Source organism: Gopherus flavomarginatus, chromosome 21 (genome assembly GCF_025201925.1).
Source record: "Gopherus flavomarginatus isolate rGopFla2 chromosome 21, rGopFla2.mat.asm, whole genome shotgun sequence".
NCBI classification, from domain to species: Eukaryota; Metazoa; Chordata; order Testudines; family Testudinidae; genus Gopherus; species Gopherus flavomarginatus.
Window position 1 is genome coordinate 21,881,898 of NC_066637.1, and position 284,044 is coordinate 22,165,941.

The 284,044-nt window shown below is 54.6% G+C and overlaps 1 protein-coding gene across 2 annotated transcripts; it reads left to right on the forward strand.

Annotated features, from left to right (window-relative positions):
• The first annotated feature begins 48,931 nt into the window (after positions 1 to 48,931).
• Positions 48,932 to 216,123, forward strand: RAP1GAP (RAP1 GTPase activating protein). 2 transcript variants are annotated; one of them, XM_050931225.1, is made up of 25 exons: positions 48,932 to 49,034; positions 58,921 to 58,956; positions 135,305 to 135,383; positions 160,137 to 160,172; positions 161,267 to 161,314; positions 162,483 to 162,521; positions 164,269 to 164,454; positions 167,363 to 167,466; positions 167,613 to 167,691; positions 180,788 to 180,841; positions 182,534 to 182,617; positions 183,543 to 183,643; positions 183,860 to 183,989; positions 185,141 to 185,296; positions 186,318 to 186,389; positions 187,774 to 187,860; positions 188,380 to 188,520; positions 199,354 to 199,485; positions 202,177 to 202,254; positions 204,122 to 204,231; positions 204,865 to 204,978; positions 209,577 to 209,697; positions 209,995 to 210,094; positions 211,534 to 211,637; positions 214,040 to 216,123. In XM_050931225.1, exons 1-25 carry the CDS (start codon positions 48,991 to 48,993, stop codon positions 214,166 to 214,168), a joined length of 2,364 nt encoding a protein of 787 aa, XP_050787182.1. In that variant the 5' UTR covers positions 48,932 to 48,990; the 3' UTR covers positions 214,169 to 216,123. The 2 variants fall into 2 exon arrangements, with proteins under 2 accessions (XP_050787182.1, XP_050787181.1); XM_050931224.1 differs by lacking the exons at positions 48,932 to 49,034; positions 58,921 to 58,956; positions 135,305 to 135,383; ... (4 more) ...; positions 167,363 to 167,466; positions 167,613 to 167,691 and adding an exon at positions 212,686 to 212,732 and having other exon boundaries at positions 180,740 to 180,841; positions 214,040 to 214,127.
• Positions 216,124 to 284,044: the final 67,921 nt, after the last annotated feature.

The following is a 284,044-nucleotide window of genomic DNA, read 5'->3' on the forward strand; positions in this document are numbered from 1 at the left end:
AGGGCAGGGAGCCCGGGTCGATAGCGGATGCCTTCCTTATTCAGTGGTCGACCCACCTATACTATGCGTTTCCCCCGTTCCCTCTGGTCCACAGGGTCCTTCTGAAGGTGCGCAGGGACAGGGCTCTCGTGATCATGGTAGCCCCGGCATGGCCCAGACAGCACTGGTACCCCATGCTGCTGGACCTGACCATAGCCGACCCAGTTCCCCTGCCCCTTCACCCGGACCTGATTACCCAGGAGCACGGGACCCTCTGTCACCCGGACCTGCAGTCGCTGCACCTGGCGGCGTGGCTCCTGCGTGGCTGACTGGTTCCGAGCTGCGCTGCTCCACGCCAGTGAGGGAGGTGCTTTTGGGCAGCAGGAAGCCTTCCACGAGAGCGACATATTCGGCCAAGTGGAAGCGTTTCTCCTGTTGGTGCGCGGAAAGAAATCTCCGCCCTACGGAAGTTTCGGTAGCCGACATCTTAGACTACGTTTGGTCCCTCAAACTGCAAGGTCTGGCCATATCGTCGTTGCGAGTTCACCTAGCAGCTATCTCCACCTTTCACCCGGGTGCGGATGGTCGCTCTGTTTTTTCTCACCCAACGGTGTCTAGATTCCTTAAGGGGCTGGAACGTTTATACCCTAACGTCCGTCCCCCTGCTCCAACCTGGGATCTTAACCTGATGTTGTCCCGACTCATGGGACCCCCCTTTGAACCGTTAGCCACTTGCTCCCTGCTTTACCTCTCTTGGAAGACTGCCTTTCTAGTAGCTATCACCTCAGCTAGACGGGTGTCGGAACTTCGGGCTCTTGTGGTAGACCCCCCATATACGGTCTTCCACAAAGATAAGGTGCAGCTGAGACCACACCTGGCCTTTCTCCCCAAGGTAGTCTCAGCCTTCCACGTCAACCAAGAGATTTTCCTCCCGGTTTTTTTCCCGAAACCTCACTCCTCAGGCAGGGAGCAGCAGCTCCACTCGCTTGATGTCCGTAGGGCTCTCGCGTTCTACATGGAGAGGACTAAGCCCTTCCGCAAATCCCCCCAGCTTTTCGTGGCGGTAGCGGACCACATGAAAGGGCTTCCTATCTCCTCCCAGAGGTTATCTTCTTGGGTAACGTCCTGCATCAGGACCTGCTATGACTTGGCCCATGTCCCTACGGGCCGTGTGACTGCGCATTCTACCAGGGCGCAGGCGTCGTCGCTGGCTTTCCTCGCCCGTGTGCCCATCCAGGAAATCTGTCGGGCAGCGACCTGGTCATCGGTCCACACCTTTGCTTCCCACTACGCCCTGGTCCAGCAGTCAAGAGAGGATGCGGCCTTCGGATCTGCAGTGCTCCATGCCGCTACTTCTCACTCTGACCCCACCGCCTAGGTATGGCTTGGGATTCACCTAACTGGAATGGATGTGAGCAATCACTCGAAGAAGAAAAGACAGTTACTCACCTTTGTAACTGTTGTTCTTCGAGATGTGTTGCTCACATCCATTCCACACCCGCCCTCCTTCCCCACTGTCGGAGTAGCCGGCAAGAAGGAACTGAGGAGCGGGTGGGCCGGCAGGGATATATATTGGGCGCCATGGCGGCGCCACTCCAGGGGGCGACCCGCCGGCCCACTGGAGTTGCTAGGGTAAAAAGTTTCCGACGAACGTGCACGCGCGGCGCGCACACCTAACTGGAATGGATGTGAGCAACACATCTCGAAGAACAACAGTTACAAAGGTGAGTAACCGTCTTTTCCTCCAGTTCCGCCACCCTGGCCTCCAAAGTTCGTACATGGTCTCTGAGGGCCAGAAGCTCCTTGCACCAGCTGCACACATATGCCACCCGCCCACAGGGCAGGTAATCATACATGCTAAACTCAGTGTAACAAACTGGATAGCCACCACTCTGCAGCTGGGCTTCTGCCTGCATTGTCTCCTATTAATGAAGGGTTGTTTAAAGCGAGAAGTTTTGAATGGAGTTTAGTTTATAGGTTTTAAGGGGAATAAAGGGGCACAGATAAAACTGACAAGGGACCCCTGCTCCCTTCCCACTCCCTTGCAAAAAAGACGGTTACTCACCTTTGTAACTGTTGTTCTTCGAGATGTGTTGCTCATATCCATTCCAGTTAGGTGTGCGCCGCGCGTGCACATTCGTCGGAAAACTTTTACCCTAGCAACTCAGTGGGCCGACAGGTCGCCCCCTAGAGTGGCGCCATCATGGCGCCCGATATATACCCCTGCCGGCCCACCCGCTCCTCAGTTCCTTCTTGCCGGCTACTCCGACAGTGGGGAAGGAGGGCGGGTGTGGAATGGATATGAGCAACACATCTCGAAGAACAACAGTTACAAAGGTGAGTAACCGTCTTTTCTTCTTCGAGTGATTGCTCATATCCATTCCAGTTAGGTGAATCCCAAGCCTTACGTAGGCGGTGGGGTCGGAGTGAAATGTGGCAGAATGAAAACTGCTGAGCCAGAGGCTACAGCATCTCTTGACTGTTGAACCAGGGCATACTGCGAAGCAAAGGTATGGACCGAGGACCAATGGAGCTGCGCGACAGATCTCGTGGGTAGGAACACGAGCCAGCAAGGCGGCAGATGAAGCCTGAGCCCTGGTAGACTGTACGATGATGTGGCTTGGGGAAATATGAGCCAAATCATAACAAGTGCGGAAGTCCGCCATCACCCAAGATGAGATCCTCTGAGAGGAAAACAAGCAAGCCCTCCCTTTGGCCCGCTACCGTGACAGAGCTGGGGCACCTTACGAAATGGTTCTGGCAGCGCAATATAAATGCGAGCACTCCACAGATGTCCAAGGAGTGCAATGGTTGTGCCCATTGCGTTGAGCTGTGGGTAACATGAAAGGCCGAAACCACCTTAGGGAGGAAAGCCGGGTGCGGTCATAACTGCACCTTGTCTTTGTGAAACCTAGTGTACGGCGGAACCACCGTAAGAGCTCTGAGCTTGGAGACCCGTCTGGCCGATGTAACAGCTACGAGGAAAGTTGTCGTCCAAGACAGGTATAGCAGAGGGCCAGTCGTGAACGGCTCGACTGGGGGAGACATAAGTCTGGTTAAAACTAGGTTGAGGTCCCAGGTTGGGGCTGGGCGGCGCACCCGAGGGTGCAAGCTCTCCAAGCCCTTGAGGGATCTCGAACCCATAGAGCGTGAGAACACGGAACGTCCACCTTAGCCTGGCTGGAAGGTAGAGATGGCTGCTGAGTGTATCCTCAGCGATGATACCGCCAGGTCCTTCCGCTGAAGGCCAGAGGCAGGCCAAATAGAGGGGATCGAGACCTCAGCAGGAGCAAGATCGAGCGTATTGCAGCTGTAGAAGAAACGCTTCCACCTGGCCCGGTACGTTGACCAGGTGGAAGGCTTCCTGTCACCCCGGCTCAGTTACGCAGCAGCCACACCGTGAGGCGAAGAGGCTGCAGGTCCGAGTGACGAAACCTGTCGTTGCCCTGAGTGATGAGGTCTGGGTGGGGTGGCAGGGTAATTGGGTCTGTTATTGACAGGCCGAGCAACGTGGTATATCAGTGCTGCCTGGACCACTCTGGAGTGATCATGATGATGCGCGCTCTGCCCCTGCGGAGTTTGAGCAGGACCCAATGAACCAGTGGGAACAGTGGGAAGGCATAATGGAGTTGACCTTTCCACGGCATCAGGAATGCGTCCAAGATCGATCCCGAGGAGAGACCTTGGAAGGAGCAGAACATCTGGCATTTTCTGCTCTCGCGGTGAGCGAACAGGTCTATGTGAGGAAACATCTCCGCTTCTGGAAAGCGGAACGCCTCACATGGGGCAGAGTGATCACTCGTAAGACAGGAAAGACCTTCTGAGTCAAAGTGCCAAGACGTTCCGAATGCCTGGGAGAAAGGACGTCACCAGCTCCATCGAGTGGGCCATGCAAAAGTCCCGGAAATGGATGGCCTCCTGACAAAAGGGGGGAGGACCATGTCCCTCCCTGGATATTTATGAAGCACATGGCCGCTGTGTTGGCTGTAAACACCGAGATACAACGGCCTCGCAGCTGCCGCTGGAACCCCTGGCACGCCAGGCGGACTACTCTCATTTTTGGGGCATTGATGTGGAATGCCAGCTCCCGAGAAGACCAAAGGCCTTAAGCTCGGAGGTGACCATGAGCACTTGAGCAGAGAGATGACGCGTCCGTTGTCAGGGGCAGTGAGGGCTGGGGCGGATGAAACCGCATCCCTGCCCACACCAGGGAGGGAGTTAGCCACCACTCTAGGGAACCTAAGGTGCTCGAGGGAACGGTGACTACCATGACCATTGGCTCCCTGTCCGGGTGGTACGCCGAGGTGAGCCGGACTTGGAGAGGACGGAGGCGGAGCTTGGCGTGTTTGGTTACAAACTTGCAGGCAACCATGGACCCAGGAGACTGAGACAAGTACGAGCCGAGGTCGTTGGGAAAGCCTGCAGACCTCAGATGATTGTTGCCATCGCCTAAAACCGCAGTTGTGATAAGCAGGCTCCGGCTAGGTAGGAGACCAGGATAGCCCCTAGGAAGTCCAACCTCTGCGTGGGAACCAGAGTGGATTGCTCTATAGTAATCATCAGGCCTTGACCTGTGAATAAGACCGTGACGATGCCCACGCGCTGAGTGGTTTGTGTCTCAGAGTCTCCTCGGATAAGCGAATTGTCCAGATACGGAAAAATGCATATCCGACATCAGCGAAGGTAGGCGGCGACTATGGCCGTAAACCAGAAGTACTGACAGTTGGCTAGAAAGCGGAGGTATCTCCTGTGCGGAGGGAAGATGGCGTTACGAAAGTACGCGTCTTCATATCCAGGGCGGCATAGTAGCCCCCAGGAGGCAAGGATGGAATAATGGTTCCCAGGGATACCGTGCGGAACTTCAACCTTATCCTAAACCGGTTGAGTCCGTGCAGGACTAGGAAGGTCTGAGACCTGCGTTCGAGTGGGGGACTAGGGCATAACGGGAGTAAAACCCCTTGCCCCTTTCGTCCATCGGCGTCTGCACCTCTTGTACGAGGAATTGCTCGTGAGAGGGGTCCCTGAAGGGGGACAGGGCTGGAACAAATTAGAGGTGGTACCTATGCTCCACCGTGCGCAGGATCCAGCGATCTGAAATTAACTGGGGCCACGCCAGGAGAAAGCGGGATTGGGATCGCGGCCTGTGACTGGTACACCGCCCTCAAGCGTACCTTGGAAGGTTCGTCTTTGGTCCCAGTGGTAATTGCGAGGGACCTTGACCTTGGCTCTTTAGGGGTCCTGACGTTCGTCTGCGACCACCTTGGCCTCGCCGTTTGCCAAAGTCCTGTCTCTGGCTAGGCACAGAGTATGGCGGCTAGGGACAGAAAGGCCTGCGTTTGGTCGCTGGCATATGCATGCTGAGAGAGCGCATTAGGACCCTATTGTCCATCAGGCTTGGCAGCCTGGGGCTGTCTTTGCCGCGAAAGGCCTTTACCAACAAAGGGTAAATCCTGAATGGCATACTGCAGCTCCGGCCGGAGGTTTGAAACCTGAAGCCATGAGATGCACCTCATGGCGACACCAAAGGCCAGAGTCCTGGCTGCAGAGTCTGCTGCGTCCAATGAGGCCTGGAGGGATGCTCTGGGTACTTTTTTTCCCCCGTCCTCCAAGACGGCAGCGAACTCTTGGCGGGAGCCTTGAGGGAGAAACTCCATAAACTAAACTCACTCAGGTGCTATAATTATCGCAGCTAAGCAAGGCTTGTTGCTTTGCTACCCAGAGCTGCAGGGCCTCTGCAGAGTACACCTGGTGGCCAAACAGGTTCATTCGCCAAGCCTCTTTCGGTTTCGGGGCTGGTGCCCGCTGGCCATCGCATCAGAATCGTGGTCCTGAGCATAAGATCTGCGCATGTGGGATGACACGGATGCGTGTCCGGATGGCCATGGAGGTACTAAAAGAAGGCACAGGCAGAGTCTCTGACTCTGTCGGACCCTGCCCAACTCGGCACCGGGAACCGGCACCGGGAGGCGTACCGGTACCTGGAACGAGATCCAGACCCGCAACCAGAATGGTGCCTGGCGGTCGACCGAGATCTCGAGGCTCGGGGAGAGGCTACAGGAGTCAAGGTACCTGTCGCGGTGCCGGGAATCGGAACGGTGCCGATAGCGGGTCGGCGAACGGGATACCGACCGGTGCAGCGAGTGCGACCAGTACCGATGAGGAAAACAGCACCGGGACTGCAAGTGGTGTCGGGCGTGCCGACAGGATCTGGAGTGTCTGCGGGACCGTGATCATGAACGGTGCCGCTCTGCTGTGCTGACAGAGGACGGTCACATGAAGAGACTGTATTACCCGCACCGGCGGTGCCGGGGTCAGGCAGCATCGACTCTGTCATGGCAATGAGATCCCTCGCCGTTGGTAATGTCTCCGGCATGGAGGGAACAGCAGGCTCAACCACAGTGCATACTGGGGAGCTGTCAGGCACCGGATTCGACGGCCCTCGTGGGACCGGGATCGACGGTACCGAGGTCGTCAGAGCTTCGGTAGGTGTTGGTGCCGGGCGATCCGAGTTAGATGAGCTGTCTGGCTGCGGTGCCGTCGGCACGGAAGCAGCAGGAGCAATAAGCTCGATCACGGCGCGCGCCGGGGAGCCGTCAGGCACTGGATTCTACGGCCCTTGTGGGACTGGAATCGACGGTGCCGACGTTGTCGGTGCCTCAGAGGTGTCGGTGCCGGGCAATCCGACTTAGACGAGCTCTCTGGCTGCGGTGCCGTTGGCACGGAAGCAGCAGGAGCAGTAGCTCAACCACGGTGCGTGCCGGGGAGCCGTCAGGCACCAGATTCTACGGCCCTTGTGGGACCGGGATCGACGGTGCCGACGTTGTCGGTGCCGCAGCAGGTGTCGGTGCCGGGCGATCCGACTTAGACGAGCTCTCTGGCTGCGGTACCGTTGGCACGGAAGCAGCAGGAGCAGTAGCTCAACCACGGCGCGTGCCGGGGAGCCGTCAGGCACCGGATTCTACGGCCCTTGTGGGACCGGGATCGACGGTGCCGACGTCGTCGGTGCCTCAGCAGGTGTCGGTGCCAGGCGATCCGACTTAGACGAGCTCTCTGGCTGCGGTACCGTTGGCACGGAAGCAGCAGGAGCAGTAGCTCAACCACGGCGCGTGCCGGGGAGCCGTCAGGCACCGGATTCTACGGCCCTTGTGGGACCGGGATCGACGGTGCCGACGTTGTCGGTGCCGCAGCAGGTGTCGGTGCCAGGCGATCCGACTTAGACGAGCTCTCTGGCTGCGGTGCCATTGGCACGGAAGCAGCAGGAGCAGTAGCTCAACCACGGCGCGTACCGGGGAGCCGTCAGGCACCGGATTCTACGGCTCTTGTGGGACCGGGATCGACGGTGCCGACGTCGTCGGTGCCTCAGCAGGTGTCGGTGCCGGGCGATCCGACTTAGACGAGCTCTCTGGCTGCGGTGCCGTTGGCACGGAAGCAGCAGGAGCAGTAGCTCAACCACGGCGCGTGCCGGGGAGCTGTCAGGCACCGGATTCAATGGCCCTGGGGGACTGGAATCGACGGTGCCGATGTCATCGGTGCCTCTGCAGGTGTCGGTGCTGGGCGATCCGACTTAGTCGAGCTCTCTGGCTGCGATGCAGGTGGCACGGAAGCAGCAGGAGCAGGGGGCTTAACCACGGCGCGTGCCGGGGAGCCGTCAGGCACCAGCAGGAATTGCAGGCTCTCTCGACCTCGGAGGAAGGGAGCGGTGCCGAGTCGACTTCGGTGCCGGCGATGGCCGGTGTCAAAAGGCCTTGGCAGTACCGGCGGGGTCCGGTGCCGAGGAGGCGCTTCTGCCAGCCGCTTGATCATCGCTCGGCGCCAAAGGTGGAGGGGTAAGTGAAAGTCCCGCTCCTTTTTGTTCTCGGCTTAAAAGCCTTGCAAATGGGGCACTTAGCTGTCAAGTGTGATTCCCTCAGGCACTTCAAACAGGAGTCGTGTGGATCTCCCTTCGGCATCGGCTTCTGGCAGGCCGAGCCCATTTTAAAACCCGGTGAGCCGTGCATGGGCTCCGGCACCGGGTTCATGGAAGGGGCTACTTCCTGAACCCTGCTAACAATTACTAAACTAACTATGTTAGCAGAGAAAAAACGTATAACTATACAAATATATATATAAAAGGATTATAACTGCATAACTATATACGAGAACTACGAGTAGCTAGGGACGTGGAGGACAGCTATGCCGCGCTCCACAGTTCCAACGACCGACACGGCGGTAAGAAGGAACTGAGGAGCGGGTGGGCCGGCAGGGATATATATCGAGCGCCATGGCGGCGCCACTCCAGGGGGCGACCTGCCGGCCCACTGAGTTGCTAGGGTAAAAGTTTCCGACGAACGTGCACGCGCGGCGCGCACACCTAACTGGAATGGATGTGAGCAATCACTCGAAGAAGAACTCCCTGTTAGCAAAGCTCCCTGGTCGCTTGTGTGTGGCTTTATAAAGCCCTGGCCTCTGTGAATGCCCCGCCCACTGATTAAGGCTCAGCCAATTACCAGAGGCTTCTAGCTTTCAAACTTTCCTTTGAAGCTCACAGCCTCCAACTGCCAGCCACAGCACAGGGTCCTGCAAACAACCAAACAAACACACTGACAAACACAAGCTCAGCACACAGCAAGTAACCCCCAAACACAAACAAACACAGTCACGTACCCCACAGATGCTGTATTTGTTCCTCCTTCACCTAGAGAACTCTCTTGCGAAACTCCCTGTTAGCAGCCCCTGTTCACCTGAGATGCTCCACCCTGCCCCCACGAGCAGCCATTACGCACATGTCTCTCTCCTGGTTCCTGCTGTTTCACAAGCTGGCCCCACTTCCTGCCTGGGCCCCCAGCTGGCCCCCAACTTCCAGACAGCCTGGGGCCTGGCACAGTCAGGTGCCATCTACCTTTCTCCTGTGGGGCTGCTCTGCCAGCCGGCTAAGTGACACAGCTTCCCTGCCAGCCAGAGGCAAACGTCTTCCCAACAAGCTCCCCTTAGCGACCCACCTGGGTGCCTGGCATCTTTAGGGCACGTTTCACCCTGGGTGCTGATACACCATGTCATTGGCAGCATTCCCCATAACTGTATGGCAGGATTCCCTGCAGCAGCCAAGGGGTGCACTCCAGCCCCACTAAGATGAGGGGAGGGACTCCAGCTCTCCTGCTGTCAGCTCACCTGGCTGCTGCATGCAGTTGGCACTAGGTGTTGGCACAGGCAGCAGCTGCCACCCTGTCATCTTTGCGATCCCCACTCACACCAAGGTGATGAGTCCATTCACACTCCCCACGGCTGGGCTGGGCGGGCGTCAGACCAATGGTCCATCTAGCCCAGGATCCTGCCTTTCAACAGCATCTTCACTGCTGGCAGGGGGGGCTCCTGCTTTGGAGCAACTTGCTGGAGCGCGGTGTCCATACAGAGATGCCCGCTGGCATCAGACCTATCCATGCCTCCCCAGTGAGTGCATGAAGCAGTCCTTCCCCGGCCTCTCCAGGGCCGGAGACTCACCCCCACCAGCTGGAGAAGGGCACAGCTGGAATGAGCTGGCTGGTTGTCCCCTCCCACGACTGCTCTCCCAGAATCACCATAGGCTGGGCCAGGGCAGAGTGACTGGCAGGCTCCGGGCACCACGCCAGCTTCAGAACTGGGTGGACAGAGCGCCAGTCTAGGCAGGCATAAGTATCTGTGGTTCCCCCAGAGTTGGTGAGTCACATGTGGGTGATAGTCATTTTTGGGGTGTGAGCAGCAAGGCCGGGCACCATGTACCAGCTTTGCCCTCAGTGGATGGACAGGCATGGGCACCGCGAGAGGGTGGGACCCAGGAGAGGCAGTGCTGGGCCTAGCAAGAGCTCAGTGCAGAGGCTGGAGTAGCTTATTACTCACAACGCCCGGCACTGGTGTGAGGGGGAGAGCTGGCCAAGCAAAGGTGAAAGCTCCTGGCAGACTAGTGGTGCGTGAAATGCTGTGTCAGGGTCCCCGGGCTCAGGGGGCTGCATGTGGGGATGAGCTGTGAGCTGCTCTCCCCCGTGCTGCACTGCTGTGAGAAGGGCAGGGTGTGGGAAGGAGGCTAGAGAGTCGCTCCCCAACTCTGGGGACTCCCTCTATGTGATGCTCTGTAACTCAGGGAACACCCAGCACCTCCATGTTCAGCCTTGTGAAATGATTGTGTGGTGTCCAGTGCAAAGTTTCTCATGTCGGTGTCTTCAGAAGGCTCATAATGCACTGAGCATGGTTGTTATAGTGATGTTATAGTAATGTTGTAGGTTATAATTTCATGTATATAGTTATGAGGCTGAAAATGTGTCCTCATGGCTTAAAACAAGCCCAAGAAAAAACTCTCCAAGAGCAGAGAGGCAGTTCACACCTCATCAAGGCATGTATGGGACAAACCCAGCCCAGCCTCACAGGAACAAAGGACACTGGCCTAGGCAGCAACAAAGGATTTTTGACTCTGGTGTGAGTCACCCCCGTTCCTTTCCTCAGTTTGGGACTGCGATGAGGTAATGCTAACCTGAGCCTGAAGGGGGGGGCAAAGCCAAGATGGAAGAAAGAACATGATAAAAGGGAGAGACATCTCTCTCTCTTCCACCTCCATCTGCAGACACCACCACCCAGTGACTGAAGTGCTGCTCAAAGGGGAGAGCCTGGCTGAAGGGCAACCAGCCAGTCTGTGGTGAGAAGCAGCCAAGTTTGTAAGGACACTGAAAGTGTTAAGAGCAGCTTAGAACGTGTTTTGCTTTTATTTCACTTGACCAAATCCAACTTGTTATGCTTTGATTTATAATCACTTAAAAGCTGACTTTGTAGTTAATAAATGTGTTTGTTTATTCTCCCTGAAGCAGTGTGTTTGGTATGAAGCGTGCCCCCTTGGGATAACAAGCCTGGCACATATCAAGTTCTTCGTTAAATTGACGAACTCATATAAATTTTCAGCGTCCAGTGGGCGTAACTGGACACGGCAAGACGGAGGATCCTAGGGTTGTGTCTGGGACCGGAGATATTGGCTAGTGCCATTCGGTTGCACAATCCAAGGAGCAGGTTCCATGCCAGAGGCTGTGTGTGACCTGCCCAGGAGTGGGGGTTTCACAGCAGAGCAGGGTCAGGCTGGCTCCCAGAGTCGAGGATTGGGGTGATTTAGCAGATCACTGGTCCGGATAACACCAGAGGAATGTCACACACTCCAGGCTGGCAATGACTGTTTCTCACCTGGAGGTCTGTAGCCCCCAGCACACCAGGATCCTGGGGGGCAGGCAGTGCTCCCTCAAGGTAAGGGACAGGAAGGGGCTGTGCCAATTCCCATGCAGCACTGCCGGCTGGTGTGGCCATGCCAAGGCAGCAGGTGTCCTGGAGAGGGACTGCATAGTGATCAGCTGGGACATGCCCCCCAAGCCAGGCTGGCACCTCCAGGGCTGCTAAACAAGCTGGTCCCACCCCATTCCCCTGGCACACGCAGCACTGGCACCAGCTACCAGGCGCATGCTCAGAAGAAACCCCCCACCAGTTATGAAATATCCCCACCCACTCACTGCTGATGGGGGGCAATGGGACCCTCTGGGGCTGCTGCCCAGGATGCTATGGGGAAGCCAGATGGAGCTGCTGGCCTGAAAAGTAGGTGCCAGGGGGCTCAGGAATAAAATAATCCAATGGTGGGTGCTTGCCCCCTGCCCCAGGGAGGCACCAGCCAGGAGGGGCCAACAGCCCCAGCCCCCCTCCTTGCCTTGTTTGGCCCTGTCCCGTGGGAAAGGGCTGCTTGGCTCTTGCCTGGGCCTGGGGCCAAGGCCTGATGAGCCCTTTGGAGCAGCTGTATTAGCTCTGGCTCCCCCAGATGGGCTGGTGGGGGGCAGGGGGCTCCGACTACCCACCCTCCATCTTCTCTGTCCTGGATACATGCAGGACCGGCGCTAGGGGTTTGAGCGCCCTAGGCGGACGGCAATTTTGCTGCCCGGCGTGCTGGTCCAGTGGCTCCGCTGGGGCTGCCGCAGTGGTGCCTGCGGAGGGTCCGGTGCTCCGTGGCAACTGCCGCAGTGGTGCCTGCTGGAGCTCCACTGGAGCCGCGCGAGCAGCCGACCGTCGGCAGGCACGACTGCGGCAGCTCCACCGGAGTCGCCTGCCGCCCCCTCCGGCAAAACGGCGCCCACCATTTATTCTGGCACCCTAGGCGATTGCCTAGGCTGCCTAAACGGTAGCGCCGGCCCTGGATACCTGGCTCCGAAGAGTTTCCAGCCATTCTGGATGCTGCCCTGAGAGTCCTAAAACGAGGGCAGCTCCTGAGGCTGAGTCTGGAACAAAGCAGGGGAGGGGGTGAGAGTGGGCCCTCACGATAGACCCCGGCCAGGGGATGGGGGGGGTCTGTCTCCAGCTGGCTGCAATTAGGCAGCTCCTTTGCTGATTGGGGTCGTTCTCTGATTGCGGGATGGGGCAGCTGGTGCCCATTGTCTGCCCAGGTGCCTGGGAGCGTTGAAAGGAGCTGCGCACAATAGCAGCTCCTGGAGGAGGTGGGGGCTGGGATTGGGATGAGGACTGGGGCGGGATGCAGATGAGTCACTGCTCATGTTCTTGCTCTAAACACACAGTTAGGGTTTAAGGAGCCTCCCCAAATCAAGATCCCAGTTCCTGATGCCAGACCAGGCCTTGGAGGGGAGGCTGTTAGTCTAGGGGGAACCTGAGGAGAGCAGAGCTGTGGTGGAGGGGGGGAACCCAGGGCCGGGAGCAGGGGCTGCAGGCCGGGAGTGAGGGGCACAGGGAGAGCTGTGTGTGGGGAACCCAGGGCTGGGAGCAGGGGCTGTGGGTCAGGATTGAGGGGCACTGTCAGAGCTGTGTGTGGGGAATCCAGGGCTGGGAGCAGGGGCTGTGGGTCGGGATGAGGGGCACCGGCAGAGCTGTGTGGGGGGAACCCAGGGCCGGGAGCAGGGGCTGTGGATCGGGAGTGAGGGGCACCAGGAGAGCTGTGTGTGGGGAGCCCAGGGCTGGGAGCAGGGGCTGTGGGTCAGGATTGAGGGGCACCGGCAGAGCTGTGTGGGGGGAACCCAGGGCCGGGAGCAGGGGCTGTGGATCGGGAGTGAGGGGCACCAGGAGAGCTGTGTGTGGGGAGCCCAGGGCTGGGAGCAGGAGCTGTGGGTCAGGATTGAGGGGCACCGGCTGAGATGTGTGTGGGGAACCCAGGGCTGGGAGCAGGGGCTGTGGGTCAGGATTGAGGGGCACCGGCTGAGATGTGTGTGGGGAACCCAGGGCCGGGAACAGGGGCTGCGGGTCAGGATTGAGGGGCACCGGCTGAGATGTGTGTGGGGAACCCAGGGCCGGGAGCAGGGGCTGCGGGTCGGGATTGAGGGGCACCAGCTGAGATGTGTGTGGGGAACCCAGGGCCAGGAGCAGGGGCTGTGGGTCAGGATTGAGGGGCACCGGCAGAGCTGTGTGTGGGGAACCCAGGGCCGGTAGCAGGGGCTGCGGGTCGGGAGTGAGGGGCACCGGCAGAGCCGTGAAGGGGACTCATGCCTGAGGCAGATGACCCACCCGAGGAATTACCATAGAGGAAAATGCTGTTCTTGTGCAGGCAGCTGGAGGCGATGACCCAGCCCTGCGCCGGCCTGGCAGCAGCAGCTGGATCCTGGTCCCTCAGTGACTTGCTAGCTACTGGCCCTGGCTGGTTTGGTTCCTGCCCCACTCTCCTGCCCCAGCTGGGCAGCGTTCAGTTTCTGCTGCACCCCACCTCCTGGCATCCTGCTCCCTGCCCTACTGTCACGGGGGTCACTCGCCGCTGGGGCACCTTGATGTGGCCATGTCTGGGGATTAGCTCCTGTCAGTTCTGATGACTCCTCCCCTGCCCCACCCCACATTGCTCACACTGTGTCGTCCCCCTGCTGCCCCCCCCCCCCGGCTCTCTAGGGCTTGTGGTGCTGCCTCTCTGTGACTCAGCCCTTCACCCAGGTCATTGTACAGTCCTGCCCTTCAGGGTATCAAAGTCCCACTGGATCTGCAGGCTGCATGTCATTCCAGAAGGTCTTCTGGCCCAAGGCCAGGTCCTGTGCCACCTTCTAAGTGGCTGGTAGGGAAACCTGGGTCCGCCCACTACTCCAGGTTCCAGCCAGGGCTGCCCGGGGGCGGGGGGGGGGAGGGCAAATGGGGCAATTTGCCCTGAGCCCTGCAGAGGCCCCACAAGCCCTGGCCAAGAATCCTTTCCCTGGCTAGAGGAGCCTTTTTAATTTTTACTCACCTGGTGGCAGTCCGGGTCTTCAGCGGCTTTTCGGTGGCGGGCCCTACACTCACTCCGGGTCCTCGGCAGCTCTTTGGTGGTGGGCCCTGCACTCACTCTGGGTCTTCGACGGCTCTTCGGTGGCAGCTTCTTCAGTGCTGCCGCAGACGCAGAGCGAGTGAAGGACCCGCCGCAGACTTGGAGCGAGTGAGGGACCCGCCGCGGACTTGGAGCGAGTGAGGGACCCGCCGAAGACGCGGAGCGCCGCCCGGTGAGTACAAGCACCACAGCGGGTGGTGCCTTTCTTTATGTCCACTCCCCTGCTTTGCCCCAGGCCCTCTGAACCTTCTGTCCGGCCCTGATTCCAGCCCAGAGATCCACAGTCAGCTCCCAGATCCTGTTGCTATCCCTGGCCTCCTTGCCATTTCCCCTCTCCATCTTCTTGCCCCACTTCTGGGTTTAGGGGTCTGAACTCCCTCCCCCAGGGAGTGACCGCCAACAACTTCCCTTGCAGCTCCCCTCTTCTTCTTTGTTTCCAGGTCACTGCATGGCGCAGTAGCCTCAGACGCGAAACCACGACCGCCACCCACCACAGCTTTCACATTCGCAAAAATCTGTATCCTCTTACTCAGCCCTACATCCTTAAACAAGCCCAGGGATGCTTTTTTACTGCTATCCACTTCCCTGGTCCTCAGACAATGCTTTGTTGCCTTGAGGCATCTCAGAGCTTCATAAAGAATCTTTCTTTCTGTCTCATTCTCTCTGCATTGCCCCAGCAGATACTCAGCTCTTTCTTGGCCTTTGCATGTGTCACACAATGGCTCTGTGGGCTTGTTTAGTCAATGTGAATTCCCATTTCAGTCACTGTGACCTGGTAGCCCTCTAAATACAGCGACTGCCCCTCTTCTACCATAGTATTCAGCATGCCATTAGCCTCGCGTTGAGGGCATTGTTCATTCTCTTTGGCCCATGGTTCTTGCTATTCCTTCTTAAGTTCTCTCTTAACCAAACTTCTGGAGTCCTGTTTACTCAGATGGGTGTCTAGACCAACCTTCTCCTTTGGAAGGCATTTTTTGCTGTTTTATCTGCCATTTCATTGCCCGATATCCCAACGTTCGCTGGGATCCACACTAGGACTTTATGGACACCTAGTGGTATTAGCTCCTTAGCTGAGACCAATATTCCATTGATAAAGTCAATCCTGCATTCCGAGGCTCCTTTTCTGATCCGCAGTGTATATGATAACGCGTCAGACAGGACAGCAGTCAGAGCTGGGTGTGCAGTCCTTAGCCAGGTTAGTGCCAACCGTTTGCCCATCAGTTTGGCCATTATAATGACCACACAATTGGATAGTCTCCAAATTCAGAGCTACAAAAGGCTGTTCCCTCTCTACCCATGTTGCCATCTCTAGAGCTTTCGATAACGACTTGGCCACGCTGGCCCCAATTGCCACGTACAAACTCCAAAAACGTAGTCATCACATTGGATGGTCCTGCTTTTCCCTTTCTTTGATCTCACAATTCCAAATCCTCAGCTGGAGAGGCAGCCGTTGAGCTATGGCTTGATTTCCCATGACTAAAGATTTCACTTTCTTCCAGTTCTTCCTTTTCACCCAAATCTTTTATCATTTTTTGACCCTGTTGGCACATAGGTGTTTCTAGTGCCCAGATACTTCTTGTCTGCTTAATTCCCAACAGTCTTTGTATATTTGTTCAGTGCTCATACTGTTCCATTAACCTTTGCCCAGATGGTTACCTTTAAGTTTCACCCTTAACTGTACAGGCACTTCTCCGGCTGCTACCTGCAGCCCACACGACGGAGTTGGAATACTCGCACCACATGTGAGTCGAGAGCTTGGGCTGGGCTTGAGTCTCATTTTGTAAGTGTTGACCTAGAAGCTGAACGAAGGCTTGAAATCCCTAATCTACAGCTGGTATTAGTGCCCTCCACAGCACCCTCAACCTGTTCTCACCCGCACCCAGCAACACCTTAAAGCAGATTCATCCTATCTTTACACTGTCTTGATATTCTCCTTACATAACTCCCAGGAATGTACCTCAGTGAACTGCCTGGGCTCTTCCTGCACAGGGAGAGGTTCCATTCTGCCCCAAGCCTCCTGTGGGTGAATAGCATTTCCGCTGTTTTAGTGAGTGAGAACTGAAATCCCCAAATATCTCTCCATTCTGATCTCCTCTGAGCACCTCACTGCATCTCTCCACAGCTATCTTCTCTGTGGGATACCATGTAACCCCTCTGCCTGTCTGAGTGGGCAGCAGCAAGGACTGGGTTCAGTGTCTAGGGGTTCCACATCCATAACACAATGCAAAACCCACTCAAGCCCCAAGTGAATCTGGCAGGATCCTTTTCCCCTCAGGGTCTTAAGTCCAGCAACCCAAAAATCACCCAAAAGTCCAACAACCCAACAACCTCTCTCAGGGCAGCCCCAGAGTTCAAAAGTTTATCTGCAGAGTTTTACCACCCCCAGCCTGGGTGGAAATGGGAGGGAGGGGCACGCGAGGCATTAAGAGGCACCTTACATGGTCCGACACCAACTGCCCCACCTCTCCATGGGGCTCTGCTGCAGCCTTCCCCATGAGCTGCTCCACTCCGCCCCACTCGCCGTCCCGTGGGCCACTCCAACCGTCCCACAAACTGCTCAGCTCTGCTCCTCTCGCTGTCCCATGGGCCGCTCCAACTGTCCTACAAACTGCTCAGCTCTGCCCTGCTAGCCACTTAGCAACATATCTTCAGGCTCCCCCACTAGATAACACAGCACTCAGTGATCTCAGCTGTTAGTAATTTTAGCTCTTCAGTGTTTTCAGCTCATAGTAGGGAAGCCCCAGTGCTGGTGCACCATTGGCCCAAAGCAAATTCAGCACACCAGCCTATAACTAGACTCTTAATAAAATCAAAATTAATGCTGCTATTTAACAGTGGAGTGAAGGTGCAATTGGTGTTTCAGACCCTCAAAGGGTGGGGCCCATCCCCTCAGGTACAAATGCCTATCCTCAGCCTGTCTCCATTCACTGGGGTGGGGGGGGGCGGCGTTTGGAACCCACGTCCCTTGTCTAGTGAGTGCTACTAAGTTGATGGTGAAATTCTCTGTCATAAAACAGGTTCATAGTCCCTCATTCACATAATCAGGGTAACACCACTTTATTCTTCCTGCCCCAATAACAGAGAAACTGGGGATCCCACAGCAGCCAAAGTGACTGTTTGGGCAGCTGTGGGCTCATGCTAGACGGGGTGGGTGTGCCTATGCAAACAAGACCAGCCCCTGAAGTTCTTTTCCACAACTCACCACAATTTACCACCAGATGTCAGGGTAGAGCTCATCCTGACTCTGCTTACATCATATATCACAGCCTCCGCAAATAGGGTAATACCGGTTTCTGCCTGTGTGCTGTCAGACGGATAGCTAATCGTACTGTTAGAAGGCTGGGCCGATAACACTCCCAGGGGCAATGCCATTAGTAAGTGTATAAATATTCAACAAAGCTACCCTCACCCTCACTTCTAGGTGCTGGAACGACGGGTGTGTGTGGGCTGCCGCACCCCCTGGCTTGAAGTGGTTTCCATCATACCCAGGGTTTACAGTTTGGTTCAATGGTTCTCAGCACCCCCACTACACACTTTGTTCCAGCACGCCGGCCCTCACTTGCTGGGTTCTGTCACTTCAGATGTCTCTTATCCACCAGAACATTCTTCCTCTAATTCCAGTACAGCTAGTTTATACAGCAAGCCTTCCCTCCACAGCATGGCAGATGCTTTTTCAGGGTCCAAAAAGACAGCTGTCAAAAACTCTGTTCCTGCTGGTTTTGTATTTCTGTTTCTAATCTTGTAATGTGATCAGCTCTGCATCACCCTTTCCTGAGTCCACTTTGTACACAGCTGATAATTTCATTTTTTTTCCAAGTATGGTACTAATTTCTCATTCTTTCCACACATGATTGGAGGGCTCTAGATCTGTATGCATCAAGTCTTGTGCATAATTTGCTAGGTTTTCCTGTCAGTAAAACTACTGCTTGCTTCCATTCTGCCCGTAGTATTTCTTTCCGCCATATGTTACATAATTTCAATAAAATTCTTAAACTCCCTCCTGGCAGGTACTTAAGCATTGCACTGCACATGCTATATTTACCTGGGGCTGTATTTTTACTCCTGTCTGTAGCTTTTCTGAGTTCCTGTATGCTGACATATTAGTTAGGTGTCATCTTTATATTCTACCCAGCCATGTAAGAGACCACCATCTTCTTCAGCAAACATTCCTTTTTGTTCACAAAACTTTTAACTTTGATTTGTATCACTACTAACTTTTTGGAACTTTTTTGCTAAAATGTCCACTTTTCCTAGGTTACAACTTTCACCTTTATCATTTACCATAAGTCCAGGTATAAATTTGGTTTTATTCATTCTTTCACTCATTCATTCTTTTGGTTATGTAGCTTTGAAATCTTGGGATCTTTGTCATTCCTGACAATGCTTTTTCCAGCTTTCTCTCTTTGCCTTTTTCATAACTCTTTGTGCCACTGCTTTATCTCTTGTAGTTCATAAAGTCTTTGCTATTCATTGTAGTTTTTGTTTGTATGTACATAGGCATGCCTGCATGCCTTCCTGCTTTCTTCAACTGCTGCTTTACAGTCTTCGTTCCACCAGGGAACTGGATTTCTGAGTTTGTGGCATTCAGTGTCCGACAGATAGCTAGGCTGGCTGCTGCTACAACTCCCTTTATTCTATTATCATGAAATGCCTCTGGATTATCACTTATACAATTAGTACTTCGACACTCAGCACACTTACTCTTAAAGAGTCCCCAGTTTGCTTTTCAAAGGCTCCTGGTAGGAATTCCTTCAGTGTTTTCAACATTACCTTGGCCATGATATGCAATTAGCACAGGGAAGTGATCACTTCCCATTCTATCTTTATAGATTTCCACGGTGCATTTATTTGCTATCCTCCTTGTTGCAATTCCCAGACAGTGGCGTAGCCAGGTGGAGGGAACAGGGGGAGCAATAAAAAAAAAAGGCGCCACCCGCTGCAGCCCTTTTACTCACCCGGCGGTGCTCCGGGTCTTCAGAACAAGCAGGCCCTTCATTCGCCCCTGGTGTCTTCAGAGGAACTGAAGGTCCCACCACCGAAGACCCGGAGCGAGTGAAGGTCCCGCCGCCGAAGTGCCGCCAAAGACCCGGAGCGAGTGAAGGTCCCGCCACCAGAGACCTGATGCTGCCGGGTGAGTAAAATAAAATAAAAGCGCCACAGCGGGTGGTTTCTTATTTTTTTTTTATTGCTCCCCCGGGTGAGTACAAAGGCACCAGGAAATTGACAAGGCGCCGATTGTCCTCAGTGGGGGAGCAGCCACTCCCCCTGCTTCCCCCAGCTACGCTGCTGTTCCCAGATCTAAATATGCAAAGTTTCCAGCCTCCAAATTAACCATAGCAGGTGCTCTAGAACTGAGCAACAAACTGTTCCACGCATTTGCCATTTTAATCAGCTTCCCCAGAATTCATTATGGCTATTACGGTCTCCAATAATAATATCCAGGCCTTTGACACCCAACTCCTCCCCTTCAGGATTGTCTAGTGTTTTATATCAATTGTAAACAGTACAGATTCATAGAAAGGTGCTAGTATTTTGCAGAGGACTCTCAACAGGTTTGTACTTAAAATGTAAGTTCTGTTCATCTATATCTACAGATCACTCCTCTTGTTACTTCTCTGTCACATCTGATTACATCAGATCCTGGAAATCTAAACAATGTTTCCTGTATGTATATCACATCAGGTTTGCTGTCCATTTCAGAACCAGCTTGCCATGTGTTATTACACTACGTGTGTTCCAGCAAAAAGCCAATTAGAACCATGTTGTTTAAACTACATTGTCCTCCTTTAAACTTGCAGGATGCAGTCTTTCGAGAGATTACCTACATGCAAATACGATTCTGCCATTTTTATGATGTTTATTCTTTCAATCTTCTTCCCTGTCTGTAAAGTGCAATTAATCACTTCTGTCATAAATGCTACAAATTCCTCTGTGCCTACAAGCAGCACCTCTCCATTTATTCCCCTGATATTCACTCTACTGCCCTGAACTGAAGATTGTTGTACCAGCAGCTTTTCCCCCTCACTGGCATTTTCCACCTTCTCCACACTTGGCTGTGAATATTTTTTGGTAGCTTCTGCATAAGATACATTATGGGTCATTTTAATTTTCTGTCTCTCTCTGGTTTGACAGACCCTTTGTCTGCTGCACTGCGCGTATCCCACAACTGCTGCATTTTCGTTCTGTTTCTTCTTTGTAGACAGTTCTCAGCCGAGTGTTCTCCGCATTCCCATCTCGTCTTCCCCTCCCAGACAGCTGCCACATGCCCAAACCTGGGACACTTACAACAGGATAGATGGTTTAACTCAAGAGTTGACACCCTCTATTAACCCTTTTGGTACCATATGTTACTCGAATGGCTCTGGTTGGTTTTTGTTCTCCCCTCTCCTGCTAATCAGTCACTTAACAAGCAGCACTTGGTCTTCACCTGGACCCCATTTAAATTTCAGTCTCTGTCACATCTAGTGAGATCCCTGACGTTACCCCTCTTGCTTCTGCCATGAAAAGGTAATTGGCAAATTACTTTTACTTTCCCTAAAACTGTCATTTAAAGAACTTTGTCAGCCTGTTCTTATGTCTCCTTTTAGTAATAAATCTCCACTTGCATTCTGAATATATCCTCCATGTGACAGGTTGGATCACAGAAACCCCCTTGGGGCTGCCAACTGATGTGCCAACTTGGGACTCCAGCACCCTGCCTTGTTGAGCCAGACATGCCCGTCTGCTCCAACACAGACCCAGGGTCTGAACCACACGCCCTAAAGCTGCAGACTTCACTGAAAGCAACTTAAGTGCTCCTGTCTTTAACACTCAGATACTCAACTCCCAATGGGATCCAAACCCCAAATAAATCCGTTTTACCCTATAGCTCATAAATTATTTGCCCTCTATAACACTGATAGAGATGCACAGCTATTTCCCCTCCCCCTCCGTATTAATACATACTCTGGGTTAATTAATAAGTAAACAGTGATTTTATTAAATATAGAAAGTAGGAGTTAAGTGGTTCCAAGTAATAGCAGACAGAACAAAGTGAATTACCAAGCAAAATAAAACAAAACACACAAGTCTAAGCCTAATACAGTAATAAAACTGAATACAGATAAAATCTCACCCTCAAAGATGTTTCCATATTTTTCTTTCACAGACTGGATGCCATCCTAGTCTGGGCCCAATCCTTTCCCCTGGTACAGCCCTTGTTCCAGCTCAGGTGGTAGCTAGGGGATTTCCCCCTTTTTTCTGTTCCACCCACTAATATCTCTTTGGCACAAGGCAGGAATCCTCTGTCCCTCTCTGGGTTCCCACCTCTCCTTCTCAATGGAAAAGCACCAGGTTAAAGATGGATTCCAGCTCAGGTCACATGATCATATGTCACTGCAAGACATCACTGCCCACTTGCCAGGAAGACTTACAAGCAGGGCCAGCTCCAGGCACCAGCTTATCAAGCAGGTGCTTGGGGCGGCCACTCCGGAGAGGTGCGGCAGGTCCAGGTATTCGGCGGCAATTCAGCAAAGGGTCCCTCGCTCCCGCTCGAGCGAAGGGCCTCCCACTGAATTGCGCAGATTGCAATCGCGGCTTTTTGTTTTTGGCTGCTTAGGGCAGCAAAACCCCTGGAGCTGGCTCTGCTTACAAGTAAAACAGCCACTTACAGTCAGTTGTCCTGGTTGATGGGAGCCATCAAAATCCCAAACCACCATGAATGGCCCACACTTTGCATAATTACAATAGGCCCTCAGAGTTATATTTCATATTTCTAGTTTCAGATACAGGAATGATACATTTATACAAATAGGATGACCACACTCAGTAGATTATAAGCTGTGTAATGATACCTTCCAAGAGACCTTTTGCATGAAGCATATTCCAGTTACATTATATTCACACTCATTAGCATATTTTCATAAAATCCTATAGAGCGCAATGTCACACCCACCTCCTGAACTTACTGCCAGAGACTTGGACACTGACCATCGTGGCGGCAGCATACTTAAAATTCGTTTTTGGGTTCCTCTCTGGGGACAACACTCCAGGAAAGAGACCCTCATCCAGCTATAGGCTCACAGCTACCAGCTGTGACAGACCTTTCACTGGCCAGCAAAATCCCCGCCCTCCCTTCACTCAGGTTGGCCTTGCTTCCAGCTACAGAATCCCTGTTCCCCCACAGCAGTCACCAGGACCCCAACTTCCAGCTCCAGATACACGTCTCTGTGCACCTCTTCCACTCCATTACAGCCAGTTTGTGCTTCTGGGTCTCAATTTGCTTTGTCTTTTAAGTCCAGGGTTTGCTGGTGGGCAGCCTTTTCTTTTTCCAGGGTAGCCTTTTCGTGGGAAAACTGTACATCAATTTCATTTGTCTTCCCTTGAGACTGCCACTCGATGAGCTGGGATACCACAGAGAATCCCCACCTGCCAGAACAGCACCTCTCCACTTGCTAAGTTAGACACTCCAGTCAGCTTCAGCACAGACACGGAGGTTGGGCCACACCTGTCTGCAGTTCACTGACACTGGGATGCCCTCAGCTCAGGGGCTTCTTAGTTAACAGAGACTTTCCCAGTGCCCAGGGTTCAGCCCTTCTGGGCAATTTGCAGCTTGTGCAGTTCTAGCTTCTTCTGATTTTCATTCTTACTTATTTTGCTTCCTTTTCTGTCCCTGTTGCCCTTACCCAAAACAGAAAAGCAAACAGAAAATAACAAACCAGTAACCACTTTGTCTGTTCTCCAGTCACCACACTTAAAACTCACTTAAAATCACCACCAGTATCTCAAAGCAATCAGCTGTGCCCAGATCCTGCCGACTACGCCACTCTGACAGGTTGGATCACAAAAACCCCCTTGGGGCTGGCAACTGATGTGCCAAGACTACTTCTTAACCTGCTTTCAATTAAGCCTACAACTGTTTGGGGTTGTGGTTCAGACCCTGGGTCTGGGTTTGCAGCAGGCTAGTGGGTCTGGCTCAAACCAGGCAGGGCACTGAAGTCCCAACCTGGGAAAGCAGGGACAGTAGTCTTGGCACATCAGTTGGCAGCCCCACAGGGATTTCTGAGATCCAGCCCATCACACCCCACTTCACAGTGGTTTGAGCATTGGCCTGCTAAACCCAGGGTTGGGAGTTCAACCTTTGAGGGGGCCACTTAGGGATCTGGGGCAAAATCAGTACTTGGCCCTGCTAGTGAAGGCAGGGGCTGGACTTGATGACCTTTCAAGGTCCCTTTCAGTTCTAGGAGAGCTCCATTCATTAAAAAAAAAATTAACTTTCAAGGGAATAACAGCTTTAGCAAGGGATTGGATAATTACCCATCCACTCCCTTGCCAGCCCTGCCTGCTCCCTCGTCAGAGACAGATATTTCTAGTCTGTGTTTCTTCTTCTTAATATGCAGCCGTTCCTCATCCCTTGGAGCTTGTCACCGTAACTTCCAGCCGGTATTTCCAGCCGCCTGAGACACCCTGAGTTCCAGGCCCAGCGCTGGCCCCCTCTGGTCTCAGCTTCATCCCTTTCTACAGGCCCAACCTGCTTCTTCCTTCATCTTCCACAGGGCTCCCTTGAGCCCAGGCTCTCCTCCAGGTTAATTGACTAACTGCCTTGTGATAGAATCACTGACAGCCCTGCCTCCTGCATCAGCCTCTCCAAGCCCCTGTGCTCCATGGGGCACGCTGAGCAGCTCCCTCACCCCGAACCACCCTGCCTCCCCAGCTGGCCGGCCTATTTCCCCTAGATGGACCCAGTGCTTGGCCCTTTCCAGCTCCTGTTTCTCCAAATACTTGGAGCTCTCAGGGGTGTGTGGCCTCAATCAGAAGGGGCAGAGCCTCTCAAGATTTAAAGATCCTGGGGCACAGCTGTGTCTGGGAGCCCCAGGGCCTTTAAATCAACCCAGGGCTTCCAACCAAAGAGGTGGTTGGGAGCCCCTGGGGCTCCGGCCGCCGCGGAGCTCCAGGCCCTTTAAATCCCCACCACAGCTCCAGCTGTCGGAGCCTCGGGCAGGATTTAAAGGGCTCTGGGCTGCCTGCAGCTGGGGGAACCCTGAGCCCTTTAAATCCGGCCCCAGCGCAGCCGCCTGAGCCGCGGGCGGGATTCAAAGGGCTCTGGGCTCCCTGCTGCGGCGGGGAGCCCAGAGCCCTTTAAATCCCCACTGCAGAAGCTGGTGCGGTCCGGCACAGTGTACTGGCTCTTGCCGGTACACCATACTGGTTGGTACTGGCTTACTTTCACCTCTGGCTGCCTCCCACACCACGTGGGGCTGGCATCTCTGCTCCCCCCCCCACGTTCCTCTACACCTCACCCCACTTTTTCACAAAAGTGGGCATTTGTCCCATTTCCTCTTGCCAACTGATCAAGCCAGATGGCTGGGACAGGGCTTAAACAGCGACTGTCCTGGTAGGGCGACCAGATGTCCCAGTTTTATAGGCACAATCCCGATTTTTGGCTCTTTTTCTTATAGAGGCTCCTATTACCCCCCCCACCCCTGTCCCGATTTTTCACACTTGCTGTCTGGTCACCCTATGTCCTGGCCTAAATGGAATGTCTGGTCACCCAACCCATGCCCGATACCAAAAGCCACGTGCCCTGGGCTGCCTGTACTAGTTAGGGTGGGTCCTGATCAGGGCGTGGATGGGGGACTTCCAAGGGAAACCCAGCCTCTGCAGGATGGTGCTGGGTTTTCAGTAGGGGGCCCTCTCCCCACACAGTCATGGCTGACCCCAGGCCCCCGGAGGGTTCATCAGATACAGGCCGGCCCCTTTCCCTCTCTCCCGCCTGCCTTTGAAATGGCTGGTGCAAGGCTGAGTCTTCACAGGATGTTACTTTGCAACTTGTAGACGGCTTCGAAGCACCTGCCCTGGTGGAGGGCTTCGGGGCCCTGAGCACCCTACTCTGGAGTCCTTAGCAATGCAGATATTTCACCCACCATAGCTCTGCTGATGCCTTTGATCCCAATCTGCAGCTTCCCGCTCTCCCAGTTCTGTTTACATGCTGCTTTTCAAGCATATTCCCTACAATTAGCCCTTCCTTTCTTATCCTCTGGATGGAAGCTAGACCCCTCTGAGCATCCCCCCCCAGCACCCTGTTGCTCTTCTCGATGCCGCACCCCCACTGCCATTTCTGCCCCGCTCTCACTGCCATCGCTGTGGCACCCGCAGCCAGCCTACAGCTCCTTTCCCTGCCTCCAACAGGCCCCCGAGTGGAGCTCTCCTTTGGCCCAATGCTGATACTGGAGACTAATTGAGGCTGGCAGCCCCTTCCCTGCCCCCATCCCTTGAGGGGAGGGGGTTGGAGCCTGCCCTGTGCAGAGCAGCCTAGCAGAGGTCGAGCACACCAGCCGCTGGGGGGAGGGGAGGTTGCAAGCTCAGCATCTCGGAGACTCAGCATAGGTGACATGATTTGCCCAAGGTCACCCAGAGCAGGGACCTGAGCCGGGGTCTGCTGAGACGGGCCAGGGCCTTTCTCTTTCCATTCTGGAGCCTCCCCATCATGCCTGGTGCTCAGCGCCCTCCCCCTGTTGATGGCAGTGGTTGCTGAGGGTGCTGAGCACCTCACAGGATCAGGGCCCTTCTCCCTGCCCCGATGTTGCTCTCTCTGAGGGCCAGAGTGTGAGCCCCCTCTCCGGCATTGCAGCTGCCTCTGGGTGAGAGCAGCGATGTGGGCGCTGTGCGCAGCTGAGCGCACCGGGGATTGAGGGGCGGGGGCTGGCCCGGATGACAGGGGAAGTGCCCAGGGCCTGCACCCTGCTCCGCACAGCTCCCGGGGCAGGCTGGCCCGTGCCGCCGGCTGCACCCGGCGCTCGGCCCGGGGGCCGGGGCCAGGGGCCAATGGCAGCGCCGCGCCGGGCCGGGCTGGGCTGGGCTGGCTCACGTGACGCGCCGGGCTCTGCCTCGCTCGGCTCAGAGCCGCAGCGGCTGCGCCGGGGAGCGCACGGCACGGCACGGCTCGGCTCGGCTCGGCTCGGCATCGCCGGCTGCGGTAAGAGACCCCCCGCTGGACTCCTGGGTCCCCTTTCTCGGCTCGACCAACCCCGGTTTCGGGCAAGTCGCCTCCCCTCCGCTCCCGTCAGATTCCCGTCTTTGCCCGCACGGACGGTGCGGCTCGCCCGCCGGGCTGACGCGCCCCGAGATGGGCAGAGGCCGGGGCTTGGATTTGGGGGTGTTCGCCGGCCCCGTTCTCTGAGCTGGGCTGTGGGTGGAGCTGCCTCCCCCCCTCCCCCGCGCTCCCCACACGGCTGGCAGCTCCTGAAGCCAGGGGGGCGTGGAGCTCCCCAGGGGACCCATGTTACCACCCCCCTCGCAATGCGCAGGGGAAGCGAAGCCCCCTCCCGGGGTGTCCCACCCACCGCAGCCCTGGGTGCAGGCTGGGAAGGGCTTGTTGCCTTAGGGACAGGAATCCAGCTGTGCTGCGGGTGCTGGCGCGTTGGCACCAGCTGCTCCTGCTGGTACTGCCTGTGCCAAGGCTCACTCTGCCCCAGTGCCTCCTGCTGCCTCAGCAAGGTGAGTCCTGGCGCCGGCCAGAGCGACCCTGCTTCCCTGGGGCCTTGCTCCAGCTGGACAGGGCAGCCCAGCCCAGCCTCCCTGGGCTAGTGGGGCGTGAGAACCAGCAGCTCTGTGTGTAGTCCATGGGCCAGAGGGGGCGCTGCAGCACCCTTCAGGCAGAGCTGGGGATCGCTTTGCTGGTCCTGACTAGCCAGCTGTGCCCACCCTGCCAGGCATGCACGGCTGCCATGCCACCCTTGGCGCGCACAGGATGAGGGTTCCTAGCGTGGGCACATGCAGACCGCGTGGCAGCTCGCACAAGGCCCCCATGGCAGGTACTTTAGCTACTGATCTCTCCACCAGGACATGGGTCCCAGACAGCATCTCTGAGCCCAGGGGGACCCAAACAGAGCCAGCAGGGTAATAATGCTCAGGACATTCTGCAGGGCCCAGGTGAGTCCCAAACCTATGGCCCGTTCACTCCTTGGCAGCTCTGGATCCGCTGAAGCGAGAGTTCCCCAATTCACTTCACCCCGGGGAAGCTCTGTGGCTACAATTCTGGACAGGACTCAGACTGGTGACCTAGAGGTGAAAGGACTTGCTTCCCCTCTGATTCCGTGAGCTGGCCAGGAGCCACCTCCTTCCTGCACAACAAGCAGGGCAAATGCCCAGTGAAATCTGGCCTGCTGCAGATCGGAGCACTTGGCTTCCCATTGTGTGTCAGGCCAGGGCTGGCTTCCCTTGTCCAGCCCCCAGTGGTGCCTGCTGAAGTGCATACAGCTGTTCTGGGCTGGTGGAGCTGGGCTTGGCAGGGGGAACGTGACAGAGGAGAGAGATTTCCAGGGTGTGAGAATGGGCTGAAATGTTCTGCCAGGCCTTTCCTTGTCCTCCAGAGGCTGCAGTGTGCCCAGCTGGGCTCCCACAGCTGGCAAGAGTTACGGGGGAATGTGGCACATGGAACACTGGGGAAAGGAGCCTTTGAAACCTCCTTGTCTCCGCGTGGTGTGGCTCCTTGATGGGCGTGCGTGCTGGGTTTCCGACCTGATTGTGACCTTGATCTGTGTGCTGGTTACCATCAAGAGGAGCCCTGCGTTAGGCTGCGTAGGGTTGAGTTACTGGATGGGTTCCCGCAGGGCATTAGGACAGCTGGTGCCTGCCAGGTGAAGGAGGGAGGAAGACGCTGTGGCTGGTGCCCAGCGATCCCTTCCCAATCTGCATCCCAGAATCACTTCCGCTTTTGCGAGGGTAGCGCTGCTTTCTCCCAGTTAGGGGAAGCTCCAGGCTGCCTGCCCCTGTTCTCTGAGGATCTCAAAGCTCTTTGCCCAGGTGGGTTGGTATTTTCAGTCCCTGTTGACAGAGGGGGAAGGTGACTGGTCCCCGGGCATTCAGGGAATCAATATTAGAGCTTTGAATAGAACCGAGGTGTCCTGGATCCTAGACTGCAGCTCAGCGTGGTATTTCTGTGCTATCTGACAATGGAAGGTGCTAGGTGCACAAGATTCGCATAAAGGTGGGAGCCTGGCTCTTCGCTTGTGTCAGGCAATACCCACCAGCAGGCTAGGGACTGCTGGGGTCGAGAAGGCTCTTTGTCACGTGCTGCATTGCACAAGCCGGCCTGGGCCGGGGTCGCAGCCTGCTCTGGGATGAGAGCTACTGCTCTCAGTGCTTTATGGGTGCTGGTGGCAATGGTGGGATTGGGCAGCATCAGGGAGAGTGGTGCTAAATGGGCTCGTTCAGACCAGCAAGCCCCCACCCTCAGGCCAGGGCTGATCCTTTGTGCTTGGTTAGATCAGCCTCTGGCCAGCATGTGCTGTTGCAGGGAGTCGGGATTGAGGGGCACTGGCAGAACTGTGGGGGGGATGGCTAGATGTGTAGGGGGCTGTGGGTTGAGATTTGGGGTGCTGGAAGGGGCAGGGCTGGACAAGCCGGGGGCTGCGGGTCAGGATTGAGGGGTGCTGGCACAGCTGGAGGGGACAGGGCTGGATGAGAAGGGGGCTGCGGGTCAGGATTGAGGGGCATTGGCAGAGCTAGGGGGGACAGGGCTGGATGAGGAGGGGGCTGTGGGTTGGGATTGAGGGGCACTGGCAGAGCTGGGGGGGACAGGGCTGGATGAGGAGGGGGCTGCGGGTTGGGATTGAGGGGCACTGGCAGAGCTGGGGGGGACAGGGCTGGATGAGGAGGGGGTTGTGGGTTGGGATTGAGGGGCACTGGCAGAGCTGGGGGGGACAGGGCTGGATGAGGAGGGGGCTGCAGGTCGGGACTGAGGGGCGCTGGCAGAGCTGGGGGGACAGGGCTGGATGAGGGAGGGGCTGCGGGTCTGGACTGAGAGGCAGTGACAGAGCTGGGGGGACAGGGCTGGATGAGGAGGGGGCTGCGGGTCGGGATTGAGGGGCACTGGCAGAGCTGGGGGGGACAGAGCTGGATGAGGAGGGGGCTGCGGGTCGGGATTGAGGGGCACTGGCAGAGCTGGGGGGGACAGGGCTGGATGAGGAGGGGGCTGCGGGTCGGGATGGAGGGGCACTGGCAGAGCTGGCGGGGACAGGGCTGGATGAGGAGGGGGCTGTAGGTCGGGATTGAGGGGCACTGGCAGAGCTGGCAGGGACAGAGCTGGATGAGGAGGGGGCTGCGGGTCGGGATTGAGGGGCACTGGCAGAGCTGGCGGGGACAGAGCTGGATGAGGAGGGGGTTGTGGGTCGGGATTGAGGGGCACTGGCAGAGCTGGGGAGGACAGGGCTGGATGAGGAGGGGGCTGCGGGTCGGGATTGAGGGGCGCTGGCAGAGCTGGGGGGGACAGGGCTGGATGAGGAGGGGGCTGCGGGTTGGGATTGAGGGGCACTGGCAGAGCTGGCAGGGACAGAGCTCGATGAGGAGGGGGCTGCGGGTCTGGATCTGGACTGAGGGGCAGTGACAGAGCTGGGGGGACAGGGCTGAATGAGGAGGGGGCTGCGGGTCAGGATTGAGGGGCACTGGCAGAGCTGGGGGGGGCAGAGCTGGATGAGGAGGGGGCTGCGGGTCGGGATTGAGGGGCACTGGCAGAGCTGGGGGGCACAGGGCTGGATGAGGAGGGGGCTGTGGGTCGGGATTGAGGGGCACTGGCAGAGCTGGGGGGGACAGGGCTGGATGAGGAGGGGGCTGCGGGTCGGGATGGAGGTGCACTGGCAGAGCTGGCGGGGACAGGGCTGGATGAGGGGGCTGTGGGTCGGGATTGAGGGGCACTGGCAGAGCTATGGTGAGACTTTCTTTGGGCTGCTGCTGCCGAACTTGCCTGGGTGCAAACTGCCCCTTCCCCCTGCTCTTTACCTTCTTTCTCACTGCCCTTCTCTCCCCCCCGCCCCCCAAGAGACCATACAGCAGGGACCATACAGGGACCATACGCAGGGACCATATAGCAATCGGCCGGCGCAAGCTGCATGGCCTGGCTCTGTCTCATTCACTCACTCAGCCAGGCTGTGGGCACGCGGACTCTCAGGGTACAGCCGTGTGCAGCGTGCTTCCGCCCGCACCCAGCGCCTAGCACATGCACTGCACGCCCATGCTGTCTGCACACGCTGCATGCACTGAGCCTGACCTGCCAGCCATGTGTGCACGTGCACTCGCACACCAGTGCGCCCGGGCTGCTCACACGCTGACTCTCCATTCACACTCCTCTCTCCCACAGTGCCATTCTTTGCACTTCCATCTCACCGTCTGCCCAAGTGTCTCTGTCTTGCACCCCGAGCCAAGCCGTGGGAGGCTGCTGCAGTGTCTCCCGTTGCCGTGGGGCTCAGTTCCCTGCTGGCTGTCTCGGTGTTTGCTTGGCACTGTGTTCCTCTGCCCCTCTTGCTGGGCTGCTTTGCATTAATTTGTTACATCGGCACTCCCGCCCCCATTTCAAGCCTTAGGGGGGCCTTTGCCCCTTGGCACCTGTCTCTCAGTGACCAGGTGGGAGGCCCTGTGAGTGCCTGTTCCATACAAACCTGGTGCACTTGGCCTCGGCCATTGCAGGGCCAGTCGCATGGACAGCTTTTCCGGAGTCCTTCCTCTCTGCTGCTTGCCAGAGCTCTCGGGCCTTGCTGGTTTTCTGTCCCCAGGCTCCCCGCACCCGAGTTTTCTAGCGGAGCTGGTGTAGTCTGTGGCATTGGCTCCTTCGTTTGTGCAGCTGCAGCTCTGCAGCTGGCACCGCTCTGGAAGGAATGTGCGATGAGCATCGGGAGGGCGGAAAGGGTCAGAGCGCAGGCCTTGATTTTTGGACACATTTGTGCATGCAATTGTATGAGGGGTTGCTTGGATGGTGGGGGGCAGCGCTCAGCAGCCTGCTGCTCACCTCTGGTTTACATCTTTATCTTCTAACACTCATGCTTCAGGGTTTCAATTGGCGTTGGCAGGGGTCAGGAAGGAATTCTCTCTCCCCCCCCCAGTATATTCTGGGAGGATTTTTTCAGTCTCCGTCCTCTGAAGCATCAGGGCTAGCGCTGGGATGCTGGGTGAGGTGGGCCAGGGGTCTGAGGTGGCACTGCGCATTCTTTCTCTCAGGGACTTGGCTGGTTTTTTTCATGTGATCAGGGCCTACTGGGTCAGCCTGGGTGCTGGCGGGAGGAGATTGGCAGGGCCCTTGGGGGAGTTTTGCTTCCTCTGCAGCGTGTGGGTCCCTTGCCAGGACTATCGCGGGACATCTCCCTGACCCACTGCCCTGCCATTGGCACTGATCCCCAGGCTCCCGTGGGCTGGGAGACTGCTGCGTTCTCTGATGGGCTCCGTGTGCAGGGCCAGGGCCGGGCAGTGCTCAGCGGAGACAATCTGGTTGCTCTCACCTAGAGATGGACCTGTTCTCTAGCTGCAGGCAGGGCCAGGCCAGTCGCTCTGTAACCAGGACAAGCAGCCACCTGCACAGCCAGACAAAGGGGAAGCTGCAGGGTGGGCGAGGTGCTTGTGATCTCCCTCCCCAGAGAAATCTCCCCATTGATGTTTCCCAGAGCCATGCTCGCACCCCATCCTGGGGATGGTGCACTGGTGTCTCCTGCCGCCACCCCCCCAGTGCTGCCAGGTGCAGGGACAGGATGGGGGCTTTGAGGCTGGAGCATTTCTCCATCCGTCCCCTGCTGCTCTCCAGGGGCCAGACCTGCTTCTGGAGTGGAGCTGTGCTGCAGCCAGGAGAGCTCTGCTGGCTTGTGGCACTGGGTGGGGCGGGGGTCCGGCGCTGTGTCTCCAGCCCAGAGCCAGGGTTTCCCAAGCACTACGTACCAGCCGCTCCCACCGAGAGGCTCGGGGACAGCTGTCCAGCTGCTCCATGCCAGCACCTGGGGTGGGTTTGCCAAAGGAGCCTCTCCTGGTGTGCCAAGCTCTCTGGAGGATCTGCCCCTAGGGGCAGCCAGACGTAAACCCCAGCTCATCCCTTCCCTTCCACCCAGGCCTGGGGCCCATCTCCAGAGAGCTCATGGACTGGCCTGAATCCACTGGGCTGGGTCTCGAGCACCTGGGAAGCCCTGGGACCAGAGAAGCCAGGGGTGGTGCTAATGGGGGGTGTCAGGGTGTGGCTGGAGGGAGGGTGGGGTGGGTCCCCGTGCTGAGCTGGAGTAGTGGTTTGCTGGGTGTTGAGCTGGGTGTGCAGGTGCATAGCGGGAGGTGTGTGCGTATGTACGGGGTGCATGTGTGTTTAGGGGTGTGTGTGTGTGTGATCGTACGGGGATGTGTGTGTGCACATATAGGAGGTGCATGCGTTAGCGTGTGTGTGTGAGTGCATGTACAGGGTGTGGGTGTGTGTACACATACAGGATGTGTGTGTGTGCATGCATGGGTGTGCACATACAGGGGGTGTGCGTGCACACGTGTGCATGCATGAGTGTGCGCGTGCGTATGCCTGCATGGGTGTGCACATGGTGTGCGTGTGTGTGTGCATGTGTGCAAATACTGGGAGTGTGTGTGTACATGTACAGGGTGTGTGTGTGCACGTACAGGGGGTGCGTGTGTGCACATGCACAGCATGTGTGCGTATGCCCTTCTGACGAGTGGATTGGGGGGGCCGTGCAGTCAGCTCTTGCTGGGTCTTGTAGGGTTTTCATAGAATCATAGAATATCAGGGTTGGAAGGGACCTCAGGAGGTATCTGGTCCAACCCCCTGTTCAAAGCAGGACTGATCCTCAACTAAATCATCCCAGCCAGGGCTTTGTCAAGCCTGACCTTAAAAACCTCTAAGGAAGGAGATTCCACCACCTCTCTAGGTAACCCATTCCAGTGCTTCACCACTCTCTGAGTGAAAAAGTTTTTCCTAATATCCAACCTAAACCTCCCCCACTGCAACTTGAGACCATTGCTCCTTGTTCTGACATCTGCCACCACTGAGAACAGCCGAGCCCAGGGGTAGGCAGCCTATGGCATGGGGGCCGAAGGCGGCACACGAGCTGATTTTCAGTAGCACCCACACTGCCCAGGTCCTGGCCACCGGCCCAGGGGGCTCTGCATTTTAATTTAATTTTAAATGAAGCTTCTTAAACATTTTAAAAACCTTATTTACTTTACATACAACAATAGTTTAGTTATATATTATAGACATATAGAAAGAGACCTTCTAAGAACGTTAAAATGTATCACTGGCACATGCAGACTAAACAATCCCAGTTCCCTCAGCCTCTCCTCATAAGTCATGTGCTCCAGCCCCCTGATCATTTTTGTTGCTCTCCGCTGGACTCTTTCCAGTTTTTCCACATCCTCCTTGTAGTGTGGGGCCCAAAACTGGACACAGTACTCCAGATGAGGCCTCACCAATGTTGAATAGAGGGGAATGATCACGTCCCTCGATCTGCTCTCAGTGCTCCTACTTATACAGCCCAAAATGCCGTTAGCCTTCTTGGCAACAAGGGCACACTGTCAACTCATATCTAGCTTCTCATCTACTGTAATCTCCAGGTCCTTTTCTGCAGAACTGCTGCCTAGCCACTTGGTCCCTAGTCTGTAACAGTGAATGGGATTCTTCCTTCCTAAGCGCAGGACTCTGCATTTGTCCTTGTTGAACCTCATGTCACGGAGTCCCTGGGCGATGCTCTGGAACTGCTCCCCAAAAAGCCAGGCAGGACTTTGGGGAGCCTCCTCTCCATCAGAGCAGACTGTCTCCAGGGCAAGAAGCTCTCACAGCTTCACCTCCTGGGTGTCTCCTAGGAGCATTCAGCGTGTGCCCTTCCATGCGCTTCCCACAGTGAGTCCGCCCAGGTGGGGTCCTGGGGAAGCCACAGGGTCCTGCACCCCCGCTTCGCAGTCAGACGTGACTCTCAGCCAGCCAGTAACACAGAAGGTTTATTTAGATGACAGGAACACAGTCCAAAACAGGTCTTGCTGGTACAGACAACAGGACCCCCTTAAATCAGGTCCATCTGGAGCCCCAGGGAGGCCACAGCCCCGTTGAGAGGCCTAAGCCCCGTGGGGTGGAGGTCTCCATTTCCCAGCCAGCTTCCAAGCTGAAAAACTCCCCCCAGCCTCTCACTCAGCCTTTGTTCAGTTTCCCAGGCAAAGGTGTCACCTGGCCTCTAACCCCTTCCTGGGTTCTCACGTTACATGCTCAGGTCTCCTCCCTCCGGCCAGTCTCCCATCCCCCAATGCAGACCGTCCTCCCAGGCCAACACCCCCAACTCAGCATTCAAAGACCACAGTAAGAACAGTCCCAGGTCGTCGCACCTCGTCAGATTTCTTTTGGCCCAATCCTCTTAATTTATCTAGGTCCCTCCATATCCTATCCCTACCCTCCAGCATATCTACCTCTCCCTCCATTTTAGTGTAATCTGCAAACTTGCTGAGGGTGCAGTCCACGCCATCCTCCAGATCATTAATGAAGATATTGAACAAAACCGGCCCCAGGACCGACCCTTGGGGCACTCCGCTTGAAACCGGCTGCCAACTAGACATTGAGACATTGATACTTACTCGTTGAGCCCGACGATCTATCCAGCTTTCTGTCCACCTTATAGTCCATTCATCCTGCCCATACTTCTTTAACTTGCCAGCAAGAATACTGTGGGAGACCGTATCAAAAGCTTTGCTAAAATCAAGGAATAACACATCCACTGCTTTCCCCTCATCCCCAGGGCCAGTTATCTCCTCATAGAAGGCAATTAGGTTAGTCAGGCATGACTTGCCTTTGGTGAATCCATGCTGACTGTTCCTGATCACTTTCCTCTCCTCTAAGTGCTTCAGAAAGTCTCGCAGTTTTTGGTTTCTCTTCCAGCCCTAGCTCTAGGAGTCAGGTCCTGGGGTGAGACTCTTGCTTTAGTTTTTAAAAAAAGTTCCTGGTGCTGGGCAGCTTGAAATCAGCGTGCAGGGGCAGAGCACTCAGGGTGAGGGAAATGAAGAGAGATTTTAAACCTCATGATTTGAAGCCAATTCCTGATTTTGTGGAGATCTTGTCACATGTGTATTGTACGCTGAGGCTGGCAGTGCTGTGTGTGTGTGTGTGGGCGGGGATGACAGGTTGGCGGAGGACAGGGGTGCGTTGGAAGAAGAGGATGTTGGCATGGGAGGGGTGCACTGGAAGGAGGGTTGTGTGCACAGGTTATATATAGTTGTGGTGTTTCTCCTGGGAGCTGTTGTCTCCCCGGTAACTTACACTCACACTGGGGGAGTGTGGTAGGGTGCTCTGCAGGGGCTGGGGCGCATGCAGGGCTGTGCTATCTTTCAGTTTAACATTCTGCCTTCATCCAAGCCTGGGGGGGGCTCTGGGTCAGTCACACCTTCTCTCCCAGAAGGGCAAGGGCTGAGCTCCCTAAGTGCCCTGCTGCCCCACCTGACTGGGCCGTGGGGCCTGTCGGTGCGAACCGAAAATTGGAGAACACCAGGGGGAAGGAGCTTTTAATGCTGCTAACAATTGTGTTTCCTCCACACCAGGCGCTGCCCCTGCCCGGCCCCGCTCTGCCCGTGCTGGAGTGAGCTAACTGCAGGTGGAGGGCAGGGCAAGATGGCGTCTCGCCGTGGGGCTGGGGTTAAGGCCAAAGGACATGGGTAGGAGAGGCCTGGTGACACTCGTGTCAGTGCACAGCAGCCTCTCGTCTGGAAGGAGATGCACAAAGGTCTGTGCAGAGCTGGCCCGGCTGGGAGGGGTGCCCCGGGCACCCGTCTGGATCTCTTGGAGCAGGTACTCATGGCACAGTGGTGTCAAATCTCATTCTGTGCCATCCTCTCCTGGCACCGCCCAGCCCTGCAGCAGGGCACCCTGCCAGGCCTGATGATACAGTGGTGCGTGCCTGCCTGGCATGGTTGCATACCCCCTGGGGTCTCTCTGGGTGACTCATTCCCCTCTTGGCACTGCTGTTCTGTCACTCGCACCCACGCTGCTCTCGCTGAGCTGCTGCGTGGCCCTGCCCACGCCCCACAGTGCTGGCTCAGGGCCCCAAGGGCCTTCCCTGCGAGCTCTGCCTGCTGGTTTCCTGGGTGTGGCGCTGCAGGAGTGTGGGAGGAGGGGGCTGTTCTGGCGCTGGGTTCTCTGCTGTGTGCGTGACTCTGGCTGGGCAGTGGCTCCCAAGTGTGTGCCAGGCTGCTGGCATGGCCCCAGGCCCAGCGAGCAGGATAGGCTGGCAAGGGACTTGCTGACCGCAGTGGTGCTGCATGTGATCACGTTAGACCTTGCGCAGCTTCTTGATCCACATGCAATGGATTTGCTGGGTGGGCTGCTGAATGGAGGCCCCCTGGTTATGCCCCCGGTGCCTGAGCCAAGTTGGCTAGGGTTGGACTCACCCCTGCTGAGCCATTGGGTCTGTGGCAGGTGAGGCTGCGCTCCCAGGAATCCCCATCCGTTGGAGCAGGGGTCTGTCTGTGCGAGACACGCAGGGCACCTCGGACCCTAACGCTGCAGACACAATGAGCTGCCTCAGGAGTCCTCACCAGGCGCCTGCTGGTGAAGAACCTCCAAGGTCAGCTCTGAATCCATTGCAAAGAAAACCCCTTCCTAGCCCTGGCTGCTTGGGCCAAACCTCTCCTGGGTGTCAAGCCCCTGGAGACACAGGCTCCTTTGGGGACAAATTGGGCCCAGCATGGCTTGCCCACTGCAGCCTGAATCCAGCTCCCCCGAAGTCAGCGTCTTTGCTTGCCTGACTCCCTTCCCAGGGTGACACTCCAGGCTGCCTGCCCTTGGCCAGAATCCCTCCTGCTGCTGCAGCAGCAGACACGTGCCACTTCGCAGCCAGAGAGGAGCCGAGAGCAGCTGCAGCGAACAGCTGGTTTCAGAGCCACGGACCCTCTTCCCCCAGGGCTGGGAGCCCAAGGAGGACACTGGAGGGATGCCCGCTGAGTGCAGCACCTGCTCCGGCTGGTCCTGGCAGTCATACCCATCTAGCAGGGAAGAGCAGTCAGTGCCCACATTGCCTTGGGGTGCCACAGCAATGGCTTCGTTAGCTCTCCCAGTGCTGCTCTGCAGAGCGTACGCCCCCTCCCCTGAGTGTCACTGCCCAGTCGGGCTGCATGCTGAGGAAAGGATTTAACGCCTGGAGTGCTGGCTCCTGGCTCAGCCCAGAGCCCAAGCCACGATCCCAGCAGACACCTCATGAGCGGCTTTTCACCTCCTGCCCCCCGGGCGTGGCACTCAGCAGTGCCAGCATCTCCCACCAAGGGCCTCTCTCTGGCCTGTTAAACGCAGCCCCCTGGGGACTGGTTGGGCAAAGGGCCTTGTCTTCTCTAGGCTAGTCTGGCCAGCAGGGAGAAGGTGCCATATCCACTGGGACCCCTAATTGCTTGGCTCTGGCTGTAGAGGGCACCCGTCTGCCCTTCCACCCCACAGCTGGCTTTGAAGGGCCATGACACCTAAATGTTGATCACACCACGGGTCCATCACCAGCCATGGCTCCCTCCCAGGCAGGCACTGATGGAATTTGAACTGGCCGCTGTTCAGATGGGGGCAGCACCATGCCCTGGCTTGCAAACACACCCACAGTTATAGCCGTCCTCGTTGTGCTCCACCCCAGAGGCAACCGCTGCCTCCCCAGCCAAGCTCTGTGGGATCAGAGCTGTGCTTAGAGCTGTGGGTGGGGGCTCCTCTGATCACCTGCTGCTTAGCAGACGGCACATGGCAGGTCATCTGGGGGCTACCTACACAAGGCAGCAGTGTTGGTGCTCCTGGAGTGCCCAGCTCCTGCACTGCCCCTCATGGCTGCACATAGCAGCCCCACATGCAGCACTTGGAGCAGTTGGTTGCAAAACTTTGGACTCTTTTAGGCCTGGCTGGGCTGGTGCCAGTAGCAGGGATGGGAAATGCGAGGCTGTGGCCGCCCCTGCTCAGCCGTTCCTGCCCTTCGCTGTGGGACATTGTCACGTCTGCACTTTGGCCCAGTGTATTCCACCTGCTCCCCTCCCATGAGAGACAAGCCCTTTGACCTGGCTGGCTGGTGAACGTCCCGGACTGGGCCGGTGGGCCCTGGTGGCTTGATGTCACGGAGTCCCTGGGCGATGCTCTGGAACTGCTCCACACAAAGCCAGGCAGGACTTTGGGGAGCCTCCTCTCCCTTGGAGCAGACTGTCTGCAGGGCAAGAAGCTCACACGGCTTCACCTCCTGGGTCTGACCTTGGAGCATTCAGCATCCTCTGCCCCTCCGTGCGCTTCCCACAGCGAGTCCGCCCAGGCAGAGTCCTGGGGAAGCCACCGGGTTCTGCACCCCCACTTCACAGTCAGACGTGACTCTCAGCCAGCGAGTAAAATAGAGGTTTATTCGATGACAGGAACACAGTCCAAAACAGGTCTTGCTGGTACAGACAACAGGACCTCCCTTAGTTAGGTCCATCTGGAGCCCCAGGGATGCCACAGCCCCGCTGGGAGGCCCGAGTCCCGTTGGGCTCCCCTCCATTTCCCAGCCAGCTTCCAAACCCCCCCACCCACCTCCAGCCCCTCCTTTCTGTGCCGTGTCTCTTTCCCGGGCCAGGAGGTCACCTGATCTCTTTGTTCTCCCACACCTTTAGCATCCCCTTGCGGGGGGGAGGGCCTGGCCATTAGTTGCCAGGAGACAGAGTGTCGGCCAGAGCTGAGGCCACCCCACAGTATTCAGAGGGAACATTAAAACCAGTCCCACTGTCACCCCTGCACTCTGCGATCCCGACGGGGTGGCTTGCCAGTGCTTGTTGCAGGCTGGTGACCTGCCCGCAGGCTCTCGATGCGAGCGCAGCTGGCTCCTGAGGCTGGGGACGGCTGGGACGTGGTTTGGCCAGTGGCTGTCGCTTGGTGGGTGTGCAGGGAGGGATTCACTGTGGCCGTAGGCTCGGATTCACGCTGAACCTGGTTTGGGGGCGGTGGCTTGGCGTTGGGCAGCAGTGTGTGATCTGAATTCCTTTCCAGTGGCCCAGGGAGAGGGTAAAGTGGTCGCATGGGCCCAGCTCTGTCCACTCAGTGGAAAATCCCCCTCGAAAACTCCATCTCTGCCCCAAGCATCTCCATGCTGATCTGCAGCGGCAGGCAGCTTCGCCTGCCCAGCTCTCCACTGCCGCTAGGGAAGAGAAGAGCCAGAGCTGGGCTGCCTGGTTCCCCTGCAGTGGAGCTAGCAGGGCACAGCTTGTTTCAGGAGCGATTCTCTTCTGGGCCCCTATGCAAAGGGACAGCTGAGCCCAGGGCATTCCTCATCTGCATTGTGTGTGTCAGCTGGGAGTCGTGCCGCAGGCCCCAGTGTGCTAGGTGCTGTACAAATGCGGAACAGAGTCAGGGCCCAAGGGAGCTGGCGATGTAAGTAAGACGGGAGCACAAGGAGACATTGCTGTCAGCAGGCCAGGCAGTGCCCTTGGCAGCCCCCTGCCCAACCATCCTTTGGGCTTGTTAAGGTGGGATCTGCAGGTGGGCAGTGAGAGCTGGGTGGAAGTTTACGTGGCGCCTGCTGGGCTCGAGGGGCAGCGTGGGAGAAACCCCCAAAGTCAGGGGTGGCCAACCTGTGGCTCTGGAGCCACGTGCAGCTCTGCAGAGGTTAATATGCGGCTCCTTGTCTAAGCATCAACTCGGGCTGGAGCTACAGGGGCCAACTTCCCAGTGTTCCGGGGGGGGGGGGTGCTCCCTGCTCAACCCCTGGCTCTGCCACAGGCCCTGCCCCACTCCACCTCTTCCCCCCACCCCGACCCAGCCGTGCCTTTGCTTCTCCCCCGTCCTCCCAGACCCTTCCGCACTCTAGGAAACAGCTGATCAGGAGATGCAGGAAGGGAGGGGGAGGCGCTGATCGTGGGGCTGCTGGTGGGTGGGAGGTGCTGGGGGTGGGGGTGGGGGAGCTGATCGAGGGGCTGCTGGTGGGTGGGAGGGGGTGGGGGTGGGGGAGCTGATCGTGGGGCTGCTGGTGGGTGGGAGGTGCTGGGGTGGGGGTGGGGGAGCTGATCATGGGGCTGCTGGTGGGTGGGAGGTGCTGGGGTGGGGGTTGGGGAGCTGATCGTGGGGCTGCTGGTGGGTGGGAGGTGCTGGGGGTGGGGGTGGGGGAGCTGATCGTGGGGCTGCTGGTGGGTGGGAGGTGCTGGGGGTGGGGGAGCTGATCGTGGGGCTGCTGGTGGGTGGGAGGGGGTGGGGGTGGGAGAGCTGATGGAGGGCTGCTGACGTGTTACTGTGGCTCTTTGGCAATGTACTTTGGTAAATTCTGGCTCCTTCTCAGGCTCAGGTTGGCCCCCCCTGCCCAAAGTGCTTGTTTGACTGTCTGCCCCCGCAGGCACAGGCTCCGGTGTCTCAATCGTGTCCCATCCCCCCCAGTCTGATGGAGCCAGCCCGCCCTGCAGACAGCAGTGTGGGGTTGCTGCAGAGACCCTTCGGTTACACCACAGCCCTGACTGACCCAGGGAGCTGAGGCAGGGGGCAGCTGAGGGGAAATGCAGGAGAGGAGGAGATCAAAGCAAGGGTGGAGAGGAGAAGCTGGGAAAGAGCCTGGTTTGAGCTGAGATCTGGGGATCCCCCCCCCCCCCCCGACTGTCTGCTCAGGGACCCCAGGGGTGGATTCCTCTCCACTCTTCAGCTTCACGGTCAGTTCCAGCCCAGTACGTGGCACGTGGCTGGCCGTTAATGGAGACACTGGCCCCTGTGCGCTTGCCCTTCCATGCAGGACACCGTGCAGTGGCCTTGTACTATGGACAGCAGGTGACCAAGGGGAACGGGGCCTCAGGAAATCCTGGCTCTGCACGGAAACATGGAGGGCTGGGCACGAGCTGGAGTCCCCCTCTCCCATGCTTCCCCGGGCAGCTTGGTGCTGTCCAGGGTGCTGGCAAAGCCCTCGCTGCTCCCAGCTCTCGTTCGCAGGCTGTGCAGCAGAGGGTGCCCTTGGCCAGCCTGCAGCACTGCCTTGGGATGGGAGAAGGGGCTGTTCTGCTGACACCTCATTGTCCTTATGGGGTGGCGAAGCCTGGCCCAACAGTGGTGCTGAGATGGAGAGGGGGGCCCTGGCCACGGTGCCTGTGCCTGCCCATGCTTGCATTGTGCAGCGTGGCTGCATGTGCATTGGGGTTGTGATGAAGTGGGACTGTTCTTAATGTTTCCTCTAAATACTGTGTGGGTGCCTCAGTTTCCCCTATGCATTTCTTAAGTCTCCAGCGTGCATAAATTGCCAGCGCTCTGTATGCTAACACCAAATGGCTGGGACCCTTCACCCTGCAAGGGAATAGCTGAAGGTGAACAAAGAGATCAGGTGGCCTCCTGACCCGGGAAAGAGATAAAGGCCAGAAAGGAGGGGCTGGAGGGGGTTTTTCAGTTGGGAGCTGGCTGGGGACAGGAAGTGAGGGCAGACGTGGATGTCTGGCTCGCTGGGCCCCAGAATGGACCTGGCCGAGGGGTCCCGTTCTCTGTACCTACAAGCTCTGTTTTAGACCGTGTTCCTGCCATTGAATAAGCCTCTGTGTTACTGGCTGGCTGAGAGTCACGTCTGACTGCAAAGTGAGGGGGCAGGACCCTGTGGCTTCCCCAGGGCCTCACCTGGGCGAACTCACTGTGGGAAGTGCACGGAGGGGCAGAGGATGCTGAATGCTCCTAGGAGAGACCCAGGAGGTGAAGCCGTGTGAGCTTCTTGCCCTGGAGACAGTCTGCTCCAAGGGAGAGGAGGTTCCTCAAAGTCCTTCCTGGCTTTGTGGGGAGCAGTTCCAGAGCATCGCCCGGGGACTCCGTGACAGGGGTGTCTGTGTCTGTCTGTTTATGGGAGGGGGTATGAGAGCCATGTGTTATCCATTGATGGGCATATGCCCATGTCTGCGGGTGGATGTCGCTGAGGCCCAGCTTGCTCTGTACCCACAACTTAGGGTGACCTAGCTGCATCAGTCAGGGATGTGAGAACCAGTGCTCCCCTGCATACACACTGCAAGGCTGAGCTAGCTGCTGCCTCTAGGGGAGGTGGGCTAATGACCAAGGAGCCCCTTCCCTCGACACCCTCAGCGTGGGGGCAGGGGGGCATGCCCGTGTTTGTACGATTGTACTCATTTGCTTGTATACGTGCGTGTGAGCTAGTGCCTGGCTGTGAGTGTGAGTGTGGAATGTTCTCTGTGTGTGTGTGTGTGTGTGCGCGCGCACACAAGCCTGAATGTGCTGCGCTACCAGCGAGACGTAGGCGGCGAGTTGTATTCTTTTTGTGGTGCCCGGGCTCCAGGAATATTCAGGGCCAGTGGCTCCGCTCTACCAGTATTTGGAGCTGGGTCTCTCCCCCGGCCCTGCCTGGAGCGGGCCCTGGCCCCCACCTGCCGCCCCTCCCCCTGCTCATCCCCCCCCCCCCGCCCTGCCGTGCCCTGCCTGAAAGAAAGCGGCGCATGCCTCTCCCGTGCCCGCTTGTGCTGCCAGGGTAGCACATTCCTACGTGGAGCGGTATCCTACACTACACCGGCTCCCAGCATCAACTGCGTCTGCTGCCCCCGGGTCCTAGTACCCCCCAGTCACTAATGGCAAGGCAGACTGCCCTTCCGCCCTAGCCCTGAGCCTCTCCAATGCCCCAAACCGTCATCCTCAGCCCCAGCCAGAGCCCTCACCCCCAGCACCCTAATCCTCTGCCCCAGCCCTGAGCCGCCTCCTGCATCATGAACCCCTCATCCTCAGTCCCACAGCCCTCACCCCTGCACCCCCACCCCCAAACTCCCTCCCAGAGCATGCACCCCCTCTCCCTTCCCACACACCCCCTGCCCCCAAACTCCCTCCCAGAGCCTGCACCCTCATCCCTTTCTACGCCCTCACCCCCAGGCCAGAGCTTGCACCCAAACTCTGTCCCAGAGCCTGCACCCCTCAGTATCTCCTGCACACTCATCCCTGCCTGCACCCAGCACCCAAACTCCATCCCAGATCCTGGACCCCAGACCCCCACCCAAACTCCATCCCAGAGCCTGGACCCCTCCTGTGCCCTAATCCCCAGGCCAGGATCTGCACCCCAGACCTCCTTCCCCAACCCAAGCTCCCTCCCAGAGCCTTAGGCAGGTGGGGGGCGGAGTTGTGGGGGACGGGTTCTGGGCCCCACCAAAATTTCTACAAACCTGCCACCCATGCAGAGGGATGCTCTGTCTGGGTTCACACCCCTTCCTGGCACCCTGGGTTATCTAGCCAGTTCCAGGGTTATTTATTGTGGGCCATTACGGTCTCTGCTGCGCCACTTGCTCGCTGCATTTGCGTCTCAGAGGAGCCCTATTGATCGCTGCTGCTTTTTCAAGTGGCTGTGCCAGAACATGCTGGAGGGGAGGCTGGCTCTGCTTTCAAAGGCTTTGGGGGGAGTGGTTGGGGGGGGTCAGAATGCACTCGCTTCCCCCTCCCCTGCCACGCTGCCTCTGTGCAACAGAAAGACCATCCCTACCACCCCACAGCTGAGAGGTAGCCTCAGAGAGTGAGCTCCTGGGGGTAGGGGTGGGTTTCAAAACCTTTATTGGCTTTGGGGGAGGGCTAGCTCAGTGGTTTGAGCATTGGCCTGATCAACCCAGGGTTGTGAGTTCAATCCTTGAGGGGGCCATTTGGGGACTGGTCCTGCTTTGAGCAGGGGGTTGGACAAGATGATCTCCTGAGGTCCATTCCAGCCCTGATATTCGGTGATTTAGATCAGGGGTCAGCAGCCTTTCAGAAGTGGTGTGCCAAGTCTTCATTAGTTCACTCTAATTTAAGGTTTCGCATGCCAGTGATACATTTTAACGTTCTTAGAAGGTCTCTTTCTATAAGTCTATAATATATAACTAAACTATTGTTGTATGTAAACTAAATAAGGTTTTAAAAATGTTTAAGAAGCTTCATTTAAAATTAAATAAAATGCAGAGCCCCCCAGAGCAGAGGCCAGGACCCGGGCAGCGTGAGTGCCACTGAAAATCAGCTCGTGTGCCGCCTTCGGCAGCCGTGCCATAGGTTGCCTACCCCTGATTTAGATCCAGTTGTTGCGCAGCTGTCCACTCCCATGTGACCAGGCCCCTCCCCCCTTCTCATTGCAGCATCATCATTAAGGTGCTAAAATCCACCTTCTCCAGCAGAAAGGCCCCAGGGAGAGGCTGGCCTGGGTGGTTCCTTCCCCTCCTGCAGCACTCTGCTTTCGGTGGTTCCTGGGGCTGCCTGGCCTTGCCCTTAGTGGGCCCAAGACTGGTTTGCTCCTGCTTTTCAGGGAGGCAGGTGAGGAGAACGGGCACCTGGCCTCCTTCACACTGGAGTCGGGGGCCCTAGGAGCACCAGGCCTGAACAGAGGCTCCGCTGGTGGCCCCATCTCCCAGAGGCAGCAGCAGCGATTGGGTACAGTGACAGCAAGGCGCCATGGGGGCTGAGATGTCTCCGGTGCTGCCCCTGCCATGGGAGGACTGGCAGGGTCTGGCAGGGAAGGGCAAAGCAGCCACAGGTGTGAGCCTGCCCCCTGGAGTGTTAGCCGGTGGCACTGCTCCCCTCGCTGGGCTGAGCATCCCGCCCAGGCTGGAGAGCCGTGCCCCCAGTCTTAGGAACCGTGGCTCGTTAATAATCCCTGGCTTCTGAGCAGTGCCCCCTGGAGCTGCCCTCCGGGAGGCCCAGTGCCCCAGCAGCAGGCACGCTGGCATGGCAGGCTGCTGGGTGTGGAGAGGGGAAGAGATGGGTTTGGCACAGGGGTACTTACTCAACACGTGTAACGTACAAGGGGGGTTCTCGCCTGGGTGGATAGAGCCTGAGATGTCAGGGGCCAGACTCATTGGGGGGCAGGGGGTCATGCCTGAGCCCATGGCAGCAGGGCAGGGATATACTGAGCATGGCTGTCTCGGAGTTCAGGCCAGTCCCTTTGCCCAGCCCTGAGCTATTCCTGTGTGTCGGGGGGTGGGAGTGAGGGTGTGTCTTGGAGCTGCATGAGTCTCATGAGTGTTAATGGGGATTCCTCCAGGACAGAAGGAGCTTCTGCCTTCCCAGCTACTGAGGTGCAGCCACTGCTGGGGTGCTGTTTAACAGCTCATGACAACATCACTGAGCAACTGTGACTCCCCATCTCGCTGCTGCTGCTGCTGGGGTTGTTTTGGAGGGGTGGACAGGGACATCCCCACAGCCAGGATTTGGGCAGGAGGCCAGGGCTGGCTCTGAATGCGAAGGGGCAATGAGACGTCCAGTGACAGGGTGGGCCGGGTCATGGTGTGATGTCTCACGCAGCAGCTCCCAGTGCTCTGTGCGCAGTCGGGGTATTGCTAGCGCTGTGCCCAGGCATGGACAAGGCCAGCCCAGCCTTGCCCTGCTCAGCATGTGAGGCTGGACACAGCCACAGCCAGGCTGTGGGGGCTGCTGGGGCCCCTTTGCCTGGCTGCAGGAGGGCAGAGCCAGGAGGTGCTGGCGGGGGGGGAGCTCAGGGAGGGTGCGGGGGGGGAGGGCAGAGCAGGAATCAGGGTGCCCAGCGATGAGGTGGCTGGTATGGGCTGTGGTGTGCTGCTCTGTGAAAAGCCAGGAGCAGTGGGTATGTGCGTGTGTGTGTGTGGTGAGGGGGTTGTGCTGGAAGGGTATGGTGCGAGTGCAGGGGGTATAGGGGATTGGTCCTGCTTTGAGCAGGGGTTGGACTAGATGACCTCCTGAGGTCCCTTCCAACCCTGAGATTCTATGAAAGAGTGTGAGAGTGTGATGGGGGGTATAGTGTGGCGGGTTGTGCTGGGGTGTATTGTGAAAGTATTGTGTGTGTAGTGTGGGAGAGGTTGTGCAAGAGATATAGTGGGGGGCATGCAGGGGGACAGTGTGTGTTGTGCAGGGGGTGTAGTGTGTTTAGATTGTGCTGTATGGTGTGTGTATGTATAGGTTCTGCAGGGGGGATAGTGTGTGTGTAGGTGGGTTGTGCAGAGGGTAAAGTGTGGGTTGTATGTGTGCAGAGGGCAGAGTATGTGTGTCGGTTGTGCTGGGGGGTATACTGTGTGGATGGGATATTGTGCAGGGGGCTCTAGTGTGTTTATGGAGGGGCGTTCTGCAGGGAGGTGTGCACAGGGTAGTGTTTGTATAGGTTGTGCCAGAGGGTATTGTGCAAATTTTGCAGGGGTATAGTGTGTGTGTGATGGGCTTGTGCAGGGGTTATATTGTGTATTCAGAGTTGTACAGTGTGGGTGGAGGAGTTTTGCGGGGGGTATAGTGTGTGTTTGTGGGGGGGTTGTGTGGGGTGCATAATGTGTGGGGGATTGTGCTGGAGTGTAGTGTGTGTGTAGGTGGGTTGTGAAGGAGGGTACAGTGGGGGGTTGTGTAGGGTGTATAGGGTTGTGCAGGGGTATTGTGTGTGTCTGTAGGAGTATAGAATGGTGCAGAGGGTATAATGTGTGTAGGATTGTGCAGAGTGCATACTATGTGCATCTAGGATGGTGCAGAAGGTGTAGTGTGTGTGTCTGTGCGTAGGGTTGTGCAGAGGGTATATTCTGTATGTATACGGTTGTGCAGGGGGTATTGTTTGGGGGATGTAAGATTGCACAAGGGAAAGTGTGTATGTTGAGTATACTGTTTGTGTGTTGCGCTGGAGGGTATAACGTGGGGGGCTGTGCAAGGGGTATCGTGGGTTGTAAAGGAGTGTACAGTGGATGGTAGGGTGTATAGTGTGTGTGTATATAGGATTGTGCAGCGGTATTGTGTGGGTCTGTGTAGGAGCGTTGTGCAGGGGGTATAATGTGTGTGTTTATAGGATGATGCAGAGGATATAGTGTGTGTGTGTATAGGGTTGTGCAGAGTACATACAGTGTGTGTGTCTTGGATGATGCAGAAGATATAGTGTGTGTGTTTGTGGGTGTGTAGGGGGTATAGTGTGTGGAGCAGGCTTGTGCAGCTGTGTGTGCAGAAAGTAGTGTGTGAGTCTATGCAGGGGTGTACAGTGTGTGTGTGGAGGGTCATGGACGGAGTACATTGTGTGTCTCTATGTAAGATTGTGCAGTGGGTACAGTGTGTGTGAATAGCATGCAGGGGATATACTGTGTGTGTGTAGAAAGGTGCAAAGGGTATAGTGTGTATGTGTGTGTAGGGTTGTGCAGGGGGTATAGTGTGTGTGTGTGTAGGGTTGGATAGGGAGTACAGTGTGTTTGTGCATGTGTAGGAATATAATGTGTGTGTGGGTTGTGCAGGGGTGTATAGTTGGGGGCTGGGCGGGCGATGGGGGTCGGTGCTTGGCAGCCACATAACCCGATACTTTGCCCCCACCCCAACTGATTTTCCGGCTGGGCCCATCCTGGCCCTGCGACCATGAATTCCTCCCAGTCCCCTCCCCCGCAGCCTGGCAGGCGCCCCAGGAGCCAAGCTGGGCTGAGTGGGCGCTGCCCTGGGGCACAGAACAAGGGCTGCCAGTGTCCCTTCCCTCCCCCCACTGCTGAGCGACCTGCCCTCCTGGTCACCCACCTTCCCCTGGGAACAATCCACAGGCTTGTTGGGCTCATGCTGCCTGGGGGTTGTGGTTGGTGGCCCCCAAACACTCCCAGCCCCCCTCCTGTTCTGTGCGGGTCCCAAACACGCCCAGCCCCCCTCCTGTTCTGTGCGGGTCCCAAACACGCCCAGCCCCCCTCCTGTTCTGTGCGGGTCCCAAACACGCCCAGCTCCCCTCCTGGTCTATGAAGCCCCCCTAAACATGCCCAGGCTCTCCCACATTTTGTGTAGCCCCCCCAAACATGCCCACTACCCCCATTTTTACAGCTCCCTCTCTCCAGTTCGATGCTGTGATGCCCAGTGTGTAGGTTTGTGATGCTGCTGTGAGCTTCTGTGACGAAGTGGGACTTTCTTAATGTTTCCTCTGAATACTGTGTGGGTGCCCCAGTTTCCCCTATGCATTTCTTAAGTCTCTAGGTGGTGGGATAAAGGCCAGTGTGTGTAAATCACCGACACTCTGTCTCCTGGCAGCTAAGTGCCGGGGCCCTTCCCCCTGCAAGGTGATGGCTAAAGGTGAACAGAGAGATCAGGTGACCTCCTGGCCCGGGAAAGAGACAAAGGCCAGAAAGGAGGGGCTGGAGGGGGTTTTCAGTTAGGAGCTGGCTGGGGACAGGAAGTGAGGGCAGACGGGGGTGTCTGGCTCGCTGGGCCCCAGAACGGACCAGGCTGAGGGGTCCCGTTCTCTGTACCTACAAGCTCTGTTTTAGACCATGTTCCTGTCATCGAATAAACCTCTGTGTTACTGGCTGGCTGAGAGTCACGTCTGACTGCGAAGTGGGGGTGCAGGACCCTGTGGCTTCCCCAGGACCCCGCTGGGGTGGACTCGCTGTGGGAAGCGCACGGAGGGGCAGAGGATGCTGAATGCTCCACCGTCAGACCCAGAAGGTGAAGACGTGTGAGCTTCTTGCCCTGCAGACAGCCTGCTCCAAGGGAGAGGAGGCTCCCCAAAGTCCTGCCTGGCTTTGTGGGGAGCAGTTCCAGAGCATCGCCCGGGGACTCCGGTGCGGCTTCCCCATGGCAGTGCTGGGTTGGGGACCAGCTGTGGCCTAGAGGAGAGCGCCCCCGGCTTGTGGCTCCTTGTGCGGATGATGCTAACCCTCCAGGAGCGGTGTGGCTGGGGCCCAGGCCGAGGCCCCGGCGGTGATGGTGTGCCGGGGGCTGGGGTCTCTGTTCCCATCAGACAGATGGCTGGTGCTGATGAGGCTCCTGTGGGTGAATGGCTGGCACCAGCCCCACTCAGCTAATGGGCTCCCTGGTGCCCAGCGGAGACGTGGAGTTAATGGCTCCCTGGGCAGCTCCTTGCCAGCTGCTCCAGGTGGTTCCCTGTTTCAGGGGCCCTGCGAGGCACAGCTGGGTTGCCAGGCGACACTTGCCTATTGGCAGAGCCAGGGCCTGCCCTGTCTGTGCTGGCTGGAGCCGGGCAGAGTTTGGGCGGGACAGAAGCTGGAGCGGGCGGGGAGGGGGCGGGGGAGGCAGCGAGACGAGGCCGGTAGCGTAACTGGCTCTGCAGCTGCAGCAGCCGGGGATCGGGACAGGCTGTCACTGGCGTCCCCGGCTCCAACAGCTGGGCCTGCCCGTGCCTGCCAGCATGAGCTCCAGGAAGCGGAGCTTCACCTTCGGGGCCTATGGAGGGTAGGTGTCCCCGCGCAGCCCCCGGCATCTGTGGGCAGGGAGGGGTCCGTGAGCCCCGCACACATGAGAGCAACGGAGCTGGGCAGAATGGACGGGGGCTGGGCAAAGTTGCTCATGCAGCTCTGTCAGTGTCCCTCACTCCCGACTTGCAGCCCCCTGCTACTCCAGATCTGGATTCCCCCCAGCACATCTCTGCACGTGCCCCTCACTCCCAACCCACATCCCCCTGCTACCCCAGACTTGGGCTCCCCCCAGACAGTGCCCTTCACTTCCGACCCGCAGCCCCCTTCTAACCCAGATCTGGGCTCCCCCAATATCTCTGCCAGTGCCCCTCACTCCCAACCCACATCCCCCTGCTACCCCTGGGCTCCCCCCAGACAGTGCCCTTGACTTCTGACCCACAGCCCCCTGCTACTCCAGATCTGGATTGCCCCCAACACATCTCTGCCAGTGCCCCTCACTCCCAACCCACATCCCCCTGCTACCACAGACCTGGGCTCCCCCCAGACAGTGTCCCCTACTCCCGACCTGCAGCCCCCTGCTACTCCAGATCTGGATTCCCCCCAATATCTCTGCCAGTGCCCCTCACTCCCAACCCACATCCCCCTGCTACCCCTGGGCTCCCCCCAGACAGTGCCCTTCACTTCTGACCCGCGGCCCCTTCTAACCCAGATCTGGGCTCCCCCAATATCTCTGCCAGTGCCCATTCACTCCCAACCCACATCCCCCTGCTACCCCAGACCTGGGGTCCCCCTAGACAGTGCCCTTGACTTCTGACCCACAGCCCCCTGCTACTCCAGATCTGGATTGCCCCCAACACATCTCTGCCAGTGCCCCTCACTCCCAACCCACATCCCCCTGCGACCCTTGGGCTCCCCCCAGACAGTGCCCTTCACTTCTGACCCGCAGCCCCTTTCTTACCCAGACCTGGGCTCCCCCAATATCTCTGCCAGTGCCCCTCACTCCCAGCCCAGATCCCCCTGCTACCCCAGACCTGGGCTCCCCACAGACAGTGTCCCTTACTCCTGACCTGCAGCCCCCTGCTACTCCAGATCTGGATTCCCCCCAGCACATCTCTGCATATGCCCCTCACTCCCAACCCACATCCCACTGCGACCCTTGGGCTCCCCCCAGACAGTGCCCTTCACTTCTGACCCGCAGCCCCTTTCTAACCCAGATCTGGGCTCCCCCCAATATCTCTGCCAGTGCCCCTCACTCCCAACCCACATCCCCCTGCTACCCCAGACCTGGGCTCACCCCAGACAGTGCCCTTACCTTCTGACCCGCGGCCCCCTTCTAACCCAGATCTGGGCTCCCCCCAATATCTCTGCCAGTGCCCCTCACACCCAACCCACATCCCCCTGCTACCCCAGACCTAGGCTCCCCCCAGACAGTGCCCTTCACTTCCGACCCACAGCCCCCTGCTACTCCAGATCTGGATTCCCCCCAGCACATCTCTGCACATGCCCTTTATTCCCAACCCACATCCCCCTGCTACCCCTGGGCTCCCCCCAGACAGTGCCCTTCACTTCCGACCCGCAGCCCCCTTCTAACCCAGATCTGGGCTCCCCTCAATATCTCTGCACGTGCCCCTCACTCCCAACCCACATCTCCTTGCTACCCCAGACCTGGGCTCCCCCCAGACAGTGCCCTTCACTTCCGACCCACAGCCCCCTGCTACTCCAGATCTGGATTCCCCCCAGCACATCTCTGCACATGCCCTTTATTCCCAACCCACATCCCCCTGCTACCCCTGGGCTCCCCCCAGACAGTGCCCTTCACTTCCGACCCGCAGCCCCCTTCTAACCCAGATCTGGGCTCCCCCCAACACATCTTTGCATGTGCCCCTCACTCCCAACCCACATCCCCCTGCCTACCCCTGGACTCCCCCCAGACAGTGCCCTTCACTTCTGACCCACAGCCCCCTTCTAACCCAGATCTGGATTCCCCCCAGCACATCTCTGCATGTGCCCCTTAATCCTGACCTGCACCCCCCTTCCTAGCCCAGCCCTTGGCTCCCCACACACAGCTCTGCTGGCCCTCCTTAATCTTGACCTGCAGCCCTCGGCTCCCCACCACACCTAGCTCTGTGAGTCCTGATCTGCAGCCTATTTCCTGCCTGCTTTACTAGTCCAGTTCTGGCAACCCTTCCCCTGGTTCTGTGATCTCCCCATGCTGCTGCCCTGTGGCAGTACCTGCTAGTCCAGTTCTGCCCCTGCACTGTTGGTTGGGTCCGTAGCTGTGAGCGGGGCTGGCGGCCAGTGTCAGAATGTGGGTCCCAGCAGCGGGCTAGGACCTGGCCCTGCAGAGTCAGCTGGGGGCAGACTCCCGGCTCAGAGTGCTCCGTAGTGCACTGAAGTTGGAGGGGCTGGTAGACTTGCACTGAGCCAATAATCATGATGGCACTGGGTGCTCAGAGCCTGCTGCACCCATCACAGTGCCAGCCAGACACGGATTAACCCCCTGCCCTCATGAGCCATTAACCATCACTGCCCAGGCCAATCAGCATGGAACAGTAAGAGGGGCCCTGGCAGAGCTGGGAGGGCAGGGCGGGGATAGCACGGGGTGGGGATGGAGGGACCCTGGCAGAGCTGGGGGGCAGGATGGGGCTGTGGGCAGGGGATGGAGGGGCCATGGCAGAGCTGGGAGGGCAGGGCGGGGATAGCATGGGGTGGAGATGGAGGGGCCCTGGCAGAGCTGGGGGGCAGGATGGGGCTGTGGGCAGGGGATGGAGGTGCCATGGCAGAGCTGGGGGGGAGGGTGAGGATAGCACAGGGTGGGGATGGAGGGGCCCTGGCAGAGCTGAGGGGGCAGGGTGGGGCTGTGGGCAGGGGATGGAGGGGCCCTGGCAGAGCTGGTGGGGCAGGGTGGGGCTGTGGGTGGGGGATGGAGGGGCCCTGGCAGAGCTGGGGGGGAAGGGCGGGGATAGCAGGGGGTAGGGAAGGAGGGAAGGGCCCCGGCAGAGCTGGGAGAGGGGCAAGGGGGACTGTGGGCAGGGGATGGAGGGGCCCTGGCACAGCTGGTGGGGCAGGGTGGGGCTGTGGGCGGGGGATGGAGGGGCCCTGGCAGTGCTGGGGGGACAGGGTGGGACTGTGGGCGGGGGATGGAGGGGCCCTGGCAGAGCTGAGGAGACAGGGTGGTACTGTGGGTGGGGGATGGAGGGGCCCTGGCAGAGCTGGGGGGACAGGGTGGGGCTGTGGGCGTGGGATGGAGGGGCCCTGGCAGTGCTGAGGGGGACAGGGTGGGACTGGGGCATGGGATGGAGCGGCCCTGGCAGAGCTGGGGGGACAGGGTGGGATTGTGGGTGGGGGATGGAGGGGCCCTGGCAGAGCTGGGGGGACAGGGTGGGGCTGTGGGCAGGGGATGGAGGGGCCCTGGCAGTGCTGGGGGGGACAGGGTGGGACTGTGGGTGGGGGATGGAGGGGCCCTGGCAGTGCTGGGGGGGACAGGGTGGGACTGTGGGCGGGGGATGGAGGGGCCCTGGCAGTGCTGGGGGGGACAGGGTGGGACTGTGGGTGGGGGATGGAGGGGCCCTGGCAGTGCTGGGGGGGACAGGGTGGGACTGTGGGCGGGGGATGGAGGGGCCCTGGCAGTGCTGGGGGGGACAGGGTGGGACTGTGGGTGGGGGATGGAGGGGCCCTGGCAGAGCTGGGGGGGCACAGGACGGGGCTGGCCGGGGGCTGCAGGTCAGCACTGGCCGAGCTGCATGGTGCATGTGATTCACGCAGCACTTGCCTGCCCCGGCTCAGGGGGCCGCCTGCCCCGATGCTGTTTGCAGTGGTTTCCCCCTGCTGAATCGTGGCTCTCGGCCCCTTGAGAGGACTCAGCACATGAGCCCTGGCAGGGAGCCAGGACGGGGCTGCCCCAGGGGCTGGACAATGGGCCTGCTGCCTCCAGGCTGAGGGCCTTGGGCCCAGCGTTACGGGGGAGTCACCTCCAAGCCCTGTGACACCTGGACCAGGAGTTCGGTGCCTCCTGGGGCTGGACCCAGCCTGGGAGCCAGGGGGCAGGTGTCTGATGGGAGCCCCAGGGGGCTGGAGGATACTCATCAGGCAGCCTGGGGAGATTTGGCTGGAGGAGGCCAGTGTGTGCAGGGCAGTGGGAGGGAGAAGGGGCCCTGTGCTGTGGCGGGTCTGTGCTCTGGAGGAATGTGGGGGAAGTGCTGGGATGGGGAGCTGTGTTGTGCTTGGGGGGGAGGTGCTGTGCTGTGGGATGGGGGGCTATGCTGTGCTGTGCTAAGGAGATGGGGAGGCTGTGCTGCTGGGGAGGTGCTGGGGGATGGGGGGCTGTGCTGGGAGAAGGGTCTGTGCTGTGGGTCTGTGCTGGGGAAAGGTGCTGTGTTGGGGAGCTGGGGGATGAAGGACTGGGCTGGGGGGCTACCTGGGGATGGGAGCTGCAGCGTTTCACCTCTGTGTTGCTTTGAGCCCTGCCCTGGTCAGCAGAGAGCCCTGGGAGGGCCCAGGCGTGTCTGACCACAGCTGAGATGCCATGAGTTGTTTGGGGGTCAGACTGGCTTTATCGGTGCAGTCACTACTCGGTCCCTTGATCACCTTGGCTGAGGGGTGCAAGCTGAGTGGACAGCCCCGGCCTGGCTTCCTGGCCCTGTCTCGCCTGCCGGGCTCAGCCCCCGCCATGGCACCCTCCCTTGGGCAGGCACCCCATTGCACAAAGGTGGCTAGAAATCCCGTCTCTTGGGGTGGAGGTGGGACGGATTCTACTCTGGGAGTGGCTCTGAGCTTGCCCCCACCGTAGAGCTGGTGTTACAAGGGCTGGGGAATGGCAAGAGACACAGGCCTGGGACTGGCTTCCTGGGAGCTCCCCAGCCAGTGCTCCGATCTACCCCTGCTGTGCCTCTGCTGAGAGATGTTGGAGCTAGACTGGGGGTGACGCTGACTCCATTGTCTACGACACCCCTTAGCTACCAGGCCAGAGACCTGCCCCCAGTAATCCCCAGGGCAGAGCTTTGAGAATGGTCAGAGATGGAGAATCCATCATGACCCCAGTGAATTGGCCCAATGGTTAATTACTGTCACTGGTAAAAATGTTCGCCTTAGTCTGAACGTGTCCAGCCTCAGCTTCCTGCCACTGGGTCGGGTCAGAGCTGTCGCTGTCAGACTGACAAGCCCCTTATGAAATATTTGTTCCCCACGTAAGTACTTACAGGCTGGGATCAAGTCACCCTTGAGCCTTCTCTTTGTTAGGCTAAATGGATGGAGTTCTGTGAGTCAGTCTCTATACGGCAGGTTTTCTAATCCAGTTTAATCATCTCCCTGGCTCTCCTCTGATCCCTCTCCAGTTCATCAGCATCCTCCTTGAGCTGTGGCTGGAGCCAGGAGCAGGTGCCCCAGTGCCAGGCACAGAGGTAAATTAACCTCTCTGCTCCTCCTTGAGATACTTGAATGCATAACTCAGGTACCTGATTACCCTTTTGGCCAGGGTGTTGCCCTAGGAGCTTGTGTTCAGCTGATCATTCTCCATGACCCCTAGTCTTGTTCTGAAGGGCTGGGGATGGAGCCAGGCTGGGCTGGGGGAGAAATGACAATTCACCCTCATCTGGCTGGAATGTGTTTACTGCTCTGGGGCCGGGCTCACAGTGCATTAGTTGCCAGGATACCCTGTTCCCTCAGTACATCCTCAGGGCTCAGGCAGGTTAGCACGTACCTGCCTCTCCAGGGCACCTTGCCTTGCAAATAGCACCAGAAGGGCTCCTCCACGCACCAGGTGGGGTGCGCACTGTTGCCTAGGCAACTGCTGAGCACAGCTGCACAGTGCCTCACACCAAGGCGACCCCCTCCCACACGTGTGCACCTTGGCACTTGTGGGCACAGCCCCACACGCTGAGCTCCCTGGAGCTAGCTCTAGGGCACTGCTGGGGGGTGATGTGCATTTTAGTCACTGCCTGGTGCCAGCTGGTGCACTGCAACTGCCCAGCCCAAGGGGCTCTCCCAGTTTATCCAGCTCCCCTGGGCTGAGGGAAGAACCTAGGGCTGTCTACGCCGGCGGTTATGTTGGCTTCACTGCATCACTCGGGGTGGATTGGTCACACTCCTGTGCGATGTCGCTGTGTCAGCCGCACTTAGATCTGGGGCTAGACCCCAGAGCTCCTGCCTGCCAATTTTGGTCACTGCCAGCTCCTTGCTCTTTGTACAGTGTCTCCAGCCCCAGCCCCGCCCAGCACATGCTGCACCAGGGCCAGCTCCAGGGGTTTTCTGCCCCAAGCAGCAAAAAGGAAAAGAGAAAAAGCCGTGATCGCGATCTTCAGTTCTGCCGCCGCTTCAGTCTTTGGTGGCAGTTCGCTGGCTGGTCCTTCGCTCCGAGAGGGAGTGAGGGACCCACTGCCGAAGATCCGGACGTGCCCCCCTCACCGTTGGCTGCCCCAAGCAACTGCTTGCTGGGCTGGTGCTGGAGCCGGCCCTGCGCTGCACTGCCCACACAGTGCTAATGACAGAGGAATTGGCGCACCCGTAACACCCTCCTTTGCCCATCTTGCTGCCTGACCGAGTGTCCACGGCACTTGCGGGACTGGGAAACGTTGCCAAGTTTCTGTTCGCTGAGCTCAGCTGGCATTATTGTGACCTGCTCCCAGTTCAGCGTCAGTCTCTTCAGTCGGGAGTGAGACCAGCAGCGACATGATCCCTCTGCCACCTTTCAGCTGGGGGCATTTGCTTTTCACCTGGAGGGCTGAGGCCTGATGCGTATGAGGAGAGCTGCCCCAGTTTAACTGCACTGAGCTAGTTAAATGGAGAAATCTCTTCCCCAGCTGGGCTCAGTATCTGCAGAGGGCCCGAGTCTGTTACAACCGCACTAGAGAGCTGCAGCAGCTCCTGCTTTTAGCTTTGGAGTTCCTGATTGATTCTCAGCGTCAGCCACTCACGCATGCACTGAACCTGGTTTAACCCTTGTATAAATCAGTTTACCTTATGATGCAAGCTGAAGTGCCGTCAGCCATGGTTAAGCCAGTTTAAGTGCATTGGCATTAAGGAGTTTGCCCCAGTTTCAGTGCATTGATTTAGTTAAATTGTTGTCTCTTTGCTCAGATAGACCAGGCCGAAGCTTCCAGTCCTGAGTCAAGAGCCCTGCATGGGAAAGAGAAGGGCCTCCTCCCAGGAGGCAGCCAGCAGTCCCCAGAGACCCAGACCAAAGAGGTTAGGAAGAGCTTAGTTACCTTAAAACAAAACTCTGATTTGGGATTTGACCCTTCCTCTCTGGACGTTCAGCCCCCAGAGCCCTACAGGACAACCTGGAAGTGAAACTACTAGAAACAGACTGGGAAACTCACTAGTCTGGCTATTGACTGAGACCAGGAAGATGCAGCCAGAGGGCATGGAGAAGAGTAAATGAGGGGCCAGATCTTCAGCTGGTGAGAATTGGCTGTAACACAAGTGAAGTCAGTGGTCGTGAACCCCAGCTGCTGTGAATTGCTGCTGCTCCATTGAAGTCAATGGCACTGTCATAAACAGATGGTTAAGGGTTAATGCCTCTTTTACCTGTAAAGGGTTAAGAAGCTCAGTAAACCTGGCTGACACCTGACCAGAGGACCAATGGGGGACAAGATACTTTCAAATCTTGGTGGAGAGAAGTCTTTGTTTGTGCTCTTTGTTTTGGGTGTTGTTCGCTCTTGGGACTAAGAGGGACCAGTCTCTCATGTTTCAAAATTGTAAGTAACAGCCAGGCAAGGCGGATTAGTTTTATTTTTGTTTTCTCAACCTGTAAATGTCCCTCTTTTGCTGAGAGGATTTTACCTCTGCTTGCTGTAACTTTGAACCTAAGGCTAGAGGGGGTTCCTCTGGGCTATAGGAATCTGATTACCCTGTAAAGTATTCTCCATCCTGATTTTACAGAGATGATTTTTTTTACTTTTCTTTCTTTAATTAAAAGCTTTCTTTTTAAGAACCTGATTGATGTTTCCTTGTTTTAATATCCAAGGGGATTGGATCTGGACTCACCAGGGATTGGTGGGGGGAAAGAAGGAGGGATGGTTAATTTCTCCTTGTTTTAAGATCCAAGGGGTTTGGATCTGTTTTCACCAGGGAATTGGTGAAGTCCCTCAAGGCAACCCAGGGAGGGGAAAGTTTTGGGGGGGGACAGAAAGTGCTCCAGACACTGAAATTTCTGGATGGTGGCAGAGTTACCAGATCTAAGCTAGTAATTAAGCTTAGAAGTGTCCATGCAGTTCCCCACATTTGTACCCTAAAGTTCAGAGTGGGGAAGGAACCTTGACAGGCACAATGCTGATTTCTACCAGCTAAATATCTGGTCCTCCAAGTTTAAAATTCTCCCCATTTTAATGAAGGCCCAGGCCAGGCTGTCTTGGGGGCTGTTCCAAGCCCCTTTGGTCTCTGCATAATCAGAGGGGTTTGCCTTGGCTCAGCATGTCACTCCCCTGCTGTGTTTTGCAGCACCTGGCTGCTGTGCCGCCCTAGGGTGACCAGACAGCAAGTGTGAAAAATCGGGACAGGGTGAAGGGTAATAAGAATCTGTATAAGAAAAAGACCCCAAAATCGGGACATCTGGTCACTCTAGCTGTGCCTCATGCCAGAGGTGGCTGCATTTCATGCAGTTTGTGTCTCAGTGATTGGGTGAGGGTGGGGGGCCTCCCAGGTGAAATAGCCGCTGGAGATGAGGTTGCTGCTGGGGGAAGCAGTGTCCATGGTGTGTTTCCAGACAGTGTCTAGTTTAAACCGGACCCAGGGCTGTGCAGGAAGCTGCCTGATGCCTGAGCTGGCCGGACAGGTTCCAGGACTCAAGACTTGTTTTTATCCCTGCTCTGAGGACAGATTGGGCTGCAAGTGGTAGAATGGGGGAGGGGCAGGGACTGGCTTTTTGTTGGGTTTGCACAGCACCAAACAGTGGGGGCCTGGATCATGATTGTGGCCTTTATGCGCCCCCTCAGCATACCCAGTAATAACGGCTCACCAGGCTCTCCGGACTGAATGAGACTGGGCCAGGATCCCGCCCAGCACCATTCTGCCCAGCTTCCTGCCCCTGCCTCTCCCCTGCTGCTGCCCACAGCTCCAGGGCATTTGAGAGGTTCCCCCCAGATGGTGGGAAGTTCTTGGGGAAGGGAGCAAGGTAGAGTGGGGGCTGTGAAGGGCCTGCATGAATGGTGGCTAATAATAGCAGGCCTGGCTATTCAGCCCTTTCTCCAAGATGGTCCCAAGCACCAGCCACAATTCAGTAGGGTCCAGTCCTGGGAGTGTTCCCTGCAGTCAGTGGGCGTGAAGGGAGGGGGTAGGGAGCGTGGAGTTGGCCTGGAGGGGTCCCAGCACCTCAAGTTGTGGGGTCATGGGGGAGAATGCTTGGCCTTTCCAAAGCCCTCTAGCCCTACTGAGCTGAGTCCTGCCCGATGCCAGGGCCTGGGAGCTGGCTCTCTGGGCCTGCTTCTCCCTGGTGCTAGTGCCCTCTCTGCCTGGGTTCGTGGCTTCTCTCTGCCAGCTTGGCTGATTGGGCCTGAGGTTTGTTCCCTCCAGGTCATCGCCTCCTCTGCTCAGCTCAGCTCCACCACAGGGTCAGCTGGCTACAGGCCTGGCATGGATCACTCCTCTTCCTGCCTGGTTTCCGCTGCCTGCAAGGCACTCTCCCCTGTGGCTCCCTGTGTCCCATTCACCCCCTGGTGCTGCCCTGCATGGCTAGTCCTGACTGCCCACCCCCTCACATGCAAACAAGAGGGCATTCTCCTCTGCAGCTGCTCCATCCAGAGCAGTCTGCCCCTCCCTGCCTACTCTCCAGGTCTCCGGACACAGCTCCCCTTCCTCGCAGCCCCGATGTCCCCCTGGAGGCAGGTGGTCACCAAGGGATGGATGAGGGAGCCCTGCATGCTGGAGGGGCCCTTGTCCCCTAGGGCCGTGGCCAACCGTCTAACTAGCTTCTCCATCTTGTTTTTCAGGGTGGACAAGTCATTCATCTATCACAGAAGCCTCCGGTGAGTAGGTGACTGGCCCTGTGGTCCTTGCTCCATCCTGGAGGAGACCAGGGTGGAGTGGGAACAGACAGGGCTCTCCGAGGCATGGGGTGCCAAGGGGCTCAGGCTGTTGGGGGTGGGGAGAGGCTGTAAATGTTCTGGCTCTCAGGGCAGTTTCTGGAGCCCCCACTTGGAAGGACAGAGAAATATTAGCAGGAGGCCTAGCCCCCTGAGGGTTGTGGGGCACAGAGATGGGGTGGTCTCAGAGCCACGCGTGGGGGGCTGCAGGGAGCTGGGATGGGCTCAGAGGCAGCTGCCAGGGATGCAGGGAGGGGCTGGGACTAGTTGGAACCTGACTATCCAGGACACTGCGTGAGGAGCTGGGTTGGCTCTAGAATGGCCGAGCTGAAGGATTCCAATCACCATTGTTCTGCCCATGGCTAGTGGGAGCTGCAGTAGAGCAGGCATCCTGAGGCTGAGGGTCTGGGGTTATGCCAGGGGGCCCTGAGGATCCCGTGGGATCCTGGGTCTTAGGGCCACTGTCTGTGCTGAATGAGCAGGAGTCGGGTTTTCAAGCATGCAGTCGGCACTCAGGGATCAGTGAGAGGTGCTTGCCTGGCTCAGCGCCCACAGCAACCTGCCTGTGGCAGTGTGTGGGGCAGGGCCGGAGTGAAGGGAGGGGCAGGACGGGGATTTCTGGGACCAAGTTTGTAGCTGGAATCTGGACATGAGGGCCAGGAGCACATCCCCTGCAGGGATCCTGCAACGGGGCCAAAGCAGCCTGAGAGCCGACAATGGGCACCTCTCAGACACTCTGGGTGCATTGGTGGTGCCAAGCTGAAAGGGGCATTGTCCCTGTGAGAGAGATGCTGCCACTTGGCTGAGTCTGGCATTGGTGCAGGCCTGAGGGTCATTGGCCACATTGGGTCCTGGCAGGTTCCTGTGGCATGTGCTGTACAGGGCAGGAGGTGTCCTCCAGAGAGCAGGGCTCGGCTGGGGGCCTGGGTGCACGGTGACCCGCACCAGCTGTGTGTCAGCCCCTGAGCCTAGCATTGCATCGGCCCGGGGGGGGCTGGGCCAGGCAGCCATTAGATGGCACCGTAGAGCTGGAGTGTCAATGTCGCTGAGCCAAGGGGCAGCTGCTCTGGGTTTTTAACCCCATAGTACCATCCTCCCCTGCAGCGCACGGGGGAGGCTTAGCTTGTCTCCTGCCTTGGAACGGGAGCTGCAGACTCCAGGCTCCCTGAAGCACCACAAAGCCACTCAGAGGGGAGAAAGCACTACCCAGTGGCCAGGGCACTAGCTAAGACCTGGGAAATCCTCAGCACTGCCACAACCTTCCTGTGTGTCCTCAGGCCTGTCCCTTAGCCTCTCTGCTGCAGTTGCCATCTGTACAGTGGGAGTAACAGCTGTGCCCTGCTCACCAGGTGCAAGGTGACAGCTATTATTGAGGCGCTCGGATACCACGATCCCGGTGCTGGATAAGTACTTGCACTAGGAAGAGATTCTCCACCCCCCGCCTCCCCTCCCCACCAGCAATGGCATCAGCTGGGCCTGGAGCTCCGCTGGATCAGGGCGCTGGGCTCTTGAACTCAGAGTGCTTTGAATGGGTGGAGGGTGTAGATTGGTGTTATCTGACCCCCATTTCCTAGCTGGAGGAGGCAAGACACAGGGACAGACACAGGTGGGCCTGATCCCACAGGCAGTCAGTGAGTCACCAGGACCACATGGGATTCACCCAAGAGTTCTGAAGGAACTCAAATGTGAAATTGCAGAACTACTGACTGTGGTTTGTAACCTATCATTTAAATCAGCTTCTGGAGGATAGCTAATGTGGCGCCAATTTTTAAAAAGGGCTCCAGAGGTGACCCCGGCAATTACAGGCCTGACTTCAGTACTGGGCAAACTGGTTGAAACTAGAACAAAATTATCAGACAGTTAGATGAACATAATTTGTTGGGGAAGAGTCAACATGGTTTTTGTAAAGGGAAATCATGCCTCACCAGTCTACTAGAATTCCTTGAGGGGGTCAACAAGCATGTGGACAAGGGGGATCCAGTGGATACAGTGTGCTTAGATTTTCAGAAAGCCTTTGGCAAAGTCCTTCACCAAAGGCTCTTAAGCAAAGTAAGCTGTCATGGCATAAGAGGGAAGGTGCTCTCATGGATCGGTAACTGGTTAAAAGATAGGAAACAAAGGGTAGGAATAAATGGTCAGTTTTCAGACTGGAGAGAGGTAAATAATGGTGTCCCCCAGGGGGTCTGTACAGGGACCCGTCCTATTCAACATATTCTTAAATGATCTGGAAAAAGGGGTAACAGTGAGGTGGCAAAATTTGCAGATGATACAAAACTACTCAAGATAGTTAAGTCCCAGTGTCCTGCATCCCAGGCCCTTACACTACCTGCTGTTTTATGCTGCCCCCTTCTGAAGAGGGTTTGCCCTCACTGGGGTGGTGGCTGGTGGGAATTCTTCCATCTGAGAGAAGAGATCAAACCAGGGGCTGGCCTGGGCTGGCCTAGGCTGAGATGCATTAGAAGTTGTAATTGGGGATGAAGAATTGGGCAGAGCCCTGTGATCTGTTCCCCGCTCTTCCACTGACCTACTAGGTGTCTTTGGGAAGCTCCCCTCCCAGTGCCTCAGTTTCACCATCTGTACTAACGGTGCTGGTGCTGTGTGGATAAAATACACACATCTGTGAGGCGTTGAAGCCACCTCACACTTTCCTTATTGTGGTTTTTGGGGCCAATATAGTTTCCCAGCCACACTGCAGCCAATCCAGTCGTGTGAGCTCAGATCCTGAGTTCACAGAGCTAACAAGGCTGGGGCCATCCGTGGGTGTGCTGAGCATGACTCTCTAGTGACCCCTTCTAGCATGGTCTGAGCCAGGAGAATGATGCTTGTGGCAGAGGGCTGGAGCACTGATGTCCATCTGGGGCGCTATGAGGCAGGCATTTCCTCAGGAATCACTAGGGAGGCTGAGCCCCAGCCATGTATGTTGGTTTTGGGAGGGCAGGAAATGCAGCCTCTGGTCTCACTTGAGAAGTTTCCATCCCCAGGAGAGAGCACTAGCCCCGTGGGACAGAGGGCAGCTGGAACCATCCCGCATTGCAGCTGTCTGGCCAGGGTTGGCACATGGCTCTCTGTGCTCCTGGCAGGGCACTGCCAGTTTTCTGCTGGAAATCGCAGGAGGAGCTGTGCCCAGGGATTGAGGGACTTCCCCTGTGAGCAGATTGGTATATCTCCAATTATTATTATTATTGGTATAACCCAGTAAAGGATGAATGGGAACCAATCTCCTAGAGCTGGAAGGGACCTTGAAAGGTCATTGAGTCCAGCCCCCTGCCTTCACTAGCAGGACCAATTTTTGCCCCAGATCCCTAAGTGGCTACCTCAAGTTTTGAACTCACAACCCTGGGTTTAGCAGGTCAATGCTCAAACCACTGAGCTATCCCTCCCCCCTCACATCATCCTCTGAAGCATCTGGTTTGTGCCCGTGGAAGAGATGGGAGGCTGGCCTAGATGGGCTCTTGTCTGATCCACTGCAGCAGGAGGCAGGAGACTGGCCTGGGGTGTCAGAGAGGCTGGGTTGGAGGGGCCCATTGCTCTGGCATGCGCGAGAAGGGGCGTGCCGTGCTGGCCTCGCTCTGTGCTCCCTGGCGGCTGGGTGTGTCAGGGCGATTGCACTAATAGGCATCAGCCAAGCCCATGCTGCAGCTTGGAGAGCGGAGTCCCTGGGGGACTCCGCCAGCTTCTTCCCTCCCCCGTCCCCCCATTTCACTCTTTCTGTAGCCATAGCAACCAGCAACAATCCTGCAGCGCCTGTTGTCGCCTCCTCTCAGGCACAGGCAGAGAGAGCAGGGAGCTGCAGCCCCTGGCTCCAGCCCATCGACAGGGCCAGAGCCTGTGCTGGCTCCTAGGGGAAAGACTGAGACCTGCTCCGTACAGTGCATGGAGGGAGCAGGGCGGGAGGGGTGACAGGGAGGGAGGGCTTAGGGGCCCTGGAAGGAGCATGCTGGGGGCCCTGATGTGCTGCCGCAGCCCCATTGATGTGGGAAAGAATGTGCCCGTGGCCTCTGCAGTCATCTGAGCCCCAAGCAGCCCCACAGGGTGTGGGGCTGGCACCTGTGGAAACCCACATCTGCCACCCTGGGCACCAACACCCTGCCCTGGCATAGAAAGGGGCATGTATGCACCCAGGGCCAGGCAGCAGGGCACCAGGATGGTTCCATCCTCTGTGACTGGCTGGAGGGAGAACCCTCCGGGAGGAGCAGTGGGACCCAGTGCAAGGGGAAAGACCTCATCCCCCACCAGCAAGGAGCCCCTGACCAAGAGCTTCATCCCTCCAGACAGAGGTGTGGGCAGCAGCCCCCCAGAAGTGCCCCCATCTGTCTCCCTCCCCTCATCACCCCTTTACATTGAATTGAAAGTCCAGCAGATAGAGATGTAGAGCAGGAGCTGTGAACTCTGATTCCAGCGACTCCACTGTCCTGAGCTCTGGCAAATCACTTCCCCTTCCAGCAAGTATCTTGTTTATTTTGAGGTGAAGCTCTTTGAGGCAGGGACTGGCTCTCACTAGGAGTCTGAGCAGCACCTGGCATGGGGGCCCCCTGATCTCAGCAGGATCCAGCCGGCGCCTGGCAGGGCGGGCCCCCGATCTCAGCTGAGACCTCTAGATGCTAACCCAATATACGTAATAGTAACTAACAAGAGGAAAGGAATGGGGCAGCAATGCCAGAGTGGGTGCTGAGCGGTGGTTCTATGCTTGGGAGGGGCGGGGGAGGGCGTTCTGCTCTGTCCATGGGACTGGGGCCCTGCTATGGGTTTCCAACAGAGCATCATCCATTTGTAAAGCTCCTAGGAGCAGACCCCTGTGTCACGGAGTCCCTGAGCGATGCTCTGGAACTGCTCCCCACAAAGCCAGGCAGGACTTTGGGGAGCCTCCTCTCCCTTGGAGCAGACTGTCTCCAGGGCAAGAAGCTCACACGACTTCACCTCCTGGGTCTGACCTTGGAGCATTCAGCATCCTCTGCCCCTCCGTGCGCTTCCCACAGTGAGTCCGCCCAGGTGGGGTCCTGGGGAAGCCACAGGGTCCTTCACCCCCGCTTCGCAGTCAGACGTGACTCTCAGCCAGCCAGTAACACAGAGGTTTATTCGATGACAGGAACAGGGTCTAAAACAGAGCTTGTAGGTACAGAGAACCGGACCCCTCAGCCTGGTCCGTTCTGGGGCCCAGCGAGCCAGACACCCCCGTCTGCCCTCACTTCCTGTCCCCAGCCAGCTCCTAACTGAAAAACCCCCTCCAGCCCCTCCTTTCTGGCCTTTGTCTCTTTCCCGGGCCAGGAGGTCACCTGATCTCTCTGTTCACCTTTAGCCATCACCTTGCAGGGGGAAGGGCCCCGGCCCTTAGCTGCCAGGAGACAGAGTGTCGGTGATTTATACACACTGGCCTTTATCCCATCACCTAGAGACTTAAGAAATGCATAGGGGAAACTGGGGCACCCACACAGTATTCAGAGGAAACATTAAGAACAGTCCCACTTAGTCACATCTCTCCCCACTTCGAGACCGAACTGAGCGAGGTCACTTTAGCCGGTGACCTGGGGAAGTTCGAACCCACCAACGTTCTCATGGATGCCCCATCATCTCTCCCATTCCTTAGTGGGAGTTACACCAGGCCCTTCCAGTTTCAGGCCCTCCTGTGGGTCTGTTGTGCTTGATGGCGCTTGCAGGCTGCATGTGGGAAGGTTTATACAGCCTGTGCCCTTTTGCCACCCCAATACCTCTGGGGTTTAAACTAGGATTGGGTCTTTTCCCAGTGCTCCAGTTTGAAGGGCTGCAATTTGGGCTCTCTTGGTTACGAGCCGCCATCTTGACCTTGGCCACCCTCTGAACAGGTGTCTCTGTCCCTAGCAGCTCAGCATCAGCCCCTTGCATTTGACAACCCAGGGTTGAGAGTTCAATCCTTGAGGGGGCCATTTAGGGAACTGGGGTAAAAATCTGTCTGGGGATTGATCCTGTTTTGAGCAGGGGGTTGGACTAGATACTTCCTGAGGTCCCTTCCAACCCTGGTATTCTATGAGTCTATGAGACGCCGCCACGTCGGAGGAGAGTGGTCAGTATACACAGTAAAGCGCCACCCAAATAGATACATCTGCAGCTTTCTAAGGGCCTGCACCATGGCCAGGTATTTCTTCTCTGAGGCCACAGAGTTCTGCTCCCAGGGCTGCAGTTTCTTGCTCAGGTAGCCGATGGGGTGTCTCCCCCCGCTCAGCACCGGCTTGCATCAGCGCTGTGCCCAGCCCTGCATCTGAGGCGTCGGTGAACACTGCAAAGGGCTTGGCAAAGTCTGGATTTACCAGATTTACCGGGCCCAGGATTAGAGCCTCCTTCAGTATACAGAGAGCCCTCTGGCACTGCTCAGTCCAAACCACCTCGTCTGGCTTCCCCCTCTCACATAGCTCAGGTATGGGGCAGCTAGGGGGCTAACGTGGGATACCAACCTCCGGTAGCACCCCGCCATCTTGATAAAGGCCTGGACCTACTTCTTGGTCTGGGAAATGGACCAATCTCTGATCATCTCCACCTTGCACTTTTCAGCTTTTACCGTCAGTCCTGCCTCCTTGAGGCAGCCCAGCACCCTCTTCACCTGGGACACCTGTTTCTCCCAGGTCTGGCTAAAGACACACATGTCATTGATGTACACCAGGGCCACGTTCTCCATCCCCCTCAGCTTGTCTAGAATCTCCCCAGGCCTAGGGTAGGCATCGCACACCGGGATGGCTTTAAGCTTCCAATAGTTCCCCCTGAACCAGATCATTCCATCTCCCTTGGGGACCAGCCCCACTGGTGAGGCCCATGGGCTGTTGAACGTCTGGATCCCATCTAAAGCCACCAGGAAAAGGCAGGTCTACGTGATTGGAGACTCCTTACTGAGAAGAATAGACAGGCCTGTAACTAGAGCTGACCAGGAGAACAGAAGGGTGTGCTGTCTTCCAGGTGCTAAGATACAGGATGTGGACCTGAGGCTGAAAAGGATCCTAGCGGGAGTGGGAAAGAATCCATTGATTGTCCTTCATGTGGGAACGAATGATACGGCTAGATTCTCGCTGGAATGTATCAAGGGAGACTATGCCAGACTGGGGAAGACGCTTAAGGAAATCAAGGCTCAGGTGATCTTCAGTGGGATTCTGCCGGTTCCTAGAGAAGGGCAACAAAGGTGTGACAAGATTATGGCAATCAACGGATGGCTCAGGCAGTGGTTCTATCAGGAGGGCTTTGGGATGTACGGTCATTGGGAAGAATTTATGGACAGAGGACTGTTCTCTCGGGATGGACTTCATCTGAGTAAGGAGGGAAATAGACTTCTAGGATGGAGGCTTGCCCAACTGATTAAGAGAGCTTTAAACTAGGAATTTGAGGGAGATGGTTGGGAGACGTCCAGGTGATCTCCACGCCGGAATTTAACCTTGAGAGGGAAGAAAACAAAGTAAGAGAGGATACAGCCGTGGACAGAAGAATTGACATAAGGAGGAAGGGTAGTGTAGATACCAGTCTAACAGGTGATGCTGGTGGTAGAATGTCTGTGCCTAACCGGGTAGAGAATGTCAGTGAAGCCAAGCGGCAAAAATTAAGATGTCTGTACACTAATGCGAGGGCTCAGATTTTTCTGGATGTGATAGCAGATGGATTTCTTCACCAAGTAGTTGAAGAACCAACAAGAGGGGATGCCATTTTAGATTTGGTTTTGGTGAGCAGTGAGGACCTCATAGAAGAAATGGTTGTAGGGGAAGGAGAAAGTAGGAGAAGGGAGAAAGTAGTTAAGGACCTTGAGGTCAATGGTAATTGGGACAAATTACAACATGGTTTTACTAAAGGTAGATCGTGCCAAACCAACTTGATCTCCTTCTTTGAGAAGGTGACAGATTATTTAGACAAAGGAAATGCAGTAGATCTAATTTACCTCGATTTCAGTAAGGCATGTGACACGGTTCCACATGGGGAATTATTAGTCAAATTGGAAAAGATGGGGATCAATATGAAAATTGAAAGGTGGATAAGGAACTAGTTAAAGAGGAGACTCCAACGGGTCGTACTGAAGGGTGAACTGTCAGGCTGCAAGGAGGTTACTAGTGGAGTTCCTCAAGGATCAGTTTTGGGATAAATCTTATTTAACCTTTTTATTACTGACCTTGGCACAAAAAGCGGGAATGTGCTAATAAAGTTTGTGGATGACACAAAGCTGGGAGGTATTGCTAACACAGAGAAGGACCAGGATATCCTACAGGAAGATCTGGATGACCTTGTAAACTGGAGTAATAGTAATAGGATGAAATTTAATAGTGAAAAGTGCAAGGTCATGCACTTAGGGATTAATAATAAGAATTTTAGATATACATTGAGGACACATCAATTGGAAGCAACAGAGGAGGAGAAGGACCTTGGAGTATTGGCTGATCACAGGATGACTATGAGCCGCCAATGTGATATGGCCGTTAAAAAAGCTAATGCGGTTTTAGGATGCATCAGGCGAGGTATTTCCAGCAAAGATAAGGAGGTGTTAGTACCGTTATATAAGGCACTGGTGAGACCTCATCTGGAATACTGTGTGCAGTTCTGGTCTCCCATGTTTAAGAAGGATGAATTCAGACTGGAACAGGTTCAGAGACAGGCTACTAGGATGATCCGAGGAATGGAAAACCTGCCTTATGAAAGGAGACTCAAAGAGCTTGGCTTGTTTAGCCTAGCCAAAAGAAGACTGAGGGGGGATGTGCTTGCTCTTTATAAATATATCAGAGGGATTAATATTAGAGAGGGAGAGGAATTATTTAAGCTTAGTACCAATGTAGACACAAGAACAAATGAGTATAAACTGGACACTAGGAAGTTTAGACTTGAAATTAGACGAAGGTTTCTAACCATTAGAGGAGTGAAGTTCTGGAACAGCCTTCCAAGGGGAGTAGTGGGGGCAAAAGACATACCTGGCTTTAAGACTAAGCTTGATAAGTTTATGGAAGGGATGGTATGATGGGATAGCTTAATTTTGGCAACTGATCTTTGATTATCAGCAGATAAGTATGCCCAGTGGTCTGTGATGGGATGTTGGATGGGATGAGATCTGAGTTACTGCAGAGAATTCTTTCTTGAGTGCTGGCTGGTGAGTCTCCACATGCTCAGGGTTTAGCTGATCACCATATTTGGAGGCGGGAAGGAATTTTCCTCCAGGGCAGATTGGCAGAGGCCCTGGTGGTTTTTCGCCTTCCTCTGCAGCGTGGGGCATGGGTCCCTTGCTGGTGGATTCTCTGCAGCTTGAGGTCTTGAAACCACAATTTGAAGACTTCAATAACTCGGACATAGGTTAGGGGTTTGTTATAGAAGTGGATGGGTAGGGTTCCGTGGCCTGCTTTGTGCAGGAGGTCAGACTAGATGATCATATTGGTCCCTTCTGACCCTAAAGTCTATGAGTCTGAGGTCCTTGACCTCTCTCTCCAGGTTCTGGGCTGCTTTCCCAGTGACTGAATGGGGAACGCCTGATGGGGAGATTGGCTCCCACCTCAGGGAAGAGATCCACCAGGGGGTCTTCCCCCTTCTCCTCTCAATTCTCCCCTTCCACTCTCCTCCCATCCAGCAACTTGAGAGGGAAGAACCCTGTGGATTCCTGGGGCACCACCAGCTGCCTCCTGATTCCCCCCAGTTCTACTTTCCCTTGGGGAGCCCATTCCTGGGACAGGAATCCCTTCTCCCGCAGGACTCTGTCCCTGCAGCCTTCCCCAAAGGAGTTTGCAGCGCTGTGGCCAGCAAGTTCCCTCAGCTTCTCCAAGGAGGGATCCTTCTGCTGTTTGGTCTGGAATTCAGCTGCTGGGGAAGGGAGTGGGACCTGCTCCCTCTCGCTGGCTGGGCCTGAGGTCACAGCCCCCCTGAGCCCTGTCCCTGGTAGCTCCCTCCCTGCTGTGTAATCAGTTCCCAGCAGCATGTCTGGACCAGGCAAACCTGGCTGGCAGCCGACCTGCCCTGCCTGTGCGTCCCCCAACTCAGCTGGGGTCTCAGCTCCCCCCGTGCTCAGTGCTGCCCTTGCTGTCCCAGTGCAGACGGGCCACAAGCTCTCTGCTCTGGTCCCAGCATCAGAGCCAGCGTGAGCCCGCTCTCCAGTGTGCATCTCTCCCTCCCACTCAGCCCCAGGGGTCTGGTTATAGGTAGGCAGGTATCCTGAGCCCAGCAGCCCCTCCCCCCTGCCAGCCAGGTCATTTGCATTTTCACTGACCATTTCCATCTTAACCAATTAGTTCCCTGGCTTCAAATTCAAATCCTCGGCCATTACAGGAGCAGGGCCTGGATCCTGTCCCAAGGGGAGACAGTCAGCCCCCAACAGGACCTCACAGCCGATATCCTGGAGAACCCCAACGACCAGCCAGCCTGGCTCCTCCTGAGTCTGCACAGGGATCCAGGTCATAGGCAGGGCGAGGGGCTTCACCCCGGGGACCTTCACCCAGGTCACCCAGCCCCTCAGCATCTGCGGCTGCACCACCCAGGGCCTGACAACAGTTCTCTCTGCCCCAGGGTCTCGCCATCCCAGGCAGGTCTCCCCATTGACCACCACCTTCCTCTCCCGCTGGGGGACTGAGGGGCCTGAAACCAGGAGACTCCATGTAGACATATAGGCCCAGGCCAGGAGTGGGAGTCTGTCCATCACCCCACCCATCTGGCTGACAGCATCTGTGGCCTTGACAGCCAGCAAGGGAGCTAGATACCGGGGCCTTTCCGCAGGGTCCCTCTGATTCAAATCACCAGCCTGCTCAAAGGCAGTACGGTGGGCATCCACATCCCCCGCTTCTTAACCAGGGGCAGCAATTTAGTGTCAAACTTCCCTGCGGAACTGGCAGCCCAAGGTATATCCCCACTCACCCCTGGGGAGCCCTCTATGCCTCTCCGCTCCACCATCGCTGGTCCATGCTGCTGCTGCTTCTCCTGCAGCTTTTCCTTGGGGTCTTGCTCTCTTTCATGGTCCTCTCGCTCTCTGACTCAACTCCAGTCCCATCCATCTCCGGTCCCCCCGATGGGGAACCTGATTGTGAAGACCCCTATCTGGTTGGGGACCAGACTCTTGGGGATGCCTGGCTACTGCTCTTGCTGCTTCCAGTTCCTTTTGTAGCCCCATATCGGTCAGGAATCTGCTCCTTAAAGCGGTCCTCCTCGTCCAACTGCACGATTAACTGGGCCTTGGTGAACTTCCCAATGCATAACCCTCTCTTTGTGCACAGGATCACAATGTCCTTCTTAAGGAGATGGTGATAGGCCATCACTCCTCTGTTACCAAGTTACTTTGGACTCAGAGGCCTGTGTGCTCTCAGCTCCCCCATGGTTTCCAGGAAGAACCCCTGGTGTGCCAGCCCTTCTCGTGATCACCACCTCTTTGCCAGGGTCAAGCTGCAGACTTCTCCGCCCCTGGGACTGCTCACTGCAATCCCCCGGGGAACCCTGCTACTGCAAAAATCCTTCTCTCTCCCAGGGTTGAGCAGCAAGCTCCTCCGCCCCGAGACTGCTCCCCGCAGTCCTCAGAGGAACCTCGTTACTCCAACAGTCCTTCTCGCAGGTCACACACTCCCAGAGGTTAACTGCCCCCTGAAACCGTCCGTCTCTGAGCCTTCAGCACGCCTGGTCCTCATTATCCCTCTTTTGTTTTACTGCTCCCCAGTCACTTACTGCAAGCAGCGCCATTCACGGGGTGCAGTACATCCCACTGCTACCACCAGTTGTCATGGAGTCCCTGCGCAATGCTCTGGAACTGCTCCCCACCAAGCCAGTCAGGACTTTGGGGAGCCTCCTCTCCCTTGGAGAAGACTGTCTGCAGGGCAGGAAGCTCAAACGGCTTCACCTGCTGGCTCTGAGCTTGGAGCATTCAGCATATCCCCCTCCCTGTGCTTCCCGCAGCAAGTCTGCCCAGGATCCTCCAGCCCCTCCTTCTCTGCTGAGTTCCTTTCCCGGGCCAGGAGGTCACCTGACCTCTTTGTTCACCTTTAGCTATTCCCTTGCAGGATGAAGGGCCCTGGCCATTTGTTTCCAGGAGACAGAGTGTTGGCCATTTTATACACACTGGAGACTTAAGAAATGCATAGGGGAAACTGAGGCACCCACACAGTATTCAGAGGAAACATTAAGAACAGTCCCACTTCGTCACAGCTGCCCCAGTCTGAAAGCTCCTCCTTTGGAGGGGAATGCCAGCAACTGCTCGGTTTGGGATGGTAAAGAGGCTGCAGCCAGTCCCTTTGTGTCTCAGAGAGGTCACATTTCAGAAGTGCATGCTGTGGTTTTGGCAGAGCAGTGAAGCCCTCAGGGATTGCACAGCCATTGTGGGGCCTTCACATTCCCACCAGGTCGTATGGCACGGGGGAGAAGGCTGGAGGTGAATCTCCTTGTCTAACTGGTGCCATGGCACATCAGCCAGCTAGCCTCTCCCAGATCCTCTCACTGCACCTTCTGATGCGGATTTGAATAGGAAAAACCCCGTCCTGATCCTGCTGCCAAGCAGTTCCCCCTCCCCAGTAGTGTCACAGTGGGTCTTATAGTGCTCAGGATGCAAACAGCAGCAAGCCGCAAGGTGCACAGTGACAAATGTCCTGAGCGTCAGTTACTCTGCAGCATATTGCTGGCAGCTGAGGGACCAGACAAAGACTCAGGGAAATGGCTCCATGATTTTTATTTCAATTTGACCAGAAACATACTTTTCAAAACAACCTCCCCCTGCAGCAGCACTCAGAATCCCCTCTTCCCATGTCCTGCTTTTATTTTTCATAAGAAGCAGTGCCAAGAGGCAGGGGCTGTGATTAAGGCTGTGACAGTCACCAGAAAAAAGGGTGTATGCATCAGAGCGTCTGGTGCAGAGAGGATAAGAGAGCTGCTCCTAATGTCACCCCAGGAAGTTCTCCTCTAGCTCAAGTGGTGGAGGCCTGTGTTCTTGGAGCTGATTGTTAGGGCGCTAGGTCTGGCTCTGCAGGACATGCATGGCTCTGGCCCAGCAGTTGTCAGTAGCACAGGGATTCATTGCAGGCGGTTATCCTCAGGCTGGTCCATGCTGTGGCTGTAATGGAGGTGCCCCATTATAGATGAGCTAGATAGGCTCCCTCCATGCCCTGTGGGATGCCCTGGGTGCCAGGCCTCTCCTGCTGTCACAGCCCTGCCAGGGGAGTTCAGCCCTCATTAGGGGATGTTAATTAATTGAATCATAGAATATCAGCGTTGGAAGGGACCTCAGGAGGTCATCTAGTCCCACGCCCTGCTCGAAGCAGGACCAACACCAACTAAATCATCCCAGCCAGGGCTTTGTCAACCTGACCTTAAAAACCTCTAAGGAAGGAGATTCCACCACCTCCCTAGGGAACCCATTCCAGTGCTTCACCACCCTCCTAGTGAAATTGTGTTTCCTAATATCCAACCTAGACCTGCCCCACTGCAACTTGAGACCATTGCTCCTTGTTCTGTCATCTGCCACCACTGAGAATAGGCGAGCTCCAGCCTCTTTGGAACCCCCCTTCAGGTAGTTGAAAGCAGCTATCAAATCCCCCCTCATTCTTCTCTTTTGCAGACTAAACAATCCCAGTTCCCTCAGCCTCTCCTCATAGGTCATGTGCTCCGGCCCCCTAATAATTTTTGTTGCCCTCCGCTGGACTCTTTACAATTTTTCCACTTCCCGAGTCACAGACATGTCCTGGGTTGCACCCCCTAGGCAGCCAGGGCATTAGGTGTTTGCAGAGATGCAGCCAGCAATGTTCTGCGCATTTTATTGTTCCTTGAGAAGATGCAGCCTGGGGTGAAAGCTGCCACCTTCCCTTTAATTATCCAAAATGAGATCTAATTTCTTGGCAGTTTCGCTCTTTTCCCCTTATCAACATATAACAGTTTGGCTGCTCACTCTCTCCCTGTGTTTTAAGTAACTCAGTGAATTCTATGCAGGGCGGCAATCTGGGACATGCACGCAGCCACAGCTAATGATTGTTTAATGCAGCAGAACTCCTTGGATTTTCCTAGGAACAAGAGAGATTCAATCAGGGGAGAGCAGAGGAATCCCCTTGCTCACCATCCAGACATATTCCTGAAGGGGTAAGAGGAAGCTCTGCAGATCATCTAGAAGGCTGGGCAGGGTCACAACACTGTAGCCCTTCTGATCAGCATGGGATGGATGGAATTGACAGTAGATGGGAACTAGCTGAGTCAGGGGCTTGGCAATTAGCTTTTGAGCCTTTCACCTCTAGACTGTTAGTGGGAAGAAGGAGAATATCAGCAACCATGTGCGAGTGAGTGGGTTTGGGGTGTGACTGGCTCGGGACTTCACTTTGCAGTCAGTCTGGGTATGTGTGAGCAGCATGGGGTGACAGCAGCTGCATGCTCAGCACAAGCTCCAGTGCAACAATTAGCATTGCAGATACTTAACGTGGGCATTTATGAGTAATGTGTGTGCATTCCCTGGGCGCTGCATGTTCTCTGGGTATTGTGGGTAATGTATGTGCATTCCCTGGGCATTGTGGGTAACGGGTAGTCCCTGAATTGTCTTGGATAATGTGCATCTCCAGGGACTGTGGGTCATGTGCGTATCCTTGGGCATTGCGGGTAATGGGGGAGCATCTTTGTGCCTAGCAGCGGTGCCCAGACTGCAGATTTGGGGACCACATCAGTGCCTGTCTCTGCATAGTTCAGGGCGAGAGCCATGTCTGGCTTTGGCATGCAGAGCTGCATTGTTTGTTTCAATCATTCCCACAGCAGAGGAGACCAGCTGCCTTGTAACTGACAATCCAGGGGCATGTGGGGAAATCAATGTGGGTTTCACAGCAGCAATGACCCACCTGTTGCAGGAGCCCAGATAACATGAAAACCCATGGTGGAAATGTCTGCCTGGCAGAGACCAGCAGCCCCCTGGGGCCGTATCCTGGCTCCTGCCTCCTCCAGGATTTAGACTGCATGAATCCTCTTCAGGTTTCAGTGGTTGGGTCTCCCAAGAGGCTCCCATGGCACTTTTGGGAACATCAGGATCGGTAATCCTGGTGTCCTGGTCAAATTCCAACATGGGTCATTACTTCCTGCCTTCCTACATTTCCTATGCAGTTTCAACTGGAGCAAGGATTCTTCACTTCCTGTCCTCAGCTGTTGTGTGGTTCCCCACACCAGAGGTGGCTGCATTTCAGTGGTGGTGGCTGACGCAGTGTTCACCATATGTACCATCCATAACTCATATCAAGATCCTGTAGGTTGGAAGGGGCTATCGAAATATAAACCGTTAATGCCTTTCATTTGAGGATGACGATTTGAGTGGAAAGAGCAGGAGTACTTGTGACACCTTAGAGACTAACAAATTTATTTGGGCATAAGCTTTCGTGGGCTACAGCCCACTTCATGGGATGCATGTAGTGGAAAATACAGAAGGAAGATATATATACACAGAGAACATGAAACAATGGGTGTTACCGTACACACACTAATGAGAGTGATCAGTTAAGGTGAGCTATTACCAGCAGGAGAGAAAAAGACTGTTTGTAGTGGCAGGACCGGCTCTACAGTTTTCGCCACCCTAAGCAACGCACCGAATTGCCGCCGCGGGCAGCGGGGGCAGTCCATGTGCCCTTAGGGTGGCCGGCACGTTTCCGCGGCAGCGGCAATTCGGCGGCAGCTCCTACGTTTAGCTGAAGCTGCCGCGAACAGCTAAATATAGAAGCTGCCGCTGAATTGCCGCCACCACAGAAGCGCACGTGCCGCCTTAAGGGCACACGCACTGCCCCCGCCATCCACGGCAGCAATTCAGTGTGCTGCTGGGGGCAAAACAACAGGGATTGCCGCCCCAAGCACCAGCTTGGAATGGTGGTGCCTGGAGCTGGCCCTGTGTAGTGGTAATGAAAATGGTCCATTTGCAGTAGACAGGAAGGTGTGAGGAACAGTGGTGGAGGGGAGGAATAAACATGGGGAAATAGTTTGACTTTGTATAATGACGCATCCACTCCTAGTCTTTATTCAAGCCTAATTTAATGGTGTCCAGTTTGCAAATTAATTCCAATTCAGCAGTCTCTTGTTGGAGTCTGTTTTTGAAGTTTTTTTGTTGTAATATTGCAACTTTTAGGTCTGTAATCGAGTGACCAAGGAGGTTGAAGTGTTCTCCGTCTGGTTTTTGAACATTATAATTCTTGACGTCTGATTTGTGTCCATTTATTCTTTTACATAGAGACTGTTTGGTTTGGCCAATGTACATGGCAGAGGGGCATTGCTGGCACATGATGATGTATATCACATTGGTAGATGTGCAGGTTAACGAGCCTCTGATAGTGTGGCTGATGTGATTAGGTCCTGTGATGGTGTCCCCGAATAGATATGTGGACAGAGTTGGCAACGGGCTTTGTTGCAAGGATAGATTCCTGGGTTAGTGTTTTTGTTGTGTGATCTGTGGTGCTGGTGAGTGTTTGCTTCAGGTTGGGGGGCTGTCTGTAAGCAAGGACTGGCCTGCCTCCCAAGATCTGTGAGAGTGAGGGATCATCCTTCAGGATAGGTTGTAGATCCTTGATGCGCTGGAGAGGTTTTAGTTGGAGCTGAAGGTGATGGCTGGTGGGTTCTGAGGGGAGTGAGGCTGTTGGCACAGGAGGAGTGGGAGGGAGACGACACTGACAGCTGTAGGTACCAGTGAGGGCAGAGGGTATCGGGATGGAGGTCATGACCACCAGGAGCGTTGTGAATATGGGGTGGGGTGGCAACCATCCTGCCCCTCCCAGATCGTTACATGGTGCGGGGGGAGCTGGATCCTAGCTAGCCAAAAAGGGAGTCATGGGGCCATCCCAGTATGGAAGAAGGTGTCACAGACAGTATAGAAAAGATTGCAAACTACTGGGCAGAATTGGCTGATCTCATCAGACAACTGGCTCATCTCGTGGGGATTCCTCGTCAGGGAGTGATCATCATGGACTGCTCAAGGGGCAATGTCCCCAAATCCTAGGACCCCCCCTTCTGCAGGGTGGTGGGGCCCCTTGGAGAGATCTCTCCACCATCAGGTGGGGGCCTGCATGTCTCTGGCGTGCCTGTGTGGCCCCAGTACATGCCCACCAGGCAGTGCCCACAGGTAACAGTGAACCTCCCAGCAGAGGGGCCTGGGTGCTCTGGAGGCACCTGGCGCAGTGGGGGAAGGTTTGCAATCAGCTTGGTGGGGGCAGGGATTCTGCCTGCCCACGTCACTTGAGTAGGGGTTAGGTTTTGGGGAGGGGAAAAGAGATCAAGGCAGCGACTCTGGGGAGGATTCCTTTATCATTTTGTCCCAGGTGCCTCTTCTGGGATTGAGGTCCCCCTCCCCCACCCCCACGCCATGGTCTGCGCAGCACCCCGCAGGAGGAGACACGGTGTCATCACTCGCTGCCTCAGCTGCTGCTGTCCAGCCCTGGGACTGGCCCCTTGCTCGGAAGCAGAGGCCCCTGCCACACCAACTAGCGGAGCTCCCTGACAGCCGCCTGTGCTTCTCTGTGGGCCTGCCACTAGGGGGCGATCCAACGCGCCGCTTGGCCAGCCAGCAAAACAGAAGGTTTATTTAGCCGACAGGACCCCAGTCCAAGACAGGTCTTGCAGCTGCAGACAACAGGACCCCTCAGTTAGGTCCTTCTTGGGGGGAGGGAGCCCAAGGAGGCCAGAGCCCCATCTGGGCTCCCCTCCATCTTCCCAGCCAGCTCCAAACTGAAAACTCTCTGGCCTTTGTCTCTTTCCCGGGCCAGGAGGTCACCTGATCTCATTGTTCTCCAACACCTTTGGTTGGCTTCGCAGAGGAGGGGCCCAGGCCATCAGTTGCCAGGAGACAGGGTGTCAGCCATTCTCTGTGCAGTGAGGATCAAACTGCCCCCCTAGGGCTCTGCAACAATCACACACCCCTAGACACTCAAGAAATGCATAGGGGAAACTGAGGCACCCACACAGCACTCAGAGAAAACATTAAGAACATTCCCACTTTGTCACACCTGCCACTATGGGTGACTCGCCCACAGAGCCAGAGCAGTATCCTGGAGCAGCCTGGAGGGGGCATCCTGGGGGTGCTGCTCTAGCATCAGGCCCTGAAGCACAGTGCCGGGTGAGGCTGGCTGGAATTGGGAGACAGAATGGGGCTGGAGGAGCAGCCTGGGGAAGGGACAAAGCCATGGGGACTTGAGGACAGGAGTTGGCTGAGAGCAGGTATCAGCAGAGCAGCACAGCACAGAACAGCCTCCTGCAGCCACTGGGGCCAGCTCACCCAGCCCCTCTCCTGTATCCCAGGGCAGGAGGCTTGGAGGGTGTGGGGGGGAGGGGCTGAGCTTGAAGGAGTCAGTCTTGAATTCCTCCCCCACAGCTGATGGATCTTCCCTAAAAGCTGACTGGCCTCGGGCCAGGGCCCTGGCTTCCCAGGCACTATGAGTGCCAGGTTTACAATGGCTCCAGTGGTGCTCAGAAGTGGCCCCGGCCTGCTCCGCTTGCACTGCGCCCCGAGACCCCACTGGCTCCACCCGCCCACTGCTTGCTCCTCTCGTCCTGCTCGCTGAGGGCTCCTTTCTGCCCTGGCCAGATCCCGGTGTGCAGCCGGTTTAGGAAGAAATCACTTGAGAGCAGACAGCAGACAGCTAACAAAACTACCATTTATTTACAGAGACAGAGCTCGCCTAACCAGCCCAGCCAGATTCAGCCATCCCCTAATAATCTAATTCAGTTGCCATAGGAACAAAAACCATGACAACCAAATACACAACATATTCCCTCCCCCCAATAAGAACATCCCCTAAATAAAACACATACTAGACTAGAGAAGGAGGGTAGACTGCCTCCATTCCCAGCTAAACCCTGGGGATTATTTTGCCCCATAACTGTGGGTTCGCCCTAGCTAAAAATCCAGCCGATGAGGAGGCCTTCTGTCTCTAGGTGGATTACAGCGAACTTCTGGTGTTGTTGCACCCAAAAGTACCATGGGCTCAGAGTCTGCAGCACGAACAGGTGAGGAGGTGGTATCAGCTCGTGCTGGGCAAAGGGGTATCTCAGTAATGGAGGAGAACAGTCAGGAACAGGTGATTCGTGATTCGGTGTCTCACCAGAAGAGGTGAAGTCAGACCACTCAACTGCAGATGTGTCCTGAGGACTAGCATGACCTGGCAACAGCTGATCTACATGTCGCCGCCAGGTAAGATTCTCTGCAGTCCAGAATGTGTAGGAAACAGGTCCTGTTTGAGTGATGATCGTGGCAGGAACCCATTTAGCTCTGGAAGTATAATTCCGAGCCAAAACTGGCTGTCCCAGGCTACAGGTTCGGTCTTTTGCTCTGGGTGCCCGTCTGATGACTTGATATTGCTGCTAATGTTGCACAATTTGTCGAGATTCAGAAGGTTTCAGCAGATCAAAGCAAGTGCGCAGCTGTTGTCCCATCATTAGAAAGGCCGGGGACGCCTGGGTCGTAGCATGAGGTGTGTTTCTGTAGGAAAGTAAGAAGGTATCCAGATGCTTTTGAATGGAGTGTTGTCCCCTTGCTGATTTCAAAGCGTGTTTCATTGTCTGCACAAATCTTTCGGCTAATCCGTTGGTGGATGGATGATATAGTGCTGACGTGATGTGGTGTATCCCGTTTGCCTTCATAAAATTTTGAAACTCCTGAGAGACGAACTGCAGTCCGTTATCGCTCACAAGTTGTTCTGGCAGACCGAAACGACTAAAGAGTCCCCGTAGTTTTTGGATAGTGCTCTCTGCAGTAGTGGACTGCATTGTAGAGACTTCTAGCCATTTAGAATGGGCATCTACTGCCACCAAGAACATGCTTCCTTCAAAGGGGCTAGCGAAGTCAATGTGAATATGTTGCCATGGGTTTTCAGGCCAGTCCCATGGGTGTAGGGGTGCCCACTGGGGTGCATTCCTCACACCCTGACATGACATACAAGCTTTTGTGTCCTCTTCAATAGCACTGTCCAATCCAGGCCACCAAAAATAGTTTCGTGCAATTTCCTTCGTGCGCACTATTCCACAGTGATCGGAATGTAGCTGTTCTAACATCTATGATCTCAGTGGTGGTGGAATAATGACACGTCTCCCCCACAACAAACCACCAGATTGGACTGATAACTCCATCCTCCTGGACATGTAGGTAACAAGGTTGGGTGAGACCGGAGAGGTTTGTCGAGATTTTCCATGCATCACCAGGTCCATAACTTGGGACAATACTGAGTCAATGCGAGTTGCCTTCTTTATCTGAGTAGCAGTGATGGGTGTATTCTCTACCTGTTCAAAGTAGAAGATTTCCTTTTGGGCACTATCTTGATGTTTGACCGGCAAAGGCAACCTTGAGAGGCCATCTGCATTGCCGTGCAGAATGGATTTCCGATATTTGATTTCATATGTGTGTGCTGAAAGTAACAATGCCCAATGTTGCATATGACTAGCAGCTAATGGGGGGATGCCTGTGTAGGGTCCAAAAATTGACGTCAGAGGTCGATGGTCTGTGAGAAGAGTAAACTTTCGCCCAAACAGGTACTGATGAAACTTCCAAATTCCAAAAACAATTCCTAATGCCTCACGTTCGATTTGGGCGTAGTAGTTTCTGCTTTACTTAGATCAGAGGGTAGCTGTGTTAGTCTGGATCTGTAAAAGCAGCAAAGAATCCTATGGCACCTTATAGACTAACAGACGTTTTGGAGCATGAGCTTTCGTGGGTGAATACCCACTTCCTCAGATGCATGTAATGGAAATATCCAGGGGCAGGTATATATATGTGTGCTAGAAAGCAAGCTAGAGATAATGAGGTCAGTTCAATCAGGGAGGATGAGGCCCTGTTCTAGCAGTTGAGGTGTGAAAACCAAGAGAGGAGAAACTGGTTCTGTACTTGGCAAGCCATTCACAGTCTTTGTTCAATCCTGAGCTGATGGTGTCAAATTTGCAGATGAACTGAAGCTCAGCAGTTTCTCTTTGAAGTCTGGTCCTGAAGTTTTTTTTGCTGCAGGATGGCCACCTTAAGGTCTGCTATAGTGTGGCCAGGGAGGTTGAAGTGCTCTCCTACAGGTTTTTGTATATTGCCATTCCTAATGTCTGATTTGTGTAACTGCACACCACACCATAATAACTCTAGCTCAGGAACCAATCCATGCAACAAACCTCGATGCCAACTCTGCCCACATATCTACACCAGCGACACCATCACAGGACCTAACCAGATCAGCCACACCATCACTGGTTCATTCACCTGCACATCCACCAATGTAATATACGCCATCATATGCCAGCAATGCCCCTCTGCTATGTACATCGGCCAAACTGGACAGTCTCTACGGAAAAGGATAAATGGACACAAATCAGACATTAGGAATGGCAATATACAAAAACCTGTAGGAGAGCACTTCAACCTCCCTGGCCACACTATAGCAGACCTTAAGGTGGCCATCCTGCAGCAAAAAAACTTCAGGACCAGACTTCAAAGAGAAACTGCTGAGCTTCAGTTCATCTGCAAATTTGACACCATCAGCTCAGGATTGAACAAAGACTGTGAATGGCTTGCCAAGTACAGAACCAGTTTCTCCTCTCTTGGTTTTCACACCTCAACTGCTAGAACAGGGCCTCATCCTCCCTGATTGAACTGACCTCGTTATCTCTAGCTTGCTTGCTAGCACACATATATATACCTGCCCCTGGATATTTCCATTACATGCATCTGAGGAAGTGGGTATTCACCCACGAAAGCTCATGCTCCAAAACGTCTGTTAGTCTGTAAGGTGCCTCAGGATTCTTTGCTACTTTACTTAGAGTACGTGAAACAAAAGCAATAGGTCTCTCTTCTCCCAAAGGCATAATGTGTGACACGACTGCTCCCACTCCATAAGGGGAGGCATCGCAGGCCAATTGTAGGGGTAAGGATGGATCAAAGTGCGTTAGAACTTCAGAATTTAGCAATGCATCCTTAGCTTTGTTAAATGCAACATCACAGGCTTCAGTCCACTTCCAGGCCTTGTTCTGCCCCAAGAGCTCATGAAGTGGTTTTAGCAGTGTGGCTAACTGTGAGATGAACTTTCCATAATAGTTCAGTAGTCCTAGAAACGAGCGCAGCTGGCTTACATTTCGAGGTGGGGGAGCCTCCACAATAGTTTTAACTTTTGCAGGGGCCTTATGAAGACCTGCAGAATCAATGATGTGTCCCAAATATTCAACAGAAGGCTTGAAGAATTCACACTTGTCTTTGCGAACTCGTAGGCCATACTCTTCCAGTCTTTGTAGGGTAGCCCCTAAATTCTTTAAGTGATCCTCTTCATTCCTTCCAGTGACCAGAATATCATCCAGATAGCACTGAACTCCTGACAAGCCACACAAGATCTGGTCCATAGCCCTCTGGAACAGAGTGGGAGCAGACGTTATTCCGAAGGGTAGGCGACAGTATCGATAAAGCCCCTTATGAGTCACAATAGTCAACAGCTCTTGGGACTTTTCATCGATGTGCATCTGTAAATATGCTTGACTCAGATCAATCTTACTGAACTTTTGTCCCCCAGCCAGGCCTGCAAAGAGGTCATCGATGCAGGGAAGCGGGTATTGCTCTGCACACAACACTGGGTTGACAGTGACTTTAAAATCACCGCAAATCCGGAGAGAGCCATCTTTCTTCACTATAGGAATGATAGGAGTGGCCCATGAGCTATCGGTAACTAGTGTTAGGACTCCCTTGGTGACCAGACGCTCCAGGTCTGCTTCAACTTTTGGCCTGATGGCATATGGCACAGTTCGGGCTTTCAGATATTTTGGTGGACTGTCAGGTTTAATGTTCAGTGTCACAGTGATTCCCTTCATACTTCCCAAATCCTCTCCAAAAACAGCAGCATGTTTCCTTAGTATAGGGGTTAGACTGGTTTCTTCTTTAGTCATCCGGTGCACTTCTGCCCAGTTCAGCTGAATCTTCTCAAGCCAAGACCTACCCATTAAGGCTGGGTAGTTACCTCTCACCACAAACAGTGGCAATTTAGCAGCCTGTCCATTGAGCTTGTCATGGTATAATTCCCCACTCTGAACCTTAGCGTCCAAAAGATGGGGTACCAGCATGAATTCCTCTAAGCTCAATTACCAGCTTAGTACTTGTAGCGCTGCCACCAACCAGGAATTCCAGTGCCTAGTACACTCTGGTCCCCCCAAAACCTTGCCTGGGGACCCCCAAGACCCAGTCCCTCTGGATCTTAACACAAGGAAAGTAAACTCTTTCCCTCACCGTTGCCTCTCTCAGGCTTCCCCTCCCTGCGTTACCCTGGAAGATTACTGTGAGTCAAACTCCTTGAATCTCAAAACAGAGAGGAAAATCCACCTTCCCTCCTCCTTCTCTCTCCCACTCCCAGACTCTCCCTGAGAGAGAAAGTAATCCTGACCCAGAGAGAAATTAACCTTTCTCTCCCCCTTCCCTCCTTTCTCCCCACCAATTCTCTGGTGGATCCAGACCCAGTCCCCTGGGGTCTCACCAGAATACAAAAAAACAATCAGGTTCTTAAACAAGAAAAGCTTTTAATTAAAGAAAGAAAAACAGTAAAAATTATCTTTGTAAATTTAAAATGGAATATATTACAGGGTCTTTCAGCTATAGACACTGGGAATACCCTCCCAGCCTAAGTATACAAGTACAAATTAAAATCCTTTCAGCAAAATACAAATTTGAACTCCTTCCAGCCAAATACACATTTGCAAATAAAGAAAACAAACATAAACCTAACTTGCCTTATCTACCTAGTACTCACTATTCTGGACATATAAGAGACTGTATCAGAGAGATTGGAGAGAAACCTGGTTGCACGTCTGGTCACTCTCAGAACCCAGAGAGAACAACAACCAAACACTAGCAGCACAGCACAAACTTCCCTCCCTCAAGATTTGAAAGTATCCTGTCCCCTGATTGGTCCTCTGGTCAGGTGACAGCCAGGCTCACTGATCTTGTTAACCCTTTACAGGCAAAAGAGATATGAAGTACTTCTGTTCTATTAACTCTTACTTATCTGTTTATGACAGAGCTCCACCTTAACATCAATAGTGCCCAACATGGGCACAGCTTCTCCCGTATACGTCTTCAGAACAGTTTTTGTTGCCTTAAGCGGAAGATGCTGTAGCTTTTCTTTATACACAGTCTCGGAGACCAGCGAGACAGCTGCACCGGTGTCAGTTCCATGCGTATAGGTTTGCCATCCAACAACGGGGTTACCCAGTATTCATGTGAGCCCACGGCCAAAGACAAAACGTGCCGTGGCACTTCGTCTTGCAATGAAGTGTCACCTTGATCATCCTGGGTCTGCTCTAGGGTATGCAGGTTCCTCTTTTTGTCGGCCAGACCACAGGCCTCTTTTTCTTTTGTTTACAGGCACACTCAATGTGTCCCTTTTTGCCACAGTGTCGACACACCAGGTCCTTACACCAGCATTCTGATGCCTGGTGACCCGGCTCACCACAGTGGTAACATTCCTGACTCTGCACAGTTTTGTGGGTCGGTTCTTGTGACACTTTTTGCACCCTAGGGGATGCACCGATGTATTGCACCTCCCTTGCAGCCAGTTCCATGGAGACTGGAATATCAACAGCCTTCTGTAATGTAAGCTGAGCCTCTGTCAGTAGGCACTTCCGTATAGCTTCACTGTAGAGGCCACACGCTAACCTGTCACGCAGGGCATCATGTAACATCTCTTTAAATTCACAGTGTTCTGCTAGCTTTTTTAAAAGTGCTACAAATTGTACAACTGTTTCGTCTCCTTTTTGGTCTCTTTTGTGGAACCGATATCTTTCAGCAATTACCAGTGGTTTGGGGGAAAAATGGGACCCCTGGATTTCCACGATGTCACTGTAAGATTTAGTCTCAGGCTTAACAGGGTGGAGTAAGCTGCGTAGCAGGGAGTAGGTTTTAGCCCCTACAACACTTAAGAATATTGGCACCTTCTTCGCTTCTGTAATGTCATTTGCAATAACAAAAACGCTCCGTATACACAGGCCGTTGCTCTATATTCTCATCGAAAGGTTCCAGTGGCCTGGTCAGAGTAGCCATGATTTTTCGTTTCACAGTCAGTGCAAACAAGCAGTTTTTTTTTGTTTGTTTGTTCTTTACCTTGACTTCTACTTCCTTCTGTTACTGGAGCAGCACTGGAATCCCATCCATCGTCGCCACTTGTTATATCCTTGAGGGCAGCCGGTTTAGGAAGAAATCACTTGAGGCCAGACAGCAGACAGCTAACAAAACTAACATTTATTTACACACACAGAGCTCCCCTAACCGCTGAAACTGGTTGGGCTATCCCCTAATAATCTAACTCAGTTGCCATAGGAACAAAACCCATGACAACCAAATACACAACATGGTGCACCTCCGTCTCCGGGCAGTCTCTGCTTAGAATAGAATGGATCATAGAATAGATTATTAGGGTTAGAAGGGACCTCTGGAGATCATCTAGTCCAACCCCCTGCTCAAAGCAGCACCAATCCCCAAATGGACCCCTCAAGGATTGAACTCACAACCCTGGGTTTAGCACCACCTTTGGGGCCCCACCTGTCTCACTAGAGCTGAGCCACCTGGGACTGGTGCAGAAGCCTGGCCAGACTCCAGGCAAGTGCGTCTTGAGGGACCCTGGCCGAGGCAGGTCCTGGCCTGGCTGATCGCGCCACTCCTGAGGGGCTGGAGTTGTGGTGGGGCTGTGGGCAGGGTTGGTGTTGTGCAGGGTGCTGTGCATTTGTGGGTGGGTCTGGGGCTCCTCTGGTCATAGGGAGTTGGGCAGGGTGGGACCGTGTGGTGTGGCCCCGAGGGAAAGGGACATGTTGGCAGCACAGGGCCGGGCAGGCCACTGTGCATCTGGCAATTGTCAGTTTGTAAATAGTGCCCTCGCATTGGGCAGAGCAGGGCTGCCCCTGCCATGCCCCATTGCGTCTGGCTGGCCCCTTGCGCTAGGGACTGACCTCCCCACGCCATGCTCCATTGCCTCCATGGGGGCCCACAAATACGTTTGGTGCCACGCCAGGCCCACAAAAGGTTAATCTGGCTCTGACTAGGGTGTCTAGAGCATCAGTCGCTCTCAGAATCTCGTCAGCCTTGCTCGTCTGAAATGGAGAGGAAATCGATCATGCTCCAACCTGCCTGCAGCACGCTCAGAGGCACTTCCTTTGGCTCCCATGTCAGCCTTCTGACACACATTCCTGGGGCTGTGTCCCTGATAGAGAGGAGCTTTGCACCAAAGCTCTCATGTCTTCATAAAATCCAATAAGCTGAGCCCCTGGAGGGGGACCCTGTTCTCCCCCTCTCTGCGCCCTCCCAAGGGCTTCCCAAGAGCTGCTGTCACTCCTTCCAGGACTCAGTGAGTCTCTCCGGGTTCTTTTGGATCTCTCTTCCCCATCTCACTCTGCACTACCTTTGCCCTGCCCTGTAAGGGTGGGAGCTCACAGGCAATCCCCTGTTCACATGGGCTCCTGGGGCTCTCTGGAATGCTTAATGAGGAGCTGAGCAGGACAGAGATTAATGAGCGGGTTATGTCATGGGAATGCAACAAGAAAGGAAGACACCAGCTAATTAGTGGTGTGGGGGCTGTGAAATACCAGCCAGCCTAGCAGGGCCATGCCTGCTGTTGTGGTTCTTCAATTATACATGTTGCTGACAGTTCCGTTCTTAACGGGGGACATTTGCCAAGGACTCTTCTCACTCCATTATTCCACTGAATTAATTATCCAAAGTGCTAGAGGCCGTGGATACTGATATCCCAGCCCAAGGACTGAGACTTCAGGTGGCGATTAAGCCCAGGGAACAGATGAGCTCTTCCATGCCAGAGACCCCTGCTCCCGCGCAGCTGCACCTTAGCAATCAGAGAAGTCCAGATGCACAGGCGACGGCTGCAGATTTGCTTTCTAGGAGGCTTTTTTTCAGAAGTGTCTTTAGCAAATGGTGCCCCAGGAACCTACCTGGACCAGTAGCGGATTTACCATGGAGCCGGGCCCGCACTCCAGGTGGGCCCTGGCCAGGGCCACTCTTCTCCAGCCCCTCGCTCTCTCCTGTGGGGGGCAGAAGCTTGGTGCTCCTGGCACTGAGGCTCCTGCTGCAGTAGAGCAGCCAAACTCCCCCTCCCCCCCGCCTCCTCTCCCAGCTTGCTCCCTGCTGCCGATCAGCTGTTTGCCAGCAGGCGGGTTGGTGGGGGAGGAGCACCGCGCAGCATGCTCACCTGGGGAGAGGAGGCAGAGAAGAGGCGGGGCGGGGCCTTGGGGAGGGAGGTGGAAGGAGCACACCTACCCTGACACGGTCAGGCTGAAAAAAGAAGGGGCTGCTCAGCTCCCGGGACTTTGCAGCCGGACACTACCTTCTGGGTCCTAGTGCTGGCTGAGCTCCCTTCCGTGCGCTGGGAGCCATCCTTCATCTTGTACAACAGTGAGTGCCCATGGTGGGGCAGGCAGGGCGGGGGGACAGAGGCAGTGGGGAAGGAAGGGGGTGGGATGGGGAGGAGATGGAGTGGTGAGAAAGGGGCATGGGATGGGGAAGAGAAGGGGATCGGCAACCTTGGGCCCGTGGCCCACGGCCCGCTAGGGTAAGCCCCCTGGTGGGCCGGGCCAGTTTGTTTACCTGCCGCGTCCGCAGGTTTGGCCAATCGTGGCTCCAGGCAAATGGGGGCTGCAGGACGAGGGATGTGCTGGCTGCAGCTTCTCGCAGCTCCCTTTGGCCTGAAGCAGCAAACCACAGCCAGTGGGAGCCGCAATCGGCTGAACCTGTGGATTCGGCAAGTAAACAAACCAGCCTGGCCCACCAGGGGGCTTACCCTGGTGGACCACGTGCTGAAGGTTAACGGGGGCCCAGCATGCGGATCCCCTTGGCAGCAGCCGGGGCTCCCCTGTTAAGCAGGCCCATCAAACCTTCACCCTGGAAAGCCCCACCTCCCCTGTATCTTTACCACCCCAATGAACCCCCCCAGACACCCTCCCCATTGAGCCCCAACCACCTACATCTAGACCCCAACCCAAAGGAACCCTGTAGATAAATCTCTGTATTAAGCATCTTTACATAACATCCATATGACTTTGTGTTATGCCTCTTCATATAACCCTGTATTAAGCTATTTTCATACAACTTTGTATCAAGTCCTTTGATATAGGAACTTTGTATCAGATCCCTATGTAGAAAAACTTTGTGTTAAGCCCTTGGTATAACGTTATAGCCCCCCAGGATAGTTAAAGTAGAAGAAAAATGTCTTTTTGCTTGGAGTAGAATAAGATTCCCCCTCCCCATACTCCCTTAATCAGTTGCTGTGTTGAATGAATGAGGTGTGAATGAGCAAAGGAGGAAGGCAGCACCTCCAGACAGCTAGCTGGAGAGGGGATGGAAACCAGTCCCAAGGACAATCAAACTTGTCAAGTGCGCTCACTAAAGAAGAGCAGACATGTTGATGGCCTGGGGAGGGGCGGGGGGTAGAATCAAGCACCTTCTTTTGGAAACACCCTCTTTGAACAGTATTGGGGCAACACCCAGAAGGAAGCAGCACAAAGAATTTTGAATCTGGCACAGATTTGCATGAGATGAAAGTTGCTATAAATGTGAGGTGTCTTGCAGTGGACCCTGGGTCTTGTCAACAGTGAAGTTAAGGGGAGCAACTAGTTGGTAGCAACAACAAGAGGGAGTGTGGTTGTGTGTGTATGTGACTGTAATATAGATCATATGCGTGTGATACAGTGTTGATCGATGCATGTATTACCAGTGAATGTGGCATTTTCCCCCTGAAAAGATCCTGTGCAGTACTTTTAAGTACAACAACCCCACCTCCCCTGCACCCAGACCCCTTCAACCACTTTCACTTGGTCCCCCCTGCAGACTCCCATTGCCCCTGCACCTGGCACCTCCCTGTGCATCCAGATCCCCCACTGAGCTGACTGCACCCAGACTGTCCCCCACAGAACCCTCTTACCCCCCTCTGGATACCCCCACACTAAGTCCCTTCTGCATGTGGATCCTGCTGCCGGGCTGAATCTCCCTGCCCACATCTGGTGTGCCTGGCACAAAAGGGGCAGGGCCCCAGGGTGTTTCTATGACAGGCCTGGCCCTTGTGTTGTATCAGGGTCAGGTTCAGTCTCACTGCCAAGTCCCTGTTCCTGGGGGAGTGGAAGAGGCTGTAGGGTATTCTCCCCCCTCCATGCAGCCAGTGGCCTGTGCTCCCCACTGCCATGGTGGAGCTTCCACATTTATTTATTATAACAAAAAAATCAGAATTTTAAAATATGCACAGAACTTGAGGCAGAATTCCCTCAGGAATATGGGGCACTGTACAGCTGTGATGGTGGGACTGTGAAGGGGGTGCTGGACAGTAGGGGATCTGTGGGTGGGGCAGCTGGGCAGGGAGTATGGTGTGCAGGGTGCTGTGTAGTGGTGGTGGGAGGTCAGTGGGAGGAGTCTCTAGGCAGGAGGTGCTGGACATAGGGATCTGTGGGGGAAGTCTCTGGGTGAGGGGCGCTGGCATAAGGGCAGGGCACTGGGCAGGGGGGAAGTGTGGAAGGGGCATGCTGGCAGCACAGGGCTGGGCAGGCCAGTGTGCATCTAGCAGTTTGGGGTTTGTAAACAGCGCCCTTGTGCTGGGCTGAGTGGGGCCACTCCTGCTGTGCTGCGTCTCATTGCCCCCAACCAGCCCCTCGCTCTGCAGACTGCCCTCCATCACATGCCCTGTTTCCCCAGTGGGGGCCCACAAATATGTTTGGCGCCAGGCCCACAAAAAGTTAATCCGGCTGTGCCCTGGACAGCAGTTTCTTGCCCACTGTGTCTCTGACTAATGGGACTGTCCAAACACGAAAATGGCGTTTTGAAAAAACATTCAAAATTTGAAATTTTTCCTGAAAAAGAAGAGCGACTGAGCCCCAACTAGCCAGCTGTTTAGGGCAGTCTGGGAGGTGCCAGGGGGCTCCTGTACAAGTCCTCGGTCAGCCTGATTCAGAGCAGAAACATGAATCTCCCTCAGGAGAGTGTCCTGCCGCCTGGCTATCAGCTCGTTGGGAGTCATGCCCTCTTTATTTGGACCAGAAATTCCAGCTAGGCCTAGGAAACTTTCCTGATGCCATTTGTATTGGAGCTGATACATTTCCGTGAAAAGTTTGGGTTTTGATGATTCAGCATTCTCTAGGGGCAAAGGGGAAGACCCACATTTGGTCGAAAAATTCCCAACAAGCCATGTTGAAGAAGGGATATGGCCCAGGCTTGGCAGCGGGTGCAGGTCTCAAGGACATCCCTGGAACTTGGATGTTTGAGACTGGATGAACTGTGTAAGGTGTGGCCCACTCAGAAAGGGCCGATCAGGCTCTGCTGAGGAGTCACTTGAGACGGTTGATGCCTGTCTGTCCCTGAATCCTTGGGCTAGATCCATCCTCAGCTTCATGTGTCTGACTGAAAGCGAGCTGCCTGCTACTGGAACAAAAGCCGTGCTTGTAAAGCAGTGTTCCTTCTGGGAGGGAGTGTGGTTTAATGGTCAGAGCACGTCTGGGTCCTGTTTCTAGCTCTGCTACTGACTTGTTGTGGAACCTTCAGCCAGTCAGTGCCCCTGTACCTCAGTTTCCTCATCTGTAGAATAGATCCCTCACCTGCCTCCTGGTTACTTTCAGAGACTAGGATGAAGGCCAAGGAGAGTTCCCATTGTCCCCCTGCATGGCTAGCTGGGTGTGAAGAGCGGCCTGTGACTAGGAGGCAATCTCCGATATGAGTTGCTAAGGCAGCACTGTTGGGATTAGCCCTTCGGTTGTTCACATCTGACCATGGCTCAGTGGTGCGTATGAAATGAGCTTGTGAGTCTCAGCCTCACCACCATTGGCACTAACTGGGGCAAGCTCACTGGAGAGCTGAGAAGTGACCGAGTCCTGGTGACGGACACCTGGGTGGGGCTGAGGGGACAGCATCTGGACACCTGTGCCCACGCTGCCCATGGGCAATGCTTCATGGCTCTTCAGCACCAGCTCTACCAGCACCACATGTGGGTTAAGCCAAAGATAAAGAATTGGAATAGGATCCCAATGCACCCTCCTGGCACTGTCCCTGTCAGGGAGCAGGGTCCTAGTGGCCCCATTCTCACAGTGTGGGGAGCAGCACTCAGCATTGCCATTGGCAAGCCAGATTCAGAGGCCCAGGAGACTGGGCTGTGCCCTGCCTTGGTATGTCGCAGAGAACAGTGCCCCCAGAGGTTGGGCTGGTAACCGCTGCCAGCTGAAGGCGCTCTCTATTAGCATCAAGGGTAAAAGGCTGTTTCTGGGGTGCTGAAGGCATGGGGGTTCTGGTCCCAGCCCGCCCTCCCTCCCCGGGGCAGGAGATTTAGCTTGCAACTGTGCCTCCAGCTGCTCTGGGAGTGGGCTTGGGTACTAAGACCGCAGCTGCCGCAGGGCCCAGAGACATTACAGAGAATTCTTTCCCAGGTGTCTGCCTGGTGGGTCTTGCCCACGTGCTCAGGGTCTAACTGGTTGCTATATTCGAGTTGGGGAAGGAATTTCCTCCAGGTCAGATCGGCAGAGACCCTGGGTTTTTTTCGCTTCCTCTGCAGCATGGGGCATGGTCACTTGCTGGTTTAATCTAGAATAAATGGTTAGGGGTCTGTTACAGGAGTGGGTGGGGTTCTGTGGCCTGTGATGTGCAGGGGGTCAGATTAGATGACTATGATGGTCCCTTCTGGCCATATGAGTCTGTCACCCAAGCCCAACCAGGCCAAGGCTGACCATAGGCCTGAGGCTGGATAGGGCTGGGCCATGTGCAGTGGGCAGGTGTGACGAACTGGGAATATTCTTGATGTGTTCTTTAAATACTGAGTGGGGAGTATTGACCTGGGAAGGTTGCAAGGGAGTTTGGCTCGGACTGGGAGACTTGCCTTGGAGGAGGATACCTGAGCACGTAACATGAGAACCCAGGAAGGGGGTTGGAGGCCAGGTGGCACCTCTGCCTGGGAAACTGGACAAAGGCTGGGGGAGGCTGAGTGAGACGACTGGAGGGAGTTTCAGTTTGGAGCTGGCTGGGAAACGGAAGGGAGCCCAGACAGGGCTCTGGCCTCCCTGGCCCCCCAAAATGGACCTAACTGAAGGGACCCTGTTGTCTGTACCTGCAAGACCTGTCTTGGACTGTGTTCCTGCCGTCTAAATAACCCTTCTGCTTTACTGGCTGGCTGAGTCACGGTGGATCGCAGGAAGCCGGGGGTGCAGGGCCTTGTTTCCCCCCCGCTCCGTGACAGCAGCGCTGGGCATGCCCATCTGTGGTCGTGAGGGCCAAGGGCTGGGTGTAGTGGGCAGAGCCCAGGACCAGGCAGGCCTGTCTGTGGCAGGCAAAACCCAGTGCTGAGCAGGCCCGTCTGTGGCAGGCAGGGTGTAGGGCTGGGCAGGCTCGTCTGTAGCACATGGGCCAGGACCAGGCAGGGCTGCATGCAGCAGGCAGGGCTGAGAGCCGGGCAGGGCTGTGTGCGGTGGGCAGGGCCCAGAGCCAGGGCCGGGCAGGGCTGTGTGCGGTGGGCAGGGCCCAGAGCCAGGGCCGGGCAGGGCCGCGTGAGGTGGGCAGGGCCCGGGCAGGGCTGCATGCAGTGGGCAGGTCCCAGAATCGGCCGGGCAAGGCTGTGTGCGGTGGGCAGGGCCCGGGGCCGGGCAGGGCTGCGTGCGGTGGGCAGGGCCCGGAGCCGGGCAGGGCTGCGTGCGGTGGGCAGGGCCCAGAGCCAGGGCCGGGCAGAGCTGCGTGCGGTGGGCAGGGCCCAGAGCCAGGGCCGGGCAGGGCTGCGTGCGGTGGGCAGGGCCCAGAGCCAGGGCCGGGCAGGGCTGCGTGCGGTGGGCAGGGCCCAGAGCCAGGGCCGGGCAGGGCTGCGTGCGGTGGGCAGGTCCCAGAACCAGGGCCGGGCAAGGCTGCATGCAGTGGGCAGGGCCCGGGGCCGGGCAGGGCTGCGTGAGGTGCAGGGCCGTCCTTAGGATTTATGGTGCCCTAGGCGGGATTATTAAACTGGTGCCCCTGTGCCTGTCTTGCTCTTAGCAACACAAACATAAGCTTATACTATTGGAAAACTTGCCACATGCATGTTATTAAAACCAGTTTAACTTAATTAAGCACACTGTAACGCTGATGGACTAGCACTAAAGAGGAGGCATTATAGAAAAAATTCTGATTTGACAGAATGATGCAAATAATATAATTTTGTTCATTTGTTAACATTTTATTGGAAATTTCTATGAAGAGGTATTGAAACAAGGATTTGTTTTTAATTAAAAGCAATCTTTCTGGCTTTTTTGGCTGCAAAATCAGTAATAATGTCATCCTATGACAAAGACAAAGTGTTGTCTTGTTTGATTGCAAGAATAGCAAGACCAATCAAGTGTTCTTGGCTCCTTGTAGAGCGGAGATAGTTTTTAATGAGCTTTAATTTTGAGAAACTCCGTTCTCCTGATGCTGCTGTTACAGGAATTGTCAGTAGAATACGAGTGGCAATGGACACATTAGGATATATGTCAACAAGTTTGCTGGTATGAGTAAACTGTACAATGTCCATCATCGATTTTGCATGTGGCAACATTGATGACAGTGTACTCAATTCTTCATAAAGTTCATGTCCATTTAAATCAAAATGATCGCCGTGCTTCAAGAGGCTGTCTAGGTCAGGGGTCCCCAACGCATTGCCTGAGGGTGCCATGGCGCCCGCAGGGGCCTCTTAGTGCACCCGCGTACTGGCCGGTGGACAAGCATCCGCCGAAATTCAGCAGCATTTCTGCAGCAACGCCTCTGGATGACGCCGCTTGCCGCCAACAAGCAGCGTCATCCAGAGGCATTGCAGCTGAAATGCTGCCGAATTCGGCGGCATTTTGGCGGATGCTCATCCATTGCCATGGTCCTTCATCTAGCGCCCCCCAGACGAAAAAGGTTGGGGACCACTGCTCTAGGTTCTTGCACTTTGTCATTAGTTGCTCTTGTTTTCCTATTTTGTTGAATTTAGTCCCACTCGGCCTGCTGCCAGCTGAGTGAATGGAACCCCAGGCCGACAGCGGGTTGAGTGGCTCAGCCAGGGTCTCAGCCACCGGCCTGCTCAGCCCGCTGCCAGCCTGGGGTTCCTTGGGGGTGTCCAGGCCAGCAGCGGGTGCCGAGTGGGGCTGGCAGCTGGGACCCCAGGTGGCAATGGGGCAGCAGCCGGAACCCCAGAGCAGCGGCGGGCTGAGCCGCTCAGCCCACCACTGCATGCCATCAAAAATCAGCTCGTGTGCCACCTTTGGCACATGTGCTGTAGGTTGCTGACCCCTGCTCTATACATTAGTAAGGAGATGAGCATATTACAGTTGTTGGAGGGCTCTATTTAGCAGTAACAGGGCTATAGGAAAGTCAGTCAACATTTTTTGTTTCTCTGATGAAAACTGGCCCACTCCCTTCCGCATATCAAACTTGTCACAGATAATTGTCAACAACTTAATTTTCTGTTTTTGGCTAAGATACTGATTTAAAAAAAAATTGAAATTGAATTCAGGATTGTTAGGAAGCATTTTTGGCGAACAAATTTGTTAAATGGCAACACAGTACTGCTTTCATGCTTGACTCGCCCCCCAGCCTCCTGGTCCAACAGCTGCAGTAGAGGAGGAGATAGGTGGAAAACTGCAGGACCCCAAAATCCACCTCTTGGGGTGTAGAGTGGCAAGAGCAGCAGCAAACCCTCAAGTCCGATCACATGCCAATGGGCACCACCGCCAGCCCAACAGACCATGGTGAAGTTAGCACAGCATCTGATCTCAGGGACAAGGCACCCATGGAGCCATCCTGTGCAGCTCCCCCCAGATGAGATGGATCGCTGCCAGCCCTGGGAGAGACGCGCTCCCCAGCTAGGGTGACCAGATCCAGATGTCCTGATTTTATAGGGCCAGTCCTGATATTTGGGGCTTTGTCTTATATAGATACCAATTACCCCCAGCTAGGCCGACCAGACAGCAAGTGTGAAAAATCGGGATGGGGTTGGGGGGAATAGGAGCCTATGTAAGAAAAAGATCCAAAAAACGAGACTGTCCCTATAAAATCGGGACATCTGGTCACGCTACAGGTGAGTTCCTTCCCCAACACCTTCCCAGAGACCCCAGCAGCCTCCCTCAGACTGTGCTGCATTCATCTCTCTCTAGGACCCAGCTGCCCTGCTCTTACATGCTCCACTGCTTCCCATCTGTTGGGGCTCCCAGCAGAGTGGTGCCCCCAGACCTAGTGGTACTCTAGGTGGCTGCCTATTCTGCCTATGGCTAAGGATGGCCCTGGTGAGGTGGGCAGGGCTGCGTGAGGTGGGCAGGGCTGCGTGCAGGAATCCATGCTGTTGCTGCACTGAGCTATAAGATGTTCACACAGCCTGTCACTGGTGAGCATTCTAGCTGGTGTGACAGGCCCAGGACAGTGGGGTGCAGGAGTCTGGTAGAGGGCAAATATACTGGTCACTGGATGAGTAGTTTTCTGTTCTCTGAGTGACCAGAGCCGGGGCTGCACTGGAGTAATCAGGAACCTGCTAGAACCAATTAAGGCAGACAGGCTGATTAGAACACCTGCAGCCAATCAAGGCAGGCTAATCAGAGCACCTGGGTTTAAAAAGGAGCTCACTCCAGTCAGGCAGGGGGGAGCTAGAGGAGAGGAAGTGCATGTGAGGAGCTGGGAGCAAGAGGTGCAAGGAGCTGAGAGGGAGAGGGAGAAGGAGAGGGAGAGGGAGAGCTGCTGGAGGACTAAGCAGTACAAGCGTTATCAGACACCAGGAGGAAGGTCCTGTGGTGAGGATAAAGAAGGTGTTTGGAGGAGGCCATGGGGAAGTAGCCCAGGGCGTTGTAACTGTCATGCAGCTGTTACAAGAGGCACTATAGACAGCTGCAATCCAGAGGGCCCTGGGCTGGAACCCAGAGTAGAGGGCGGGCCCGGGTTCCCCCCAAACCTCACAACTCCTGATTAGACACAGGAGGAGTTGACTCAGACTGTGGGGAAGATCACTGAGGTGAGCAAACCCTGCCAATAAGCACAGGACCCACCAAGGCAGAGGAGAAGCCTTGTCCCAGTAGTAACTGCAGTCAGCTTCCAGCCCCAGTGGGATCTGACGGTTCTTCTTCGAGTGATTGCTCACATCCATTCCAGTTAGGTGTGTGCGCCGCGCGTGCACGTTCGTCGGAAACTTTTTACCCTAGCAACTCCAGTGGGCCGGCAGGTCGCCCCCTAGAGTGGCGCCGCCATGGCACCCGATATATACCCTTGCCGGCCCACCCGCTCCTCAGTTCCTTCTTACCGCCGTGTCGGTCGTTGGAACTGTGGAGCGCGGCATAGCTGTCCTCCACGTCCCTAGCTCTCCTTGTTCTACGGTTAATAGTTAGTAGTTAAGTGTAGTTAGTTATATAGTTAATAGTGTAAATAATATTGTAGATAGTCGTTAGCCGGTTTGGGCCGTAGCCCTTTCTGGCACCCGGCACCGGGCTCATGCCTGGTTCGCCGGGCTTCAAGCAATGTGCGGCCTGTAAGAAGCCGATGCCGACCAGCGACCCTCACGACGCGTGTCTAAAGTGCCTGGGGGAATCGCGCAAGTCGGACAAGTGCCGCATTTGCAAGGCTTTTAAGCTTAGAACAAAGAAGGAGAGAGACCAGAGACTTAGGACTCTCCTCATGGAAGCGGCACTCGACCCGGCAGCTTCGCAGGCCGTCATCTCGACACCGGCACCGGATCGCGCCGGCACCGGAAAGACTCCCCGGCACCGACCTTCCCCGGCACCGTGTGCAGAAGCAAGACCCTCGAAGTCTGCAACTCCATCCAGGCAGACTCGAGTGGAGCGCCCGGCATCGACATCTGCCGCAGCGCTACCGGCACCGTCGACTCCGGGCCCGGTGGGTCCGTCGAGTCCGGTCCCGCCGAGCTCCCCCATAAGATCTGGGGTTGAGCTATTGGTCCCATCGACTCCAGAGACCTTCGCCTCGGCACGGGACCTCATTGCCCTGACTGAGACAACTCAGCCTCCACCCCCGGTCCCTCCGGTGCGGGTGGCGTCCAGGGGCAAACCCATGATGACGGCGCCGTCTCGGGACTCACGCTCGCGGTCGAGGTCCCGACACCATGGTCGCTCAAGATCCCGCCGCCGCTCGCAGTCCCGGCACCGCTCCCCTCGGCGGTACCGGTCGTACTCGCGGCACCGATCGGCCTCCAGACGGTCACGGTCTGGTTCCAGCCGCCGATACCGGCACCGGGACTCTAGGAGCCAGTCCCGCCGTCGATCAGCGCACCGGTCGACCTCCCGGCATCGAGCTGGTGGCAGGTCCCGGTCCCGGTCGACCTCCCGACACCGCGTCGGTGGCAGGTCCCGGTCCCGATCCCGGCACCGAGGCAGCGGCCAATACCGGTCCCGATCCCGGCACCGAGTCCAAGACAGAACCCGGTCCCGATCCCGGCACCGGTATGACTCCCGGTACCGGTCCCCGGCACCGAGAACATCTTCGGTGCCAGAACGCGGAGACTCTTACCAGCCGCGGTCGGCCCCTCCATGGCCTTCCAGACAGCCGTCAGTGTCATTGCAGGCAGACAGCGTATACGCGCTGGGCACTGACAGACAAGCGGCTCTTTTCCAAGACCCTCCGCAACAGGACCAGGGTCCGCAGCAGTGGGGGTTCTGGACACCCTGGGCGTACCATCAAGCCCAGGGCCCCCAACAGCTTCCTCCTAGGCCTGCAACGGCAGAGCACAGGGCGCCGGAGGCGTCGTTGTCTCGCCCCCCTCCCTCCCCGGACGGGGAGGACGGGTCGAAGCAACAGGACCCTGATCTCCCTCCTGAGCCAGAGGCGAGGGCTGAGGCGGACCCCCCGCTGGACACTTTCTTGCCAGGGGTCTCCTCATCCTCTTCTCCTGATGAGGCGGTGGCTGGCACTTCCTCTAATAGCCCTCCTCTGCTAGATCTCAGGGCACATCAGGACCTCCTCAGGCGCGTAGCACAGAATCTGAGCCTGCAAGCTGAGGAGGTCTCTGAGATCGAGGACCCCGTCGTCAGCATCCTCTCCTCCGATGCTCCCACCAGGGTCGCCCTACCCTTCATTAGGACGATCCAGGCCAACGCCAATACGATCTGGCAATCGCCGGCCTCCATCCCCCCTACTGCAAGGGGCGTCGAAAGGAAGTACATGGCCCCCTCCAAGGGCTATGAGTACCTCCATATTCACCCGACACCATGTTCCCTGGTGGTACAGTCGGTGAACGAGAGGGAGCGTCACGGACAGGAAGCCCCAGCCCCCAAATCCAAGGAGGCCAGGTGTATGGACCTCCTCGGCCGCAAGGTTTATTCGGCTGGGGCCCTTCAGCTCAGGGTTTCCAATCAACAAGCCCTTCTTAGCCGCTACGCATTTAACTCTTGGTGGCAGCGGACAAGTTCAAAGAGCTTCTGCCACAAGAGGCGCTTCAAGAATTTGCGGCGATTCTTGACGAGGGCAAGAAGGTTGCACGAACCTCGTTGCAGGCCTCCTTGGACGCTGCAGACTCGGCTGCCCGTACCCTCACCTCGGGGGTGACGATGCACCGCATCTTCTGGCTTCAGGTTTCTGGCCTTCCACCGGAGCTCCAATACACCATCCAGGACCTCCCGTTCGAAGGCCGGGGCCTGTTCTCGGAAAAGACAGACCCCAGACTGAAAAGTCTTAAGGACAATCGGGTCATTATGCGCTCCCTTGGGATGCACACGCCTGGGACGCAATGCAGACCCTTCCGACCGCAGCAGCAGCAGCAGCGTCGGCCATACCCCCAGTTCCACCAGCGGCAGGACCTTAATAGGCGCCGCGGCAGAAATGGCAGGCGCAGGCCGTCGGGCAATCAAGGGGGGCAAAACCAAAGCTCCTCTAAAGCCCCACCTGGACCCAAACCTTCGTTTTGAAGGTGCGCCCGAGGGCGTAATACCGGTATCCCACATGGATCCTTCCCCCCCGTTTTCCAACCGCCTTTCGTTTTTTCTCCAGGCGTGGTCCCGGATAACATCCGACCGCTGGGTCTTACGCACGGTGCAGACGGGATACCGTCTGCAGTTTGTATCATTTCCTCCCTCCCGCCCCCCTTCCTCGTCCCTCTTCAGGGACCCCTCTCACGAGCAATTCCTTCGGCAGGAGGTACAGGCGCTCCTCAACAAAGGAGCTATAGAGGCGGTTCTGGAAAACGAGAAGGGCAAGGGGTTTTATTCCCGCTACTTTCTGATCCCCAAGGCCAAGGGAGGCCTCAGGCCTATCCTCGACCTGCGAGAGCTCAACAAATACCTGGTGAAGTTGAAGTTCCGCATGGTATCCCTGGGGACCATTATTCCATCCCTGGATCCTGGAGACTGGTATGCCGCCCTCGACATGCAGGATGCTTATTTTCATATTGCCATATGGCCACACCACAGACGTTTCCTTCGATTCGTGGTTGGCCACCTTCACTACCAATTTGCAGTCCTCCCATTTGGCCTTTCTACGGCTCCGAGGTTATTCACAAAATGCATGGCCGTCGTTGTGGCACATCTTCGGCGCAGTCGCATTCACGTGTTCCCTTACCTCGACGATTGGTTAATTCGGGGCACGTCGGAGCTGCAGGTCTGCAGCCACGTCCGCAGGATCACCGGCCTGTTTGCTACCTTGGGCCTCATGATCAACGTGGACAAGTCCACCCTGCTCCCCTCGCAGAGGGTGGAGTTCATTGGGGCCGTCCTGGACTCCACCGTGGCCAGGGCCCTTCTGCTGTTGCCAAGGTTCCAGGCGTTGTCGGCGATCGTTCAGCGCTTGCTGGCAGCCCCCTTGACATCGATACGGACATGTCTAACCCTGTTAGGCCATATGGCAGCCTGCACATTTGTGACCGGGTACGCACGGCTCCGCATGAGGCCCCTCCAGTCTTGGCTCATTGCACATTACCGGCCGGCAAGGCAATCACTAGACATGCTGATCACAATCCCCCAGGGGGTGTTGGATTCTCTCAGCTGGTGGCTAAACCAGTCCGTCGTGTGTGCGGGGCTCCCATTCCACCCGCCCCAGCCCTCGGTGTCCCTAACGACGGATGCCTCAGATCTCGGCTGGGGGGCCCACCTGGGAACCCTGAGAACACAGGGCCTGTGGTCCCCACAGGAGGTGAAGCTACACATCAACATGCGGGAGTTGAGAGCGGTCCACCTGGCTTGTCAAACGTTCTGTCACCAGCTTCGGGGTCGTTGTGTCGCGGTATTTACCGACAACACGACGACCATGTACTATATCAACAAGCAGGGCGGCACCAGATCCTCTCCCCTATGTCACGAGGCGATGCGACTCTGGGACTTTTGTATAGCCCACTCCATTCACCTCACGGCTTCCTTCCTCCCCGGAGTACGGAACACGCTGGCGGACCGCCTGAGCAGATCCTTCCTCTCGCACGAGTGGTCCCTTCGCCCGGACGTCGCCCTCTCGATCTTCCAGAGGTGGGGTTGTCCCCGCGTGGACCTCTTCGCGTCCAGGGGGAACAGGAAATGCCAGGCGTTCTACTCCTTTCAGGGCCGGGAACCCGGGTCTATAGCGGACGCTTTCCTTATTCTGTGGACGACCCACTTGTTCTACGCGTTCCCCCCGTTCCCGCTGGTCCACAGGGTCCTTCTGAAGGTGCGCAGGGACAGGGCCCGCGTGATCATGGTAGCCTCGGCGTGGCCCAGACAGCATTGGTACCCCATGTTGCTGGACCTGGCCATAGCCGACCCAGTTCCCCTGCCCCTTCACCCGGACCTGATCACCCAGGACCACGGAACTCTCTGTCACCCGGACCTCCAGTCGCTGCACCTAGCAGCGTGGCTCCTGCGTGGCTGACCAGTTCTGAGTTGCGCTGCTCCACCCCAGTACGTGAGGTACTCTTGGGCAGCAGGAAGCCTTCCACTAGAGCGACATACTCGGCCAAGTGGAAGCGTTTCTCCTGTTGGTGCGTGGAGAAGGGTCTCCTCCCGACGGAAATTTCGGTGGCCAATATTTTGGACTATATTTGGTCCCTCAAACAACAGGGCCTGGCGATATCGTCCCTGCGGGTCCACCTGGCGGCTATCTCCACCTTTCACCCGGGTGGGGATGGCCGCTCCGTTTTCTCTCACCCGACGGTGACTAGATTCCTTAAGGGGCTGGAACGTCTATACCCTAACGTCCGACCCCCTACCCCTACCTGGGATCTTAACCTGGTGTTGTCTCGGCTCATGGGGTCCCCCTTTGAGCCATTAGCTACTTGCTCCCTGCTCTATCTTTCTTGGACGACTGCCTTTCTAGTAGCTATTACCTCAGCTAGACGGGTGTCGGAACTCCGGGCTCTCACGGTAGATCCCCCGTATACAGTCTTCCATAAAGATAAGGTGCAGCTGAGACCGCACCCTGCCTTTCTCCCCAAGGTGGTCTCAGCCTTCCACGTCAACCAGGAGATCTTCCTCCCAGTTTTTTTCCCGAAACCTCATTCTTCACGCAGGGAGCAACAACTCCACTCGCTTGATGTCCGTCGGGCTCTCGCGTTTTATGTGGAGAGGACCAAACCGTTCCGCAAATCCCCCCAGCTTTTCGTGGCAGTAGCGGACCGCATGAAGGGGCTTCCTATCTCCTCGCAGAGGTTATCCTCGTGGGTAACGTCCTGTATCAGGACCTGCTATGACTTGGCTCACGTTCCTACGGGCCGTGTGACTGCGCACTCTACCAGGGCGCAGGCGTTGTCGCTGGCTTTCCTCGCCCGTGTGCCCATCCAGGAAATCTGTCGGGCAGCGACCTGGTCATCGGTCTACACCTTTGCTTCCCACTACACCCTGGTCCAGCAGTCCAGAGAGGACGCGACGCGGCCTTTGGATCTGCAGTGCTCCATGCCGCTACTTCTCACTCCGACCCCACCGCCTAGGTATGGCTTGGGATTCACCTAACTGGAATGGATGTGAGCAATCACTCGAAGAAGAAAAGACGGTTACTCACCTTTGTAACTGTTGTTCTTCGAGATGTGTTGCTCACATCCATTCCACACCCGCCCTCCTTCCCCACTGTCGGAGTAGCTGGCAAGAAGGAACTGAGGAGCGGGTGGGCCGGCAGGGGTATATATCGGGTGCCATGGCGGCGCCACTCCAGGGGGCGACCTGCCGGCCCACTGGAGTTGCTAGGGTAAAAAGTTTCCGACGAGCGTGCACGCACGGCGCGCACACCTAACTGGAATGGATGTGAGCAACACATGTCGAAGAACAACAGTTACAAAGGTGAGTAACCGACTTTTCTAGGATCAGCTCCTCCTCGTGCCTTGACCCCTGCATGGGGCTGAGATGTGTCATTCATTTGCTTCAGTGCTCCCTGGACGGACAGACCCGATCTAGTTAAGCCCCAGAGTCTGGTGCCGGGAGAGGAGGTGCCAGGAGTTCAGCACCCAAGGGGAGATGCCTCAATCTCTGCTGAGCTGTGGGATCTCGCTGCTCCCCAGGGCATTCAGGCTGATGTGGCATCTGCAGGAAGCAGGCTGCAGCTCAACAGCCCTTTCTCCCGAGGACCGTGGCTCATCACCTCTGGCCACCTCAGAACCTAGCTGCTCCCTGGAGACCACGCAGCCCCAGCTGTGTGTGGGATGCAGGCTCCCTAAGGATGGGTCTGAAAGCCTGTTTGGAGACGCTGGTTTGTCAGCTCCATCCCCTGGGGCTTGCACAGCGAGCACCCTGCAGGCACTGCCACTTGAGGCCAGCGTGACCCTGGTTCTGGGAGCCCCAAGGCAACAATTGCTCTAGGAAACCTGGCTGCACCAAGCCCCCACCATCAATTGTCCTTCCTGCTGTGCACTTCCCTTCCGTTGTACTGACACGGCCTCTACCTAAATGTCGACAGAAGGGTATTGCTGCTGCCGCCAGCGCAGTCTTCTGTTCCTGGCCCCACCTTTGGCCGTGGGGCTGACCTGCCCCCAGTGCAGTCTTTGCTTAGCCCCATGTCAGGCACTAGGATAGTGTGAGCCCTGGGGCACTAGTGGGGAGTTCCAGGAGCACCCAATGGCCCACTGGTGGTCATGGCCCCATTGTGCCAGGTGCTGAACAGACCCAGGGGGACCTCCGATGAGATCGCAATCCAAAGAGTGGGGGCGCGGGGGAACAGGGACACAAGAAGGGGAAGAGACTTGCCCAAATTTGCATGATAGCTCAGCTGCAGAGAACACAGGAGTCCAACCTGATGTTCTCTGTGCTAGCTACTAGACAACACTCCCTTCCTGGAGCGTGTGTTCAGTGCTGTGATGCTCTCCACAGACAGCCAAAGAACAACCAGGTTGGGAGCCAGAAGATCAGGGCTCTGTTCCCTCTCAGCTGCTGACCAGCTGTGTGGGCACTTTGTGCCTCAGTTTCCCTCTTTGTACAATGGCAATAAAACAAGTGACCCACCATTCCTGGGGGTTGGGAGCTGCGATCCAGTAACATTTGGCGGGAGCTTTGGCTTGAAAGTGACAGCAGCTGGGGGCTCGGATTCTGTGTCTGGGAGGGGGCTGCTGAGTGTGGATTGCTCCTGTGCTTCCATTGCATTCCCAGAGGTGGGTTCGTGGGGCTTGTGCTGTGCACACTGAGTTTGTACGGTTCGGCCTATAGGGGTAACTGGAGCAGTGGCAGGGTGAGGCTGCCCCAGTGAAGTGCTTGGATCATTTTATGGGGCCCCTTGCTAGTATCCCTCTTAGCCCGTGACCCAACCTGGCCCCCCACTCTTCCTGATCCTGCCCCTCATCGCAGTGCTGTGGGACTTCCTCACCAGCGACCCCTTACCAACCCCCTTCTCATTTTGCAAGGCTGCCCATGCCTAGCCAGATCCAAGCCCAGCCTCTGGAGCAGAGCCTCCCACAGACTCCCCCCCCCGGCCCCCAGCACTGAACTGCACAGCCGGCAGCTCAGCACAGCATCTGCTCCCAGCCAGCACTAGCTGCTCAGTGCTGGAGACTGTTTAACCTCCTCTAGCAGAACGAGCCTCCAGCTGGGCCCAGGATGGCATGAGGCAAGGTGGGGCAGGGTGGGGGTGGTGGGGCCTGATGTGTGGTGCAGTGAACCCAGAGTGGGCTTTTTCCGGCATAGCGCAGCCTGATTGCATGTGGCGAGCAGCTGGGAGCGGATGATGGCGAGGGGGTGGTTTCCACGCACTTTCTTCTGTGGCAGTCCAGCTCCAGGGTCATCAAGCCCCAGAGAGACAGCTGGGCAGTGTTAATGGAGACTCCCTTACCTCCCACAGCTGCAGGGAGGGGGCTGGGGTCTCCTGGTGGCTTGCAGTTTGCAGAGCAGGAGCTCTCCAGAGGAGCAGGTGCGCTCACCTGGCAGATGCTAAAGCAGAAGAGGGAGACCTTCCCCTTGTGTCTCTCTGCTCACCCGGATCTCTGCAGCAGCCACGCAGGCTGGGGTGGGAAAGGGAAGTTCACCAACCTGCACGGAGAGGAAATTTGCCAGAGTTTCAGAACAGGCACATCTAAGCAACCAGTCAGTTGGTGGGTCACTGCACAGGGAGATCTGCTTCTGCCGACGCTTTCTGCTTGGGCAGTCTCTCCTGAGGTGGGAAAGAAGGGAAGGGTCTGAGGATGGTTCCACGCCCAGGGCTGCCGAGAGCAGGTTTGGGCCCCGGTGAAAACATTTTTTTGGGCCCCCCAGCAAGGGCGGACCAGCTAAACAGGGCCGACAAAGTGGATCACAAACTGAATATGAGTCAACAATGTGCTATGGTTGTGAAAAAGACTAATATCATTGTGAGGGGTTTTAATAGGACTGTGAGACATGAGAGGTAATTGTCCCGCTCTGCTCGACACTTGTGAGGCCTCTGCTGGAGTGCTGTGTCTGGTTCTGGGCATCGCACTTTAGGAAAGATGTGGACAAATGGGAGGGAGTCCAGAGGAGAGCATGAAAATGGAGAAAAGGATTCGAAAACCTGACCTAAGAGGAACCGTTAAAAAACCCTGAGTATGTTTAGCCTTGAGAAAAGAAAACTAAGGGGGGAACTCGGTGCAGGGGCTGTTGCCTACCCTTTGTGCAGTGCCTGGCACACTAGGACCTGAGCTTGGTTGATGCCTGTGGGTGCTAATGTCATACAAATGTACTATGACTATCAGCTGGAAGCTGGTCAGTGGCTGATGTGAAATGAGTTGCTGGCTCTCAGTTTGGTTCCTAATGGACAGGACCCCAAAGCACAGGCAGTCTCCACAGGGCCCAGAGAGGTCAAGGACTGAGTGTTGAATGGATTGACTGCCTGTCACCCTGGGTTTGGACCTGCAGTAGTGGGCAGGAGAGGGGGTGCTTGCACTGTTGCTAAATGAGCAGGGTCTGTTCTGTGACTTGAAGATTCCCCAGGTATGTCAATGTGCCTCTTCTCCCAAGCCCTGAGTTCAACCCAACCCAAAGTGACAGGAGATGGGCAATAAATCAGGGCTAAACGGGCTTTGGACCCTCTTTTCCTTTTTTAGGCTTGCAAAGAAGCCTGAAAAAGAGATGTTTGTACTGTGGGGTTTTCCTGCTTGAGCTGTACCTTCCAAAGGTCAGGACTGGCAAGTCAGGCTTTGCTGGGTGCTCCTACCTTATGTGAGAGGGGGAGAACATGGGGGATTGGCTGATATCAGACAAAGAACTCCTTTCTCCACCATTTTCATTAGGCATTGGAGTTAAATCTGTTTTGACCAAAAGCAAAGCAGGTTTCTCAGTCTGAGTCGCTGGCAGCAGGGCTCAAACCTGGGGATCTAGCATCGGAAAGCATGAGCCTCTGGGGCCTGAGCTTAGTGACATAGCCCTGCATGCACCACCTGTCTCTTTGGAGACCTAACACTCCCCAGTGCTCCATCCATGTCCCAGCTGCAGGGACACAGGTAACCTCCCTCTGTGCAGTCATACTGGGGGATGGCTGCTCTTAGCAATTAGCAGAGGAGTGGGTGGGAGGTTTGGACTGTGATGGGCAAATGCTGTACCTCCCTGCTGCAGCATGGAGAGAACCCCCTCCCCCTCGCATGGACATTTCACCCATTTTCTTCCTTGTGTTGCAAAGGGGCTGCCAAAAGTAACTTGCACCCTGATCGGGGACCTTGTCCCTGAAGGAGTGGGCAGCAGAGGCTGAAATCCCACAAGGCATGCAGAAGTGTCCAGGAATAGATCAGAGAGGAGGGAAAAAAGGAAAACCAGAGAAAATGAGAGCGAAAACAGTAAGGAGAGAAGGAAAGAGAGCTGAGACTGGCCATTAACTTGCTGCTGGAGCTGAGACAGCCCAGGTTCCCGCCCTCAACAGACAGGCTGGGGAGCACGCTCAGGAGCTGGATTCTGGCTGTGCCGCCAGGGAGCAGCAGCCCCAGAAGAGGCAGGACAGATTTGGCTCCCAGCACTCATTCTGGGTGTTACCATGCAGATTGTCATGCTGAGCCCCTCTCCTCTCCACACCCTGGCCAGGACACACAACAGGGACTGTTTTCACACTGGGGCCAAGCTGCCCACGCAGGAATGTGTGTCGCATTGTACTGGCTCTACAGCCCACCAGTAAGAGTCAGAAGTAGCTTTCCCTGCAAGCAGCCTTCGCGCCCTGTTCCTCTGGGCACTGGCAGATCTCATCAGGTTCACCCACTATGAGGCCTCTGCTTTCATATCAGAGCCAGGATTGTTTTGCCAGCAAATCAGCTGTTGATTGCACTGGTCCTTGCTAGTTGTTTTGATGGCTGCTCAAGTATGTTCTAAGGGGATGCCTACATTACGAAGTAAGGTTGAATTTATAGAAGTCGGTTTTTCAGACATCGTTTTTATACAGTCGATTGTGCGTGTCCCCACACAAAATGCTCTAAGTGCATAAAGGCGGTGGACTCAGTCCACAGTACTGAGGCTAGCATTGCCTTCCGGAGCATTGTGCAGTGGGTAGCTATCCCACAGTCCCTGCAGTGTCCGCTGCCCATTGGAATTCTGGGTTGAGATCCCAATGCCTGATGGGGCAAAAACAGTGTAGCGGGTGGTTCTGGGTACTTGTCATCAGGCCCCACTCTCCCTCCCTCCCTCCGTGAAAGCAACGGCAGACAATCATTTCACGCCTTTTTTCCTGGGTTACCTGAACAGACACCATACCACAGCAAGCATGGAGCTCGCTCAGCTCACCGTCACCGTCCGTCTCCTGGGTGCTGGCAGATGTGGGACTGCATTGCTACACAGCAGTAACTCATTGCATTTGGCAGCAGAGGGTGCATTACGATTGGTAGCCATCGTCGTCATATTCCTCGGTGCACTTTTAGCCAACCTCAGTGAGGGCGGTCAGGGGCACCTGAGCAGACATGGGCGTGACTCAGCCACGCATTCCCATTTTCTGCCGAGCACCCAGGAGATGATGATGGCTGGCAGTCAAACTGCACTGTCTGCTGCCAGCATAAGATGTTAAAGATAGATGGAGTGGATCAAAACAAGAAATTGACCCGATTAGTTTTGTGAAATCAACTTCCTGCTAAACCCAGAGTTTTGAGTTCAATCCTTGAGGGGGCCATTCTGTGTGACAGTTGTTTGTGTTTCTCCTTGACGCAAGGCCACCCCTTTAGTTGATTTTAATTCCATGTAAGCCATGTCATCAGTCGCCCCTCCCTCTGTCAGAGCAACGACAGACAATTGTTTCATGCAAAACCAGGCGAAGAGGCGACGGCAGCGCGGTGATGAGAGGGACATGGTCATAGACTTCTCACAAAGTACGGGCCAGGCAATTTGCCCCGGCAATGTGCACATCATGCTGATGAGCTCTGCGTGGTCACCTGTGCTGATCAGCTCTCCATGCTGGCCAAACGGGAAATGAAATTCAAAAGTTCACGGGGCTTTTCCTGTCTACCTGGCCAGTGCATCTGAGTTGAGAGCGCTGTCCAGAGCGGTCACAATGGAGCACTCTGGGATAGCTCCTGGAGGCCAATACCATCGAATTGCGTCCACGCTACCCCAAATTCGACCCAGCAAGGCCGATTTCTGCGCTAATCCCCTTGTCGGGGAGGAGTACAGAAATCGATTTAAAGAGCCCTTTAAGTCGGAAAAAAGGGCTTTGTTGTGTGGATGGGTGCAGGATTAAATCAAGGTAATGCTGCTAAATTCGACCTAAAGTTGTAGTGTAGACCAGGTCTAAGGAGCTGGGGAGCAAGGCCCTGGCTTTAGAAAATGGGAGCTTTGGGGTTAACCGAGTTTCTTGCTCTCCCACCTGCGCTCACTGGGGTGGGACCCTAGCACAGAGAGCAGCAGATAGGAGCAGTGCTGGTAGCAGGAGTGATTAATCGGGGCGACACTGGACCGGACCGGACCGGAGATGTTCAAACAAAGCAATGGGTAGTAATGCAGCAAATAATCCTTGGAGGCTTCCTCGGGGGGTTGGGGGGGGGCGTATGCTGCTTTTGGAGCGACTGGGGCTGCCCCAGTGTCAAAGCTTGGCAAGTGTGATCAGATCCAGTGGGTCACAGCTAAGAAAACCAGATTCAAGACAAACTGCTGAGAAATGGGGCAGACCTACCCCAAACGTTTGGTTATTCTATTAGAAACAAAAGTAAACATCTGTCTCATAACACTGGTTCACAAGAAATCAGAAATGCAGTCTCCTTAGGTATCCCAGCACTTATTTCACCACCCAGACACTAGACTATATGATGTGTGGTCGTTTAAAATCATTTTCATCAAACAAAGATTTCTTCTAATCCCAGGAGATCAGCCACATGGCCAGCTCAATATACAACTGAAATCTTACCCAATAATCCCACTGTTGCCAAGCCTTTAGTAGCTAATATCTAAAGGTTTATGTATAAGAGAAAAGAAAGAGGAGAGAGTTAAAATGGCTAAAGGAATCAAATACATACACTCACTGCAAGGTTGCTGGATCAGGTCTGTAGCAGTGATTGAATAAACTGCTGGCTTGTACAGTCTCTGGTAACTTGCGAAAGATTGGAAGGTCCTCAGTCCATTGGTTGTAATGCTCCTGTTAGGGTAAGTCCATAGTCCAGAGATGAGAGCAGAGAAGAGGCAAAATGGAGATGCTTCCAGGGTCTTTTATACCTTCTCCCCTGTGGAGGTGTAACGCTAACAGACCTTGGCCATCTGCAGACGGGCTTGAACCTGGGACCTCAGTGCCTGGGACCTCTGGAGCTTAGTGCATGAGCCAAAAGCCAACTGGCTCTTAGCCAAGGCTGTAGAGCAGACTCATTAATCTTTAAGTGGGCTTGGTGCCACCAGATAGGAGAGAACACCACCCCCAGCAGGTGTGTGGGCTACAGAGGGACAGCTCTCCTAGTCTGTGGAAAGTACAGCACAAGATGGAGTCCAGGGTCACATGAGCCAGTCACATGCCTTTCAATGCTTTGATGAGTCATAACAGGAGCCATTACCCATATTCTGGCTAAGGTGTCCACAGGATGGCCCACCAGGCAGGGATAAGCCTCTTCAATGGCCCATTGTGTTTGTTAATGGGCTGTCAGCTTGAATGGTCCATTCACAATGTGCTGGCTAGACTAGATGCAGACTACTGTGTGGCGTTACCCCAGGAACAGACACATTTGGAATACAGGTATATAGTCAATATTCATACTTCAGATACAGAAATGATGTGCACATACAGACAGGATAATCAGCCAGCCAATCATAACTTTTCCCTTGACACCTTACATGACATACTTTGTGTAAGATCTGTCGCAGTTGTCCAAGGGTGGTAACAACAGTGATCTACATGGTCATGTCAGCCCAGGTCATGTCTCGCCTGCTGGATGTCAGAGCCCTGCATAAAGCTGCTGCAGTTGTCCTGACTTGGGGGCAGGTCCGTTTGTTTACTCCCCGAGGCCTTGGGAGCTGGAGGAGAGGAGGTAGCCCAGGGAAACATTGGCCTCTGAGGGTTATGCTGTATTATTGTGCCTGAGTTAGCCGTAAAGCCAGCCCCCAGGGAGGAGCAAATGGAGTCTGGATGATAGCTCAGGGCAGGTCTTCACTACTCCCTGGATTGGCGGGTAGTGATTGATCTGTTGGGGGTCGATTATCATGTCTAGTGTAGACACGATAAAATCAATCCCCGATTGCGCTCCTTGTTGACTCTGGAACTCCAGCTCGTGAGAGGTGGAAGCGGAGTCGACAGGGGAGCGGCAGCGGTCAACACGCACGCAATCACACTCACACTTCAAAGCGCTGCAGCAGGAGCGTTCCCACGACAGCACTTTGAAGTTTCCAGCATAGACATACCCTGAGTTACTACAGACACTTCTCTCCCAGGTGTTTAGCTGATGGGCCCTGCCCACATGCTCAGGGTCTAACTGATTGACATATGTGGGGTTGGAAAGGGAATTCCCCTGGGTCAGATTGGCAGACACCTAGCAGGGGTTTCGCCTTCCTCTGCAGCATGGGTCATTTGCTGGTTTGAGCTCGAATAAATGGTGGATTCCATGTAACTTGAAGTCTTTAAATCATGGTTTGAGGATGTCAGTAACTCAGCCAGAGGTTAGGGGTCTGTTACAGGAGTGTGTGAGTGGGGTTCTGTCATTAACCATGTCAGGGTTCCCTCCCCACTCTGAACTCTGGAGTACAGATGTGGGGACTCACATGAAAGACCCTCTAAGATTATTTCTACCAGCTTAGGTTAAAAACTTCCCCAAGGCACAAATCCTTCCTTGTCCTTGGATGAGTACTGCTGCCACCACCAAGTGAGTTAGACAAAGATTCAAGGAAAAGAACTACTTGGAGCTCCTGTTCCCCCAAAATCCCCCCAAGCCCCTACATCCCCTTTCCTGGGGAAGCTTGAGAATAATATACCAACCAAATAGGTTAACAAAGTGGGCACATACCAGCCCTTGGGTTTTTAGGACACTAAAAACCAGTCAGGCTCTTAAAAGCAGAGCTTTATTATAAGGAAAAAGTAAAAGAAGCACCTCTGTAAAATCAGGATAGAAGGTAATTTTACAGGGTAATCAGATTCAAAACACAGAGGATTCCCCTCTAAGCAAAACTTTAAAGTTACCAAAAAAAACAAAAAACAGAAAAACAACAACCAGGAATAAACCTCCCTCATAGCATAGGGACAATTTACAAGCTAAAACAAAAGACAATCTAATGCATTTCCTTCCTATTACTTATAATTTCTAATCTTAGATGCTTAGTTTAGGTCTGGCTTTGGGAGGTGTATTTTCCCTGCCCTGACTCCTCGCTGACTTGGAGAGAACAACGAAGGGAGAGCAGCAAAGAATCCTATGGCACCTTATAGACTAACAGACGTTTTGGAGCATGAGCTTTCATGGGTGAATACCCACTTCATCAGATGCATGTAGGGAGAGAAAACAAAAACCTTCCCCCACAGATTTGAAAGTATCTTCTCCCCTCATCTGTCCTTTTGGTCAGGTGCCAACCAGGTTATTTGAGCTTCTTAACCCTTTACAGGTAAAGGAGGGATTTTATGCTACCCTTAACTGCTTGTTTATGACAAACTACCTAGACCAGAGGTTTTAAACTCAATTTACCTTAGGGCCGGTGTCAGTCCTCAAATCCTCCCAGTGGGCCGATAATGTCACTGAAGATGATGTTCAGAAAAGAAAATGTTTATATTGTATTTTTTATTTTGAATTTCTCAGAAATAATAAAACTGTCATACAACTTTATACAATTCTTCTCCTGCCAGAGAGTTTTTAGTGTTTGCCAGAAACCTGGCAAGGCTTCAGTTCTGTCAGTTTGTTGATATTTGGCCTCAGTGACGGAGCAGTTGAAACCTTCAGGATTGCAGCAAGGTGTGCATCAGCTAGTTCTGTTCAGTCCACTTTCCCATGCTCTGCTGGCAGCAGGACCTGGGCTGGGCCTCCTTGGGCACAAAAGCGGCTGGGGAGGAGGGACAGTCATGGTCTGCCCACTGGTCAGATGCAGGGAGTGAGGCGCATGGCTACTACCCTAAAGAGATGGGGCAGCGGGTGCTTCTAATCCTCCTTGTGTGTCTGGGATTATGCTCCCATCAGGTTCAGTGCCTCCTGGTGCTCCCGCTGAGATGGCCCTGTTCTACACAGCCTGCCAACATTACATGGAACAGTGGGTAAAAAAGTAAATAAGGGCCTCATTTCATTACACAGACCTGCAGTGCCAACAGCTAGAAAGAACCTCTTTCCTTTCTTCTTATCTTCACCTTATCTTATCTGCAGGCAGCAGGCACATTGGCTCCGTGCAGGCGCCACCCCCTGGCGCTCCCATTGGCCCCGGAGTCAGCGCTGTCATTGGAGCCTCATGAGTCACACCACCTCCCAGCCCGTTTCCCACCCTTTTCCCTTGCTCCCTTGGCCTCATGCCACCCTGCTGACTCTGCCCGCTGACTAGTGATGCTGCCTCCATGGCTGACTCTGCCTGGCAACTAATGATGCTTTCTCCATAGAATCATAGAATATCAGGGTTTGAAGAGACCTCAGGAGGTATCTAGTCCAACCCCCTGCTCAAAGCAGGACCAACACCAACTAAATCATCCCAGCCAGGGCTTTGTCAAGCCTGACCTTAAAAACCTCTAAGGAAGGAGATTCCACCACCTCCCTAGGGAACCCATTCCAGTGCTTCACCGCCCCCCTAATGAAATAGTTTTTCCTAATATCCAACCTAAACCTCCCCCACTGCAACTTGAGACCATTACTCCTTGTTCTGACATCTGCCACCACTGAGAACAGTCTAAATCCATCCTCTTTGGAACCCCCCTTCAGGTAGTTGAAAGCTGCTATCAAATCCACCCTCATTCTTCTCTTCTGCAGACTAAGCAATCCCAGTTCCCTCAGCCTCTCCTCGTAAGTCATGTGCCCAAGCCCCCTAATAATTTTTGTTGCTCTCTACTGGACTCTCTCCAATTTGTCCACATCCCTTCTGTAGTGAGTGAATCAAAACTGGACGCAATACTCCAGGTGTGTCCTCACCAGTGCCGAATAGAGGGGAATAATCACTTCCCTCGATCTGCTGGCAATGCTCCTACTAATACAGCCCAATATGCTGTTGGCCTTCTTACCTTGGGAGGTGGTGGAATCTCCTTCCTTAGAGGTTTTTAAGGTCAGGCTTGACAAAGTCCCGGTTGGGATGATTTAGCTGGGGACTGGTCCTGCTTTATTTAGCAGGGGATCGGACTAGATGACCTCCTGAGGTCTCTTCCAACCTTGATATTTTATGAGTCTATGATTGGGAGCAGTGCATTGTAGGCAGCTATCCCACAGAGCACCTCTTTCCATTCTGGCGCCATGGGTTGTGGGAAGAGGGCGGGGGATGTGGGGCATTCTGAGTCCTGTCCCAACACCTTGTGATGCACCTGTTTGCATCCCAGCATTCCCTGTGCTTCTGTCCACATTTGGCACCATCTTTCAACATTTTTTGTACTTCACGCTTCTGTCTTCCCTTTTGGTCTGCGGGAATGGAGCCCGAACTGCCGAGGAGTATGCTGACAAGTCTCGCCAGTGTGTCACGTTTGGCAGTCGAGTTATTCCTTAGGATCAAAGTGACAGTGAGAGCTCTGACGATATCGACTCGAGTAATACAAATGACATGAGTTTGCTTGTGGCATTCACGAAAATGCTCAGCACCGTGGAACACCGCTTTTGGGCTCGGGAAACAAGCACTGAGTGGTGGGACCACATCGTCATGCAAGTCTGGGATGACGAGCAGTGGCTGCAGAACTTTCGGATGAGAAAAACCACTTTCATGGGACTCTGTAAGGAGCTCACTCCCACCCTGCGGCGCAAGGACACGATATTGAGAGCTGCCCTGCTGGTGGAGAAGCAAATGGCTATTGCAATCTGGAAGCTGGCAACTCCAGACAGCTACCGATCGGTCGCGAACCAGTTTGGAGTGGGAAAGTTGACCGTTGGAATCGTGTTGATGCAAGTTTGCAGGGCCATTAATTGCAGCCTGCTCAGAAGAACCATGACTCTGGGTAACATGCAGGACATTGTGGCTGGCTTTGCACAAATGGGTTTCCCTAACTGCGGAGACGCAATAGATGGGACGCATATTCCAATTCTGGCACCAGCCACCTAGCCTCTGAGTATGTTAATCAGAAGGGGTATTTTGCTATAGTTCTCCAGGTGCTTGTGGATCACCATGGGTGTTTCATTGACATTACTGCAGACTGGCCCGGAGAGGTGCATGATGCATGCATCTTTTGGAACACTGGCCTGTTCAGGAAGCTGCAAGCCGGGACTTTTTTCTCAGACCAGCAGATCACCGTAAGGGAAGTTGAAGTCCCCATTGTGATCCTTGGAGACCGCGCTTACCCTTTAATGCCGTGGTTCATGGAGCCCTACACAGGGAGCCTTGACAGCAGCAAGGAGCGGTTCAACAACAGGCTGAGCCGGTGCTGAATGACTGTGGAGTGTGCTTTTGGCCATTTAAAGGGCCACTGGTGCTCTCTGTATGGGAAGCTGGACCTGGCCAATGACAGCATCCCCACGGTTATATCCGCCTACTGTACCCTCCATAACATCTGTGAAGGGAAGGGTGAAAGATTCACTCAGGCATGGAACTCGGAGGTTCAACACCTGGAGGCTGAATTTGAACAGCCAGAGAGCAGGGCTATTAAAGGGGCCCAGTGGGGGGCTGCAAGAATTAGGGATGCCTTGAGGGAGCAATATGAGGCTGAAAGCCACTAGTAATGTCTGGTGGCCTGCATGGGAGTGAAGTGCAGTGGTTCCAATGTGAGTAGGAATCTGTTTGCTACACTGACTTGCAGTGCCTGTTGCTCTCCTGGGCTAAGGTATCTTTTACTTCATTCAATAATAAAGAGTGTTTTCAAAGCCAGAAAATCCATTTATTGAAAGGAGACACAACTGCTTGGGAAACAGAAGGGGCAAGGGGGTGGGGAACGGTACAATCACAGATTTGCGTATGTCCTGTCTGGAGTGCTGTGCAATGAGTGCTGCACTTCAGGCTAGCTACACTGCATGGGGATGGGGTTGAGTTTAGCGGGTAAGGATCATAGTTTTCAGGGTTGGTGGTGAAGCTACAGGTGTTGGAGGCAGCTGGTGGTGGTAAGAACCCGGACGTTGGGGAAAGTGGGTTGGAGGTGACGTCAGGGCACAAGGGAAAGAGTTTTGGGAGAAGGGCTGAAGGGGGGGCGGGCATGGTAGTGCTCCACGTGCATTGCTACGAGCGCCTGTATCGAGTCCACTTGGCGCTCCATGATGCTTAGCAGCTGCTCTGTGCTTTGGTGCCAGCAATCCGCGTTCTGCTGGTGGACCCTCCTTTCACTCTCCCACCGCTCCTGCACTTTTTGATTTTCGTTACTTGAATGCTGCATTACTTCACGCAATATGTCTACCTTGCTTCTATGTGGCTTCTTTCTGATTCTTTGGAGTCTTTCGAACGATGATAACATGGACGGCTGAGATCTCAAGGTTGCATCTGTAAAGGCAAAATGCAACACTTTACAGAGGCAGCATTGTTCACACCAGACAGTGCAATGATTCCTCTGTACTTAAGGGCAAGCACAGTCTACACAATAGCATAATTTGCCCATCCCAAAGTGAGTGCACATAACCCATGGGAGCCCCAAAATGGTGAGTAAGCACAGGGGCAAGCGTGACTGATTGTTTTACAGCCATACTGTCATCTGGGTTTCTGTGCCATGGGGAGAGCCAGCAGTGGCAGGGGGCCCCCATACTGAACACTATCTCCACATTTGCCACAGGAGTTCGTCCTGGAAGATCTCTCGCTGCTGAGGGTGACCTGGGAAGCAAGGGAGGGTCTTCTGCTGCAATGCAGTTTCCTCCCTGGCCCATATGCAGCTTGTCTGTGTGCAGCAGTGGTCCCCCGGCCCTCCCGGCAGAAGTGGCACAGACACATTAGCCTGACTGGGACAAGGACCACAGTGGCTCTCTCAAGAAACATGCACAAGTGCATTGCCCGAGTTCTGGATGAGACCTTTGAAGAGATCACTGAGGCCGATTATCCCGATGTGAGAGAGCACATCAATGCCCTATTCCACATCTAGGCATGCATGCAGCCCTGACCCTCCTCGCCCCAAGAGCTCGCACCGAATAATTTCCTTCCCAAAATAGAAGCTGCTTACTGGGCACCTCCTCTGGTGTTTGTCCTTCCCCAAGCACCGGCCACCGCGACTGGCTACCTTCCTCCTACCTTGAGAACAGCTCCTGGCTGCATGCATCTAGGGATGTCGGGGTTTCTTCCTCCTCCTCAGCACCCTCACTCCCGCTTTGCTCCTCCTCCTCCTCCTCCTGCCTTGTTGCACTGGGCTCTGAAGTGTCCATGGTGATCCCCGGAGTGGAGATGGGGTCACCCCCAAGTATCGCGTCCAGCTCTTTGTAGAAATGGCAGGTCGCAGGGGCAGCACTGGAGCAGCAGTTCGCCTTGCGGGCTTTGTGGTAAGCATTCCACAGCTCCTTCACTTTAATCCTGCACTGCAGTGCATCCCGGTTGTGGCCCCTTTCCAGCATGCCCCTTGATATCTGCCCGAAGGTATCGTAATTCCTATAGCTGGAGGGCAGCTGGGACTGGACAGCTTCCCCCTGCCTCAACACTGATGAGGTCCAGCAACTCACCATTGCTCCATACTGGTGATTGCCTGGCGCGTGGAGGCATGGTCACCTGGAAAGTTGCGCTGAGAGCACTCCACACCTGGCTGAGCAAACAGGAAGGGATTTTTCAAAATTCCCAGAGAATTTAAAGGGCGAGTCTGACAGTTGGTCAGCTGAGGGCAGGGCAGTAGAGTTCAAAGTGATGACCAGAGAGGCTAGCACAGGCATTGTTCTCTCCACATGTACTAATGTGGAGAGTGGACTAGGCGATACATCTCAGGGAAGGGAGCAGAAGGAAACTGCACTGATTGGAAGGCTTGAGATGCACTGTCCTAGGGATGGGGGTTCCACGACCACTGCTCCCAAGAGAAGGAGGCAGGTGGTGGTGGTTGGGGACTCCCTCCTCAGGGGGACTGAGTCATCTATCTACCATCCCGACCGGGAAAACCAAGAGGTCTGCTGCTTGCCAGGAGCTAGGATTCACGATGTGATGGACAGACTGCCGAGACTCATCAAGCCCTCATCGCTGCCCCTTCCTGCTTCTCCACGTGGGCATCAATGATACTGCCAAGAATGACCTTGAGCAAATCACTGCAGACTATGTGGCTCTGGGAAGAAGGATAAAGGCGTTTGAGGTGCAAGTGGTGTTCTCGTCCATCCTCCCTGTGCACGGAAAAGGCCTGGATAGGGAGCGTCGAATTGTGGAAGTCAACAAATGGCTACGCAGGTGGTGTCGGAGAGAAGGCTTTGGATTCTTGGACCATGGGATGATGTTCCAAGAAGGAGGAGTGCTAGGCAGAGATGGGCTCCACCTAACGAAGAGAGGGAAGAGCATCTTCGCAAGCAGACTGGCTAACCTAGTGAGGAGGGCTTTAAACTAGGTTCACCGGGGGAAGGAGACCAAAGCCCTGAGTTAAGTGGGGAAGTGGGATACCGGGAGGAAGCATGAGCAGGAGAGTGCAAGAGGGGAGACTCCTGTGTCAGACCGAGAAAGCGGGACAATCGGCGAGTTATCTTAAGTGCCTATACACAAATGCAAGAAGCCTGGGAAATAAGCAAGAAGAACTGGAAGTCCTGGCACAGTCAAGGAAGTATGATGTGATTGGAATAACAGAGACTTGGTGGGATAACACATGACTGGAGCACTGTCATGGGTGGATATAAACTGTTCAGGAAGGACAGGCAGAGCAAAAAAGGTGGGGGAGTTGCACTGTATGTAAGAGAGCAGTATGACTGCTCAGAGCTCTGGTATGAAACTGCAGAAAAACCTGAGAGTCTCTGGATTAAGTTTAGAAGTGTGAGCAACAAGGGTGATGTCATGGTGGGAGTCTGCTATAGACCACCAGATCAGGGGGATGAGGTGGACGAGGCTTTCTTCCGGCAGCTAACAGAATTTACTAGATCACAGGCCCTGGTTCTCATGGGAGACTTGAATCACCCTGACATCTGCTGGGAGAGCAATACAGCAGTGCACAGACAATCCAGGACGTTTTTGGAGAGTTGGGGACAATTTCCTGGTCCAAGTGCTGGAGGAACCAACTAGGGGCAGAGCTCTTCTACCTGCTGCTCACAAACCGGGAAGAATTAGTAGGGGAAGCAAAAGTGGATGGGAACCTGGGAGGCAGTGACCATGAGATGGTCGAGTTCAGGATCCTGACACAAGGAAGAAAGGAGAGCAGCAGAATACGGACCCTGGACTTCAGAAAAGCAGACTTTGACTCCCTCAGGGAACTGATGGGCAGAATAACATGAGGGGGAAAGGAGTCCAGGAGAGATGGCTCAATTTTAAAGAATCCTTATTGAGGTTGTAGGAACAAACCGTCACGATGTGTAGAAAGAACAGTAAATATGGCAAGCGACCAGCTTGGCTTAACAGTGAAATCCTCGCTGATCTTAAACACATTCCCCACAAGAGCTCCTCTGAAGCTTTCCCACGTAACACCTGAAGCTTCAGACAGAGACCAGTGGGGTCTTTGCAGCACAGTGCAATATACAGCATTAGCCTGGGGACAGAAGGGTGGTACAGCACCAAGCGGGGTCTTTCTGGCCTTGCTTCTCTACAATTTTCCCTCCAGTTTTTACCCAGCTGTGGACTGAGAGTGTCTCTTACACAATACTGTGTGTATGTTACTGTGTTTCAGAGGGGGAGGAGGCAGGGTAAGAGAACATGTGAGGAAATCCCCAAAGTTAAGGAGATTGACTCAGTCTATGTTGACTCTGCCATGCTGTTCAGCCTAGGCCAGGGGTCTCAAAGTCCTGGCCCGGGAACCTCCCCACTGCAGACTGCGGAAACTTTTAAAAAAGTTCTTTCATCCGGCCCTTGTGGCTGCCGGACAAAGGGAGGGGTAGGAGGGGAGCAAGCAGGAGAAATGCAGCCAAGCTGCCGGCTCTGTCTGCTGAAGGCGCCATCCCCCGCAGCTCCCATTGGCTGGGGGAGAGGTTCAGCGATAGCATCACTGGTCGCCAGGCAGAGTCATCTTTGGCCTTTATCTTTGAAAACTCGTCGTGATCAGGGCAGGTCCCAGACGATTGGAAAAAGGCAAATATACTGCCCATCTTTAAAAAAGAGAAGAGAGAGAACCCACGGAGTTTGGGCCCAGAATGGCATTAATAAAGGAATTCCTCATCAGCAGGTTTTGTAGGTCCCCTCTTGTGGCTGGCACAGAAGACAGTGGCAAATGGGGAATTTGACCAGCTTGGGGCTTGGAAGGGAGTAACATGTCTAACTTCAGGGATGTCTACCAGGAAACACACGTGTCCTGGTGCCACAGCTCAGCCCACCCACTGCACAGCAAAAATACTGAATGTAATGGAAGGAGAGCCGACCCCATTTCTCACCAGCAAGACAAACTCAGGGGAACTAGCCAATGCCAGGGATTTGGTGTTCTGTCCACACCCACTGGGGATTTAGGTCGGCGTTTGGGCTTCTGTTCAGGCAGGACCAGGGTTTGGGTTGGAGGCTGAGGCAGGAGCAGAAGTTGGCTTTGGGCTGATGGCACCCAAACCATGCAAGATTTTAGAAGCCTCTGGATTGGAACTGAAACAGGCGTCTAATTTGGCTCGAAGTGCGATGCACACTAAACGCCTGGCTTGACACTTTCCAGTGCTTGGAAACTTTCACATATTCAAGGTACCGAGCTTGGGAACCGTGTGCCATTCCTCTCTAGCAGCTGGTCCAAACAGAGGATGAAAGCACAGTGCTGCTGGTAGTAATGAAGTTGCTTCCGTAGCTCAGGTGATCAAGGTGTGTTTTGCAATGGTTCTGAAATGGCCATGACAACAGGCAGGAGTGCTGCAAATTCAGGTTCTTTCCCATTCCATCAGGAGAACGGCTGTGTTCTTGTTTTCATGGTACGCACTGAGTCTCACAAACATGTGGCTCAGAACCAGGCCGGTCTCAAGAACAGGAGGCTTAGCCCTGTGAACACGTTCCCGCTCTCAGTGCGAAACAAAACACAATCTCAAGCAGTGTGACATTTGATGGGCATAGAATCACATGGTATGAAAAGGCAAAAGTTACTCTCAGTATTTGTAATCCGGCAGCTGCCAGAGACCCCATTGTGCCAGACTCTGTAGCCAGGGTGAGAGACAGGCCCTGAGCCAAAGACCTCACCATCTAAATGGACAGGGCAGATAAAGGGATGGACGTCAGCCAGCCATCCATGGCAGAGCCAGGATTAGAATCCAGGTGTCTGAAGTCTCAGGATGGCACCAGAGCGTGCACAGAACAGTCTCAAAGGGGGAGTTGCATGACTGCAGCTGCAATCTTGTTGGATCCCAAGAGCTGCTCAGAGGAGCGGGGGTGCACTGACTGGGCCTTCAGCACCCTACTTTGCAAAGCACAAGCGCTAAGCATTATTTTTACTATTGGAGCAGGGCCTACCCAGAATCCCCTCTGAGTCTAGTGTTCGCTGGGTCAGGGTGTTTGGAGCTGGGGATTGGGCCCATCTGCTCTAATGTTTGTCAGGATTTCGCTTTCCTCGCTCAGACTAGAAATGTGGTTTATTGCAGAGCTCTGCTTGGAGCGAAAGTGTCACCTAATGGCCAGTTCCTGTAACAGCAGAGTATAGCCCAGGGGTTCTCAGACTGTTGTACTGGTGCCCCCTTTCACAAAGCAAGCCTCTGAGGGCGACTCCCCTTAAATATTAAAAACACCTTTTTATATATTTAACACCATTATAAATACTGGCGGCAAAGCAGGGTTTGTGGGGGAGGCTGACAGCTCACAACCCCCCATGTAATAACCTCACGACCCCCTGAGGGGTCCTGACCCCCCCATTTGAGAACCCCTGGGGTAGCCCATCCCCTTGGGCAGTCCAGGGCTCTGTGGATTTAATCCTATTCTGCCATCCTGAATTTCAGTGCACGTCTGTCTCCCAAATCTATTCAGTGTCCAGTAATGTCGATGCTTTTCTGCTGCTCTGCTCACCCCAAAGTAGTGTCACTTCTAAGCTGACGTGGTGCCACCTTGGAGTCAGACTGGTGCGCTTGGGTATCTGGCGATTGGGGTGGGAGCCAGAATTACACCCCCAGAGTCTGGTGGAGAGAAGCTAGACACAGTGTGTGCCCCCTGGGGACGCAGAGTGCAAAGAGAAAAGCATTGTTGGGCTCCATTGTACGGGGTCAGACGGGGACTGGGTTTGATCTGGTGTCTCTCCTGCGCAGGGTGCTCAGAATATGCCAGGCCATGCTAGCGGTCAGCCCGCGTTTCACACTAGGTCCTGTGCAGCTGAGGAGAGGACGATGCCCACCCCAGAGCATGGGCTGAAAGCAGGGTTAGCACTTTTCCTGCCAAAGCACTTCACAAACCACAGCCTTGAATCCTTGGCCCGACTCACCACTGGCTCACCCCAGTTCTACCCTGAGGTGGCTCCAGGGGCTGCAATTTGCACTGGTGTGAGTGAGTGGAGAATCCGGCCTCTCATTTTGTTTTCACTCAGTCTATTCTGAATGAAGTCAAGGAGAATCTGCTGGAGCAAGGACCCTGGTGTTTGGCTCTGGTCTGGATGTATCCAGAGTGCTGCTGACAACAGCCTGCTGCAGGCTGCACACCAGCGGAGCTCTGGGCACCATGTAATGGGACTATTTGCAATAATAATGTCTTTCCATGTGAACCTCCCTTTGTTGTGGTAGCAGGGAGTGGGGTTGTGGTGGTTACAACTCCTCCTCGGTGGGCGCATTCTCATGCCCTCAGAGCAGATGCCTTACCTAGAAAACCTTTGTGGGATAAACTTTCAAGGGACTCCATTTTGTCACCTCTAAGGGGGGGGGGGTAAGCTGAGCTGACCCTAGCAGGGCTTGAAGCTGGGGCTCCAATGAGTTCAAGGTATGGCAGGTGCAGTACTTAGTCCTGTAAGGCACCCTTAGGCAGGGGGTGGGGAGGGGGGCCACCATGGCATCCTGTCAGCCCCACCATGGCCCAGCACATGCTGGCTGATACAGCTGCCCAGTGCTGTGATGCACAATGCAGCTCAGCTTTGTGCTTGGCATTGGAGTCTACGCAGCGGGAACTTGTAAAGGTCAGGTCTGTTGTGTCTATTGCATCATGCAGTTGGGGTTTCAGAAGCCCATTGGCTGAAAGTTTGCTTGGCAGAGAGCTCTGCTAGTCAAGTCAGCGACACCCATCAGCAAATTCCCGCCAGGGCTGGAAAAGCCAGAGTTGGCTTTGTCCCTCCAGAGTACTGTGCAGTGGCCTGGGCAGCCTTCCTGGGTCACTGTGGCCAGTGCACAGGGGCAGGGAGTGGTACCAGAACTGACGCGTCTGACCTGTGACTTGGGGACTCATGGTGGGAGCCCTGCTTTCCTCTTGAGGCTTCCACTTTCCCCCTCCCCATCGTGTTCTAGCTGGGCCTGATTCTTTTCTTCTCTCCCTACGTTAACATGGAAGGAGCTCCAGTGGTGCCAGTGCAGCTCCTCCTGATTTACTCCAGGGGGTAACTGAGAGAGGAGGAGGGGCTGCATGGGAGTATGGGGGGCAGAGTTCGGCTCTCGGTCCTTATGGAGAGCACTATGAGGTGCCCTGCCTTGCTGTGGCCCTAGAGATGCGTCCATCAATAATAAGACTACTTTTATGTCACAGAGGTCACGGAATCCATGACTTCCAGAGACCTCTGTGACATTTTCTGCTTCAGCCCCAGAAGCCAAGACTGGAGCTGGCAGCCAGCGGGGCCTTGAGCAGGGCTGGAGTGGGACCCCGCAGCTCCCAGCTACCACGGCGGTGAGGGAAACCATGGAGATGCAGCAGCAAAAGTCACCAACAGGTCATGGCTTGCGGGAATTTTTGTTTATGCCTGTGACTTGTCTGTGACTTTTACTAAAAATAACCATGACAGAATCTTAGTCTTAACCCATTAACGCCCTCGTTGAGATCGCGGGGATGGAAATAGACTCATAGACTTTAAGGTCAGAAGGGACCATTATGATCAGCTAGTCTGACCTCCTGCACAATGCAGGCCACAGAATCTCACCCACCCACTCCCGTAACAAACCCCTAACCTATGTCTGAGTTACTGAAGTCCTCAGATCGTGGTTTGAAGACCTCAAGCTGCAAAGAATCCTCCAGCAAGTGACCCGTGCCCCACACTGCAGAGGAAGGCGAAAAACCTCCAGGGCCTCTGCCAATCTGCCCTGCAGGAAAATTCCTTCCCGACCCCAAATATGGCGATCAGCTAAACCCTGAGCATAACTCGGGGCAGTGAGTAGGCTGACCAGAGAGCTGCTGCAGCCTGTGGAGAAGAGAGCCACGGTGGCATGGGGGAGAGAAAATGACTGGCTTGACCACTGTTGCTGTGACTCCTGAGGGCCTCAGCAGGGCCTTTCCAGTCTCTGAGACCTGAGACTGCAGCACTGAAGCTCTTCACACTCGATGTGGCTCCCCAAATCCTCTTACTCTAGGTTTGTGATGCCAGCTTCCCATCCCAAGAGACATTACCATGGGCAAGGTCAGAAGGCAGCAGGAGCAGCGTCTAAGGCCCAGGCCTGGGAGCCAGAAGACCATGGCTCGTTCCTGACATGCTGCAAGACCAGGGACAAGCCACTTCCCAGCTCTGCGCTCCGTCTCCCACTCTGCCAAGTGGGACCCTCAGAGCTCCGAGATCCCATAGCCTGCAGCATCGGGGAAATCCCTGCTCCCTTTCACTGGAAGGACCTGATGCTGCCCCCTTGCTCAGGAGCAATCGGGGGACTGCAGCCATCCCTCAGCCCGCCTGCAGCAGAGCTGGATCCCCGCCCCCCAAAGAATTCACTGGATTTAAGGGTCGGGGAATCTAAAGCAAACCCCCTGCCTAAGGGGGGCCCAGGAGCAGGAACATGAGACATCAAAGCAAGCCTCAGGGTTTTCACTGGCGTTTGAAGAGGAGTCCCCACACGGTGCGTTTCCTGGGCCCTGCACGTGCCACCTGATGGAATTGCTGTGCAGGGAGCTGTTGAGGGGGCAGCTCTGCATCGCCTAGCAGGTTGCAAAGGTTATTTGGGGACTGAATGGCAGCAGCTTCGTTACCCCCTCACAGGGAGGGGGATCTGAGCTGATGCAACTGAATCAGTACTGAAGCAAGGCCAGGCAGCTCCCGGGCACTGACCCTGCCTGCCAGGGCCTGACTGTGGCCCCTTGGCTTTGAGTTCAAGCTGGGCAGCAGCTGCAGTTGGACAGGCTGTGCACGGAGCCTGGTACTGCTGCAGTGTCTGCACTGGGGCATTGTGGCCATGCACAGAGAAGGACAAGACGTGTCACCGGATGTGAAATTAACTGTCCAGGCTGGGGTCTGAGTCCTGTGCCCTGAAAGGGGAAGATCCAGAGGTGGGATGGCCCATCTGGAATGGACTCGATGCTGCTGGTGCAAGGAGAACCCCAGATGGATTTCTGGGGCCACCTGGAATGGACTTTGTCCAGGACAGCTGGTCACCCTTTCCCTGCATTCCCCACTGTCTCCCCAGGAGCCTGGTGTGGTGTTCACTGGCCGTGCTCAGTGGCATACAGAGCCCTTGGTCCTTGCAGCCTGAGCAGTGCCTAGACTGGCAGGGCAGGTAACCTGGAGGAGAGGATGGGGCTCAGAGCTAGACGCGGGGGAGGTCGAGCTCCTTGCTGCAGAGGCGAGGACTAGAAGGCGGTTCAGCTGCCATTTAGTTCCCTGTTGAGGAGACAGCAGCAGCAGCAAACAAACATCTCATCTGCATATTTGCATATGGAGATCAGACAGCTCTCGATCTACAGGAGAAGCGGGGGGGACGGGGGTCTGGCTTCTACTGGCTGTTCAGCAGCATTGGCCCAGATCCATCTCTTGCCCTGGCATAGATCAGGAGGCACACCAGTGACGCTAAGGGGCAAGCAAGAGGAGACTCATACCCTGTGCCCCGAGTTACCCTGTGTCCATGGACTGTTCGGAATTTGTGCCGGGCGAGTGTGCATTGCTGAGCCGTCTCTGAAGGCGGAATTGCTGAGCACCAGGAGTCTGGCTCTAGCACCACTGAGCGTAAGGTGCCTTCTGCTGCTGCTGGGGTCTGTATCAGCCTGAGCTGAAGGCTGCTGCTGGCACCAAAGGAGCTGAGCCCTAGCACGCATGGCCAGATGAGACCAGTGACAGCCTGAGACCTCGCACAGCCATCTTTCTGGTGCCAGCTGTACCAGGATTTCTTTTACAATCTGAAGCACCATGGGCCTGAGACACACACTTAGTGGAACCAATTGGGAGCTACTGTTTCCTCCAGCTGAGTCAATGGCATCTCCTTGTTTCCAGCAGTCCCAGCCTGTATACCTGGGATGCATTCTCGCAGACCCATGCTCCGGAGCTCCCCGTGGCCCAGCAGCCTCACTGACCCTTCATTCGTCAGTGGCTGAGGAATCCCAGCTGCAGTTGATGAGCTTTGAAGACTCAAAGGCTTGGTGTCAGGACAGGCTCCCGTGAAAGTGATATGGTGGGGAGAAGTAAGGTGGAAGAGCCAAGTGGGTGCAGGAGCAGCTGTGGCGTGGTACCGGGCCGTTGGTTGGTTGTAAGTTGCTGGCCCAGGAAGGACTAACTGTGGGCAGTGTGCAGCAGCCCTTCTTCAAACATACGATGCCTAAACCAACACCACGACAGAGCAGGCTGCCAGCGTCCAGGGCCTTCCCCTTGACTCTCTTCCCCCATTCCAAGGCTACCACGTCCCCAACTCTCCCACCAGGTGTGCGCTCTGAGCTTTTTGTAGGGATCCCTTGGGTTTGATAACCGCGAGGCTGGCTGGCCACAGGCCCCAGCCCCGAGAGGGGCAGACCCCCTGTTACACAGACAAGCATGTGGCCTTTGCAGAGAGCGAGAGACTTGTAGGGTAGCAGGGCTGCCAGCATTTCAGTTACCTCCTCAAGCTGTTCTAAGAAACAGGGGCCTTCAAATGCCGGTAGCATGGCTGAGCCAAGCCAGGCTTAGCCCCAGTGGGCAGGGGTATTTAGACACTGCTCCTTAGTGTGACCAGGGCTTGCCTGTGCTTCCGGGAAGGGAGGCCAGAAGGAGGCACGAGCGGGCCTGGACAGTATGTGGCTCGTAGATACTTGCCCGCAGGTGGAAAATGTTCAGCCCACTTCAGTAGAACTAAATAGCTTGGGGAAAATGTACAACGTCGTCCCCGCTATGATTCGAGCTAAGGGGAAGACCTAGGATGGTTGTTTCCTACTTGCCCAGCCCCCAGAGGTTGCAGACAAGGGGGCACAGCCTATGGCTCTGAGCCAGCCATCCCACCTGCAGGTGCAGCCGCCCTCCCTGGGCAGGCTTGTAGCAGGCATGCTCCTGGAGGATCCCAATGCGGCTGATTCCCTCAACTGTCCCACCCCAGAGTCAGACACCTGCCTGGCTTTCCCGCCCTCCCTGGAAGCTGAGGTTCACAAGCTGGCGGTCAGGGGGAGCGGTGGGTCTGTAACTCACCTCACTTCTCCAGGTGGTGCGACGGCCCCTCTTCCCAGCCACGCCAGCACTGGGAGCATATGTGCTTGAGAAGGACCAGCAAACCCCTCTGTCTCTCAGCCATGCCATGTGATGTCCCCAAGCCCTGCTGACGGACAAAAGTCCAGGGCTTCTGTGATGGAGTAGGGGCTGTCTGTGTGGGGGATGGGAGAGCAGGGGAGGACTTTAGGGGATGGACGATACCGGAGCCTGTAACCTGAGCTAGGTAAGGGAGGGGAAAGGTCAACACCTTTACCTCGGAAGGGGACAAAGGAAGGGAGTGGCAGGAGGGAAGCAGTTTGAGTTTGGACTTGGGGCTGTGTGGGCGGAATTCAGGGTATCCTAGCTAGGATCCAAGCACCCTGAAAGCCCAGAAGGACTCGGTGGAGGGGTCCTGACTGTGCCTGCAAGCTGTGCTGTAACCTGTGTTCCTGTTGTCCAATAAACCTTCTGTTTTACTGGCTGGCCGAGAGTCACTGTGGGTCCCAGGAAGAGGGGTGCAGGACTGGACTCCCCCACACTCCGTGACAGCTTCTTCAAGGCCTGAGGTGTCCTTTCGCCACCAGGCTCCAGCCATGAGAAAGGCTAGAAATGTCCTGGGATGATAATCTAGTCCAGCTCTTCCCTCTCCTCCTTGCTGGAAAGAGTGCAGAGCACACCAAGGACCTGTGGAGGAGAGGGACTGAGTGCAGCAGGATGATCTCAGCACCTGCCCCCAGGGACCTGACCCCTCCTTCCTAGGAGCCAGAGCCCCAGAGGGGCCCCCAGCTTTGCCAGGCAGCCTCAGAGGTGCTGCCCTGCCCACTGCCCCTGTGGCTCAGCCTGGGCCAGGAGAAGCATGAATTTTACTAGATTAGTTACATTGATTAACCTGCCTCTGCTGCAGTGGCTGGCACTGCTGAATGCTCAGTCCTTGGGAAGGCGCTGCAGTCCAGCTGCTCAGAGCTCCCTGCACAGTGGTGCTGGGGGTGCACAGGGCTCTGGCAGCAGCTTGTCCGCTATGGGTGCGGTTAATGACAGGTTGATCTCTGGCGTGGATGGAGGGATGCCACTCGGGCACTGAGCGCTCACCTCAGGGAGGATGCTGGCTAGCTGGTCATGCAGGTGCTAAGGAGAGGTGGACATTGGCAAACAGGTCCCTCTGTCAGTGGTTCTCAACCCAAGCCCTGCAGACAGCAGGCTGAGTCCGCCGCAGCTCCCCTGCTAAAGCATGGCACAGATGCTCAAAATAACCCACCCCCTTTCCAGTGCTGCAATGGGGAGGGGGAGGGGTTCATCCCATAGCAAATGGGAGGGTGGAGGCATGCAATGGGCCTTGCTTTCCTTCTAAAAACTCTTCTCTGCCAGGATGCTTACCACACACTAGACAATGGCTGGGCTGCGCCCTGCCCATCATACTGCCTGGCACTGCCCCCTTGTTTCCTTGGGCTCCCCTCTCCTGTCGGTATCTGCCTGTTAGCCCTTGGAAGGGCCAGGGACCATTTTTCCGGTCTGAGCCCCCTGGGGGCCTGGTCCCCAGTGGTGATAAATACTGAACGGGAGCAGAGGTGTGGGCCTGGGCTGGGCCGGAGAGAGCAGATGTGTCTGTAGGACAATCTCTAATGAGACTCACCTGTCATCAGCTCCACTCACCCCATCCGTCTCTCTAATGCACCACGCTGAGATGAGGGCAGCCCAGCGACAGCTCTCCAGACCCAATGCAGAGCACCAGTGGCTTTGCCAGCATCATGTCCTGGGTGAGGGGTCCGCGGGGAGAGTGGGGCTGCTCTGGGATCCTGCGAAGGCAACAGATGAGCAGGGCTGGAGGATGTGGGTGAGCCGCAGGCTGGGTGCTGCATTAGGGATGGGAATGATACAGGGGGTGTTGTACCCACTGGGAGGTTGGGGGGAGCCCTCGAATGGAGCCAGTCTGTGGGGGGAGGTCTGTCTCGGAGGCTGGATCAGGCAGGTGTCAGGGAGTCCTGGCACATTCTTCACTGCTGCAGCTCCAGGGCCGTGCGCTCTTGCCTGCTGGAGCTTTCCTGTCCCCTTGGCAATGGGGAGCCAGGCGAAGCTTCCACCTTGCGCCCCCCCCCACACCCCTGCCCTGCGGGCCCCCCCCGCAGCAGCTCCTCCTATCCTCCCTGAGGCACCCCCTCCCCCGCGGCAGCTCCCCACCCTCCGCCCTGAGGCACCCACCCCGCCCCATCTCACCCTGCTCCGAGCACGAGCACCCCGAGCACGCCGTTGCTGCTTCACTTCTCCCGCCTCCCAGGCTTGTGGCGCCAATCAGCTTAGGCACCACAAGCCTGTGAGACAGAAGAAGTGAAGCAGCCACGACGTGCTCGGGAAGGAGACGGGGCAGGGGTGAGCTGGGGCGGGGAGATCCCCTGGTACCGCCTCCCTGCCCTTACTTGCTGCAGGCGGCCCTCCCCACACCCCCCTGCCCCTGTTCTCTCTGTCTAAATGCTGGCAGTGACCGGGGCAGCCAAAGATCTGGCTGCTGCGGTTGCTGCCGAAGAAAATGGCACCCCCCAAATGCCAGTGCCCTAGGTGACCACCTAGTTCGCCTAAATGGTTGCACCAGCCCTGTGCCTAGGGCGAGGTTCCTGCAAACCGGCCCTGGCCCTGGGTTTGCCAAACAGCAGAAGGCCGCAGGCCTGTGGGCCTGGCGTGCAAAGGTGGCTCTTGGGTAGATGGTTTTAGTGCCTGCGCCTGGGGGACGGGATATTCAGCATAAACACCTGAGACCCCAACAGCCAGGCTGGTCCAACACTTATTGCCAGGGAAGCAGCGTTTTTGTCCCAGTGCAAAGACTCCCAGGGTTCCCAGCTTTCTGCCTCCCCCTTGGCTCATCCCAGCCCCCTTCTCCCGACAGAGGTTCCTGGGGTCCTAGAATGTGAGATGGGAAGGGGCCATTGGGATCATCAACCTGCTGCCTGGCATAGGCCGGCACGCGCAACTGTGTAGAGCAGGAGCTGGTGCCGTGTTGTAACCCCTCGACTCTTGTCACCCTGCCAGCTCGGTCCTGGTGCTCTTGGTTCCAGCTGCAGGAGTCAAGTTCCACCAAGCAGGAACTGACCGTGTCACACAAGCAGAGCCCCTCTCCAGCGCTGTGCCCTGCAACCCCCCCACCAGCCACCAAGGAGGCACTGGGCCTGCTCTGGCATCAGTTCCTCATGGGCTGACTCGCCGTTGACCCCTTCGTGCTCCAGACAAGGCTCATTCCTGTCTCAGAGGGGAATCGAGCAGTAGGAAACCCTGCTCCCCGCAGAGCCAGTGCTCTGTGCTGCCTGCCTTCCTGGGGCGGATGCTCGTGCCTGACACAGGAGAAGGCCTCTCTTGGGCGCTCCACTTCCTACGCTGTCCATTCCCTGTGGCCAGCCTGATCCTTGTTACTTCCCAGTCATGGGGCAATGAGTCAGTCACTCGCCTCTTCCCTGGCAGACGTTTGCACCCACGGTGCGAGCTGCAAGTCTGCAGCCCATGGGGCAGGGCCTGCCCTCACCCTGCTGGGCTTTGCTGCCAGGGATGCATTTGGGAAGCTTCTGCTGCTTCCTGCTGTGGGTGGGATGGGATGTTGGAACCGCACAGGTGAGGGAGAGATTCCCTCCTCCAGAGGCACTCCATCCCTGAGAAGGGCTGCAGCAGGACCCCGGCGGGTCACCCCTGGCTTCCCAGCACCGCTTTCCCCACAACTCACAGCCTAGACCTTCAACCATGTCAAACCAAGTGGGCTGGAGGCCGGCAGAAAGGGGGTGGCTGAATCCTGGCCCTTTCTCTGTAGTGTCTGGGACTGGGCAGGGCAGGGCCAGGCTGCAGTGGGATTGTCTTGGGGTGTGCGAGCAGAGCCAGGCCCATGCCTAGGGCTGCTGCTTAGAAAGAGCAGCAAAGTGTGTAGTGTCCCCTCTTTGTGAGACCGATCGGGGGCTGGCCAGGATCCCAGAACCCCCCATCCCTTGCAGTGGGACTGGCATTGCACTCAGGCCAAAACCCAACAGCGGAGAGGAGGGGGTTGGACTGTTCTGTTTTGATAACGGTGTCTAGTGTTTGCAGGCTCTGCTCGTGGGGCTGTGTTGTGGCTTTGCTATGCCTTACTTTGTGGCTTAAGTGCAGGTCTGGGTTGCACAGTTGTACTGTCCTGTGTTGCTGTTCTGTTGCTGTGTTGTGTTGGTTTTTTGTCACTGTGCTATGTTTCAGTGTTGCGATGCAGTGCTATACTGGTGTTCTGTGCTATGCTAGATGGGGTTGTGTTGTGCTGTGTGCTGGTGTTGTGATTCTCTGTTAGAGGGGGGTTTTGTTGTGTTGTGTTCTCTGGGGTTGTGTTGGATGGGATTGCGTTGTGGTTCTGTGTTCTGGCTCTGTGCTGGGTGGGGTTGTATTGTGGTTCTGCGTTAGATGGGTTGTGTTATGCTGTGTTGTGGCTCTGTGCTATGTTGTGGTTGTGTGCTGGGTGGGGTTATGTTGTGGTGTTGTGGCTCTGTGCTAGGTGGGGTTGTGTTGTTGTGTTGCTGTGATGTTGTGTTGTAATAATTCAGACTATCTCCTCCTTGGCAGGCCCAGGCCGATGGAGAATCACTTTGTAAGTTCATTTTCCTACCCGTTTGCTCTGTGCATGCTCCAAAGCTTTCCTTGTATCTGGGAGCCCATATATGCGCCCAGCAGACGGAGAGCTCCCCGGGCCGGCAGGCGGGCAGAGAGCTCCCCGGCCGGCAGGCGGGCAGGCGAGCAGAGAGCTCCCCAGGCTGGCAGGCGAGCAGAGAGCTCCCCAGGCTGGCAGGCGGGCAGGCGAGCAGAGAGCTCCCCAGGCTGGCAGGCGGGCAGACGAGCAGAGAGCTCCCCAGGCCAGCAGGCGGGCAGGCGAGCAGAGAGCTCCCCAGGCCAGCAGGCGAGCAGAGAGCTCCCCAGGCCGGCAGGCGAGCAGAGAGCTCCCCAGGCTGGCAGGCGGGCAGGCGAGCAGAGAGCTCCCCAGGCCAGCAGGCGGGCAGGCGAGCAGAGAGCTCCCCAGGCCGGCAGGCGAGCAGAGAGCTCCACAGGCCAGCAGGCGGGCAGGCGAGCAGAGAGCTCCCCAGGTTGGCAGGCAGGCAGAGAGCTCCTCGGCCGGCAGAGCACTCCCTGGGTGAGCAGCAGAGAGCCGAAAGCTGAGGACCTTAGTGACTGCATCAGCAAAGCTTTCCCTGACTGAGCAGTGAGACACTCCTGGCTGCCTAAGGAGTGCAGCTGCAGGGCAGGTTGTGTCCCTGATCGGCCCAGGGATGCCGTGTGGGGGACGAGAAAGGCACGGGGTGACCCAGATGCATCTGAATGCATCAGAAACAGCCCTGTGCCCCCATGGAGCGAGCCCTCTCTCTGCACACCCCTCCCTTCCTGCCTGGGGCCTGCAGCAGCCAGGGCACCTGCTGGCATCAGTCCCCACCGTGGGTTCTGCACTCCAGGGTCAGAGTCAAAGGCCCCCCAGGACCTCCAACTCTCACTGGGGTCTGTGAGTGCCAGGATGGATGTGAAGGGAAATGGGCCTGGTGAGATCTCTGTGCTGTTTAGGACAGGTCCAGCGCTGGAGTAGTGGGGAGCTGCGGGTCAGGACTGAGGGGCATCGGAGAGCTGAGCTGAGTTGTGGGAAACTTGCCCATTTCCTGCCTTGCTGGGCCAGCTCAAGCCCGGCCCAGGAATCCTTTATGTGGTTAGGCCCAGAACTGCAAATCCCTCATGTCCGGCCTGGCAGGCGAGCGTGGCAGCTATTGGGACCATGCTGGGCAATTCTGACCGAGCGGCTCCCCTGGGGGCATCGTCCCGCCATGGATAAACCCTCCTCTTCCTTCTAGCGGGGAGCAGGGGCCTGGAGTGTGTCTGGGTTTGGCTGAGGGGGCCGAACTTGCACCACATTGATCCTTAGGCAGAGAGTGACATGGGGCATCCCCCAGGGGTGTTCTGGGGACCCCCTACATCTTCTGGGGACACCTCTGTTATGTGGGGGCCTTGCCCGCTCATGCTGATGCCCTCCTCTCCTCCCGGCTCTGGCAGCCTTGTCCCCAGCAGTGCCTGCCAGGTGCCATAGGGACAGGTGCGGGTACGAGGGACACGAACCAGCCCCCGCTACAGCTCTGGGTCCTTCCAGGGGCTGAAGGGGCATGGCTCAGTGACCTCAGAAGAGCTAGGTTCTAGCCTTGCCATTGTCACTGTGGGCCCCTTCGGTGCCTCGGTTTCCCCACCTGTAGTGTAGGGTGCTGAGGGGAGAGAGCTGCCCCATGAAGCTAGGTGATGTTTCCAAAGGGTGCTGAAGCTGCGCTGGTGCCTTGCGGGCCATGATACCCCCTAATGCCAGGCTGGAGAAGCTGATTGTACTCAGGGTCACTCCAGGCAGCTCTGGATCCCCAGATGCTGATGTCAGTCCCACACTCCCAGATTGATCCTGCTCCCAGACAGATGCTGGCCAGTGATTTACTGTGTCTGCCTTCTGCTAGGATCTAAGCAGACCTGGGGCCACAGATGTCTGCAGCGACAGCCAGCCCCCGAGGGAGCATTCCCAAAACTTGCCCTACAGAGGGAAGTGGCCTGGGTCTCCCTCTGACAGCCCTGGGGGAGACTTTCTTAGATCACAGAGCCCAGCTGGTGTGCTGAGCCTCAGCCCTGGGGAGTGGTGCCTGGTGTGCCGTGGCTCTGGGCATTGTGAGGGGTGGAGGAGGGGCTTGCCCAGCTGTGCTATGGCTCTGGGCCCTGCGAGTAGGGTTGGCAATTATGGTTGGATGTATTCCTGGCCGTTTCATCACATGACATAATCTTTAATTAAAAATTTATCTTTAATTCCTGGAGACTCCAGGGCGATCTTGGAGAGTTGGCAACCCTACCTGTGGGGGTGCCCAGTGTGCCATGTGTGACAGGTTCCCCCTGGGATGCCACCTGGAACTGGAGTACTGCTGAGCCCTCTGACCCACCAGCCTGGGCTCCCTTTGCTCTGTACTGCTGTAACAAGCTGCAAAGCCTTCCCAGCTTGCACTTTCACCGGCATTCACACAGGTCAGGACACACCCAGCTGCAGTTACATGCAGGCTCTCTAGCCACCAGCCTCCCAGCCTAAGACCCCAAAGCAGTACCGTCCTGCCCTGGTCAAATGTGGCCAGTCTATGTGTTTAATGCCCATCCACCTCTCCCTCAATGTGGTGTGGACCATGCACACTTACGGTAACCAAGCTGAGATTTTCCCCAGACACCTTAGTCAAATGCTCACTGGTTTGGATTAAAACATAAAATAAGTTGATTAAATACAGAGGATAGATTTTAAGTGATTACAAGTGATAGCAAACAGATCAAAGCAGATTACCTGGCAAATAAACAAACCCACAAACTGAGCATAACATCCTAGATAGGTAGGATATGAATTAGCAAATTCTCACCCTGAGTGATAAACAGGTGGGCAGATTCTTAAGGCGCACGCTGCCTTGGCTTTGCAGCCTGGCTTTCCCAGGTTTTCATACACAGGCTAGAAATCCCTCTAGCCGGGGACCATCACTTCCCCCTGGTCAGTCTCTGTTCCTCAGGTGTTCCCAGGTGTGGTCTTGCAGCGAGTTTGAGGTCCCCCCAGGATGTCAGTGTCTCCCTTTTATATCTTCTTCCCACACTGGAAAGCTCTTTTGCTGTGACCTGGGTCAGACCATTCCCCTCGTGCAGTGCTGGCTTGGAGAGGTTTCTATAGCACGCAGTTCCTGGGGCGATCCTGCTGCTTGTGTGCATTTCCTCAATAAGCCATTAACACTGTTTGGCCTTTTTACTGTTGTACCTGAAAGGCTGCTTGTGGGTGCGTTCGGCCTCCACAACATGTTTCAGTAACACACACGTAGCCAAACTTCATAACTTCACATACAACGATAGCACATACAATCCCACGAGATAGTAATGTCTAACAGATCAAAACTTTGAGAACGATACAGCACAAGGCGCACTTTGTACAAAACAGATCCTAACTACATGACAGCGGTGAATACAGAGGTGATAGGGTGTCACACCGAACACACTGCAAGGGATGTGGGGGGTGCCCGGTGTGCTGCAGTTCTAGACCCCACAAGGGTTGGGGGAAGGGAGTGCCCAGCATCCGTGACTCTGAGCCCTCAGAGAAGGATGCCCATCATGCCGTGGCTCCGAGGAAGGGGCAGCCAGCATGGCGTGGCTCTGAGCCCTGGGGGAGGAGCACCCAGCTTTCCGTAGCTCTAGGGGAAGGGCGCCCAGCATGCCCTGGCTCTGGGCCCTGGGAGGAGGGTGGCAGGGAAGTGGGTGCCCAGGAGTCACTGCTGGTGCTGCACACTGAGGGGGCCCTGCTGAGGTTCCTTGGTGACTCTCCTGTGAGTCACTCTCCAGCCTTGGAGCCAGCTACAGGTGCAAGTCCCGTGTGTCAGGAGGGACCTAGGGTGTCTGTGCCTGGCTCTGCATGGAGCAAGGAGCTAGGGCTCGCTCAGGCCCCAGGACACGCTGCTGCCCTGATGCCTGGCCTCTTGTTGGCAGGCCAGTGGAGCCAAGGAGTGCGTGCAGCCCAGAGACCAAGCTCCCTGTTCGCCTGGCCGAGGCCCTTTGCTGGGAGGCTGGGCCTGCCACTCCCTGGAGATAGTGGCCTTTAGTCCCAGAGAGCCCAGTGGCAGGCAGCATGGTCTAGTGGCTAGTGCAGCTGGGTCTGTCCCTGGCTCTGCTGCTGGCCTGGGCACAGCCCTCCCCTCCCCCCTCCGGCTTGCTGCTCCCGCACAGCTGCCTGGCCCATTCAGACTCAGCCCTTTGGGCAGGACCCGGCTCGCTGTGTCAGTGCAATGCCCGTGCAGGGGCCCTGATCTCAGCTGGTCTCTCCAGGTGCTGCTGTAATGAGCGTGAAAATGTGTGTGGTGTCAATTCGGAGTGAATCCCTGACCCCAGTGCAGGGACTGGGTTGGGCTGGTGTACGTGGACTTGGAGCCCAGCCCATGCTGTGAGACAGACCCTTGCGAGGGGGGGGGGTGGCAGACTGTGGCCCCTGCGTTCGGGGAGGCATGTGAGGCTCGCTGGCGCGGGGTCTGCATGGCAATTAGAAGGATTTCAGAGTGCAGAGCGTGATAGCACTGCCCCTGTCGTAGCTGATGGGCCTGTCTGGCGGTACCAGCGTTAATAATTGCCGGAGGAAGGCAAACACAGCTGGGAATGTCTGCCCAGCAGTGAATCTGAGCAGCAGGGGCTGGGTCCAAGGCAGGTAATGCAGCCACCTGCACTGGGATCTGTGGTTCCTGCATGCTGAGAACTGGGCCATGTGGATCCTTTGCCGTGGGGCAACCAAAATGCACCCCAGAGTTTGGCGCTGCCCTGTTGGGTGCGCCCAATGAGAGCACCGGTTGCTGGATCAGACAATGATGCATTCTGGGATCTGTGGCCTCGGTTTGCTGCCTGAGAAAAAGGGAGCTGAAATCTGCTTCCTCTCAGGCCACCCGGGAAGTGGGTTTCTAAGGCTGGGGGCTGAGCTGGTTTTCAGCTGGGCAGAGTTCCCAGTTCAGTCCCTCAAAGTGGTGTGAAGGGGCCATCTGCTGCAGCTCTAAGCCTGTGCCGGTGTGAACCCCCCATCGTTAGTAGTAGCTGCCTGGATAATAACCCAGTCTCCTTCGCAGCTATGCAGCTGCTGTTGCTCCTTCTCCTGAGGGTGGCAATTCACTCGCTGTCTCTGCATGGCCCTGGCCAGGTGTGATGGATGAGGGAATGCAGCTTGCAGTCCACTAGCCAGGCGCAAGGTACCAGGTGCAGGAGTTGGAGTGTCTGTTGCAGTCCATGAAGCAGCTGCACTGTCCACTGGCTGCTTTGGTAGCATGTTTGTAACTGGAGCAATGTCTGGTTGAGCCTGCTGCTGCTGCATTTTCCTGGGGATCTTCGTTAAATGCAATTGACCTGAAGCTAGCTCCTGACGGGCCCCTGCAGCGCTGTCTCTCTCCTGGATGCGTTACCAGGCTACATCTCCCCTCTGATGCGGCAGCTGAGCGGCACCTGGTGGCTCCCCTGGTCTACCCTCTCCTCGACTCCCTTGGGATCCCCACTGCTGGCTTCTCTCCTCCCGGCCCCTCCAGCCCCAGCCCAGCTGGAGAGGTCACAGCCATGGGGCCAGCTGTAATGTGCGGGTTTTTTCTCTTTCAGGAAGAACGATGGGCCAAGCCAGCATGTCTCACACACCGTAGAGCTGCCCTGGGTGGGCTCTGCTCCACCCCACCCCAAGGTAAGAGTCCTCTCCGTACCCCCCATGCCACGGTGTCTTCCCCAGCTCCCCGAGAACCCAGGTGTGGGTCCCTGCAGCAGTAACTGAGCTGGGGGCCGTGGCTGCAGACAAGCCCTGGGTGGGGACACCCCAGCTGCTGGCTCTGCAGGGGGAGCCATGGTAGGCTCGGGGTATAGTGGCCTAAGCAGGAGGCCTGTCGTCAGGACTCTGAAGTTGCACTTCCAGCCCTGTGTCTGACTTGTGTGAGCTTGGGTAAGTCCCTGCCCGCTCTGTGCCTCAGTTTCTATTTCTTGGAGGGTCATGATACTGAGCTGCTGCCGGGGGGCTTTGCTTGGTGGATGTGTGTACCATGTGTGAAGGTGACATGGGTAGGTCTCTGCAGCCTGGACAGGCTGGCACTTCAGGGGCAGAGACCTTGTGGGATGCTTACCCTGAAATACCACCACTGTGCAGTCTGAGGTGGGTAGCTGCCAGCCCCCCTCTGCACTGACAGAATAGAGCCAAACCTCCTCGAGCTGGGGTTGCCCTACTCCAGGATTTGTGCCAGCTCCTGCAGTTGGTGCCTGGGCCAGGCACAAGCTGGGCAGGAAGGAACCTGTGTTTGCAGGTAGTGCCCTGCTGGGGATTTTGTCCCAAGGACACTTCCCCCACACTGGGTAGGTGAACGCCCTCAAAACACAGCAGGCCAGATTCAGGTTTGGGGTAACCCTGCCAGGGTCAGCAGAGCGACAGGAGTGCGATCTGGACCAGCTTCTTTCCTCTGAAGAGTGCGCTCCATCCCTCTTCATGCCCAGGCCCTCCCACATCCTCCCCAGCTGATCCCCCCTGCAGTATTTGCAAGGGAAATGAGCACAGGGCAGAGGTGAGAGCCTGCAGCTCTGCCTGGTGCTGGGGCCTGCACAGAGGGCAGAGGGTTCTGGCCCCTGCCAGCCAGCCCCTGCCCTGCTCCTGCTTCATCAGCCTAGCTCATAAAGGAGGATGAGTGGGGGGGTGGGTGCCAGGGCAGAGGGCAAAGATGGGCATCAAAGATGGCACAGACCCATCGCCAAACCCAGCCCCTACCAGGGCAGGGTCCTTCCCTTTGGTGCCATGTCCTCAGAGACCCAGAGTGACTGCAGGGGAGCTGTGGACAAGAGCACTGGTCCCTCCTTGTTGGCTGACACGATGCATCCGGGGACATGACTCAGAAGCCCATTGCCCATTTCCCTGTCAAGGTCTCAGCCCCCCTCTGCTTCGCTGTCCTCTCACACCCTGAGGTGCCCTTGCCAACCCCAAATGGGAGCCTGCATCTGCCACACCCAAGGTTCTGATCTCTCTGGCTCCTTTTGGGTTAATTGTGGAGCGAGGGTTAGGGAGACCTTGTAGCCAGAGTTCCGAGGAAGGCCACAGCTGCTGCTGCTGGATCCAAGCCCAGCCAGTCCTCAACCTGGATACCCTCTGTGAGCCCTGCAGCCACTTGGGTTGATTTTCTTTGTCTGGCAGGTTTTCATCTCTATACCCTCAGGAGGCTAATTGCTCCTGGGACTGTTTCTCCCCTGGGGCCAGACTCAAAGGGCCTTGAAGCAAATAGAAAGACTCCTATTGACTGTTTGGTGCTCGGTTTTTTTCTCCTAGTTTTTCTTTGACTCAGCACTACATTGAGTCTTATGCAGTGAGAATTGCCGGGATTGCTCTGCTGTCCCTTTCAGATCAGTATCAGGTTTGCGTCCCTCTTAACCCTCTGACCCCACTTCAGCTCTCCCTGATGTGTCAGATCTTGTTGGCAGAGGTTCTCAAGGTCTGTCCTCTCTCTCCCCCTGCACTCCTAGGATGGGTTGTCTGGACTTGCCGATTTGAGCCTCTGGGTTAACGCAACATAAGAATATGTTTTCCAGAGTGCTGTGTAAGCTCAAAAGCTTGTCTCCCTCACCAATAGATGACAGTCCATTAAAAGATATTTCCTCACCCACCTTGTCTCTCTAAGAACATAAGAACGGCCATAGTGGGTCAGACCAATGGTCCACCATCTAGCCCAGTGACTGGTGCTGGATGTATCAAAGGGAATGAACAGAACAGAGCAATTTCAAGTGACCCATCCCCTGTTGTCCAGCCTCAGCTTCTGGCAGTCAGAGGTTTAGGGACGGTCAGAGCATGAGGCTATATCTCTGACCACCCTGGCTAATAGCCATTCATGGACCTATCCTCCAGGAACTTATCTAGCTCTTTTTGGAACCCAGCTGTACTTCTGATTTTCACAACATCGCCTGGTAACGAGTTGCACAGGTTGACAATGCATTGTGTGACAAAGTGCTTCCTTCCGTTGATTTTGAAACTGCAGCCTATTCATTTCCTCTGGTGACCCTAGTTCTTGTGTGATGTGAAGGGGTAAACAACACTTCCCTAGTCACTTTCTCCACACCAGTCAGGATTTGATAGACCTCTAGTATATCCCCCCTCAATTGTCTCTTTTCTAAGGTGAACAGTCCCAGTCTTTTTAATCTCTCTTCATATGGAAGCTGCTTGAAACCCTTAATCATTTTTGTTGCTCTTCTCTGAACATTTTCCAGTTCTAATATATCTGGTGGGTTTTTTGACAGGGGGTGACACACTATTCAAGGTGTGGGTGCACCATGGATATATACAATGGCATTATGATATTTTCTGTTTTGTTATTGATCCCTTTCCTAACGATTCCTAACATTCTGTTCACTTTTTTGACGGGCGCTGCACATTGAGTGGATATTTTCAGCAAACTATCCACAACAACTCCAAGACCTTTCTTGAGTGATAACAGCTGATTTACACCCCATCATTGTATATGTATAGTTGGGATTCTGTTTTCCATTCTGTATAACTGTGCATTTATTAACCTTGAATTTTATTTGCCATTTCGTTGCCCAGTCACCCAGTTTTGTGAGATCCCTTGTAAGTCTTCAGCTCTGGACTTAACCATCTTGAATAATTTTGTATCTTCTGCAAATTTTGCCACCTCACTGTTTACCCATTTTTTGGATCATCTATGAATATGTTCAAGGGCACAAGTCCCAGTACAGACCTGTGGGGGACAGCACTATTTACCTCTCTATTCTGAAAACTGACTATCTATTCCTACCTACCCTTTGTTTCCTATCATTTAACCAGTTACTGATCCATGAGACGGCCTTCCTGCTTATCCCATGACTGCTTTACTGCTAGTTTACTTAGAGCCTTGGTGAGGGACCTTGTCAAAGGCTTTCTGAAAGTTCAAGTATGCTACATCCGCTGGATCACCCTTGTTCACATGCTTGTCGACCCCTTCAAAGAATTCTAGTAGATTAATAACGGTGAGGCATGATTTCCCTTTACAAAAGCCATATTGACTCTTCCCCAACAAATCGTGTTCGTCTATGGGTCTGCTAATTCTGTTCTTTATTATAGTTTCAGCCAATTTGCGTGGTACTGAAGTTAGGTTTACTGGCCTGTAATTGCCAGGATTGGCTCCAGAACCTTTTTAAAAAATAGCCATTAAAATACATTGGCTACTCTCCAGTCATCTGGTACAGAGGCTGATTTAAGTGATAGGTCACGGGCCACTGTTAGTAATTCTGCAATTGCATATCTGAGTTCCTTCAGAACTCTGGGGTGAATCCCATTTGGGCCTGGTGACCAATCACTGTTACATTTATCAGTTTGTTCCAAAACCTCCTCTAATGACACCTCAATCTGGGACAGCTCCTCAGATCTGTCACCTAAAAAGAATGGCTCAGGTTTGGGAATCTGCCTCACACCCTCTGCAGTGGAGACTGATTCAGAGAATTAAGTTAGCTTCTTCACAGTGGCCTTGTTTTCCTTGAGTGCTCCTTTACCACCTCAGTTGTCCAGTGGCCCCACTGATTGCTTGGCACGTGTCCGGCTTCAGATAGTTCCAAGTATCCCCTCCTATTTGTAGGAGGTTTCCATCCCTCCGGGTTGATCGAATGTCTTCTCCTTTGGACAGAGAACAGGAGGAAAAAAGGTTTAGCCCCCAGTCATATTAGAGCCCCCCCATGTCGCTTAGGAAAGAGCCGAGTCTCTGAGACTCCCCCTTCAAGTGGTTGCAGATCCTCTCCACTGTGGCAGCATGAGCTCACTCTGCAGAGCCTGTCTCTGCCTTTCTCCTGCCCTGCAGCCATGGCTGACTCTCTTCCTTCTTTTGTTGCTGCTCCAATTTTTCCACTCATTGCACAGGCATTTTTTACCCTTGGATCTTCCAGCTGGTTGCTCAGGAAGCGACCTTAGCTCCTGCTGGATCCGGGGCCCTTCTCTTTCCAGCTCTGCCTTAGGGGCTGTCACGGAGTCACTGGGCGATGCTCTGGAACTGCTCCCCACTAAACCAGTCAGGACTTTGGGGAGTGTCCTCTCCCTTGAAGCAGACTTGTTCAGGGCAAGAAGCTCACATGGCTTCACCTCCTGGGTCTCTCCTTGGAGCATTCAGCATCCTCTGCCCCTCCGTGAACTTCCCACAGCGAGCCCACCCCAACGGGGTCCTGGGGAAGCCACAGGGTCCTGCACCCCCACTTTGCAGTCAGACGTGACTCTCAGCCAGCCGGTAAAACAGAGGTTTATGCGATGGCAGGATCATGGTCTAAAACAGAGTTTGTAGGTACCGCGAACTGGACCCCTCGGCCGGGTCCATTCTGGGGGGCAATGAGCCAGACCCCCACGTCTGCCCTCACTCCTCATCCCCAGCCAGCTCCAGACTAACAACCCCCTCCAGCCCCTCCTCTCTGCTCAGCCCCTTTCTCGGGCCAGGAGATCACCTGATCCCTTTGTCTCCAACACCTTCAGCTGGCACTCTTGCAGAGAAGGGGCCCAGGCCATCAGTTGCTAGGAGACAGAGTGCCAGGCATTTAGGTGCACCAGCCTTTTGCTCTGCAGCAACCACACACCCTTATTCCACCACCTAGATACTTAAGAACTGCCATGGGGACACTGAGGCACCAACACAGTATTCAGAGCAAACATTAAGAACATTCCGAGTTCATCACAGGGGCTAGTTGCACATTCGTAGGATTCTCCACCCTTCTTTGTGTAACGCCGACAGACCCCGGTTGGCGGCGAGCAGGATCAACCCGGGGATCTCTGGAGCTCAGTGCATGAGCCTCTGCCGCATAAGCTAAGAGCCAACTGGCTGTTAGCTAAAGCTGTTATGCTTAAACAAACCACACAAGATCTTTTTATAGCGGAAAAGGCAACAAGCCGCATTTATTGAGAATACAGCAATTAGCATATGCTTTTCAGTCACACAGACACCCCCAAGCACACACTCCTGCCAATCGATGTTTATAGTTACCAGTCCAGAGTCTGGATCAATCTAGTGGCCAGCCAGATTGGTCGCAGAGGGGAGCCAGGTTCTATCTGTCGCAATCTGATGCTCCTGGAATGGTGGCAAGACGAACCCAAAGCCCCATGGCAAAGCACTCTGTTCTTATAGTCCTTTTTCTCCGTTGAAGTCTGTGGATTTTGCTGTGTACTAATACTAGTACACCTCTAGCCGGATATAATGCTGTCCTTGAGAGACAAAAAATCTCACCACGTTATATGTGAGACCGCGTTATATCAAACTTGCTTTGCCCGCCCCCCCCCCCCCCGTTCCTTGTTCCCTGACCGCCCTCCCCCCAGATACCTCTGTCCCTAATCACCCCCGGGACCCCACTCCCTATCCAACCCCCCTGTCCCCTGACTGCTCCGACCCCCATCCACCCCCCCTACCCCCTAACAGGCACTCACTGGCAGAGGTGGGAAGCGGAGCAGCCTGATCCCAGCCCACTCCACTCCGCCACATCCCAGCTTCCCGCTGCCAGTGAGTGTGGGGAGGTTGGGGAAAGGATGCCCCCCTGCACCCACCGGCGGCGGGAAGCGGAGCACCACGGCTGGGAGATGGTGGAGTGGAGCTGGCTGGGGCTGGGCTGCTCCGCTTCCCACTGCCAGTGAGTTCGGGGAGGTTGGGGAAAGGACATCCCCCGGCACTCACTGGCGGCGGGAAGCGGAGTGACGCAGCCCCAGCCTGCTCCACTTTCCTTGCCCTAGCCCCAACGTGTCACTGCGGGGAGGCTGGGGAAAGGTCCTGCACTCACCGGCGGCGGGAAGTGGAGCGAGAAGGCCCCAACCTGCTCCACTCTACCACTGCCCAGCCGTGGCGCTCTGCTTCCCACCGCCGGTGAATGCAGGGAGGTTGGGGAAAGGACACCCCCCGTACTCACCTGCGGCGGGAAGCAGAGCGCTGCGGCTGGGAGCTGGCGGAGTGGAGTGGGCTGAGGCCGGGCTGCTCCGCTTCTGCCGCTGCTGGTGAGTGTGGGGGGGATCCCTTCCCCCAAGCCCCATTCCCTGAGCGACACGGCTGGGGCTGGGGCAAGGGAAGCAGAGTGGGCCACTCCTGGCCCCCCACTAATCCCCCAGGCCACTCTGGGACTGCGGGGCCCCCAAAAGTGCCCTCCCACAGCTCCTGCCCCCCATACCCTGTGGGGGGGAGCCTCTGACTGCCCCAAGACCCTCTGCCCCTTATCGAACCCCTCGCCCCAGCCTGGCCCAGCACCCTTAACACGCTGCTCAGAGCAGAGTGTTAGAACTTTACCGCCTTGTATGCGAACCCGCCTTATATCGGGCTGCGTTATATCGAGGTAGAGGTGTATCCACTATCTTATTCATTTATTCTGATACCTTAATTCTTACTATAAAATGTACACTGTATATAGCCAAACTATAACCAATTCTATAGCACAGTACCCATGGTACGATAAGACTATAGAGCAGACTCATTAATCTCTCTCTCTTAGTGGTCTCGGTGCCACTAGATGGGACAGACACCACAACCAGGAGGCATGTGGGTTACATTTGCACACGGCAGTTTCGGTCCTTCCTCCTGTCACCCTTGCACCCGGTGCCTCAGTGCCCCACAGTATGCTGCACCCTGTCCTGCAGCCTGCATGCTCGGGATGCCGTGCTTCTGCAGGCCCCCTGGGAGCTCCAGCAATGGGAGAGCTCCTGACCACAGAGGTGCAGACTGCCTCCTCTCGATCCCAGGACCAGCCCTCATGCCCGGGCAGGGATCCTTTTCCCCCAGCAAGTTAATCCCTGCAGGTAAGAAGAAAATCCACGGTAACTTCTTCCCTGGCTAGGGCACCCCTCCCACCCCCACTCCTGCTGTGCCAGAGCCCAACCCACAGCTCTCCTCTGCTATCCCAGTCCTGGGCTCTCCCTGCCCCAGTTCTGCTGGTGTCCCCCAGTCCCTGTGCCCGTCCTAGTTGCCAGCACACTGCCCTATAGAAGGGAGGGAATTATCCAGGAGAGCCGTGTGTCTGCTACGATCCCTCCATTCACCCAGTCCATCGACAGCTCTGTCACTTCCTGGAGAAGATAAAAGTCCTGCATCACCATTCGAGATTATTGCTGGGTTTTTAGAAACCAGGGCCCCTAAAATCACCTCCCCCCTCTTCTCAGTGCCCTTCTGAATGCCTCTGCAGCCTGCAGCTCCATGCTGCCTTGTGCTGGCACCCACCCTCTGCCCCACCAGCCCAGAGCCTGTTACTGCCAGCTGCTGGCTATCTGCCTCTGCTGGTCTGCATGACGAACAGACAAGATACAGCTGGGCAATGTCACTGCCAGCAAGGCATGTGATGGGCAGTGTGACCTGTGCCAGCCGCCCCCCACTTACCCTGGCATCTGCCCTGACTGCCCGGGATGTCCCAGCACCAGGGCAGGCGGGGAGGGAAGAGATGATCTGCCCCTTTTCCTGTGCTTTAGCCTATTCTGCCCCCAGGTCAGGATGTTTCTTCTGATATATACGCCCTCTCCTCCCACAAGTCCCAGCCACGACCCTGTGTGCCACATCCAACAATGCATCCCCCTCCTTGGGGTTTGCAGCCTTTGCCTGTTCCCAGGCTGGGATCCTCTCCGTGGCCCAGCAGTGCAGTGCCATGCTGGCTGGGAAGGCAGCATTTGGCCTCCAGCAGGTGTGATATAGGAGGTGTAGGCCAGGGGTGCAACAGGGAGAGCAAGTTGCAGCAGCCTCCTGTAGGCTCCCTAGGACTTGCAGTGCCAGCCAGAAATGCTGTAGCAGCATGTGCTGCCCCCCAGCATGTGCCCTGTGCCAGGGGAATTCTCCCTGGAGCAGTGTTTCGGGCCAGAACTGCACCCCAGGAGTGGACCCAGTGGAGCTCTATGGAGCAGGGCCATCACCTCTGCTTTAAGGGGTGTCGCCTTTCACATGCACCTCGATTGCACTGGGCCGTCTCCTGTAGCCAGCTGCAAGCCTGGGCCCAGTGACATTCTGTGCATGGTGATCTCGCTCTGTTATTCAGCCACCTGTTGTGCCAGCCAGAGACTCCGGTTTCCCTTTCTGTACAAACATTCCAATAGCAGGAGCATGTTGCTCACACAGGCAATGCCACTTTGGTTTGACAGGAGGAGGGCTGGCCCCCCTTGGAGCACTGCGTGGGGACGGGGCTGATGATAGCATTTCAGGATGATACTTTCCAGAGACTGGCTGCTGCTGTCCTCATCTAGCACCTTCAGGTATTGCCCAGAATAGCCTGGTTCATTTGTTCTGTGGTGAAATGCTCGGAGCTGGGCTCAGCTCTCGGCTGCTGCTGTCAGGACTTCCTGGGGGTTGGGCTCTGTGGGCCATGCTGAGCACGTAGCCATCTTCGTGGCCCATCCTGCCTCGACTCCTCACCAGCCTCAGATAACAACTTGTTCCTGTGCTCAAGCGAGATGGCTCTGTCTGCATGTTCACACCTCTGATGTGCTGGCTCCCCACAAGCATGTGGTGCAGGTGCAGGGGCATATGAACGCTGACATCCAATCCAGTTTCTGCCAGGGCAAGTCATGCCTGACCAACCTGATTGTCTTCTATGAGGAGATAACTGGCTCTGTGGATGAGGTGAAAGCAGTGGATATGTTATTCCTTGACTTTAGCAAAGCTTTTGATATGGTCTCCCACCGTATTCTTGCCAGCAAGATAAAGTAGTATGGGATGGATGAATGGACTATAAGGTGGATAGAAAGCTGGCTAGATTGTCGGGCTCAACGGGTAGTGATCAATGGCTCCATGTCTATTTGGCAGCCGGTATCAAGTGGAGTGCCCCAAGGGTCTGTCCTGGGGCCGGTTTTGTTCAATATTTTCATTAATGATCTGGATGATGGGATGGACTGCACCCTCGGCAAGTTTGCAGATTACACTAAAATGGAGGGAGAGGTAGATATGCTGGAGGGTAGGGATAGGATACAGAGAGACCTAGACAAATTAGAGGATTGGGCCAAAAGAAACCTGATGAGGTTCAACAAGGACAATGCAGAGTCCTGCACTTAGGAAGGAAGAATCCCATACACTGCTACAGACTAGGGACTGATTGGCTAAGCAGCGGTTCTGCAGAAAAGGATCTGGGGATTACAGTAGACAAGAAGCTGGATATGAGTCATAGAATCATAGAATATCAGGGTTGGAAGGGACTTCAGGAGGTCATCTAGTCCAACCCCCTGGTCAAAGCAGGACCAATTCCCAAATAAATCATCCCATGGGGATTGGTCCTGCTTTGAGCAGGGGGTTGGACTAGATACCTCCTGAGGTCCCTTCCAACCCTGATATTCTGTGATTCTGTTCTATGATTCTATGGTACTTGGATGGGAGACTTGAGGTGCTGTGGAGACGCGGGTGATGATTCAGTAGAGGGCGCTCTTCCCTTTCAGTTAGCATTGTGCTTATAGCTTCCAAGGCCAGGAGGGACCCTTGTGCCCATCTAGTGTGACCCCGGAGAGCCCTGGCCAGAGACCTGCCCCCAGTAATCCCCAGGGCAGAGCTTTGAGAATGGTCAGGGATGGAGAATCCATCATGACCCCAGTGAATTGGTCCAATGGTTAATTACTGTCACTGGTAAAAATGTTCGCCTTAGTCTGAACGTGTCCAGCCTCAGCTTCCTGCCACTGGGTCGGGTCAGAGCTGTTGCTGCCAGACTGACAAGCCCCTTATGAAATATTTGTTCCCTACGTAAGTACTTACAGGCTGGGATCAAGTCACCCCCGAGCCTTCTCTTTGTTAGGGTAAATGGATGGAGCTCTGTGAGTCAGTCTCTATACGGCAGGTTTTCTAACCCAGTTTAATCATCTCCCTGGCTCTTCTCTGATCCCTCTCCAGTTTATCAGCATCCTCCTTGAGCTGTGGCTGGAGCCAGGAGCAGGTGCCCCAGTGCCAGGCACAGAGGAAAATGTCATACTAGCCATTCCCCTGTTAAGGCATCCATGGATTGCTTTAGCCCCTTTTAGTCACACCTTTGCACTGGAAGTCATGTTCAGCTGATCATCCCCCATGATCACGGTGCCAGAAGGACTTCAAGAGTGCTGGGCCAAGCCCCCAAACAACAGCCTGACCCTCCCAGATTCCCATCCCCCAACAGCCTGACCCTCCCAGATCCCCATCCCCCAATGGCCTGGCCTTCAGCTCCCCAGCCCCCACCCTCCAACAGCCTGACCCTCCCAGATCCCCATCCCCCAATGGCCTGACCTTCCGCTCCCCAGCCCCCACTCCCCAACAGCCTGACCCCTGCAGCTCCCCAGCCCCCAGTGGCCTGACCCTCCCAGATCCCCAGCCCCCACTCCCCAACAGCCTGACCCCTCCAGCTCCCCAGCCTCCATCGGCCTGACCCCTCCAGCTCCCCATCCCCCAACAGCCTGACCCTCCCAGATCCCCAGCCTGCACCCCACAACGGCCTGACCTCCAGCGGCGTATTATCACCTAGGCCAACAAGGCCTAGGCCTAGGCCGGCAAATTTGCTCACGCCTCCCAACTCTACCCCTTCCCCAAATCCCTGGCCTGCCTCCTCCCCCAGACGCGCCGCACTTCCCTCCTTCGACCTCCCTCCCAGGCAGAGCAGGGGTGAGCTGGTGCCCGCGGGCACAGGGAGTAACCCGGGGGGGGGCCGGGAACTGCTCCCTGCCCAGCTCACCTCCGCCATCCTCCGAGCATGCCGCAACTCCCCTCCCCCCCTCGCTGCGCGAAAGCCCTGGGAGGGGGGAGAAGTGAGTATCAGTGCTCAGGGGATAGCGGGGGTGACCTGGGGCCGGCGGGCGCAGGGAGTAACTCTTCGGGGAGAGGGGGCAGGGAACCGCTCCCTGCCCCAGCTCACCATCACTCCACCCCCACCATCCCCCGAGCGCGCCACATCTCCCTTCCTCCCTCCCAGGCTTGCCATGGGGGAGCAGAGCTGAGCTGGCACGGGGGGAGGGGGGCGGCAATTTTTTGAGGGCCTAGGGGCGGCAAATTTGTTAATCCGCCACTGCTGACCCCATCCAGCTACCCAGTCCCCATCCCCCAATGGCCTGACTCTCCCAGATCTCCAGCCCTCACCCCCCAACAGCCTGACCCCTTCAGCTCCCCATCCCCCAACGGCCTGACCCTACCACCTCACCAGCCCCCACCCCCCAATGGCCTGATGCCTTCAGCTCCCAAGCCCCCGCCCCCCAACGGCCTGACCCTCCCAACTCCCCAGCCCCCTCCCAACTAATGGCCTGACCTGCCCAACCAATGGCCTGACCCTCCCAGCTCCCCAGCCCCTGCCCCACAATGGCCTGACCCTCCCAGATTCCCAGCCCCCTCCTTACCTTACTTTCCCTTCTGACCAGCCTGAAGCCCTCAGGTGACAGGTCCTTCCTGTTTCCCAGACCTGTCAGGTCCCCAGCACCTATTGAAGCCTCTGCTGCTGTTTGTGAGGGCCCAGCTGCCAGTATGTGACTCAGTGCAAAGCAGGACCTTGGTGCTGACCAACTGGGCCAGGTCATTGCATGCTCCCTCCCAGCCAGGTTTTAAAGGGGGGAGGCAGACAATGGCCATTTGGGTGCTGGGATCTTTGTAGAAGTTGGGGGGCCAGGGCCAAAGTGGTGGAGGAATTAATGCTTAAATATCCCACCAAGAGCACATATGTTTCTTTTGTTAAAAAGTGGGAGGGCATGGCCCCCTGGCCTCCCCGGTTCCGGCACTGCTGACCATGACTCCAAATTGTTTTCAGAGTCACTGCTGCCCAGGATCGAGCCCCCCTGCTGTAAGTGTGACCAGCATTTTTTGTTGCTAGATATAGACATATATGTTCAGCCCTGTTAAAGTGCCTGCAGAACCAAAGCCCGGAGCACTTGGCATCAAAGATCCCATGGGACTATTCACATAAACTGGGTCATTATTGCTGATGTCCTGGACACACTGCAGTTGGCAATAGTAACTACATTCTTCCTCCCTAAATTCCTTCAGTTTAATTGGAGGTGGTGTTCTTCCTGCCTGTCCTAAACTGTTGTGCAGTTTTGTAGAGAGTGGCTGCTGCATTCCTTCCCAGAGGGGTGAAAGGAATCCTGTGCATACCGGTATTAAGCACCGTGGGATGTGCTGGGATTAACTGCTGCTATTTCTGACATGTGGTGTCATGACGCACACAGACTATATGTGATACCTTGAGTCACTGCAGTTCCTGTGCCTTTGTTCTCTGGCTCCATCTGTCACAAGCGGCACCAGACTAGCAGGGGACCTGTGTTTCCCTTCCATTTTTGCCAGTGAAACCCATTGGCTCTGCTCGGCATGACTCACAGGCGGGAGATTCATTCCTGTAGCCTGCTAATTGCTTTAATTACCCTCACCTGGCTAACAGCACACAGCTACTGCCAGCCACTTTCCTTAAGGAGACGGTAATCCAAAGAGCTGCTGCCTCTGATTCAAAGTATCAGGAGTGACTTATGTTGCAAGGGTCCCCAGAGGTGCCTGCCAAGAGCCAAGGCTCCATTTGCTGGGCTGTACCCACAGCAAGCAAGGCCCTGCCCACAGGGCTTCCGCGAGGGGACAGTGTCACGGAGTGTGGGGGAGTCCAGGCCCTGCAAACCTCACTTCCTGCGATTCACCGTGACTCTCAGACAGCCAGTAAAACAGAAGGTTTATTAGACGACAGGAACACAGTCCCAAGCAGGGCTTGTAGGTACAACCAGGACCCCTCAGCCAGGTCCCTCTGGGGGGCAAGGATCTTAGACCCCAGACGTGGGGTTCCCTGCCTCTTCCCAGCCAGCCCAAACCTGAAACTAAAAACCTCTCCAGCCAGCTCTCTTCCTTTGTCCAGCTTCCCGGGCAAAGGTGTTGACTCTCCCTCCCCGCTGCCTGGCTCAGGTTACAGGCTCAGGTCCTGTCCCTCACTTAAAGTGAGCCCCTGCTCTCCCATCCCCCATGAAGACAGTCCCTACTGCATCACATCTCTCCCCCCTTCGAGACTGAACTGAGTGGGGTCACTCTGCCCCGTGACCTGGGGAAGTTCAGGGCCCCTCCTCCGGGACAACGCGTCTGCTATCAGGTTGGCACTTCCCTTCACATGGACCATGTCCATGTCATACTCCTGCAGGAGCAGGCTCCACCTCAGGAGCTTGGCGTTGGCTCCTTTCATCTGGTGCAGCCAGGTCAGGGGAGAGTGGTCGGTGTACACGGTGAAGTGTAGCCCAAGGAGATATGGCTCTAGTTTCTTAAGGGCCCACACCATGGCCAGGCATTCCTTCTCGATGGCCGCGTAGTTCTGTTCCCGGGGTAGCAGCTTCTTACTCAGGTACACGATGGGGTGTCTCTCCCCCTTTTCATCCTCCTGCATTAACACCACCCCCAGTCCCGTGTCTGAGGCGTTGGTGAACACCATAAAAGGCTTGTCAAAATCTGGGTTTGCCAGAACTAGGCCACTAACCAGAGCCTCCTTCAGCACCCGGAGAGCCTGCTGGCACTGCTCAGTCCAGACTACCTTGTCTGGCTTTCCCTTCTTGCACAGCTCAGTGATGGGGGCGGCTATGGCGCTAAAGTGGGGCACGAACCTTCGATAGTACCCCGCCATCCCAACAAAGGCCTGGGCCTGCTTTTTGGTTTGGGGAGACAGCCAGTCTCTAATGACCTCCACCTTGGCTGGTTCCGGCTTCAGGCAGCCGCTTCCCACCCGATGGCCCAGGTAAGATACTTCAGCCATCCCCACCTTGCACTTCTCAGCCTTTACGGTTAACTCAGCCTCCCGGAGTCGGTCCAGCACTCGTTTAACCTGGGACAGGTGGTCCTCCCAGGTCTGGCTGAAGACTCATATGTCATCAATATACGCCATGGCAAAACTCTCCATCCCCCTCAGTAGCTGATCCACCAGGCGCTGGAAGGTGGCTGGCGCTCCCTTGAGGCCGAAGGGCAGGGTCAGCAACTTGTAGAGCCCCAGAGGGGTGATAAAGGCCGATTTCAGCCTGGCATCTGCGTCCAGCGGCACTTACCAGTAGCCCTTTGTAAGATCCATGGTGGTGAGGTACCGAGCTTGTCTAGGAGCTCGTCAGGTCTGGGCATAGGGTAGGCATCAGATACGGTGATGGCATTGAGCTTTCGATAGTCCACACAGAACCGGATTGACCCATCCTTCTTGGGAACCAGCACTACTGGCGAGGCCCAAGGGCTGGAAGACGGCTGGATCACCCCCAAAGCCAGCATGTCCCTGACCTCTCTTTTTAAGTCCTGGGCAGTCTTCCCAGTGACCCGAAAAGGGGAGCATCTTATAGGAGGATGTGACCCGGTCTCCACCCGGTGAACAGTCAAATTAGTGCATCCAGGCTGGTTGGAATACAGCTGTCGGTATAGATGCAGCACCCCTCTGATCTCAGCGTGCTGGGCCAGGGTCAGCTGATCAGAGAGGGGAATTGCCTCCAGGTGGGAACCAGCTTTTGTCCCAGGGAATAGATCCACTAAGGAGTCATCTCCCTGCTCCTCCCAATGTCCACACACAGCCAACACCACATTCCCCCTGTCATAGTATGGCTTCATCATGTTCACATGGTACACCCGGCGGTGATGTGCCTGGTTCGACCGCTCCACCACATAGTTTACCTCATTTAGTTGCTTGATAACCTTGAAGGGCCCTTCCCAGGCAGCCTGGAGTTTGTTTTTCCTCACGGGGATGAGAACCATCACCTGATCCCCGGTGGCGAAGGCACAGGCCTGCGCCGTGCGGTCATACAGACCTTCTGCTTCCTCTGGGCTCGGGCCAGATTCTCCCTGGCCAGGCCCATGAGCTCGGCCAGTCTTTCCCGGAAGGTCAGGACATACTCCACCACCGACTCTCCCTCGGGAGTGGCCTTCCCCTCCCATTCGTGTCTCATCAGGTCTAGGGGCCCCCTTATCCGCCTTCCGTACAACAGTTCGAAAGGTGAAAACCCAGTAGATTCCTGGGGTACCTCCCTGTATGCGAACAGCAGGTGAGGTAAGTACTTGTCCCAGTCCTGCGGGTGTTAGTTCATAAATGTTTTTAGCGTCATCTTCAGCGTCCCGTTGAACCTTTCCACCAGCCCGTTGGACTGGGGGTGGTACGCTGAGGCCCAGTTATGCTGGACCCCACATTTTCCCCCAAGCACCGGAGCAGGGCCGACGTGAAGTTGGACTGCTGGTCCGTTAAGACTTCCTTGGGGAACCCCACCCGGCTGAAAATGGTCAGCAGCACATCTGCCACGGTGTCTGCTTCGACAGAGGACATGGCCACCGCCTCGGGGTAGCGAGTGGCAAAATCTACCACCACCAGGATGTATTTCTTCCCTGACCGGGTCATCTTGCTGAGAGGTCCCACTATGTCCATGGCCACCTTCTGGAAAGGTTCTTCTATGATGGGTAAAGGCCTCAAAGCCGCTTTCCCCTTGTCCCGGGCCTTTTCCACCCTCTGGCAGGGGTCACAGGATTGGCAGTACTGTCGGACATGGGTAAAGACCTCAGGCCAGTAAAAGTTCTGTAGCAGCCTCTGCCTGGTGCGCCGGATTCCCTGGTGCCCTGCGAGAGGGATGTCATGGGCCAGGTACAGCAGCTTGTGGCGAAACTTCTGGGGAACCACCAGCTGCCTCCTGATCCCCCATGACTCTACTTCCCCTGGGGGAGCCCATTCTCGGTACAGGAACCCCTTCTCCCACAGGAACCTCTCCTTGCAACCTCTCCTCATGGTCTGTACCGCACTAAGGTCAGCCCGGTCCCTGGGCTTCCGCAAGGAGGGATCTTTCTGCAACTCGGCCTGGAACTCAGCAGCTGGGACAGGGATGGGGACCTGCTCTCTCTAGCTGGCTGGGTCTGAGGCCGCAACCTCTCTGAGCCGTGTCCCTGGGCGTTCTCTCCCCACCAGGTTAGGGTCCTGCACCTCGGACAGAGTCCCTTCCCCGTTGTCGGGGTCAGTGCCCTTCGCTGACTCTGACTACGTGGCACGACCAGAGCACTCTGGGTGTTACTTGGCCAGTCCTCGAGGTCCCCTCCCATTAACACATCCATGGGCAAATGTGGGTGTACCCCCACATCCTTGGGGCCCTCCTTGGCCCCCCACTTCAGGTGTACCCTCGCCACGGGCACCTTGAATGGGGTCCCACCCACGCCCATCAGGGTCAGATAGGTGTCGGGTACCATCCAATCTGAGGTCACCACCTCAGGCCGGGCCAGCGTCACTTCTGCGCCTGTGTCCCAGTACCCAGTGACCTTCGTCCCATCTACCTGCAGGGAAACAAGGTAGTCTTTCTGGAGGGGCAGCCCTGCGCCCACTCTGTAAACCAAAAACCCAGAGCCTGGAGCATCCAGCCCCCCAGAGAAGCTGACCTGGGGACTTCCTCCCTCCTTCACAGGTTGTACGCTGCCAGTCCCCCTTTCCTGGGAATGTTGCCCCTCCTCCGACTGGGTCTTTACCCAGTCAACCCTCTGCGGGTTGGATCTGCTTGGTCTGTCGCTGAGCTTGGGGCACTGGGCCCATATGTGGCCTTGTTGGCCACAGTGATAGCAGCCCATGTCTCGTGGGTCCCCTCGAGTGGGTCGGATGGACCTGACGCTGGATGTTCCCCTTTGGTGGGGATTCTCCATAGGCCCCCCTGGGAGGTCCCATGGTGACTCTCTCTCTGCGTTGAGGCAGGCCTGCTCCTTCAAGACTCCTCCCTGTTATCCCCTGCTCAACTGTCCGCAAATTGGTCGGCCAGCTGGCCTGCATGCTGCGGGTTCTCCGGCTTCTGGTCCATCAACCACAGCCTCAGGTCTTACGGGCACTGCTCGTACAGGTGCTCCAGTATGAATAGGTCAAGCAGGTCTTTAGTTTGGGCCCCAGCTGTCCACTTGCGGGCATACCCCTGCGCCCGGTTGACCAGTTGTAGGTATGTGACCTCACGGGTTTTATGCTGACTCCAGAGCCTTTTCCGGTACATCTCAGGAGTCAGCCCAAACTTGCGGAGCAGGGCCTGTTTGAACAGTTCGTAGTCCCCTTTCTCTGCCCCTTTCAGTCGGCTGTACACCTCCACGGCTGTGGAGTCCAGTAAGGGGGTGAGAAACTGGAGCCTGTCTGCAGGGTCAACCCTGTGCAGCTTGCAGTCATTCTCAAAGGCCGTCAGGAAGGTATCTATGTCCTCCCCCTCCTTACGCAGGGCCAGCAAGCACTTATCAAAGCTCTTTGTAGGCTTGGGTCCCCCCTCACTCACCGCAGCCGGAGCCCCACTGCTCGCCAGCCGGGCCAGCTCCAGCTCATGTTTACGCTGTTTCTCCTTCTCCTCCAGCTCATGCTGGCGCTGGTTCGCCTCATGTTTACGCTGGATCTCCAGTTCCTTCAGTTCTTGCCTCCATAACTCGAGCTCTTCCCGTCTCAGCTTCCTGTCATATTCCAGCCACATCCGTTCCACGGATGCCGAGTGCCGCCGGGACGATCCCCTGCTGGGGGGTGAGCTTCGCCGGGAGGATCCCCTGCTGGGGGGTGAGCTTTGCCGGGAAGATCCCCTGCTGGGGGGTGAGCTTCGCCGGGAAGATCCTCTGCTGGGGGGTGTCACGGTGCCCTCGGTAGCCGCTGGGCTCGTCCCCGCCCTTCCCCTTGGCATAGGAAGGGGGGGTCTCGGGAAGCCCTCAGCCGCCCGCTGACCACTCCCAACTGGGACCGACACTGGTGCCTGCGCTGCACCTGCCCGGCTGCTTCCCTCAGAGACAGGGCTCCGTTCATTCATGCGGTCTCCCTGCTCCAGCTGGGCAATCAGCTGGTCCTTGGTGAACCTCCCACTGCGCAGCCCCCTCTGCTTGCACAGCTCCAGCAGGTCGCACTTGCGCCGCTTGGCATACATCTTCCTGCTGGCCACTCACAGGCCGGGGTGCTCGCCGCTCCCCACGGTTTTCAGGGAGACCCCCAGTGCACCAGCCCTTCTTGAGGTCACCACCTCTCTGCCAGGGTCGAGCTGCAGACTCCTCCGCCCCTGGGACCGCTCACTGCAATCTCCCGGGGGACCCTGTTACTGCAAAGTCCTTCTCACTGGGCACACACTCCCAGGGGTTAATCACCCCTTCGTTTTACTGCTCCCCAGTCACTTACTGCAGGAAGCGCCATCCACGGGGTGCAGTATCTCCCGCCGCTGCCACCAGTTGTCACGGAGTGTGGGGAGTCCAGTCCTGCACCCCTCTTCCTGGGACTCACAGTGACTCTCAGCCAGCCAGTAAAACAGGTGGTTTATTGGACAACAGGAATGCAGGTTACAGCAGAGCTTGCAGGCACAGTCAGGACCCCTCAATCGAGTCCTTCTGGAGTTTCAGGGTGCTTGGATCCCAGCTTAGGATACCCTGAATTCCCCCCACACAGCCCCAAAACAAAACTGAAACTAACCCCCTCCTGCCGGCCCCTTCCTTTGTCCAGCTTCCCGGGCAGAAGTGTTGACTTCCCACCCCCCTTGCCTAGCTCAGGTTACAGGCTCAGGTATTGTCCATCCCCTAAAGTCCTCCCCTGCTCTCCCATCCCCCATGCAGACAGCCCCTACTCCATCACAACTGGACTCCCCCACACTCCGTGACACCTTGCAACAAAGCCCGATGACAGCTCTGTCCACATATCTATTCAAGTGACACCATCATAGGACCTGACCACATCAGCCACACCATCGGGCTCGTTCACCTGCACATCTACCAGCGTGATATATGCCATCATATGCCAGCAATGCCTCTCTGCCATGTACATGGCCAAACCAGACAGTCTCTACGCAAAAGAATAAATGGACACAAATCTGACATCAGGAATCATAACATTCAAAAACCAGTGGGAGAACACTTCAACCTCTCTAACCACTCAGTGACAGACTTGAAGATGGCAATTTTGGAACAAAAAAACTTCGAAAACAGACTCCAAAGAGAGACTGCTGAACTCGAATTAGTATGCAAATTAGATACAATTAACTCAGGCCTAAACAGAGACTGGGAATGATTGGGTCATTACACTAATTGAATCTATTTCCCTATGTTAAGTTCTCCTCACACCTTCTATGGGTCATCTTAATATTCACTTCAAAAGTTTTTTTTCTCCTGCTGATGATAGCTCATCTCAATTGATTAGACTCTTCCTGTTGGTCTGGCTACTTCCACCTTTTCATGTTCTCTCTATGTATAAATATCTCCTGTCTGTGTGTTCCATTCTATGCATCCGAAGAAGTGAGCTGTAGCTCACAAAAGCTCATGCTGAAATAAATGTGTTAGTCTCTAAGGTGCCACAAGTTCTTTTTTTAGGAGGATGTGACCCGGTCTCCACCTGGTGGACAGTCAAATTAGAGCGTCCAGGCTGGTTAGAAAACATCTGTCAGTACAGATGCAGCACCCCTCTGATCTCAGCTTGCTGGGCAGGAGTTAGCTGCTCAGAGAGGGAATTGTTCCAGGGGGGAACCAGCTCTTGTCCAAGGGAATAGATGTACTAAAGGGTCAGCTCCCTGCTCCTCACACGTGGCCAACACTACATTCCCCCTGTCATAATATGGCTTCATCATATTGACATGGTACACCCGGCGGTGGTTTGCCCGGTTCGACAGCTCCACCAAATAGTTTACCTCATTTAGCTGTTTGACAACCTTGAAGGGACCTTCCCAGGCATCCTGTAGTTTGTTTTTCCTCACGGGAATGAGAACCATCACCTGATCCCCAGTGGCGTAGGCGCGGGCCCGTGCCGTGCGGTCATACCAGGCTTTCTGCTTCCTCTGGGCTCTGGCCAGATTCTCCCTGGCCAGGCCCATGAGCTCAGCTAGTCTTTCCCGGAAGGTCAGGACATACTCCACCACCGACTCTCCATCAGGAGTGGCCTTCCCCTCCCATTCGTCTCTCAGCAGGTCTAGAGGCCCCCTCACCCACCTGCCGTATAACAGTTTGAAAGGCGAAAACCCGGTAGACTCCTGGGGTACTTCCCTGTACACGAACAGCAGGTGAGGTAACTACTTGTCCCAGTCCTGCGGGTACTGGTTCATAAAGGTTTTCAGCATTATCTTTAGTGTCACGTTGAACCTCTCCACCAGCCCGTTGATGAGCTGTAGCCCATGAAAGCTTATGCTGAAATAAATTTGTTAGTCTCTAAGATGCCACAAGCACTCCTGTTCTTTTTGTGGATACAGACTAACATGGCTACTACTCTGAAACCACCACCAGAATGTATTTCTTCCCTGACCAAGTCATCTTACTGAGAGGTCCCACTATGTCCATGGCCACCTTCTGGAAAGGTTCCTTTATGATGGGCAAAGGCCTTAATGCCACTTTCCCCTTGTCCCGGGCCTTCCCCACTCTCTGGCAGGGGTCACAGGATTGGCAGTACTGTTGGACAGTGGTAAAGACCTCAGGCCAGTAAAAGTTCTGTAGCAGCCTCTGCCTGGTGCTCCGGATTCCCTGGTGCCCGGCGAGAGGGATGTCGTGGGCCAAGTACAGTAGCTTGTGGTGAAACTTCTGCGGAACTTCCGCACCTACTCAACACAAGTGAGTGTATATTTGTCGCTCTGTATTTGTTGGGGGGCTAACCCTGCACACAGGAGCGCTGCCTCTGGATCCCCCCGATTCCATTTCCCGTGGGGGAGCCCATTCTCGGTATAGGAACCCCTTCTCCCCTAGGAACCTCTCCTGGCAACCTCTCCCCATGGTCTGTACTGCACTGAGTTCGGCCTGGTCCCTTAGCTTTTGCAAGGAGGGATCTTTCTGCACTCAGCCTGACACTCAGCAGCTGGCGAAGGAACGGGGATTAGCTCCCTCTCGCCTGCGGGCTCTGTAGCCTCAGCCTCCCTGAGCCGTGTCTCTGGGCACCCCCTCCCCTCTGGGGTAGGGTCCTGCACCTCGGGTAAGGTACTCCCCCTGCAGTCAGGGCAGAGTGCCCCTTGCTGGCTCTGGCTTCAGGTCACGACCAGGGCACCTTGGGGGTTGCCTGGCCAATCCTCCAGGTCCCCTCCCCATTAACACCTCAGTGGGCAAATGGTGGTGCACCCCCACTTCCTTGGGGCCCTCCTTGGCCCCTCATTTCAAGTGTACCCTTGCCACAGGCACCTTGAATGGGGTCCCACCCACCCCCATCAGGGTCAGGTAGGTGTTGGGCATCACTCGATCTGGAGCTACCACCTCAGGCTGGGCCAGCGTCACCTCAGTGCCCATGTCTCAGTATTAATTGACCTTCCTCCCATCCACCTCCAGGGGAACAAGGCACTTGCTCTGCAGGGACAACTCCGCTCCCACCCTGTAAACCGAGAAACAGGAGTCTGGAGCATCCAACCCCCCAGAGGAGTTGGCATGGGGCCCTCCTCTCTCCTGAGCATTTGATAAGCCTGTCCCTCATCCGGCTGGGTCTCTACCAAGTTAACCCTTTGTGAAGGGGGATTGGTCCCTTTATCTGAGAGGGGAAACTGAGGCATTGAAGGCTGTGTGTCACCCATGTCAACAGAGTGCTAAGATGACAACTCTGGGCTCCTAGCTCCAAGACTCTGGCACGGGCACTAAAGCATCCTAACTCTTGGGGGAGGGGAGTTGGCTTTGGATCAGTGGGGCTGGACAGGGTAGGGGAGTGCTGGTGGCTGGCTGGCCTAGTGCAGTGGTTTTCAAACTTTTTTTCTGAAGAAAATGTTTGATGCCCGCGACCCAACGGAGCTGAGGATGAGGGGTCTGGAGGGTAGGAGGAGCTCAGGGCTGGGTCAGGGTTGGGGTGTGGGTCTGAGGGCTGGGGGGTGGGGCCGGGAGTGAATGGTTCAGTTGTGGGAGGGGGCTCTGGGCTGGGGCAGGGGGTTGGGGTTGGGGTTCGGAAGGGAGGGAGGGAGTCAGGGCTCTGGACTGGGGGTGCAGGCTCTGGGGTGGGGCTGGGGATGAGGGGTTTGGGGTGCAGGAAGGGGCTCCAGGTTTGCAAGGGGGTCAGGGCTGAGGCAGGGGATTGGGGTGCAAGGTTGGGACATACGCTTATCTTGGGCAGCTCCTGGTCAGTGGCACAGTGGGGGTGCAAAGGCAGGCTGCCTGCCTGTCCTAGCACCACGGACCACGCTGTGCCCCAGAAGTGGCCAGCAGCAGGTCTGGCTCCTAGGCAGAGGCGCGCCAGTGGCTCCATGTGGCTCTCGCCCACAGGCACTGCCCCCCACCAGCTCCCATTGGGCAGTTCTCGGGGCAGGGGCAGCGCACAGAGCCCCGTGGGCCCCCTGCCCCGCCCTGCCTACTGCTGCTGGCTGCTTCCGAGGCACAGCGCGGTGTCAGGACAGGTAGGGACTAGCCTGCCTTAGCCAGACAGCACTGCCGATGGGACTTTTAACGGCCCGGTCGGCAGTGCTGACCAGAGCCTGACATTTCGTGACTCAGTACTGGGTCACAACCTGCAGTTTGAAAACCACTGGCCTAGTGGGTGCTGCTCCCCCGTGTCGAGGGCTGTGTGTGAAGGCAGCCTTGGTCTGCTGTTCACATGACCTCTGAGCAGTAGTGCTGAGAAAGTTGCCCCCTCCCCAATAACCAGGGTGGTATTTGAGGATGCAGGGCTGGGGCTCAGCAGAGAGCTTGGCATGGGCTGAGCTGAGCTGCTGTCTGTTACAGCGCGGGCCTGGGAGCAAGTGGGAGCAGCCTGAGTCTTTCACACACCCAGCCGCGGGCGTACGTCATGGTGGAGACCCCTCGCCATCCAGGTGATCTGAAGCCAACTCCCTGGCTCCTCTGCACACCCTGGGGCAGGCTGGAGCAGAGAGACCTGCCCCTTGGCACGGCTCTCTCCTGCACCTGGCTCCACGCCCATAAAGTACACAGCGAATCCCAGCACCGGGTGAGCCACTACTCACCTCCGTGCCTCCTGGTATCCCGGGGCTGAGGGGCCGGGGGCTGGGGCTGGCTGCTCCACAAGAGCTCAGAGCAGCTGGGGCTTGTGTGGTGCTTGGGGAAGTGCCCCAGGAGAGCCCCAGCCCATCAGGATGGCTCGGCTGCAGCCCTTCTCCTCTGGTGCACCAGGGCTGCACAGGAGCGACTCAGCTGAGTACGGCTGGAACGTGAGTCTGCTCAAGAGCAGCGTCTCGGGCACTCAGTGGCATCAGCATCGGGGACCCTGGGGCCTCCAGCAGCATCCGCCTGTCCTCGCTGGGTTTGCTCAGGTGGTGCCTGACAGTGACCCCGACCCTTGACCACTGGCCCAGAGAGCCAATGCTGTAGCAGGTCTGCAGGCTGGGGCGACAGAAGGGCAGGAGGGGACGCACACCAAAGTGGGTGAATGGGGCTGGGATGTGGGGGAGGCAGTGAGAACCGCTGGCCTGGAGGGGGATCGGTGGGGGGGAGGAGCCCCCGAACCAGCCAGGGCTGCTTCCAGTCTAGCTGTTTCATATGAAGTTCAGGGCTCTGTGTTCCAGCCTTTCCGCCCACTCCAGCTGGGAGCTGCTGCCAAGACAAGTAATTAAGAGCAATTGCTTGTGTTAGAAGGGAAAGTGGTTAACCCTGCATGCCTAGGGGTGAACAGGGGCCCGTACTGTATGTGCGCATGTGGGGTGTGTGTCCAGGAGTGCACGTGAATGAGTTCTTGGGGGTGCACGTAGGGGTGTGTGCAATGTGTCTGTAGTTTGCATGTGGGTGTGTGAGGAGGGTGTCTGTGTGCACATGCATGTTGGCAGGTGTGTCTATGTTCAGGAGCATGTCTGGGTGCACAAGGGTGTTTATGGAGGGGGAGGGAAAGTTGTGTGTGTGTCTCTCTCTCCTTGTGTGTGTGGATTCCTATACGGGTGCATGTCTATGTTTGGCCATGTGCCCATGTACACAGCTGTATCTCAACACAAGTGAGTGTATATTTGTCACTACGTATTTGTTGGGGGGCTAACCCTGCACACAGGTATCTCAGTAAGTGTCGGGGAGTGGGGTTCACCCATCTAGCAGCTCTGTCCTCTGGTGAGCAAGCTTCCCCTGCCCCCACCCTGTGCTGGTCCCCAAAGGGCAGGGCACATTGGGGCTCTCCATGTAATGTCTTGGGAAATCCAGCCCATCGTATCCGAGCCCCATCAATGGGCCAGACAATTCCCACCTGGGACAGGCCAGAACTGCCCCCACCCTGCAGGCTGAGGGGTGCATGGCCTATAAAGAGGACAGCTCTCATCCCATTTGGGACAAGGACTGAGGGGCTCGAGCAGGGAGCGTTACCCCTGAATCACACAGCCAATGTGATTCACTGACTGCCCCAAGATTAGACTCAGCTGAGGAGGGAGTCCCCTGGCAGTGGGAGTGTCAGCGGAGGCCTGAGGCCAGCACAGTTACTGAGAGCAGTGGTGGGGCAGATGGGAGGAGTGAGGGCCAGGCTGGGGGCAGGGGCTGAGACCTGGCTGTCTCTGAGTCTCATCAGACCTACCCCTGAAGTCCTCCTGCTATCCCAGCCTGCCCTGCCTGAGGTTCATGGGGGCAGCCTGGCTATCCCGTGCAGGGCACTGGTGGCAGCCCTATGACAATGGGCACTCTAGGCCTGCTGGGATGGCAGAGCAGGGTCTTGGCCCTTCGCACTGATGCAGGCTGCTTTCTCTCTCTTGCAGACTTCAGAGTTGTTTGAGATGATCGAAAAGATGCAGGTGAGTCGCCTCCCTGGAGCTGGGCCCGTGGCTGGCTGGGCAGAAGGAAGGAAGGAGGGAAGGTGCAGTGCACACTAGGAGGCATGGCCGGGGGGCAGGCGGACTCTGGGGAGCCACCCAAGAAGTGGAGGCTGGTTTGGGGAAGGGATTCCCAGCAGGACCCTGCTCTGGGCCCATCTCAGCCCAGGGAGTTTCCCAATGAGAGATCCGCCAGGGCCCCTGTGTCCCATGGGAGAGCCCGGGCAGGAGCAGCCCTTGAGGCTCAGAGATTGGAGGAGGTTGGACAGGGTGTTGACTCGGTACATTCGGCAGAGGCTGTTGCTGTGGCTGGAGCCTAGAGAGCTTTTAACTGAGTTTTTCAGTGTCTCACTGCAGCTGATTCAATACATTTCTGGAGGGGACGGGTACGAGTAGGGTCTCCTCTGATGCTGCCGGTTGAGCAGAGCCAGGGAGATGGGGGCCCTGCAAACCCCTAGGTGCTTTCCAGAAAGGCCCTTTGCACTGGGCTCCCCTTGGGAGGGGGTCTCTGTGGACCCTGACTTGGGATTGAGGATGAAGCTGCTCTGTCATCCCCTCCTGGGACTGGCATTTCTAAGCAGGCTGCTGGCAGTGGCGAAGTCGCCAAGCAGAGGCATCTGCAGGAGCGGGGCCCAGACTGGGAACAAGGCTCTGCCCAGCCAGTTCAGCATGCGAAGCCGACCTCTCCAAGTGAGCAGAGCTGAATGGCTTCCTGGGGCTTTGCAGCCCTGGGACTTGTCCCTGTCCTGATGCACTGCACAGACACACGACAATGCAGAGACTCTAGCAGAGGCTGCGCAGCCACAGTGGCAACCAGCCCCCCAACCCCAGCTGTGAGTACATGGACACACTTGCAGAGATCCTGCCAGGCACTGCCACAGGTGGACACAACCCCCAAGTCCCTCCCACAGCCATCGATTCAGAGGAGGATACAGAGCAGGGACAGCCACGCGGCTGTGACCCACAGCTGCCTGCAGATCTGTGCCAAGCAGGAAGCAGCCCCCACCCGCAGAGCAAACACGCACTCTGGTGCCAGGGCCACCCACTGACTCTCTCTTCCTTGTTGTCTCTCACAGGGAAGCAGAATGGATGAACAGCGATGCTCCTTCCCACCCCCTCTCAAGGTAGGCCCCAGAGGATGCTGCATGGGGGCAGGGGCATTGGCTTTCCTTCCCCCAGCACATTTGGGGTTACCCACTCATGCTGGGATTCCCTCTGCAGCGTCGGGTGGGGCCGGTGCTTTGCACCGCCTGGCTGCAGGTGGCTCTGGCACCCCTTGTGCTCTGTATTGAGCTCAGCGCCCACAAAGAGGCTCTGACTAGAGGCAGAGAAATTGATGCCCCCCCACCCCTAGCTCTGAGGGCTGCTCAGCAGGAGCTGTCCAGGGTTCCCAGCCTCTGCTCTGCCACTGTGCTTTACTTCGAACACCGCCCTCCTTGCTTTTCCAGTCCTACCCAACCCCTGCTCTGCCAACACCCCTCAGTGCTGGCCCGCAGCCTCCTACGTAGAAGCTGTCAGTTGTTCTGCAGTGTGGTTTGCTGTTGTGCTCAAGTGGGAAGACCATCTGACTCATTCTCCTGGTCACCTCAGGCGGGATTTGAACCCCAATCTCCAAAGGTGACAAGCTAATGCCTTCAGCCAGCAGAGAGCAGCTCCAGCTGGGATGGGCATCCCTGAGAGCCATCGCCTGTTCCTGGGGGGCTGACCGTAGCGAGTCCACCCTGTCTCCAGCAGCTGTGCGGGAGCCCAGTGGCCGTGGAGACGTCCCTGCTGGGCTGTTGGCAGGAGAAGGGACGGCTGATTGACAGATGCACAGCGGGCCGGCACAGTTCATTGGCCTGACCACATGCTACCCACAACGGCACTCATCAATGTCACTGCTGATCTGAATGTTCAGCCTTTAATGAGCTCTAGGGGGGTCACCAGTGACCTGTCTGGCTTTGTTCCTCGATCGCCTTCGCAGGGGGCTGGCGTCTGGTGGGTCCTGCCTGCCCCATCACGGATATTTGCTCCGCTTCCGAGTGCCTCCCAGGCCCCTTGTGCAGCACCACTTTCTACAATGAGGCGTCCCATTATTGTGCACCAAAGTGCTCTGCTCTCTGAGCTCCATCCCCCAGGGGAGATGTGGATGCTGGGCTTTAAGGATAAGCCTCTTCTCTGTCTGGCAGGTTCTTGAAGGAAGGCCAGGCCTGGCTGGGGGGCCGGGGCCCAGGGAGGGCAGCAGCAGGCCTGGCTCTCACACAGGGTGAACTCTCCCAGTCGATGATCCTCTGCTGTGTTTGTCTTTTTCAGACTGAAGAGGATTATATCCCATATCCCAGCGTCCATGAGGTAATGAAGGTGCCCATGCTCTGCCTGTGTCATGTTTACATTGCTGTGGAGACCAGAGCCCGGTCTGGGGTGCTGTGCGTACCCCAGGGCTTGGTCTCTGCCCCAAGGAGCTTTCAGTCTAAGGAGACATGTGACAAAGGCAGGGTGGGGCCCGCTCTGCCCAGCCACCAGCGTCTGGCATTGCAGCAGGGCAGGTCTAGAGGAGGGCAGTGGCCAGGCTGGGATGGGAGTCCCTGGGAAGGCACAGAGTGAATGGGATGAACAGGTGGGCAGGGGTAGGGAGTGCAGTGGGTAACGAGGGGACAAGCAGGGAGGGGCGGGCTGTTCTGCTGCGTCCCAACCACTTGCTGATCTTCCCCTTGCCCTGCCAGACCAGCGCCTGAGTCTTGCAGTGATTGGCCGGCCCTGCCAGATCGCAGGATACACTCTGGGCACTCGTAGGGATGGTGCCAGCCCACAGGGGTGCTGGTAAATCTCCCAGCTCCCCAGGGATCTCGGCGGGCATGTAGCACTGGGGGGGTGGGGTTGGAGTGGAAGGGATGGACGTGGTTACTAGGCCAGGGTACTGAGGCCAAGGCTCCAACGTGTAGGGAAGGGGCTTCAGGGTCTTTAACAACCATTAGCCGGCCTGCCCTGCTGTTGCAACTGGCAGAGGCATCCATCTCTCCAGCAGCAGGCTGGGGATTGCTTCAATAGAAACCAAGAGGGAAGCACCTCCTGCTGAAATTCAGCTGCCGCCCCATCAGCCAATTCCTGCACAGACATCCCAGGGCCTCCGCTGGCTGATTTCCTAGGGCGCTGCTAAGTGTCAGGTCGCTCTGAGAACAAGCTGTAGCTCTTTGATCGCACTTTACACCCAGAGTTCTTCAGGTGCTTTACAGCCCCCTTTTACAGACAGGGAAACTGAGGCATGAAGGGGGCAGGGACTTGTCAAGGTCACTCCACAGGCCAGGGGCAGAGCTGGGAACAGATCTAAGTCTTCTGAGGCCCAGGCCAGTGCGCTAAGCACTAGTCCCTGCTATCTTGATCCAAAGCAAGTTATAAGGTAAGAGGGTTCAGTGCACCCCTCTTTTGGAAGCCTGCTGGTGAGCCAACACAGTGTCTGTCCCCAGCTGTGTGAGGCTGGGCTAGAATCCTAGCAGATCTCCTAAGCTGTGCAGCATCTGGCCTGGCCAGGCTGTGGATCGATGAGCAGGGAGTGGTGGTGATTAGCCAGTACTGGGTGCTCTTCTCCCTGACTGCCCCAGCATGGCGCTGCGAGGTGCTGTGCTCCTGTCAGCGCTACCTTTTGGATGTAAAACCAAGCCCCTTTGCAGTTTGCAGTGTTGGTGTAGTCGGGTTGGTCCCTAGATATTAGAGAGCCATGGGGGAGAGGTGACCTTTCATCACCTCAAGATGCAGGAACTGGCCCATCGAAAGATGTTCCCTCATCCCATTGTGTCAGTGCTGAGCCTGTGCTCCCCATGGACCTGGTTCCTGACAGTGAGCACTGTCCTGACTCCCTCAGTGCCCTCTCGGCTTCCCGTTCCTCCACTGTGCCCTTGGCTGCTGCCTCGGGCCCCCAAGGCTGACAAGGCGAACACTTTGTTTGCGAAGGCCCTTGGGCTCCTTTGGAAGAGTGGCGTTGTAGAAACCCTAGGTGCATGCTCCACAGGGCTGTGGGTCTCCATACCAGGATTGGGGCGCTGCTCTGGGAAGCCGGTCAGCGTTCCTCAGTGCAGTTTCCTGCGCTTCCCTCTCTCTTCAGGTGCTGGGGCGTGAGGGGCCGTTTCCCCTCATCCTGCTTCCACAGTTCGGGGGCTACTGGATCGAAGGCACCAACCATGAGTTGACCGGCATCCCTGAAACGGAGTCGCTCCCGTCTCCAACCTCCAAGGGGAAACTGGAATGTAACCACATGGCCAGGATCTACAGGAAGCATTTCCTGGGCAAGGTAGGCACCCCTTCTCCACCCACCCCTCAGCCCCAGCCCAGCGGGAAGATGATCCAGGCGCTCGCCATGCGCTGCCTTTGGTGCAGACTGGCTGGTCTCCAGCCCTTTGCTGGTGATTCCCCGCCCAGAACAGTTTCTCTGGCTCCAGGTGCTTGTGGGACTCAGATTCCCTCTGGTTTCAATGGACTTTGGAGCAGGCTCATACTGGGTCTCTGTTTCATTTGCAGGCTGGGGACAGCCCAGGCTGGGGCTAACTCATGTGCTCTCTGTCCCTGGAACAATCCAGCCGAGCCCCATCGGGCCCCCCAAGGAAGCCATGTAGCAAATTTCCTGTGTGAACAGGACGGGGGGACTGGATTTGTGGGAATCGAACAAGGAAAAGAACTCAACTCCTGTCTGCAGAGAGGGGCTTGGGGAAGGCATGGTGACCTGGGACATCTCGCCATCGGGGGTGCCCGGGATGTCCCACTGTCAGGGCGCTTTAACACACAAACCACAGTCTGATTTCAGATCCCCCAAGAGCCCTGCCCTGCCCAGTGCTCCCCAGCTGCTCCCGTAGTTCACCAGCTCCCAGGTGACATGCAGCTGAGGACTAGCCAGTTTCCTGGGGCTCAGGGGGTGGAGTGGATACTGCTAGTGTTTGGATCCAGTTTAGGGGTCTGGTTAGTCATTGTGCTGAGGCCCCTTTAAGATGCTCTGGGGGCATAAAGGGGTCTTTAAGGGAGCAGAAAAGACTTCCTGAAAAGCTACCCTATGCGGGGGCCTCCCTGAGCAGTACAGAGTTGGTGTCAGGGCTCTGTGCCAGCCATGCTCCCAGCCCTGGCATAGGGGGTGGATTGGGAGCATGGTTGGCATTTGCTGCTCTACAGCAGTTCTCTGTTTCCCAGGGGCCCTCTACCCCACTCCAAGGGCTGGGCAGGTCACCAAAAAGTGGGAGTTCAAAGCTGGCTTCAGGCCTCTCCCTACCCCCCACATGCACAGAACTGGGGTACCTGAGGGCGGGTGAGGTTGGCACCGTCTCTAGCCCCCGCAGGCCGGATCACAGGATCCTGCTAGTGCTGCTCGTTGCTGAGAAGAAGCCGCATAGTTAGAATAGCAGCACTCCTCTGCTGTCCTCAGTCAAACAGACCTAAGCCTGGGAAAGCCCACGCGGTGGCCTGAGGCCCCTGGGCTCTCCTTCAGGGTGTGGGCTGCAGTCCCGGGCTCTGTTTGCACAAGGTTCTCACACTGTTTGCTGGAGTACTTACAAACTGTTGCTTTTCTGCACCCCTTGCTGCTGGGATTAATTTCCCGGCACCTGCACACAGCCTGTCTCTTCGGTGGCCCTGAGCCATGCTAGCACGAATCAACCCTGCACCCTCCTCCAATGGCAAGAGCATGCCCCCTGATTGCATTGCTGCATCCCTTCTGCTCCTGCTGTCCCAGCAGAGCATTGTGCTGAGGCCTTGTTTACATGCCATAGAACTCCGGCTGTATCCGCCTCGTGGGGGTTTAAACACTCCCTGGACTCAGCTGTTTGTTTGCACTGCGCTCCTGGCAGGACTCTGGGGATTGCGGCACGCTGGAGCGCGTTGCTGGCTGCATCACAGTGTTTTGGGCAGTGCTGTTGTCTTGGTGGGGAGAAATGTTCTGGGGAAAGGGTGTGAGGCCCCCAGCAGTGCTTTACTGCATGTCCCCAGTCGCTTGCCGTGAGTCAGGGCTACCCATGGTTAATCCCTCTGGGATGTGCCCAGGGCCATGCCCAGTGGTCCCAGGGATGATGCTCAAATCCAGGCATGGGATTGGCAGCCCAAGCTCTGCCAGTGTGGGAAACCTACACAGCCTTTGGGGTGGGGATGGCCCATACTGCTCTGGGGTTTGCTCCCCGTGTGTCGGCCCTTCCGTCTCCCCGTGGGCCAGGCTGACCCATTGCGCCGCAATCACGGAGGGGGCGGTTTGTGCTATGGGGTGGATTCCACAACACAGCTGCTCTGAGTGCCCCTCGCTTGGGGCTGGGGGACTTGGGAAAGCCCTGTTGTGCCGCTGTGTTAGAGCGTCTGAGCCCCCCTGGAGGGCACCTCCAGGTCCCGGCCTGCCCTGGTTCATGCAGCCAGTAGTTGAGGGGGCTGTGGCATGAAGGGGTGCCCCATTGGCAGCTGGCTTGCTGGCTTGTTGGCCAAGTTCACCTGCAGCTGGTAGGAAAGTGGGAGCAGCAGCCTAGACTCCTTGGGGTTTCCCAGGTGCATCCCCTACCTGTGCTGCCCACTGGTCTCTGGGCCTTGTCGGGTCCCTGGCTCTGTTGACTCCTGGCCCTGCAACAGGCCGTGGAGGGGCATGAGGTGTTGACATCTCCAGGTCATGGGGTCCTGCTCCAAGTCCCAAGGCAGGGGCTCTGCAGGACATGCCAGCCTGGCCCAGCAGCCTGTGGGGGGCAGCGCTCAGCATGCCGGGGGGTGGCAGGGGTGTGTGCCTCTTACAAGATGCTCATGAGCTGGAGTAGCCGACATGGGACACGTCAGCCACTTGCAGGACCCTGCCCTCCTGCGCATGGTGGCAGGTGTCTGATCTGCTGCTTGAGCCTAACTGCCCCCCCCCCCCCGCCCAGTTCTGTGGTCACCAGCTGGCCCTCACCTGCCAGGCTGCGCAGGGCCCTAGCCAGCAAACTGCCCCTCCCTCCCTCTATCGCCTGGAGGTGCCCCAGGCCCTGTGGGGGGCACCCCATCCTGCCCAGCGCTGGGGCCCAAGGGGCAGAAATCCTTAGCTCCTGCTCACGGGAGTCAGGCTGTCATGTGAGCCAGGAGGGCAGCCGTTACCCCAGAGGGCAGCAATGGACTGTGTCCCCCCACCAGAGACGGGACCAAAGAGCTATGCCCACCCCTGCTGGGAGGCTGAGCTCTGGTCTCTCAGTGGCTCATCTGTTTTTCCCCAGGAGCACTTCAACTACTACTCCCTGGACACAGCACTGGGCCACCTTGTCTTCTCCCTCAAGTATGATGTCATTGGTGACCAGGAGCACCTGCGGCTGCTGCTCAGGTGTGTGCGGGGCCCTCTGTGTCCCCGGGGAAATGCCCGAGCCACAGGGGCCTGGATAGTGCCTCCTTCCCCTCACTGCAGGGGCCAGGGGCCAGGGCTCTCGGGGGCCCAGCCAGATCCTGTGACACCGTCGTCTCTTATTGCAGGACCAAGTGCCGAACCTACCACGATGTCATCCCCATCTCCTGCTTGACTGAGTTCCCCAACATCGTGCAGATGGCCAAGGCAGGTACCTCGGCGGGACCCTTCCAGCTCCATGGACTGAGCCTGTACCCTGATCTCACTCAGCCCTTGTGCAGGCCAGGCCCTGTTTCCCTGCCTCAGGGCTGAGGAGAGCGCTGGGCCGTGAGGGCCAGTTAGTGCCCTATGGCTGGGGCCATTCCTGGCTTCAACAGGGGTTCATTTGTCTGCAGCCTGCCTGGTGACCGTGGCCGGCAGGCCGAGGCACTGTGGCTGTGTGGCCCATTCTCTCTCAGGGCGCTGAAGTTGATAGCCTGGTGGGGGGCAGGGGCTGGGCTGGGGCTGTCACAGAGTGGGAGGGAGTCAGAGCCCTGCACCTCCGGCTTTCTGGGATTCACCGTGACTCTCAGCCAGCCAGTAAAACAGAAGGTTTATTTAGACGACAGGGACACAGTCCAAAACAGGTCTTGCCGATACAAACAACAGGACCCGCTTTAGTTAGGTCCATCTGGGGGCCCCAGGGAGGCCACAGCCCTGTTGGTCGGGTCGCCCCTCTCTTTCCCAGCCAGCTCCAAACTGAAACTCCCTTTAGCCTCTCCCCCAGCCTCCCCCAGCTCCTCCCCCAGCCTTTGTGACTTTTGTCCAGTTTCCCGGGCAGAGGTGTCACCTGGCCTCCAACCCTCCTCCTGGGTTTTCAGGTTCCATGCTCAGGTATCCTCCCTTCCCCAATGCCGGCAGTCCCAGCAAAACTCCCCTGCAACCTTCCCAGGTCAATGCTCTCCACTCAGCATTCAAATAGCACATCAAGAACATTCCCACTTCGACACATCTCTCCCCTCTTTGAGACCGAACTGAGCAGGGTCACTTCAGCCAGTGACTGAAGTTCGAACCTACCCATGTTCCCATGGACACCCCAGCATCCCCCCCTTCCTGGGGGAGAATTACACCAGGGCCTTCCAGTTTCCCACCCCCACTTAGGTCGGGTGTGCTCGAGGGCACTCATAGTCTGCATGTGGGAAGGCTAACGCGGCCCGTGCCTTTTCCGCCCCAAAGGTTCAAACTGGGGTTCAAACTGGGATGGGGTCTTTTCCCAGCGTTCCAGTCTGGAGGGCTGTGATTCGGGCTCTCTTGGTTAAGAGCCCTCCTTTTTACCTTGGCCACCCTCTGGAAAGGCTCCTCTATGCTGGGCAAGGGTCCTAAAACTGTTTTCCCCTTGTCCCTTCCTCACCCTCTGACAGGGGTCACAGGATCGGCAGTACTGTCGGTCAGTAATAAAGACTCCAGGCCAGTACAAGTTCCGTAGCAGTCTCTGCTGGGTACGCCAGATTCCCTGGTGCCCTGGAAAAGGGATGTCATGGGCTCAGCACAGCAGCTCACGGTGATACTTCCGGGGTACCACCAGCTGCCTCCTGATTCCCCATGACTTCATTTCCCCTGGGGAAGCCCATTCTTGGTACAGGAATCCCTTCTCCCACAGGAACCTTTTCTGGCAACCTCCCCCGATGGTCTGTACCACACTGAGGTCGGCCAGGCCCCTTATCTTCCGCAAGGAGGGATCTTTCTGCAACTCGGCCTGGAACTCAGCAGCTGGGACAGGGATGGGGACTTGCTCTTTCTCGCCAGCTGGGTCTGAAGCCACAGCCTCCTTGAGCTGTGTCTCTGGGTGTTCCCTCCCCACCAGGTTAGAATCCTCGCCTCAGGCAAGGTACCCTCCCCGAGGTCAAGGTGCAGTGTCCCTTGCAGGCTCTGGCTACGGGTCACGACCAGGACAGTTCTCCATGTCCCCTCTCCATTAACACCTCAGTGGGCAAATGGTGGTGCACCCCCACTTCCTTGGGGCCCTCCTTGTCCCCCCATTTCAAGTGTACCCTCACCACGGGCACCTTGAATGGGGTCCTGCCCACTCCCATCAGGGTCAGATAGGTATTGGGCATCACCTCATCTGGAGCTACCACCTTGGGCTGGGCCAGCATCACCTCAGCGCCCGTGTCCCAGTATCCATAGACTTTCCTCTCATCCACCTCCAGGGGAACAAGGCACTCGCTCCGCAGGGACAGCCCTGCGCCCACCCTATAAACGGAGAACCTGGTGTCCGGAACATCCAGCTCTGCAGAGAATTGGCCTGGGGCTCTCCTCCCTCCTGAGCAGTTGATAAGCTGCCAGCCCCCCTTGCCTGGGAAGCCTGCCCCCCGTCTGGCTGGGTCTCTACTCAGTTAACCCTCTGTAGGTTTGGTCAGCCCAGTCTGTCCCTGATCCTGGGGCACTGGGTCCATATATGGCCTTTCTGGCCACAGTAATAGCGGCCCATGTCCCATTGGTCCCCTCGAGCCGGTCGGTTGGCCCTGACGCCAGATGTTCCCCTTGGGAGGGGGTTCTCCATGTTTCCCCTATGGGAGGTTCCAGGGTCACTCTCTTCCTGCATCATGGCGGGTCTGTTTCTTTGAGACTCCTCCCTGCCACCCCCTGACAGGCTCTTCACAAACTCATCGGCCAGCCGCCCTGCATGTTGCAGATTCTCTGGCTTTTTATCCCTCAACCACAGCCTCAGGTCGGATGGGCACCGCTCATACAATTGCTCTAGTACGATCAGTTTAACCAGGTCCCCCTTCATTTGGGCCCCATCTGCCCACTTGCTGGCTTATCCCTCCATGCAGATGGCTAGTTGCAAATATGAGACCTCAGGGGTTTTATATTGACCCCAGAACCTTTCCCGGTACATCTCAGGAGTCAGCCCAAACTCGCATAGCAGGGCCTTTTCGGAATAGTTCGTAGTCCCCTTTCTCTCCCCTTTCCAGTTGGCGATACAATCCCATGGCTTTGGGGTCCAGTAAGGGGGTGAGAATCTGGAGCCTGTCTGCAGGATCAACCTTGTGCAGCTCGCAGGCCATCTCAAAGGCATCCAGGAAGTCATCCATGTCCTCCCCCTCCTTACACTGGGCCAGGATGCACTTATCAAAGGTCCGCGCAGTCCTGGGTCCCCCCTCACTCACCGCAGCCTCACTGCCCCTCAGCCTCACCAGCTCCAGTTCATGCTACCTCTGTCTCTCTTCATGCTGCCTCTGTCTCTCTTTCTCCTCCAGTTCATGCTGCCTCTGTCTCTCTTCAGGCTGCCTCTGTCTCTCTTTCTCCTCCAGTTCATGCTGCCTCTGTCTCTCTTCATGCTATCTCTGTTTTTCGTGATCCTCCAGCTCTCTCAGTTTTAGCTCTCTCTGCCATTTCAGCCGCGTCCACTCCACGGATGCCGAGCATCGCCGGGAGGATCCCCTGCTGGCTGGCGAGCTTCGCCGGGAGGATCCCCTGCTGGGGGGTGGGCTTCGCCGGGAGGATCCCCTGCTGGCTGTCGAGCTTCACCGGGAGGATCCCCTGCTGGCCGGGGGGGTCATGATGCGCTTGGTATTCGCTGGGCTCCTCCCCGCCCTTCCCCTGGGCATAGGCAGGAGGGGTCTCGGGAAGCCCTCCACAGCTGGCTGACCACTCCCAGCGGGGACAGACACTGGTGCCTGTGCTGCATCTGCCTGGCTGCTTCCCTCAGAAACAGGGATCAGTTCATTCAAGCGATCTCCCTCTTCCAGCTGGGCAATGAGCTGGTCTTTGGTGATCCTCCCACTGTGCGGCCCCCTCTGCTTGCACAGCTCCACCAGGTCGCCCTTAAGTCGCTTGGCATACCTCTTCCTTCGGGCCACTCACAGGCCGGGGTGCTCACCGCTCCCCATGGTTTCCAGGGAGACCCCTAGTGTGCCAGCCCTTCTCGAGGTCACCACCTCTCTGCCCCTGGGACCACTCACTGCAGTCCCCAGGGGGACCCTGTTACTGCAAAAATCCTTCTTGCTGGTTACACACTCCCAGGGTTTAATCGCCCCCTGAGACTGTCCCTCGCTGACTCTTCAGCACGCCTGGTTCCCATCAGTCCCCTTTCGTTTTACTGTTCCCCAGTCACTTACTGCAGGAAGCGCCGTCCACAGGGTGCAGTAGATCCCACCACTGGCACCAGTTGTCACGGAGCGTTGGGGAGTCAGAGCCCTGCACCCTCAGCTTTCTGGGATTCACCATGACTCTCAGACAGTCAGTAAAACAGATGCAGGTAGTCCCAAACTCCCCTGCAACCTTCCCAGGTTAATACTCCCCACGCAACATTCACATAACGTATCAAGAACATTCCCACTTTGTCACAGGGGCACACATACAACCCCCCACCCTGCTCCCCGAAGGGAGCCTGAGAGAACAGAGAATGTCACCCTGAAATCCCACACACGTGGGCTCTGGCTGCTGCCATCCAGCAGGGGGCAGTAGTACACGCTTCCCTCCTCCTCCCCCCGGCACATGCACACACGTGGTTCTGAGTTGCACTGTGACGGAGCAGGGAGTGGGGAGGAGTGACCTGGGGATGGCGCAGGGGAGTTTACTGGGACTGTCTGCATTGGGGGATGGGAGAGCAGGGGGTGACTTCACTTGAGGGATGATACCTGAGCCTGTGACCTGAGCCGGGAGGGGGGTTGTGGCTGGGCGACACCTTTGCCCAGGAACCTGGACAAAGGCTGGGGGAGGAGCCGGGGGGAGGCTGGGTGAGACGGCTGGAGGAGGTTTTTCAGTTTGAAGTGGTCTGGGGGAACAGAGGAAACCCCAAGGCTGGGGTCTAAGCTCCCTTCCCCCTCCCACCCCCCGAGGGACCTGACTGGAGGGTCCTGGTTGTACCTACAAGCTCTGTTCGGGACTGTGTTCCTGTCTTCTAATAAACCTTCCATTTTACTGGCTGGCTGAGAGTCACGGTGAATCGCAAGAAGTGAGGGTGTAGGGCCCGGACTCCCCCACACTCCGTGACAACTGGTAGCAGAGGTGGGATGTACTGCACCCCATGGATGACTTCTCCGGCAGTAAGTGACTGGGAAGCAGTAACTTGAAGGGGGATTGACAAGGACCAGGTGTGCTGAAGATTCAGAGAGGAGCAGTTTCGGGGGGCAGAAGAGCTATGCTTAACCCCTGGGAATGGGTGACCAGCGAGAAGGACTGTTGCAGTAACAGGGTCCCTCTGGGGACTGGGGTGAGCAGGCTCGGGGTGGAGGAGTCTGCAGTTTGGCTCTGGGAGAGAGATGGTGACCTGGAGAAGGGCTGGCACACTAGGGGTTCCTCCTGGAATCTGTGGGGACCTGAGAGCACCCAGGCCTGCGAGCGGTCAATGGGAAGATGTGTAAGAAGCACCTTAAGAGCCACCTGGTCGAGCTGCGCAGGCAGTGGCAGCTGCGCATTGGGAGGTTCACCAAAGAACAGCTGATTGCCCAGCTGGAGGAGGGAGATTGCTCGAATGAACTAATCCCTGTCTCTGAGGGAAGCAGCCTGGCAGATGCAGGGTGGGCACCAGCGTCTGTCCCAGCTGGGAGTGGTCAGACAGCTGCCAAGGGCATCCTGGGACCCTTCCTATCTGTGCCTAGGGGAAGGGCTAGGAGGAGCCCAGCAAATACCAAGGGCACGGTGACCCCTGCAGCCAGCAGGGGATCTTCCCAGCGGAGCTCCCCATCCCTGGAGGTGAGGCAGCTGGAATGAGAGAGAGAGATAAAACTGAAAGAGCTGGAGCTGAAGCAGCAGGAACTGGCAGAGAAAGAGAAACAGAGACAGCATGAAGAGAGACAGAGGCAGCATGAGCTGGAGGTGGCAAGGCTGAGGAGCAGCAAGTCCTCGGCTGTGGTGAGTGATGGGGGACCCAGGATTGTGTGAAGATTTGATAAGTGCATCCTGGCCTGGTGTAAGGAAGGGGAGGACACAGATGACTTCCTGACGGCCTTTGAGAATGCCTGCGAGCTGCACAGGGTTGACCCTGCAGACAGGCTCCAGTTTCTCATCTCCTTACTGGGCCCCAAAGCCATGGCGATGTACAGCGAATGAAAGGGGCGGAGGCAGGGGATTATGAACTGGTCAAAAAACCCTTTTACACAAGTTTGGACTGACTCCTGAGATGTACCGGAAAAGGTTCTGGAGTGAGCGTGAAACCCCTGAGGTCACAATCTAGAACTGGCCCTCCGGATGCAGGGATACACCCACAAGTGGGCAGAGGGGACCCAAACTAAGGAGGACCTGCTTGACCTGATTGTCCTGGAGCCACTGTATGAACAGTGCCCATCCGACCTGAGGCTATGGTTGATGGATAAAAAGCCATTGGACCCACGATGCGCAGGGCAGCTGGCCGACAAGTTTGTGAACAGCTGGTCAGGGGGTGGCAGGGAGGAGTCCCAAAGGAACAGGCCCACCACGATGCCACAAAAGAGTCACTCTGGGACCTCCCAGTGGGGGAATATGGAGAACACCCTCCCAAGGGGAACATCCGGTGTCAGGACCAACCAACCGGATCGAGGGGGTCAACGAGACATGAGCTGCTATTACTCTGGCCAGAGAGGCCACATATGGACCCAGTGCCCCAGGCTCAAGGACAGACTGAGCAGACCAAACCGGCACAGGGTTAACTGGGTAGGGACCCAGCCGGACGAGGGGCAGGCTTCCCAGGCAAGGGGTGCTGGCAGCTTATCAATTGCTCAGGAGGGAGGAGTTTCCCAGGCCAGCTTCTCTGAGGGGCTGGATGCTCCAGACTCAAGGTTCTCAGTTTACAGTGTTGGCACAGGGTGGTCCCTGCGGAGTAAGTGCCTTTTCCCCTGGAGATGGATGGAAGGAAGGTCAATGGATACTGGGATACGGGTGCTGAGGTGACGCTGGCCCAGCCCAAGGTGGTGGCCCCAGATCGGGTAGTGCCTGATACCTACCTGACCCTGACAGGTGTGAGTGGGACCCCATTCAAGGTGCCTGTGGTGAGGGTGCATCTGAAATGGGGGCCCAAGGAGGGCCCCAAGGACATGGGGGTGCAGCACCATTTGCCCACTGCGGTGTTGATGGGGGGTGACCCAGAGGAATGGCCAAGCAACCCCCAGAATTCCCTACTCATGACCTGTAGCCAGAGCCGGCGAAGGGCACTATGCCCCTACCTCAGGGAGGGTACCTCACTAGAGGTGCAAGACCCTACCCCAGTGGGGAGGGAGTGCACAGGGACAAATCTCAGAAGGGCTGCAGCTTCACACCCAGCTGGCAGAAGGGAGCAGGTCCTCATCCCTTCCCGAGCTGCTGAGTTCCAGGCCAAGTTTCAGAAAGATCCCTCCTTGTGGAAGCTAAGGGACCTGGCCGAACTCAGTGTGGTACAGACCATGTGGAGAGGTTCCTGTGGGAGAAGGGGTTCCTGTACTGAGAATCGGCTCCCCCAGGGGAAGTGGAGTCATGGGGGATCAGGAGGCAGCTGGTGGTTCCCCAGAAGTATCGCCACAAGCTACTGTACCTGGCCCATGACATCCCTCTCACAGAGCAACAAAGAATCTGGCACACCAGACAGAGGCTGCTACAGAACTTTTACTGGCCTAGGGTCTTTACCACTGTTCAACAGTACTGCCAATCTTGTGACCTCAGAGGGTGGGGAAGGCCAGGGACAAGGGGAAAGCGGCTTTGAGACCTTTGCCCACCATAGAGGAGCCTCTCCAGAAGGTGGCTATGGACATAGTGAGGCCTTTCGGCAAGACGACGCGGTTGGGAAAGGAATACATTCTGATAGTGGGAGATTTTGCTAACCGGTACCAAGAGGCAATGCCCTTAGCTTCCATTGAAGCAGACACCGTGGCAGATGCGCTGCTGACCATTTTCAGCAGAGTGGGGTTCCCCAAGGAAGACTTGACAGACCAAAGAGCTAACTTCATGTCAGCCTCGCTCCGGTGCTTGTGGGAGAACTGTGGGTTCCGGTACAGCTGAGCCTCAGCATATCACCCCCAGTCCAATGGGCTGGTGGAGAGGTTCAATGGAACGCTAAAGATGATGCTGAAAACCTTTATGAACCAGCACCCGCAGGATTGGGACAAGTATTTACCTCACCTGCTGTTCAAATACAGGGAAGTGCCCCAGGAGTCTACCAGGTTTTCACCTTTCGAACTGTTGTATGGAAGGCGGACAAGGGGGCCTCTAGACCTGATGAGGGACGAATGGGAGGGGAAGGCCACTCCCGATGGAGAGTCAGTGGTGGAGTATGTCCTGACCTTCTGGGAAAGACTTGCTGAGCTCATGGGCCTGGCCAGGGAGAATCTGGCCTGAGCCCAGAGGAAGCAGAAGGTTGGTATGACCGCACAGCACGGGCCCGTGCCTTCGCCACCGGAGATCAGGTGATGGTTCTCATCCACGTGAGGAGAAACAAACTCCAGGCTGCCTGAGAAGGTCCCTTCCAGGTTGTCTAGCAACTAAATGAGGTAAACTATGTGGTGGAGCTGTCAAACCGGGCACATCACCGTCGGGTGTACCATGTAAACATGATGAAGCCATACTATGACAGGGGGAATGTGGTGTTGGCCGTGTGTGGACGTTGGGAGGAGCAGGGAGATGACCCCTTAGTGGATCTATTCCCTGGAACAAGACCTGGCTCCTCCCTGGAAACAATTCCCCTCTCTGATCAGCTGACCCCGGCCCAGCACGCTGAGATCAGAGGGGTGCTGCATCTGTACCGACAGCTGTTTTCCAACCAGCCTGTACGCACTAATTTGACTGTCCACCCGGTGGAGACAGGGTCACATCCCCCTATAAGATGCTCCCCCTTCGGAGTCACAGGGAAAACTGCTCAGGACCTGGAAAGAGAGGTCAGGGACATGCTGGCTTTGGGGGTGATCCAGCTGTGGAAGTAGGGAAAGAATTGACAAGGATTTGTAGGGGATCTTAATGCATGTCAGTCTGTTAGCAAGAGTTAGGCCAGCTGTAACCCTAATGACGTGAGATTAGTAGAAGCGAGGTTAGTGTGAGGCGAATAGGAAAGAACTGTGTGAGAAGTTATCACGACCTTGCACTGATAATTAAATACGTAGACTGGCGCCCAACGTGAGGAAAATAAGATAGCAGGATAGCCTATGTATAAACAAAATGCAGCTGTTGCTCATTATTGTCTATATTATTGCTTGTTATTGTCTGTAACAAAGGTATAAATGCCCTTGGGCCTCGCCGGTGGTGCTGGTCCCCAAAAAGTACAGGTCGATCTGGTTCTGTGTGGACTATTGAAAGCTCAGTGCCATCACTGTATCTGATGCCTACCCCCAGGGCCGGTGGAAGGATATTTTGTGCCCTAGGCGAAACTTCCACCTTGCGCTCTCCCTTCCCAGCCCCTCCCCCCGGCTTATTATAAACTTTCAAAAATGAAAGCAGTGGAGTCATATCTTACGTTGGGGTTAGGTTCTAAGGTCAGAGGAAAATCACGTGTAGTGGAAATCGCGTATAGTGAAAATTAGCGTAAAGTACAGTACACACAGTATACACGCAGTGTACACACAGTACACAGAGTATACACACAGCATACATACAGTATACACTAGAACAGGGGTCCTCAGCCTACAGGACACACGCCAAAGGTGGCACGCGAGCCGGTCTTTTTTGAATGGCAGGCTGCGAGTCCCCACCGCCGCTGAGCCCGCTGCTGGCCTGGGGTTCTGTTCGCTCAGCCGGCAGTGGGCTGCACGGGGCTGGCAGCGGGCTGAGCAAGCCGGCGGCCAGGAACCCAACTGGCAGGAGCCGGCGGATGGAATGCCAGACTGGCAGTGAGATGAGCAGCTCAGCCCGCTGCCAATCTGGAGTCCCGTTCACCCAGGCTGGCAGGAGGCTGAGCGGGGCCAGCGGCCGAGATCCCAGCTGGCAAAGGACCGGTAGCCAGAACCCCAGACTGTCGGCGGGCTGAGTGGGGCCGGTGGCTGGTCTGGGGTTCCGTCCACTGGCTCCTGCCAGCCGGGGTCCCAGCCACCGGCTCCACTCAACCTCCTGCTGGCCTGGGTGAACAGAACCCCAGGCTGGCAGATGGAACCCTGGGTGAACGGAACCCCAGGCTGTTCACCCAGGCTGGCAGGAGGCTGAGTGGAGCCTCCAGCTGGGACTCTGGCTGGCAGCGGGCTGAGCAAGGCCGGCAGCTGGGACCCCCAGCCGCCAGCCCGCTCAGCCCGCTGCCAGCTGAGTGAAGGGAACCCCAGGCCAGCAGAGGGCTCAGCGGCGGCCAGGACTCACAACCTGCCATTCAAAAAAAATCGGCTCACGTGCCACCTGTGGCATGCGTGCCCGCAGGGCCGGCTTTAGGAAGTGCGGGGCCCAATTTGAACACTTTCGGCAGGGCCCTGGCAGGGATGACTTAAAAAGAAAAAAGTGTAAAAAAAAGCCTTCCATTTCTTCCATGTATTATTTACTTTCCATAACTATATAAATAATAAAATTGTATATTATGTACATTGCATCATATATGCTGTTGATTGGTTATTAATGACTGCCGTTTCACATGTGTGGGTCCCCGCCACTCCCTGGGGGTGTGCACATGTGTGGGTCCCCGCTGCTTCCTGCCCCCCTCATTGAAGCAGGTGTGCAGGTTACTGGCCTGGGAACTGCAGGGCAGCAGTGGACATGGGGCTGGTTCGAGGCGGGGCAGGGGCTGACTGGAGGTAGGGTCTGGCTGCAGGCAGGGCAAGGGGTGCGGGGCTGGCTGGAGACAGGGGAGTGTGGGATGGGCTGGCTTCAGGCAGGGCCACAGGGGGGTGCAGCAGGGGTTGGCAGGGCTGGAGACAGGAGTATGGGACTGGCTGGCTTCAGGCATGGGGGTGCAGCAGGGGTTGGCTGGAGACAGGGCAGGGTGGGCAGTGCAGGGCTGGTGCGGGCAGGGGTGTGTGGCAGGGGTTGGCTGGAGACAAGGCAGGGGGTTTGGTAGGGGCTGGCTGTGGGCACGGGGTGCAGAGCTGGCTGCAGGCAGCGGGGGGTGGGGCTGGTGCAGCAGGGCAGGGGGTGCAGCAGAGGCAGCTGGAGCCCCGGCCCTTTAAATAGCCCCCAAGCCCCCCACTATCCCAGGGCTATGGGGGTTATTTAAAGGGCCCGGGGCTCCCCAGCTTCTACCCCACCCCGGACCTTTTAAATAGCCGTGGGAGCCCTGGGGAATGCATGGGGGCGGCGGGGCTCCAGTGGCTATTTAAAGGACCGGGGTGGCAGAGGCAGCTGGAGCCCTGGCCCTTTAAATAGTCCCCAGACCCCCCCCCGGGGGCTATTTAAAGGGCCCGGAGCTCCAGCCGGGGGCACGGGGCTTGTCGCGCCCCTGCCAGAGCTCCAGCCGGGGCTGCGGAGCTTGTCGCGCTCCGGCCAGAGCTCCAGCCAGGAGAGCGGGGCTGCGGGGCTTGTCATGCTCCGGCCAGAGCTCCAGCTGAGAGACCAGGGCTGTGGGGCTTGTTGCGCTCCGGCCAGAGCTCCAGCCAGGAGAGCGGGGCCGCGGGGCTTGCGGCGCTCTGGTTAGAGCTCCAGCTGAGAGACCGGGGCTGTGGGGCAGCCGCGCTCCTGCCGGCGCTTTGGTCAGGGGAGCAGGGCCATGGAAGACCCCGGAGCAGACCGCAGCCGGGGTAAGTAAAAAAAAAATTTAAAGGCGCCTAAAGCACGGGGCCCTCTTAGGCATTGGGCCCAATTCCCATGAATCGGGTGAATCGGCCTAAAGCCGGCCCTGCGTGCCCGTAGGTTGAGGACCCCTGTTCTAGTGTAGACAGTGTGTACTGTGTATACTGTGTGTATACTGTACTTTATGGTAATTTTCACTGTACGTGATTTTCCTCTACGCAGCCATCGAGGAGGAATGCCTGGCCATGGTATGGGCCCTTAAGAACTAAGAGCCATATCTGTTTGGGCAACACCTCACCATGTACCCCGACCACTCCCCCCGACCTGGCTCCACCAGATGAAAGGAGCCAACGCCAAGGCCCTGAAGTGGATCCTGCTCCTGCAGGGCTATGACATGGACGTGGTCCATGAGAAGGGAAGTGCCAACCTGATAGCAGACGCGTTGTCCCAGAGAGGGGGCCCTGAACTTCCCCAGGTCACTGGGTGGAGTGACCCCGCTCAGTTCAGTCTCGAAGGCGGGAGTCGTCGTGACGGAGCAGGGAGTGGGGAGGAGTGACCTGGGGGTGGCGCAGGGGAGTTTACTGGGACTGTCTGCATTGGGGGATGGGAGAGCAGGGGGTGACTTCACTTGAGGGATGATACCTGAGCCTGTGACCTGAGCCAGGACGGGGGTTGTGGCCACACCTGGGAACCTGGACAAAGGCTGGGGGAGGAGCCGGGGGGAGGCTGGGTGGCTGGGGGAGATGCTGGGGGCAGGCTGGGTGGCTGGGGGAGGAGCCGGGGGGAGGCTGGGTGGCTGGGGGAGATGCCGGCGGCAGGCTGGGTGGCTGGGGGAGATGCTGGGGGCAGGCTGGGTGGCTGGGGGAGATGCTGGGGGCAGGCTGGGTGCCTGGGGGAGGAGCCGGGGGCAGGCTGGGTGGCTGGGGGAGGAGCCGGGGGGAGGCTGGGTGGCTGGGGGAGATGCTGGGGGCAGGCTGGGTGGCTGGGGGAGATGCTGGGGCAGGCTGGGTGGCTGGGGGAGGAGCCGGGGGCAGGCTGGGTGGCTGGGGGAGATGCTGGGGGCAGGCTGGGTGCCTGGGGGAGATGCTGGGGGCAGGCTGGGTGGCTGGGGGAGATGCCGGGGGCAGGCTGGGTGGCTGGGGGAGATGCCAGGGGCAGGCTGTGTGGCTGGGGGAGGAGCCGGGGGCAGGCTGGGTGGCTGGGGGAGGAGCCGGGGGCAGGCTGGGTGGCTGGGGGAGGAGCCGGGGGGAGGCTGGGTGGCTGGGGGAGATGCCGGGGGAAGGCTGGGTGGCTGGGGGAGGAGCTGGGGGCAGGCTGGGTGGCTGGGGGAGGAGCCGGGGGAAGGCTGGATGGCTGGGGGAGATGCTGGGGGCAGGCTGGGTGGCTGGGGGAGGAGCCGGGGGAAGGCTGGATGGCTGGGGGAGATGCTGGGGGCAGGCTGGGTGAGACGGCTGGAGGAGGTTTTTCAGTTTGAAGTGGTCTGGGGGACCGGAGGGAACCCCAAGGCTGGGGTCTAAGCTCCCTGACCCCCTCTCCTCTCCGTCCTCCAGGGACCTGACTGGGGGGTCCTGGTTGTACCTACAAGCCCTGCTTGGGACTGTGTTCCTGTCGTCTAATAAACCTTCTGTGTTACTGGCCGGCTGAGAGTCACAATGAATCACAGGAAGTGAGGGTGCAGGGCCTGGACTCCCCCACACTCCGTGCCATGCACGTTCTCACTCTCTCATCTGTGTTTCAGCTGGCGTGCGAGGACGTGAACGTGGATCGGTTCTATCCCGTGTTGTACCCAAAGGTAGGCTGGAGGCAGCATGCCAGGGGGACGGAAGCCAGCCTGCGCTTTCTGACAGCTCCCGCGTGCCCATGTACACCCAGCCTGCCTCTTCACCACTGGGGGCTCCCACCAGGGGTCCCAGCAGGGACCCCCAGCCTTCAGCAGGCACCAGGATGTTGGACGGGCAGGCTGGGCATTCCCTTAGTCCAGCTTTAGCCCCAGACCTGACCCTGGCTGGCTCCTTTGCCAGGTTAGCCCATGGCCAGAGGCAGCAGTGCCAAGCACCCCCCCCCCCCCAGGGAGCCTGTCTCAGGGTGCTCCCAGCCCAGCATAGGGCCCCACCCAGGGGTTTGGAGGAGCTTCCTCTTTGCAGGAGAGGCGCCTCCATCCTAGGGGCTTACCTCACTGACGGGGTTTATAACAGGGCTGGCCTCCTTCTGCCCCCTGACTCCAGTGCTGAGGGCAGAGTGCTCAGCTCAGGGCATTCTGTCCTGGGCTGGGCTGGGGTCCGGCTGCTCCATGGCGAAGCTCCCACCCCTGGGGTGGGTCAGAGGAAGCCCTGGACTTGGGGCAGTCCTTCCCTCCCACTGCACATATTTGAAGTCCACTGAGGCGGGGAGGGGGACACCAGACAGCACTCTGGTTCACCGGCTCACAGGAAAGAGGGGCATCCCCGGGTGACTCCCAGACACATGCCCCCCCAAATGTCCCTGAGCTCTGGCTCCATCCTGGGTCTGCTGACGGGCAGAAGAGCATTGTGAGTAACCACACGTGGATGAAGGCACAAACGGCTGGATTTGGAAAAGAGCTCAGGTCCCTGCTGCACTCATGGCCCTCTGCTCCACAAGTCCCCAACCCCCAGGGCCCTGCTCTGTGGGGCTTCCTGGTCACAGTGCTAGGAATTCGCACAGAGCTGTGTGAGGGGCCTGGGCTTGCACCAGGTGGAGACAGGAACCAGAGTCCTAGATCTCAGAGATGGGAAAAGCCTGTTAGAGCCAGCCCAGTCCCTGTCTGTGTGGCTTGTTTCTGCTACAAGGGCTCCCCTCGCCCACCTGCCAGTGAGAGGAAATTTTCTAATGGGATGTTTTTCCATTGGAAATGCCAGTTCAGAGACAGCAAACATTCCATGGAATCGTCTCGCCTTGGTAAATTCCTTTCCAAATGGAAGTGAAGTGCTGGGTGCAGGGCTGGGGCCGTTGCATGGTGCCATACGTGTCCTGCCAGGCATGGGGCGTCCTTGTCAGGTGCAAAGCTTGGCAGGTACCATTCAGAGTGCCCCACTTTGATCTTTTCCAAACGCAGCATTTCGGTTTTCCATTTTGAAACAACGTTTCCTTCCATTTTTTTGAGTATTATGTATTATAAAAATGGGGCAAGAAGTGGCGCTGGGAAGGGAAGGGTCAGATTTTGTCAGAGCTTCAATCAGCCCCAGATGAGTTTTCTTTCAGAAAATTGATTTGTGGGAAATTTCAAATGTTCTGGGATGGAAGAAATGTTGAAATCATGAGACACCCTCCTCCCCGCAAAAATCCAGATTCTGCACTGCCCCATGCCTCACACCCCACACCTACTGCCCTGAGAGGAACCTGCTCCATGCAGCATCCCCGCCATGTGTGGATCGTGAGTCCCCCACAGGGCCAGGTCCTTGTCACAGCCCAGAGGGAGCAGGGGTTCTTGGCAGCCGGATGTAACCAGCCTCTCCCATCTCCCCAGGCCTCCCGTCTCATTGTCACCTTCGACGAGCATGTCCTTAGCAATCACTTCAAGTTTGGTGTCATCTACCAGAAGTTGGGCCAGGTGGGTCAGTCTCTGTGGAGCGGAGGCTGGGCTTTCCGGGACAGTGAATTGATCTCACAGGGGGTTGGGGCTACCCCAGCCTGCCAGCCTCCACCTCCGGCTTTCCCCTCTGACAATTAGCCTGCGGCAGGGACGGGAGCCCCCAACCCTCCGGCTGCCGCTCCAGCTCAGCATGGCCGTTGATGAACAGGAGCGGCTGGAGCCAGGTTTCCTGAGCACACCAGGGACATCTCCCTGGCATCCCGCTCTCCCAGCTGCTTTCATCTCAGCACAGCAATGGCCCATTTGCTTTGCAAAGAGCTGTAATGGATTCAGGAGCCATGGCAGGGGCTGTCCAGCTAAATCGTACCCTTGACTACATAGCATTTGTCCTGGTTCTGTTACCAGAGGTAGGGTGGGGTGAAGAGCATCACTTAATGGTTAAGGTTGGGAACTGTGAGTCTGGAGAGTTCTGTTACCTGCTTCTCCCGTGACCCTTTACAAGTCATGTCCCCCATGCCTCAGTTTCCCCACCAGTTAAATGGGGAGAACCCCGAAGCTGGGTGCACATACAAGCTGTTGGTGAGGGGCTGCGACAGCCCCAGATGAAGGATTGCGATGGCTACTCCCCAGAGCTGGGCCCCAGTGGCTGTCATGCTCTCTGCAGGCACTGCCATCGGGGGCGTGGCGGGTTCACTCTGCAGGTCAGAGCTCAGCTCATGGCATAGACCCGGGGGAGACTCAGCCATAGCAGAGGCTCTTCACCCCTGCACCTTTACAAGCGCCACCTCCGCTAGTGGCTCCTTTGCCCCCTCTCACAGACTCAGTTTCTCTCCAGCCAGGCTGTCTGGACAGGCCTCAACCCAGCACAGCCCTGGGCTCATGCTAAGCTGGGCAGGGGGCCCAGCCCTGTCCTAACTCCTCTGTTTTGCTGGCCATGTTGCAGACGTCCGAGGAGGAGCTGTTTGGCACCACCGAGGAGAGCCCCGCCTTCGTGGAGTTCCTCGACTTCCTGGGCCAGAAAGTCCAGCTGCAGGATTTCAAAGGGTGAGCGAGCTCCCCCCAGCCTGGGTCTGGTGGGCCTGTGTGTGGAGAGGAGGGAGGCTGGCCCCCTGCACTGCTCTGGCCCCTCTTTGCTAAGCCTATGCCATTCGCGGTACCACAGATTGGCCTGGCCTTGCAGCTGCTGTCCCAGGCTCCTTGGGAGTGGAGGGACAGGGCACGGTGGGCATCTGCCTGAGGCCTGGGTCTTTTTGGTGGCAGGTTCCGGGGGGGGCTGGACGTGACCCATGGCCAGACAGGAACAGAATCCATCTACTGCACCTTCCGCAGCAAGGAGATCATGTTTCACGTGTCCACAAAGCTGCCCTACACCGAGGGCGACACCCAGCAGGTAGGAGAGAGCTGCAGTACCCCCCGGCAGGGGGTGCACACGGGCATGCATGTCTGCACATGTATGGGCACACACATGTATACACCTCCTAAAGTACAGCCCCACATAGCCTCCCAGCCTTGCATGTGCACCCCACCCACCCTGGCAGGGGCTGCACACGGGCATGCATGTCTGCACATGTATGGGCACACACATGTATACACCCCCTAAAGTACAGCCCCACATAGCCTCCCAGCCTTGCATGTGCACCCCACCCACCCTGGCAGGGGCTGCACACGGGCATGCATGTCTGCACATGTATGGGCGCACACATGTATACACCCCCTAAAGTACAGCCCCACATAGCCTCCCAGCCCTGCATGTGCACCCCACCCACCCTGGCAGGGGCTGCACACAGAAATGCATGTCTGCACATGTATGGGCACACACATGTATACACCCCCTAAAGTACAGCCCCACGTAGCCTCCTAGCCCTGCATGTGCACCCCACCCACCCTGGCAGGAGCTGCACACAGAAATGCGTGTCTGCACATATATGGGCACACACATGTATGCACCCCCTAAAGTACAGCCCCATACAGCCTCCCAGCCCTGCATGTGCACCACACCCACCCTGGCAGGGGCTGCGCACGGGTATGCGTGTCTGCACATATGTGGGCACACACATGCATGCACCCCCTAAAGTACAGCCCCATACAGCCTCCCAGCCCTGCATGTGCATCACACCCACCCTGGCAGGGGCTGCACACAGGTATGCATGTCTGCACATATGTGGGCACACACACCCCCCCCACCCTCTTCATGCACCCGCATATCACCCTTCTTTTACGCAGTCACTGTGAGCAGTGTGACACATAGCCGTCCCACACAGCCCCTGGCCTGCTCCCCATGAGTTCTAACCCAGCCCCATTCCCCCACTGGACTGAAGAGACACTCGCCAGTACCAAGGCCCCGTCTCGGCCCAGAGGGGAGAGGGGATATCGACAAGAGGCAGCCAGGAGATCCCCCTGTCCCTCTAGCTCAGCCTGTCCATGCTCCTGCCCCTCATCGAGCTCCCAGTCTCCCTGCTCTATCTCCCACCACTTCCCCTTCTTGATCTGTGCGGCATGGTGCTTGGGCTGTGGGAGTAATGCCCTCCCTGCTGCGCTCAGTTGCAGAGGAAAAGGCACATCGGGAACGACATTGTGGCCATCGTCTTCCAGGATGAAAACACACCCTTCGTGCCAGACATGATCGCCTCCAATTTCCTGCACGCCTACATTGTGGTGCAGGCGGAGAAGCCCTGCTCCGAGAGCACGCTCTACAAGGTGAGCACACACCCGGGGGCCTGCTTGCAGCCCGCCAGGGACCCAGCCCAATTGGTGCGGCACCACCAAGTTACAATGGTACTAACAGGGCAGGGGCTGGGCCACAGATCTGCTCCCAGCTAGGGACTGGGAGCTGAGGGAAAGGCCTGGGAAGAGCACTGGGCATGGGAAGTGATGGATGACACTCAGAAATTGGCCACAAGGTTCTTAATATGGGAGTGACAGTCCCTAGTGGCTATAGATAGGGGCTGGTAGTCAGGACTCCTGAGTTCTGTTCCCAGCTCTGGGAGGGGGTGAAGTCTCAGGATTAGAGCAGGGGGCTGGTAGTCAGGACTCCTGGGTTCTGTTCCTGCTCTGCCACTGACTCTGTGTGATATGGAGCCAGTCTCCGTGCTTCAGTTACCTCTTAGGACTAATGATCATGTGAGTCCCAAGTTGAAGCATGGGTGTTATCACTGCTCCCCCTAGGATGGTAACTGGAGGAGGGGGAGCCCTGTCCAGAGCACATGGCCTGGGCGTGAGGTGCTTGAACCCGGAGCCAGGCTGATGCTGACCCAAGGACACCCTGCGGACCTGAAGTGGAAGGTCCTGGTTCAGTGCTAAGCCCCTGGACCCAGTGATCTGGGGAGATAGCAGCTCTGGGGGGAGCAGCACTGCTCTCACCACATGCTGCCAGAGAGTCCTGGCCAGAGGGCTAGGCCCATGGTCAGGGGGCTGGAGGCCGCTGCTCAGCACAGCCTAGTGGGGCTGGGAGGGGTGAGTTCTTGGGCAGGCACACCGCTCGGAGGGATGCTCTGCTCCCGGGCACTACAGACCCCAGCGCTCCTGCCCAGGCTGTCAGGAGGGTGGTTCCCCTGTGCCATGAAGACATCCCAGTGTCCAGTAAGTGGTGCAAGACAGGGGGCCCTGCAGGAAAGAGCTGCCCAGCTGCCCACCCCATCTGGGCCCTCCCTTGTCTAGACGTACCCGCTGGCCTGGCAGCATGTGGCTCAGGTGGGACTGACCGTGCCATGTCTTGCAGGTCTCTGTCACAGCCCGCGACGATGTGCCTTTCTTTGGCCCCCCACTGCCTGACCCAGCCGTTTTCAGAAAGGTGAGAGGCGAGGAAGCCTGAGGCCAGCTGCTGCCCCCAGGCAGGCACTGACCTCCCCAGAGGGGACGTGTTGAACTTCCTACTCCCAGGGAGCCCCATGGGGCCAGCTCATCTGTCTGCACTTCTGTCATGGTATAACCCCCACTCTGAACCTTAGCGTCCAAAAGATGGGGTACCAGCATGAATCCCCCTAAGCTCAATTACCAGCTTAGATCTTGTAGTGCTGCCACCAACCAGGACTTGCAGTGCCTGGTACACTCTGGTCCCCCCAAAACCTTCTCAGAGGACCCCAAGACCCAGACCCCTAGGATCTTACACAAGGAAAGTAAACGCTTTCCCCCACCGTTGCCTCTCCCAGGCTTCCCCTCCCTGGGTTACCCTGGAAGATCACTGTGATTCAAACTCCTTGAATTTTAAAACAGAGAGGAGTGCACCTTGCCCCCTCCTCTTTTCCCCTCCCCAAGAGGTAATACAGATTCAAGCTCCGTGAATCTAAAACAGAGGGATTCCACCTTCCCCCCCTCCCTTCTCTCTCCCTGTCTCTCACCAATTCTCTGGTGAGTACAGACTCAATTCCTTTGAGCCTCAACAAGGGGAAAAATCAATCAGGTCTTAAAAAGAAAACTTTTAATAAAAGAAAGAAAAAAGGTAAAAGTTGTCACTGTAATTTAGATGGTAAATGTTACAGGGTCTTTCAGCTTATAGACACTAGAGAGGAGCCTTCCCCCCAGCACAAATACACATTAAAATCATTCCAGCAAAATACACATTTGCAAATAAAGAAAACAATCAAAAAGACTAACCCACCTTTGTACTTATACTCACTATTTGAACAGAAAATTAGAGCGCCTGTAGGTACGTCTGGTTACTCTCAGAACCCAGAGAGAACAACAGACAAACAAACAACACAAAACAAAAACTTCCCTCCACCGAGATTTGAAAGTATCTTGTCTTTTGATTGGTCCTCTGGTCAGGTGGTCCAGGTTCACTGCTTGTAACCCTTTACAGGTAAAAGAGACGTTAACCCTTAACTATCTGTTTATGACAACTTCCAGACCAGGCTGGCTGGGGCTGTGTGCTGTGCGGGAATCATGCTCTCTGCTGGGAATGCCGCGCTCACTGGACAGGGAGCCCAGGGGGGCCTCGGAGCAGGGATTTGGGCAGCCAGCCATAGAGTCTGCTGGTTACTGCCGTGTCCCACTGCGGTAATGCCTGGAACTCGGGGGCAGGCGGGCCCAGGGTGGGTGGAGCTTCCTGCTGCTACGTGCTAGTCCCACCACCAGGGGTTCTTAGCCGCTGCCAAGTGCCTTGGCTGATGCTGGCTCCTACCCAGCTCATTCCCTAGGGAAAGGCAGAGGCTGATGTGGGGTTTCTCCTCCCGCAGGGCCTCGAGTTCCAGGAGTTTCTGCTGACCAAGCTGATCAACGCCGAGTATGCCTGCTACAAAGCCGAGAAGTTTGCCAAGCTGGAGGTGGGTCAGGAGCCACGTGCCAGGTGCTGCGTTCTGAGCTGGCATCCTCCCTAGCCCCCCCAGCAATGCCGAGTACCTGCCCTCCCCTCATCCATTGCCCCATGCCTCATTCTGGCCCCATCTCTCTATCCATGAACCCTCATTCCTGTAAGAGCCGATGTGCCTCAGTGCCTGCGTTAGGGCTCTGGGAGCAAGGGTGGCGAGACGGTGCCCTCGGTCGTCGGCTCTGGGGTCAGGGCAATGCCTCGCTGCACAGCTGCATGCAGTTGTTACGCTGGGCCCAGGATACTGCCACTGAGCTGGTCCTGTGGCAGTGCAGCATGTGCCAAAGGCTCCTGGGGACACCCCTGCTCTCCAGGACCGACAGCCGGGCACTGAGCAGGAGCCAGGGACAGAATCACAACTCGTCCTCTGTCCCCCCAATACTCAGTCCCCTCTGTCCCCTTTGTTCCTGATCGCTACTGCCCGCGGCCCGTGCCTCCAATGCCGCTAATGCCGCCTGTGCCCCTCCTGCCACAGGAGCGCACGCGGGCAGCTCTGCTGGAGACGCTGTACGAGGAGCTGCATGTTAACAGCCAGTCCATGATGGGCCTGGGTGGGGACGAGGACAAGCTGGAGAACGGCAGCGGGGGGAGCGGAGGCTTCTTCGAGTCCTTCAAGGTGAGAGGGGCGTGGCCCAGTACCTGGCAGTGCAGCTCCCCAGCCAGGGACGCCAAGCCCTGGGAAGCGGCACGTCAGCTCAGAGCACTGGGAAGGGGACAGACGATCTAGGGATGTGTTGGAGGGCAGGGGGAACCCACACTTTTAGCCCTTCAAGCAGTGATCCCCAAACTTTTCACCGTTATGCCCCCCCAATCCCTCTTTGCATCCCCACCCCCATACCCCTCAGGAGCCAGAGCCGGGAGCATGGCCATGGCTCCTGGGCGGGGGAGGGGGCGGACAGGGGTAAGGGGGCCAAGGCTGGGAGTGGGTTTGGGGCCAGGAACAGGGATGGAGGCTGAAGGTACGCTCAGGACTGGGGTTGGGGCTGGGAGCAGAGCCATAGGTGGGGGCAGGGCTTAAGGCAAGGGCTGGGAGTGGAAGCCGTGGCTGGGCCACAGTCAAGGGTGAAGGCTGGGGGCGAGGCTGGGGTTGCGGCCGTGGCTGGAGCAGAGCTGGGAGCCTGGGGCCAGAGGGGAGCTGCATGGTACTCCCACCGTGCCCCTCATGAGGGCTGGCCAGGGCCCCACTGCACTCACCCCAAAGTTCCTCCATGCCCCCCACGTTGTGGGGCTCTGCCTTAAAGGGATGTAGTAGCATCCAATGGTTAGAGCAGGGGCTGGGAAGCAGGAGTCCTGCCACCACCAAGTGATTTAGACAAAGATTCAGGAAAAGGACCACTTGGAGTTCCTATTTCCCCAAAATATCCCTCCAAGCCCCTTCACTCCCTTTCCTGGTGTGGAAGAAACGAACTCCACTCTCAGGTTGAAAGCAACGAAATCAGAGACAGTTTTATTCAGGACATGCAATTGCAAGGGAAGAACACAGCTGACAGAGAGCATCTCTGCCTCAGTTTCTTCAAAGTACAAGCAATATCGCACAAGCAACATTTTAGTGTCATTAATGCATTAATTACAAACATCTGCAGTTTGTTTATGTTATGTCCTGCCCATTTCTGTATTTTCTCACTTCTGTGCTCAAACATCGCTATCTCAAGGCTGGGTCACAATGATTCAACTCTGCTGTCTTCCCACCCGCTTCTGACATAAGCTCTGCTTCTACAGGTCCCGCGATATTAGGCTAAGACTTAGCATGAGAGTTGCTCTGTTTCTTATAACTAACAGGCCTATATTTAAATCCTTTGACCCTGTTTCCACACTGGGGAGGCTTGAGAATAATATACCAACCAATTGCATTTAGTAAAAGTACAGACCAGACCCTTTATTTTTAGGACACTAAAATCAATCAGGTTCTTAAAAGAAGAACTTTATTATAAGAAAAATGTAAAAAAAAGCACCTCTGTAAAATCGGAATGGAAAGTAATTTTACAGGGTGATAATAAGATTTAAAACACAGAGGATTCCCCTCTAGGCTTAACTTTAAAGTTACAAAAACAGGAATAAACCTCCCTCTTAGCATAGGGAAAATTCACAAGCTAAAACAAAAGATAATCTAATGCATTTCCTTGCCTTTACTTACAATTTCTGTAATTTTAGATGTATCATTTTAAGGTATCTTTTCAAGAGATAGGTTACCTGCTTGGTGTCTCTCTCTCTCTCTCTCTCTCTCTCTCTCTCTCTCTCTCTCTCTCTCTCGCCCCCCAGAGGTAAACAACAAAGAGAGCACAAACAAAACCTCCTCGCCACCCTGCTCGCTCCCCCCAGATTTAAAAGTATCTTCTTTTCCCATTGGTCCTTCTGGTTAGGTGCCATCTAGGTTAATTGAACTGATTAACCCCTTACAGGTAAAATGATTCTGTACCTCTTTCTGTACCTCTGGCCAGGAGGGATTTTACGTTACTGCATACATAAAGGTTGTTACCCTTCCCTTTATATTTATGACATTCCCCCCAAATCACAGACAGTGCTGGGCAGCCTATTCCACACTGGCTGTGATTTCTTCCTGGAGCGGTAGGAGACAACAGAGTTACTAAGACACATGCACCTTTAGATATACTACTGATTATACAAAAACTAACAATATTTTCCACATTTCAAGGACGATTTTAACCAGTTGATTCTGGGAAACTTTCACAGGAGAGTGCATCAGCCACTTCGTTAGAAGCTTCTGAAATGTGTTGTATTTCAAAATCAAAATCTTGGAGAGCTAAACTTCACTGAAGAAATTTTTTGTTATTTTCCTTGACAGTATGAAGCCACTTCAGTGCAACATGGTCAATTTGCAGGTGGAAACACCATCCCCAAACTTATGGGCATAGCTTTTCCAGCACGTACACAATGGCGTAACATTCCTTTTCGGTGACTGACCAGTGGCTTTCCCTCTCAGACAGTTTTTTACCGAGAAACACAACAGGATGGAATTTTTGATCTGGTCCTTCCTGCATTAAAACTGCTCCCACAACACGCTCAGATGCATCTGTGATTACTAGGAAAGGTTTGTCAAGGTCTGGTGTCCTTAGCACAGAGTCAGACATGAGTGTCGCTTTAAGCTGGTTAAAGGCCTTCTGACACTTTTCAGTCCACTGAACTGCATTTGGCTGTGTCTTTTTGGTTAGGTCTGTCAGTGGGGGCGGCAATTTGGCTGTAGTGCTGTACAAATTGCCTGTAATATCCGGCCAAGCCTAAGAAGGATTGGACCTGTTTCTTGGACTTTGGGACTGGCCACTTTTGGATAGCATCCACTTTGCCCTGTAGGGGGTTGTAGTTCCTTGACCCACCTGGCGTCCAAGGTAAGTCACTCTGTTTAGGCCTGTTTGACACTTTTTAGCCTTAACAGTTAGTCCTGGCTGCCTTATTCGCTCAAAGACTTTTTGTAGATGTTTTGCCCATGAATCAGAAAAGATGGGCACGTCATCAAGGTATGTGACTGCAGATTCTCCCAATCCCACTAGGAGACCATCTACAAGTTTCTGGAAGGTGGCGGGTGCATTTCTCAGCCCGAAAGGGAGCACATTAAATTCATACAGCCCTGCATGGGTGATGAAGGCTGACCTTTCCTTGGCGGGTTCATCTAGCGGTACTTGCCAGTACCCCTTGGTTAAGTCTAAGGTAGAGATGAACTGGGCACGTCCCAGTTTCTCTAATAGCTCATCTTTGCATAGCATTGGATCAATGGTCCTCAACGTTTTTGTGGCCAGTAGCACATTCATGTTTTCAGAAGAGTGTGGCGGGCACCAACAGTTTTTCAAAGCTTATTTTGTATTTGTACATTAAATAATATGAAAAACATCATATTTAATATTACATAATATATGAATCTGAAAGATAAAAAGGGTAATTTTACATGTAAAAGGTATTAATTAAATTATTCTGCAATTACTCTTTCACCTTACCATGTAAATTTGCTCTTTTTTATCTATCTGTAAGAAAAATTAAGAGTTTTTTACAAAATAAATATCATAAACAGTTTTCATCTTATTTATTTTAAAAAAGTAAAACATTGTTGAACTGCTGGTCCAAATATATTTATTATTCTTACTTTAACATAGAATGAAGCCTGCAGCCCCGGAGTTCTCTGTCCCCAGCAGGCGTGGGGCCGTGGTTTCTCTCCGGCTTAAGCCACGGCCCCGCGCCTGCCGGGGACCGAGAACACCGGCGCCTGCAGCCCCGGGGAAGCTGGAGAGAAGCCGCAGCCCCACGTCTGCCAGGGACAGAGAACACCGGCACCCGCAGCCTGCAGCCCCGGAGTTCTTGGTCCCCAGCAGGCACGGAGCTGCGGCTTCTCTCCCCTGCTGGGCACTAAGTGGGCGCACATAAATGCCCCGGTGGGCGCCATGGGCCCACGGGCACCACATTGGGGACCACTGCATTGGACAGTTGTCTGGGCGAGTCACAGCATTTAGCTTACGGTAGTCCATGCAAAAGTGTATTTCCCCATCTGGTTTGGGAACTAGAACCACTGGAGATGCCCATGCACTTTTAGAGGGACGGATTACTCCCATCTGTAGCATGTTCTGGATCTCCCATTCTATAGCAGTTTTGGCTTGAGGAGCCACCTGGTAAGGTTGGGCTCTAATTGGGCGAGCATTACCTGTGTCAATGGAGTAGGATGCCCATTCTATCTGTCCTGGGGTGGCTGAGAACATCGGCACGAAGCTAGTGCACAGCTCCTTGATCTGCTGTTGCTGCATACGTCCGAGGGTCATGGAGAGGTTCACCTCTTCCATGCCACCGTCACTTTTTCCTTCGTAGTAGACACCTTCAGACCACTCAGCGTCATCTCCTCCCTGGGCTGTAAACTGACAACCTTTAACTCTCTGGAATAAAAGGGCTTTAGAGAATTAACATGGTACACTTTAGGCTTTAGAGTTGAGGTGGGAGATGCTATGAGATAGTTAACAGCTACCAGGTGCTCTTGGATCATAAATGGCCAGTCCCACAATGCTTCCATCTTATGGGCCTGAAGCATCTTCAAGACCATGACCTGGTCCCCTAGTTTGAAGGAACATTCTCTGGCATGTTTATCATACCAGGCCTTTTGCTCTCTCTGAGCATCTTTTAGGTTTTCTCTAGCAATGGCTAAAGAGTTTCAGAGGGTGTTTTTAGGCTGTTTACAAAGTCCAGAACGTTAGTTCCTGGAGAAGACATAAACCCCTCCCATTGCTGCTTCACCAACTGTAATGGCCCCTTAACCTCACGGCCATACACAAGTTTAAATGGTAAAAATTGGGATGTGGTACAGCCCCGAAGGCAAAGAGCAACTGCTGCAACACTAGGTCCCAATCATTGGAGTGTTCATTTACGAATTTACATATCATGGCCCCCAAAGTTCCATTAAACTTCTCCACCAGGCCCTTGGTTTGATGGTGGTAAGGGGTGGCAACCAAGTGATTCACCCCATGAGCTTCCCACAGGTTTTTCATGGTCCCTGCCAGGAAATTAGTTCCCGAATCCGTAAGGATGTTGGTGGGCCAACCTACCCTGGCAAAAATGTCTGTTAATGCCTGGCACGCACTTGTAGCCCTGGTGTTGCTTAGGGCTACTGCTTCTAGCCATTGGGTGGCAAAATCCATGAAAGTCAGTATGTACTGCTTTCCTCTGGGAGTCTTTTTTGGGAAAGGATCCAGAATATTCACAGCTACTCGCTGAAACAGAACCTCAATCATAGGGAGTGGCTGGAGAGGGGCTTTGACCTGGTCTTGGGTTTTCCCCACTCTTTGGCACACCTCACAAGACCGGACATAAGTAGAAATGTCCTTGCCCATCCCCTCCCAGTGGTAGGACTTCCCCAAAGGGTCTTTGGTCCTGTTCATCCCAGCATGGCCACTAGGATCGTGGACTAAGCTTTAGAGCTTTACCTGGTACTTAGTTGGAACTATCAACTGTGTCTGAGGATGCCAGTCTTCCTGGTGCCCACCAGAAAGAGTTTCCTTGTATAAAATTCCTCTTTCTACAACAAACCAGGATGGTTAGAAGAGCTGAGAGGCGGTGGGTTGCTCCGTGCTGCCGTTCAAGCTCCCTGGAGGCTGTCATCTGCTTCGTGCTCAGCCTGGAATTGTTCCCTTGATGCTGGAGACATCCGTTCCTCACTGGATTGTGGACTTGGGCTTGGTCCCGCTGGAAGTGATGTAGGTGATGGGGCTGTTTCAGCTGACTGTGAACCACTCTCCGCTGGTGCACTGTGTGGTATTTCAGGCTCCAGCTGAGCCTCTTGCATTGGTTTAGCTGCTGCTGCCTGTGCGGGCTCGGTAGTGCCCTCTGGCGTTGGAGTTGCAGACGGGGTTGACGTGCTGGATTCAGTGCTGGCAATAGTTCTGGTGCTGGTTGCTCAGCCCATTCCGGTTCTGAGACTGGCTTTGGCTGGGTCTCTGGGACTGAATCCACTACAGCTGTTGCAGTCGTTGGCAGGGGATCAGTTTCGGGCTCTGGTAACAGAGACTGGGCCCTGATGGACGGCTCAGGAACAGGGATAGGTGTGGAAGCTTTCTTAACCTGGCTGCAGGTGACCATTCCCACCCTCTTGGCTAGCTTCACATGGTTGGCCAACTCTTCCCCCAGCAACATGGGAATGGGATAATCATCATAGACTGCAAAAGTCCACATTCCTGACCAGCCCTTATACTGGACAGGCAACTTGGCTGTAGGCAAGTTTAAAGAGTTTGACATGAAGGATTGAATTGTCACTTGGGCCTCTGGGTTGATGAATTTAGGGTCCACTAAGGATTGATGACACCTGTGCTCCAGTGTCCCTCCACGCGATAACCTTCTTCCCACCCACACTCACAGTTTCCCTTCGCTCTGAGTGTATCTGGGAGGCATCTGGGCCTGGGGAACTTTGGTGTGATTCTGGTGTAAGGATCTGCAATCTGTTGGGGTTCTTGGGGCAGTTGGCCTTCGCATACCCCAGCTTAGTACATTTAAAACATTGCCCAGCTGACTGGTCACTGGGGCGAGGTGAGTTGCTGGAGACTGGTGTGGTGGGACGATAAGGTGTTTGAGGTTTTCCTTGGGATGTAGGCAGGGCTGTGGGCTGCCCCCAGTGGTAGGGTGTTGTTTCGGGTGGTCCCTTCTGGTATCCGCTCCAACTGATACTAGCTTTTCCGCCTCCTCCACTCATTTGGTTCCGATCTCCCCCGCCTCGATTACAGTTTTGGGCTTCCCATCTAGAATGTACCTTTCTGTTTCCTCAGGAACACCCTCTAAGAACTGCTCCATTTGCATTAGTAAAGACAGATCTTCCAGAGATGTAACGTTTGCTCCTGATGTCCAGGCATCCCAATTTTTTACAATGTGATAGGCATGTTGGGACAATGCCACGTCTGGTTTCCACCTTAGGGCTCTGAACTGCCGATGGGCATGCTCAGTGTTAGCCCCATTCTAATTCTGGCCTTTTTTAAAAAGCGTTTGTAGCTGTTCATGTGTTCCTTAAGCATTTCAGCTGCCACCTCTGCTAAGGGTCCACTGAGCTGCAGCTGCAGCGCCACCATACTGGTCTGTAGAGATGCTGTACCCAAGGCAGGCCCTTTCGAAATTTTCTAAGAAGGCCTCTTTATCATCGCCTTCCTTGTAGGTGGGGAATTTTTTGGAATGGGGAGCGGTACCTGGAGAAGGATTGTTAGGGTTATCTGGTAGACCCAGCTTAGCCCTTTCCAGATATAAGCACTTCAGCTCTGTATCCAAGTATTTTGCTTCCATTTCCGTCTCCAGGTATTTTGCCAGTTTTCTCTCCTCTGCTTCCAACTCCAAGCACTTTAAGGCCATCTGTCTTTCATGTTCTTTCTGTCTCTCTTCAGCTTTCAATCTGGCTAATTCTAGTTTCTTTTGGACCTCACTTTCCGTCATCGTAGCCTTCCTGCACTTAGCCTAGCCTAACCTGAGAGCTAGAAAGAAAAAAAAAAGAAAAAGTGTCCTTTTAAAAAAATATCTCCCTGGTTTTCAAGCCTAAAATTAAAAAAAAATCCTTTTAATATCCTGAAGTCCGTGCTTCTGGTTCAAAATGATCCCACCGTGCTGCCACCATGTCAGGATTCCCTCCCCACTCTGAACTCTGGGGTACAGATGTGGGGACCCACATGAAAGACCCCCTAAGCTTATTTCTACCAGCTTAGGTTAAAACTTCCCCAAGGCACAAATCCTTTCCTTGTCCTTGGACAGTATTGCTGCCACCACCAAGTGATTTAGACAAAGATTCAGGAAAAGGACCACTTGGAGTTCGTATTTCCCCAAAATATCCCCCCAAGCCTCTTCACTCCCTTTCCTGGGGGGGCTTGAGAATAATATACCAATCAATCACCTTTAATAAAAGTACAGACCAGACCCTTTATTTTTAGGGCACTAAAATCAATTAGGTTCTTAAAAGAAGAACTTTATTATAAGGAAAAAAGTAAAAGAAGCACCTCTGTAAAATCAGGATGGAAGGTAATTTTATAGGCTGATAAAAAGAATTAAAACAGAGGATTTCCCTCTAGGCTCAACTTTAAAGTTACAAGGACAGGAATAGAATAAACCTCCTTCTTAGCATAGGGAAAATTCACAAGCTAAAACAAAAGATAATCTAATGCATTTCCTTGCCTTTGCTTACAATTTCTGTAATTTTAGATGTATCATTTTAGGGTACGTTTTCAAGAGATGGGTTACCTGCTTGGTCTCTCTCTCTCTCTCTCTCTCCAGAGGGAACCAACAGAGAACATAAACAACAACAACACCCCCCCTACAATTTAAAAGTATCTTCTTTTCCCATTGGTCCTTCTGGTCAGGTGCCAACTAGGTTAATTGAACTGATTAACCCTATTATATGTAAAATGATTCTGTACCTCTGTCTGTACCTCTGGCCAGGAGGGATTTTATGTTACTTCATACATAAAGGTTATTACCCTTCCGTTTATATTTATGACAACAACCAATGTCCTAGTTGATGGGAGCCATCAAGATTCCAAACCACCATTAATGGCCCACACTTTGCGTAATTACAATAGGATCTCAGAGTTATATTTCATATTTCTACTTTCAGATACAGGAATGATACATTTATACAAATAGGATGACCACACTCAGTAGATTATAAGCTGTGTAATGATACCTTACAAGAGACCTTTTGCATGAAGCATATTTCAGTTACATTATATTCACACTTATTAGCATATTTTCATAAAAGCATATGGAGTGCAATGTCACAGGCTGGCCTGGTGGCCCAGCCATCTTTGCGGAGGGCTCAATGGTCCTCATGACAGAGCTGCCTGCAAGTGGCCAGTGTGCTGAGTATGCTCATCAGTTTTGCTGTCTGGGGTTTCACCTCTGGGGGCTCTGGCTCCTGCCCACCTGGCCGAGGGGGCGCACCCAAGTTCCCAGCAGCGCTGTGTCACACAGGGCACAGACGGACTCGCCTGGCCCTGCTAACCTGGTCTGGACGGGTGGGGTAGAGAAGTGTCCAACTGTTCCCCAGGGACCTAAGGGATATGTCAGCTCTCATGGGGAGCCCTAAATCCATAGAGGACAAGGGTGACTCTGGGTCTGGCCTGCAGGCCTTGGCCTGCACTAAGCAGGTTGATGAGAGCTGCACCGTCTCCTGCATGCCCCCTTGCATGGGGACAGATCTAGCCAAGGAGGAGAGAGGGGACGTGGCTGCAGACTAGCGGTGAGGTGCATAGTGTCTTCCCCTGACTCTCAGGCACATCCTCAGCTCTCCGTATTAGTCAGCAGGAAACACTAATAAGCAGGACTCCCATTGTCTCCCCCTGTCCACATCTGTCTCCCTCCCAGCCTGCCTGGCAAGCACCCACCTGTCAGCCTTTTGCATGGCTCTGGCACCCCACCAGTCTGGTGCCTGCATGTGGCACTCACCACGGTCCATTCTGAAGCACAGCATTGGAGCTGGGGCAGAGCCTGGCAGCAGGCCACGCTGGCACCCATCTCACCCTACTGCAGCGAAAGCTGCTCCAGGCAAATGCCCCTTCCTGAGGATTCAGCCATGGCACTTGCCTCCAGGCAGGCCTTCCATGCACAGGAAGGGTGCTGAGCTTGCCCAGCCCAGCAGGATTGCAGCCCCTTGGGCAATGGGGTCACTCCTACACAGGGGGGTCAGGGCACTGGGAAGTTATGGCTGCAGGGTTGAAAGGGACTGAAGGAGTTGGGTGCCCAATGCCCAGGGGATCTCCACACCTTTGAAAACGCCAGTCTAGGTGACTTCTTCAAGGTCCACAGGAAGGCAGAGCTGGGAATAGAACTCAGGAGTCCTGGCTGCCCTAGACCCTACTCCCTTCCAGCGTGGAGGGTGTCCTGGCTGCCAGTGCCATTTTGAGCTCTAGACACGATCCCTTCCATAGCCGAGAGTGGAACCCAGGAGTCCTGGTGCCAGTCCTTGCTCTCAGCCCTAGCCACGTTGGCTTGTGGTTCCTTTGGTGGGACAGGAGAGTGAAACGTGTCCTAGGCTGTGCCAGCCAAGTCCTGTGCATCCCCCCAAGGAAGTACAGGTGAACTGAAACGTGCAGTGCTCCTTTCCGCTAGTTACAGCCCCAGACCAGGAGCCGGATATGCTGTCTGCCCCTGGCTCCTCTCTGCCCCTGTGCCAGCACTGAGCCAGCCGCAGTCAGCCCCCGCCCCCAGCCCAGCTGGGGGTGTCGGGGAAATGCAGGCACGCTAGGGCGGGGCTGGGAGGAGAAGCTGCTCAGATGGGGCCAGCACTGGGCCGGGAGCTTGGTACAAGCTGGCAAACAGCACTGGGAAGCCTGCAACGGGGAGTGGGCAGCTTTACTTTGCCCCCACAACTGGGCAATGCCCCTCCAATCTGCTCATGCTTTCTGTGCTGCAGGGGCTGTTGGCCTCGGCTGTCCCCTAACCACTAGGAGTTCACTGTTCCCGAGGCGAGAAGTCACTGTGTGGAGTTCCCGGCCACCTGGGCTCATAGGCCACGTCCAGTGAGTGGGTCGTCCTACAGCCATTCACGCAGGCTGGCGGCTGGTTCTCAATTCTCATGCTGTAGGACAGCAGCTAGTTGCAGCAGGGGTCAGGCAGGAACCCCCAGCCCCACCATGGACACCCCTTGCTACATACATTAGTGGGAAGGGGACTTTAGCCTCCTTCTGGAGCATCAAGAGTTCTCCGTTGCCAGGGTCTGGCTCGTGGTCCAGGCCCACCCAGCACAGCCCATGTTCAAGGTGATGGGCCCAGCACTGCCATTTCTCGGGGGAGCCGGTGTTGAGGGATGGGGTTTGTCTCAGACTCTGCTTCCCACAACCCCCTCCTTGCTCCCCAGAGCGTGTCCCGGTGTCTCCCCCCTCCAGCCTGCTGCAGCTCTGTGCTTGGGCCCAGGGATGGCCAGCAGCTGTGGGCTGGTGGCCCTGGGCACACTGCCAAAGCGGCACAGTCAGTGAGTGACGGTGACTGAATTCCCTTCCAGCGCGTGATCCGCAGCCGCAGCCAGTCCATGGATGCCGTGGGCCTCAGCAGCAAGAAGCAGAACACAGTATCCACCAGCCACAGCGGCAGCTTCGGCCACAACAACCCAGACATGGCCAAAACCACAGGCATAGTGAGTGTGACCGTCCCCGCATCCCTGCTGGGCCTGCTTCTGCTCTGAGCCTCGCCCCTGCTCTGAGCCCTGCCCCCTGCTCTGAGCCCCACTTGTGTGACCCCATCTGCTCTGAGCCCCGCCCCTGCTCTGAGCCCCACCTGTGTGACCCCATTCTGCTCTGAGCCCCACCTGTGTGACCCCATCTGCTCTGAGCCCCGCCCCCTGCTCTGAGCCCCACCTGTGTGACCTCATTCTGCTCTGAGCCCCGCCCCTGCTCTGAGCCTCACCTGTGTGATCCCATCTGCTCTGAGCCCCGCCCCTGCTCTGAGCCCTACCTGTGTGACCCCATTCTGCTCTGAGCCCCACCCCCTCCTCTGAGGCCCACCTGTCTGACCCCATTCTGCTCTGAGCCCCGCCCCTGCTCTGAGCCCCACCTGTGTGACCCCATCTGCACTGAGCCCCTCCCCTTGCTCTGAGCCCCGCCCCCTGCTCTGAGCCCCACCTGTTTGACCCCATCTGCTCTGAGCCCCGCCCCTTGCTCTGAGCCCTACCTGTCTGACCCCATTCTGCTCTTTGCCCCGCCCCTTGCTCTGAGCCCCGCCCCCTGCTCTGAGCCCCACCTGTGTGACCCCATTCTGCTCTGAGCCCCGCCCCCTGCTCTGAGCCCCACCCCCTGCTCTGAGCCCCACCTGTCTGACCCCATTCTGCTCTGAGCCCCCCGCCTTGCTCTGAGCCCTGTCTGACCCCATTCTGCTCTGAGCCCCACCTGTTTGACCCCATTCTGCTCTGAGCCCCGCCCCTGCTCTGAGCCCCACCCCCTGCTCTGAGCCCCACCTGTGTGACCACATCCTGCTCTGATCCCCGCCCCCTGCTCTGAGCCCCACTTGTCTGACCCCATTCTGCTCTGAGCCCTGCCCCTGGACCTGAGCCCCCCCCCCTGCTTTGAGCCCCACAGCGTTAACTCCCCATTGTGTGGGCAAGCCCACCCAGGAGGCTGTGTGGTCTAGTGGTTAGCATAGGGGAGCTTGTAGTCAGGAGTCCTAGGTTCCTTGCCCGGCTCTGTCACTGACTGGCTGTGACGCGGGGTGAGTCATAGCCTCGCTCTGTGCCTCAGTTTCCCCATCTGTACCAGGGAGAGAGTGGGGGCTGTGAGGCATACTGATCGATGCCTACAAAGTGCCTGGAGACCCTGGAGGGAAGGGGCTAGGGAAGGGCAAAGCACCGGTGTCCGTCCCCGCTGGGAGCGGGAAGAGGAAACACTAGCTTCAGGATGTGAGCGAGTTCACCGTCCTCAGAACCAGCCCACTGCCAAATTCTTAGGTGCTGGCGCTATCGTGTGGCCATGCCATGCACCGCACTGCACCTCACTGCACTGCGCTGCAGCTCAGTTTACAATCCAGCAGCCAAGCCCTGCACCCTTCTGCAGTTCCCCCCTTGTCCAGTGATGGCCCTGACCCTGCTTGGTGAGGGCAACAGCCAGAGAAGGTCTGAGGGATGTACAGGATGTGCCAGCTACTGTGCATGTTGGGCAAAAGAGGGCTTGATTGCCAGGGCCGGCGCTACCATTTAGGCGACCTAGGCAATGGCCTAGGGCGCCAGAATTTTGGGGGGGCGCTATTTTGCGGGGGGGGGGCGGCACGCGCGTCCAGTGGACTTACCGCAGTTATGCCGGTGGACGGTCCGCTGCTGGAAAGGCTCCAGTGGAGCTGCCGCAGTCATTTCGGCAGACGGTGCGCTGGTCTAAAGGCTCCGGTGGCCTGCGGCAGGTCCACCGGAGCCTTTAGACCAGCGAACCGCCTGCCGGCATCACTGCGGTAGGTCCACCGGAGCCCCGGGGGGCTGCAAAATGGCCATCCGCCTAGGGCGTCAGAAACCCTGGCGCCGCTCCTGTTCATTGCATTAAATGTCCATGTGCCCCCAAAGGAGGAATGAGGCCCCAAAGTTTGGCAGGGAAGGAGATGGGGCTGCACTTGGTGGATAATTTGCCTGCTGGTGTTACTGCCCTGGAATGCCGGGCTCCACGGCTGCGCTGAGCACAGCAATGGCCAGTCCCCCAGCATGGGCTCCTGCTCCTACGGAAAGCCATGGCCACGCTGCTGGTCCTGGCAGTGACAGCAGGAGCTGAGACCCTGATGCCCAGGGATGGTTGGCTGGGACTCAGGGGAGGAGAGGTGCCAGCAATCTGGGGTTCTGTCCCTAGCTTGGACATTGACTTGCAGTGTAGCCTTACGCAAACCGTGGCCTCCTCTGTGCCTCAGTTTCCCCAATTGTGAGAGATTGACCTGCCTGGGGCGGGGTGGAAGGAGGAGTTTGATTTTGTCTGCAAAAGTTGCCTTGAGCTAGCCCCCTTCTTTTCTGTGTCATGCAGCCCTGCCCCCTTTCCCAGCTGCTCCCCACCCACCCTCCTCTCTCCCCATTGTGCAAGCCCCACAACACCCTCTCAGGCCTTCCCATGAGAGCTGCCAACTCCAAATCAACCATCCAGCGCCAGTAGCTGCTCAGTGGGGATCCCCACCACAGATACAGTGTCTCCCCGCATAGGCCACCATGACACCCACATGCTCACCCGGCGACGGGCAGCTACAGGGTGCTGTTAACAAGCCCTGTTACAATTGTCAAGCCATTTTTTTTTGCATGACTCTCTTCTCTTTTTCTCCCCCCTCTTCTCCCTCTCCCCCGCTCTGCTTCTCTCCTCTGTCCGCTTGCCAGTCATTGCTTGTCCCTGGAAAAGTGCCAAGTAGGTGTGGACGTCGAGGCAGCGCCATAGGGATAGGAACCATAGAAGAGGTTGATGTCTCTCTCGCTCTCTTTCTCTCTCTCCCCCACCCCTGGAGCCAGCGCTGTACATGTGATGAGGGAGCTGGGCCGCAGTGGGGACATTGGCTGGCTGGGCCTGGCTGCCATCCCAGCATGCAGGGCAGCCCGGCTGGGCCTCCGGTGCTGCAGGGAGGTGCTGGGAGCCCAGCTTCTCTGCAGCTAAGTTCGGGGGGTTGGGTAGGGAGAGAGGCGTGTCAGCGTCCCTGGCACCTGCTGCTTTCACCCTGCCTGGGTATTGGCACCCACAGTCCCTTGGTCCTGCTGCCTTCCCTCCTCTTAGCCCAGGGCCTTTCCTCTCCTCAGGCCCAGCAACGTGTGGCGATTCCCCCTCCAGCCCTCTGCCCCAAGCTTGGCCTCACTGCAGAGTGAACTGGTGTTCTCACCAGCCTTGCCCCTCCCGCTCCCTCTGCACATGCCAGGCCGTGGCTGTGGCTGACCCGGCGGGTACAGACGGAGCTCCAGTGTGCAGCACTCGTCAGCTGCTACAGTGACCGCTCTGCAGTGAGGATGCAGCTAGCTGCCAGTGGTGCCAGTCTGCCAGAGCATCCCACCATAGCTGCTGTGCCCGGAAGGACAGATGAATTCTCCTGCTATCCATTGAGAAGGTGTTCACAGAGCAGCACAGCGCAGTCCAGCCCCCTGCAGCGCGACAAGCCCAGCAGGGGAGAGTTATGCCGCAGTGTGGCCGAGCTCCCCAGGGCTGAGCCGACTCCAGAGAAGTCTCTGGGCATACATCCCTCGGGCTAACCACAGTGCAGACAGCCCCCCTGCCCAGTGAGATGCCAGCAGGAGGCTAGTGCCCACAGCCCAGCCCTGCTTGTTCCCACATGGCCCCCACGCCTTCCCTTCACCTTGGCCGAGGGCTAACAAATGTTAATTCATTGACACGACTGGGTCCCCAGCGGGGCTAGCCCCTCTGCATAATCCAGACTGCTCTCCACCCTGTCCCCAGCCAGTGTCGCTGGTTCCAAGTTGAGATCCAGCTATGGACACAGCTGCCGTGCATGGCCCTGCCTGAGCTGGCAGGCAGTGCAAGCCAGTGGTTAGAGAAAGGGGCATGGGAGTACCGACTCCTGTGTTCTTCTCCTGTCTGTCACATCACCTCACTGTGCCTCAGTTTCCCCACCTCTACAAGGGGGGTGATGGTACCTTCCTCACAGGGCTTTGGTCCAGTCCATGCAGTACTTGGACATCCTCAGGTGAAAGGTGCCAGAGATGGATGCAGGGCTTTGCAAAGGGCTGTGACTGCTTCAAGCTGTGCTGGAGTGCCCCACAGGCCCGGGTCACCTCTCCCCATGTCAGGAAGCCCAGCTGAGAGGCCATGCTATCTGCCAGGTGCTGCCCCTCCAGCCCCTCTGGCATGGTGCAGGCACCCCAGCAGTGCTCCTCCAATGCTGGGCACTGTCGGTTGGACAGATGCTCACTCCCCCATAGCATCAGGCGCCCAGAACCCATCAGCCCTGCCCAGCCCCAGTCTCTGCCCCATGGCTAGCAGCTGGCACCATGCAATGGGGCAGAGTCATCGCCCAATTCCTCCTCTCCACCCGGCCCCCTGGCACTCTGATGGGGCTCCAGCTGGAGGAGGCTCTAAGCCTGATGCCCAGCACTGGTGGCACCCAGGGCTCCCTAGTGGGAGATGTGTGTGAGCAGTAACTCATGCGACCCGGCTAAGCAGGGGACTCCGGTGCCCTGGCAAACGCTGTAGGGGGAGCAGCCCTCGGGATGGGGGCACCTGCCCATTGCTGGGTTGGCTCCAGTGGGGGGCAGGGTAGCAGTGTCCCGCGGGGAGACAGAGCTTCCCAGCACTGTCTGGCTGATGGGATCAAGTCTTTTCCAGTCGCTGATTGTTCCTGGGAAGAGCCCGACACGGAAGAAATCTGGCCCCTTCAGCCCCCGGAGAAGCAGTGCCATCGGCATTGAGAACATCCAAGAGGTGCAGGAGAAAAGGTGGGTGAAGCCCTGGCAGAGGAGGAGCAGGGGCACCAAGACCTGCAAGAGGGAGCACCAGCTCCATTCACCCCCCCACCCCCAGGAAGAGACAACTGGGTCCCACCTGCCCTGCCCCAGCCGCGTTGTGCTGCACCCGTGCCAATGGGTGACAGGGCACAGCAGAGGCAGGGAGTAGAGTGATGGGGAGGAGGAGAGAGGGGCCACCTCAGTGAGCACAGAGAGCCTCCCAGGTGGCTACGCGGCTCCGTCTCTCCAAGGCTGCTCTCAGCAGACTGCCGGGGTGGGGCGGGGCAGGGCGGGCAGGCTGGGTATGTGCTCTCCCCGTGAGGGCAGCTTCCTGCAGTTCACCCCGATTTCAGCCTGGCTTAGACCCCAAGGGGAGTGGGGATGCTGCCAAGCACTGCCAGGGCCAGGCCAGCCTGGCCACAGCCGGGGTTTGTGCTTCACTGCTGCTGGCACTGAGCTCAGGGGAGACCAGGACAGGGACACCAGTCACCAATCCAGCCCTGCCATGCTATGGGCTGGAAAATCTTGGTGCCCCCTGGGAGGGCAGCTGGGTCTGAGAGCTGCCCAGCAGCGAACATGGCTCCCCCTGGTCTGGCCCAAGCATGTCCCTGGTGCCTCTCACAGGGAGAACCCAGCAGGTCCTCAGAAGACGCCTGACAGCGGCCACATGTCCCAGGAGCCCAAGTCGGAGAACTCGTCCAACCAGAGCTCTCCAGAGATGCCCACCACGAAGAACAAGTCAGTTCCTCCTTGGCCCAGGGCTGGGATTCCCAGGGAGCCACATGGGCTGTCAGCAGAGAACGAGAGCATTTCCTACGTGGGGCGCTGGGCTGGGGGGCAGAGGGTCCTTTTCACTTGATCTGCACTCATTTGCTGTACTCTGAAAATGCCCATCAGAGGGTGGTCCAGACCCAGCCCTGCCGCAGGGCTCTGGGCACCCGTGGGTGGGAGCAGGAAAAGAGACTTGTCCAGGGGCAGCTAGTAAGGGATCTGACTTCCCTGTCTCTCCAAGGGTGGGGGAAGGGGAGAATGGGACATGTTGGAGGGTTCTGGGTCTCACTGCCCTGTGTTCTGGGGGGGGCGGGGGTAGAGGGGGTGCTGGATCTCACTGCCCTGTGTCCTGGGGTGTGTGTGGAGGGGGTGCGGGGTCTCACTGCCCTGTGTCCTGGGGTGTGTGTGGAGGGGGTGCTGGGTCTCACTGCCCTGTGTCCTGGGGGGGGGTGCTGGGTCTCACTGCCCTGTGGAGGAAAAAGCCAGAACAGGCACAGCAGCGGGCAGAGCCACCGCCGCCTGTGCCCGCCCCCCGGAAGTCATGGGGTGGGACAGGAAGTACAGCGCCCGAGGAGGGCTGGGCTGGGCTGGGCTGCCCCGAGGAGGGGCTGGGACCTCCCGATGCCCAGTTCCCAGAGGAGCGGACTGGACCTACCGGTACCCAGAGGAACCCATGGTCTGGGACCCACCGGACGACGCCGGCGGATGGCAGGTACCCAGTGAGGGGGAGGTTGGAAGTGGCCCGGGGGCAGCCGACTGCAGTCAGGTTGCAGACTCACCTGAGTCGATGTCAGTGTGTTTCGGTCAGGATCTCCCACTGACCGTCAGCGGTGTTAACAGCTGCTAGGGCCCCGGGCTGGAACGCAATGGAGTGAGAGGGCCTGCGTCCCCCCTGCCACCCCTCCAAGGCTGGCAGATTCCCCCTCCTCCCTAGCCTGGGGAGGCCATTCCTGGTGTTTGCTCAGCCCCTCCTGAAGGGCCTGAGCCCTGAGCCGCCTATTAACTGCGGTTGTTTGCTCAGCCCTGCAACAGAGGGACTGAGCCCCAAGTGACTGGGTGGCGCCACACAGCCCTGAAGCAAGGGGCGGGCCCCGGGCCAACAGAGTGTGGTGAGCCGGTGTGGCTCCCCTCCGCCCTCAGGGAGGATTGAGCCCCAGTCCCACCCTGCTACACCAACCTAAACCTCCCCCACTGCAACTTGAGACCATTGCTCCTTGTTCTGTCATCTGCTACCACTAGATCCATCCTCTTTGGAACCCCCCTTCAGGTAGTTGAAAGCAGCTATCAAATCCCCCCTCATTCTTCTCTTCTGCAGACTAAACAATCCCAGTTCCCTCAGCCTCTCCTCATAAGTCATGTGCTCCAGCCCCCTAACCATTTTTGTTGCCCTCCAGTTTTTCCACATCCTTCTTACAATGTGGGGCCCAAAACTGGACACAGTACTCCAGATGAGGCCTCACCAATGTCAAATAGAGGGGAATGATCACGTCCCTTGATCCGCTGGCAATATACAGCCCAAAATCCTGTTAGCCTTCTTGGCAACAAGGGCACACTGTTGACTCATATCCAGCTTCTCATCACTGTAACCGCTAGGTCCTTTTCTGCAGAACTGCTGCCTAGCCGTTCAGTCCCTAGTGTGTAGCAGTGCATGGGAGTCTTCTGTCCTAAATGCAGGACTCTGCACTTGTCCTTGTTGAACCTCATCAGGTTTCTTTTGGCCCAGTCCTCTAATTTGTCTAGGTCCCTCTGTATCCTGTCCCTACCCTCCAGCATATCTACCACTCCTCCCAGTTTAGGGTCATCTGCAGACTTGCTGAGGGTGCAGTCCTCGCCATCCTCCAGATCATTAATGAAGATATTGAACAAAACTGGCCCCAGGACAGACCCTTGGGGCACTCCGCTTGATACCGGCTGCCAACTAGACATAGAGCCGTTGATCACTACCTGTTGAGCCCGACGATCTATCCAGCTTTCTATCCACCTTATAGTCCATTCATCCAGCCCATACTTCTTTAACTTGCTGGCAAGAATACGGTGGGAGACCATGTCAAAAGCTTTGCTAAAGTCAAGGAATAACACACCCACTGCTTTCCCCTCATCCACAGAGGCAGTTATCTTATCATAGAAGGCAATTAGGTTAGTCAGGCATAACTTGCCCTTGGTGAATCCATGCTGACTGTTTCTGATCACCTTCCTCTCCTCTAAGTGCTTCAGAATTGATTCCTTGAGGAATCCCCACTTTGTCAAATAGGAAGTGCTGGGTCTCACTGCCCTGGTTGGAAGGTGCCGGGTCTCACTGTCCTGTATCTTGGGGAGGTACCAGGGGGCTGCTCTGTCTCGGGGTGGGGGGTGCAGGGAGGGTGGTGGGTCTCATTGCCCTGTGTCTTGGGGGGGTACATGATGGGTGTTGGGTCTCACTGCCCAGTGTTTTGGGGGGCACAGAGGGTACTTGGTCTCACTGCCTTGTGTCTCGGGGGGCAGGTTAAGGGGGTGTTGGGTCTCACTGCCCTGTGTCTTGGGGGGGTACCAGAGGGATGCTGTGTCTTGGGCAAGGTACAGGGAGGGTGCAGTGTCTCATTGCCCTGTGTCTTATGGGGCACGGGGGGAGGGGAGTGCTGGGTCTCACTGCCCTGTGTCTCGGGGGTGCAGGGGGCTTCTCGATGGGTGGGTTAGGAGGTGCTGGGCCTCACTGCCCTTAGTCTTGGGGGAGGTGTGTAGGGGGGGTGCTGGGTCTCACTAGCCAGTGTCTCGGGGGGGGAAAAGGGGGATATTGGGTCTCACTGCCCTGAGTCTCAGGGGGCCACAGAGGAGGTGCTGGGTCTAACAGCCCAGTGTCTCGGGGGGGGGCGCCATGGGGAGTCTGCACTGGCCAGTGGCTTCACTGGCCAGTGTCTCGGGGGGAATAGGGGGATGCTGGGTCTTACTGGCCAGTGTCTCAGGGGGGTGCAGGGGGTGTCTTAGGGGGTGCTGGGTCTCACTGCCCTGTATCTTAGGGGGGCACAGAGAGGGTGCTTGGTCTCACTGCCCAGTGTCTGAGGGGGGTGCAGGAGGTGTCTTGATGGGCAGGTTATGGGGGTGCTGGGTCTCACTGCCCTGAGTCACAGGGGGGTGTGGAGCAGGTGCTGGGTCTCACTGCCTTGTGTCTTGGGGAGGGATGTAGGGGAGTGTAACGAAGCAGCCTTTGGCGGGACACTACTGAGAGTATCGATTACTTAGAGCAGGGCAGTCACAGTCCAAGGCTGGGGTTTCTCCACTTCTAAGGCATCACCGAACCAGCCAGACAGAGGGGACTTTGGTTTCACCCCACTGGCTAACCACAAGTCACACAAGCAATTTCCTTAGACACTCCAGTCTCCCAGTATCACCACCAGTGCCACCTGTCCTGGGGATGAATGGTTATGAAACCAACACACCAGTAAAAGGAAAGGTTCTCCTGATTCTAAACGACCAAGCCCCAGACCCAGGTCAATATACACATCAGATCTTACCCACAAATCACGCTGTTGCCAATCCTTTAGAATCTACAATCTAAAGATTTATTCATAAAAAGAAAGACATGTAGATCAGAGCTAGAATTGGTTAAATGGAATCAATTACATACAGTAATGGCAAAGTTCTTGGTTCAGGCTTGTAGCAGTGATGGAATAAATTGCAGGTTCAAATCAGGTTTCTGGAGAACAATCCTGCTTCTTGCCTCTGGAGGAACCTTGCTACAAACTGAAGCTCTGAACAAAGGACTGACCTTTGTTCAGAGCTTCAGTTTGTAGCAAGGTTCCTCCAGAGGCAAGAAGCAGGATTGAAGACAAAATGGAGCCGTTTTCAGGGCCTTTTGTATTCTCTGCATGTGGAAGGACACCCCTCCGTTCTTACTGTGGAAAATCCCAGCAGCAAGATGGAGTCTGGAGTCACATGGGCAAATCACATGTCCATGCATGACTCAGTGTGCAGGCCTACGCCATTATTTCCAAGTTAGCTTGAAAATTCCCAGGAAAACTCAGATGTAGATTGTCGTCTCCCAAAGCGCATTGTCAGTTCAGTGTTTCTTGATTGGGCACTTACTGAGAACAGGAGCACTTGTGGCACCTTAGAGACTCACAAATTTATTTGAGCATAGTCCTTTCTCAAGAAACTGAACAAATGCTTTGCTGAGGCTACTTGGGATCAAACATTGAGATACAAGTACATAGCCCATATTCATAACTTCACATACAAAAATGGTACACACAGACAGCATAATCATAACCAGCAAATTGCAGCCTTTTCATAGACACCTTACTTGACCTCCTTTGTACTAGATTTGGTGCAGCTATAGGACCTTGGCTGCAACAATGATCTATACAGTCACAATTCATGCCAATAACATCACAGGGGGTGCTGGGTCTCACTGGCTAGTGTCTCAGGGGGAACAGGGTCTCACTGCCCTGTGTCTTGGGGGGATACAGTGGGGTGCTGGGTCTCACTGCCCTGTGTCTTGGGCATGGATACAGCGGGCTGCTGGGTCTGACTGCTCACTGTTCCGGGAGGGGCTTCGGGGGGTACTGGGTCTGACTGCCCCATGTTTGCAGGGGGGAGCCGGCATTGCAGAGGCCCGAGGTGCTGCGGGATTTCTCCTGCTCGTCATCCAGCGCCAGCAGCTTCGGCAGCGTGGTGGAGGAGAACGAGGGTGCTGACGATGACATGGGCGTGGTAAGTGAGGATGGAGCTTGGCACACTGGCCCCTTTCCCTGCCCTCCCAGCCTCGGGTTGGAGGGGCCCTTACTGCACAGGGCAGGTCCCTGCTGATCACGGGGCCCTGAGGGGGGATCGCAGCCTGAGCGGGAGGTTCCTGTCAGCTGGGCCCGGGGGGCTTGGCTGCTGGGGGGGACCCAGCATCCTCAGCTGGGAGGAGGCTCTGAGTCTCCCAGGAAGAGCCCATTTCCAGAGCTCATCAGCTAGGGAGTGTCTGCCTCACTGCCCTGCATCCCTCTCCTGTGTGTCCTGCAGGAGAGCCAGGCCTCGGGGACGCCCCATAAGCGAGACTCCTTCATCTACAGCACATGGCTGGATGACAGCCTCAGCACTGCCAGCAGGGGGAGCTCTCCAGGTACCCAACCGGGACCCCACCCAGTGCGGCCCCAGCCACCGCCGGCCCCAACCCCCCATACCACCTGTCCCCTCCGCCCTCCCCTGGCACTGCCTCTCTGAGATGCTCCTGATGCATCTATGGGGCAGGAGCCTGGCCTCTGCCACAGACCTTCCAGCAGGGGGCTGTGATCACACTGCCCCGAACCCCAGCCATGGGGGAAAGGGAAGCTGAGTGCCCCCCCCACACCTCCCATACCGTGGCACAGTGACCCCTTCTGTAGCACCTCAAGCTTCTGCGTTTGCCTGTGTGTCCGCCTGACAGCTGTGCACCTACCTTGCCAGCGAACGGCTCTGGGGATGGGCAGGATAGTCTGGCATCTGGGGCTGGTTGCGCCAAAGGGGCAGGTGAAATCACTAGCTCTTGTATAACATGTCAAAGTGCTTGGGCACTCAGATGCCATTAGCAGGGGGATCTGAGTCTCCATTTTACAGATGGGGGAACTGAGGCACCCAAGTTCACACAGCAGGCCCCTGGCAGAGCTGGGAATAGAGCCCAGGTCTCTTGAATCCCAGTGTAGTGCACTGTCCACTAGGCCGCACTGCTTTCCATGCTGGGTGGAGAGCTGGGGGGTGGGGCATACAGTTTGGGGAGTGGAGCCTCAGGGGCCCGTAACATCAGGAAAAGAACTGCAAGGGTTCAAACTTTCCAGCTGGCCGGAAATCTTCCTGCTGCCAGCTGGGCAGCCTGCTCAGGGGGCACTAGAAATGCCACAGGAGGGAGATGCTGCTGGTGGAAAGGCAGAGCCCTGCGTTCAGGCCACGGCACGGCTGAAGCTGCCGTCTCTGCTCACGCTGCTCTAGGCTGCTGGAGATAGCACAGCAGGGCGCAAGCACAGCTAGCTGGTAATGCGAAGCATGCTGGCTTTGGCTTCAGTGTACCCAGGTTCCTTTATGCCTCTCGGGGAAGCGGCAAGCAGCCTTAAAGGGAAGCAGAAATGGCGTCAGTGAAGCCTGCATGTGCAGGGGGCTTCCACGGCCAGTGAAACACTCTGTACCTGCCCTGCTCCCAGCCAGGCCGGGCGGGAGGCACACGAGGGCTGGATCAGGCTGTGGTCAGGGACGTTGCCCTGCAGCTATTCTCTGCTCCCCAGAGGGCTCCGGGAAGCAGGGCTTAAGTTAGAGCAGCCCCAAGGGAGCAGTAATTTACACCGGGTGCCATGCAGGCCTCTGCGTGGCTCCATTAGAAGAGGAGCACTCAGAGCCCCCATCCTCTTCCCCACTCCTGCCCAAGCTCTGGCCTGGGCCAAATGGGAATCAGTCCCCTGTGTCATCCATTATGAACATGGCTCCACCACTTGCCTGTGCACCAGGTCTCTGGCTACTAAGCATCAGGCATTTAGTTCTCCTGGCCGTGCTGGGAACTTGCGTCTCGCATCTTCATCTGACTCTGCCTTCCAGGCCCCTCCCAGTCTCCCCAGCCAGAGCCCAGGAAACCTGGAGACCCTGCCTGTCCGGAGATCAAAATCCAGCTGGAGAGGTCTGAGCGGCACATGCCCTACCTGGTGAGTGTGCTGGGGCTAAGGGCCAGGGCCCCGGGGAGAGGCCAGGGGGAGTTTGCATGCAGGATGGGGCCTGCCCGTGAGGGGGGGGGGAGGTTAGAGGGACTCCAGTGCTACCCTGAGGAGCCCCCACTACTCAGCACCTTGACACCAGCACGGATTTGCAGAAGAGAAGCAGTGTCCATTCCCCTCCCCAACCTGAGAGCCTGGCGCATAGAGGGCCAATTCCTAACCATCTCTCTCAGGCCTGTGAACGTGGTGCCATGCCCCCGTGCCCCCCAATTCTGGGCGGCCTTGCCCGTCTAGCTGCAGCGTTCTGGCCCTTGCTATGTCCCCTATGCAGGACGCTCTGAGCCTTCCATCACCCCTGCTTTGAGGCATTGGCCAACAGCAGCAGAAGGGGGTGCATGGGGGCGGGAACCTTTTGTATGAAGTGGGATTCTCCAAAGCGCTCAGCAGAGACTGCATGCCCCCCCCACCAGAGGTGGCTAGCACCCCTGACTGCAAAGGAACCACAACAGACCCAGCTCTGGGCACTCCACCATCCTGCCTGTGGCAGGTCTGGGAGCCCGAGTGTGTCCCTGGTCTGGGGCTCCAGAGATCCTCACGGAGCTGCATGCAGCTGTCGTAGGCTCAGCACCAGTGGACAACGCTTTGCCCTCAAGGAGACAGCTTTTATCCAGATTCCCTGGGGTCAACGTGCAGCCTGTGGGTCAAATGCTTCTAACTCACCCTTATCCCATATTTGCCTGTGAGTCTCTGCCTGCTCCCGCATTCAGGGCTGGGCCACGTTAGCCAAAGGCACCAAGTGTCTTGGTCCCTGCTTGCAGGGCAAGGGGCAGCAATCCCTGGGCCAGGAATAGCCACTCGCTCTGGCCTAGCCAGCATGCCAGACGCAGAACTAGTAAACCCTTCTGTGGCTGGGCTGAAGGTGAACCCAGGGCACGTCTGCCCCAGGGCTGGATGAACCCCGAAGTGGTGGCTCTCTGTGGGTTGGTTTGTGACCCCAGTATCGTGGTTAATGTCCCGGTCTGTGTGTCTGTCCATGCAGAGCTGCTAGTCCCTCACCTAGTCTCCGTGGACGTGCATCCCCCGAAGGTCAGCACCCTCAGTCCTGCCTAATTTGCTGGAGACTGGGGCAGGATGGTTATGGGGGGGTAGGCAGGGATTTGCCAGAGCCTGCGGCAGGATGGTTATGGGGGGAGCAGGGCTTTGCTGGAGCCTGGGGAGGGATGGATATGGGGGGGAGGGCAAGGCTTTGCCAGTGCCTGGGGAGGGATGGTTATGGCGGGGGCAGGGCTTTGCCGGAGCCTGGGGCAGGATGGTTATGGGGGGGGGCAGGGCTTTGCCGGAGCCTGGGGCAGGATGGTATGGGGGGTGGGTGGGCAGGGCTTTGCCGGAACCTGGGGCAGGATGGTATGGGGGGTGGGTGGGCAGGGCTTTGCCAGTGCCTGGGGAGGGCTGGTTATCGGGAGGAGGGCAGGGCTTTGCCGGTGCCTGGGGGTGAGATATCATGGGGGGGGGGGGCAGGACTTTGCCAGTGCCTGGGGATGGGATGGTTATGGGGGGCAGGGCTTTGCTGGTGCCTGGAGAGGCACGGTTTGGGGGAAGGGCAGGGCTTTGCAGGAAGCTGGGGCAGGATGGTTATGGGGGGTGGGGGTGGACAGGGCTTTGCAGGAACCTGGGGCACGATGGTTATGAGGGGGTAGGTCTCCCCCTCCTGCTGGGAGTACAAGTGCCCCCCCACCCCCCTGGGATTTTTGCTCTGCTGTGTGCTGGGGGTGGCACTTGAGCTGGGCCCTGGGCCTTTGGGCAGCTGCCTTGTGCCATGTCAGCAGCCGGCCCAGGAGCTGCTGAGCCAGCTCTGAGCTGCCCGTCTGTGTCCAGGGTGGGCAGAGCTCCTGAGCTGCCCCATTCTTGCCCCGTCCATGAAGGAGGCGATGGAGGGCAGCACGTTCTGTGGATTGCCTGTATTGCTTCCTCAGTGCTCCTGGGCAAGGGGTTTTCCAGGCCCCCCAAGGGGATCCCCATTGCATCTGTTAGTCCCAGTCGACAGCTGGCACAGGGTGGCTGGAGGGCGAGAAATCCCCCACTCACAGCCCGGAATCCTGATTTCCCAGCCTACGCCAAGGGCCTAGCTGGCATATGGCCCGTGCTCTGCCCAGGACGCAGAGCTGTCTCCACACGTGCAGAAAGCGCAGGGCTCTGGGACCTGCCAGCACCAGGGCAGGAAGTCACCCCAAGGTCTGCTGGCAGATGGATCATTTGTGGGGTCCCTTCTCCTGTTGGGCCGTGGTCTCCTCAGATCTTGGGGCACAGATTGTGTTTCCCCATGTCCCACCCTCTGGCCTGTCATCCCTTCCGCCTCCGTACCCATGGTTACCCCCGTCTCTGTTCTCCCCCAGCCTGGAGAAGACGGGGATTCTTACGGCCTGTGCCCAGCGCCCTTGCCCCACTCTCCTTCGCCTGCAGCACCCACACAAGAAGCACAAGCTGAAGGGCTTGCGGAGGGCCCCAACCTCTGTCACAGCTGAAGACGACTGGCCCATCACTGAAGCCAGCAGCCGAAGCCTGTGGCCTAAGATGGCCAGGCCAGCTCCCTCCTTCCCTTCCCACAATGCGGCCAGGCACTGGCTGCCTGAGAGCCAGCGTGGCACAGTGGGAAGGTCCCACCACATGGCTGAGGAGGCTTCAGGCCATCTGCCCGCGCCCAAAAAGCCTCTCCCACAAGCAATCGAGACCTTGGAAGAGATTCCTGGTGGCCCTGCCCGTCATGTCCCCAGTCCCCACCCAGAGCTCGGATTGTTCTGCACTTTCCTGATGGGACATGCGGTGCCAAACACTTCATCCATGCCCAGCCCTTGGACCCAGGGACATGTCCTGCAGCCCAGGGCACCTGGCAGGCCTTGAAGGAACCTCGACACTCTGCTGCCAGGAACGATGCCATGGTGTGTTAGAGCCCAGCCACTCCCCACTGACGGGCCAATCACCCGTGGCAGCTAGACTCTCCAGCCCCCACCTCTCCCGGCCAGCTGTTCCCCGTTCCCCACATTGGCCAGTCTTACCCTGAGAGCCTCCTCAAGGCCATCCCTGGGAATCTGACCCAGCCCCGGAGGAGGAAGGCTGGCACGTAGGTGGTATCTAGGGTGAAGGATGCCTCTCACTGGAAGAGCCCAGGATAGGGAGGAGTCCTGGGGGAAGGAGAGATTGGGAGACTTGGCAAACTAGCAGTGGGACCCTGGTCCAAGGGAGAAAGTCTGACCCTGCCCTGGCCTGGAAGGCCTTGCCTCCAGCTGTGCACTGCCAGCCCCCCTTCAGCACTCCGACAGGCTGGCCTATCTCCAGTGGCAGGTGTATATACCCCCCTCTACCCCCATCTGTACACAGCCACCGAGCATGGCCTTGAACAGCAGCCATGGCGCTGGGCTGATGCCCAGGGTGCGGAGGAAAGAGCCAGGCCTGGAATGGCTCTGCCCTGCCAGAGGGAGGGCTGCTTCACCTCTGCATGCCAGTGAGGGTGTGGCTGGCCTGGGCATGGAGGCAAAAGCCGGTGGTGTCCCGGTGCTGTGGGACACTAGCCCAGACTTTCAGCGTCCCCCCACTGGTAACACAGGGCTGCGCAGTGCCCCTGTGCAGAGTCCCCTCGGTCTGGCACCTTATGTCCCAGCTGCTCCATGGGCCTGGCAGCATGGGGGGGGCTTCACCTGGGCCCCAGCACAGGGGCTCCCTGTGCACACTGCTCCCCTCCTGCCCTTAGTGAGGCTGATACTGTCCACAAACACCACTGCAGCTCTGCCCCATAGCCAGCCAGGGGCGCCCCAGCCCCCACTCTCTTCTTAACACCCTGGAAGCAGAGTCATGCGGAGAGCAATTGGGCGCTGTGGGCCGGGTGGGGCATGCGAATGGCTGTGAGGAGCAGTGCGGGGGCAGTGCCTCCAGTCGGGTCTGTGAGAGCTCGGCTGCATTCAGTTTCACGACTGCCCAGCTCGGGGGCTCCCTGGCCTGAGCAGGATGGAATCAGAGCGTGTGAACCCAGGACTGGGCAAACGCCTGATGCCCTTAGAGTCTGTTTATCCCAAAGAGCCATGGCGCCTGGCAGACCCATCGCAGCCACACAGGTGAACCCCGGCTCCTGCTGCAGGCGGCTGGCCAGCTAGCTGACATGCTGCACCAGTAGCCCAGAGGCAAGGGAGGGTCGACAGGCCTGGGCGGGAAAAGCCAATTCATTTTTTCAGGGATTTTTTAAAAAAATATTTTTTTCCCAGAAAGCTTCCTGCAGTATTTTTTTTTTTAATGAAAAAAATGACCCGAAACCCCTGAATGGTGAGTTTTCACAAACACCTTTCTGGTCAAATTTCCAATTTTGTTTGAAAATATTTTAATCCAGAAATGTTCCATTTATGTTTTTTCATTGACAGACAGGAACATTTTGACTAAAGTGACACGGGGTGCCAGGAGTCCCTGAACCTAGCCAGCCCTGCCCCGCGCCCCCCCACCAAAAAAAAAAAAACTGGGCAGGGGGGGAAATGTTATCAAAATAAAAATTTTCCACCCCCAAAAAATCATTTTGCTGAAAAATACCTTTTTTGTTGGAAAAAAACATTTTGAGGGGAAAAGTCTGCCAGCTGTGATATTAACCTCTTCTGTGCCACTGCCCAGGGTCACGGGCAGCACATGATGGACTGCAAAAAGCAGACCTGTGCTGCTCTCCAGAGCAGCTTCCTGGCCGCCACAGGGGTCACCAGCCACTCCCGAGTCCATTAGCTCCTGAAGTCGGATGGGCTGGTGTGTAGGCATGGGTCTGTTTTCATGTGGGGGCATGCACAGCACAGTGTAAAAAAAAAAATTGAAATGGCTTCCTCTGCGGGCAGGAAGGTACAATGCCATGATGTGTATGTATTTAATTTGAAACTGCCTACTGTCTATGTAATATAACTATGCTGTGAACACCCAGGGTATTTTATGTCTGTGTTGTATTCATTTTTTTTAAAGCGACATAAAATGCATTGGATCCAATTCTAAATTAATGTTCAGAAACTAATTTTTTTTTAAATCCGAGATTGTGTTTGTGTTTCTGGTGACATATGTATAAAATAAAGTTCTATTTATCACCATTGTAAGATGATGCTCTTTGCAAAAATGATTTTTAGGCTAAACAGGTTGGAAAGTAAAATGAACCCCCTGAGCAGTTCCCAGGTGGGTTTGGGGAGCAGGGGGCCAAGGACCAAGGCATCTGGCCTGGCCCTGAACCATCCAGACAGGGATGATACTTTGCATAGTTCAAGGATCTCAGTTGTGATGGGGTAAATCCCACTCCAAGGCAAGGCTACGCCACATGCCCCATTTCTCAGATTGTGACACTGATGCAGATTAAGGATAATTTTTTAAGGTGCTCCCTGATTTTGGTGTCTCACCTGAAGCGCCTTGGCCCAGAGCCATTGAGGCACCTCATTCCATTGAAATCAATAGCAGTTAGGAGGAGTGATATATTTGAGGCTACAGGCCCTTGTGCCTTGTTTCCAAAAGGGCCAGCTACCTCCCCGTTCCCATTGAACTCAGCGAGGTCGCACCTCTGCAAAGCAAGCCCCAGGCATCTCGGTGTCAGTCACGCTCAACCCCCTCTTCCCCTGCTCTCCTGCCCTCCAGGGGGTTGTGCTGCAGCTGCTAGGCAAAGCTACCTCGCCATGTGCCTCCCCAGAGCCCTGAGCCAGCGCAAAGAGGATGGAGTCGGGGCGGATCCCCACCCCTAGGTTCAGCCACAGCAAGACAAAGTGGGTCCCCACCCCTAGGTTCAGCCACAGCAAGACAAAGTGTGTGGGGGCCAGCTGCAAGCCAGCGCCCGTGACCCCAGGCTGGGACCCAGTGACTCTGAGCACCAGGGCCAAGCCGAGCCCAGCAGCCACATGGCTGGGCGCATTGCTCCCCGCAGGTCTCCAGCTCGGGGGGGGGTCCCACTAGCTGGACTTCACTGGGTTCCTTCCTGCTCTCATCTGCGCCCCCCCAGAAACAGCTGTCCCCGTGCTAGTCCCCGCTGGGCCTCTCCCCCGGCCAGTGTCAGCTGAGGCCCAGGATCAGGCCTCACTGGGGACCAGTGCATAGCTGTCTGCATGGCACCTGCTCGGCTTTGGGGCCTTGTCCTTGGGATCTTGTCCTCACTGGTGCCATGCTCCCAAGAGCCACTAGATGGTGCCATGACCCTATTGCTGCTGGCCTGGCCTGGTGCCCAGGTGGCCTGTGGGGTGTCCCCCCTGCCAGGGCTGTGCTAACCCGGCCCCAGCCCCAGCGGCCAAGGAGGCAGGAGCAGTGGCACAGGCAGAGACAGAGGGCCCCTGGCGGCCAAGCAGGGACAGGAGCTGCACAGCAACAGGCCAGGTTGCAGGGGCAGCAAAGGGTACAGCCTGCAGAGCGAGCGCTGGGAAACAGGCAGCTCCCAGCTGAGCCCGACATCTCTAGTGGGCTCATCACATAGGTGGCTGAGCGCCTGCATCTCACCTGACCTGTAGTCCCAACCTCCCCGCCTTTCCAGCCATTAAGGACAGTTGCTATAGAATGTATTAGGAATGTAACCAATAATCAACCAGGCCTCTCCAGAAACCTCTAGGAAACTAAATGGAGCATCCTACCGCTACACTAGACTTCAATAGCTTGGCTTAAAAACTCTCCAGAAAGGTCCCATTCTCTAACCCACTTATGGGGCCTCACCTTCTTCTGACAAGAGACTGCTCAGCTGGCTGGGAATTTTGCAAGGCAGGCAAATATATTCCTTTTGAGTCACAACCCAGTGCAGGATTCAATCCCAGGTCTTCTGCGGGGCTAATGGAGACAAGGACTTTGGAATACCCCAGTCTAAACAGACCCCCACCAGATGCTAGAGCAAGAGACATTCCCATTCATTGGGCTTGCATGGGGAAAGCCCCCTTGCTCCCACACTACCACATCATGCACCTCACCTCACCCCAACACATTTTTAGAAAAACTCCAGGCCCCCAAAGACTCAAGCAAATCATCAAGCCTGGTTTGGGGGGATAGCTCAGTGGTTTGAGCATTGGCCTGTTAAACCCAGGGTTGTGAGTTCACTCCTTGAAGGGGCCATTTAGGGAACTGGGGTAAAAATCTGTTTGGCGATTGGTCCTGCTCTGAGCAGGGGGTTGGACTAGATACCTGCTGAGGTCCCTTCCAACCCTGATATTCTGTGGCAGCACTTCCAGCTCCTTTGGGCCAATTTCTGCTTCTGTGGGGAGGGGTTTAGGCAACAGCTGCTGGCATTGGAGTTAAATGACTCGATGTAAACACCTAGCAGCTCTGGGCCTTACAGCTGTGGTGAGGCTACAGGGGCAGTAGGGAATTCCCTCATGACACAGGTCCAGGCTCTTCTTCTTAAGCCCAGAAGAGGCCAGACCACCGTCCCTCTGATTTTTCCCTCACATGCGCAGAATGAATTTTATGTGCACCAATAGGGAGGTGATGTGTTGCGTGGGTGGGGCCGAGGGGTTTGGAGTGTGGGAGGGGGCTCAGGGCTGGGGCCACAGGATAGGTGCCTTTCCCTGGGCAGCAACAGGTCCGGACTGGGGCTGGGTTGGGGCCAAGGGAGGTCCCCCTGGCCATGGGAGGTCAAGGGCTGGGCTGGGGCCAGCGGGGAGAGGCGCAGCTTAGAGGGAAGTTAGGGCTGGACACAATGACCTGGATCCACAGAGGGACTTAAATGTGAGCGTTGCAGGGGCTACATTTTAGGGGCCATGGGTACAACCCTGGGGTGCACAAAGCCAATGAATGGGGAGAGCCCAGCACCTAAGAACGTGCTCCCCAAAAGCCAGCATGCTTAATGGAGCCACCTATGGGAGACCTGATGAGAAGCGTGTCCTGGAGCTAGGAGCCATGTCTGGGCTGCAGGCAGGCACTAGCTCTGGGGCAGGCGGCTCAGGCACTCAGCATGCTGGCAGGACTGAGTCAGCTATCTGCCTGCACCACACAGTGACATGGCGGTGCCCATCCCCGTGGTTGGTGCACGCACGTGGGATGTGGCAGGCCTGGGCCCGAGAGGGAAAAGGCTTGAACAGGCTCTCCCACCTCTCAGAAGTGGGCTCTAACCAGTGGGCTCAAAGCAATAAGGCAAGCACCGCCATCACATAGGGCTCTATCCTTTCGGCATGCGCTGAGCCTGGCCTCGTAGGTACGATCTTCCCCTGGGGTATGCGTTGCTCTGGGATGGCCGGATGCTTAGTGCACATGCCCAGAGGCAACAGCACATGTGCTGAGGCACCTTTTGCCCTGACTACATAGGTGCTGAGTTCGGGGGCAGCCGCATGGGGGTTTGGAGATGGCAGTGGGACTGGGACTTAAGCACCAAGTCTAGGCTCAACCAGGCTGAGCTCAGAGGCATCACTTTGTGACCAGTGTGTCCTAAAGGACAATGCACTGTGCTGAGACCTGGGTTCTAGTCCTGGCTTTGCTGCTGGGTGACCTTGGACGGTCATGTCCCATATCTGTGCCTCAGTTTCCCCAGCTGAAATCAGGGATAACAATATTGACCCTTTCCTAAAGTGCTTTTCAATCTACTGAGCTTGTTGTGAGTAGGTTACCCATACACCCCCTCGTCCCTACCCATTAGGACGAGCTCCTTTCCTAAACATCAGCTGCTGATGGGCTCGTCTGCACTCACTACGCATCAGGAGGGCAGCAGCTTCCATCGCTCAATGAGATCTCGCCCTCCAATGCTGCCTCCTCCGGGTTTCTGGTTCTCAGGTTTCAGGTTTCAGGTTCTGGTTTCAGGTTCAGAGCCCAGTCCAGGCGCTGCTGCCAGCCAGAGAGGCGCAGCACCAGCTGTGTATTCCTGTGCCATGCCATGACCCAGAGATGGCTGCCCTGGGCAAGGAGCGCCTGTGAGAGGACTACAACCCCCAAGGCCTTAGTCCTGGAAATACAGTCACTGAAAACAAGACTCCCTGGCAGCTACTGACTGAGACCCCCACATCATTGCTGCAGGCACCAGCTTCCAACCCTTGGCCCCATGCTTCTCTACAGTGATATGGATGAGTGCTGGAAGGGAACCTTTGCCACAGGTGCTGGAAATAGGGGTGGGGGGTGGGGCTGCTGCTCCCCCTGGCTTGAAGTGGTTTCCATATATATAGGGGTTACACTTTGAGCCAATGGCTCGCAGCACCCCCACTATACGCATTGTCCCAGTACCCCTGGCCTTTGGGGTCCTCTGCCCAAGCACCAGGGGCCATCATTAATTGTCACTGGTCAACCATCCAGGGAGGCTCTCCAGAGGCCCAGGGGCTGAAGGGGTCATTACTAGGGTCAATGCCTAGCCAGCAGGGCCCCTGCTTAGCTCTTCAGGCACGGCCATGGCCACACCAGGTTCTCGGCTGTGACCGACAGCCTTGAACCATTCATCTAGGCACTGGCTCTGATGCCCTTGGGCTAGGACACTGCTAATGCCAGTGAACTGCCAGCACACACAGAACAATGGGGACTCCAGAAAGGCAGCAGGCCTTGCCAACATTGCTGACATTCCAGTGCCCAGCCCTGCCCGAGAGCACCTTTCCCCTCTCAAGCCCAGGCTCTCCCTAGCAGGTTGCACTCAGCAGCAGGGACTCTGCTCCACCTCAGAGTTATTTACACTCTATTCATGTCCCTGCAGATGGGCAGCAGGCTCCCTGCACTTCCCTCGCCATAGGGGCTGAGCATTGTGCATGCCTTAAGCCTGGGAGCACAGCAACAGAAGCCCCATTTTATGGGTGGCACAGAGAGAGACTGAGTGAGTCTCCTGCCATCACCCAGGACGTCTGTGACAGAGCAGGGAACTGAACCGGAATTTTCTAAGGCCTGAGCTAGCACTCGTAATGCTGCACCATCCTTCCTTTCCTCTGCTGTTCCAGTCCTGACCCACTCCACCTTATCTGTGTTAGCCCAGCCCTGCTCCCGCCATCCACAGCTCTGCTGGTGCACCTCCATGCTAACTATAGCACCCCTGGTATTTCAGCCCTGCCTATCCCACACACAGAGCTCTGGTATTTCACAGAATCAGAGAATCATAGAATATCAGGGCTGGAAGGGACCTCAGGAGGTATCTAGTCCAACCCCCTGCTCAAAGCAGGACCAATCCCAACTAAATCATCCCAGCCAGGGCTTTGTCAAGCTAGGCCTTAAAAACCGATAAGGAAGGAGATTCCACCACCTCCCTAGGTAACCCATTCCAGTACTTCATCACCCTCCTACTATCCACTCTACACACACACACATCACCCTCCTAATATCCAATCTACACACACACACACACACACACACACACACACACCCCTTGTTCTGTCATCTGCCACCACTGAGAAAAGCCTAGCTCAGGGGTGGCAAACTACGGCCCACGGGCTGGATCCGGCCCATCAGGGCTTTGGCTCCAGCCCATGGGATTGCCAGCCCCACACCACTCCCGGAAGTGGCCTGCACCACGTCTCTGCAGTCCCTGGAGTGGGGGCTGGGGCAGAGGGCTCTGCATGCTGCCTCTGCTTGCAGGCACTGACCCTGCAGCTCCCATTGGCTGTGATCAATGCTCCTAGGTGGCGGAATGGCCATGGGGGCTTATAAATATAAAATAAATAAATAAATAAATGGAGATAAACCTATCTCCTAGAACTGGAAGGGACCCTGAAAGATCATTGAGTCCAGCCCCCTGCCTTCACTAGCAGGACCAAGTACTGATTTTGCCTCAGATCACTAAGAGGCCCCCTCAAGGACTGAATTCACAACTCTGGGTTTAGTAGGCCAATGCTCAAACCACTGAGCTATCCCTCCCTGTGGGTGCTGCCACTCCCCCCATCCCAAGTGCTGGCTCCGCAGCTCCCATTGGCAGGGGAATGCAGCCAATGGGAACAGTGGGGGCAGCACCTGTAGGCAGAGGCAGCACGCAGAGCCGCCTGACCGTCCCTCTCTGGACATGTCGCTGCTTGTGGGGAGCTGCCCAAGGTGAGCTCTGCCTGGATCTGGCACCTCAAAACCCCTCCCAGATACCAACCCCCCACACCCAAGCTTCCTCTCAGACCCCATGCCCCATACTCCCTCCTGCACCCCAGCCCTGAGCCCGCTCCCGCAGCCAAACTCTCTCCCTCTTAGTTAACCAGAATTTTTGACTTACCAGCACCCCCATTCCCCCAACATGCCGGATAACAAAGCTTTTACTGTATTTGGATGTACATCTCTAAAATGGGAGTGTTTGTCAGCAGTGCAAGACATCCTTTCAGGCAGCAGAGAAGAGTCTACAAGGCTTTCTTATTGGGCCAAGTAGAAATGCTTTGCCTCCTGGGCCCAGCAGGGCTTTGCCCAGAGGAAGTGGACATTCCTCTTCTTTTGGACTAGCCTTAAAGATGTCGGGACTCACCCTCAATTTTCTCTAGGTCCACATAGCTGCTATCAGTGCCTTTCACTCCCCTAGTCCCACCAGAAAGGGCACTTAGTATGTACACATCCCTTGACTACCAGGTTTTGAAACGGTCTCAGGATTTTCCCATCCATACAACCTATGCCCCCCCCCCCCCCGCCTCCCCAGTAGGAACTCAGCCTCATTCTCTCAACATTAATGAAACCAACCTTCAAGCCACTGGCTTCATGGTCTCTCTCCCTCCTTTTCATGAAGGTCACCTTGCTAGTGGCTATTGTTTCAGGAACAAGGACAGGTGAACTTGGAGCCATGATGACTGACCCCATCTTTCACCGCGTTCCATACAGACAAAATCTCCCTGCTCTTGCACCCCAAGTTTCTACCAAAATTTCGACCAAATATCCCATTTTCATCTCAACCAACCCATAAACTTACTTGCTTTCTTTCTGAAGCCTCATGTTTCAGCAGAAGAGCAGTGCCTTCACTCCCAGGGCCTTGGCTTTCTACCTGTCATCCGCCACCACTGAGACCATCCGAGCTCCATCCTCTTTGGAACCTCCCTTCAGGTAGTTAAAGGCTGCTCTCAAATCCCCCCCTCACTCTTGTCTTCTGCAGACTAAATAGGGTGACCAGACAGCAAGTGTGAAAAATTGGGACAGGGAGTGAGGGGTAATAGGAGCCTATATAAGAAAAAGACCCAAAAATCGGGACTGCCTCTATAAAATCAGGACATCTGGTTACCCTAAGACTAAATAAGCCCAGTTCCTTCAGCCTCTCCTCATAAGTCATGTGCCCCAGCCCCCTAATCATATTTCGTTGCCCTCCGCTGAACTCTCTCCAATTTGTCCACATCCATTCAGGGTGGGGGTGGGGGCAAAACTGGACACAATACTCCAGGTGTGGCCTCACCAATGCCAAATACAGGGGAATAATCACTTCCCTCGATCTGCTGGCAATGCTCCTACTAATACAGCCAAATATGCCATTGGCCCTCTTGGCAACAAGGGCACACTGCTGACTCATATCCAGCTTCTCGTCCACTGTAATCCCCAGGGCCTTTTCTGCAGAACTGCTGCTTAGCCAGTCAGTCTCAGCCTGTAGCGGTGCATGGGATTTTTTCGTCCTAAGTGCAAGACTCTGCACTTGTCCTTGTTGAACCTCATCAGATTTATTTTGGCCCAATCCTCCAATTTGTCTCAGTCACTCTGGACCCTACCCCTACCTTCCAGCATATCTACCCCTCCCCCCAGCTTAGTGTCATCTGAGAACTTGCTGAGGGTGCAAATCCATCCCATCATCCAGATCATTAATGAAGATGTTGAAAAAAACCCGCTTGATACAAGCTACCAACTAGACATCGAGCTGTTGATGACTGTCCATTGAGCCTGACAATCTAGCCAGCTGTCTATCCACATTATAGTCCATTCATCCAGCCCATACTTCTTTAACTTGTTGGCAAGGATACTGTGGGAGACCGTATCAAAAGCTTTGTTAAAGTCGAGCCATATCACATCCACTGCTTTCTCCTCAACCACAGAGCCTGTTATCTCATCATAGAAGGCAATCAGGTTGGTCAGTCAAGACTTGCCCTTAGGGAATTCATGCTGACTGTTCCTGATCTCCTTCCTCTCCTCCAAGTGCTTCAAATTAGATGCCTTGAGGACCTGCACCATGATTTTTCCAGGAACTGAAGTGAGGTTGACCGGTCTCTAGTGCCCAGGATTCTCCTTCTTCCCTTTTTTAACGATGGGCAGTATATTTGCCTTTTTCCAATCATCTGGGCCCCCCCCGATCGCCATGAGTTTTCAAAGATAATGGCCAATGGATCTGCAATCACATCAGCCAATTCCTTTAGCACCCGCAGATGCATTGCATCCGGCCCCATGGACTTGTGCACGTCCAGCTTTTCTAAATAGTTCTTAACCTGTTCTTTCACCACTGAGGGCTGCTCACCTCTTCCCCATACTGTGCTGCCCTGTGCAGTAGTCTAGGAGCTGACCTTGTCTGTGAAGACCAAGGCAAAAAAAACATTGAATACTTCAGCTTTTTCCATATCATCTGTCACTAGGCTGCCTCCCCCATTCAGTAAGGGTCCCACACTTTCCCTGACCACCTTCTTATTGCTACCATACCTGTAGAAACCCTTTTTGTTACTCTTCAGATCCCTTGCTATCTGCAACTCCAGTTGTGTTTTGGCCTTCCTGATTACACCCCTGCATGCTTGCGAAATATTCTTATACTCATCCTGTGACATTACTAACAAAACATGTGACCATCATTGTTGCAATCACTGTTATATATTTGCAGCAAATATTGTACAGAAGTTGTCCTGTAAGGTGTCTAGGGAAAAGTTATGATTTGCTGGTTATTATTATGCTATCTGTATGTGTGTGCCATTTTGTAGTTGAAGTTATGAATAGTGGCTATGTACTTGTATATCAATGTGTTTTGATTCTAAGTAGCCTCAGTGAAGCATTTGGTCAGCTTCTTAAGAAGGGACTATTCCCAGTAAGTGTCCAATCAAGAAACATTTAACTGAGAATGAACTTTGCGAGACACCAATCCACATCTGAGCTTTCCTAGGAATGTTCAAACTAACATGTGAACAATGGTGTGCTTCCACGGGCAAGAGACTATAAAAGGCTGCTGCATCTCCTCCATCTGGTCTTCAATCCTGCTTCTTAATTCTGGAGGGACTTTGCTACAAACTGAAGCTCTGAACAAAGGACTGAATGACCCATCCTAGCTGGGGATGTACGCCAGAAACTTGATTAGAGCCTGCAGTTTATTCCACTACTGCTACAAGCCTGAACCAAGAACTTTGCCATCACTATATATAATTGATTCCACTTAAGCAATTTTAGCTCTCATCTATATCTTTTTCCTTTTGTGAATAAACCTTTAGATTTAGATGCTAAAGGATTGGCAACAGCATGATTTGTGGGTAAGATCTGACTTGTTTATTGTCCTGGGTCTGGGGTTTGGTCCTTTGGGATCGGGAGAACCTTTTCCCTTTTACTGGGGTATTGGGTTTCATAACCATTCATCCCCATAAAGAGTGGCAGTGAAGGTTATACCGGGAAACTGGAGCATCTAAGGGAATTGCTTGTGTGACTTGTGGTTAGCTAGTGGGATAAAACCAAAGTCCTCTGTGTCTGGCTGATTTAGTTTGCCTTGGTGTGCAAAGGAACCCCAGCCTTGAGCTGTAACTGGCCTACTTCAAGCAATTTATCCTGAACTGACACTCTTAGAAGTGTCTCACCAGAAGCAGCATCTTCATACCTCCCTAGTCAGCTGTCCAAGTTTCCAGTTCTTGTAAGCTTCCTTTTTGTGTTTACGCTCATCGAAGAGTTCTCTGTTAAGCCATATTTGCTATTTTATCTGCGCATCAGAATGGTTTGTTCCTGCGCCCTCAATAAGTCTTCTTTAAAATACAGCCTTTCCCTCTCAGATTAGCCTCCCAGGGGATCCTTGCTTCCATTTGGCAGGATCCTGAACTCGACCATCTCATGCTCATTGCTGATCAGGTTGCCACCCACTTCTACTGCCCCTACCAATTCTTCCCTGTTTGTGAGCACCAGGTCAAGAGGAGCACAGTCCCTAGTTGGTTCCTCCAGCACTTGTAACAGGAAGTTGTCCCCAATACTCTCCAGAAACTTCCTGGATTGTCGGTGCATTGCTGTATTGCTCTCCTAGCAGATGTCAGGGTGATTGAAATCCCCCATCAGAACCAGGGCCTGTGATCTGGAAACTTCTGTTAGTTGTCCAAACGAAGCCTCATCTACCTCATCCTCCTGGTCTGGTGGTCTATAGCAGATGCCCACCACGACATCACCCTTGTTGCTCTTGCCTCTAAACTCAGCCCAAAGACTCCCAACAGTTTTTTCTCCAGTTTCATACTGGAGCTTTGAGCAATCATACTGCTCTCTTACATACAGTGCAACTCCTCCCCTTTTTGTCCCTCGCCTGTCCTTCCTGAACAGTTTATATCCATCCATGACAGTGCTCCAGTCATGTGAGCTGCCCCACCAAGTCTCTGTTATTCCAATTACATCATATTTCCTTGACTGTGCCAGGACTTCCATTTCTCCAAAGTCTTAACCTGCAAAGCTTCAAGTCAGGTTAGATTTTCCTTGGCTCACTTCTTGGTTTGATGGACCTTCAGGTAGTGATGGGCAAACCTCACAAAATTAAACTTTGGTTCCAGTAAGCACCCCACAGTGTGTTTTTTCTTCACACCGTTGGCCCCTTGAATAACTGGTGCTCATCCATGCAGCTCCACGAAAGTCAGTGGAGTACCACCAATTAACACCAGCAGAGAATTTGCCTTCAAGTCTGGAAATCTCACAAGAACAACCAGGGCCGGCTCCAGGCACCAGCGCAGCAAGCAGGTGCTTGGGGCAGCCAACGGAAAGGGGCGGCACATCCAGCTCTTCGGTCGCAATTCAGCAGCCGGCCCTGACAACAACCTTTCCAGCACAGCATATCTGCTTCTGGTCCCAGAATAACCCAGGACGTAGCAAGCCAGATCCAAACTGCTGACATGTCCAAGACATACCAGAGGAAGTGCTAGAATTTGCAGCTGTCCTTAGCTGCAGCCTAGGTAAATCCTTACATTAAAACATAATTCACTTGTGCCAGTCTGGGGAAGGGGCTTCAGGTTCAGTTTCCAATTGGAGCCAAGCTTGGATTATGGAACTTCTGATGCAGATGCTCATTATTCATGGGGTTTCTGCAGCAGGGGTCCCCACATCAGATCCACTCCCACAACCTAGAATGGCAAAGGCAGCTGCAAAAAATCAACATGAAGATGGGAGGGGGAACAAACAATCCTCACAAAAATCCAGGGTTCAGCTGGTTTTAGCAGTGGGCAGAGGGTCAGTCAGCTCCGATTCTACCCAAAGCAGTTCATTCAGTCCTCCCTGAGATCAGGCTTCTCTATAGCTGCTCACTGGTTTTCTGATCCAAGCAGCTATATTAACAGAGTTCCACTGTATGGCATGTGCTCCCTGAGGAAGGTCTCCCGCCTCAGCCTCTCAATCACTCCATAACTGGGGCATCTCTTGCCCCTCACAGCCAGGCCCTTCCATCCCAGCTCCTCCCCAGTGTTCTGGGGCTGGGTGCTGGACTGTAATTGGGCCTACATCTGTTACTGTGAACGGCCCTGTCACCAGATCCAGGTAGGTCTTCCTTTAGGGCAGGGGCAGCCAAACCAAGGCCCGTGGGCATAGTAGTCAACTGCAGCCCGCAGCCCGCAGCCCTGTGCCCTCCTTAAACAGAAAGGCCCAGACCCTGAAAGATGTTTAGGTGCCTAACTCCCATTTACATCAGTGGAAGTTAGGTGCCTAAATACCTTTGAGGAGCTCCAGGTCCCAGCATGCAAGCTCTCTGTGTGCTGCATTTCCATTTTTAAGCTGTGATCAGCCCCAGTTAATACACTTAGGTGCAGCCCTGGCAGGTCATCAACTCAGTACTTTGGGTAGGCCAGGGGTCTCAGAGTCCCGGCCTGTGGGCCATCTGCGGCCCGAGAACCTCCCCACTGTGGCCTGCAGGAACTTTTTTAAAAGTTCTTTTATCCAGCCCTCGTGGCTACCAGTCCAGGGGGGCAGGGGGAGAGGGTCAGTGATGTCATCACTAGTCCTTGGGCAGAGTCAGCCATGGAGGTAGCATCACTAGTCAGCGGGCAGAGTCAGCAGGCCAAGGGAACAAGGGAAAAGGGTGGGAAACGGGCTGGGAGGTGGTGTGACTCATGAGGCTCCAATGACAGCGCAAGGGGGCACTCTGCCTCCGTCCCCCCTTCCCGAGCGCTGACTCCAGGGCCAATGGGAGCTCCAGGGGGTGGCACCTGCACAGAGCCAATGTGCCTGGTGCCTGCAGATAAGATAAGGTGAAGATAAGAAGAAAGGAAAGAGGTTCTTTCTAGCTGTTGGCACTGCAAGTCTGTGTAATGAAATGGGGCCCTTATTTACTTTTTTACCCACTGTCCCATGTAATGTTGGCAGGCTGTGTAGAACAGGGCCATCTTAGCAGGAGCCCCAGGAGGCACTGAACCTGATGGGAGCATAATCCCAGACACACAAGGAGGGTTAGAAGCACCCGCTGCCCCATCTCTTTAGGGTAGTAGCCATGCACCTCACCCCCTGCATCTGACCAGTGGGCAGACCATGACTGTGCCGCCTCCTCAGACGCTTTTGTGCCCAAGGAGGCCCAGCCCAGGGCCTGCTGTCAGCAGAGCATGGGAAAGTGGACTGAACAGAACTAGCTGATGCACACCTTGCTGCAATCCTGAAGGTTTCAACTGCTCCGTCACTGAGGCCAAATATCAACAAACTGACAGAACTGAAGCCTTGCCAGGTTTCTGGCAAACACTAAAAACTCTCTGGCAGGAGAAGAATTGTATAAAATTGTATGACAGTTTTATTATTTCTGAGAAATTCAAAATAAAAAATACAATATAAATGTTTTCTTTTCTGAACATCATCTTCAGTGACATTATTGGCCCACTGGGAGGATTTGAGGACTGGCACTGGCCCTAAGGTAAATTGAGTTTGAGACCCCAGGGGTAGGCCAAGTCTAGAGGCTTCCTCCTTTAGTGCAAGAGATTTCACAAGCCCTGTGGCTGCGGGAATAGGCCCTGCTGGACAAATGAAGGAAAGTAACCTCACCTGGCACCTCATCCCCAGCTCTGAGCTAGCAGAACAACCCAGCAGCCTGCACACAGCCCCCCCGTATCTAGCTGCTAGTGAAGGAGGTTCACACGCTTTCGGGACCAGAGTCGCTGTTCCCACTGAAGTCCCCCATCACTCGCTCCTCTCCCTTCACTAGCCAGGAGTCACCCCACCCCAGTCACTCACTCTACTACCCCCACACCTCGCTGGCTAAGAGCAACCCTCCCCCCCATCATTCGCTCCTCTCCCTTCACTAGCCAGGAGTCACCCCACCCCAGTCACTCGCCCTACTACCCCCACATCTCGCTGGCTAAGAGCAACCCTCCCCCCCATCATTCGCTCCTCTCCCTTCACTAGCCAGGAGTCACCCCGCCCCAGTCACTCGCTCTACTACCCCCACATCTTGCTCGCTAAGAGCAACCCTCCCCCCCCCCATCATTCGCTCCTCTCCCCCAACCACCCCTTGCTGGCCGGGAGTGACCCCCACCTCAGCTGCTCCTCTCCCCCCTCCCTTGCTGGCTGGGAGGCGACCCCCCCATTGTTTGCTCCTCTCCCCTCACCGTCCAGGAGTGACCCTCCCAGTCACTCGTTCCACTACCCCAACCACCCTTTGCCCGCCAGGAGTGACCCCCACCTCACCTGCTCCTCTCCCCCCCTCCCTTGCTGGCTGGGAGGTGACCCCCCCCATCGCTCGCTCCTTTCCCCCCACCCGTCCCTCGCTCCTCTCCCTCTACCAGCCAGGAGCGACCTTCCCTCCCCCACCCCACCTCCCATCGCTCACTCCTTTCCCCCACCGGCCAGCAGTGACCCTCTCCCCCCACCCCTCCAGGAGCAGCCCTCCCCCGCATCACTCGCTCCTCTCCCCCCACCCCTCCAGGAGCAGCCCTCCCCCGCATCACTCGCTCCTCTCCCCCCACCCCTCACCGGCCAGACATTGCCTCCCCCACACCAAAATCTGAAATGCTGGTCCTGCATCCCAGCCTTCCTCGACCTCCCCAGGGCTGCTTTCTGGAGTCTTCTTGGTCCCTGCCACTACCTGGAGCCTCCTTCCTGCCCCTCTGCCCTCCCAGCCCCCAAAGAGGCATTGCCTGCTTCACCTCCTGGCTCCAAGCTTGAAAGGGCTCACACACAGTCACACCCTGCGCTGCTGCCCAGACCCATTTCTCCTCCTCCTACTCCCAGCTTTGCTACTTGGCTCAGCTGGGGGCATCCCATTTTCAGTTTAGGGAAGTATGGTCACACTATAAACAACGAAAAATGGATTGGAGCAGGGCCCTGGACCGAGGGTCTCCCACTTCCCAGCTGGGTGCCCTAGTCACTGGACCACAGAATCTTTCACACACTCACCCTCTGACTGTCACAGTATTTAGCCTGCGTGGAACAATCACTGGGGATGTGAGAGTGAGTCCAGGGGGTGGGGGCAGGAGACCCTGGGTCCAGGCCAGTCACTCATTCATGATTTGTCCACAGCAGAACAGCTGCAGCAGGAGAGAGTGAGGGAGCCCCACTGCAGAGTATCCCACAGTCCAGTGGTTAGAGCACTCCTGAGAGATGGCAGAGCCCTGTTCAAATTCTTTTGCCTCTCTGACAGAGATAGGGGAATGAACCTGGATCCCTGTCCCAGTGTCACAACCCAGTGGCCCCCTCCCTCAGTCACAACCCAGTGGCCCCCTTCCTCAGGGGGTCCCCTGGGGAGGCAGATAAGCATTGTATGTTGCTGATGCTGTTGCAAGCATCACAAGGCACTTTGGGAAGGGTTAAAGGTGTGAGTGTGGAGTAGAAGATTCCTTTGCAGCTGCGAGAGGCCAAAGGGGGAGGAAGGGAGAAGAGAACAGGTTAACTCAATGCCTCAGCTCTCAGCTCAGTCCAACGATAAGACGTTGGCTCCAGTCCAAGGTCAAGGTGCTCAAACAGACTCTATGCAGCCAAGAAACCTCTAGCCACATCTGCATCTTACCCAATCCCAGCCAAATGTGGGAAAAGGGTCGGGGGGTGGTCAGCTTGGCAGGGGATTGCAAAACTGGTGAGACAGTAAAGGTCAGAGAGGGGGAAAACAGAGTCTCGCATCCTTGAAGCCGTGTGTTTTGGGAAAGCTGAGGATGCCTCAGAAAGCTGGTTTGGACTGGTACAAAGAGCATGGGGGACAGAGGTCCCTGAATAAAATGCCCCCAAAAGACCCCAGCACTTAAAACCCTTCTGAGAACTGAAGCAAATCAGACATCAACAGCGGATCCTGGACAGCCTGAGCACAGGACAGAACTCTCGTCCACCCTCCCCCCTCTTCTCCTTACATTACACTCAGGCTTGGCCAGCCTTGGATTGTGCGTGTGTGAGTATGAAAGTGGGTTCAGGCATGGGTGCTAATGCTTTCTTCCTTCCTTTGAGTGACATGGGGAGCCCCCGCACTCACCACTGTTATTTTATTAATAAAGCTTTAAAACTTAGACCCTTGTTGTGCTCCTTCATCTCCTCCCCTAATGATCCTGTGGCCTCAGCCGGATCACCTGATGCCTTAGGTAGACTGGTAACATAAACCTGTCACACCAGGTGTGTGCTCTAAGCACTAGACTAGAAGTTACGAGATGGGCTGCAGCACCTCCTCCTCCGTGGGCTGTTTTGAGTGGAGCACCTAACTCATTCCTGCAAGGAACACCTTAGGCCTAGAAGCCATCGGACCATGGACCATGTTGCTGCCGTTACTTTGGATCAATGACGATTATTTGTATTGTGGTAGCACCAAGAATCCCAGCCATGCACCCTGTTGTGCTAGGTGCTATGCAAACCTCACTCAGACTCAGAGGATCATAGGGAGATGGGGGGAACAGTCTGCACCTAAATCCAGGCAGTGCAGTGACATTTTATCCCAGTTCTACTGGGGGGATCGGCAAGAAACCAGCAGTATTTATGTAGACAAAGCAAATCAGGGACAGAACACACCCAGATAAAGGGGAGCAGAAACACCTGACCAAAATTCCAATTTACTGCCCCGGAATTCTTGCCTGAGTGAACACTGCAGAACCATGGCCACCAGACAGGGGTGAGAGGATAGTCAGAAAAGTTGCAGAAGTTAAAGAAAGAGAAAGAACCTGGGGATAGGAGAGGGAGATGGTCAAAGTGAGCCTGAACATTACATCCAGAAAGCTTTTCTTCCCAGCTGCACTCAGGGAATCAGGAATCTTTCAGTAGCTGCAGGTGAGCCTAACATTAGAGAAAATTACCGGAATGGCTGGGACCCCACTGAATGGCTTAAGTGAGGCAGCATGATATGTATTAAAAGGGCTAGCTGCCCCCCAAATTCATAGCCTTGCATTGCAAAGCCCTGGTGGAAAGCAGTCCAGTGCTCCCCTCTGTCTAGCCAGGCCAAGGCATGCAATGCACTGCACAGATCTCCCAGAGAACTCCTGTTTCTAAGCAGAGATGTAGCTTTATTCCTGTTCACTCTATGATGGCCAGCAGGCCTGATTTCCCCAAGCAGAAGTTGCTAGATGTTTCGTGATGTTCTGGGTGTTTGTCATAATTCATGGGATGGGAAAGGGAGCTCAGAGTCAGCATTATAGGCACTGTTGGGATGAAGGAGCCAAGACTACGGGCTTTTGGAAACCAGGAGCAACATCCAACCATTAAAACAATGAGGTGAGGGAGACACAGGTCCTGGTTCATGGTCATTTCAATCTTATGCTATTGGGCTGTTTCTCTGGGGACCCGTAACGCTTGCCAGCACCTGGGTGGGCTAAGATCTTATGGACATATTTCCCCAGAAGGCAAGTTCACTCTCAGCACTTCTGACAGAGGATTACTTTGAATGGGGAGGTGGAGGAATGGGGTTCGGTGTTCTGCACAGGGAGTGAGGAACTATTGAGATTCAGCAAGGTGCAGCCATCTCCATGCTGGAAGAGGGGTCCCAGACATTCGTGTCTCTCTTGCCAGGGGGAGCTGCTCCTGGGCCTGGCCCAAACTCCCTGGTTCCTGCCTGATCCCAGGAATTGCCGTGCCTGGTCCAGCCCCCACCTCCAGGTCCCTGCCCCCATGCATGCCCACAGCTTACAGGGAATGTGGGTTCCCAGGACATGTAGCAGAATGACACCTGGGGTAGGAAACCTGCAATATTTCCATTTCAGGGTCACTAGCTGCCTCGGTTCTCCCTCCTCTGACTTCTGAGGATGATCTCTGGGATGTGGTTTGCTGTCATCTTATATAGGGCCCAGCTGTGGGAAGTTCAGCAGACTCCAGCCTGAAAGAAGTCATGGGAGCTTTCTGGGAGGGGGAGCATCACTGGGGGTGGGCCGTGGAGCTCACTTCACTCATTAAGCAAAACAGGTTCCTGGACATTGGGTGCCCACTTTGAAATGACTTGGGCTTGATTTTTAGAATCTCTGAGCATCCTTGGAAGTCAATGGCAGCTGTGAGTGCTCAGCACTGTGGAAATCAGGTCTGAGGCATCTCCGGTTGGGCTCCCAAAGGCAGAGGCATTAAATAGTCAGTGGTCATATCTGAAACATGTGACCTCTGTGACTGAGAAGGAGCTGTTAGAGGCTACGCTGTGAGGATGGATGGTTTTGTGGATGGGGTAGTGGCATGGGACTTGGGCAATCAGGGTTTGATTTTGGGCTCTGACACAGCCTCCTTGGCCAAGAAACTTAATCTGTCTGTGCCTCAGTTTCCTCATCTGCAAAACAGGGCTGAGAATACTTCCTATCTCTGTCTTGCCTACTGAGATGGTGAGGACGTTGGGAAGGAACTGTCTCTTAGCATGTATCTGTGCAGTGCCCACTCTTGATTTGAGGTTGGCCTCTGGCTGATGACTATTTAGAGACCCAACCATGGATTTCTGTCTCATCTCTTTTGCAGGCTGCCCAGCAAAATGCGCTTTGCTATCTCTTTTGTGTGAGGCTGAGAACTATTTGCTTATGTATCATTCTAACACCTGCCCCTTTGGGGCATGGCACCCACACCTCCTCCTTTATAAAACCAACAAGGAACCTTTCATTTGCCTCGTCCACTCTCTGCCCTGGAGACTCCTTTGCTGCAGGCCCCTCTCCCCAGGTGCTCTCTGATTGTTGGGACACCCAGTCCAATACATTCTTGCATCTACTTGAAGCTTATCCCTTTTGCAGCCGGTGGTGCCATGCTGACAGCAGTGGATGACGGAAGGGTTTTTTTTTATTGTCTGCAGTTAAGTGGAATGGGGTCAGGCGGCACATATGTCATCTCAGCCCAAGGCAACAGAGGGCTTATCCATCACTGGATGGACAAGCACAGACGTGGGATTGTTCTCTGAATTCTAATCAGCTCATCAGGGCATTTTGCCCCCACTCTGCCGCCAAGAAACAATTACATGGAAACTGTTCGAGGTTTTGGAGACTGGGAGGTTTGTTCAGCTCCTGCAGACTCAGCCCTCCAGCCAGCAGAGGGCACACAGCTTAGCTACAAAAACCCCAATTCCCAAGCTCACTGGGGGGGCAAAAACCAGAAGGCAAAGGCAGCACTAGGAATAGGGAGCATTGCAGCTGCTACAGAGGCCGCACCAGGACACAGGACACACCCTGTGGTGTCCAGCAGCAGTGTCTCTACTGAGAGGAGAAACATAGAGGGTCGCCAAACTTCCCATTGCCAAACCCAGAAGTTAAAAAAAAAAATCATCAGTCAGACACCCAAAAATAATGAGACTGGCCTCAAAATCATGAGTTTTTTTAAAATGTCTTCTGAGCTGTCTTCTGATAGTTGATGCCCCTGGCCCATCCCAAAGTTTATCTGACAATTAGGGATGCTGATCTATAGTGACAAACAGATTGGAGCCACTATACCTAGGGTTGACAGGTGTATGGTTTTCAACTGAAATGGACCCTGGCGGCTCCAGTCAGCACCACCAACTGGGATGTTAAAAGTCCAGTCAGCAGCACAGTGGGGGCCCAGGGTTAAGGCAGGCTCTCTACCTGATTTTATTAATTTATCTAGTTCTTTTTTGATCCCTGTTTTACTCTTGGCCTTCATAATATCCTCTGGCAAGGAGTTCCACAGGTTGACTGTGTGCTGGACAGGGAAAAGGCCCCTAGGTCAGGAACTGGTAGGCTCCACGTACTGGCTTGACAGCTCCCATTGGCCAGGAACTGTGACCAATGGGAGCTCTGGGGAGGGGGAGAGTTTGCAGGCATGAAGGCAGCATGTATAGCGCAGAGCTGCCTGGCCTCCCATATGCCTAGAGGCTGCAGGGACCTGGCAGCTCCTTCCTCAGTAAGTGCAGTCAAGACCCTGCACCCCACCCCGCTCGGCCCAACCAAGAGTTCCCTTCTGCACCCCAAGCCCCTTATCGCCATCCCCACTCCCAGCTGGAGCCTTCACCCCTCCACACCTAATCCCTTAGCCCAGACCAGAATCCCCTTCCACACCCCAAACCCCTCATCCCCATCCCACCCCCAGCCAGACTCCTCACCCCTCAAACATACTCCCAACCCCCTGGCCCAGCCCAGAACCCCCTCCTGCAACCCAACCCCTCATTCCCATCCCCACCCCCAGCCGGAGCCCCCACCCCACCCCAACCTCTTGCCCAGCCTGGAACCCCCTCTGAACCCCAAACCTTCATCCCCAGCTGGACCCTCACCCCCCCACACACACACCCCAACCCCCTGGCCCAGCCTGGAACCCCCAGCCTCACACCAGAGTCTGCACCCCCAGCCCAGAGCCCATACCCACTGCCACACCCCAACCCCCTGCCTGGTGAAAGTGAGTGAGGGTGGAGAGAGTGAGAGACAGAGAGAAGAGGGATGGATCGAGCAGGGGCAGGGCCTCAGAGAAAGGGGCAGGGCAGAGGTGTTCAGTTTTGTGTGATTAGACCATTGGCAACCCCAACTATACCCTGTGCCCAGTCCCCTCACCAAGCTCTGCGCCTCCAGCCCCATGGCAATTTATTTTGTGCCCCCCCCCAGCCTTCACTTCTGCCCTGGGCCCACATCAGCTCCACCCACCCAGTCACACAATTCTGCAGCCCATTGCCCCCCTATCTGCCTTTTCCGTGCCCAGCACACAGTCAACCTGTGGAACTCCTTGCCAGAGGATATTGTGAAGGCCAAGACTATAACAGGGTTCAGAAAAAGAACTAGATAAGTTCATGGAGGACAGGTCCATCAGTGGCTATTAGCCAGGATGGGCAGGAATGGTGTCCTTAGCCTCTGTTTGCCAGAAGCTAGGAATGGGCAACACGGGATGGATCACTTGACGATTACCTGTTCTGTTCATTCCCTCTTGGGCACTTGGCTTTGGCTACTGTTGGAAGTCAGGATACTGGGCTAGCTGGACCCTCGGTCTGACCCAGTCTGGCCGGTCTTATGTTCACACTTTGGCTTCTGCTGTAGCTGTGAAGGCTGATCATATCCTCCCCCCAAAAACAAAGGCCAGGAGAGTTTGTGTGTTGTGTAACACTGGTCATGGAGACACTGTGCCACCCTTGCCCTCCTAGTGAAGACCATGTCTTCTTTGCCCACAGGAGCACTGTTAGGGTTGTTAACCAGCTTGGCCAGCGTTTGGACTGACCTGCCAGCTGCCAGTGAGTGAACAGATGTAATGTGCTGGGGTTTTTCCACTTGGGAGAGTCAAGCTCCCTGCTCTGGAAGGACAGATGATGGCTCAGTAATCAGGAGCAGAAGAGGTGGAGCTGGACAACTCCTGACTAGGGGAGTGGGGTCCTTGAGAGGGGGACAACCAGGCAGGCTGCTGGGCAGCCTTGTCTGGAGAGGCGCACATGTGCTGCCTGGTGCCTTTGGCAGGATGGGTAGCTGTTGGGAAGCAGCAGTGCAAATGGTCTTGCTGGGCTCAGTGGGTAGGAGGCAGGGGCACCTGGCACCCACCTGTGACAGGGTTGGAAGGACCCCGTCCAGTGTGGGGCAAGTGCATCCCATCTCCTTTAGGGTGTAGCGGCAGGGCATACATAACCTGCATCTGTGCCTCCGTAGCCAGAGTCAATATACTCACCCCTGTTAGCAGGGCAATGCGGCAAAAGGCCAGAGTCAATAGATTCGCTTCAGTCAGCAGGGAAGTAATGCCTAGTGGCCACAGAATCATAGAATCTCAGGGTTGGAAGGAACCTCAGGAGGTATCTAGTCCAACCCCCTGCTCAAAGCAGGGCCAACCCCCAACTAAATGGATTCACCCAAGTCTGCAGGGCAGTAAGGCCAAAGTCAGTATGTTTGCCCCTGACCGTAAGCTGTGAGGCCAAGTGGCCTCAGTCAGGGAAAGGGGCCATCACACACAAAAAGCAGGGGGCTGGTTCCTCCCTCTCCACCATACTCCAGTCCTGGTGGTGGCAGAAGTGCGTGCCACTGAGTCAGTGTGGGGTCCGACCGAAACACAGTGACTCAAAATTCTGGTTCACTAACTGGGCCACTATCTAACTCCCCTGGGCTGCTTCCTACCATGATTCCCACTGCTGGGGTCTGAGTGTCTCTGCTGTCTCTGGGTTCCCCGGTCTGCGCTGTCCCTGTGACTGTGGGGCCTCCATGGCTACCCTGGTGTCTGCCTGGGTTGTGGCATCCCCAGCTCCCACAGCCTCAAGCTTCAACTGATACCTGGCTGGAGCCTGCAGCATTCTTTCTCCTTCCCCAGCAATCAGTAGCAACTGAAGTGAGCTGCTCCCTTTTATACTAGTGCATTTGGAGCAGGCCCAGTAGACCTGAGGGGGCATGGCTTCCTCAGCCCACAGCGTAGGATTAACCATTCCTCCTCCAGTGCAGGGTGAATTTGCCCTGTTGCGGTTTACGCACACCCAGTCCCCTGGGACTCGGGCTGTGCATTCCTCCACGACTCCCATCTCAAGCATCTTCCTGAGGAGTAGTTGGTGGTTGTCTCTCACCCTCTGCCCCTGGACTGTTGCAATGTGATGGCTTATGAGGTTAATCCACCCTGAGAAGCCACCTGGGAAGTCCTGTACGAGACGCTGTAATTGTTCTTACTGTAAGAGGCTAAGGTCCCCTCCCCTTACCACCAGCCCTGGATCCAGGGGTCCACCCACCAGTGGCCCCAATTCTGGTTCAGGGCGTGAAGGAGCGATAAATAGAGTCTCTCGGTCCTTCCAGGCATTCAACAAGTTCATGTGGTATTTGTGTACTTCCTTCCATTGCGATGGCAGCCTGATTTCATAGTCCTCCAGTCCTACCCAGCAGGACACCTCAAAGGGGCTTGCCACTTGGCTAATAGCTTCAACTAGGCAGAGGACAATAATAGTAAAACCCAGTCCCACGGCTCAAAGTTGCATACCCTAGCCCCTTTGTTGTATTGTTGCTCCTGTATTTGCTGAGCCTATAACAAGTTCTCTCAAGTGAATGCGCCTAAGGCCTGGAGATGCTCACAGATTTATAACATGTACTGGGTAGTTCCTAGTGCCTCCCAGTCTTCTCTCAGGAGATCGAGGGTGCCCCGGGGTTGTCTCCCATAGAAGATCTCAAAGGGGAGGCTTGAGGGACTTCCCACACTGCAAACAATAAGGTAGGCAACAGCGAGTCCCAATGTCGAAATTCATCTTCTAGAAATTTGAAGAGCATTGACTTAAAGGTTCCATTAAAGTGTTCGACTAACCCATTGGTTTGAGGGTAGCACACTGAAGTCCTGAAGGTCCAGATGTTCATGAGGTGCATAACTCAGCTATCAATTTGGAGGACACATTAGTGCCCTGATCGCTCAGGATCTCTTTGGGTATCCCAACCCAAGCAAAAATCTTCACTAGTTCAGCCATGTTGGTAGGGGCCGTAGCCGTGCACAAAGGGGAGCCTCGGGGTAGCGTGTCATGTAATCAACCAGTATGAGGATGAACCAATTCCCTGTCTGGCTCTTCTCCAGTGGCCTATGAGATCCATACCAACTTGTTCAACTGGCACGCCTATGACGGGGAGATACCCAGGGCATCTCCTTTGGTCTGGACCACTGGCATTCGGGGCAGGAAGCGCAATAATCTCTTATCTCCCAGTGTATGTCAGGCCAAAAAAACTGGTGTGCTATCCTCTGGAAAGTCGTCTCTCCCCAGTGCCCTTCCCCAGCCCTGCATGAGGCAGCTGCAGGAGGCTCTGACGCAATCTGCAGGGCACTCAGAGCCGTCGGATAACTTCACACATTTGGGGAACTTGTACCACACGGTAGAGGCAGTCCCTCCAGATCTCGAACCATGGTCCTCGAGGAGGGTGTGGCGAATAAGTATATGGAGGGGATGTTATGATAGGATCGTTAATTTGGGCAATTGATCTTGAATTACCACCAGACAGGTCTGCTCAATGGTCTGCGGGGAGATGTTGCATGCGATGGGTACTGAGTTGCTGCGGAGAACTCCTTCTTGGGTGCTGGCTGGTGACTCTTGCCCACATGCTCAGGGTTTAGCTGATCGCCATATTTGGGGTCGGGAAGGAATTTTCCTCCAGGGCGGATTGGCAGGTGCCCTGGAGGTTTTTCGCCTTCCCCTGCAGCGTGGGGCACGGGTCGCTTGCTGGTGGTGTCTCTGCAGCTTGAGGTCTTCAAACCATTTTTGAGGATTTCAATAACTCGGTTCTGGGATAGGGGTTGTATAAAATTGGATGGGTGGGGTTCTGTGGCCTGCCTTGTGCAGGAGGTCAGACTAGATGATCAGATTGGTCCCTTCTGACCTATGAGTCTATGAGTCTATGAGTCCCCTTCTTGGTCTGGGTCATTGCCTGCCCCCAGGTCCGGCTTAAAGTCAAATCTTCCCTCTGCTCTTGAATGACATCTCCATCATGCTCCAACTCCGCCTGCGCGCATTCGATGGAGTGTCCTGTGACTGGAGGGGACTTGGAGGGCGCTCCGGGGGTTTAGACAGCCCTTCTCTGGGGTTGGGTTCTGTGGGGTGGCCAAGGAGTTCCCCTCTCATTGATCGTGCGCCTCCCCTTCCCACATGTGGGTGGTTGTGGCCTCACAGGACTTCCCGAAATTCCAGCCAGTCTTGCCCTAACACCACAGGGTAGGCTAGCCTGGGAGCCACAGTGGCTTGGAGGGTTTTGCCCTGGACATGAATCTAAAGTCTTACCCAGGCAGTCGGGTAAGGCTATATATCTCCATAGATACACTGTAGATGTATACTCATCCCGGAAAGTTCAAGGCCGGCGATGAGCCCCTTCTGAATAATTGTCTGACTACAGCCTGAGTCTACTAAGGCTGTCTACTCGGACCAGGACTACAAGTTTTTCCAGGTCTTTCCTCGGGCTTGGGTGCCAGCCACACAGACTTGCCCATAACTACAGTCCATATATGGGTGGTCCTGCCAAAAGAGCCCCTTTAGGCCACACTCCCAGCAACTGCCTTGGGTTCCTCCCATCCCAGAAGCTGTCTTCGGTGGTGTAGCGGGGTGGTCACTTGCTCCTGCCTTAAAAGGCTTAAAACAGCCCAGGGAGAGGGCTGTGGCAGGGAAGAAAAAGTGGGGCTGATTGGGGAAAGCAGCCTCAACTGGGGGCCATGCCTCAATCAGGCCGAGGCTGGCTTAATGAGGGCCCAGCTTGCCCTTATAAGAGGGCTGGGGCCAAAAGCCAGAAATGGACTCTCTCTAGCTTTGAGAGGGAGGGACTTGGCTGCAGGGAGCTGAGAGAAGGTACCTGGAGTGGAGCAGGGCTGGGGAAAGACCAAGGGAGCTGGGGAGCCAATTAGGTACTGGGGTTGCGGGGGGAAGCCCATAGGTAGGCAGAGGCAGCGGGTCCAAATCCCCCTTGCCTATGATGAGTGGATTTTACACTGCAGTCTGCCTCAGTGAGCGGGGGCTAGATGGTGACTGGCAGAGGCCACAAGTGAGGCAAGGTGGGGATAGAGGGTTGGGGGGGTCCCTTGGGTGGGAGACTGTGGGGGTATTGCCAGGGGGCAGCACCCCAAAAACAAGGGGCACTGGGTCCTGGGAGGGACACCGGCCTGCAGAGGGCGCTCTGGAGGCTGGAAAAGCTAATTCCCTGAGATGACCAGCAGGAGGCGCTTCAGGTGTGAGTCATGCAACGTGACAGGTGGGCTCTGCCCCTCCTGTGGGCCGTCTACCTTGCTGGCCTGGGCTCAGCTGACCGGGTGCTGGCGTTCGAGGGTTGTGGTTTTAGGTGGTGACCGGGGAAGGAGCCATGATGGCCCTGGATCCATTTCACAAGAGTTCCCCTCACCCTGTCTGTCCTTCCTCCTCGGGCTCCTGGGCCGCCGCAGTCGCGTCTCCAGCCCATCCTCCATCAGCTCCACAGCCTCTGTAAGCATTGTTGGCTATTGCTTCTCTACCCAGCCCTAAGTGGTTTGGGTGCCCGAATGGGGGCCAGTTACTGTTTCAATACAGAACCCAGGGATCCCGGGGTGGCGGGGGAGCATCATTCCCAGAGGGACCATGGGAATTATAGGCTACAACAAGGAATGCTGGGAAAAGGAGCAGAGACACAAATGAGATCAGGGAAGAAGTGGAGGGGCCAGAAGCTCCTCATCAGGAAAGGGAAAGAACTGTTCAGACCCTAGCATCCTTTCTTAGCATTGCCATGGCCCCACTGCGAGTTCCCCCCTTCAGAATGCCTGCGCTGTTGCCATACTCTTGCACTGTTGAAGATGTGCTTAGCTTTTTCGCTGACTGCAGGATTCAAAATGGCGAGAGTGGGATACACTTCCTTTTAAACAGGGATGGCAAACGCAGAGGAGATGCCTTAACTGAACTGAGACAGAACTGTGACAGTGCTGGACCTGGAACTGTCCTAACAGCATCGGCACAGCCTGGGCCAGGCTCCATTTAGAACAGGCCTGCACAACTCGTATAGCGGCGAGGGCCATATTACTCCAAAGAAAACAGCTGAGGGCTGAACCCCCCCGGCCCCGCGGAAACACCCCCCCAGCACCTCCTGGCCCCGTGGAAACACCCCGCCCCAGTGCCGCCCAGCCCTGTAGAAACAAACGCTCCTTCCCCAGCCCCGCCCCACCAAAACAGCTGTGGGCCAAAAAGGAAAGTTGGGGGTGGGGAGGTGATACTTGATTTTAAATCAGCCAGGGGCTCACAGCTGAAGAGGTGGTTGGGAGCCCTCAGGTGCAAATTAAAGGGCCCAGGGCTCCAAAGGCTGGGGGAACCCAGAGCTTTGCAGGGCTGGGGCAGGGCTTTAAAGGGCCCAGAGCTCCTGCCACTGAGGGGAGCCCGAGCCCTTTAAATCCCAGCCCCAGCCCGGCTGCTGGAGCCCCGGCCGGGATTCAAAGGGCTCTGGGCTGCTCGCAGAGCGCCGTGTGCCCGGGATTTAGAATCCCCCCGTGGGCTGCACAGTGAGTCTCCGCGGGCCACATGTTGTGCAGGCCTGATTTTGAAAAACACCAGCAATTCCAGCTGGGGTGATGGACTGGGCGAAATAACCCAAAAGGGTCAACCAGTGATAAACACCTGGCTGCTTCAGTGGGGGAGGGGGCATCCTGGGCCAACTGAAGGTTGAAAGAGGCCTGTTGAGCTCAGCTGGAAACCTTGATTCAATGGGCTTTGGCTCAGCTGACTGGGCAGAGAGCTGCCATGGGAACCAGTAAAGAAAGTCTACTGCAGTTTTGGGCCAATCACTAGTGTGTGGTCATGGCAAGAGTGGGGAAGTGCTAGTCCCTTGGTATGGCTGTGGGATCACCACAACTGGAATAGTGCATTTGCTTCACAGACAGACACACACTTTTTTATTTATAATTGGAGATATAACTATCTCCTAGAACTGGAAGGGACCTCAAAAGGTCATGAAGTCCAGCCACCTACCTTCACTAGCAGGACCAAGTACTGATTTTTGCCCCAGATCCCTATGTGGCCCCCTCAAGGACTAAACTCATAATCCTGGGTTTAGCAGGCCAATGCTCAAACCACTGAGCTATCCCTCCCCCAACACTGAAGGACTGGAGGGATTAACGGGACTAGAATCCATCTAGTCTGGCACAGCGATAGTTCGTGACAGGATATGATGGCCTATACCAGTGGTCCCCAACGTGGTGCCCATGGGCACCATGCGCCGGGCATTTATGTGCACCCTCCTAGTGCCCAGCAGGTGAGAGAAGCCGCGGCCCCACGCCTGCTGGGGACTGAGAACTCAGGGGCTTCAGGCTGCAGGCGCCGGTGTTCTTTGTCCCTGGCAGACATGGGGCTGCGGCTTCTTTCCGGCTTCTCCGGGGCTGCAGGCACCAGTGTTCTCGGTCCCCAGCAGGCGCAGGGCCACGGCTTAAGCTGGAGAAAAAATGCAGCCCTGCCCCTGCCGGGGACAGAGAACTCCATGGCTGCAGGCTTCATTCTATGTTAAAATAAGAATAATAAATATATTTGGACCAGCAGTTCAACAATGTTTTACTTTTTACAAATAAATAATATGAAAACTGTTTATGATATTTATTTTGTAAAAAACCCTTAATTTTTCTTACAGGTAGATAAAAAAGAGCAAATTCACATGATAAGGTGAAAGAGTAATTGCTGAATAATTTAATTAATACCTTTTACATGTAAAATTACCATTTTTATCTTATGGATTCATATATTATGTAATATTAAATATGATGTTTTTCATATTATTTAATGTACAAATACAAAATAAGCTTTGAAAAATTGTTGGCGCCTGCCACACTCTTCTGAAAACATGAATGTGCTACTGGCCACAAAAAGGTTGAGGACCACTGGCCTATACCTAGTTGAAGGATGTGAAACCAGGATGGTAGAGGAATTGGTTAGAGTGGCACAAATGAGGTGACATTCGGGCTGAATAGCAGGAGACGCATCCTGTCACTGAAAGCTGTGAGGCTGTGGAACAACCTCTTCCCTCCCCAGGAATTGATGGAAGCCCTGGTGCTTGAGGCTTTTAGTGCCTGACAGGAAAAAGCACTAGAAAATGGCTTGAAAGGGTCTTGGCTGCAGGAGACAGAGGGACTGAGCTGATGAGACTTATGTGCACACGTCAGTTCCATTGATGGTGCCATAACCAGCAGGTGACACAATAATTCCATGGTGATGCAAAGGGCTGGCCTGATGGGTCTAGAGACTGAAATCTGTATCCACAGAACAGTCCTCTTGGATCATGAGGCAAGATCTGGTCTGCTCATGGCATTTCAGTTTATGGAGAGTGAAAATATGCTAGGGAGACCGTATTTCGTGGTGTTTTGGCCCCATACATAACTCCCTGAGACAACAGAGACGCCCTATGACAAATATGAGCACCAACCCAGCTTTGCAAACAGGGGCTGCCAACAAGGAGTTTCGCAAGGTACTTTGGGAAGGGAGTGGGAAGGGAGCGGGGGTCCTTTGTCAGTTCTATCTGTGCCCCTTTAGTCCCCTTAAAACTTGTAAACCAAACTACATTCAAAACTTCTTGCTTTAAACAACGCTTCAAACAACCCTTCATTAACTAGCAGACAATGAAGGCAGAAGCCCAGCTGCAGAGTGGTGGCTATCCAGTTTATTGCACTGAGTGTAGCATGTATGATTAGCTGCCCTGTGGGCAGCTGGAGTACGTGTGCAGTTGGTGCAAGGAGCTCTTGGTCCTCAGAGACCACGTACGAACTTTGAAGGCCAGGGTGGCGGAACTGGAGGAACTAAGAGAGGTATATTGATGAGGCTTTCCGGGACACTGTAGAATGGTCCCACCTCTGGTTAGCCAGCCCCTATGCTGTTGAGGAGGATGAAAGGCCCAGGGAAGCAGAGCAGTCAATGGGAGCAGAGGGAAACCTTCCCATAGTTGAGACTTTCCTTCCAGACAGTGCTGGGGTTGCCTCTCGCACTGAAGTTACCTCTCCTGGGGAGGGAACTCCAGTTTCTAGGAAAAGGTAGGTGTTAGTAATGGGAGATTCGATCATTAGAAATGTAGACAGCTGGGTTTGTGATGACCGGGAGAACCGTATGGTGACTTGCCTGCCTGGTGCGAAGGTTGCGGATCTCTCGAGCCATCCAGACAGACTTATGCGTAGTGCTGGGAAGGAGCCAGTGGGGCGTGGTACATATAGGTACGAATGACATAGGGAAGGGTAAGAGAGATGTCCTGGAGGCCAAATTTAGGCTGCTAGGGAAGAGAGTGAAATCCAGGACCTCTATGGTGGCATTCTCAGAAATGCTCCCAGTTCCACGCACAGGGCCAGGTAGGCAGGCAGAGCTTCAGAGTCTCAATGCGTGGATGAGACGATGGTGTAGAGAGGAGGGGTTTACGTTCATTAGGAACTGGGGAAACTTTTGGGATGGGGGAAGCCTATACAGGAGAGATGGGCTCCACCTAAACCAGAGTGGAACCAGACTGCTGGCACTAAACATTAAAAAGGTTGTAAAACAGTTTTTAAACTAGGAGATGGGGGAAAGCCGACTGCTGCAGAGGAGCATGTGGATCGGACACAAACTTCTCTTAGGGGAGAGTCTAATGATAGAGAATCTCCAGGTTATAGTCAGGAGCAGAGGATGGAAGAGGATAATGTAAGGGCCAGATCAGATGATAAACAGTCACAAAAAAGAATCTGACACATCAGAAAATGGCAGACAAATAAACAGGGACAAGTTTTTAAAGTGCTTGTACACAAATGCTAGAAGTCTAAATAATAAACTGGGTGAACTAGAGTGCCTTGTGATAAAGGAGGATATTGATGTAATAGGCATCACAGAAAGCTGGTGGACTGAGAGCAATCAATGGGATACAATCATTCCGGGGTACAAAATATATCGGAAGGACAGAACAGGTCATGCGGGGGAGGGGCGGGGGGGAGAAGGGAGGGGGAGTGGCACTATATGTGAAAGAAAATGTAGATTCAAATGAAGTAAAAATCTTAAGCAAATCCACATGTTCCATAGAATCTCTATGGATAGAAATGTCATGCTCTAATAAAAATATAACATTAGGGATCTAATATCGACCACCTGACCAGGACAGTGATAGTGATGATGAAATGCTAAGGGAAATTAGAGAGGCTATCAAAATTAAGAACCCAATAATAGTGGGGGATTTCAATTATCCTCATTTTGACTGGGAACATTTCACTTCAGGACAAAAGGTAGAGATAAAATTTCTCGATACTTTAAATGACTGCTTCATGGAGCAGCTGGTACGGGATCCCACAAGGGGAGAGGCAACTCTAGATTTAATCCTGAGTGGAGCGCAGGAACTGGTCCATGATGTAACTATAGCAGAACCGCTTGGAAATAGTGACCATAATACAACAACATTCAACATCCCTGTGGTGGGAAGAACATCTCAACAGCTCAACACTGTGGCATTTAATTTCAAAAGGGGGAACTATGCAAAAATGAGTGGGTTAGTTAAAAAGAAGTTAAAAGGTACAGTGACTAGAGTGAAATCCCTGCAAGTTGCATGGGCGCTTTTTAAAGACACCATAATAGAGGCCCAACTTCAATGTATACCCCAAATTAAGAAACACAGTAAAAGAACTAAAAAAGAGCCACTGTGGCTTAACAACCATGTAAAAGAAGCAGTGAGAGATAAAAAGACTTCCTTTAAAAAGTGGAAGTCAAATCCTAGTGAGGCAAATAGAAAGGAGCATAAACACTGCCAAATTAAGTCAAGAGTGTAATAAGAAAAGCCAAAGAGGAGTTTGAAGAACAGCTAGCCAAAAACTCCAAAGGTAATAACAAAATGTTTTTTTAAATACATCAGAAGCAGGAAGCCTGCTAAACAACCAGTGGGGCCTCTTGATGTTTGAGATACAAAAGGAGAGCTTAAAGATGATAAAATCATTGCGGAGAAACTAAATGGATTCTTTGCTTCAGTAATCACAGCTGAGGATGTTAGGGAGATTCCCAAACCTGAGCTGTTTTGTAGGTGACAGATCTGAGGAACTGTCACAGACTGAAGTGTCACTAAAGGAGGTTTTGGAATTAATTGATAAACTCAACATTAACAAGTCACTGGGACCAGATGGCATTCACCCAAGAGTTCTGAAAGAATTCAAATATTAAGTTGTGGAACTATTAACTAAGGTTTGTAACCTGTCCTTTAAATCGGCTTAGGCACCCAATGACTGGAAGTTAGCTAATGTAACGCCAATATTTAAAAAGGGCTCTAGAGGTGATCCCAGCAATTACAGACCGGTAAGTCTAACGTCGGTACCGGGCAAATTAGTCGAAATAATAGTTAAGAATAAAATTGTCAGACACATAGAAAAACATAAACTGTTGAGCAATAGTCAACATGATTTCTGTAAAGGGAAATCGTGTCTTACTAATCTATTAGAGTTCTTCGAAGGGGTCAACAAACATGTGGACAAGGGGGATCCAGTGGACATAGTGTACTTAGAGTTCCAGAAAGCCTTTGACAAGGTCCCTCACCAAAGGCTCTTATGTAAATTAAGCTGTTGTGGGATAAAAGGGAAGGTCCTTTCATGGACTGAGAACTGGTTAAAAGACAGGGAACAAAGGGTAGGAATTAATGGTAAATTCTCAGAATGGAGAGGGGTAACTAGTGGTGTTCCCCAAGTATCAGTCCTAGGACCAATCCTATTCAATTTATTCATAAATGATCTGGAGAAAGGGGTAAACAGTGAGATGGCAAAGTTTGCAGATGATACTAAACTGATCAAGATAGTTAAGACCAAAGCAGATTGTGAAGAACTTCAAAAAGATCTCACAAAACTAACTGACAGGGCAACAAAATGGCAAATGAAATTTAATGTGGATAAATGTCAAGTAATGCACACTGGAAAAAATAACCCCAGCTATACATACAATATGATGGGGGCAAATTTAGCTATAACGAGTGAGAAAAAAGATCTTGGAGTCATCGTGGATAGTTCTCTGAAGATGTCCACGCAGTGTGCAGAGGCGGTCAAAAAAGCAAACAGGATGTTAGGAATCATTAAAAAGGGGATAGAGAATAAGACTGAGAATATATTATTTCCCTTGTATAAATCCATGGTACTCCCACATCTCAAATACTGTGTACAGATGTGGTCTCCTCACCTCAAAAAAGATATACTGGCACTAGAAAAGGTTCAGAAAAGGGCAACTAAAACGATTAGGGGTTTGGAGATGGTCCCATATGAGGAAAGATTAAAGAGGCTGGGACTCTTCAGCTTGGAAAAGAGGAGACTAAGGGGGGATATGATACAGGTATATAAAATCATGAGTGATGTGGAGAAAGTGGATAAGGAAAAGTTATTTACTTATTCCCATAATACAAGAACTAGGGATCATCAAATGAAATTAATAGGTAGCAGGTTTAAAACAAATAAAAGGAAGTTCTTCTTCACACAGCGCACAGTCAACTTGTGGAACTCCTTACCTGAGGAGGTTGTGAAGGCTGGACTATAATAGTATTTAAAAGACAACTGGATAAATTCATGATGGTTAAGTCCATAAATGGCTGTTAGGCAGGCTGGGTAAGGAATGGTGTCCCTAGCCTCTGTTCGTCAGAGGATGGAGATGGATGGCAGGAGAGAGATCTCTTGATCATTGCCTGTTAGGTTCACTCCCTCTGGGGCACCTGGCATTGGCCACTGTCGGTAGACAGATACTGGGCTAGATGGACCTTTGGTCTGACCCAGTACGGCCGTTCTTATGTTCTTATATAATGTTCTAACCCAATTGCTGAGCTACCGCTATTAGGTCATCTTGCCCCACAGATGTGCCTGGTGCTTTAGAAACTCCCTGCACCAAAGAGCTTACAAGATCATCTGGCAAAAACAAGAGGAGGCAGCAAACAGTGATTTGCGAGCAGGCTCCTGCAGGAGGCAGATACCCACTCCTGCACGGACCTCGCTGAGGGGTCACTTGTTCAGGGAAAGCGCACCTGCCACATAAGGAGCTGCCAAGGGTGGACCCAGTGTTCCTCCCAATCCTTTGTTTAGCCTGCAACACACACATGTTGGACCCTGGTTTTCACTGACATCAGTGGGAGCTTGGATGGCCAGGTAACAACAGTTTCCACAAATGCCTCCTTCACCTCTAGCTTGCTAGGAAACATTGTCCCTTCCTACCAGACAAGGACCTGCCCACAGGGATCCATGCATTCATCACCTCCAGCTTCAACTGCTGTCATTCACTGCATTGGAAACTGTGATGAAGTGGGGTTTCTCCCCTTGTTATGTTGCATTTAAGCCTTACTGTCCTGTATTAATACTGTGTGTACCTCAGTTTCCCTGTGTACTGCCCCAATGCCTACGTGGTGGGAATTGGATAAGAACATAAGAATGGCCCTACTGGGTCAGACCAAAGGTCCATCTAGCCCAGTATCCTGTCTTCCAACAGTGGCCAGTGCCAGATGCCCCAGAGGGAATGAACAGAACAGGTGATCATCAAGTGATCCATCCCCTGTCACTCATTCCCAGTTTCTGGCAAACAGGCTAGAGGCACCCTGCCTGCCCATCCTGGTTAATAGCCATTGATGGACCTATCCTCCATGAATTTATCTAGTTCTTTTTTGAACCTTGTTATGGTCTTGGCCTTCACAACATCCACTGGCAAGGAGTTCCACAGGTTGACTGTGTGTTGTGTGAAGAAATACTTCCTTTTGTTTGTTTTAAACCTGCTGCCTATTAATTTCATTTGGTGGCCTCTAGTTCTTGTGTTATGAGAAGTAGTAAACAACACTTTCTTATCTACTTTCTCTACACCAGCCATGATTTTATAGACTTCAATCATATCTCCCCTTAGCCGTCTCTTTTCCAAGCTGAAAAGTCCCAGTCTTATTAATCTCTCCTTATACGGAAGCTGTTTCATACTTGACTATCTTTAGTAATTTTGTATCATCTGCATATTTTGTTACCTCACTCTTTACCCCTTTGTCCAGATAATGTTGAATAGGACAGGGCCCAGAACAGACCCTTGGGGCACACTGCTATTTACCTCTCTCCATTCTGAAAACTGACTATTTTAGGGTGATCAGTCAGCAAATGTGAAAAATCGGGATAGGAGGTGGGGGGAATAGGAGTCTATATAAGAAAAAGACCCAAAAACTGGGACTGTCCCTATAAAATCAGGATATCAGGTCACCCTAGACCATTTATACCTACCCTTTGTTTCCTATCTTTTAACCAGTTACTACTCTGCGTAAGAGTCTTTGGTGAGGGACCTTGCGTGGCTTTTGCTGAAGCCCTCGGGGCAAGTGGTGAGGCTGCCCAGTTGCCTGCACTTAAGCTATGATTGATGCCCTTTGTAACCTGAGACCCACATGCCCTTTGTAACCTGAGACCCACGAGAGGGATGCAGCCAGGTGACATTTCGCCTGGGAAGCAGGACAAAGCCCGGGGGAGGAGTAACGGGCGTATTGGAGGCCAGGTAGCGGGGTCCAGGGCAGTCTGCTGTGGAGGACTTGAGGAGGGGGGAGTCAAGGGCATCTGGCACCGGGGTTCCCCCAAGATGGACATGGCTGAAAGTCACTGATTTCGGTGATAGCAAGCTCTGTTCTATGCGGTGTGCCTGTTGACTAACAAACCTTCCGTTTTACAACGCTGGCTGTGGAGTTGGGGTGCAGGGCCCTTAGGCCTTCCCAGGAGCCCTGCACAGGCGGATTCGTTGTAGGAAGCACATGGTGAACACGGGTTCTGAATCCTCTGAGGTCAGGAAGGCCAAAGTCATGTAGGGTTCTTGCCCTGGCAACATCCTGACTGGCTTCATTCGGAGCAGCTGCAGAGCGCTGGCCCGATGACTCCATGACAGAAGCCGAATGCGAAGGTGATGCACAGGCTCCAGCTTGTACAGGGTGCAACTGCTCACCTTTTCCATGGCTTAGGTCACTGTGAGCATATCAGCGCTGTATGCATTTCTGTGCACTGGCCCCGAGCCTCCTCCAATGCCCCAGTAAGGCATTGGTCCTGTTAGGGTTCCCTCCCCACTCTGAACTCTGGGGTACAGATGTGAGGACCCGCATGAAAGATCCCCTAAGCTTATTTATACCAGCTTAGGTTAAAACTTCCCCAAGGCATAAAACTTTCCCTGTCCTTGGATGGTATTGCTGCTACCACCAAGTGATTTAGATAAAGATTCAGGAAAAGGACCACTTGGAGTTCCTATTTCCCCAAAAATATCAGCTCAAACCCCTTTTCCTCCTTTCCAGGGGAGGCTTGAGAATAATATACCAACCAATTGCCTTTAATAAAAGTACAGACCAGACCCTTTATTTTTAGGACACTAAAATCAATCAGGTTCTTAAAAGAAGAATATATTATAAAGAAAAAAGTAAAAGAAGCACCTCGTAAAATCAGGATGGATAGCAATTTTACAGGGTGATAAAAAGATTTAAAACACATAGGATTCCCCTCTAGGCTCAACTTCAAAGTTACAAAAACAGGAATCAAGTATCAGAGGGGTGGCTGTGTTAATCTGGGTCTGTAAAAGCAGCAAAGAGTTCTGTGGCACCTTATAGACTAACAGACGTATTGGAGCATGAGCTTTCATGGGTGAATACCCGCTTCGTTGGATGCATAACAGGAATAAATCTCCCTCTTAGCATAGGGAAAATTCACAAGCTAAAACAAAAGATAATCTAACACATTTCCTTGCCTTTACTTACAATTTCTGTAATTTTAGATGTATCATTTCAAGATACCTTTTCAAGAGATGGGTTACCTGCTTGGTCTCTCTCTCTCTCTATCCAGAGGGAACAACAAAGAGAGCACAAACATATCCTCCTCCCCCACAGATTTGAAAGTATCTTCTTTTCCCATTGGTCCTTCTGGTCAGGTGCCAAACTAGGTTAATTGAACTGATTAACCCCTTACAGATAAAATGATTCTGTACCTCTGTCTGTACCTCTGGCCAGGAGGGATTTTATGTTACTGCATACATAAAGGTTGCTACCCTTCCCTTTATATTTATAACAAGTCCTAATTTTGGAGGCAATTCATGGATCAAAAACAGACCTTTGCTCTACAATCCACAGTGACAGTTGTGCTCCTCTGGGACAATGGAGATCTCAGAGTCCAGGATGAAGCATGTGACAGCAGGGGACAAAGCATTTTCTGTCTAGGAGATCTGTCCAACAAGGGGGGAGGAAATTAATAAAATAATGTAAAAAAAAATCAAAAACAAAACCACTCCCCTAAGCAGAGCTTTGACTCTGAAAAGGGAGAAGTGCAAGAGAGTCCATGTAATCCACTAAAGACCTCTCTATTACAACTGATCTTATGTTGAATGCACGCATCTGCAACGGTGATGGGCAGCAACCTGAAACGTATGACAGATGGACAGACAGATGTGAAAGGGGCTGGCTGAAGAGGTGGGTGATACTCAGTATCTTTAAAATTCAAGCCCTCAAGTTTCAGCTGGTGATTTACTTCCTGTCTCTGCTCTGTTATCCTGGCAGATCTCAGCCCTGTGCAGAATATGCTGGCACAGGAGGGCCGCATTTGGTCTTCTCAATCTCGCCAGGAATCAATGACTTGCAGGAGGAGCTGGTCAGGAAACTTTTCAATGAAATGTTTTTCATTAGAAAATGAAGATTTGTCATAACTGAACCTTTGTGTGGAAATGTATCAGGTTCAACAAAAACTTTGTATGGAAAGTGTGTCAGTCCAAGATGGAATTTCTGGTGAGCGAGACTAATTTACCCTCAAATAGTCAGTAGCTGGGGCAATCACCGAGGGATGGGGAGACCCAGGCTCAGGTCCCTGCTATGCCTGATCTAGAGCAGCAGGTTGACAGTGGGTCTCTTCCAGCCCAGGGGCGATAGAGTCACACACATACTTCCTGGTCCGGGGAATGTTTAATTATTTATACCAAATGGAACAACTCCTAGAGGAGAGATTGACTCCGTGGTTGGGTGGTTCAGGCACTCACCTGGCATGTGAGAAACACCAATTCAAGTCATTGCTCTGAACTAGGCAGTCCCCTGCCTCTCAGAGATGGCCCCAACCACCAGGCTCCTGGGCATAACAGGGCAAGTTGCTCCCTTGCTTGTGTTTTTCTGTGAAAATTTTCAAACGATCTCATTATCACTGCTCAGTGGAATGAAAGGGAATTTGTAAACCTCAACATTTTTCACATTTTCTGGCCACTCCATTGTGAGACCTGGCCTTTCTCTAACCTCTGCTGCAGTATGGTCATTGCACATCTTCTGAAAAGCTGTAAATCCAGCTCCACATGTTAAATGCACATTTGTTATTGAAAACACCACTTGCTGTCCTTTCAGTCCTGGTGTGTGTCTTACAGATGAGCTAATCCTCTGTGAATGTGTCTCTATTCATTTCCTTGAATTTAAAGATCAGACAATATGGCCCCAACTGAATCCTAATTTCAATGACATCCAAATTAAAAGCATATTTTGACATGTTCTCTCAGTGCCATATGCCACGTATGAGCTTCTAAACAGATTGAAAAATCAAGCTATTAATTGAAAGCAGCTGTTTCCCGGAGCTGAAGGCCATCTTGCTGAAGGTGGGGTCTAGGCTGAATCCAGGACAGGACAGGAAAGGCCTCATGCCAGAGCCTGAAGCAGGTGCCTTGTAGCTGTGATTTAACAAGAACAAGAAGAGCTTCACTGCCTCGTTCCCCCTATATCAAGAGAGTTCTGCCCCAGATTTGCCATACTGACTCAGAGTATTGTCCTTTCTGATCCATTGCCATATCAGATCTGCTTTCTGGTCCATGAGTCCTGCGTCCTCCCTCCTGCACTGGCCACTATCTGAAAATTCAGAGGAAGACAAAACAAAAAAAACAGCAAACCCACAATTCACCTGACCAACAAGGCAATCCTGCACCTGGAGTTGATCCCTTTCTGACTCCTGTGATGATCAGCTGATGCCCTGAAGCATGAGATTTAATTACTCTTCTCTTACCTTGTCTAGTAATAAATATGATGAGTGGGTCCTAGGTCTCATTGAAACAGGGAGATTCTTTCAATTTTTGTTCAGTCATTTGTGAAAGCAGATTGGAAAGGGGTTTGTACCACATCCTGGTACCATAAACCTTCCCCCTGTCCCTTTTCAGTGAGATGAGTTGCTATTTTCCACTGCAGTGGATCCATTTTGACAGGATGCATTTCCCACTGAACAAGCTATCTGAGGATGTAGCACTCAGTACTGATAGCAACATAGATTAGATAATTTCCTGGGGAAATTATTCCAACGGATGATCGGACAAAACCCAAGGGAAATGTTGGGTTCAGTTTTCAAGTGGTACCCGCTTCACAACTGGGAGAAAGATTCCTGCTTCTGCATGTGCCTGCTTTGTCCCAGAAAGTCCTTGAAGCAACCACTAAACATTCATATACCCTTTCATGCGTCGACCACTATTCCAGAGGACATGCTTCCATGCTGATGACGCTTGTTAAAAAAATAATGCATGAATTAAATATGTGGCTGAACTCCTTGGAGGAGAGTAGTATTTTCTCCTGCTTTGTGGTTTTACCCACACTCTGCCATATACTTCATGTTATTGCAGTCTCGGATTATGACCCAGCACATGTTGTTTGATTTAAGAACACTTTCACTGCAGATTTAACAAAACACAAAAAAGGTACCAAAGAAGGTTGTGAGATTTTTAAAGATAGCTACAGCATTCGACCCAAGGTTTAAAAATCTGAAGTACCTTCCAAGATCTGAGAGGGGTGATGTGTGGAGTATGCTTTCAGAAGTCTTGAAAGAGCAACACTCTGATGCGGAAACTACAGAACCCGAACCACCAAAAAAGAAAATCAACTTTCTGCTGGTGGCATCTGACTCAGATGATGAAAATCAATGTGCATCAGTACGCACTGCTTGTTAGAGGATTTATTCCTTCACCCTCCCTACTTCCCTGGTCCTTCTCGCATGAGCAGAGAGCAACAATATCTGAAGTCCAAAGGTGCAAACAATTCAGTGAACTTCCAGCAAGCTTAAATTCAAGTTCCTTTTCCCCTATTTTCGAATCCCAACTTCCTCTTTGCCTCTAATTTATATAGTAATATTCACAGCTATACCTTAACCAATCATATTACCGAAATCTATCTAACCAATCCTAATACAGTGTAACATAATTCTCTAACCAATTATATCCCACTACCCTAATTAACTTACACCTAGCAATATTACTTATACAGCAGACAGAAACAATGAGAGAACCAGACAGATTAACAACAGAAAAGTGGGGGCCATAAAGATAAAACATACAGAAATGAGGGTTTCATAACCACAACTATTGAGAAGTGATTTCTTGCCAGACAGGATGCTATCAAACTAAGTTTTCTTTAACCATCGTTATCTGGCAGTGATAGAAATATCAGGACAGGGTGGTATTCCTAACAGCCCAACAGCACCTTATTTCAATGTGACTAGTTTGGAATGTGAGGTGTGGCAAAGTATCTTCCTCTCCTCAGCAGGCCCAGTCCTTTTTAGCCTTGGAGACACAGGTTCGGGCAAGGCAGATCGTTACCAGTAGCACAGGGTCCGGCTATTCCTTTCCCCAGTCCCTCCCTTGTGCTTGTTTTCCTTTCCTTCTGCGGAGAGAGTGCAGCCTTCCTTCCTGGGAGGGTTCGGTGTCTTGCTGCACTCAGCCTACTGGCAGCTTCCCTACCTCTCTCACTCCCCCTCCTTCCACGCAGGGGTGCGTTTAAAAAGGTCTCCAGCAGTTGGAGCCAGCTGAACCTAATTAGTTCCCTGGTAACCCTTTTTCCAGCTGAACCTTACTTCCCCGTGGTTCTCTCTCCTCAGTGGATTGGGAGAGCCCTTTTAACCCCCTGGGACTAATTACTATCCCCTCTTTGTAGCTGTTTGTCCTGGTTTTACCACAGAGGATATGACCATATGCTTCCCAGCTTATGGCTGTCTCTACTGCTTAGCCAAACCAGGCCTCGGACTATCCTAGTCAAAGAAGGGCCATACACTGTGATTTTGATTCTTTGTTTTATACCTCTATAACTAGCTAAGTGATAAAAATACACCTAAGTTCTTAAAGTATAGGCCTTTACATGCAGGCCTGAATATCTATATCCTAACACTCCACCCCCTTTTTTTTTCTTTTTCTTTTGGGATCCTCCTGTCAGGTATCCCTGGAAAAGCATAGGACATATGGCAACACATTTCCTGACAAGGCCAGGCATCAAGGTGGAAGGTGTCGATATTCCATTTGTCCCACTGCCTCTTGTGTAGTCCCGTGCCCTGCACCTTCTCTCATACGGACATCCCACACCTATTCCAATTAGTGTCCCAGAGTTCTCATTATAGTGAGCCCGATAAGGCTGGATCTGGGTTGCCTAATGCACTGAGAGGGAGGGCTTACTTCCTTACGTATCGATTATAATTAGTGGCTGTTCTCTAGGGGGTTGTGCCACCCTTGATCATTTCCATTTGCAATGTAACACAAATACACTTAACAATACCCCACTGCAGTATGGTCCAACATTCTGGGCACCACCAAAAACACTGCTTCTCCTCCTTTGATAGGGTTAAAATTTTATCAGCGCCATTCTGTAGTGTGTATTGTAAGCGTGTCCAACTGTTGCCGCTTGCAGCAAGTTGCTCTTGTAATCTTTGTGTACTCTTGTTCACATTGTGTGTCCACTGAATATCCCCAGTGAACTTTGGTATTGTCCAAACCCATTCAACTACTTGGCATGGCGTGGGGTAGTAGGTGCAGGTTCGATTGTTTGCAACGATTAAGTCCACTGATCCATTGGTGCACCATAGTCCAAGTGGCAGTGTACAGAAGTTCATAATTTGGTCATATAATTTGGTCATATACTGGAAGGACTTTGCCTCCTAGTGTTATATTGCAGGATTGCACACATTCCCAACAAAATACGCCGTACCCCATATAGATGTAAGCAGAGTCAGGATAAGCTCTACCCTGACATCTGGTGGAAAGAATGTCAGAGAGTGTATTTGCATAGGCACGCCTACCCTATCCCAGACTGCTGAGCGGTGGGACTGCTTGGTGACAAATGACTCACCCTCATTTGGGTGGTACTTGCTAGACAAGGGACATGGGTTCCAAAACCCAGTGAACTGAGAGAGGCTGGGGACAGGTATCTGTGCCTGGTGGTGCAGGCGCCGTATGGAGCCAGAAGCACCCGTTGTACCCCCTTCTCTCTCCACTGTGGAATGTCAGAGTTGAATTTTTTATTCCCTCAAGAATCTAAATACAGGTTACTGAGCTGAACGCACTTTGGGCTAATGGTGCACTAGCACTGGGGCTCCCCCACGAAGACCTGAGATCACTAAGAGTTGAAATCACTAAAGAGCTGAAATTACTGAGTTGAGAGCACTGAGTACTGTGGTAACTAGTGGGGGAGCCTGAGCTGGCGGAGTGGAGCAGTTGTGGGGATGGCTGGAGTGGATCACGGGACAGCTGGTGGCAGCGGAGCGGCTGGCAGAGTGGAGTAGCTGTGGGATGGGTGGAGCAGCCCACAGAGTGAGCGGAGCCGAGCAGTTTGCAGAAAGAACTGGAGCAGCTCATGGAGCAGAGCAGCTGGTGGAGCGGAGCAGTTTCTGAGGACGGCTGGAGGAGCAGAGTGGAGCAGCTGGTAAAGCGGAGCAGTTCGTGGAGAAGGCAGAAGCAGAACCCATGGAGAGGCAGGGCAGTTGGCCCCGGACCACGTAAGGTGCCCCTTTCTACCCAGGCTCGGGGGAGGGACCTCTACAGATAAACTCTCGAACTCTGGGGTGGCATTGACCAGAGACTTTTGGATTGTTGAACTTTGGGGTGATTGGACTTAAAACCCTAAGGGGAAAAAGGACAGTGCCAAACGTACTTGGAGGTGGGTTTTTGTTTATGGTTTGTGTTATAACCCTGTTTGTGGTGTTTCTCCAATGGGATGCCGCATTGATTCCTTCCTTTATTAAAAAAGATTTTGCTACACTCAGACTCCGTGCTTGCGAGAGGGGAAGTATTGCCTCCTAGAGGCGCCCAGGGGGGTGTGGTATGTGAGTGTCCCAGGTCACTGGGTGGGGGTTCGAGCCGGTTATGCATTGTGTTACTGAAACGGAACCCCTGGATACTGAACCCGGCCCTTGTTGCTGCCAACTCAGAGGGGCAGAAGGGTTACATACATGACCCCCAAATACCTCCCCTTTGCAATAGGCCATTGATCTTGCTCCTCCTATACAACTGCTTAATGTGATGACAGTCCAATTTATCCCATTCCACAAGCCCCCACACCTATTTCCTAGTGGTTTCCAATGCGCTCCCCTTCCCTAGTTACTTCCATAGGGTTCAAGGGAACCACCTTATTTGCATTTTCTTCCCATGGTATAATAGTAACAATTACACAAGAACTCTCCCCACAGGTGGGGGATGTTATTTTCCAGAGAGATGGGTATGTTTTTGCAATTGTGGATAAAGATGGGCTAGCCTCCTGATTTAATACTAAAGGATGCTGTTCAAGCATCTCTCATAATATCCATTAACATTATTAACTGAGCATTTTGAATATCTACACACATTTCTCCCCAAGTTAATCTTCTGAAGCCACCTCCCACCTACATTACTAGGTTTTCTGCCCAATGAGTTAACTGCAATTTTACCTTTACTGCTGTGCTTCAACCTGTGACAACTGCTGATAGTTCCTATACTATTAATTTATTGTTGAAATCTCACATTTTGGTTTACTAATTAAATTATCTCCTAGAACTGGAAGGGATATTGAGTCCAGCCCCCTGCCTTCACTAGCAGAACCAAGTACTGATGTTGCCCCAGATCCCTAAGTGGCCCCCTCAAGGGCTGAACTCACAACCCTGGGGTTAGCAAGCCAATGCTCAAGGCACTGAGCTATCTCTCCCACACTTAACCCCCAGTGTCCACGTTTCCTGCTGCCCACAATCCCCTTGTCCGACAACGATTCCAGGTGTGTCCCCTCACCCACCAATTGAATTGTTGTTTCAATTTTTTTATGTACATACTACAGTTAGGATGAATTTGGTCCACCCTCCATTCCTTGAGGTGTACCACCCATGCAATAGAGTGACAGGACACATTAAAAAGTGCTGGCTGCACCTACTCCCACAATGCCTCTCATACATTTGCTTGTTGGGGAACATTCTCTGCTCCAGGTTGTGGCCACTTCATACTGGCACTGCCAAATTCTTATTGGAGTATTAGTGGTTGTGACAAAGTGGGAATGTTCTTAATGTTTTCTTTAAAGTCTGTGTGGGTGCCTGTGATGCAGCAGGGAGAGGAAAGTATTGACCTGGGAGGGTTGCAGGGGAGTTTTGCTGGGACTGTCTGCATTGGGGATGGGAGACTTTCCTTGAGGCCAGATACCCAAGCATGTAACATGAGAACCAGGACAGGGATTGGAGCCAGGTGACACCTCTGCCCAGGAAATGGACAATGGCTGGGGGAGGAGCCAGGAGGAGGCCGGGTGAGACAGTTGGAGGGAGTTTCAGTTTGGAGCTGGCTGGGAAAATGGAGGGGAGCCTAGATGTGGTTCTGGCTTCCCAACAGGGCTCTGGCCTCCCTGCCCCCTCCAAGATGGACCTAACTGAGGGGGTCCTGTTGTCTGTACCTGCAAGACCTGTCTTGGACTGTGTTCCTGCCATCTAAATAAACCTTCTGTTTTACTGGCTGGTTGAGAGTCATGGTGGATTGCAGGAAGCCGGGGGTGCAGGGCCTTGTCTCCCCCACACTCCATGATAGTGGTACATCTTTCTCTGGGGAGATTCTCATAGTTTTTCTCTCTCTACATCATGGAATCTGAATAGAATTTGTAAATGTGACAATTGTGATTAGCACTAGTAATTGTTCCATCCTTTTCTCCTTTTTGAATTAACCTGTAATACACACGTAACAAAATGTACACATCCCCTTTCCCATCCCCTGCTTGTACCTTTTTATTTGCATGCAGTGAACGCACTCCCATTCTCCATTCTCTGTACCCAATAACAGCAGGCTGGGCCTAATTAGTCAAGGACAAGATAGAGGCCCTTCCAATTAGGTGCTGGGAATGGATGGTGTTGACCTGGAATATTGTACATCACTAGATCTCTCACCATGGGTAGATCATGCTCCCTGGGCAGATGTGATTTTAAATTAGCTGCCATTCCTGGCCACCAGCACAACCTTTGTAAAGTTCCCAGTGCCTCTTCAAACCCAAGGTGTCCCCCAGCCAAGATCCCATTCACCCAGCTTAAGAAAGCCATCCAGCTTCCCTGAGGGCACACCGTTGCTGGTCCCTCAGCTGTTAAGACACACCAAATACCTTTCATTAGTTCCACCTTTGGCACATGCCTGTTCCCAAGTTTCATGGTGCCTTCCAGTCCTGGGTCAGATTTTTGCAACTCTCAAATTCGCCCTCCCTGATCTGTATTCACTCCATTTCTTGTTATTACTGCTACAAGCACACTCTCTTCTGGCTTCCAGGGCCAAGGGGGTGCCTCTGTTGCAGCCCGTTTGGCCTCTGCATCGGCCAGATTATTCCCTTTGCTTAGGGGTCCTGTTTTCTTGTGTGTCTTTACCTTTTCCACATTGATCCATGTAAAACAGTGACTCAGCTCCTCCACTCACTTCCACCAGTTAGCATGCTTGATTGTGGAGCCCTGAAATGATTCTCTGCCCATCATCTCAGCATTAATGTGACCCCACGAAATACATAATCTGAATCTACCACCACCCAACATTCTGGCTCAAATTTGGGATCCACTTCATTTAAAGCTGTTAACAAGGCTGCCAGTTCTGCCTCCCAAGCTGACCTTGCTTCTAGTGAGAAACCAATGGTGCTGATTCCCACAACAGCTATGCCTGCATTTTTCTGTCCCCCCGACACCTACAACTTCCATCTGAAAACCATACCAGTGCCCCCCTCATTTACCTGACTGGGTTAGCCACCAAAACACCTGACATTGGGGTTTACCTGAGCTGGCTTCACACTGGTGTGGGGTGCCAGCCAGATGTAATCCAGCTAACCAGACTATGGATTCTTTTAACATTTCTGCTTTAATGTTTTCTGCTTGTAGTGCCAGCAACCATTTGGCAATACGCAGCCCACTCATTTGTCACTGTAAGATAGTATGCATGTTTAACAGCCACAGGGGGTCATGATGAGATTAGACTATTACTTTCTGCATTCCTGTGAGTTATGTGAATTTCCCTACTTCCCAGTAGCACCATCCGTACTTCAGTTCCACATCACTCAAAAGTCAAGAGGCAAAGGCCACAGATCCGTCCTTTGCTCCATACTCCTGGGTTAACGCACAACCAATGGTAGTGTTAGATACCAAATGGTACAGATAAAAGAGTTTCTCCCCATCCAGGGAAGCCAGCATTGCAGCACTGGTCAGGTTTCCCCAGCAATTCCACACCCTTACCCTGCTCCACACCCCCACCAGGTCCTGGTGCCCCTCTCTGGGGTATCACCCATGGACTGTTCAAGGGATGCACGCAGCACCGTTCCCAGGCCTGTATGCGATTAAGTGTATCCTGCCCTGTTTCCCCAGGGATTTGCTTCATCTTATTCATCCCCACAAAACAAGAGTACACCCCAAATAACTGTTTTGCCACCTGTCTGGGGATTAGAAATGGGTGTGTCAGTCCTGCCACATCAATTCCCAAGGTGCCCCGTCCCAAAAGACTATGCCATATGATCACCTGGTCCTCACGAGTTAGACTCGCCATCTCCCTGCCCACCTCCACTAGCCACAGCACAAACTGATCCCAATCATCCTGTGGTACCTTTCCCAAACAGCCCACTACTGCCTCCTAGTCCTTCACAGACAAGGGGTGGATTTCTGCCTGTTCTATTACTTGTAGGGCATGATAAAAATACACCTAAGTTCTTAAAGTACAGGCCTTTACATGCAGGCCTGAATAGCTACATCCTAACACTGCTTTGGATCGCTATCGAGCAGAACACATCATCAGCATGGAAGCATGTCCTCTGGAACAGAGGTTGAAGTATGAAGGGGCATACAAATATTTAGCATATCTGGCACGTAAATACCTTGCAACACCAGTGCCATGCGAAGGTCTGTTCTCACTTTCAGGTGACATTGTAAATAAGAAGCAGGCAGCATTATCTCCCATGAATGTAAACAAACGTGTTTGTCTGAGCAATTGGCTTAACAAGAAGTAGGACAGAGTGGACTTGTAGGATCTAAAATTTTACATTGTTTTATTTTTAAGTGCAGTTATGTAAAAAATAATAATTATACATGTGTAAGTTGCACTTTCATGATAAAGAGATTGTACTACAGTACTTGTCTGAGGTGACTTGAAAAAGACAATTTTTTTGTTTATCTTTTTTACTGTGCAAACATTTGTAATAAAAATAATAATATAAAGTAGCACTGTACACTTTGTATTCCTTTTTGTAATTGAAATCTATATATGTGTGAAAATGTAGAAAACATTCAAAAATATTTAAAAATGGTATTCTATTATTTACAGTGTGATTAAAACTGTGTTTGACAACACTCATTTTTTTATACTTCAGCAGCACACCTGTGTTTGCTGTCTGGCAACGCACATTGTTACAGAACTGCCAGTAAGAGACAGGACTTTCCAGATGGACCAGAGGTCAAGTGTGCCAGTCTCACCCTGGATAGGGTCTTGTTATTGGGGTGCAAGACAGTGGCGTAGCCAGGTTCTAACAGCAGGGGGAGCAAGCAAACATAAAAAAGGTACCCCCCCTTGGCTTCTCCTCCGGTCACGCCCTCCGGCTCCTCCGCCCACGCCGTACCCCTCCTCTCCATGGCTGGCTCCTCTGGCCACAATGCGGCCATGCTGCACTCCCCCCCCCCCATGGCTGTACAGGGAGGCTGGCAGAGGACGGAGGTACAAGGGGAGGTGAAGGGGAGTGAAAGGCAGGGGTACAGGGTACATGGGAGGGGTACATGGGGTATGGAGTTTGAGGAGGGGTTATCGGGGATGGGAGTGGGCTGGGGTCCCCGGGGCTCTCTGTGCAGAGGGGGCTGGAGCTGCCCCCAGGACCGGGAGAGCCTGGGAGGGGCTCGCCGCGTGCAGCACCAGCCCAGGCTTAGCGCTGGCCCTACCCCTTGAGCGGTGGGGGAAGAAGGCAGCGAGCCCCGCCAGGCGCGGTCCGAGCGAGCTGCAGCCCGTCTCGCCCGCTCAGCCCGGGGGGCGCTGCCCTGCCCAGGGCTGCTGGCGGAGCCTGGCTGTGGGCGGGTTGCACTGACAGGCCACGGCGGGAGGGGGAAGCGCTCTCCCCTCCTCACGAGAGTTTTATTCTGGTGAGCCACGGGCGGCGCCGAGGCTCCTGCTGGGCGTGACTAGCCACGGATCTGCCCGGTGTGGCTGCCATGAGCAGCGCAGAGCTGCGGCGTCCGCTCCTCCAGCATGCACGGGCTCTGCCGCTGCCTCTGCTTTGCGGCCGCACTGGCGGGGCTCTCCTGGAACAGCAGCAACTGCTGGCAGCACCGGCCGGCAGGCGCCGCTTCTGCGCCTGCTGTCCTGAGGGGAAGCAGCTGCTTCCACTGAACCCCGCTAGCTACGCTACTGGTGCAAGACCTGCAATCCCTGATTTGCTGGGAAGATCTTTGCAGAGCTGCCATGCAGTGCAGCAAGCTAGAATTGCAACTGTAAAGGCTGAGGTAAAAGTGGAAGAAGGTGTGATCCTCTGGGGCCATCAGTACACCAAGAAAGGCTGTTTGCCATCTTTCCCCCAGGAAGGAGGAGACCAAGGCTACTACAGCTATGCCTCCCTGACCAGCCACAGTAGGTTTTTCTTTCAGAATCGTAATGAGGTTCACGATGCTTTCCTGGAGGGCAAAGGTTATTTAGTAAGTATCGAAGAGCTACTCAACTCTGCCCCTAAATTAATACCGATATCCCTCACCCCATTTTCATTGCAGCACATGGGGCCAATTCAGAGCTAGGTCTGATTTCCTAGACCAGGAGCAAAGGGAAGCAGGCGACAATACACATTTTCATAGGTTCCTAGATTCCAAGGCCAGAAGTAACCACTGTGATCATCTAGTCTGACCTCCTGGATGGCACAGGTCAGAGACCTGCCCCCAGAATAATCTCTAGAGCAGAGCTTTTAGAAAAACATCTACTCTTGAGTTAAAAATTATCAGTGATGGATAATCTACCATGACCTAAGTTCCCTATAAGCTGCGTAACCGCAAGGCCACCCAGCAGGCTATCAAGTGCCGCGCACTTCAGATGTCCCTCCCCCCACTGCCGTGCTGCTCCTGCCCTCTGTTTTGCAGCCCTTGGTCAAATGCTCCCAGGAGCCTCCTGCTTGCTAAGCGGGGTGGGGGGGATGATGTCAGGGTGTCCGCCTTCCCCCTGCCCCTGTACCCCATCTCCGTATGGGAGGGGAGAACACGACAGGGCTCAGGAGTGGGACAGAGGGAGCTTACTGGTGGCTGCTGCTGTGGCTGCTTTGAGTGCCGATCTACTTAAAAGGTCAACATACTTAAAGGGGTAACACATGTCTCTCTCTCACACACACAAACTGTGTGTCACACATTCATACACTGTGTATCACAAACTGTGTCTGTGTCTAACCTCCCAACACATACTTGTATTATTGTTGTTATTTCTTCTTGATACTTTCTGCAATGCACATAAATTCTCTGTAATTTTATTCTTTCAAAGTGCTGTTATTTGAGGTTTTTGGCTGGTCTAAGTGTTTCATAATGTTTATTTCTCTCTTATGCTTAAATTTAATTATTTGAGTAGTGCCTAACCTATCCTGGCTGGAGTAATGAATGGAAAAAGTTAGAGGGAACATGGACCACGACCCTTGGTAGATTGTTCCAATGGTTAATTATTCTCACTGTTAAAAATGTACACCCTATTTCCTGTCTGAATGTGTCTAGTTTCAGCTTCTAGCCATTGGAGCGTGTTAGACCTTCCTCTGCTAGACTGATGAGCCCAGTATCAAATATTTTTTCCTCATGTAGTTACTTACAGACGGTGATCAAGTCACCCCTTAACCTTCTCCTTGTTAGACTAAATAGATTGAGCTGCTTGAGTCTATCACTATCAGGCAACATTTCTAAACCTTTAATCATTCTTGTGGTTTTTCTCTGACTTCTCTCCAATTTATCAACATCCCTATGGAACTGAGGCACCAGAACAGGACCCAGGTTTCCAGCAGCGGTCGCACTAGTGCCAAATAGAGGTAAAATAACCTCTTTATTCCCAAGCAGTACAAAGGGGGTGAAGTAATATTGGACCAACTTCTGTTGGTGAGAGAGACCAGCTTTCAACCTGACGCACAGAAGAAGAGCTGTATATAAGTTAGAAAGTTGGTACCTCTCACCAACAGAAGTTGGTCCAATAGATGATATTACCTTACCCACCTTGTCTCTAATATCCTGGGCCTAACATGGCTACAACACCACTCTTTACTCCTGCTCAAGATTTCCTTGTTCATGCATCCCAGGATCACATTAGCTCTTTTGGCCACAGCATCGCACTGGGAGTATATGTTCAGCTGCTTATGCACCATGACTCCCAAATCTTTGTCAGAGTCACTTTACCTGCTCTGAGCATTAGTATGAGGTATCCTCTGAATGACTGTGGTAATTATGGTCCTGCTGCAAAATAATCACACATTGAGCTTCAGGCATTTATGGCACCACTGAAGTGATTATAATTACTGATTACACTCGGAAGAATTAGATTTTGATTAGTAAATGTCGGTAAACATTGATTTCACTGTACATGCAAAAACCTACAAAAATATTTCCATCAATTATAGTGACCATTTATAGATAGGCAAAGTAAGAAAAATGTTGCTTAAGAACTCATTTGAGGTTCATTTAAGGATGTTTACTTTGTATATTTTGACAATTTGTGTTTTCATGGTTATAAACCATTAATTTTTTTAATCTCAGCATCGACTGTCATTAAATAGTTATCCACTGACCCCCATTGTCTGACTGCCCCATCATTTCCCACAACTGTGAACATTTATATCAATAAAAATAAACATCGATATTATCTGTCAAAATCATTTAACAAAACCTAATTCTGCCAAGCCTGTTAATGAGAGAGACAAACTGGGTGAGGGTTAAGTGTTCACTGGGCCAAGAGCTGTTGGTGGAAGGGACGAGCTTTAGAGCTCCACAGAGCCCATCCCACCTTGTCTCTCTCACCTTGCCTAGAGAGGTTGTGGAATCTCCATCACTGGAGATTTTTAAGAGCAAGTTAGACAAACACCTGTCAGGGTTGGTCTAGATAATACTCAGTCCTGCCATGAGGGCAGGGAACTGGACTAGATGACCTCTCAAGGTCCCTTCCAGTCCTACAATTCTATGATTCTATATTCTGGGACCAACACGGCTACAACAACTCTGCAAACAAAGCCTATTAATGCCACACACGGAGGTACCTCATTATAGCAATAGCCTGCCAAGACATCCTGACCATACTTTTCACAGTTCCCTTGTGCTCCTCTGGCCATTTGTTGTATAAGCTCTTCATGGCAGGGACAATCTTTTTGTTCTGTGTTTGTGTGACACAATGGGACACTGATCCCTTGGTGCTAGCACAATACAAATAATAGATTACCGCAATCAGCTTGGAACAATGTCTGTACCTGACAGGCCCCAATCTGCCCATGTCTATGGGCACTCCATGCCCAATGACAGTATCCACACATTGTATAATCTGCTGATGCTAAGTGTCTGAGCCCTAAAGGGTCATGTGACCACAGGAGGTATTACACTTTTCTTCTTGTTATTGTCCCTTTGGCTTGAGCAGTTAGCCAAAACGCAGGGCTTTGCCCCATATCCACAGGGGTCTTGATGGCTCAGTCTCTTCAGGAGGACCCCTATTCTCGAGGCCCTAGGCTTAGCTTTTTACAAGAGGGAGCTTCATAACTCCAAGACTCGGCCTGCGAGGTACAGCATCCTTCAGTGTGGCTCCCCAGTGAGTCCAGATGAGTTCAGGTTCCTGTCAGAGACTTTCCCCCTGCAGGGAGCAATGTAGCTAGTAAGCATCTGCAGAGATGAAGCAGCTGTTCTAAACAAAAGCCAATATTTACTATTCACCTGGAGCAGAGCTCTGAGAGTCCTTAGGTCAGTATGAAAAGCTGGGCTGAAGGCCTGTCTGTACTACAGAACTCGTCTGTCCGCAGAGCTGTGTCTACACCAGGGTGGGCTTTTCACAGCCCTGACTGACCTAGCTATACCCTGGTGTGCCGTCAGACCTGAACAGATGTGCATAGAACATTTTTGAAAAACTACATGTGAGAACAAAAAAACCCTATTCCTGTGTATTTTAATTCATGTGAGTGATGGATTGCATTCTGTACTTTTGCTCTCCAGAACAAGGGCCTTTTCAAATATCACACATCCAACACATTCCATTCCCAAAGCCAGGTTAAGATAGCAAATCTGAGTCCTGTGGAGTGGGAGAGGGAGAGTGGGAAAAAGGAGGGGAAGCTGCCTTCTGATTGGCTGTCTGCTTCATTGTCTTGCTTCCTCCAGGAGCAGAAGAACCCATCAGAGTTCAATTTCCCTCTCCTTCCCCCTCCTCTCCTGTGAGCAATGGGTCAGCTCCTCCCCCTCTTTACTGCAGCTGCTGCCCAGGGGTAGGGGAACAGGGACCCCACTGTAGCCCCCCAGGGTTGGAAGGGGGAAGAACTCCAGGAGAAGCAGAGGTGAGGCAGAGGGGCTGAACTGGGGAGTGCGGACAGGGCAGAATTGGGGTGAGGTGAAGCTGGACTGGTGGAGAATAAGGACAAAAGTAATGGGGGCTGTGAAGTACAGAACTGATTTGAAGACTGGGGCACAGGATTGATTTGGAGGTTAGTGGGCACAATTTATTGCTGGGAAGGGGACAGGCAGATGTGGGGGTGAGAAGTCCTGCAGCCAGGGTCAAAATCCTCATACACAATACATTTGGGAGCATGAGCAGCAGTAACACATTCTCTCACTCTGGGGAAGGGCACGGGCAGTTCAGCACTCATAGACAGATTGAGAAAACAATATAATCTCTTTGTAAATAACCACATGGGCGAGGGGGAATCTCCTGATTTGCTGGAGTGTGTTTCATTTATATTTTGGTCTCTTGAGGTTGGCAATTCTCTGAGTGGGACTTAATTAGATTTCATTTAAAAACAGCTGACAAAGTTACACACCATTGGAAAGACTATTGTGGGAATGAGAAGAAACAATTGCCTATTCATTAATGAGATAACTGGCTCTGTGGATATGGGGAAAGTGGTGGATGTGATTTACCTTGACTTTAGCGAAGCTTTTGATACGGTCTCCCACAGTATTAGATAGAAAGCTGGATAGATCGTTGGGCTCAAAAGGTAGTGATCAACGATTCGATGCCTAGTTGGCAGCCGGTATGAATCAGAGTGCCTCTGTTTTGTTCAACATCTTCATTAATGATCTGGATGATAGGATGATTTGCACCCTCAACAAGTTCGCGACTGACGCTAAGCTGGGGGCAGAGGTGGATACGCTGGAGGGTAGAGATAGAGTCCAGAGTGACCTGGACAAACTGGCGGATTGGGCCAAAATAAATCTGACAGTCCTGCACTTAGGACGGAAGAATCCCATGCGCTGCTACAGACTGGGGACCAACTGGCTAACTGGCAGGTCTGAAGAAAAGGACCTGGGGATTACAGTGGATGAGAACCTGGATATGAGTCAACAGTGTGCCCTTGTTGCAAAGAAGGCCAACAGCATATTGGACTACATTAGTAAGAGCACTGCCAGAAGATCGAGGGAAGTGATTATTCCCCTCTATTTGGCACTGGTGAGGACACACCTGGAGTATTGTGTCCAGTTTGGGGCCCCCCACTACAGAAAGGATGTGGACAAATTGGAGAGAGTCCAGCAGAGGGCAACAAAAATGATTAGGGGTCTGGAGCACATGACTTATGAGGAGAGGCTGAGGGAACTGGTCTTATTTAGTTAGCAGAAGAGAAGAGTGATGGGGGATTTGATAGCTGCTTTCAACTACCTGAAGGGGGGTTCCAAAGATGCTGGAGCTCGGCTGTTCTCAGTGGTGGCAGATGACAGAACAAGAAGCAATGGTCTCAAGTTGCAGTGGGGAGGTGTAGGTTGGATATTAGGAAACACTATTTCACTATGTAACCCCTTTGGGGTTTAGAGAGCATGGCCCCTTTAAATCTTTTTCCTAGGGGGGAGGGGGAGAGGAGTTAAAAAAGAGGGAAGCTCCAGGGGTGGCTCTGGAGCTGGAGGGAGAGAGAGGCAGCAGCCCACAGGCCCTTGCAAAGAGAAGCCGCAGAGAAGCCTGGGAAGGGGGGCGGCCGACGCCCCAGGACAGGAGCCAGGAGGAGCCCTGTGCCAGGGAGGAATTGCCCCAGGAGCACAGGCTGGAGCTGTACCCAGGATCACGGCTGCCCAGAGCTGCGTGAGGCTGTGAGTACTGGGGCTTGTGACTCTGCATTGGGAATAAGGACGGAGGCTGCTGGCTGGTGAAGTGGGGAGGTGGTTGCTCTGTGTGGCACTGGAGGGGTTTGCTGGGGAAAGTTTACTGGCACCGAAGGCAACCAGGAGCCGCCAAGACTCACCACCAGACTGGAATTTTGCTCAGGCCTCCTGAACTCTGTGTGCAGACACATTGCTCAGTGCCTGCACCTCCAGACTGTGCCCCCAGTGGGCCCATGAGGCCTTGGCTTGGATGCAGCCCTGTTTTACTGCTCCCCCTATATTTCCCCTTGTTGTTTTTCTCCTCTCATCCCTCTGTAAATAAATACCTCCCTTTCCTGTACCCATTGTACTTTTCTGGTGGGTGTGTGTTCACTCTGCAGGGGTTGGAACAGGTGCCCCTGCAGTGGAAGGGATTTTTCCTGCCGCATTCCTGTGCACATGCCTTCTCTTGGCCAGAGCTGCCTGCCCAGCAGACTCCATCTTGGCCATGAGGGCACTAAAGTTACAACTAGAAGGGTGGTGAAGCACTGGAATGGGTTCCCTAGGGAGGTGGTGGAATCTCCTTCCTTAGAGGTTTTTAAGGTCAGGCTTGATGAAGCCCTGGCTGGGATGATTTAGTTGGGGTTGGTCCTGCTCTGAGCAGGGGGTTGGACTAGGTGACCTCCTGAGGTCCCTTCCAACCCTGATATTCTATGATTCTATGATTAATTGCTTATCATCCCAAAATAATATTCTCATGTGTCACTTTCTCCGCTGAGCATGCTCTTGTCCAGAGTTCTTGTATTTAGCTTTAATGTTATTTTCCAGCAGCTGAAAATGTTAATTCTGGCTCAGAAGACAGACTGTGATCTATTGCTAGCTGCCATGGCTGCTTTGATTTTAACCCACCTAGCTTTGTTCTGGACTGGCTCATGATATTCATGAGTTCATTTGGAGACCATGGTTGTGTGCCTGACTAAGCCTCAATCAGGGTCCTTCTTAGCAGAATGCTCTGCCTCCCTTTCTTGGAGCTTCCTTGAAACCATCTCTGTGTCTGACCCTGTGCGTCTGAACACAGTCACCTAACCTCTGGTGTTGTTGGCACCAGTTGCAGCCTCTGCTGTGTTCTTAAACCTAGCCTTGACTCACAGTCGCTCACAGCTAATGTTCAGCCATTGAGGCCTCCATTGTCTCTGCAGGGCCCTTCATGTACCTGTGGATAGGTCTTGATGATGCAGCCGCACACCCCATTCACGCCTATTGCCTATGTGACTTCCAGCCACTCCTTATTCTCCTGTCCTGGGGCATAGCTTGTGGGTAGCAATTGGGTGAGTAAACCCAATTGTCAGGGGATTGGTCCTGCTTTGAGCAGGGGGTTGGACTAGATGGCCTCCGGAGAGACCTTCCAACCCTGACATTCTATGATTCTATTATTCTAAACTGAGATGCTGTGACGAAGTGGGGTTTTTTCTTATTTTTTCAAAGGTTTACATGAAGAGTGTGTGGGACTCTGTTTCCCTGGGTGTTGCTTGTTTAACGAGGTGGTGGGAAAGAGTATTTGTAGTTGCAGAGAACCAGCTTGGACTTCACCAGCTGGGACCACAGACAGCGACCTGGAGATTGCGTAGCCTAGCAACTGGTGACTGGGAGGCCCACACCAGCTTGGAAGTCAGATGGTTTTGGCCAGTGAGAGGACAATGGGCTGAGGAAAGTGGGGCTGGTGACCTGACCCGCTGGTTCCAGCCAGTGGAGGGACAAAGTACGGAAGAGAGAGGGCCCAAGTGGCCTGTTTACCTGGTACCGAAGACAAAGGACAGAGCAGGGGCTGTTGGGGGAGGTGATATAAGGTGATTGGCTGGAAGGAGGGGGCTAGAGATCACAGTGCATTTATCCCTCAGGATGTGGAGGTCCCAAGGGTCCAGAGCGAGTGGACTCCCTGAGGGGACCAACAGAGAGAGACAAGCCTGCTGAGGCTCAGAGAGGTGCGGTTCCAAGCCTTAACCCCTAGAGAGAGAGTGTACCCCTGAGAAGAGCTGACATGCTGAAGGGGGTTCCTTCAAGGGACCGTATGGAGTCAAGAGAGCACAGGACCTGGGAGTGCATGACACATGCGTATTATATTGTCCATTACAAATACAACAACAATTCCCATGTTCTCCACACATTGAATCATAGAATATTAAGGTTGGAAGAGACCTCAGGAAGTCATCTAGTCCAATCCCCTGCTCAAAGCAGGACCAACACCAACTACACTAAGGCTTTGTCAAGCCAGGCCTTAAAAACCTCTAAGGATGGAGATTCTACCACCTCCCTAGGCAACCCATTCCAGTGCCTCACCACCCTCCTAGTGAAATAGTGTTTCCTTATATCCAACCTAGACCTCCCCCACTGCAACTGGAGACCATTGCTTCTTGATCTGTCGTCTGCCACCACTGGGAACAGCCGAGCTCCAGCATCTTTGGAACATCTCCTTCAGGTAGTTGAAGGCTGCTGTCAAATCTCACCTCATTTTTCTCTTCTGCAGACTAAATAACCTCAGGTCCCTCAGCCTCTCCTCGTAAGTCAAGTGCTCCAGCCCCCATATCATTTTCGTTGCCCTCCACTGGACTCTCTCCAATTTGTCCACATTCTTTCTGTAGTGGGTGGCCCAAAACTGGACACAGTACTCCAGGTGTGGCCTTACCAGTGCTGAATAGAGGGGAATAATCACTTCCCTTGATCTACTGGCAATGCTCCTATTAATGCAGCCCAATATACTGTTAGCCTTCTTGGCAACAAGGGCACACTGCTGACTCATATCCAGCTTCTAGTCCACTGTAATCTCCAGGTCCTTTTCTGCAGAACTTCTGCTTAGCCCATTGGTCCCCAGCCTGTAGCGGTGCATGGGATTTTTCTGTCCTAAATGTAGGGCTCTCAACTTGTCCTTGTTGAACCTCATCAGATTTATTTTGGCCCAATCCTCCAATTTGTCTAGGTCACCCTGGACCCTATCCTACTCAACCCTAGATAGAGTGGTGTTACTCAAAATAATCAACTGTGGCTGGTGTTGGGTTACAAACCACTTTAGTAGTGAATGCAGGGGTAGTGAAATGCTGTTACCAATGTTGCTGGCATTACTGTCTGAATACGGGGAAACAGGACTGTTCTTAATCTGTCCCAAATGAGGTCACCCTCAGCTGAAAGAACCTCATTGAGCCAGCGGCTCGAATGCCATAGCCCTGTGAAAGTAAGAGGTGGAGATGTGTTCTAGGCAGGAGATGTGAATCCTCTCCAAGGATTTCCCCAGTGTGGTGTAACCTGTTCCTCCCCATTGTTCAAAGAAAGAGCTAAATAGGCCTCATTAGGAGCCTCTTTGTTATTTTAAATGCTTAATCAGAGCTGAAATCACTTGTGGTAGGACCCTGTTTCTGCCAAGCCTGTTAAGAGCTAAAAATCACTAAGGGTTTGGCTACACTTGCAGCTGTACAGCGCTGGGAGTTACAGCTGTCTTCGTACAGCTGTGGAGGGAAAGCACTGTAGTGTGGCCACACTGACGGTTACCAGTGCTGCAGTGTGGCCACATTTGCAGCATTTGCAGCGCTGTTGGGAGTGGTGCATTGTGGGCAGCTATCCCAGCGTTCAAGTGGCTGCAACGTGCTTTTCAAAAGGAGGGGGGTGGGGTGGAGTGTGACAGGGAGCGTGGGGGAGACAGAGAGAGTGGATTTTTGGAGCTGACACTGTGTCAGCTCCCTGCCTTGCAAGTTCTAAGGGCTTGAAGATACACAGCGTCAACCTTCAATCATTTTAAAAGTTTCGACCGCTTCCCCCACCCCTCTCTCATTCACTAAATGCAAATTGCCTTCAGACCAGATAAGCAGCTGCTCCAGAACAGACCCCCGGGCTGCTTCTCTCCTCGAGCAAACACTAGGGGATCTGTCCCTGCCTCTGCTCAAGCAAACAGTAGCTGTGTTTGTTTTTTAGATAAGCAGCTCCGGGAGCCCTGAGTTCACAACAAAACAAAGAGAGTTCTTTGTTAAAAGCATTATGGGGAAATTCTGGAGGTCAGTTACATCATAGTAAGATTAATCACTCTTTACACTGGCACCCCAGCGCTGCAGCACCAGTGCTGTTCTCTTTATTCCCCTTGTCGAAGTGGATTACAACCAGCGCTGTAGCCAGGGAGATACAGCACTGTATGTGCCTTGCCAGTGTGGACAGGGAGTAAGTTACAGCGCTGTAAAGCCACCACCAGCACTGTAACTCTCCAGTGTAGCCAAGCCCTTAGAGACTGACTAGCAGAGGTCACAGACCTTAGGCTGTTTCTTTAGTTGTACTGAGAGCAACTTCGCTGGCTCTCTTTGCCCTGTCACGGACACCTTTCATTTCATCCTTAGAAAAGACTTCTTGATGCTTCTCTGGCTATGCCCTTAAGATAGCCACCTGTGCAGAAATCAGCCCATGGCATGCTACTGGAACTGGAACTGGCAGTCTCCCACCACATCTTTCTAGGGGAAGGGTAACTCATCCTCTCTTCTCCCTCCTTGTCGCCCGCAGCTCATTTCCATTCTCTTCAAATGTTACCTACACCTGAGGAACCACTCCCTCAGGCCGGAGTGCCTCTGCAGTTCTGTTTTGAGGATGCAACTCCACAGCCCTCAAACTTGAGTTCAGAAGACCCACTGGTACTCTTCTTTTGATGGCATTAGTCGTACATTGGCTGGCTGGAGCCCATTACTTAGGTTTATCCCAGCTGTAGGCTCTACAAGAGCTTGATATCTATTGGTATTTCCTGGTACCCAGCAGTGTTCATCAATGATCTTCCTTCTCCAAGGAGGAATAAAAGTCTTCTGTTTTCTGCCCACTTTAATGTTTCCAATCTGCCCCGCAGGGCCCAGTGAAAGGTTTTGTGTCTCCACTCAAGCCAGTGCTCTGCTCAGCACAGAATTCTTCTTAGAGTGCCCCTGACAGTTCATCCTCCTGGTTCCTTCTACTGGCTCCTTCAGCTCACTGACGATGTTCATCCCTAGAATCCCTGGGACTCCTTCTCCCATATGGCTCCCTTCAGAGGCTTTGTCTTTCAGGATGAAGCTGCATTTCCCTGGCAGTGTCTGTCCCATGTAGTCTGTCAGCTTCGAGGCATCCCATCACTGGGATTGCCAGTCCATTAACTGCTGTTAAACGTACAAACTGTGGGCTGTGCATGGTCAGCTCCATGTCTTTCAAATATTTTTGAAAATGCAACTCAGTAATGGTGGTGACTTCTGAGCCAGTATCTAACAAACATCTGGTCTTCACTCCTGCTATACATACTTCAGCAGTTAGACAGTCTCCAAATGCTCGCTTACAGAAGTTGCTAGATATGCTGGCACTGCCCATGTTCCTTTCAACACTATATGTAGAATGATTTTTCCACCAAGGACAGGCCTAGGAATCCTTCCGCCACTGCTTGGCCTTCTACTGTAGATGGACCACTCACTCCTGGTGCCCCATTGGTTTCTAGTGCCTGGGACTCTGTTCTCCTTCTCAGTGGACATTCTCTGCTAGTATGCCTTGGCCTTTCACAAGTGTAACAAATGCACCTTCCCAGCTCATCCTTCAGTGGGGATCTTTGGGATCCCGGTGCCTTTAGATACTTTGGCATACTAATGGGATTTTTTTCTTTCATCAACTTGGTCATCACTTTCAGGATTTCCTCCTGTTGGACTGCCAGTTTTTGGACAGCTTCACTTAAACCTTCCAGTGTTAACTGTGTTTGGGGCAGGGTCTTTTCCCCAGCAGTTGCATTCACTAGGCCCCCACTTCGTGTTAGCCTTGTCCATCTCCTCCACAGGAACTTCCTCTTCTTCCGACCACATAAGGAAGCCTGCATGAGTTCATGGAACGTCTTACCAGGCTCTTCCTTCAACTTTCTTTTCATTTCATGGTGGAGGAAATCATCCCAGAGCCCCAGGACCAGCTGGTCTCTCAGAACTTTATCTGGGTCTGAAACTCATTGAGGGTCTCGCTGCTCCACTTTGCTCATTCTCTCCTGGAGGTCATACGCATATGCCTGGACAGTTTCAACAGGCTTCTGCTTTCTCTCAAAGAACTCCTTTAGTCGGGTTCCAAGAGGTACCTTGTCTCCATATGCTTCTAGGAGGAGTTCAAATACCTTTTCCACATCTTTCTTGTCTGCCATTGCCATGAACTTTACTGTGGCCTTGACCTGGCCCTTGAGGTCCACACGATCTTCTTCAGATAGTCTTAGCACACGCAGAGCTGCCTTCAGAATCCTGACCCACTCCTAGTTGGGAAGCCACCAAACTCTGTGACCTTCTGTTCCCGTGGAACATAAATAGTTGGGGCTTTCTTAGCTTCTGCTGCCTGTTGGTCTGTTACTGCCTTAGCCAGTGATAAGGCTTCTCTCTGTTCTGTTCTAGCTTGTTGTATCACCTCAGCTTGGTCTGATAATCTGCGCTGAAGTTCAGAAAACTGGGCCCGTAGTTCTTCAATTCCAGCCATGGTAGGATTCTTGACCAGGCCTGGACAGTGCTGCCAGAACTCCATCAGTAAACCAATGGGATGGGCCCTGTGGATAGGATCCTGTTCGTGACACCAATTATGTAAGCAAGGGAATACTCACGCTATTGTGGGGAACTCTCCTGGCTTATACACTACCCCGGTGAAGTAGGCTAGCAAAAGGATCTGAGTCCTCGCTCCCACTTCCTTTACCCAGAGGCCTGCCTGACCTCAAGGGCTCCCCTTCCTCTCTCCTGGTTGGCAGAGTTCTCGTAACCCCGACAAGACTGGGCCCAGGATTCCTGGAGGGCTTCACCCCCAACCTTGTTGTGGTCACTTAGGGCAGGGACTAGGATGTCCCCACTCCGGGGTGCTCTCTCTGCACTGGATGCTTCCCTGACCCACTGATCATAACATACAGTTCAAAGCAAATACAATTTATTAAGCAGCAATCAATTTAAAAAAATAAGGAAAAACTGGGAAAGGTTAAAGGAAAACATGTCATCCTGCTCTGTGGCACAGGGACATCACAACCAGCATCTCTGGAATTTCAGGGAAGTTCAGTCTGTTCCTCACATGTCCCAGGCCTCTGCCCTGGGCCTGGCTGTGCTGCAGGGATGCTGCGGGTCGGACACTTGCTCTGGTGGTGACCACATGCTCTCATGCTCTAGGTGGCAGGACCCTTCTTCCCAGAGTCACCCCCACCCCATCAGGGTTATGATCCCCCTCCCAGTGCGGCCTGCAGGGCATCTTGGCTGGGGCATCTCCCTGTGCTGGGCCCGTTGCCCAAGGTCCCCCTCGCACTCACCGTACCCGGCTCTGGACTGCTCCAGCTCCAGCACTCTGCCTCAGCACAGATGCTGCTCTGCCTCCAGTTCCCTGAGCTGCTTCTCTGGCCCCTCTGGCTCTGGTTGCTGCAGCTCTGCTCCCAGCACAGGTCTGCTCTGTGGGCTGCTTCTGTGACTCTGCTCCCAGCACGGACCTGCTTTCTGGGCTGCTTCTCTGGCCCCTCTGGATCTGGCACAGCTCTGCTCCCCAGCTCAGCTTGGGCCCCTGCTCTCTCCTTAGCTTGACCCCACACTATCTGACCCAGGCAATTCCAGCTCACATGGAGGATGGGACCCCCCCGGCCTCCTGACTCCCCGATTAGCCTGCCCGCCCTGTCAATCAGGCTGAGCTGGAGCACTGGCTTCTCCTCATTGTTCCTAGGGACTGTCAATCTCAGGGTCCTGATTTCCCATCAACCCTTCCCCTTTCTTTTGGTACTGGGAGCTAGCAACCAAAACACCCCCACTGAGCTTTAGTAAGGGGACCAGAGTCCCCTTACACATGCATAACAACTGTCATCTTGGCCATCAATAGGTTTGGAACCCAGAACTAAAAGTGCGAGTCTCTGACTTGAGCTAAAGGACTAAATCCCTTTGCTGTCACAGACACAGTAGGAGCTGCATAGCACATGCTGGACAGTAGGACAGCAGCATCCTACTTCCCCTGGACAGAGGAAGTTCCTCTAAACACCACAGCAGCATGCATCCCAGAGAAGCACTCACTTCTACTAGTGACCATCATCTTGGTCAGTGATAGGGAGTGAATCCGGCACCCTCAGCACTAAGAGAATGAGTTTAAGGACCCAGGCACATGGCTGCTGTCTGCAGCAGACTTTCCTCTGTGAATCAAGAAGAGAGAGGGAGGGAGAGACCTAACACACTGTGAATAGTAGTGCCTGTGTGGAGGGCAGGTTGTTGTGCATGTGCTGGGGCTATTTAAGTATAGGTTTTTGCATATCTGTTTTGGGGAGACTAGATGGAAATCAGGGTGGAGGAAATTTAGGTGAGTGACTGTGGAGGCCTTGCAGGGTGCTTGTGTTAGAATGAAGGGGGTGGGTTCGTGCCCTGGTGGGACTCGGGTGCAGGGGGCCAGCAGCAGAGCCCTGGCTAAAACATGGGGGTGCTGCAGCACCCCCCGTAGCTGTAGTTCCCACACCTGTGGGACCAAAGGCTGCTGATGGCTCTACTCAAGGCACTGATCATACCACCAGCCAGAGGCTCAGAAATCCGAACAGCCAGGTGGAGCTTTCAACTTATCCAGCAACCAAGGTATCGGCCTCTTTGAGAGCTGCAGGGAAAGGGGAAAGCAGCATCCCTTCCGTGCTAGCCAAACAGCACACACGGAACCTGCCCCTGCAGCTCCTGAGATAAACAACAGCATCAGCCAAGGAGCACATGCCATTGCAGGGAGGTGGCCCTAGGCTGCTGCATTCCCAGCCTCTCAAGCTAGCAGGTCAGCTGGCTTCAGCCCATGCCATATTCCCTTCAATGCCTTGCTTATGGACAATGGGAATGTGACCTGCTTTCCGTGCTGGCTTAGCACCTGCCTGGTGTGCAGAAGGAGGGTCCTCCCAGTCCTCAGACAGTTCCAGAGTGTCACCTGGGCTTATTTTACAGGTGCCTGATGCGCTAAAGAATCAAACTACTTGGCAGGCTGGCAATGAGCTGAGGGTGTAACTGTGCTTGAGCTCACAAACCATTCAAACTCTCACAAGCCAACAGATGATCAACAAGAACGCTAGGCTGCCTGGGAGGGGGTGATTAAAGAGCACTCCACAGTCAGTGCAAATAGTCAGTGATTAGCACTATTAATCAAGTCTTGATAACTAACGGCCATGCCAGCAAGCACCCAAGCTCATGTGCCCACCCACTCCCCACTGTTCCTTCCCATGTGTCTGTCCTCACCTCCCTGTGTCTCCCACGTCTCAGGCCTGTGAAGTGCAGCTGTTAGAACCACTTTGTCGTACTGGGAAGTGGCAGCACAGGTCTTGGTGATGCAGGGAGATGACAGCCCTGTCGCAGATTTATCCAATATGCCTTCATGGTGAAAGATTAAACCCCATCTGCCCATTGGACTAGGATACAGGGGGACTCACTCAGGGTCCTCTTCTAGCTGAGTGATCAGGAGTCTGGTGCAGGCAAGCAGCTCCTCCCTGGAGCTCGCTGGAGAGGGACTAAGCACCCACCCCCTTTGGGGATGGTGCTGTCTCTAAAGCTTGGCTGCAGGCGGAGGTCAGAGAGTCAGGCTATCTCCTCCTGTTGCTGGCAATCTTGGGGCAGAAGCAGTGGATTGTCCCTTCCTGTCTGCAGGCTGGGGTCACAGACAGGCCAGGTGCAGCGCCTGGAAGTGCTGCACTGGCCAGTTCCAGGGAGCCCCCTCTCCACTCTGTCCCCAGCTGGTCTCTGCCATGTGCCCGGAACGCTGAGCTCATAGACTCATAGACTTTAGGGTCAGAAGGGACCAATGTGATCATCTAGTCTGACCTCCTGCACAAAGCAGGCCACAGAACCCTACCCATCCACTTCTATAACAAACCCCTAACCTATGGCCAAGTTATTGAAGTCTTCAGATTGTGGTTTGAAGACCTCAAGCTGCAGAGAATCCACCAGCAAGTGACCCATGCCCCACGCTGCAGAGGAAGGCAAAAAACCTCCAGGGCCTCTGCCAATCTGCCCTGGAGGAAAATTCCTTCCCGACCCCAGATCTGGCGATCAGCTAAACCCTGAGCAAGTGGGCAAAACTCACCAGCCAGCACTCAGGAAAGAATTCTCTGCAATAACTCAGATCCCATCCCATCCAACATCCCATCACCGACCACTGGGCATACTTATCTGCTGGTAATCAAAGATCAATTGCCAAAATTAAGCTATCCCATCATACCATCCCTTCCATAAACTTATCAAGCTTAGTCTTAAAGCCAGATATGTCTTTTGCCCCCACTACTCCCCTTGGAAGGCTATTCCAGAACTTCACTCCTCTAATGGTTAGAAACCTTCGTCTAATTTCAAGTCTAAACTTCCTAGTGTCCAGTTTATACCCATTCGTTCTTGTGTCTACATTGGAACTAAGCGTAAATAATTCCTCTCCCTCCCTAATATTAATCCCTCTGATATATTTATAAAGAGCAAGCATATCCCCCCTCAGCCTTCTTTTGGCTAGACTAAACAAGCCAAGCTCTTTGAGTCTCCTTTCATATGACAAGTTTTCCATTCCTCGGATCATCCTAGTAGCCCGTTTCTGAACCTGTTCCAGTTTGAATTCATCTTTCTTAAACATGGGAGACCAGAACTGCACACAGTATTCCAGGTGAGGTCTCACCAGCACTTTATATAACGGTACTAACACCTCCTTATCTTTGCTGGAAATGCCTCGTCTGATGCATCCTAAAACCGCATTAGCTTTTTTAACGGCCATATCACATTGGCGGCTCATAGTCATCCTGTGATCAACCAATACTCCAAGGTCCTTCTCCTCCTCTGTTGCTTCCAACTGATGTGTCCCCAATGTATATCTAAAATTCTTATTATTAATCCCTAAGTGCATGACCTTGCACTTTTCACTATTAAATTTCATCCTATTACTATTACTCCAGTTTACAAGGTCATACAGATCTTCCTGTATGATATCCCGGTCCTCCTCCATTTTAGCAATACCCCCCAGCTTCGTGTCATCCGCAAACTTTATTAGCACATTCCCGCTTTTTGTGCCAAGGTCAGTAATAAAAAGGTTAAATAAGATTGGTCCCAAAACTGATCCTTGAGGAACTCCACTAGTAACCTCCTTCCAGCCTGGCAGTTCACCCTTCAGTACGACCCATTGTAGTCTCCCCTTTAACCAGTTCCTTATCCACCTTTCAATTTTCATATTGATCCCCATCTTTTCCAATTTGACTAATAATTCCCCATGTGGAACCGTGTCAAATGCCTTACTGAAATCGAGGTAAATTAGGTCTACTGCATTTCCTTTGTCTAAATAATCTGTCACCTTCTCAAAGAAGGAGATCAGGTTGGTTTGGCACGATCTACCTTTAGTAAAACCATGTTGTAATTTGTCTCAATTACCATTGACCTCAATGTCCTTAACTACTTTCTTCTTCAAAATTTTTTCCAAGACCTTACATACTACAGATGTCAAACTAACAGGCCTATAGTTACTCAGATCACCTTTTTTTCCCTTTCTTAAAGATAGGAAATATGTTAGCAATTCTCCAGTTGTACGGTACAACCCCTGAGTTTACCGATTCATTAAAAATTCTCGCTAACGGGCTTGCAATTTCATGCGTCAGTTCCTTTAATATTCTCGGATGAAGATTGTCCAGGCCCTCCGATTTTGTCCCATTAAGCTGTTCAAGTTTGGCTTCTACCTCAGATGTGGTAATATCCACCTCCATATCCTCATTCCCGTTTGTCATTCTTCCATTATCCCTAAGCTCCTCATTAGCCTTATTAAAGACTGAGGCAAAGTACTTATTTAGATATTGGGCCATGTCTAGGTTATCCTTAACCTCCATTTCATCCTCAGTGTTTAGCAGTCCCACTTCTTCTCTCTTTGTTTTCTTCTTATTTATATGGCTATAGAACCTTTTACTATTGGTTTTAATTCCCTTTGCAAGGTCCAACTCTACTTGGCTTTTAGCCTTTCTCACGTTATCCCTACATGTTCTGACCTCACTAAGGTAGCTTTCCTTGCTAATCCCACCCTTCTTCCACTCCTTGTAGGCTTTCTGCTTTTTCTTAATCAACTCTCTGAGATGCCTGCTCATCCAGCTTGGTCTACAACTCCTGCCTGTGGTTTTTTCCCCTTTCTTGGGATGCAGGCTTCTGATAGTTTCTGCAGCTGTGACTTAAAGAAATTCCAGGCCTCCTCCACATTTAGATCCACAAGTTCTTCAGTCCAATCCACTTCTCTAACTAATTTCCTTAATTCTTTAAAGTTAGCCCTCGAGAAGTCAAAAACCCTAGTCCCAGATCTATTTTTGTTTATCCTTCCATCTAGTTTGAACTGAATTAGCTCATGATCATTCGAACCAAGGTTGTCCCCTACAACCATTTCTTCTATGAGGTCCTCACTAATCACCAAAAAAATCTAAACTGGCATCCCCTCTTGTTGGTTCTTCAACTACTTGGTGAAGAAATCCATCTGCTATCATATCCAGAAAAATCTGAGCCCTATTATTCTTGCTAGCACTTGTCCTCCAGTCTATATCTGGGAAGTTAAAGTCTCCCATGATCACACAATTCCCATTAGTGTTTACTTCATTAAAAACATTAAAGAGGTCTCTATCCATATCCAAATCAGATCCCAGCAGTCTGTAGCACACCCCAAGCACTATCTCAGGGGAGGCTCTAGTAGCTTTCTTTCCCAGTGTGATTTTTTGCCCAGACAGACTCTGTCTTGTCCATTCCATCACTTCTTATTTCTTTACAGTCACATAGGTGCTGGAACTAGGGGTGCTGGGGCTGCTGTCGCAATCCCTGCCTTGGAGAAGCTTCCATCCTATCCAGGCTTAACAGTTTGGTTCAATGGCTCTCAGCACCCTCACTATAAAAACTGTTCCAACACCACTGGCTAGTCACAGCCTCCTTCGGCTGCCCAGGGTCAAAGACAGCCAGGCAGATGGCAAGCAATCTTCTGCCTTCTGATTGGCTGCTGGGGATTACTCTTGTCTCCCCTCCCCCCACTAGTTGACTAGTGACTGGGGGCTTGCATCCACTTTTCTTTCTCTGCTGCTGGGAGACGTCAGCAGCACTGGCCCAAGGGTACGGCCTCCTTGCTAAAGGAGTGGGGGGTTCCAGGAGGCTCAGTCTGAGTGATCATGATGGATGTGGTTGCCAGTTCCTGTCTCTGAACAGCATGCAACACCAGGGCTGCCCGTGTCCATTAGCCCTGGCTTGCATCTCATCCCTGGGGCTACCACATCACATCTTCCTGGCTGGTGTATCTGACCATTGTGACAGTCATGTGCTCCAGCTATACAGTGCAACCCCCAGAGCCTCACCCCACTCCCATGGCTGCTAAGCCTCAGCTAGTCGCTGATGCCAAGCCACACAGTGGGGCCCTTGTAATAAGAAGAGAGCAGCAAAAGGGAATGCACCCTCTCGGGCAGCGAGCAGCGGGTGCTGGCAGTGCTGGCGGGAACTTGTAGGACAAATGGAAAATGCTGATTTGACTAAGTTGAAAAGTTTCACCACAACATATTGATTTTGTCAACATTCTCATAGTGACCTGCTTGAGTTTGACTGTTATATTCCGTATCAACTTGTTTTAAAATCTCAGAACTCCTGACAGGAATTCCATGTTTAGATCTGCTCTACTCATCTGGAATCCAAAGCGACCTTCACACCTTGGATCTTGGTGTTTCTAGAGCAGATATTCCAGTGGAAATCACTGCTGTGGAAAAACCAACCTTTCACCCCAACTTTCTAATGCCATGTCCCCAGCAGTCCCTGTGCTGAGCAAGGGCAATGGGGGAACCAGAGAGTGAGTAACCAGAAGACAAGGCTCCCTCTAGTTTGTACAGGTTCCTATGTCCATTGAGCTGCCTTTCCCGCAGGTCTTGCTCACTGTGCCTGCAGCTTCCACCCTCAGGACACATTTAGATAGATCATAGATGGGACAGCTACATACGCTTGGTGGTGTGGGGCAGATCCAAGACAGGGTCAGACCTTGGGAATGGGCGGCGATGAGGAAGAGAGCAGGACAGCCCCTGCCAAGCTGAAATGGAGACAGGGTCCCTCACAGTGCAGCTGCTCTTGTGTAGTATCTGTCCTCTTCCTGGCCCTACTGGAAGGGATGTGAGCAATAGGCCATCGGCACTGAAGGGTGCAGCCTCCTACCTCAGAGGAGCAAAGGCTGATAGCCCAGTGAAACATTAGCTGCTCATGTGTAATCCAGTTAAAGACCAACTTTCTGAGAACCCCAGTGACCCAAGGGTC

Excerpts from the sequence above, each read along its gene's own strand:
- RAP1GAP (XM_050931225.1), top strand. The coding sequence starts at position 48,991 with ATGAGCTCCAGGAAGCGGAGCTTCACCTTCGGGGCCTATGGAGG. Across the intron at positions 161,315-162,482 it reads CCTTCCCACCCCCTCTCAAG|ACTGAAGAGGATTATATCCC; the intron begins GTAGGCCCCAGA and ends TGTCTTTTTCAG. Across the intron at positions 199,486-202,176 it reads TGGCCAAAACCACAGGCATA|TCATTGCTTGTCCCTGGAAA; the intron begins GTGAGTGTGACC and ends TCCGCTTGCCAG.